The 265,570-nt window shown below is 50.5% G+C and overlaps 16 protein-coding genes across 24 annotated transcripts; 9 read left to right on the plus strand and 7 right to left on the minus strand.

Moving 5' to 3' along the window:
- The first annotated feature begins 11,018 nt into the window (after window positions 1-11,018).
- PIP4K2C (phosphatidylinositol-5-phosphate 4-kinase type 2 gamma) lies at window positions 11,019-22,755 on the plus strand. 2 transcript variants are annotated; one of them, XM_080935785.1, is made up of 11 exons: window positions 11,128-11,219; window positions 11,449-11,531; window positions 13,477-13,574; window positions 15,389-15,485; window positions 16,245-16,388; window positions 20,516-20,662; window positions 20,808-20,846; window positions 21,337-21,450; window positions 21,730-21,997; window positions 22,136-22,239; window positions 22,408-22,755. In XM_080935785.1, the coding sequence occupies exons 3-11, from the start codon at window positions 13,510-13,512 to the stop codon at window positions 22,486-22,488; spliced, it is 1,059 nt and encodes a 352-aa protein (XP_080791911.1). In that variant the 5' UTR covers window positions 11,128-11,219; window positions 11,449-11,531; window positions 13,477-13,509; the 3' UTR covers window positions 22,489-22,755. The 2 variants fall into 2 exon arrangements, with proteins under 2 accessions (XP_080791910.1, XP_080791911.1); XM_080935784.1 differs by lacking the exon at window positions 11,449-11,531 and having other exon boundaries at window positions 11,019-11,219.
- A 2,972-nt stretch (window positions 22,756-25,727) lies between these two features.
- On the plus strand, window positions 25,728-30,333 carry DTX3 (deltex E3 ubiquitin ligase 3). Its single transcript, XM_080935894.1, is given in 9 exon segments — window positions 25,728-25,784; window positions 26,840-27,060; window positions 27,230-27,302; window positions 27,648-27,866; window positions 27,869-27,969; window positions 27,971-28,067; window positions 28,070-28,395; window positions 29,233-29,450; window positions 29,723-30,333. Coding segments are annotated over 7 exon segments (1,038 nt in total). The 5' UTR covers window positions 25,728-25,784; window positions 26,840-27,060; window positions 27,230-27,301; the 3' UTR covers window positions 29,799-30,333.
- Window positions 30,334-30,777: 444 nt separating this feature from the next.
- Window positions 30,778-37,828, plus strand: ARHGEF25 (Rho guanine nucleotide exchange factor 25). Of its 3 annotated transcripts, none has more exons than XM_080935333.1 (16): window positions 30,778-30,915; window positions 31,170-31,284; window positions 33,385-33,584; window positions 33,711-33,800; window positions 34,317-34,393; window positions 34,553-34,619; window positions 34,796-34,899; window positions 35,099-35,168; window positions 35,280-35,369; window positions 35,457-35,549; window positions 35,660-35,710; window positions 35,909-35,986; window positions 36,118-36,318; window positions 36,422-36,602; window positions 36,849-37,051; window positions 37,484-37,828. In XM_080935333.1, the coding sequence occupies exons 1-16, from the start codon at window positions 30,817-30,819 to the stop codon at window positions 37,589-37,591; spliced, it is 1,827 nt and encodes a 608-aa protein (XP_080791459.1). In that variant the 5' UTR covers window positions 30,778-30,816; the 3' UTR covers window positions 37,592-37,828. The 3 variants fall into 3 exon arrangements, with proteins under 3 accessions (XP_080791459.1, XP_080791460.1, XP_080791461.1); XM_080935334.1 differs by having other exon boundaries at window positions 36,849-36,955; XM_080935335.1 differs by lacking the exons at window positions 30,778-30,915; window positions 31,170-31,284 and adding an exon at window positions 32,343-32,494.
- A 1,947-nt stretch (window positions 37,829-39,775) lies between these two features.
- LOC308435349 (solute carrier family 26 member 10) lies at window positions 39,776-46,912 on the plus strand (the record flags this gene model as incomplete). Of its 2 annotated transcripts, XM_080936032.1 has the most annotated exons (17): window positions 39,776-40,118; window positions 40,585-40,695; window positions 41,324-41,481; window positions 41,693-41,857; window positions 42,083-42,235; window positions 42,770-42,852; window positions 42,973-43,120; window positions 43,225-43,338; window positions 44,525-44,602; window positions 44,700-44,795; window positions 45,271-45,377; window positions 45,475-45,544; window positions 45,613-45,741; window positions 45,928-46,002; window positions 46,092-46,146; window positions 46,247-46,353; window positions 46,799-46,912. In XM_080936032.1, 17 exons carry the CDS (start codon window positions 39,776-39,778, stop codon window positions 46,835-46,837), a joined length of 2,031 nt encoding a protein of 676 aa, XP_080792158.1. In that variant the 3' UTR covers window positions 46,838-46,912. The 2 variants fall into 2 exon arrangements, with proteins under 2 accessions (XP_080792158.1, XP_080792159.1); XM_080936033.1 differs by lacking the exon at window positions 41,693-41,857.
- Window positions 46,913-47,541: 629 nt separating this feature from the next.
- On the minus strand, window positions 47,542-54,430 carry B4GALNT1 (beta-1,4-N-acetyl-galactosaminyltransferase 1; the record flags this gene model as incomplete). The annotated part of the gene is made up of 12 exons (XM_080936034.1): window positions 54,311-54,430; window positions 53,734-53,949; window positions 53,027-53,245; window positions 52,381-52,545; window positions 52,158-52,264; window positions 51,773-51,813; window positions 51,239-51,419; window positions 49,535-49,633; window positions 49,224-49,414; window positions 48,606-48,746; window positions 48,178-48,418; window positions 47,542-47,759 (listed from the first exon to the last, which is right to left on the minus strand). Exons 1-12 carry the CDS (start codon window positions 54,313-54,315, stop codon window positions 47,542-47,544), a joined length of 1,824 nt encoding a protein of 607 aa, XP_080792160.1. The 5' UTR covers window positions 54,316-54,430.
- A 43,594-nt stretch (window positions 54,431-98,024) lies between these two features.
- Window positions 98,025-121,480, plus strand: OS9 (OS9 endoplasmic reticulum lectin). Of its 3 annotated transcripts, XM_080935160.1 has the most exons (15): window positions 98,025-98,198; window positions 98,610-98,786; window positions 99,402-99,465; window positions 99,589-99,665; window positions 99,869-99,967; window positions 116,860-117,070; window positions 117,181-117,282; window positions 117,437-117,534; window positions 117,705-117,759; window positions 118,365-118,450; window positions 118,663-118,929; window positions 119,079-119,268; window positions 120,020-120,181; window positions 120,347-120,459; window positions 120,717-121,480. In XM_080935160.1, exons 1-15 carry the CDS (start codon window positions 98,037-98,039, stop codon window positions 120,840-120,842), a joined length of 1,989 nt encoding a protein of 662 aa, XP_080791286.1. In that variant the 5' UTR covers window positions 98,025-98,036; the 3' UTR covers window positions 120,843-121,480. The 3 variants fall into 3 exon arrangements, with proteins under 3 accessions (XP_080791286.1, XP_080791287.1, XP_080791288.1); XM_080935161.1 differs by lacking the exon at window positions 120,020-120,181; XM_080935162.1 differs by lacking the exon at window positions 120,717-121,480 and having other exon boundaries at window positions 120,022-120,181; window positions 120,347-120,452.
- Window positions 121,481-124,705: 3,225 nt separating this feature from the next.
- AGAP2 (ArfGAP with GTPase domain, ankyrin repeat and PH domain 2) lies at window positions 124,706-136,064 on the minus strand (the record flags this gene model as incomplete). Of its 2 annotated transcripts, XM_080935288.1 has the most annotated exons (19): window positions 124,706-125,618; window positions 125,740-125,995; window positions 126,091-126,313; window positions 126,409-126,499; window positions 126,584-126,732; window positions 126,959-127,018; window positions 127,596-127,724; window positions 128,585-128,704; window positions 128,869-129,031; window positions 129,386-129,490; window positions 129,573-129,659; window positions 129,838-129,996; window positions 130,541-130,650; window positions 130,953-131,087; window positions 132,171-132,318; window positions 132,462-132,547; window positions 132,682-132,769; window positions 133,312-133,370; window positions 134,900-136,064. In XM_080935288.1, 19 exons carry the CDS (start codon window positions 136,047-136,049, stop codon window positions 125,376-125,378), a joined length of 3,561 nt encoding a protein of 1,186 aa, XP_080791414.1. In that variant the 3' UTR covers window positions 124,706-125,375. The 2 variants fall into 2 exon arrangements, with proteins under 2 accessions (XP_080791414.1, XP_080791415.1); XM_080935289.1 differs by lacking the exon at window positions 126,959-127,018 and having other exon boundaries at window positions 134,900-136,049.
- An 8,065-nt stretch (window positions 136,065-144,129) lies between these two features.
- On the plus strand, window positions 144,130-146,863 carry TSPAN31 (tetraspanin 31). The gene is made up of 6 exons (XM_080935906.1): window positions 144,130-144,282; window positions 144,858-145,025; window positions 145,357-145,437; window positions 145,668-145,790; window positions 145,879-145,992; window positions 146,083-146,863. The coding sequence occupies exons 1-6, from the start codon at window positions 144,220-144,222 to the stop codon at window positions 146,155-146,157; spliced, it is 624 nt and encodes a 207-aa protein (XP_080792032.1). The 5' UTR covers window positions 144,130-144,219; the 3' UTR covers window positions 146,158-146,863.
- A 19-nt stretch (window positions 146,864-146,882) lies between these two features.
- On the minus strand, window positions 146,883-149,883 carry CDK4 (cyclin dependent kinase 4). Its single transcript, XM_080935907.1, has 8 exons — window positions 149,707-149,883; window positions 149,031-149,264; window positions 148,765-148,900; window positions 148,492-148,659; window positions 148,228-148,337; window positions 147,722-147,772; window positions 147,498-147,633; window positions 146,883-147,218 (listed from the first exon to the last, which is right to left on the minus strand). Exons 2-8 carry the CDS (start codon window positions 149,246-149,248, stop codon window positions 147,126-147,128), a joined length of 912 nt encoding a protein of 303 aa, XP_080792033.1. The 5' UTR covers window positions 149,249-149,264; window positions 149,707-149,883; the 3' UTR covers window positions 146,883-147,125.
- Window positions 149,884-153,075: 3,192 nt separating this feature from the next.
- MARCHF9 (membrane associated ring-CH-type finger 9) lies at window positions 153,076-156,853 on the plus strand. Its single transcript, XM_080936037.1, has 4 exons — window positions 153,076-153,866; window positions 154,879-155,034; window positions 155,557-155,749; window positions 155,998-156,853. The coding sequence occupies exons 1-4, from the start codon at window positions 153,510-153,512 to the stop codon at window positions 156,330-156,332; spliced, it is 1,041 nt and encodes a 346-aa protein (XP_080792163.1). The 5' UTR covers window positions 153,076-153,509; the 3' UTR covers window positions 156,333-156,853.
- A 3,501-nt stretch (window positions 156,854-160,354) lies between these two features.
- Window positions 160,355-164,046, minus strand: CYP27B1 (cytochrome P450 family 27 subfamily B member 1; the record flags this gene model as incomplete). Its single annotated transcript, XM_080935964.1, has 9 exons — window positions 160,355-160,468; window positions 160,788-160,985; window positions 161,343-161,421; window positions 161,621-161,787; window positions 161,978-162,150; window positions 162,224-162,424; window positions 162,510-162,712; window positions 163,122-163,312; window positions 163,885-164,046. 9 exons carry the CDS (start codon window positions 164,044-164,046, stop codon window positions 160,355-160,357), a joined length of 1,488 nt encoding a protein of 495 aa, XP_080792090.1.
- Window positions 164,047-165,627: 1,581 nt separating this feature from the next.
- METTL1 (methyltransferase 1, tRNA methylguanosine) lies at window positions 165,628-169,625 on the minus strand. The gene is made up of 6 exons (XM_080935656.1): window positions 169,515-169,625; window positions 168,345-168,508; window positions 167,069-167,253; window positions 166,867-166,980; window positions 166,612-166,713; window positions 165,628-166,466 (listed from the first exon to the last, which is right to left on the minus strand). The coding sequence occupies exons 1-6, from the start codon at window positions 169,601-169,603 to the stop codon at window positions 166,317-166,319; spliced, it is 804 nt and encodes a 267-aa protein (XP_080791782.1). The 5' UTR covers window positions 169,604-169,625; the 3' UTR covers window positions 165,628-166,316.
- Window positions 169,626-170,182: 557 nt separating this feature from the next.
- EEF1AKMT3 (EEF1A lysine methyltransferase 3) lies at window positions 170,183-177,295 on the plus strand (the record flags this gene model as incomplete). The annotated part of the gene is made up of 3 exons (XM_080935304.1): window positions 170,183-170,359; window positions 170,481-170,592; window positions 176,886-177,295. 3 exons carry the CDS (start codon window positions 170,183-170,185, stop codon window positions 177,293-177,295), a joined length of 699 nt encoding a protein of 232 aa, XP_080791430.1.
- A 1,555-nt stretch (window positions 177,296-178,850) lies between these two features.
- Window positions 178,851-186,171, plus strand: TSFM (Ts translation elongation factor, mitochondrial). Its single transcript, XM_080935303.1, has 6 exons — window positions 178,851-178,934; window positions 179,078-179,251; window positions 179,806-179,934; window positions 180,802-180,924; window positions 183,603-183,690; window positions 185,632-186,171. Exons 1-6 carry the CDS (start codon window positions 178,881-178,883, stop codon window positions 186,036-186,038), a joined length of 975 nt encoding a protein of 324 aa, XP_080791429.1. The 5' UTR covers window positions 178,851-178,880; the 3' UTR covers window positions 186,039-186,171.
- A 1,649-nt stretch (window positions 186,172-187,820) lies between these two features.
- AVIL (advillin) lies at window positions 187,821-202,644 on the minus strand (the record flags this gene model as incomplete). The annotated part of the gene is made up of 19 exons (XM_080934988.1): window positions 187,821-188,067; window positions 189,725-189,850; window positions 190,759-190,827; window positions 191,276-191,464; window positions 192,978-193,122; window positions 193,540-193,685; window positions 195,018-195,197; window positions 195,746-195,904; window positions 195,989-196,126; window positions 196,442-196,542; window positions 196,634-196,787; window positions 197,503-197,601; window positions 197,718-197,796; window positions 198,213-198,415; window positions 198,694-198,804; window positions 198,896-199,004; window positions 199,716-199,912; window positions 201,210-201,284; window positions 202,579-202,644. 19 exons carry the CDS (start codon window positions 202,642-202,644, stop codon window positions 187,954-187,956), a joined length of 2,460 nt encoding a protein of 819 aa, XP_080791114.1. The 3' UTR covers window positions 187,821-187,953.
- Window positions 202,645-206,069: 3,425 nt separating this feature from the next.
- Window positions 206,070-224,621, minus strand: CTDSP2 (CTD small phosphatase 2). Of its 2 annotated transcripts, XM_080935570.1 has the most exons (7): window positions 224,148-224,621; window positions 213,752-213,897; window positions 212,802-212,840; window positions 212,384-212,485; window positions 211,777-211,833; window positions 209,517-209,795; window positions 206,070-209,291 (listed from the first exon to the last, which is right to left on the minus strand). In XM_080935570.1, exons 1-7 carry the CDS (start codon window positions 224,209-224,211, stop codon window positions 209,166-209,168), a joined length of 813 nt encoding a protein of 270 aa, XP_080791696.1. In that variant the 5' UTR covers window positions 224,212-224,621; the 3' UTR covers window positions 206,070-209,165. The 2 variants fall into 2 exon arrangements, with proteins under 2 accessions (XP_080791696.1, XP_080791697.1); XM_080935571.1 differs by lacking the exons at window positions 213,752-213,897; window positions 224,148-224,621 and adding an exon at window positions 213,597-213,620.
- Between the last annotated feature and the right edge of the window lie 40,949 nt (window positions 224,622-265,570).

The following is a 265,570-nucleotide window of genomic DNA, read 5'->3' on the forward strand; positions in this document are numbered from 1 at the left end:
AGTATCCGATGATGTATTTAGTAGTTTCTAAGCATAGTCTCCCTTCCTCGTGGGCATTAGGGAGGAGGGGAGGATTTCTTCTTCCTTCCGTACACTAGTTTCTTACACCGAGTGATGTCACTGAGTAGAGGTCACAAAAGATAAAGGAAAAATGGGAACTTGGAGGCTGCCATCCTTCTCTCTCACAAACACACATGTGCATGCGCGTGCACACACACACACACACACACACACACACACACACACACACACACAGTGTACATACAAAGCCTTAAGCAGAAGAATGTCTTAGCATCTACGAAGAGAGAGAAACAGACCCACCCCCGCTTTACACAGCACAGAGAGAGGAGAACCCAGTGGAAGGTTTGCGACATCCCCCTCCCCCACCCCTCACCTGAGTCAGCAGACTGCAGGTGGTCCCTCTGTCCTGGGAAGTCTGTCCTTTGCCCCCTTCTTCCCCAGTTTGAGAGGGTGGATTGCCTGAGGGAATATTTCCCTTTCTGGCCCAAGCCTCTTTGATACTTTCCACCCCAGATCACAACCAGGACTTAGAGTTGTGTTAAAACATCTTCTGAAGAGTTGTGAAGGCAGAGAGACAGCTGCTCAGCTGGCTGTGCCAATGGTTGTAAGAGGTGGAGTCAGAAGGGTTGGCTCCCTGGGTCTGGGAGTGAGCAGGCTCAGGGACTACCGTGTGCCGCTCTGTCACGGGACCCTCAGGTTGAAGCTACAAGTTCGTTCCTCCTCCCATGTTGGGCTCCATGTGCTTCCCCTCTGACCTCGGTTTGGGGCTTCCAGGTTATTGGCTGTCTCAAGAGGCCTCCCTTCAAAATGGAGTCTAGCTTGTTCCTCCCCAAATAGAGTTCCTTCTGTAATCTCTGTCTGACCGGGATGGGAGCATGGTGGCCCGTGGCTCCCCTGATGCCGGAAAAAGCTTGGCTTTGGATCCCCAGCACTGCAAAGGCAAAAGCTGGGTGTAGGGGCTCACACTTTGGAATGTTGCTTTCAGGAAGCTGAGGTAGGAAAATTGCTAGATTCGAGGCTAGCCTAGACTACACAGATCCAGGACAGCTTTTGCTATGATGGGAGGAATCCCTATCTCAATGAAAGAAAGAAAGGAGGGGGGACAGTTGTTTTCAGAGCTGGCAGGGGCTAAGGGCTTGACCCTCATACTCTCCCCACAGCCATCTCAGCCCAGGTCCCCTCCTGCCCAACAATGGCGAGGATGCTGTTTTAGTTCAGATGGTCTTTTCTGCCCGTCTGCTGACATAGCTTTCCAGATAATTCTAAGCCTAAGCCAAGAAATACAGATACCCGGGCTCACCCGGGATGGGAGACCAGGACTTCTCCAACACAGGGCAGCCTGTTGCCCAGACCCTTCTAGGCCTAGGAGGTGAGTTCCGTGTGGGTGGCTGTAGTGACTGTGGCTCCTTCAAGGGGACGTTTCTGCTCTTTTTCCCTAGTAGGGAATGATAGAGATGAAGGCAGGATCAGACTGGCATGAGAGAACTCTGAAGTGGCAATTTTCAAACACTGTAAAATAAATCTTATGTAGGATGACGTAAGCAGTAGCTAGGACTTTGACCACTGTGGCTCGGTGGTACCGTGCAAAAGACACTTAGCGTGACAAGTCTGAGGGTTCAGTCTATTTCTGGAACTGCAAAAAAAAAAAAAAAAAGAAAAAAGAAAAAAGAAAAACCATGAAACAACCAAAATGGTAAAGTAATTCAGAGCTGGGAACTTTGTATTTTCTTTATTTTCATATCCCCGCCCAGTGGGAAATGCTTTAGTTGGAGGGTCCTGAGATAGCCCCAAGAGCTTGGAATTCATTTATTTGCAAGAGGGGTCCAGTCTGCTCCCCCCACCGTAAAACCACAACTCAAAAGAAAGGGCAGGAGGTGCAGACAAATCACAGCACCTCGGAAGGAAGAGGGCGTCCCCTGTGACACCCGGGAATCTGAGGGTGATCTTACCACCAAGCAATTCTTTCAAAATACAAGGAGATGTGGAGGCATAGAGCAGACAGAGGCAGCAAGAGTGGTCAGCCTTCCCTCAGCAAGATGTAAGGGAAAAGGCCGTTTACTATACTAAAGAAACAGCCGTCACCAGAAGGTTCTCACTACACCCTCCCCCTTACTTACGTTCAGGCCACCACAGGGCCCCTGGCCCAACCACTTACATCTGCCAAAATGAAATGTTGCATGCCAGCGTGGAAGACAAACCAAACCGCACAAATCCCAGTGTGTATTTACTTGGTGGACACAAATACCTTTCAAATAAAATAAATTCGATGATGACTTGTTGTTTTTTTTATTTGGTTTTAAAGGGTTTTTGTTTGTTTTTATGTTGATACGTGTTTTGCCTACACGTATATCCATGTGCCATGTATGTGCCTGGTGCCCTCAAGAGGCCAGAATAGGGCACCAAATTCTCAGGTACTGGAGTTACAGATGGTGTTAAACTGTGATGTAGGCGGTGAAAACAACCCTGATCCTCTCTCCTAACCACTAAACCATCACACTAACCCAGTGTGGGGGTTTGAATGAGAAAGGGTGGGCCTTATAGTGTCATGGGTTTGAATACTCCTCCCTCAGGATGTGGAGCTGTTTGGGAAGGATTAGGATGTGTGGCTTTGGAGGAGGTGTGCCATTGAGAGCTGGCTGTAAAGTTTCAAAAACATGTAGCATTGCATTAGCGCTCTCTACCTCTTGCTGGAGACTATGTAAACACTAAGCTGCTGTTGCTGGAACAGGCCTTTCTGCCTGCTTCCATGCCCCCCACCATGGTCATGGACTCTAAACCTCTGGAAATGTAAGCTCCAAATCAAATGTTTCTTGTACAGATTGCCTTAGTTCTGTGTTTTGTTACATCAATAAAAAAGTAAAGCACTAGGGCTGGAGAGATGGCTCAGTGGTTAAGAGCACTGACTGCTCTTCCAGAGGTCCTGAGTTCAATTCCCAGCAACCACATGGTGGCTCACAGCCATCTATAATGGGATCCAGTGCCCTCTTCTGGTGTGTCTGAAGACAGCTACAGCGTACTCATATAAATAAAAATAAATCTTTTTTTAAGTATGTAAATGTATATACTATAGTTTATGCAACCATCCCACGATTGGTGGATATCCAGGCTGGTTATGAACTTTAACAGAACGTGTATCCTGCTCTCTTCGTGTTCCCGCCCAGATCCTCATGGTCCCTACACCAATTCCTCCCTCCCCACCCCCCTTGACAACGGCTCAATTCTGGAGATCCAACATCAGCTAGCATAATCATTCTTTCAATCTCCACCATTCCCTTTCCTCTCAATGCATCTGTGCTGGAGGAAACTTGGGGCCACCAAGGATGAGTTTACAAACTCATCTGGCTCATGGTGCAGCCCCCGAACCACACCCCGTGTGTTCCTGTTCAGTTGCCTGCCACCCAGAGCACCTGGCCTAGATCCTAACTCTCCTAGACCTGCTCCGCACTCTAGGAGACAAGCTTGCTTCTAGTTTAAAGGGAAGACCAAGGGAATCGAGTATGTATGAAGTCCCCTCCGATGCATGACACTTTCTGGGGAAACATGAGCAAGTGTCTACTTAACCCAAATAAGGGAATGTGTGACAGAGCAAAGTAGGGATACCACCAGTGTGTGACTCGGCAAACCTGTGTGTTTGTTGGAGTACTTCAGGAGCGTGGGGGAGAGCTTACTTACAGGAGTAGAAATGACTTTGAGACAACTGCACCACCAAAGCCCACGTAGCTCATGAAACCCGGAAGCAGCTCTACCTCTCACTTCAAGCAGTTCAGTTGGTCTGAGCCTCTTCAGGCAGCCCAGCCTGTCTGAGTCTCTCAGCACTCCTTTTTACTTAAATATGCCTGAGGAGGGAAGGGCCAAGTGTATCTGCTCAGTTTGGGGAACTTCCTGAGCCTAACAGGCTTCCCTGCCAGATGGAATATTTCACCTCCCTTTAGAATGAGCATCCTATCTGCAGGCGCTTTTCCCAGATCTGCATGCTCTTTTCCCAGATCTGCATGCGCTTTTCCCAGATCTGCATGCGTACACCTTCACGTGTTTTGTTGCTATTTCCTCCAAAATTGAGACATTATCTTGTTGGGCAAGGAAGGAAGATGATCAGCAATTTATCAGGCTCAGAAAACTGCAAGGAAAGCCTGGGATTTGGGAGGCAGAGGCAGGTGGATCTCTGAGTTCAAGGCCAGACTAGTTTACAGAGTGAAGTCTAGGACAGCCAGGACTATGAAAAGAGACCCTACCTCACAACAAACAAACAAAAACAAAAGGAAAGCAATGAAAAAGAAAACTAAGGGAAGGTACAAGACCTAGGAATCTCAGAAAATTTCAAGGGTTGCTAGGTTCCAAGGTTGTGTCAGCAAGAGAGATTCCCCTGGGAGAGGTGACCTTTGTAGAGTTGCCTGCAGGGAACTCCACAGGTACAACCTCTGAGTGGTCACTGCTTGGCTCTTTGGCCTTTTGAGTCACTTCTGCAACACACCACTCCTTCTTCAGTAAGCAGCCCCCACCCCTATTTCAGTAAGCTGTGCCCCTCAACCCAATCTGTTAATTCACCAAGCTGATTCAAGTGGAATTGTTTCTACAGTAGATCTATTGTGAACAGGTATTCATTCCCTTTACACCTTGAAGGGCCACACAACTAGGGACCAACAGGGGCCGGCATCAGCTGAGGGACAGTTACAGGGTCCCAGTGAGGGGCTGAGGACCATGCCTGAGGTGGGAGAGTTGGGAGGAGATGATGAAATGGCCACCTCCCTGTGTTTGGGGACGTGCTTTGTGCTGTGTTGACACTTGTGCACTTTCTGTTGCCTGTAGTGAGATACACAACCAAGGCTGAGGCATCATGGGGGTGGGGGTGGGGTCCCAAGGACACTGTGTTCCTCCTTGATGAGCAGGGCCTCCAAATAGCTGACACAACGTGTGTATCATCACCAGTGAAACAGCAGGAGAGAGAATCAGAAGCAGCTGCTGTCAGGCTGCTTGGGTTTTGCTGCGGATGTTTAGTCATCCAAACAGTTGTCTGCCCAGAAGGAACTCACCATGGAAGAGGGTTCCTTATGAGGGCAGGGTGAGTGTGGGGAGACACAGATGCTGTCCTCCGCTGAGCGCTGATGAGGCAGGGAAAGTGGAGAGAGGGAAGAAAAATGGGGGTGTTGGCTTGCCATTCTTTATAGAGGATGGGCCGTTTAAGAAAAGTACAAATTGGACTGGAGAGATGTCTCAGTGGTTAGAGCACCGACTGCTCTTCCAGAGGTCCTGAGTTCAAATCCCAGTGACCACATGGTGGGCTCACAACCATCTGGAATAAGTTCTGGTGTGTCTGAACACAGTTACAGTGTATTATATAAAATAAATAAATCTTTTTTTAAAAAGTACAAATTGAATCTGCAATAAAGGGCTGGAGAGATGGCTCAGAGGTTAAGGGCGCTAGAGGTCCTGAGTTCAATTCCCAGCAACCAAATGGCAGCTCACAACAACCTCATATAATGAAACCTGGTGCCCCCTTCTGGCCTGCAGAACACCGTATATGTAACAAATAAATCTAAAAAATAAATTCTGCACCAAAGAGCTTTTCCTGGGACTAAACAGAAAAACATGTTGGAGCCTGTCGGGAGACAAACTGTGAGGAAGGGGTGCGAGGAAGGAGGGTAGATGTCCCCGGCCAGACGCTTAACTCAGCGGTGAGGATGAGGTGGAGCCTCTAATAATAATCCAGTTCAAGAAACTAATTGTCTCCTCTTCCTTTAACCCTTGAGACCCTGTTGACTGACTGAACTGGCTTGGTCAACTATGGCAGAAACATTCCTTAGATTCTTTGAACTGGAATTATAGGGCTAATAATAAAAATAATATCCATTCTATTTGTATTTTCTAATTGTGAATAAGCATATGTCTGGAGACAGAATGATATACTGTACTTCTTAGATAATCGTTAGTCTGTCTTTGTTCTGGGAAACCTGTATAAATACAGAAGCACCTGACTACTGGTCATTCAGAGATGCAAGATTCCGGACCTCAGCGCCTGACTGGCTCCTCCCTCTTGGACAACCCATCTCCTCTTGGGAAAACTCCATCGACCTGCCCCTAGCATTTACTTAGACTTTTGGAGATGGAGGCAGGATCTCATTGTGTAGTGCTGAGTGGCCTGAAATTCACTTTGTAGGACAGGCTTGAAATCACAGAGCTCTTCCTTGCTCTGATTCCTGAGTGTCATGAGACAGGAGCATGCCAGTGAATGTGAAAGGCTTAGACTGATAAGTTATTCTCCACTGGTTAAAATGAACCAATTCAAGCCAGATTAAAATATGTATAAAGCACAAGGCCACATCTCCAAATAGTGCCACTCCCTGGGCCAAGCATATTCAAATTACTACATCTGCCTTTATTACTTAGTGAAATGTAGCTAGATTTGTGTGAATCTACCATTCCTAGGGGAGAAAAATCACAGAAGCCAAGGTCAGCACTGAGTGTCTCTAAGGACATAAAAACGTATTCTAGGCGTGGAGTGTTTGCTAAGTCAGATGTGACTCATGGAGAGGCTGTGGCCACAGTGCTGGAGAGCCAGGTCTGGTTGCAAACACGGCAGCAGCAAATCTCCAGGACGATGGCTCATGGGAAAGGACTGGATTGTGAGGGGCTGCACGGAGAAATGTCCTTCATCCATGCCGCTGTACCCAGCACTACCATTTTGATGTAGATATGTTCATGATATATGTTAGCAAGTCCTTGCTAACAGTTTTGAAGTATCTCCTTAGCCACCAAAGACCAACTGGCATTCCCTTAGAACAGATGGTGGTGGGCCTTCAGCGATCTTCTCTACCCTCTTTAGAAAGTTCCATTATGTAATGCTACCCGAGTGTAATGCAGATTTGGAAAGGCACCTTGGGAGAGTTAAAGCCGAAGTTAAGGAATCAAAGGAAAGTATCGTGCATGGGTGATGTCTAAAGGTTACTACTGTTGCTGCGATGAAACACCATGACCAGAAGCAGCCTGGGGAGAGAAGGGTTATCCAGCTTACATATCCTGAATCATAGTCCACCAGGGGGAAGCCTAGGCAAGAACTCAAACAAGGCAGAAATCTAGAGGCTGCTTACTGGTTTGCTTCTTTATAGAATCTAGGACTATCAGCTCAGGGACAGCACCACCCACCAATGCTGGGTTCTCACCCATCAATCTTCAATTAAGAAAATTTCTGCCTACCAACCTGATATCATGGAGGCATTTTTTTCAATTAAGGTTCCCTCCTCTCAGATGACCCTACATTGTGTCAGGTTGATATCAAATCAGCCATCATGGGTAGAAAAGGATATTCCCAAAATCGATAAGGTTATTAAATAATATCCCAGTGGTAGGGATGGGATACATAAATTGAGGCCAAACTTAAATGCCAGAAGTAAGATGGCAAGCTTCTGGGCTGGAAAGATGGCTCAGTTGTTAAGAGCATTGGTTGCTCTTCAAGAGGTCCTGAGTTCAAATCCCAACAGCCACATGGTAGCTTACAACCATTTGTAATGGGATCTGATGCCCTCTTCTGGTATGTCTGAAGACAGCTACAGTTTACTTACATATAATAAAAAAAAAATCTTAAAAAAAAAAAGGCAAGCTCTTACTATCAGGACACTGAATTCTTTGTCTATAGGGCACAGGGAAGCCCAGGCTCCCCTGCTAGCTGGCTTTCAAGGCACTATGCATTCTCTGGGGTATAATTCTTACCAACAGTTTCTGTGTTCTGTGTTACCAACATACCAGGGAAGATGTGCCCACTGGAACAATCATGGTGTAACTGAGTGCTTTCCTAAGAGAGGGAATTAATCTTTGGTACTGTTGAAGCTTTCGGCCTTCTCAGATGGAAAGTTGCCCCTAGTGGCCGCTGCAGAGAGTAAATGGGAAAAAAAATTCACACATCTGTATTACCCCTTCCAAGGTTCAGGCAACATCACAAAAGAGAGGGAAGAAAGGAACTAGGAGTCAGAGGAAGCATGGGATGTTATGTAACTATTTCCTCTGAAGGGAGGAGGAGAACTCCCCAAACTGGATGTTCACAAAACAAGATTCATGGATCACAGAAAGTTCTGAGGTCTCCAGCTGCTCAATCAGTTGGCCTTTAGCAAGAGCTGCAGGAGAGGAGATGCGTCTGTTGAGCTGCTGCAAAGTGGGCGGGAGAGATGTGGCTTTACCTATGGGGATGGGCCTTAGGTGACACAGCTTGCTTGGAGTCATTTTGGTCCGGCAGGGAACTCCTCACTCCAACTCCTGCCCTTTGTTGTTTGTGACTCAACAGAAAAGTCACACAGCAGGACAGATCCTTCCCTTCCTCTTACAGACAAACAATGGATCTCTTGTCTCTGGACTTACTGGTTTTTGAGACAGGGTCTTACTCTGTATCTCTGGCTGGCCTAGAACTCCCTATGTAGACCAGGCTGGACTTGAACTCAAAGATCCACCCAAATCTACTTCTGTGTGCTGGAATTGAAGATGCATGTTACCACCACGTGCACAGCTGAACTTATTTTCTTACAGCCAACTCCCCAGCAGCAAGGTGCAGCTTCCGTTCTGGGACTAGGTAACCCCTGCTCTTTCTTCTGCATACAGTGTTTCTGAGTTTGCCCTCAGAATGTGCCTAACCCCATTCACTGACCAAGCCAACTCAGTCAACCAACTGGTTCTAAGAAAGAAAAGACAATGAGACAACACTATAACATGATTCCAGCTGGTGCTGAGGCTGAAGAGGGTTTATTTTTCTCTAGTCTGCTTTTATACCATCCTAAATACATGTAAAGAACAAGGTCTGCCCTAAGGAATAAACAAAGGTCCCATGATTTCTGTATTCAGGGTCTTAACAAAACCTATGAAGATACAAAGAACACATTCCTCAGCTGTATTCATCTTGAACCTACTTCCCTGTCCTAGCCCAATGTCGAATTCTTGCCAAATTTCTAGAAGGCAGCCCCCAAAACTCTCCACACCCCATCTTTCCTCTGTGTGTCTATGGTTTCTTCGGTGTCTGTCTGCCCTTTCTCCATCTCTGCTTCCCCAGTCAGTTTCTAGGACCAAGCTGTGCAGGATAAGACAGGATCCCTGGCAATTGGGGTTACAGGTGGTTGTGAGCCACTGTGTGGATGCTAGGAGTCAAACCCAGGTCATCTGGAAGAGCAGGTAGTGCTCTTAATGGTTGAGCCATCTTCCTAGCTCTATTTTAGCAGAGTCCACAACAATCCTTAAACCTGTATCCCCAGCCCAGATTACTCTGCTAAACACTGGGGCCCATGTGTCCAGATCCCTTTTCCAATCACCGCAGTCCCTCAGTGTAGCCAACGCCTGGGGCTTTCAGCACCCTCCTTACCTTCAAATTCACTCTCAGTGGAATTTCAGAATTGACCTTAAACTGTTTTTTTATTTAGTCGTGTGCTTCTTTATTTATTGAGCAGCTGGGGACTGAGCTCAGGTCTTGCATATGTTAGCCAAACACTGTATCACTGTGGGACACTTCCGGCCTCAAGCTGTGTGCCTGTAGATGCCATTTCCTCTTCAATGAGTTTGCTCACCACCAGTACATGAATTGTGGCAATATTTGCCATCCACCAGAATGTCTGAATAAACACACTAGAGGTGTAAAGCAAAAAGGGTCTCCTGCGAACCACCTCCCTCCCGTCTCTAACCTCCCGACTTTACCCGTGCTTTGAGCCCACAGTCACTTTACTACCTACAACCTACGTAAACTCAGCTCCTTTTGGTCTTCATCTTTGTGTGCTGTTCCTGTCTGGGAAGCCGTTTAACACCTAGCTCTGAACTTACCTTTCTATTTATTTATTTTGTTTTTTCCAGACAAGGTTTGTGTAACTCTGGCTCTCCTGAAAATTGTTTGTCGACCAGACTAGCCAGGAACCCATAGATCTGCTTGCCTCTGCCTCCCAGAGCGCTGGACTAAAGACTTGCACCACCAAATCCGGCTGGATTTAGCTTTTGGTGCCCAGTAGAGAGGCTGGCTCCGCCCCCTCAGCTTCCCTGCTGTCGCCTGGTCCCGGGCTGCCTTTATGATTATCACTGTTCAGCACACAGCTTTAGCGCGGTCCTTATCTCTTAAAACTGCAGCCTTCTCCTTGCTTAGTCAGTGCCTTTAGACTTTTATTTCCTCTAGGGTGGAATTGTTCCTTTCCTTCAACCTGAGGAGAATCAGCCTAAAAACCGATAGTGGGTTCAAGTTATGTCCTCAATAAATACATGTTGAATAGATGAAATAATAAACGAATTCAAAAGGAACTTTGGGCCACGACCAAATTTTTCGTATTTCCAGGAAATGGTTAGAGCACTAGCTGCTCTTCCAGAGGACCATGTTCGACTCCCAGCTCCCACATGGTGGCTCACAACCATCTACAACTCCAGTTCCGAGGGTGTGACGCCCTCCTCTGGCCTCTGGGTTACTGAACTTATATTGTGCCAGCCAAACACCTATATACATAAAATAATTATATATATATATATATATATATATATATAACACACATATAATACACACACATATATGTATACACACACACATATATATGTGTATATATATGTGTGTGTATATATATATATATACACATATATATGTATCATGTCCCTTACTTTGCAACCCCAACTTCATGGAGGACCAATTCACACCTCCGTGATACCCATATGGGAATGAGGCAGGGGATAGATAGCAAGTTTGAAGCCAGCCTGGACTAGGCAAGGAGATCGGTCTCAAACAGAGCCTCGGCGTTCTTCTCTGGACAGAGGTCACTCACTAGAAACTGGACAGAGCCGGAAACGGCGGAAGCGCCGCCCAGCACAGCGCCAACCCCGCATCCCAGCGAGCGCAACCCGCGCCAGGTGACTGCCGCGCGGCAGAGGGGGCGGAGCCAGCCCCGCCGGCCCCGCCCCGCCCCGTTCGCGCGCCTGAGGGCGGGCCTCCGGTCACGTGACGGCCGCGCAGGTGAGCACCGCTTCCGGGTCGGGCTTCGGAGTCGCGGCCGGCTCCCGCTTCCACTCGCTCGGGTGCGCGGGAGACTATGGCGTCCTCCTCCGTCCCTCCCGCCACCGCACCCGCGGCAGCTGGCGGCCCCGGCCCGGGATTCGGCTTCGCTTCCAAAACCAAGAAGAAGCATTTCGTGCAGCAGAAAGTGAAGGTGTTCCGGGCCGCCGACCCGCTGGTGGGCGTGTTCCTGTGGGGCGTCGCCCACTCGGTAAGAACCGGCCGGGACCCCGGCTCCGGCCCCTCGGCCTGAGGGTCTCCCGGGCCCTCGCGCTACCTTTCCTCCCGCCCGGCCTGGTTCCCAGCGCACCATTCCCGGGTGTCCCCCAGGCTGGTTTCTGGTGTAGACTCTTGTCTCTCCCCCTACCCTTCACTCCTCCCCTAGAGTTCCATCTTCTCCACCTGAAATCCAGCTCTGTTCCTTGACTCCTTCCTGTCAGGTCCAGCCCCGGGCTACAGGGACTGGCCAGGATCCGGCTGCAGCCAGAGGGACATTAAGGGGAGTGGCTCTGAAGGGTTATTGGTGAGGTCTGGGTGCGACAGTGCGTGAAGCGTGTCTGAGTACTACAGCCTGGCCCAAAAAGTAGTTTGATTTCTTCTTCACTTTGCTTTCGAGCCTTGGCTTTTTCTGGGAATGCCTTTAGGCTTTTTTGGATTTTCTAACCCTGCTTGCCCTTTCCAGAGTTTCAGCATTTTAGAGAAGCTACGCGACTGAAGGGATGCACTCAGAGGTTGAAATGCTAATCTATGTCTTTGGGCTTAGCTTGTTGGCTGGAGTGATGGTATTTGGTCCCAAGGACGTTATTGGTGGACTTTAGAAGACAGAAGGGGTTCGGAAGGGTGCAGCTAAGACCGAAGGGCCCAGTATACCTTCTGTTCTGAGGATATCGTGGAGGAGACAAAGTTAGTGAGGCATAGCTGGTTTTCTCCTTTCTGAGATCGGGAGTAGGAGGGATGCAGTGATCTTGAGCTTGACGAGGACTATTTTGGTTACCAACTTCTTTGGGTTGTAGACATGATGTGTTGTGGAGGTGTAAGGGGGTGAGGAAGAATGTCACATTCTTACTTTCTGGTTGGAACAACACTGGTGGTCAGTTAGCCCCCTTCTGCCTTGGCTGCTCTCTCAGATTCCGTTTAAGGCGCTTGCCCTGGGTAAGACTAGTGGAGCTCCGGCTGCCTTGGTACCTTCCAGGTGACTTACCCGTCCCTATGGAACACTCGGGGTAGGGGTTTCCTTTGGTAAGAATTGGAGGAATTGCCTGCAAGACCTGCCTCACACTCTTTGGCAAAATCCTTTAGCGTTAACACCTCGCCTTCCAGACAGCACACATGTACCCCAAGTGTGTAGAACAGAGAAATTCCTTGAACATATGTCTGAGCGATGATTCAGTGCGCTTAGCAGGTGGTGAGGAGCGGGCAGGAAAAGCTGAGTTTTAGACTGGGAATCTCAAGTAGCTTCCCCCCCCCCCCTTTCTTTCTGAAGGAATATGTTCTGTCCTCTCTTCTCCTGAGGACGGGAGCGGTTGCGTGCACTGCGGCATGTGGGATTTAGGTTAGACTGCAGTCTGTAACCCTTGTCAAATGAGCAAATGAGGACAGACGTCGTCTGCTCATTTAATAAGCAGTTTGGGACTAGTGTGTGCCAGACGCTGCACCTGCTAAACCTCTGCAAGGTTAGGGTTAGAAGGGGAGAGGGACTTAAAATAAGCTGGGGATTAAAGGCCTGTGCAGATGTACTGTTAGAGGCAGGTGGAAGAGGCTGTACTAACACCAATAAGTAAGGACGGATAGGAGTCTTTCGTGAGTTAGTGGGCTGCAAGGTTTGGGGACCCAGGGAGCTTATCCTGCCCGTGTTCTACCCACATCCTTCCTGCTGTTACTGACCTGCACCAAGGGAGTGTACCTACCCTACACCTAATGAGTATATGTATTATGGAGGTGTTCATCTTCTCAGAGATCAGCCCGTCTCCCTGCACTTGGCGCCTAGGCAGGTGGCACCTACTGCTGAGAACTGGGTCAGAGCGATCTGGACCTGTCCTTTCCATAAGGAGCTACTCAGAGTGGAGGGACATTTCATTCTGCATTGCTGTCAGCCCCTCAGAGTTCCACTAACTCTGTGCACCTTAAAAATGCGTCCTTCCCCCCAACAAAGCATGCAGCCATCTTGGGGTTCTTTTATTCTTTTCTTTCCCTCCTTCTTTTTTTTTTTTTTCTTCTAGAATTTTTCACAGCTTTAAAAATAGTCCTGAGTTGCTTGCAAGGCTTGCCAAATATAAAGTGGCTGTTGTGAGCATGAGGTTCCTTGGGGGTGGGAGTGTGAGGAGCCGTGTGTGGGCAGCAGATGGGGTAGGGCCCTTCTCTCACTTCCTGCAGATATGCAGCTGTCTTGTTAGGGAGCTTTGGGATGCTCTTTCTTGACTCTCGCCCAGACCAAGCTTCTCATGGCCTCCTTCCTTGTGCTTCACCAGATCAATGAGCTTAGCCAGGTGCCACCCCCAGTGATGCTGCTGCCAGACGACTTTAAAGCCAGCTCCAAGATCAAAGTCAACAACCACCTTTTCCATCGGTGAGTGGGCCTCACCCTGCTCATGGGGATCTAGACGAATACCAGAGGGTACCAGAGGGCCAGTGAAGTGGCTCAGTGGGTAGGAAGATTGCTGCCAAGTAAGAGGAGAAGGGCTCAGTAACCCAGCACCCACATGGCAGAAAGAGATAATCCACAGGATGACCTCTGACCTCCACACCTACCCACACGTACACAAACTTAAGTGTTCAAAGGAAGAAAAAGAAACAAGGCCTGGCTGGGTGGAGCATGCCTTTAATCTCCGAAATCAGGAGAAAGAGGCAAGCAGATCTCTGTGAGTATAGCCAGGGCTACCTTGTGAGGCCGTTAAAAACAAAAAAAAAAAAAAAAAAAAAAAAAAAAAAAAAAAAAAACAAAGAGAACAGCAAATAGTCTTAAATGTTTAAACGAGTTAAAGGGTTTAGGTTTAGAAGTCAGATGCAAAAATTCAGTTTTGTGAGAAGTCAAAATCAAACAAAAAAACATCTAAGGACCAGCAAGATAGCTCAGCTGGTAAGGGCTGTTGCTTCCACATTCAATAACCTGAGTTCAGTCTCTAGGACCCACACAGTGGGATGAGGTGAAAGGGTTCTACAAGTTGTCTTCTGACCTCCATGCACACAGTGTAAGCATGCACACATGTGTGGGGGCACACATACACACACACACACACACACACACACACACACACACACGAAAGAATGAATAACTGGATTTATGTGGTAGCACACATCTTTAATCCCAGACATAGAGAGACCCTGTCTGGAAAATAATCAATCAATCAGTCAATTAATTAATTAATTAATTAATTAAAAATTAAATTTAAATATTTCTGAAGTTACCTACATTCTTGTATATACACGTGCTGCCTTCCTTCTAGTCTGTTCCATTGAATAAATACATTCAGAAGCTTTGTCATTAGTTTCTAGTAAAGATTCCATAAAAAAAAGGACTTCTAGTGCCCCTCTAATACAAAATGATGCCATTAGAAATATCAGTAAATACTGCCAATTTTATTTATTTGGTTGGTTGGCTTCACTGATTCTGTGTATCACTGGGTGTCCTGGAACTCTGTGGACCAGACTAGCCTTGAACTCAGTGATCCACCTGCCTCTGCTTCCCAGTGCTGGGATTTAAGGAATGCTACTGTTTGGATGTACAGTGAGTCCTGCCTCACTCACACCAGAGACCAGCAGATTGACTTAGTCAGGTCACTCGGCCACTCCAAGACCGTTTCTGTAATGTGGTGATCGTCCACCTTCCAAAGCGGTGAAAGGCTGATGCCTGAGCATCAGGATTCAGGGCCAGCCTCTGCTGTTTAGCATTTTTGGGGCTAACCCTGGGCTATAAGACCCTGTCTCAAAAACTAAAACAACAAAAACAAATGAAGTTGGGGCTGGGGAAATGTCTCAGTACCGAAAGCATCTGTACAGCAAGCGCGGAGATCTGAATCCCCAGTAAACACGAGGCTGGGTATGCAACATGTTCCCTTAATCCCACATGGAGTAGGCAGAGGCAAGTGAATCCTGGGAATTTGCTGGCCAGCAAGCTTATTAGAAATGGTGGGCTTTGGGTTTAGCCTCAAAGCATAAGGTAGGAACAATGGAGGAATTTGAGTACACAGTTGTGTGCACCTACACACTCAGTGCGTGTACCACACATAAAATACCTCATGTGCATACACTTGAGCACACACTACCCAGATTAAAGCAGTAAGTACTTGACAGGCAAGAGTGTAAAGGTTCCCTATGAGCAGGCGAGCTTCACATGAGTGTAAAGCAATCCTGATTTCTTACCTTGAAAAACCTGTATTCCAGAGAAAATCTTCCCAGTCATTTCAAGTTCAAGGAGTATTGTCCCCAGGTCTTCAGGAACCTGCGAGATCGGTTTGCCATCGATGATCACGATTACTTGGTGAGAGTCTGTTGCAGGGTGAGGGAGGTCTCTGGCAACTAGAGAGTCTGCTGGCCATTATGGTTAGAGAATTTGGGTAATATTGTCATGTGGGCATATCTGTCTGTGTCTCTCTACGTGCCTGTGTGTGTCCAAATGTGTGCATGTCTGTGTGCATCTGTATGCCTGTGTGTGTGTGTCCGCCTGTGTGCATGTCTATGTGCATCTGTATACCAGTGTGTGTATGTGTTTCTGTGTGCTTGTGTTTCTATAACTGTATGTTTGTCTATATGCCTGTGTTTGTGTGTTTATGGTCTGTGTGCCTGTATGTGGTGTATGTGTGTGGCCATGGGCATCTTTAAAAATGTGGTGAAGCTAGTCAGGCTGTTGTGGTGGGGAAGGACACACATACATTTAGAGTTGTTGACATTCAGTTGCATTCAGTCATGTGTGGCAACTGAATTAGGAACCCTCACTAAGTCTCTTCCCCCAGGGTTTATTGTATTTTATTTACTTATTGTGTGTTTGGGTGGCCTAGTGGGTGTGCATGTGTGGGAGTCAGAGGAGACCTTTCTGAGAGTTATTCTTTTCTTCCATGTGTGTCCCAAGGATTTAGTTCCAGTCGTCAGGCATGAGGGCAAACACCTTTCCCACCGAGCCTTCTTAGCAGTCTGCTGCAGACTTTCATTCTCTTTGAGAAGGGGTTGCTCGGCCATTGTTCCCCTATCTTTATATGGGATGGAAAGAGGTGCTTCTAGCCTGTTCTTTGTCTGTCTCCAGGTCTCCCTTACTCGAAGCCCCCCAAGTGAAACTGAAGGCAGTGATGGCCGCTTCCTTATCTCCTATGACCGCACTCTGGTCATCAAAGAAGTGTCCAGCGAGGACATTGCGGACATGCACAGCAACCTCTCCAACTACCACCAGGTCAGGCTTCCCCAGCCCTGCTCTCCCACTGTGTGCGGCTGACAGCCAGAGCTTCCCTGCTCTTTGCTATAGGCTGGCTGTCCCTCAGAAGTACTGCTGATTTTCTCACTGACACCAGACAGGCCTTGCATGCCTGTTTATGTTCATGTTGTGTGCGTGAGCACGGAGGTCAGGACGACTTTCTGGAGTCGGTCATCCATCCACCATGTGGTTCCAGGGAGCAAACCCAGGCTTGCAAGCCTGATAGCAAAAACTTACCCACTGAGCCATTTCATGGGCCCTCGGGAGTTCATTTTTTTTAGAAACTTATTTTTATTTTATGTTTATGGGTGTTTTTCCTGCATGTAGGTACACCATGTGTGTGCCTGATGCCCTCAGAGGCCTGAAGAGGCATTAGATCCCCGGGAACTGTGGTTACAGACAGTTGTAAGCTGCCACATAGGTGCTGGGGAAAAAACCCACAACTGCAAGAGCAGCTGGTGTTCTTAGCTGCTGAGCCATGGCTCTGGTCCCTAAGACTTTTTTTAAGCTGGATGTGGTGGTGCACACCTTTAAGCCCAGTACTGGGGAAGCAGAGGCAGGCAATCTACAGAGGGAATTTCCAGGACAGCCAAGACTACACAGAGAAACCCTGTCTCAATAAACCTATATAAACTGTGTTTATTTATGGGCACATGCCACAGCGTGCTGATGGCGGTTGGATAGCTCCCAGAGCTGATTCTATCTTTTCATCATTTGCCCCAGGGACGAGCAAACTGCAGGCTTAGAGAAGAGCACTTGTAGCTGCAGACCCACGTCACCAACCCCAGAGCTGGGTTTGGAGTGGCTAGACGTTGAGGTTCATCACCGGACAAGGTGGCAGAGAGAATTCTAGGCAAAGGGAAGTACCATCTGGTACTAGGAAGTTGCAAGAATCCTAGCGTAGCTGGGATATGTGGTGTTAGGAAATTTAAGCTAGAACCAGATAATGAAAGGGTCTATAAGTTGGATAGAAATTTGGGCCTCATCCTGAAGGCAGTTTTTAGGGAACTGAAAATACTATTTAGAAATGAAGGGCTGGACATACAGCTCATACTTGGCATGTGTGGGACCCTAAGTTCTGTACTCAGTACCATAAACAAAAGGCAGAAAGAAGCAAAGAAACTACGAAAGAAGTGAGTCCAGGACCCCCCGACAGCGTAGAGCATGACTTGGAGAGGGCGCATATGGAGGAGCTGGTGCACTGACAGTGTGGGTAAGAACGAGGAGAGTGTGGAAGAGGCAAGAGCTGCAAGGCCTGTGAGGAGACTGGGAGCGAAGGCGGAGCTTGTGTAGAGCTGGACATTGCCTCTGCCGCTCACTCTGTTTCAGCACATGGGGACAGTCCAGGAAAAGAATCGATTAGGAGCTCGGCATCTATAAGTGCTCACTAAAACCATTTATTGCCACTTACCATCACTACGGTCTCTGTGGAGAGAGACACATAAAAAGAAATAAAAACACAAACTTTTAGAAGCAAGTACAGTGCCAATGAGAAAGACTAAGCATGGTGGGCCGTCGGGGTTGCTGGTGGCCCAGCACATCCGCACAGGAAAGGAGGTGAGCAGAGGACTGTAGCTGCTGAAGGGCAGGCTGGTCAGCAGGACCAAGTGCACAGATGAGATGACCCAGCGACTACAGTTACTTCAGTGATTTGGCTTGTTCATTACTTTATTTAAAGAGTTTGTATGAGTGTTTTGCCTGCATACAGACATGTACCATATGTGTGCCTGGTGCCCTTGGAAGCCAGAAGAATTGGTAAGGTCACCCGGAACTGAAGTTAACAGACGGTTATGAGGGGTGCTGGGAATCGAACCTGGGTCCTCTGGGAGAGCAGCCAGTACTCTTAACCACTGAGCCTTCTTTCTCTCCAGGTCTCTGTTGATTACTTTTGTCAGGTTATCTTTGAAGAAAAGTAGAACAGTTTTGTTTTTGTTTGAGTCTAGGGTAGCTTTGAACTTCTTTCTTTAAGATTTATTTGTTTTATGTGAGTACACTGTAGCTGTTTTTAGACAGACCAGAAGTGGGCATCAGATCTCATTACAGATGGCTGTGAACCATTATGTATAGTTGCTGGGAATTGAATGAATTCAACCTTTGGAAGAGCAGCCAGTGCTCTTAACTGCTGAGCCATCTCTTCAGCCCAGCTTTGAACTTCTATGTAGATGAGGATGACCTTGGACTTCAGATCCTATGACCTCTACCTCCTGAGTTCTAGAATTTTACAGTGTGGGCCACCACATGGGCTTTCTACTAGCTGGGCTCTATCCCCAGCCCAGGAACAGTGTTTTATTTGAAGGGGTCAGACCCAGAGCAGGATTGCCTTGGACTTATACCTTTCTCTCCTCAACTGCCCACCCCTCAAGTTCTGGAATTACAGACATGTATCACCATAGCCAGATAAGGAATTCAAACTGTGGGCTGGGAATGTAGTTTAATGTGGCAGAGTGCTTGCCTAGTATGCATGAAAACCAGAGCCAAATAAGCTGGGCATGGTGGCACAAGCCTCTAATCGCAGCACTCAGGAGGGACTTTGAGATGTTCAAGGTCATTCTTGGCTACAGAGTGAGCTTGAGACCAGCCTAAGCTACCTGAGACCCTGTGTCAAAAAGAGAAGAAAATTCAAATTGCAAGCCAGATTCCTGTGATATCAGCACTTAGGGAAGGGGTGAGGAAGACCAGGTGTTTACTTTAGTAATTATTTTAGTAATTAGTATTATTTTTAGTAATTAACTATTATTAATATTTTATTGTTATATTTTATGTGTATGGGTGTTTTGCTTGCCTGTATGTCAGGCAAATGTGTATTATATGCATGCCTGGTATCCGAAGAGGTCAGAAAAGACCTTTTGATTTCCTGCAACTGGAGTCACATGTGGTTGTAAGCCACCACATAGATGCTGGGAATTCAACCTGGATCCTCTGGAAGAGACATCTCTCCACTCCAAGTGTTTATTAGAGGACAGTCTGCCAACATCTGACTTTGACTCAGAAAACAAAGCAGACATGGGCTAGAGAGTCAGCTCAGTGGTGAGGAGCACCTGATGACTTCAGTTCCGAGGGACTCTCTCCTGGGGCATTCACATAGATACATAAATAAAGATTCTTAAAAAGAAGTCTTTGCTGGGTGTGATGACTCACACCTTGAATCCTAGCATCTCTGAGTTTAAGATGGGATCTGTAAGTTCAAGACCAGCTTGGTCTTCAGATCAAGTTCCAGGACAGACAGGGGTACACAGAAAAACCCTCTCTCAAAAAACCAAACCAAAATCAAGACAAAACAAAACGACCAAGAAATGTAAATAGCCTGGTAGTGGTGGTACATACCTTTAGTCCCCAGCACCTGTGAGGTAGAGGCAGGGTATCTTTGTGAGTTTAAGGCCAAATTGGGACAGCCAGAGCTACACTGGGAAACCTATCTGAAAAAGCAAAACAAAGGCTAGAGAGATGGCTCAGCGGTTAAGAGCACTGACTGCTCTTCCTGAGTTCAATTCCCAGCAACCACAAGGTGGCTCACAACCATCTGTAACGGGATCTGATGCCCTTTCCTGTCATGTAGGCACACATACAAATGAAGTGTTCATATACATAAACAGATAAACCTGTTGAAGAAAAGAACAATCCAAGTTGATTGCAGACAGATCTCCTTCTAGACATTTATAGTATGGGAATCTAGCCCACCAAGAAGAAGTAAATCTAAGTTCAACCCTGGTTCTGTGACTTACATGTGCAAAGCCTAAAAGAATAACAGTACCTACCTCCTTGAGAAATCATAAAGGTGGTCAGGTAGAGTGGCTCATTCCTGTAATCATAGCACTTCGAAAACAGACGGAAAGGTCAGGAGTTCAAGACCAACTCTAGCTATGTAAGACTCAGTTTCAAACAGCAAACAAAGAAATGAAAAGGGAAAATGGGAAAAGGTAGTTTAAAGTTAAGAGATAGTTGCAGGCAGAAGTTGGTATGCGTCAGAACTGTATAACCTCTTGACTTTGCAAGCTCTGAGGTTTTTTTCCTAACTCTGGGGTGGAAGTACTTGGATTCCTGTCCCTGCACCAATTGTGTGTCTCCTGGTTAGCCTTTCTTTATCCCTCCTCTCATCTCCTCCCTAGTACATAGTGAAGTGTCATGGCAACACACTTCTGCCCCAGTTCCTGGGCATGTACCGAGTCAGCGTAGAGAATGAAGACAGCTACATGCTCGTGATGCGGAACATGTTTAGTCATCGTCTCCCTGTGCATAGGAAGTACGACCTCAAGGTAAGAATGGGGTAACCTGGGCTAAAAGGAAAGACTGCTCATGTCCTGAAAATGGGGGTCGCCTTGGCAGGACACTGGATACCTGAGGAACCATCTGGCTGTTCCTCTGGCCCTTGCTTCTCAATTAGTGTTGGTCTCTTCACAGGGCTCTCTGGTGTCCCGGGAAGCCAGCGATAAGGAAAAGGTAATGTTCCTTTTAGGTGATGACTGTGGGGTTAGAGAAGGAACGGGGTCTCCTCAGGATAAAGAAGCAGTTCTCCATAATGGGTACAGATTGCCAGATGTTTGTTCTTACCGTAGGCTACTGAAGAGGTTCTAGATGATAAACTACTGATGTTGTGGTAGCAGAGACGGCTGCCGTCGGCATAGGCTAGTTCGTGTGGTCGGCTGGTCTGTGCTGAAGGTTTGGGGATAGGCAGGAATACCAGGTTGGCACCTCATCCTGGACGCTTGTGTTCATGCAGCTGCCTTTACTGAAGAGGAAGGAGGAAAAGTCCATACGGAGGGTATCGACTGCCATCCGTAAGCAGACGGTGGGTGTGAGTCCAGGCGTAAGGCAACAGTAGGGCTGCTGCTCTCTTCAAAGCCTCTGAGGTGAAGAGGGCCCTGGATAGAGGCAGGGATCTCTTGTTACGGGCAGGATATATTCCCAGAGCTTCCTTTTTCCTGTCCAGGTGAAAGAACTGCCCACACTGAAGGATATGGACTTCCTGAACAAGAACCAGAAAGTGTACATTGGAGAGGAGGAGAAGAAAGTGTTCCTGGAGAAGCTGAAGCGGGACGTGGAGGTGAGCAGGTGCTCAGAAACACCGATCTAAGCCAAGAAGAGCCTTTCTTCCACTGTATATAAGGCTTATCTTGTCTGTATTTGGAGGGCGAGGGTCGGAGTGAAGATTTGGGGATGAACCAGGAGAAACCCCTAGGCCTATCAGTGACCAGGCAGTGGGTGGTCTGCCACGACCCCCGTTTCTATACTTTCCCCAGGAGGCCCTGAAATCAAGAAAGATGTGTGGGTGGTGCCTGGAGTTGGGGGACATCTGGATTTCTGACTTGTCTGTGGGTCTCAGTTTCTAGTGCAGCTGAAGATCATGGACTACAGCCTTCTGCTGGGCATCCACGACATCATCCGGGGCTCTGAGCCAGAGGAAGAGGGGCCCGTGAAGGAGGAGGAGTCGGAGTGGGATGGGGACTGTAACCTGACTGGGCCTCCTGCTCTGGTGGGCTCCTATGGCACCTCCCCTGAGGGCATTGGAGGCTACATTCATTCCCACCGGCCCCTGGGCCCAGGAGAGTTTGAGTCCTTCATCGATGTCTATGCAATCCGGAGTGCCGAGGGTGAGAGGACCTGGGAATATTGGGGGTGATGGGATCCTTGGGAGACAGAGACCAGGGTGGTGGATGACAAAATTGTCTCCTGGGGAAAAGGAATTGGGACTGTTATACCCTTTTCTCATTGCTAGTCTCTCTCCCCAGGTGCCCCCCAGAAGGAGGTGTATTTCATGGGCCTCATTGACATTCTAACACAGTATGATGCCAAGAAGAAAGCAGCTCATGCAGCCAAAACCGTCAAGCATGGGGTGAGAGTTCCCCACAGCCTTTCCTTTCTTGGCTTGACTTTTCTCTGGATAGAGAGCTTCTGGGGTCAGAGCAGTGGGGAGGCTGAGGGAAGGAAGGAGGTGGGATGAAGTGAAGGTAGTAGTGCTCCTGTGACGCTGTTCCCTGCTTCTCTCCTCCTCTCCTCACAGGCAGGAGCAGAGATCTCCACTGTCCATCCTGAGCAGTACGCTAAGCGATTCCTGGATTTCATTGCCAACATCTTTGCCTAAGAGGCTGCCTGACTCTGGGGTGATTGCTACTTTATGTTGGAGGTGGCAGGTTCTGAGAGGCTTTAGGGGAGCTGGATTTGGCCATTACTTCTCTTCTTTGCTAAATTCAGGCTGCAGGCTCCTTCCATCCAGATAACTTTGTTCTGGTGGATAGGGTTTTCCTGCCCCAGAAATACACTGTCCTTTCTCCCCTCATCCATTTCTCTGCCCTCCCTCCTTGCTCCCAGGAAGCTTTCCTGCTTCATTAGAGTGTTATTGTTGACTCTCCTAAGTGCCTTGATCTTTGGAAAATATCTTGTTTCTATGAAATAGGAGGAGCTGGGGGTAGGGGTAGTTTGCCATCTTCGAGACCTGACTGGACAGTGGACATGGCTCAAGCAACTGCCCCAGATGCACTTTGCCGTGTGGAAGAAACTGAGTGTCTGGATTTTGCTGAAACCTTTATGGGGTACTTTGTGGCATGTTTCCTTCCTGATGAACGCTGGAAGGGAGGCTTTCAGGATACTCCAGATGTGGGTGCAGGCATTCACAAATGGACAGTCTGGCCTGGAGGTCAGGTGGGGAGTGGTCAGCAGGCTGGCACCTCACGAGGCAGGATCTACGTGGACTTTTGTGACTATGCAGAGGATGGAGAAGGTCCCTGTCAAGCACTGACTGTCCCCATTCTCCTACCCACCCCTGCTTCCACTTCTTCCCATGAGTCTTGGGTGCAGGAGGCCAGAGGTGCCCAAGTTTAGGTGCAGGTGTGAGACTGGTGCCGCACTTCCCCGCAGCCTTGTGCCTTTGCTGGTGAGCAGGGAGAGCAGCAGAGGACAGGGTTCGCTCCCTGTGTGACACCCTTTTCTTCCTGTCCAGTTACTCCCAGGGCTTCTTCCCAGCAGAGGGGAATAGCTCTATATGGTCTGTCGAGTGTGGGAGCCTCCCCATCCCCGGGACATGTACACCTAGCACTTTCTCCCTCCTTCTCAAAACCCTTTTCTAGTTGGAGTTGTTATTCTGTCCCATCTTCCACTGCTAATGTCTCCCAGGGGACAGATGGCCTTCTTTGTCATCTCCACTCTCCACCCCCAGAGAGGAGTCAGAGCCATAACTCAATCACTCAGTCCTCCAAAGATAGCTGAATATTAATGCACGATATCCTCAGAATGCAGAGGAGCCGCTAGGCATGGTAGCTCATGCCTGTAAACCCAGCACTCAGGAGACAGAGTCAGAATTAATTACTCAAGAGAATTCAAGGCTAGCCTGGGCTACTGAGTGAGACCTGGTCTCAAGGAAACTCAAGATAAGTTTGGGTTTGAGCACTGGAGATAGGAAGTTGATAGTGTACTTGCCCAGCATGACCCGCCCCAGACCACAGGAGCCACGTGTGCACACTGGACTCCTAGCCTTGGGAAAGCGGAAAGGAGGAGCGGGCATCCAAGGTCATCGACAGGTACTTGGCAAGGTCGAGGCCAGCCAAGGATACATGAGACTGTCTTGGGAAAGCCGACTCTGAGATGAAGTAGATTGTCTTAGTCTCTGCCCAAAGCCTTTGGAAGCGAGACATACCCTTGCTGTTCCGCTTCCTGCTCCCCTTGTGGAGCTCAGCGCTCTGGAGGTGAGGTGGGCATTAAGGGCAGGAAGCTGCTTTGCTGTGTGACCATGAGGTCCTCAGGGAGAAGCCCACCCTTCTTCTGCACCAAAGGAGGCAGCAAGAGGTGTGCCCAGTTGGGGTGGGAGGGGCCTGGTGGGTCTCTTCCATCCCACAACCAACCTTTCCAAGGACGTATGCAATAACATGACACCAGCAGCTGTGCTTTAGAACTGGGTTTTTGACCATGGGCTGTGGTCATGGGCAGTATTACCATCTCCATTTATTGCTTCTGTTTTTCCACCATTTTGGTTTTGTTAATAAAATATCTGTATTTACTCCCAATATCACAATAAAATAAATTATTTGATCTAAATCATTCACAGAATTTTTTTTTCTTTTTGAAAACTCTGAGGAACCCATCCTGTGTTAAGAGATGCAGAGACCAATTGAAAAAAATATGGTCTTCAAGGTGTTGGGCTCCTGAGTGTGTGTGTGTCAGGGCAGGGGCGTGCTCTAAGACTAACTTAGAGGTGTGGGGTGGAAATGGGAGAGGAAAACATTTCCGCAACTTTGTGGGAATTGAGCACTAATGGCGGCCAGGGAGGAGTGGGATGATGTGTCCCTCTTCCCTACGCTCTGGTTCCTCCATCTGTTAACTTTAGCGGGCCTCTCGGGTACCGGCTATGTGGGAAGGAATTCTCTATTCACCCAGGCTTCCTGGGAAAGCTATCTGCTTAGAGGGCAGGAAGAGTACAGCAGGGTCCTGGGAAAGTGAAGGAGTGACCAGTCTTCCAGTTCAGGGGGAGGGGACAGAGGGGTGGATGACGTGGTTGCTGCTAGTCTGGGAGATTCAGTACGCCTTGGCTGAGGAGGTCTTTTGGCTGGTGGAAAAACCTGGCTTGATGTGGCCCCAGGGAAGTGAGTTGGAGGAGGCGGAGACAGCTCTGTCGGGAAGCAGAGCGGAGCAGAGCTTTTTTTCTTTGGGAAATTTTAACTCTATTTGAGCCACGTACTTGACACTAACACCACCCCAAGCCATTTTTAAAGGATCTATCCACCTCGCATTCTGTGGAAAACTAGTCACCAGCCCCCATCTGGCAACAGGCTGCGCTTGGGGGAGGGGAGGTCACCGGAGGTAACAGTCTGGAAGGAGGCAAGAGTTGAGGGAGGGGATTGAAGTAGTTTAGTCACAGGGTTTATTTTGTAGTACCAATGTTTTCCTTTTTACTAAAACTTCCCATCCAACATATTCCGGTGTAAGATTTCAAAAAATTGCCCTCCTCTCCAAATCCATATACCCACCGACACTGCTCCCATCCCTGCCAGTCCCTGAAGGTGCCACGCAGCTGGCTGGGAAAGAGGTGGGGAGAGGGCTCCTCCGGGAGGGGGAAGCCAAGACAGTGGCGTTTCGAAGGGATTTAACCTCCTACCCTCGGCTACACGACGCCACCCCTCCCACCAAAGACTGGAACTGCGCCTCCATTTTTGTTTTGGGGCAGAGGCAGGGGCTCCTGGGTAGGGGGGGGGGGGTCAAAGGAAACGGTGATTATCACCCGTAAAGGGGAAGGGTGCTCTCCTCCTCCTTTCTCTCAGTTTGCACCCCGGCATCCCCTTCCACCTTCTCGGGGTCTCCCCCCACCCCCGCCCCTTGTTGCTAAGGCCCGGACCGTCATCCCAGCAACAGCCTCAGTCATGTGACCGGCAATGGCGGCGCTGACGAGAGGTAGGTGAGCCCGGCGCCCCCACACCCACCGCGTGCCCCCCAGGCCGGGTCCGCACCCTCACGAGCCCCCCGCTTCCCTCCGCCCCCTCCTCCGCCATTGGCCCCCCGCGCGCGCGCGGCGGGAGAAGGGGGCGCCCTCGGGGCCGGGCCCATCATCTTTCCGCACCTCCAGCCCTGGCCTCCATTTGGGGGTTCTGAGGGCCGCAGTCGGGTGGACACACACCCTCACCAAGCGGCGGGACTCCGGGGCTTCCTCGAGTAGGGATTTGGGAGTTGTTTTCGGGTTGGATGGATCCGGGGGCAGTCTGGGGGAGAAGGGTGGGGTGCCTCAGTGGACACCCCCAAGGGGACCCTTGCCTTTTCTCGCCGACCCTGCCAGCGGCAGCTGTCTGGAGGAAGAGGCTGGTCTTGTGTCCGGCCTGGTTTGCCCCAGAGGAATGCTAGACCCAGACTAAACTGGCCCCGCCTCCCTGTGCTGTGCCAGCAGGACTTGGAGCTAGGACACCTAGATCCTGGGTTCTCTCTGGTGGGGAGGGGGCATTTCACCGAGCACAGACCATGCGGGTTGAGACTCCAGGTTTTCATCTCAAGGATCCTATGATGGAGGCACAAACGGGCAGCGGCTTCTTTTTGGATCACAAGGAATTGGGGTCACATTAATGGCCCCTCTTCCTAATTGAGCTGCACTTTGTGTTGTGGGAAAGGCCCTGGAGCTGACTGTGACAGGGCTCAGGGGAAAACCTCGGGTCCCTCCAGCCGAGCTCCTGTTTGATTTGCAGCTGACAACAGCTCTGCGGGCACTGGGTTTAACGGTGGCAATGAGAACTTTGTTATTGCGGGACTGCTAACACTTTGCTGGCATCCCTAACAGACTTCCGGCTCTCAAGGAAAGGTCCCTGTCAACAACAGGGACTTGAACTATTTGAGGATGTAAAGACATGAGGCGAGAAGCATAGGCGATATGTCTGTCAGTGTAATCTGAGGGAGGTGGCATGTACGACCTTCGTCCTGTGAGGTCCTTTTTTTTTCTCCTTCCTGTCTTTATCTGCACCTAGGATCTCCCTCTGCACTGGGGGAAAAGAGGAGTTAGCCTGATGAAGTTCCTTGAGCAACTTGGAGAGGATTCTGCAGGGGAGAGGAAATAGAAGAGTGTTTTTCTTTCTGGCTGGCTGAGGAAATGCTGTTATAACTTTTTACCTTCCTCATCCCCAGCTCTGGCCAGCTGAAGGTGGAGGTGGAAGGACTTCTGCTACCATTGTCCCCGTGGTCTTTTCAGGTACCTGTGCCCCAAGAGAACCTCAGCTCTAGGTTCGTCCTGTGTTCTGAGAAATACCCATTGCCCAGTACCCCTACTGAGTCCCTGGCTGTTTCAAGGGTTCCTGAGTTGGGGCCTGTGGGGGTTGGGGAATTGGTTTTTTACTTTCTTTTCTTTCCCATCCCACCAGGCCACAAAATCTCCGAGTAGCAGGGGAAAGAGAGTGAAGCCTGCATGCCAATTCTAAGCTCTTCCGGATCAAAGTGAGCAAATGGGGGTGGGATGGAGGGGGTCTCCTTCCCTTTGGAGGAGCCTTTTTCTTTTCACCCTGAGGGGAAGGGGCAGGTTGTTGTTTGTGCTCTGGGCAGAAATGAAAGAGGTTAGCAAGGCTTAGACAATGATGAAATACAGAAACTTGTTCCCAGAGGGTGCTGGACTATAAGAGAAGTGGGAGATAGAAAACCAATTTGCAAGCGATGTTGGGGGTTGGCTTTGAGGAAAACAGAGTTAATACAGGGGGGGGGGGTTGGAAGGAGCCTGAAATAGGAGGCACTTTTATCTGCCAAGTGGGGACTCCCCACTCTGAGTCCCTTTCACCCTGGGGGCAGTGTCGTTCGTCCTGTCCAGAATGGCAGCCTGTGGAGGCTCCTGCAAGAACAAAGTGACTGTCTCCAAGCCTGTGTGGGACTTCCTGAGCAAGGAGACCCCAGCTCGGCTGGCCCGGCTTCGGGAGGAGCACCGAGTGTCCATCCTCATAGATGGCGAGACTTCTGACATCTACGTGCTCCAGCTGTCCCCACAGGGTCCTCCCCCAGCCCCTCCCAATGGCTCTACCTGGCCAGGAAGGCTCTCAAGGGGCTACTGAAAGAGGCAGAGAAGGAGTTGAAGAAAGCTCAGAGGCAGGGGGAGCTCATGGGCTGCCTGGCTTTGGGGGGGTGGAGGGGAGCACACTGAGCTGCACCGCCCAGGCCCCCCTCCTCTCAGAGCAGCCCCACTCCTGCCCCCAGGGGCAAGAGGGCTTCCCCCTCCTCTCCTCCGTTGCCCCCTCCACTGCCTCCTCGTCTCAGAGAGGACGCTGAAGAGCAAGAAACCACCTGCCCCATTTGCCTGGGGGAGATACAGAACGCCAAGACGCTGGAGAAATGCAGGCACTCCTTCTGTGAGGGCTGCATCACACGGGCCCTGCAGGTGAAAAAGGCATGCCCCATGTGCGGCCGATTCTATGGGCAGCTGGTGGGCAACCAGCCTCAGAACGGGCGGATGCTGGTTTCCAAGGATGCCACACTACTGCTGCCCAGTTACGAGAAGTACGGCACCATTGTCATCCAATATGTCTTCCCGCCTGGCGTCCAGGGGGTAAGTCCCTACCTGTTGGCTTCCTCCAAATTTACTCTCTGACGTAAGAAAAAATGTGTAGAGAGTATGTTGTTAGACACAGTGCACTCTTGCTGTCTCCCAGCATGCCTTATGACTTGGTGTTGTGGAGTTTGGCGGGGTGTGGTTGTGGGGGTTATCTCCTTGAGGCTCGACTGTTTAATTGCCACGACCCAAAGTGGATGTAAAACTCAGGTGTGAGGACTGGTCTGTAGCTCAGAGGTAGTCTATCATATGGGCACCTCTGGGTTCAGTCCTCACCCCCAAGAAAGTCAAGTCAAACGAGGAAAAAACAAAACAAACTTAAAAGCAGGTATGAGAAGAAGGGTTGCCCACTGACTCGAGAGGATGTGACGGACTTTTCATGGGGGCAAAGCCTGGAGTCACTGACCCAGGTGAAGGCTGGTGTAACCCTTGGGAGTGCTACTTTTTCAGATTATGAGACAATAGAGCTGAAGGCAGATGGCTTCCTGCTGGACAGAGTTCTGTCCAGCCACAAGAACAGAGAAACTGAAGAAAAGGGGGAAAATGGAGACAAGAGGCAGAGGCAGTAGTGTTTTTAGGAAGAGGGAATGGGAAAGATACAATCTTTCTTAGTTGTGGCAGTTTTGCAGACTTATCTGGAAAGTAACCTCCATCACTTCTGAAAGCCATTTGTCCCCGAATTGAGACTTGAGGGATTAACAATAAGGACTGTGTCCAGAAACAGCCTCTTGCTGCCAAGGCTCCAAAGCCATCTTCCTGGAAGGCTGTCTGTCAGTCTGCTGGAAAATGCATGCCTTAAGACAGTCAGCTGCTCTCTGCCACCTCTTCCTTCAGGCTGAACACCCCAACCCAGGAGTTCGGTACCCTGGTACCACACGGGTGGCCTACCTCCCGGACTGCCCTGAGGGCAACAAGGTGCTGACCCTGTTCCGAAAGGCATTTGACCAGCGTCTTACCTTCACGATCGGCACGTCCATGACCACAGGGAGACCCAATGTCATCACTTGGAACGACATCCACCACAAGACCAGCTGCACAGGGGGACCCCAGCTGTACGACTCCTTCTCATCTCCCTCCCCATGGCTTCTCCCTTCCACCATTTCTAATTTGGGGGAGCCATCCACCCTCTCAGTCTGTTTTCATCCTGGTCCTGATGTGTTCAGCTTAACACCTCCTACCCCCCAAAAGCATACTCTGGCTTGGTTTTGGAGATCCTTCCTCATGGGAAGTGGGAGGGGTCTGAATTTGGCCCCTACTGAAGTCACTCAAAATGAGGGTGGATGATCAAGTCCAAACAACTAACTCAGATTCCTCTTTGCCCCAGGTTTGGGTATCCGGACCCAACCTACCTGACTAGGGTGCAAGAAGAACTGAGAGCCAAGGGTATCACGGACGACTGAAGGACGGCTCCTTTGCCAAGCCCCCCTCCCCCCTGCTGTCCTCTACTAGGATCCAACGGAAGCCTCTGCTCCTCTCTCTGCCCCCACACCACCCATGAGGGGATATGTCTGATTGGAGTGGGAGCTCAGAGGGGAAGGGGAAAGTCCCTTCCCCTGTCCCCCACTGGCCAAGTGCTTCAGTGCCCGTTGAGCCACTCCCCTCTGGCAGAGGCTGGTTTCCAAGGCTCTGTCCCTGCGCTCTGCTCCGTGTACATATTCTCTCTGCCCCTGCTTCTCCAGTGTCCTTGGCTTTTCCTGGTATGTACCGTGCTCCAGTGACTAAGCTGAGAAAGGACCTGAGTAGGAAGGACGGGGTCTCGAACTCTAGCCCCTGAATACTGTCTCACCTTGGACTGATATTAGCTGCCTCCCCCAGCCAGCCGTGTGTTAAGATAACAGTAGTCCTACCTTAACGGATCCTTTCTCTCCTGTGTCTGTCTGTCAGTCTGTCTTTCTCTGCTCTTCTCTGCCCCTATAAGGAGCCTCCTCACCGCCCCCCCCAATCTGGAATTGCTGCCAGACTGTAGCTTTTAATTTAATAAAAATAAAGTGAAATATGCAACTCCATGCCGCACCCATTTTCTGTTCCTTGGAGAGGATGGGGGTGTGGTGTGGAACAGGACCCGCTGAGATGGGGTAATGGGGAATCCTTGCAGGCCTGAATGGGCCCTTTTTCCTAGGAGCCACTCCCCTTGGGCAGAACTAGTGCTGGGCGCTGCAAGAACCCTGCAAAGCCCTAGGCCACCCTTGGATTGATGGAATCGGGATTAAGAGGGGTTTGTTTGTCCTTCAGCTACGTTTGTGGAGAAAGGAACAACCCTACCCCTTTTGAGAAGTTTGGCTGCGGTGGGAGCCGGGGCGGAGCCGGGCAGGGGGGCGGATTCGGCAGTAGCAACTCCCCGGACGCACGCAGGCCCCAGAGCCCCCCAGCTTCCGTGGTCCCTCGGCCCTGAAACTTGAAGCAGGGTAGGGGTCCAGCATGAAGCCCCCGGACCGTCCCACCCCTGGCCGCACTGACCGGATACTGGGGGTCATGGGGGGCATGCTGCGCGCATGCGCCGTACCCGGGCAGGAGGGGGTAAGAAGGGACCGCGGGTGGGGTCGGGGGTCTTGTAGAGGACTTTAAGAGAATCGCACTCCATGACTCAGTTTACCCGCAAACAAAAGTTACATGGAGCAGTCGCAAAGTTCCATAAATTCTGTTATGAGAGCCATAAGCCAAGTTCTTGTTGACCCTTTCAGAATAATGTGCATTTTGACAGGAGGGAGAAAGGAAGGGGGAGGTCAAGGCAGCCTAGGAAAAGGGTCCTTACAGTGACTCTGTCTCGACAGCCCCCGGAGAGCGATCCCTTAGGGCCCGGGAGTACCAAGACAGAGAGTGAACGTCCCGAGGAGGATCAGACAGGGGAGCGCGAACGTGAGGTCCTCGCCTGGGCTCCGCAGCCCGGTAAGAAGCTGGGCTTGGGTGGGGCACGATTTGCCATCCTGCGCAAAGTGGTGATTTCAGATAGATTCTGTTCATATTAGCATAAAGGCTTGCGCCTAATTTGCATGGGGCATTAAATCGCAGATACCTCGCTTCTCTTCTAGCCCGATGGGTGTCCTCACTTCGGCGGGTCCCAAGCCCCCGAAGGCGGAGTGGAGTGTCCTCGCGCCCCACCCCTGGCCCTGGGCCAGCCCAGGCGCCCGGACTTCGCCTTAATTGGTGATTAGTTTAAGCTGGAGTCCTGGGGCCTGGAGGAAAGAAGGGTCGGGGGGAGAGGGCGGCACCTGGGCTGTGTTCCCTACAAAGTGTTCCCCATACACGCATGCACATAGAAAGCCAGAACCTCAGAACCTTTTACACAAACCAAGGCCTCATCCCGCGAATCCTTCATCTCAGAGGCCAAGGGGCGAGCGAGGCAGACCCCACCACCAGGCTTCTCGCCCACCCAGCCCAGCCCCCAGCAGTCTGGGATGCTAGAGGGAGCTCAGGCCTGGGAGGAGGGGCGGAGGTCTAGGGACGCGGACTGCAAGCGTGGAGGTGCCTGGGGGAGGGGGCTGGGGGAGCGCGGAGGGGTGGAGCCCGGCCGCAGAGGCCCCGCCCCGCAGCAGCACCGCGGCCAGGCCTGTTATTCTGCTCGCCGCTCGGCCCAGACCCGCGCCGCTCCAGTGGCTCTGGGAGTCGGCTCCCGCACCTCCCTGCCCGGGCCTAGAGCCACCCCTAAGCTAAGGCCGGAGACGGAGCTGGAGCGGCTGTCGCATCCGGGCCGAGCCTTCCCCATCACCCCTTCCTCTGGCTGGACATCTGGACCCTGGGCCCCGCGCCGCCGGGGTTCCGGAAACGCTCCCCGCCCAACTCCGCGGCCCAGCCCCGCACGGCCCTCCCTCCATACTCCCCTGCCTCGATTTCCGTCTACTCCTGGACCCCCGCCTCCCATCCCTTTCCTCCCCCTCCTCCCCAAGCCTGGACCCCGGAGGGAGGGAGGGGGGTGTGCGCCCTGCGCCCTCCCCGCCCCGCCCCCCGTGATTCCCCCTGCATGGCCGGCCCGGGTGGGGGGTGCGGGGGGCCCCGGGCGCCATGCGGGGGGGTCACAAAGGGGGTCGTTGTGCCTGTCCCCGTGTGATACGAAAAGTGCTGGCAAAATGCGGCTGCTGCTTCTCCCGGGGGGGACGTGGTGAGTGAGAGGTCTGACGGGGCCATCACTGAGTTGGGGGGCAGCTTGAGCTGGGGTTTTGGGCATCTGCTTACGCTACCTTTAGGGTTGGAGCCTGTACGTGGGTTTTCCAGAAAAGTGATTTAACAGAGAATCTCTAAGGTCCTTTCCACTCTTAGATTTCTGCTGATTCAAGTTGAGGAAGGGTCAGAGGATCCATTTCTTTCCTATAATCAGCTAGCCAGGAGGGAAAATTCTCTTGTGATCCTCTTAGGCCCAGAACCTGTGTCTTCCCACAGATCACTCGGCTGAAAGCCTTCTGAAAAGGGTGCAGAGGGAGGGTGGACTGGGGGTGGGGAGAGGGGGTATCTACCTGTAAGGGGTTTATTAGAACTCAGATTGTAGCTCTTCCCAACTGCTGGCTAGAGATAGCCCCAGTGAGCTGTCGTCACTGCCCCCTTTGTTGGGTATGTGCATGTGCTGGAGAGGTGGGCTGTCCGAAAACAATATATATAGTAATTATTGGAGTGGGAGGAGAGGGGCCTGGGGGTGGCAGACAGTTTTCTTTTGTTCTCACCCCTCTTCGGGAGAATGATCTGTACCTATCGGAAGGGGGGGTGTTGTAGGAGAGCAGATGGCTACCCCCAGTTTCCAGTGTCTGCCCAGATGGCTGCCCCCACCCCCATATCCATGCTATGCTCACGGTATGGGGAACCTCCACATGGAACTGGGGGAGCACAGGCCTGGGAGCCAGGTGTTTACTGTCCTTCCTCCCCAGGGTCCCCTTGCAAAGATTTCTATCCTGGCCAACTCACAGAGTCTGAACATCCTGGAGAGGACACCATGGGGGTTCCTCTAGGACCCCAGAGCTAGGCAGAGTCCATGACTCCTGTCATTCCCTCCTGTTCTAGAACCCTATTCTGTTGCTGGCAGTGGAGGGAGCTTGTCAGCATCTGCTGCCCTGTCTGGCCCCAGCTCTGGCCCCAGCTCTGATCCATCTTCTCCGATCCCCCCTGGACCAGTCACTGGCCTGAGGAGATGGTTGGATCATTCCAAACACTGTCTCAGTGTGGAAACTGAGGCAGACAGTGGTCAGACGGGGCAGTGCGAGGTGAGCAGGGAATGCCACAGAAGAACGTCCATGAAAGACACTGGGAAAGAGGCAGGTTGGGGGTCCCTGGGCCTTGGGGAACCCATACTGTTCATAACCTCAGTCGCTGGATCTCTCTCTGTCCAGAACTGGATGCTGGAACCAACTTTAACCACAGGACAGGAGCTGCCAGAGCTGACATTATTAACTGCATTGCTGGAGGGTCCTGGAGACAAGGTGAAATAGACCTGGGTGTGTGACACACTCCCGTTTGGGCCAACCTCAGCCACAGATCAAGTTCCAGGCTACTTGAGATCATGTTTCAAAATCAATCAAACAGGGACTAGAGGTGTGGCTCAGTGGTTAGCACACTCGCTACTCTTCCAGAGGACCCAACTTTAGTTCCCAGCATCCATGTCACATGACTCATAACTACCTATATCTTCAGCTCTAAAGCACCCAGCACCCTCTGCTGGTCTCTGTGGGTACCTGTATACATGGGCCCCATAATGTAAAAATGAGAATTAATAATAATAATAATAATAATAATAATAATAATCTTCAATCTCAGCACTCTGGAGGCAAAGGCAGGTAGATGTCTATAGGTTCAAGGCCAGCAAGTTCCAGGACAGCCAGAACTACATAGAGAAACATTCTCAAAATAAACAAGTCTTAAAAAGTCAAAGGAATAGATCTGAGAAGGCTCTTCTCACTAAAAGGTATTCCTTTGTTTGCCCACCTCTTACCTTCCAGCCAGCTGAAGAAGACACTTTGTCTCAAGCTCCCAAGAACGAGGAAGAGCTGAAGAAGAGAGCCCTGGAAAGGAGTATGTAAGTTCACACTTCGGGTCACATTCAGGCTGCTGAACGTCCTCAAGATCCCTCACCTTTTACAGCCCTCTGAGGAGGCTGTGGTGATAATGCAGGAATAACTGGCTAAACTAAGGATGTAGCCACACTCTGAAGTGAAGGCATCCTTGTGCACTCTAGGTTTGTCCTGAGCGAGCTGGTAGAAACAGAAAGAATGTATGTGGACGACTTGGGACAGATTGTAGAGGTAGTTCTCCCTTCTCCTTCCCAGCGGTGACCCACTGACCCTTTCCCTCTGCCTGGGGATAATTTGAAGAGAGGTTGCTCCTCTGGGCCACAGATTCTCTTTACTTGTAGACTTTGTGCAAGGGTCACCCACAGCTGGGTATACATAATCGTAGTCCCGCCTCCTCCTTCCCACAGGGTTACATGGCTACCATGGCTACTCAGGGGGTGCCTGAGAGTCTCCGAGGTCGTGACAGGATCGTGTTTGGGAACATTCAGCAGATCTATGAGTGGCACAGAGAGTGAGTGCTGGAGCCCTGCGCCAGGTGCTGGGGAAGGGCTCCCTTTGGTAGTCTATCCCAGACTCCATATTGGAACCATGGGTCCGCTGTGATTCAGGAAGCCGCTGGAGTTTTGTAGAGGGAGTGATTAGAGCATGTGGCTGGGAATCTGGGGTGTGTTCTGAGGATTGTCTGAGATGCTGTCTCACAACTCTTCCAGCTATTTCCTGCAGGAGCTGCAGCAGTGTTTGAAAGATCCTGATTGGCTGGCTCAGCTGTTCATCAAACATGTGAGGCTGGGCCTTAACAGGGTAAAGGGCTTGGGATGAGTCTGGGCAATGTGGAGATGGGCTCTCTTCTGTCACCATCCACCCGGATTTCTCCAACATTATCCCTGCCAGGAGCGCCGACTGCATATGTATGTGGTGTACTGCCAGAATAAACCCAAGTCAGAACATGTGCTGTCAGAATTTGGGGACAGCTACTTTGAGGTCAGTGGTTGAGGGGCCTTAGGGGAAAGACAGGATCAGTGTGAGCAGGATTTTCAGGCTACGTACCTGCCCTGTCCTTGTCCCCAGGAGCTCAGGCAGCAGCTGGGACACCGTCTGCAGCTCAACGACCTCCTCATTAAACCAGTGCAGCGCATCATGAAATACCAGTTGCTGCTGAAGGTCAGGACCCACCTTTCCCCCTGGGGACACAGCTGGCTGGGGACAGGCATTTTCCTCAGTCATCTTTAAGGTTCTGAGGGCTCTACAGAGCTTTCTTCTTTACGTCATAGGATTTTCTAAAGTCTTACAGAAGAGCTGGGATGGATACTGAGGAGCTGGAGGTGAGGTCCCCAGAACACCATATTTGCCCCATCCTCTTCATCCTGTGGGTACTACAGTCTCTGGGTGGTTCAGGGATGTCTGGTTTTAAGAGAGAGGCCCCTGGGGTGGTGATGTAAAGAGAGGCTCTCTCAAAAGGAGCTTCTTCGCCAGTAATGAATCTGTTTATCCAACAATGCCCCTCTTCACCTGTATCCCAGCAAGCTGTGGAGGTCATGTGCTTCGTCCCCAAGCGTTGCAATGATATGATGTCCCTGGGGAGACTTCGGGGATTTGAGGTATGGGAATGGGGTGGGACACTCTGGATCCTTATGAGGAAGGACCTCCTTGGGGGTATTGGGTGGGGGAGGGGAGAGAAGCTCTTTTCAAACTCTTCTGCCTTCTCAGATGAAATGTCCTTTGGTTCCAGGGGAAACTGGCTGCCCAGGGGAAGCTCTTGGGCCAGGACACATTCTTGGTTACAGAGCCCGAAGCTGGGGGTCTGCTTTCTTCCCGGGGTCGGGAGAGGCGTGTCTTCCTGTTTGAGCAAATCATCATCTTCAGTGAGGCCCTGGGAGGAGGAGGTCGAGGTGGCGCACAGCCTGACTACGTGTACAAGAACAGCATCAAGGTGGGGGCGGGGCATATGGACGGAGCTGACCCCATGGGCGAGGCTCCTAGGGTAGGTGAAGGAGCTCGTAGAATCTGAGGGCTGTCTCTGTCTGCCAATCCAGGTGAGCTGCCTAGGGTTGGAGGGGAATCTCCAAGGCAACCCTTGCCGGTTTGCGCTGACCTCTAGAGGCCCAGAAGGTGGGATCCAGCGCTACGTTCTGCAGGCTTCAGACCCTGTTGTCAGTCAAGCCTGGATCAAGCAAGTGGCCCAGATCCTGGAAAGCCAGCGTGACTTTCTCAACGGTGAAGCTCCCATCCTCTCTCTACAGAGGCTCCCAAAGCTATTTGACCTCCTGAACCTCCTTGCTGCCCCGTCTCCAACCTTTGCTTCCTTGAGCCTGGCTTCTCTCCATTCCCCATCTACCCAGAATCCTCCAAAGTTCCAAGCACCTTACACTGGCCACATGTGGAGAGCAGGAAATGGGAAGAAGGGAAAGCAGGGAAGCTGATCTCTTCTGTAATACATCTCTATTCCTTTCCTTGTTTCAGCATTACAGTCTCCCATCGAGTACCAGAGACGTGAGAGTCAGACCAACAGCCTGGGGCGACCAGGGGTAGGGAGCCCTGGGAGAATTCGGCCTGGAGACCTGACCCAGGTCAGCATGCACACACCCATCAATGGCTCTCTTCCCTCCCTGTTACTTCTGCCCAGAGGGGAGGTGCCCAGAGCACCGTTGCCCCTGGATACACAGGTATGAGTAATAGTTTCTGACTAGGGCAGAAAGGGGAGGGCATTTATCCCACCTCCATCCCCCTTTCCACCACTATCCTTCTCTGTGACTTTCCTAACTTTTTTATTTTTAATTATTTATTTTATGTATGTGAGTACACTGTCACTGTCTTCAGACACACCAGAAGAGGGCATCAGATCCCATTACAGATGGTTGTGAGCCACCATGTGGTTGCTGGGAATTGAACTCAGGACCTCTGGGAGAGCAGTCAGTGTTCTTATCCATTGAGCCATCTCTCCAGAACCCCCCCCCAACTTTCCTAATTTTCATCCTCACTTTCTTCTTTTTTATTCTGGGCAAGAGGAGGGAGCCTGCCTAGGATCTTTGACTGGAGAGAGGAGAGAGAGAAGGCTGGTGCCCTTGGCTGATCCTCTGACTTGAATCTTTCTGCAGGTTCTCAGTGATACTCGCCGGACTCCACATGACTCTCCAGCCCTTCCCACTGTGAACACTCCTCCCTGTCAGGCCAGGCTTGCCAAGCTGGATGAAGATGAGTTGTAACCCCAGAAGCCTCAGAGTGCTGTTGGCTCAGGCAGGATTCCTCAACAAATCTGGGGGGAATCCTGGCAATGCGCCAGAATCTATTTTTCCCAGTGTGTGAAAGATGGGCAAGACTGGGAGAGAGATCAACATGGGGGGCAGTACCTAGACCTGAAAAGACTCCTATCTGCCAGAGGAACACAGGATCCGTCAGCTCCACTCCCTGCATGCACCACGACTCCCTCAAATGGAGGTTATGTAGGGGTAGGAGGGCGGGTGAGGGCAGGGACCAGATAGAAATGATTGGTTTGGGGTATGAGTTTGTTTCCAAGTTTTCCTGTGAATAAAAGTTTTGCTATATCACTGAGGTTGCTGTCTTGGGAGGGAGATGGTGAGGTTGCCATGGGAATGGGTCGGTAAGGTGGCATAGAAGAGGTCTGCTGGCTACAGTCCTTTGAAGAAGGCCCTGGTGATAAAAAAAGAGGGTAGAAGCTGGATGTGTTGGTGCACACCTTTAATCCCAGCACTCAGGAGGCAGAGGCAGGCGATCTCTGAGTTTGAGGCTAGCCTGGTCTACAGAGGGAGACCGTCTCTCAAAAACAATAAGACAGAGAAGGCTAGAAGGTGAGACGAGAGCTCTATCTTTGTCCCTGTCTTTGTCCCTCAACTGCAGTCATTTTCAGCATCTCTCAGTCCAGACCTCAGACTTAGGGAGAGCTCTAGAGTTATCTTACTGTACCCCCTTTATTCAGGTCTTCTGGGTTCTAGATTTACCCTTTGGCTCAAACTCCACCAGAAGGCTCACTGTACTATGATTCCTTACTACTCACTCCAACACAAAACACCCCGGGTACCTTCCCTCCGAGGCGGCCGTGTTCTCCTGAAGAACAAGAGGAAGAAGCAGCTTTGGATGGAGCAGCTCTGGAGTCTTTGTCATCTTGAGGGGAAGGGGTACCGGTGTAGGAATGGATTCTCTAAACCCAAAGCTAAGGCGGAGAGCTGAAGGTGTCTTTGCCCCTCCCAACTTCTGGCACAGCCTCTGGAACAGGGACAGCCAAGCGTGCAGAGACCCAGGTCCCTATGTGTCTGTGTGTCCCCTGTGTTTGTCAGTCCCCTGGGCTCAGTCACGTGCACTGGGGCTTCCTCAGCAGACAATAGACTACTGGGGTGGGGGAGGGGTGGAGAGCTGTGGGAGCCTCCCTATGGACCCTAGGTCTCCATAGCTGACAATGAGGGGAGGGATCTTTAAGGGGGGAACAGGACGTGAGGCCCAGATAAGATTTCTGGGGAACAATAGGAGGAATTGAAGAGGAGAGGCCCACCCTCTCTGAACCCCACCCTGGGCTTTGGGGTCAGGGACTTGGGGAACCACAGAGTGATATGGGGTGCCAAAGTATCTTTGAATGATTGAGAGCAAACAGCAGAATCCTGTTTCAAACAAAGAGGGACCACAGAGGTTCATGAGATGGAAGGATGGCCTCTTTGTGCCCTGGGGCAGCCAGACAAGGCAGCAATGGGCAGCAGTTCCAGGAGCATGTGGCATGTCCTTAGTTTAATGAAACACGTACTTCTGAATGCCTACTTTGAGACTAAAACTGGATGTAAGGAACAGTATTACAGGACTTTTGGGCTCCTAACAAAATAAAAAAAATTTACTTGTTAGTTCAATATTTCCCCTAAGCCAGGCCCAGCCGTTCCTATTAGAGGGAGGAGTGGTTCCCTGTCCCTGTCCACTATGAGGTAGCTTGTAAAACAGTAATGCCTCTTATACTTTTCCTGAGGCGAGCTTGCCAATGAGGAATGGGATTTGAGTGGGAAATCCAGCTGGCTGTGGGGGGATGCGAAGGCTCTGAGAAAGACAGAAAGGCCCGTGACCCAGAAGAACCAGCTCTGTCTTTCCTCAACGTGCAAATGAAGAGAACCCCCCCTCACGGTCCCCCCCCCCCGCAAAACAGTGGGAGTCACTGGAAGTGACTGTGGGTCTCTTATCTCCGTATGGTTCCTCAACACCCTCACAGCGGTCAGAGCTAGCTAAGGATGTCTGAGGAAACGCCTAACACAGGGACTTTTTCCACCAAGCCCTGACCCAAGGAGGTACTTGGTTCTACAGGTCCGGATTGGACCCTGCTTTATGGAGGCGGGCTCAGGGCTGATGGGGCAGAGGGTATTTAAGACCAGGAGATGCTGCAGGGGGCCAAGGACAAAATGAGTGGGCCACTTGCCTCTGGGACCTGCCCAGATCCGGAAGAGGCTTACGACCTTAAGTCTCCGCTGAGCTCAAGGTTCAGGGAACCTCTCACCCACGCTCGGTTCCAGGAGCTCTTCGGGGGCGCAGAGCAGGAGCCGGAGCTACCAGCCGAGCCCTGCTTCCCCTGGCTGTGCAGGCTGCGGAGGAGGCGAGCTAGCGGCTGTTCTGGGCCGGGGGCGTGGCGCGTGCTGCTGGCACGGCTGCCCCCGCTGCGTTGGCTGCCACAGTACCGCTGGCGAGCCTGGCTGCTCGGAGATGCTGTGGCTGGAGTAACAGTGGGCGTTGTGCACGTGCCCCAGGGTAAGAGTCCCCAACTCCAGCTTGTTGGAATTCCAAGTTATGAGGCGCTTTCAGGGAGGGGCTCTGGGGAGCTGAGAGTCCAGCAGTGAGGTGGTGGACTCGTGTCCCTGCAGTGGGGAGGATCAGAGAGGGGGAGCTTGTGGTTCGGTTTGGGAGGACTGTGGGACACCATCATAATTCTCCACCCCCATCCCTCCTTATCTGTGCAACCCTGTGAGACATATTGGACTCTGTTCTGCCTCAGAGAACTGGAGAGAGGCACAAAGTCTGCCACCCAGGACGTGGGCAAGGATCTGTGACCTTGTCAGCCTCACGACCTCCCACTGAGGCCCATTAACCTCTCGGTTCCCTCAGGTTTCATGATGTATAGTATCTGGTGCCAGCCCACGACTGTGGGGAAAGGCAGTGTCTGGAGGTTGTGCACCGCCCCACTGCCACCCCACCCCGTTTTTTCTACTTCCCCCAGGCATGGCTTTTGCCCTCCTGACCTCGGTGCCCCCAGTGTTCGGACTCTACACTTCTTTCTTTCCCGTCCTTATCTACAGTTTGCTGGGCACTGGGAGACACTTGTCCACTGGTGAGTGGTCAGACTGCCCATGACTTTTCTTTGAGATGAAAATAGGAGGGTTGAGGTCCCCCCCCCTTGAGACAGGGTCTCACTGTATAGTCGCAGCTGGTCTGAAGCTCCCCACAGACCTGGTGGTCTCAAACTCAGAGATCCGCCTGCCTCTGTAACCTGGGTGCTGGTATTAAAGTGGGCCAAACACACCTTAGAAAGGCGGCTACTTAGAAGCCTTGGGGCTGTATTCCCCTCTGTTCCCGGCTTGCTGGAGTGCGTACAGAGACAGCAGGATCTCCTTGTCTCCTGTGACATTTAGTTAAAAGGGACAACTTGAGAAGACCCGGACCTTGAAGAAAAGGGTGCACGGTCGGCCCACTGTCCAATGAGAGCATTTGGAGGGCGCACTTTGTGCCAGTGGGTACACTTTTTCCTCCTTGCCTGCCGGTTCCTGTGGGTGCACTCTTTTCCGCACCGGTTCCTGGCTGCTGCACCAGCCCGCGACCCCAAGGTCTTCGAGTAGGCAGCTACCTTCTAAGAGAGCAAATGGGACGCGCGCGAGGCTCCGGAACTGGGGGAGTCCCGGCTGCTGCTCTGCCCCAGGCCGCAGGATTGCTAATCTCTGCATTTGGTCCATTGGCTGCAGGAACGTTCGCAGTACTCAGTCTAATGACCGGCTCTGTTGTGGAGAGGGTGGTGCCCGAACCCCTCGCGGGGAACCTCAGTGGAATCGAAAGGGAGCAGCTGGAAGCTCAGAGAGTTGGGGTGGCAGCTGCTGTAGCCTTCGGGAGTGGGGCGCTGATGGTAAGCGAGGACCCGGCCCGGTGAGGACCCTAGGGAATGGATCCACCGCAAAGGACTGGAACAGTTGGGCCGGAGGATGGAGGGGAGGGTAAGAACACTCCTGAACTAGGGCTCCGGTCCCGAGTGGCAGATGTGCCGAGGGGGAAGCTGGTGCACCGTGCTTGATGGAAACGTCTCACCCCCACGCCGCCTCCCGCCACCTTCTCTGCAGCTGGGGATGTTCGTGCTGCACCTTGGTGTCCTGTCCACCTTTCTATCTGAGCCTGTGGTCAAGGCGCTGACCAGCGGGGCGGCGCTGCACGTGCTGGTGTCCCAGCTGCCGAGCCTCTTAGGACTGTCTCTCCCACGCCAGATCGGCTGCTTTTCTCTCTTCAAGGTGGGGGTGGGAAAAGAGCTTTCTAGAAGTCACGGGAAAAGGGCAACTCGATAGGAACGGAGGGTGGGGGGATAGGATAGGCAAAAGGGGAGGAATGTAAGGAACTCGGGCGCGTCCTGAGGGCGCAGGGGATGAGAGAAAGTTCTGACGGGTCTAGTGGGCTGGTGTCAGTCGGGGGTCAGCTAACGGTGGCACCTGGCCTTTGCTCACTGTCCCTGTCCACAGACGCTGGCCGCGGTGCTCAGCGCACTGTCCCAGAGCAGTCCTGCAGAACTGACCATCTCGGCGCTCAGTCTGGCGTTGCTAGTGCCGGTCAAGGAACTAAACGTGCGATTCCGGGACAGGCTACCCACTCCGATCCCAGGAGAAGTTGTCATGGTGAGGGCGGCCCTACATCCCTGGTTCCAGCTGTGTCCCTATCCTCACCATCCAGTGGGATCTGGAGGCTGTCGCCCCCTTGTGGAATGCACAGAAGTCACAGCGAGAGCTCCCGGAGACTTTTCCGAGCATTTTTCCAGAGCAGTTGACCCATCGGAAGCCACCTTCACTGTCCCACTTCCCGAGTCGAGCGCCAGGCCTCCTTGCTCAGCTCCTTCCTTCCCATTGCACGTTTTCTCTCCTCGGGGGCTCTCACTGTAATTCCTTTCATCGCTGGTCTAGATAACTCCTTTGTAAATGAAGTTTTCCCACAGGCAACTCAAATGTGCTCATAGTGCCTCCTTTCCGCTTAGAATGGCTCACGTGGTTCGTGTGTCTTTTTGTGTCCATCAGTCTAGAAGGACCTCCTCTTAGGTCCTTTGTCTATCTCTCCAGGCAAACCCTGCCTCTTCCTGGGATTCTTTCATGTTAAACCTTTTCTAGCCTCTGCCAAAGGCCCCAGTTTTCTAGGCCCTAACGGGTCATTGTCTTCAGGTGCTGCTGGCGACTGTGCTGTGCTTCACCTCTTCTCTGGACACAAGATACAATGTCCAGGTAGTGGGACTATTGCCTGAAGGGTAAGAGAAAGCCTCCCACCTCTCCCAAGACACCCCTCCTTCGTCCCGCTCCTTCCCTCTGCTCAGTTCCATGAAGCACCCCACTCACTGACCCATCCTTATGTGGCTCTCCCTCTGTAGATTTCCCCAACCCCTCCTCCCCACCCTGGATGAGCTGCCCAGGATACTGGCCGACTCGCTGTCCATCTCACTGGTTACTTTTGCTGTGTCCACCTCTCTGGCCTCCATCTATGCAGACAAATACAGCTATACTATTGACCCCAACCAGGTATGGCCTAAGTGTGAACATCATCCTTTTTTAGAATTAACCCCTAGCCTCACCCCCACCCCTGCCTACGCTTTCCTCATTCTCATCCCTCTGCGTCCTTCTAGGAACTCCTGGCCCACAGCGTCTCCAACCTCATTTCCTCTCTCTTCTCTTGCTTTCCCAACTCGGCCACGCTGGCTACAACCAGCTTATTAGTGGATGCCGGAGGGAATACACAGGTAAGAGGGTATCCTTGGGTGAGGAGAAAGGGTGGAGCATTCAGCAGGGGTCTCAGAAGAGGGTGGGGAAACAGGTGGGAAGACCAATAGCATCTATGTATCCAAGGATGGGAATGGGAGAAGAGATTGTGAAGAGGATGGTTAGACAATAATGGACCTCCGAGAGGACCTCTGTTGGCCGTAAGCACTGACAAAAGCTACGGTGCCTCAGAAGTGATTAAAAGTAAAGCCAGTAACAGCTGGATGGTGTATTGCACACCTGGAGTTCTGGAACTAGGCAGGCTGACAGAACAGAGGGATGTCTGGGGCTCAAGGCAGGCTGGGACACATAGAGAGTGTCAAAACAAAACTGCCGTGCTGTGGGGACGACTCGGCGGTTAAAGCATGGGCCCAGGAGTTCAGTCCTCCAGCTCCATGGGCATGGTGACCAGTCTTGAAGGTAGAGATGGGCGTGAGGTGCCCCGGAGCAAGGGGACTAGCTAGGCTAGCCTGTATTAGCAAGCTCTGGGTTCAACCGAGAGGCCCCCTCAATGAATAAGGTGAACCTCAATAGAGGAGGAGTTCCAGTGTCAGATTCTACAGGAACTGGGTCACAGGTGTGTTGTCCCTGCACACACCTGTGTTCTACACACATTCAAACACACATGCATGCACGCTCACACACACACCTATAAATATAGGAGATAAAAAATTCTGACGTTTCCCATAAAGTTCTAAAAAAAAAAAAAAAAATCCAGCCATTCCAAAAAAACCCAAAACAAACAACAACAAAAAGGAAAGAACTATTACACACCACGCCCACGTTTATACGTTTTGTTTCTCCTATTTTGTTGGTATCCAAGTAGATGGCTAGCTTAGCCTGCTTCCCAAAGCATCAGTACTACAGGACCTTTGCAGATGGAGGTGGGCTCCAAGAATTGGGAGGTTGAACTGCACACATCTGGGAGGGATTGGCAAGTGATAGACATTTAACTGGGGGGAGGGGCTAAGTGTGATTGGCAGACCATCAAGAACCCGGTGAGAAGGTCATATATCTGTGTGGAAGGAACTCTGGGAGGAGGGAGACATCTGGGGAGGAGGGAGACTTCTGAAGAAGATGAAGCAGGCTGGCTGGCCAGAGAGAGCAGCTCCCACGCAGGTGGGGGTGGAGGAGAGTCTCTCTCTTATCTGTCTTTCCTTCTGGCAGCTGGCCGGCCTCTTTTCCTGCGCGGTGGTCCTGTCCGTGCTGCTGTGGCTGGGGCCCTTCTTCTACTATCTGCCCAAGGTAGGGAGAAGAGGCGCTCGCTCGCTGTGTACTTGAATGGAACTGGCTGGGTTCCCGAACCTTTGTCTTGACCAAGGCCTGTCTTCTCTAACTCAAGGCTGTCCTGGCTTGCATCAATATCTCCAGCATGCGCCAGATGTTCTTCCAGATGCAAGAACTTCCACAGCTATGGCACATCAGCCGTGTGGACTTTGTGAGAAATGGCACTATGCCAGGTTGCCACCCCTCAAGCACGCCCTGGGTCTGCCATGGACCAAAGCTGACCACCCTAAATTCTTTAATCCATGCAACCTCCAACATACACAACATACAGACCTCATACATACATCGGGGGAAAAGGAGAGGGTGGGATTGTGAGTTCACATGTCTGAGTAGTTTTTTTTTTTTTTTTTTTTTTTTTTTTTTTTTTTTTTTTTTTTGGAGGTATTTTGGGGTGGTTCTGAATATTAAACCCAGAACCTCATAAATATTAGGAGAGCTCCCTACCATTGAGCTACACCCGCAACCCAGACTCCCAACTCCCCCAGGGTCTGATGTTATATTTGGTGTACATGCTTAAGTAAGCTCTTCTGTCCACCACGCTTGCTTTCTCCTGGGTCATCCTTGCTCAGACTTGTCCTTGAACCTGTGTTCCTTCTGGAGAGTCCACCTATACCCATGTCCCTCAGGTTGTGTGGATAGTCACGTGGGTGGCTGTCGTGACTCTGAGTGTGGACCTGGGCCTGGCTGTGGGTGTGGTCATCTCTATGATGACCGTGGTCTGCCGAACTCAGAGGTGAGCACCGTTGAAACGAAGGAAGGGGGACAGATACCCTGGGTGAAGACAGCCAGGCCAGGTGAGGCTGCGACTCTGACTCTGGCTTCTTCCCTAGGGTGCAGTGCCTGGCGCTTGGATTGGCTGAGGGGACCGAGCTCTACAAGCCAATCAGAGAGAGCCATAAGGTGGGTGGTCTGTAGCCTAAGAAGGCAGTGTGATCAGACAGGCCGTTTCTGATAGTCTAACCCTTTAGCTCCTCCAGGTTCCAGGTCTGTGTATCCTGAGTTTTCCAGCGCCCCTCTATTTTGCAACCCGTGGGCAGTTCCACCGCATCTTGGAGTGGCATCTGGGGCTTGGAGAAAGAATCACGGTGAGGGTTTTGGTAGAGGAGCATGGGATTGGGAGGCCGGTAGGCTCTGAGGATGGCATCTGGGATCTTATTGTTTTTCTCTGTTTACAGCCAGGTAGTGTACCTGACAGAGGTTAGGTGGGTTGACAGAGAGCGAGATTTGGTCGTGAACCACGGAGTTGGCTGGCACTTCTGCTTCCTCCCACCGTAGGTGCTGAGCCTATCAGAGTGGCGATCCTAGACTTCAGTGGTGTTACTTTTGCAGATGCTGCAGGGGCCAGGGAAGTGGTCCAGGTGAGGGAGTGGTCAAGCCAAGGGAAAGCTCCTGGTCATTGCTCTCACATCCTTGAGTAGGGTTCAACCCCTCTGTTTGATTCCTGCAGCTCACCAGGCGGTGCCAGGACGATGGGATCTGCCTTCTCCTGGCCCAGTGTAATGGTTCGTGGAGTAGAGACTAGAGGGGTGGGAGGTGTGGGACTCACTGGACACTTGCACGGTGGATTTGGAGGCCTCGGCGCCTGACACTTTTCCTACACAGCCTTGGTGCTTGAGACTTTGACCCGGGCCGGACTCCTGGGTAGCATGGCTCCAGAACAACTCTTTGTGAGTGTCCAGGATGCAGCTGCGCATGCGCTGGAGAGGCTGGTAAGGGGGAGGAGCATCAAGAGTGGGAGCCAGGGAGGTGCTGGGCCAGGGAACTGAATAGAAGAGGGTCTGGGAAGAGGGGTTCAGAGAAGGTACTGAGGAAGATCAAGTAGGGAGATGCTGCTTAGCAGATTGGAGGCTAGGGGGCGGGCACATCCTTAATCCCCTAGCACATAGGAGGCAGAGGCAGGAGGATTTCTGTGAGTCTGAGGTCAGCCTGGTCTAGGACGGTCAAAACAACATAGACAGACCCCACCTCAAAAACCAAATCAATCCATTAAACAAACAAACAAAAATCCTTGCCAAGTTCAAGAGTGGGGCACCTGTTACCAAGGGTGGGGAGCTGAACTAAGGTTTCCAACGGGGTGTTGTGCTTCCAGAGCATTGATGTGTCTCAGAGAATGAGGTCCCTGATAGTCCCGAACTGTCTACTTCTCTTCTCCAGAAACCCACTGGCCCCAAGAGCTGCACCGTGTGGGTCTGACTGTGGTCATTTAGAATGTGAGAGGCCCCAACAGTATGTGTGTGAGGATCAGGCCGTGATCCCTGAGCTCCCGCTGAATGCAATCAATAAAGAGAAGCTGAGACTATCCGAAACCTATGAAGTGGGTCTAGGCGTCTGCACACGGGGGTCTCCAATCCCCCCAAACCCCGCCACACCCAAAGCACCACAGAGACACGAGTAAAAATGGCTTTCACCGTGTGTTCACCAACCCCACAGAGCTACTACAGTCACAGTGCTTTCTGTAGGGGTGTGTTGGAACCGGTACACATGGTGCTGGATCCAGAGCTGGGGTGGGGTGCATGTCCCTGGGGTTGCAAATTGGGAGTTTCCCTGCCCACCTGAGGAGGTGAGAGGGTTTCCACTTGAGGGTCTTAGAGTCCTTCTGGGCTCTTTGGCACTTGGAAAGTGAACCTCCCCATTTCCTGCCCCATAGGAATGGGGTTGGGGGAGGACTTGGCACTGGCTGTGGGGGAGGGTATGGCTCCATTAGGTCTCTGGTCTCTCACAGAAAGGAAGGGTGTCACCAGGACAAGCCCCTGTTAGGAATCAGATTGGTGGAGAGGGTCGGGAAGCCAGGGTGTTCACCAGTGGGGTGCTCAGGGATTGGGGGGTGGTTGCTGGGAATTCTTGGTTGGAAGAAGGAGGCAGGCCCAGCCTGACAGTTTGAAGGCCCAAATCAGATGTCACTCTGCGGTCATGCACTGCAGCCTGTGTTTGAAGAAGAGTAGACGATGTTTGGCCACCTGACTTTGGTCCAGTGATCCCGGGTAACGGTAACGGGCATACGTTTCAGCCCCTGGATCCTTTGCTGTCCACGGCAGCTTCACCTTCGATGCATGATCCACAACAACATCAGAGCAGGAGCCAACACGGAGGGAACCAAGACCGTCCAGGAAGAATTCTGGAGTCGGGGTGGGGAGAGCACACGGTTAGAGCTCCTGAGGAGAGAGAAGGCCAGTCAACTCCTATGCTGAACTGAAAACCGGCTCGGAGGGCGGCTATGCAAAAGCCACGTTGCTAACACACTTTGGCTTCTTTCACTCTGGCTCATTCTTGTGTAGCGTTCATTTCAATAAATACCAGTTCACTCTGAGTAGGGAGGGTCTGACCCTGGGCAAGCAGCTGGCAGTGAAGTAACCTTTGCGGTGGAGGGGTAGTTCAAGGCTGACCAGCACCTGCGCTGTGTGAGGTGTAAGTGGGATGCTGGGCAGAAGAAAGCGGAGGCTTCAGGTGCAGAACTTGGTCAACCAAGGGCGGTGGGAGGGTTCAGGCGGCAGCGTTGCGCCCCGCTGCGCCTGCCAGGAGGGGGCGCTACTCACCCAGATGTGCCACTCGGTTGAGGCGTGGGTCAAAGCCCACCTGGCGCACTTTATCTGTGCGCGCCAGGAAGAAGTTGACCACGCCGTCGGTGACCACGCAGCTTGGGAAGCCAACGAGCTCGTGGTGGAAGCCCTGCTTTTGCCGGAAGCAGTTCCCAAGGCCTGGGGCGCCCGGCTCCACACTCAGCAGCTGCCGGTAGGTGGTAGCGTAGCCCGAGATCTCCCGCACCGCGCCTCCTACCTGCGGGGAGGGAGAGGATGCTCTAGCTAAGACCAGGTCCCTGAGAGTAGGGCGCTTGCTCCCCGTGCCGCTGCCCCACCCTCGCCCTACTGCACCACACAGGATCCACCCTACCCCCCAGACTCGCTTCAGCCGAGGACGTTCCGCTCTCCCGTCTCCCACCCCACATCCCGCTCCTCTCGCCTACCAGGTCCAGGGGCGTCCTCTCTAGCACGTCCACAAGCTTCTCCAGCCGCGTGCGCGCCGTGAAGATAAAGTCGTCGTCCACCCACAGCACGTATTTGGTGGTTACTTGGGACACCGCCAGGTTCCGACCTGCGAACCAACCCTAGGAGGGTTGTATATGGATGGGGAGTCTGTAGAAACCGGGAAACCCTGACATCTTTTTTCCCTCTCCCCTGACTGAAAACAGCCTGTGTCGCGCTCTAGACTTTTGAACGCTTTCCGATGACCGGAAACTAGGGTTTTAAAATCCCGGAGGTTCCCACCCCCTTCTTAGACATTTTGAGTCCTTTGGGGAAAGGGTCTTGTATTTCATTGCTTCGTCCGTCTGTCCATCCACCCACCCATCCCACCCATCCTCCCATCCATCCATCCATCCATCCATCCACTGCACTGGTATTAAGCACCATTTCAAGAATACGGAATGAATAAGACAGGATTCCTGATCCAAGAACCCTTGTGATAGGCACGCATTTGTTTGAGGCAGGCGGTCTTTATCCAGTACTCTGGAAGCTGCGGGCTGAGGCACGCCCCCTTTCCCAGAGTCCCCTGGCGCCCCCGCTCTGCTTTGTGGGCCGCGCACCTTGCCGAAGGGCATGAAATAGTGCTCCACGTGGGGGTCGCTAATGCGCTCCGGTTTGTCGCTGTCGTCAGCGATGACTATGGTAACTGTAGGGTAAAAACGTCGGATGCTGGCAATGAGTGCCCGTAGCCGATCATAACGAAGAAAGGTCTTGGTGGCAACGGTAACCAGAGCACTGATGTTGTACTGGGCTGAAAGCAAGATGCAGGGGCCAGTGTGAGGGAGGAAAAAAAGGGGGGAGGGATGGAAGAGTAGCCCCCCCAAGGACAACCCCCTCTTTACTTCCCTAATCCCAGTAGCTGTTGTCTCACCTCCTTGGGGTAGGGATGCTGGTGGGTACAGCCGGGGGTTGGGAGGATGTCTTATGCGGATGGTGAAGGCCACTTCATGTCCCTTGGTGGAGAACCGGACTGGGGAGAAAGGATGTAGAATTGGGCCTGTAAGGCTAGCAGAGCATTCTTCTTTCATTGGGCCAATATTTAGATTCCTAATCTGTGTTCTGCCTTTCCAGATCTTGGTGGGCAGGAACACAGTTCTGACTTCTGCAGAACTTGCATGTTGTTTTGTGGTGTTGGGAACTGAAGTTAGAGCCTAACACGTGCTTGGCAAGCACTCAGCAGCCCAGCTGGAGGATGGCCTTAAACGTCTTGAACCCCCTGCCTCTGCCTATTGACGGGCGTTATTATCTACAGGGGTCTCCTAAGGCGACATCATCTGGGAGTCACAGCACCTGTGCAGTGCTGGGAACGGAACACGTGGTCTTGTGCACGCTACCCACTGAGCTATGGCTCCTGCCCAAAAACCTAACAGCTTAGGAGGTAGAGCAAAGACAATGAACCCCACCCCCACCCCCGGACCCTTTTGGCTTCTTGGGTCTGGGTCTTGCTGTGTATTCCTAGCTGGTTTAGTACTTATTGCCTATGGCCCATGCTCGCTCCAACACTAAGGCAGTTCTCCTACCTGCCTCAGTTTCCTCAGCTGGGATTGTATAGGTAAGCATCACCACATGTAGAGAAAAGCTAACTTTTTAAAAAAACATTAATCTTTACTGAGAACATTTACTACATGCCTAACACACACACACACACACACACACACACACACACAGGACAGGATCTTGCTATGTAGCCTAGTACAAAGATTACAGGCGTGGATCATTATGCTTTGCTCTGTGGCACACACATTAAGAGTTTCTGTAACTCGGGTGTGGTGGCGTACGTCCATAATCCTTGGATGGTAGAAACGGGGGTCAATGTTGGCTGAGGAGTGAGTCTGAGGCCAGCCAGAGCTAAATAATAAGATGGTTTCAAAAACAAAATTAAAAAAATAGAAAATGTGTTCCAAATTGATGAAGCCATTTAATCTTCATGGTAATCTCATTAAATAAATTCCTATTACAGGGAACAAAGCTTAGACACAGAAAAGTAAATTGTCCATAGTCCACAACGACCTATGAGGACTTAATCATTCTGACTTTAGGCTGAGTAAATAAGAAAAGTCTAGTGTTACAGCACAGGTGTTAAGTAAAAACAGAGGCGAGGAACATTGTCTAAAGCAAACAGGAGACATTTGAGCCCAGATGCAAACATCAAGAGGGAGCCAGCCATGGGGGAAAAAAATCTCGGGCAAGAACATTCCAGAAAATGGCAGATGAAAAGGCCCTAAGGTAGGAGCAGGCTCAGAGTTTTGGAGGAAGGAAGGAAGGGAAAGGAAGCTTGGCAAGGTAAGTGTTGGGCTAGAAACAGCCAGGAGCGGGGCCACTTCCTGGAGCGGTGATGATGGACAGAAATGGGAAGGCTCTCCGGCTCTGGTTTCTCCCTGGCCTGTTTTGGCCCCGGATAAACAAAGGCTCCTCTGACGCCTGGTCCTGCTGGCCCACTTGCAACATTCATTGTGTGTCTAGGCTGTTCTGGCCGTTGCCCGAGGGCCTCCCACGCTCTGTCATTGCTCTTCTGGTTCTCTCTGTTCTTTCAGTCTGTCCCTGTCCCAACACCTACCCCTCCTCGGCCCCTCACCTGTGTCTGCTGTGTTGGCCTGGTAGCTCCGGCTGCTGTACGTCACCAGTTGCAACTGACGGTTGAGTTTATCCAGAACTGGGCTGGCAAGGGTGAGATCCGGCTGCCCCTCTCCAGTGAGAGTCACTCCGGTGACTTCTCCTGCCACATCCCAGGTGCCTAGGGAAGCGGACAGGTTCACCTGACAGAGGGGGAGAGACAGCAGGGTCAGACCCCCTGACCCGTCTCTTGCTTTTTCTGATCCTTACATCCCTCAGGTGGGTCTGTGACCCTCCAAGGGTTCCTCATTCTCCCTGCCTATCTGGCTTCTTTGGTTTTGTTTGTTTTGTTTTTTGTTAAAGTTTTATTTATTTAATGTGAGTAGTACACTGGAGCCAGACCAGCAGAGGGCGTCATATCCCATTACAGATGGCTGTGAGCCACCATGTGGTTGCTGGGATTTGAACTCAGGACCTCTGGAAGAGCAGCCAGTGCTCTTAACCGAGGAGCCATCTCCCCCACCCCCATCTGGGCCTCTTTATTGTTTCCTCTCACCTGATATATCTCCTGAACAGAAGCTTCCTGCAGACTTAGCCCTGGGAGGAAGAACAGGGAGAACAGGGAGCCAGAATTACACAGACGGTCCTGAACTCTTCCTCATTTTCTATTTCTGTTCCTACACCACTTTATGTCGGACTCGCCCCTGGAGGCCTGAGCAGATCTGTGCACAGAACTCAAGCGACTGCTCTTTAAACTCCTCCCCATCAAAAACACATTTCTTCCGTGGCTTGTCCTGCCCAGCCAGCTATCTCCCAGGTATTCTGCAATTCCTGACCTCAGAGTCCCTCTGTCTCCTCCTCGTACCACCTGACCTGCCTTGTCAGGCTCTCCGCTCTGCCACCCTCACCGCCCGACTCATCCCAAGACCTTCCTTCTTTACCTGGCACCAGGATGCTCCTGAGGGGCTGAACCTCCACACCCTGCAGGGGATACTGTAAGGGGGAGTTGGCGGGGGCTATCAGCAGCTGGTCAGCCAGGGACCGGCTCCTGCAGTGCAGAGGTGACAAAGGAATCAGTAGGAGAGGAGCTCTTTCTTCCAAAGGGGTCACTATGGCACCACGGGCCTCCCTGGGAAGAGCTGGATCCTCCTTTCCCACTGGTACCTTGCAAGGAAGGCCTGGTATTCCTGCTCCCTGGCGACAGAAACAGCCCTCAGCTCCTCGGCGTCAAAGGCTTTAGAGAGGTCAATCGCCCGAACCTGTCTCAGGAACGGCAAGGCGAAGCGCCCTCCGCTGGACTCACAACTGCAGTTGTTCTGAGCCAGCAGCCTGAAGGGAGGACAAGCGGCTTCAGAGGCCAGCTACCTAAGCTCCATTTGTCTCACAAAACGGCACAGCACCCCACATTTGGATCCCTCAACTCTACCCACAGACGAGACAGCTTATCTCTTAAATCCGAGCTTTACAGAAGGGCGGAGTAGGGCCAATTACTGGGATGTCTACGTAGCCGCCATCCAGGAACCCTTCTAGAATCTAAGGTCTAAATCAAGACAGCAGGCTTTCTCCGGGTGCTCTTTTGCCTGTACATCCTCCCACACCCCAGTGGCGGCGACAAAGTTGAGGAGGATAGATTTGTCGCGCCCCTGCCTCCCCCCAGTTCAAGCCTGGCTAGCCCTCTCCACCTCCCTGATAACTGCATCCAACCAGTCAGCAGAAAGCAGCGTCCAGCACTGGAGGAAACAAAAGCTCCCCGGCCACCCCCCTCCAGCACGCTCTGCGCTGTCGCCGCCTCGCCGCGGTCCACACTCACCCCACCACTTGCTCCTTGATCCTGACCGGGATGTGTGCGTAGCGAGGCTCCGGGGCAAGGTCTAGCAGATCGAGCCTCGGGGGACCTTGTGGGGGCGACCACAATGCCAGAGGGTTCGGAAGACTAGGCGCGTCTCGGGTGCTGGCGTACAGGAGACCCAGCGAGGCGCAGGCGAGCAGCAGAACTAGCGCATAGAGGGCCCGGCGGTCTAGCCGCATCCTGAGGTGGGGGAGGGTGAAAGGTGACCAGGCGCGGAGGAAAGGTGAGGGCCGGGGCTGCGGACCCCGCCGCCTCCGAGGCTCGGGCAGGTACCCAAGGCCATCCATCTCCGCTCGGCACGGCGCACACCCTTTCCCTCATGCTCACGCCAAAGGTCTCCCGGCCTCCTTTCTTCCGCCTCTCTCGCCTCTGGGCTTCCGCATACACCCAAGGCTTGGCGTGGTGACATGCAGCATCTTGGGTGCGCGGCCCTCGGGGACCCCACCCCCACCCCACGGACAGCAGCCAGGCCAGGGTGCTGCGGAGGGACAGCTGTACTGCACCTGGCCGGTCTGGGAAGGCACGGTGTCGCCTCCGCGTCCGCGCCCGCGGGTGCCCGGCCTCGGTGACCCTCGGGTGGCCTCGGTGCGCCACGGGCACGATGCGCGGGGCCGGGCGGACGCGGGTCCTGCCCACACCTCGGCCGCCGGGCGCGCCAGCGCACTGACCTGTCTAACGTTCTAAGACCGCGGCAGGATCGCGGTCCGGGCAGTGCCCGGTTCTCCGCCCGGGCCGGGGGGTCCTCATGAGGCCGGCGACGGCCTGATGCGGGAGCTGGGCGGGAGCCCGACAGTGTCAGGGATCCGATTCCTCCCGCCAGAGAACTCCGGGGCTTTGTAGACCGCAGCGCGGGGGTGGTTCTGAACGTTTCCTGCCGGGGTGAACTGAATCGTAAATCAGCCGCGCCCCAGCCCCAGCGACAAAGCCGGGGAGCCCCGGCACCGCGTCGCGCTCGCAGGCAGCCGAGGGCTCAGGCCTCCGCCCGGCTCACACCCGCACCGCAGCGCCGCTCCCGGGCTGGCTGCCGCACAGGCTCCGGCTCTGAGCGCGGAGGACGAGCGCCGCGGCGCCTTCTGGCGGGCGCGGAGAAGATTGCTCAGGCGAGGAGCCCTCCCGGGATGGTCCCCCTTTTCACATCCCTTCGTCCCCAAACCGCGGTGTCTCAGTAGCCGGTCCCCGGTCCCCGCCATTTCCCCATTCGTTCTCCGTGTAGCCCCAGGAAGGGCGGTTGGGTGCAGGTCTAACCTCATTTCAAGGAGCACTTGAATGGGGAGGATGAGATAAAGAAAACCAGCCAGCCCCAGAGATAAACACTGCTTAACCAGCAACAAAGACGGCTGCCTCCCTCTGACCCTCGGCTCAGAATTCCAGCAACCAACCCAGGCAAGCCGTTACTCAATGGCCTACTTCCCCTAACTGCTTCTTGGTACAGACTTGAAGAGAAACTGCAGAGACTGGTCAGATGGGCAGTGATGTAGGCCATAGGTGGCTTGATTTCTGACACTGACCAGAATCAAAGTCCTGTGGTTCTCAGGAGGATCAAAATTTAATTTAAAAAACAAACAAACAGGTAGAACACGATGAAAAAATGTGTCGGGGGGAAGATAGGCAATATTGAATGAACTGTGTGTGTCTGCTCCGGAAAAGGGGAGTACTACCCTTAAACCAAAAGTCTCAGCACAAATTCTAAAGGTAGAGTTACAAAATCTTTAAAATAAATCAAGGACTTTCCCCCCTTTATAGTCGGAAGAGATCCCCTAAGCAAGAGGTGAAGGGAAATATTAGTAAACCTGCCTACAGAAAACACTGCAGAGAGGGGTCAGCGGTTAAGAGCACCCGCATTCTTCCGGAGGACCTGGGTTCAATTTCCAGCACCCATATGGCAGTTCACAACCGTAATTCCAGTTCCAGAGTGTCCAGATACCCTCTCGGACCTTCATGTAGGTAGAATATCGACGTAAATGGGAATACATCTTTTCACAAAACACCTGATAGTACCTGATAGCACTTAAGTTTTAGTTACTGTGCCCAAGAAAGCCACGGGGACAGAACAGTCTCTAACCTGTAAACTCTTTGTCCAAGGACAGATTCTACCTGAGTCGCAGGAGGCTGTTATCCATATCTGATAGCCTGCCGCAGGCTTGCTTTCACTTCCCTAATCAAGTTTGATTGACCCAACGGATCTCAGGGAGGCAGAAAGTACGTCAGGGTGTATGCTTGCTTCCATCTGACCAAGTCATAAAGTGGATAGCTTTGTGGGTTAGCCTGTATAAACACCTGGAATGGACTGACCAGAGTCCATCATCCTGGCCAGTATTAAAGCTTGCTTCAAATTTGGCTCAAACATTGTGGCATTATTAATATTATTCTTTTTTTAAAGAATCAATATTTTTAAAAAATTATTTGTTTTATGTAAGTACACTGTCATTGTCTTAATACACATCGGAAGAGGGAATCCATTACAGATGGTTGTGAGCCACCATGTGGTTGCTGGGAACTGAACTCAGGACCTCTGGAAGAGCAGTCAGTGCTCCTAACCGCTGAGACATCGCTCCAGCCCCAGTAGTCTTAATCTTGACTGGTAGAATCAACAAAGAAGTGCATGCCTGTAATCGTAACACTGTGGTGTCTGGAGCTGGAGAATTAGCAGGTTCAAGTTTGGTGTGGGCTACGTAAGTGAGACCCTGTCAGAAAGCCAACAGCTGGGTTGAAAAATATAGATTAGTGGTTAAGAGTCTTTTCCCCTCTTCCAGTGGACCCAAGTTTGATCCCAAATACCCCTGTTGGGTGGCTCACAACTGAATACTAGATTTAGGGCCCTCTTCTAGTCTCCTCAGGCTCTCACACACATGACACACACTCATGCACACACACACACACACACACACACACACACACACAAGTGTGCTGAAGATTAACCTCAGTGATAGAATGTTTTTCTTTTTGAGATTTTTCATATAATGTTTCCCTACACATGGAAATATATTATGAAGCACACACGTGTGTTCTTCATACATGTGCATACATGTGTCTATGTGTCAGAATAGTTTGATAGGATGTGGTGGTTTGGTGTCGGCTCTGTCTGGGGAGGAAGCAGCTCCTTAGGGCTGGGCTTCAAGAATATGGACTCACCACACTTCAGTCCACTCTGCTAGGCTTTTGTCAGCTGAGATCTGATCTCCCAGTCTTCTGCCCCTCTTGCCTTGCCTCCCCACCATAATGGGCTCATATCCCCCTGAAACAACAAGTGCTTACAACCTCCGTGCTCCTGAAGCTGTCTTTAGTCATGATATTTTATCAATGCAACAGAAAACTAACAAGACGTCATTAAATGCTCCCTTCGGGCTGTCAAGACAGTTTACCCCACTTGCTACTCAAGTCTGACCATTTAAGTCACATCTGCGTGTGTTCACATGCAAACACACAAATAATAATAAATAATAAACAATAAACTCCTTGATCAGCGTGGCTGCAAAGAATTTGTGACCATTTCTAATCCTTCATGATCTCTAATGACCAAAATCTATTTAAAAAAAAATAGCTTGTACTTTCAGTAAGTATCATGTATTTATATTTAGTAATTATATGTATGAAAATATTTTAGCAATATCAAATTACATGCTTCGTTGTATTCTGGCATTATCCACAATACACAAACTAATGTAGTAATCTGTGTTTACTGTAACAAAAATGAGGATTAAAATAATAAAAGCTGCCCTGATGTCACAGCACTGTGATACCAGCTCCTCGGGAGGCTAAAGGAAGAGCATCAGAAGTTTGAGGGTAGCCTGGGCTATAGGAAAGTTTGAGGGTAGCCTGGGCTATAGGAAAGTTTGAGGTCAGCTTGGGCAAAGAAGTGAAACCCTGTCTTTAAAGCCAAAACTAAAAAAGAGAGGAGGATGTGGTCGTGTGGTGGAACGCTTGCTGGGGGAGAGATGGCCCAGTGGTTAAGAGCTCTTACGGCTCCCGGGGTAGTAGTGAACACCTTTCACACAAGCACTCAGAGGAAGAGGCAGGGGCATCTCCGTGAGTTCAAACAGCACAAGTTGCTCTTACAGAGAACCAGAGTTCCGTTCCCACGTAGTCACCCATGTGGCATTTCTCACAACTGCCAGTAACTCTAGACTCAGCGCCTTCCTCTGCATGTGCACACATCACCCTCCCCGCCCAGAGACGGACAAAACGTATGCACACCGCACAAAACTAAGATTAGAACTGGACAGTGTCTATCCATGTAACCAGTAAATATTAAAAAATGTAAAAAGTGACCGGGTGCCATGCCACGCTACCACCCGCGATCTCGCCACCATGGCTAGCCCCAGCAGTGTCGGCCCATCCGGCTCCCATGGCTGCCACACCAGCCCCACACAATGAGTGCCCATCTAGCGGTTAGCTGTCACAAATCCCTGTAACCCAGCAAAATCAAAACTCTAGAGGCTTATAATTTATCAATCAGATTTATGTCAGTAAATTCTTGCTCCACAATAAACGCAGAGCCAATTGATATTGATACAAACTGTCCACCTGGATAAGACAAATTGTCCTGTAGCAATCCATCCCTTATTCATAGCTACCTGTGACTAATTAAAGCCACACAGATCTGGGTCATCCTTCCCTTCCTCCATCATGTTTCTTCTCTTCTCCTCTCTTATGTCAGAGGAAGTTTTACCTGAACTAAAACCGGTGTAAACAAGACTATACTCAAGACCACAAAGACTAACTTTAGACTTACATTAAGTGTGTGCATGCGCGTGCATACACACACCGATGTGGCACTCACAGAACAAGCTAAGAATGTCTATTTTCCCTCTGCTGCCTCTGTGTCCCCAGGACGGACCTCAGGTGGCCGGGCGTGGCAGGAAGTGCCTTTTCCTAATGAGCCATCTCATTAACATAAGAGGTTTTGTCTTGCTTCATCTCAGTGCACAGATCTGTGTGTTTTAGTGTAGTGCTTTGCCGCACGCACATTTCTGTCCTACATGTGTGTCCTTCGTGTGTGCCTGGTACCTGTGGAGACCAGAGATGTCAGATCGCCTGGAACTGGAGTTACAGACGGTTGTGAGTCACCATGCAGGTGCTGGGAACTAAATCATCTTTCCAATCCTTGCATTATCTTTCCCATAAAGACAAACAAGCTCTTTGGATTCATTTGGGGTTTTAGTCAAAGGTTGAGACAGGAAAAGTTAAAGATAAACCTAGAATTACAGACAGTAATAATTAGTTAAAAAAAAAAAAAAAAAACAACCAAAAACTAAACTAGACAAGAGGGGCTGGGTAGGGGTTCAGTGGATGGGCGCGTTTGCTGCTCTTGTATAGGACTCAGGGTTGGTTAGTTCCCAGAACCCTTTAGTGTCCCTCTAGTTCCAGGGAGTCTGATGCTTTCTTCTGACATAGACACCAGGCATACGTGGGTATACATACATATGTGCAAACAAACACTTACAAACATTCCTTAGAAGAAAGAGGAGGAAGAGGAGGAGAAGGAAGAAGAGAAGGAAGAGGAAGAGGAGAATGCCACAGAAGCATCAGAGGAAGAAAAGTTGGTTCACTGAGGTGGTTTGGTGGGCTAGAGGCTCTTACAACCAAATCTTAGGACTTTAGTTTGATGCGCAGGCCCTACATAGTAGGGGAAGGGGAAAACAAACTCCTGCAAATTGTCCTCTGACCTCCACACAAGCTTGTTCACACACACACCACTCACTCACACACACACACAGACACACACACAAGCTTGGTAAAACACACACATACACTCATACACTCACACATGTGTTTGGTAAACCACACACACACATACACTCACACACATATACACATACACACACATAAAATAAATGTAATTTTAGAAATCTTTAAAAAGAATTGTTTTTAAAATTGGTAGGAGGGGCTAGGAAGACAGTTAAGTGGGTAAGAACTCTGGCTGCCCTTCCAGACAACCCCCATTCAGTTTCCAGCAACCATGTGGCAGTAACTGTATTTCTAGGGAATTTAACAACCTCTCCAGCTTCCAAGGACACTAGGCATGTGAGTGGACACTTACATAACTCAGGCAAAATGTCCTGAGAAGGCAGCTTAAGGAGGTTTGTACTGTAGACTCTTAGGACAATTTTAGCATAAAAACAATCTGTGATAAGAATGAAATGTGAATTATCGGAGAACAAAAATCTGTTAGCCTAAAGTAAACAAACAATCAAAAACAATTAGGAACCTGACTGGGGGTGTTGGCAGCGCTATGTAAGTCTAACCCTGGAGAGGTTGTCAGGACTCTGAGTTGGAAGCCAGTTTGATCTAAGGTGGGGCAGGCAATATGCTCAGTTCTAAAGTCATCGCCAACACTGATAACCTGAGTTTGACCCCTGTTACCTACCTAACAGAAGGACAGAACTTTCTCTCTGCTCTGAGAAGTTGTCCTCTGAACTCCATATGCTTGCCTACACACACACACACACACACACGCACACACACACACACACACACCATAAACATAAACAGATGTAAAACAGAATGAAATCATTTAGCAAATATCAAGAATGCATGAGCCATATCCTGGTAATTCATAGACAAAGCCCATTGATAAGTGCTGTAAAATGACTCTAATGATCACTGTAAAAGCCAGTTACAGCGAGATAGATAAATATTAATTAAAGGAGAAACTTGATTAAGAGCAGGATCTATGCATTTTTTGTGATGTATTAATCTTTGTGGCATTGTGGATCAAACCCAGGCAAGAACGTCAGGCAGGAACCTTAGGCAAGCACCACACCCAGGAATTCCCCTCTGGCAGGTTCATTAGTTGCAAAATAAAAAAAAATTTTTCCCAATGTATAACAGTGTTGTAAGGAGGAACACTACTGGAGAGGAGGGATGGGGAAACAGTATGTACCCTGACGAAGACATTATAGTACAGAATCCTACGTGAGGATGCTTAACTTGATTCTAAGTAGAAAGGTAAACAAACTTGAATGAGGAGGAAATCAGGGTGTGCACACATTTGTGTATAAACATAAACCAACCTGTATTTTTTTAAATGCCAGATGTATGTTTTTTTCAAGAGAAGACTGAGAAATTTCCAGATTAAAGATGAATAAGGAACTTCTACTGGGACCTACCAACATGGGCTGTGATCTCACCAACCGCATGAGGGTGGACTGAAGGTGTGACTGACAGGAACAGGAAGAGCAGCCTCGTTCACTCCGGGCAAGCTCCACACCACACAGACACCGTCTGTTGAGTGAGATGGGAGAGGTGTCACCCTCAAACTGCAGGAGAAAGAGACAGGAGAGGGGCTGGAGGGGGGGGGGAGTGACTGAAGGGTTAGGAGCACTTGCTGCTCTTCCAGGGAATCCTACATCCTCTCTGGCTTCTGTGGACACCTTCGTGTGTGTGGTCTATACACAGTACCATACGTAATCATAACTAAACACAAAAATATGTTCAGCATGGTGGTGCACACCTTCAATCACAATTCTTGGGAGACAAGCAGGCAAACCTCTGAGAGTTTGAGGTCAGTATAATCAGTCTACATAGTGAGTTCCAGGCCAACCAAGGCTATACAGCGAGACCCTGTCTCTTCAAACAACAAGCAAACCACACCAAATAGATTTCAAGATAAGGAAAGACAGAGAGAGAGAGAGAGAGAGAGAGAGAGAGAGAGAGAGAGAGAGAGAGAGAGAGAGAGAGAGAGAGAGAGTGAGTGTCAAGGTAGATTCTGACACTGGCAAATACTAACACTTTTGGAGTTCAGCCGTCTTTCCACACTACAGACCCTCAGCCTGTGATTGGGGTGGATCTGGAAACACCAAAAGAGCCATTTGAATCTCTTCTGTGAAAAAAATTTTAAGAATCCTGTAACAACAAGGGAGGGGGCTATAACAGAGATGTGAACTTAAATATAAGGTGATCTTACATTAAACCCTGGCTCTCAGTTGAGGAAAATAGCTACACTGAAAACTTTGAGGGCAGCTCACAGGCAGGAATACTGCTGGTAGATTAGTAGAAGTTAATGTTTAATCTGGTTAAAAGATAATTGTTGAGTGGTAAATATTAAGTTTAGTAACGTTGATAACTGGTGTCTAAGGAACTCCTTGTTCTTAAAGTTGTACTCCAAAATGTGAAGCGTCAAGGAGGCCTAATGCGCACAGTCTGCTCTCAAATTGTTCCAAAAAGTGCCGGAGAGATGGCTCAGCAGTTCAGAGCACGGGGCTCTTCTAAAGGATCTGGGTTCTGTTAGGGCCCAGGTTGCTGTTACCTGGCTAGTTTTTTAACTAATATTATTAGAAGCTTTCTTCTGTTGTGTTTCTGCAAGTACTAGAAACTTTCTCATGCCTGAGTTGATTACATACTCTGTTAGGTTCTGTGCCCTTGGGAGCCAGTCATGACAGAAGGCGGCAGAAGTGTTTTGTATAGTTTCCCACAATGAGCTTGGACCTGAACTGACCACCCAGCAGCACTTCCTACACCTGTGTATGAGCTTTTATGGTATTTGCTTTTATAAGCTGCCCCTGGGATGGACCCCAACACAAGAGAGACCAATATAAGAAGCCATTTGGAGTAAGACTTCCATTTTGAATAGGGATGGAATAAAGTTTAAGCTCCCAAGACCACCCTGGGATCTGACATCCTACATGGAAGGAGGCATGTTCTTGGGTAACTGATATCCTGGTTAGCAGGTTAAGAGACGAATATTAGACAAGTGCCCTGCCAGACTTCAATACCCCAGCCAATGGGAACAAGATACCTGTACAACAGAGACGTGTTCCCAAGGAAATCCTCTGTCCCTAAATCCTGACTGACCGAGTAACTTGGCACAGATGTTTGTGGATTTTAGGCTTTAAAACCCTGTAGGATCTTAACTCAAGGTCATGGTTCAGCTCCTCAGTCTGAACTGAGCACATGCTCAATAAACTAGCCATGTCTGAGATCTGTGTTCAGATTAGTGAGGTTAGGGTTAGGGTGGGGATTGAACCTGGACCCCAGCAGGACCCCAGCACTCACATGATGGGTGAGGGGTTGTTCTCAGTAACTCAGACTAATTGAGGTGGCTTGCTTCAGTGGTTTTTGAAACAAACAAACAAAAAAAGCCTTACCAGCTTAATCTTTTTTCAGCACCACACATACTAGGCAAGCATTCTATAAACTACATTATGACAAGATCATCCATCTTGGGTTTTTTTTTTTTTTTTTGTTTGTTTGTTTGTTTGTTTTTACACAATTCTCTTTTTAAGATTTATTTTATGTGTATGAGTACACTGTAGCTGTCTTCAGACACACCACAAGAGAGCATCAGGTCCCATTACAGATGGTTGTGAGCCACTGTAGTTGCTGGGAACTGAACTCAGTACCTCTGGAAGAACAGTCAGTGCTCTTAACCAGTGAGCCGTCTCTTCAGCCCTGGTCATCCATCTTGTATCTTTGCTGAGTGGCAGGCACCACAAAGGAAAAGCTGCAGTAGGAAAGTAAGCTTCCTAGAGATGGCCCACCATCTTGCTCTGTTGCGATGGGCATACTCCGGAGGGGCCTGGCCTAAGAGACTTCACCCCAGGATTGCTTTATTACTGATGTGCCTTCTTATGTTTGTCTTTGCCACAATCCTCATTGATTTGGCTTGGTGTGAGTGGACACTGAGAGACCCTCACTGCCTACAGCCTGGTGTAATGACTTCCTAGGCAGTTGCCCACTCTGTTGGGCAAGGTTCCTGTAGATCAACATGAAGATGAATGTTATCAAGATAATGCTGTCTAGATGAATTAATGATTTTATGGAATTCTTGATTTGATTTTAGTTGTCTTAGAAAGTTAGCTTGATTTAAATAATTTTGGGAAGTTTGGGTAGTTGATAGAAAATTTAAAGTTAATGAATAGAACATATAACTGCTCCTTGCCTTTTGGCTAAGATCAAGTCTCTGCCTGAGTCAGAGAAAAGAGTGCAGTTATCAGTCATGCATTACAAGCACATAATTTAGTAGCAAGAAAAATGAGTCTGGAGTAAGTTAATGGTCAATGAACACAGTTACTCTAGGTTGGGCCTGATCTTCTGATCTAGGAATGTGGTGACAGATTTTCACTGTGCCCCATGAAATAGGAAGGTTATCAATAAAGAGTAAACAACTCTATTATGAATTCTTATAAATGGACGAATTCTGTTATCTGTTCTTATGAACAGAGAACAGATGATTAACCAGTTTAGCTGATCAAAACTTCAAAACTGAGACGCAAGGCAGATGACATGTTCCTTCGTAAGTGCAGATTGTCGTAAGCCAAGCTCAGGGAGAAGCCTGCTACTACAGAAATGTCTAGCTAGATATGTGTCAAAAGAAGTATACACAATCCATAATCCGGTTGTAATTTCACCTTGTGTAATTATTTTAATCTGTTTTTTAATAGTAAGTTTTCGTGGTGCTTGTTCTTAGGAAATGTGTAACTTGTGGCTATGAGGTAATTTTCTATTTGCATAGGAAACTTTGTCTTAGGGAATATAAAAGGGTAAGAGAAAAAAGTGCTGGAGCTTGATTTTGTTTTCTCTACTGTGTGTGTGCACTGTGTGTGTGTGCACGCATCTGAGTGTGTGTGTGTTTGATTCCCCCTTTCTTTTCTCTAACCACTGACCGCCATAGGTAGCCACCCGTGTTAGTTGATACCTGGATGGACCCCCCTCAGCCCTCCTGGTGCTGACTCCAGTCAGCTACTATAAGCACGGACCCCACGCCTCACTGTCTGACTCGGTTTACCCTGTGATCTTGAAGCTGGCCTTGGACAGCTGAGGCCATTTTGACTAGAGATTTAGGAAGCCCTGTGAAAAATTACACAACTCTGTTCTAGGATTATGAAGTCAGGATGTTCCAGCTAACTTCCCTTAACTTCTGTTAAACCGCCGGCTGGCATGGGACCTCCCCGTGCAGCTGCTAATCGACATGCTAGGATGTAGTTTTTAACTTTAAAAAACCCTTACTTCAAACAGTCGCCTCTAGTGTTGCTGCCTCCCTATCACCTGTCCTGAGGGTAAAAGCAAGGGAGGCCATCTTGCACAGGGACACAATACTACAAAAGGCTATACTCACAGGCGCGCGCGCGCGCGCGCACACACACACACACACACACACACACACACACACACACACATATACTCACTGAGGACCTGAGTCCATGGTGCCTTCTTGGTTTCCTTAGATACGTGATTCCCAATCTGTGTGCAACCCTTGGGGGAGGGGTCCGAATGACCCTTTCACAGGGGTCATCTAAGGTCATCAGAAAATACCAAAATTTACATTATGATTTGAACAGTAGCAAAGTGACAGTTATGAAGTAGCAACAGAAATGATTTCCTGGCTGGGGACGGGGGCCACCACAACGCCAGGAGCTGGATTAAAGGGTCGAAACATTAGGGAGGCTGAGAAGCAATGCCTTAGACCTGGGAAACCTCAGCCCTGAGCCCACCCTGCTCTCACAAAGCCAGTGTTACCCACTCCAGGTTCATGCACAGCAGGTTAAAAATGAGTCCAGCCTATTATAACCACCAGGACCAAGAGGAACGGTGCCGCCCACGAAAGGCTGGGCCTTCCAAAAGCAATTATTAATTAAGATAATGTTTCACAAACAGGCCCACAGGCCAATCAGATGGAGGCAGTTCCTCAACACTGAGGAAACAAAACAAAACAAATCTAAGCAGAACTCAATCTTAAAGTAAGTTCTCACTGTGGAGGTCTTTCACCTCCTTGATCAAATTTACTGTTTTTTTTTTTATTTTTAAAGGTTTATTTATCATATTTAAGTACACTGGCCATCTTATCCCATTACAGATGGTTGTGAGCCACCATGCAGTTTCTGGGATTTGAACTCAGGACCTATGGAAGAGCAGTCAGTGCTCTTAACCACTGAGCCACCTCTCCAGCCCCCTATTCTTAGTTTTTTTTAAAGTCCTCCCCGATTCCGTGAATGAGTTGTCTGTCTGTCTGTCTGTCTGTCTGTCTGTCTACCTATCTATTTTCTATTCTGGTTCCTCACTGAGTTTGTTATTGGTGTATCGAGCATGCGTTTATTCTCTTTTCTGTGCTACTCATGTATCTGCTGCTGCTCTGCTGGAATGATCTATCAGGGTCTGAGAGTTTTCTGGCAGAGATTTTGGAAATTTTAAGTATTACAGTCGTGCTGTCTACACAGAGGGAAGATTCAGTTCCCTCTTTTCCCATTTGTATAGCTTCTTTTTATCCTGCTAGGCTTGTAGCTCTAGATAAGAGCTTGGCCACTATACCAAAGAAGAGCAGCAAGACTGAGAACCCTGTCCTGTCCTGGCTTTCAGAGCAATCCCGTTCAGGTCCCTGCCCCATTTAGTATAAGGTAGCCTAAAGGTTTGTTTCCTAGTTTCTTCCCAGGTGTTTGTGTAGACAAGGAATGCTGAGCTGTCCGAGACCATGGCTTGATCTTGTCCTTGGGCTTCATGCTTATTCACACTCGTTGGTTTGTGAACTTGCTTATTCACACTCGTTGAGTTGTGAACTCTCGACTGGGCTTCAGTCTTTACAGTGAAACCAACATGGGGTACCATCTTTTAATTTTTTTAGTTTTTTCAACAACTTTACTACATTTATATTCATTTATTTATCACGCATGTGCGTGCGTGCTTGTGTCCGTCTGTCCGTCTGTGTGTGGCATAGGTATGTGTATGTACACGTGCCACAGTGCTCATGCGGGTGGGGGTGGGGTCAGAGACCGACTTTCCGTAGTTGGACCTCTCTTTCCACCGTGCGGATCCTGGGAACTAAACTCTGTCAGCCCAGGTAGCAAGTCACCATACCTGCTGAGTCACCTGCTGAGTCACCTGCTGAGTCACCTGCTGAGTCACCTGCTGAGTCATCTTGTCATCTCTCATCTTTGAAAACATTTTTTTTAGATTTATTGATTTTATATGTTTTGTGTGCCTAGTGCCCGTAGAAGTCAGACGGTGCCAGATCCCCTGGAACTGGAGTTATGGGTGGTTGTGAGCCCGGGTGTGGTGTGAACTTGTACCTCTCACAAGGGCGGTTAAGTTCTCTTAACTGCTGAGCCACCTTCCCAGTCCTGGCTCTTTTTTCCCCTGAGGTAATCTCCATTCCTTGCCTTTTAAAAAATTGCTCTTTTGGTGTGCGCCTAGGGTAATAGGTCCTTTGCGACTTTTCCTTACACTTCGCCTCAGCCTGCTTCTGCCTTGATGTGTCCCTTAGTTTAGTTGGACAAAATTTGGTTGATTTGTTGTTGCTGTGTCCAAGGAAGTTGGAATATAATTTCCTCTTTTCGTTTCCTCTTCTGGTTTTGGTACCAGGGAAACACTGCCTTCACCCTTGCATTTGTTGGTGTTCCCTCTGTCCCTGCTTTGTGGACCAGCATCAGAAATGTCAGTGTTTGTTCTGCTGCGGTTACCTCTTATGATGGTTTGTATATTCTGGGCCCAGGAGTGGCACTATCAGGAGGTGTGGCTTTGTCGGAGTGGGTGTGGCTATGTCAGAGTAGGTGTGGTCTATTAAGTGGGTGTGGCTTTGTTGGAGTGGGTGTGGCCCTGTTGGAGTAGGTGTGTCACTATGGGAGTGGCTTTAAGACCCTCATCCTAGCTGCCTGGAAGCCAGTCTTCTCCTAGCAGCCTTCAGGTAAAAATGTAGAACTCTCAGCTCCTCCTGTACCGTGCCTGCCTGGATGCTGCCATGTTTTGCCTTGATGATAATGGACTGAACCTCTGACCCTGCAAGCCAGCCCCAATTAAATGTTGTCCTTATAAGAGTTGCCTTGGTCATGGTGTCTGCTCACAGCAGTAAAACCCTAACTAAGACACCTCTGTTGGGAAGTTTTGGTTTTCTTGGGTTTTGGTGTTTTGGTTTTGGAGACAAGATTTTTATGTGTATCCCTAGCTGTCTCTCTGTAGACCAGGCTGGCCTCAAACTCGAGATCCTTCTACATCTGCCTCCCAAGTACTGGGAGGAAAGGTGTGTGCCACTGCTGCCGAGATGTTAGAAGGCTTTTCATTTCTGTTTTAATTTCAGTGATTGTTGTGGATCTGCTTAAGTTGCTCCTCCCCCAAACTATTTATTTATCTAAGCATGTATAAGCTACACACACACACACAAAGACAAGCAAACAGCCTTGCTGTATGTCAGAGTTCCCAATCACCCCCAGTTAGGAGCTGATAAGTAACCAGGAATGGTGGTTTCCCTGGACTGATGCTGGCCACAAAGAGTGGACATTGGCCCTACAGTTCACCTCCAACAAGAATGTGGTGCACACAGGTAACAGCAGGGTTTCTGCACTGGGCAGTTTGGATTGCCTCTGAAGTTAACAAATAACTAGATTTAAAAACAAAACCAAAAAGCAATTCAGTGGCTGGGGAACTGAGTCAGCTGTGAAGCTGCTGCTCTTGCAGCAAATCTGGGTTTGGTTTTTAGCACCAAAGTAGGGAGGCCCAGAACTGTCTGTTACCACAGTGCCGGGAATTTGGTGACTCCTTCTGGCCTCCTCAGACACCTGCACGCACTCATAAACATGTACAATTAAATCAAGTCTTTTAAAAAATATCAATTGGGGGCTGGAGAGATGGCTCAGAGGTTAAGAGCACTGACTGTTCTTCCAGAGGTCCTGAGTTCAATTCCCAGTAACCACATGGTGGCTCACAACCATCTGTAATGGGATCTGATGCCCTCTTCTGGTGTGTCTGAAGAGAGTGACAGTTACTCATATACATAAAATAAATAAATCTTTTAAGAGAAAGTTTAAACTGGGGGGAGTGATACTCAGAGGGGTTCCCCCTTCTCAAAGGAGAAGGGAGGGGAGAATGGGGGGGGAGAGGGTAATGGGAGGAGGGAGGGGCTGATATTGGTATGTAAGGTAAATAAATAAATAATTTTTTAAAAGGAAAGAAAAGGAAAAAAAGTTTCCATTCTAAATTTTCATGAAAGACTTCTTTCCACACCAATGGTGTGGCCTATTCCTTCACATAGCCCACGTCACTGGGAATAGGCTCCTGCCAGAGAGAAGAAAGTTTAATAACATCTGCATGATATTCTCTCTATAAACTTCCTTTGGAAGGAAAACACAATTGTGTGTGTGTGTGTGTGTGTGTGTGTGTGTGTGTGAGAGAGAGAGAGAGAGAGAGAGAGAGAGACTTCATCTTCGAGTCCCGACACCTCTTGTTCAGAGTCACAAATCCAATTCTGATGCTAAAGAGATTGCACATGCAGGTAGTTTTGTTTTCAGTATAAGAGGCCTGAGAAAAGATGGAGGTGTGTGTGTGTGTGTGTGTGTGTGTGTGTGTGTGTGTGTGTGAAATCTGATGGCACATACTCCTCAAAGCCCTCCTGTCTCAGAATGAACACACTCTAGAATAATCTGACCTTCCGTATAACCTTGCCTGTGCCCATGGCTCTGGTCCACTTACTGTTAAGTAGTTTCGGATCTTCCACCTTGAGCCACGCAGCCAAGAGGAACCTTGACCTTACACTCCACTGTGCTTTAAGTAAGTAACTTGTTAAAAGAAATGTTCTGCGGGTGGTACCTGTGAGCCAGGGTGGGTATGAGTTCTGTGTTTGGTGTTTGGATCATATCCTGTTTTGGATTTTTCCTAGGGTGAGGGGTGACCCTCTAGAGTCAAACCCAGATTTCCATCACCACAAGTTACTGAACCGAGCTTTCTGCATCTGGGGAGATGGCAGGGTCAGCACATCCAAAGTTCAGCAAGTGAGCCTTGATCTGGGAAGCACACTACAAGGCAGGAAGAGTTATATTTTAGGGTAAGAACCCAACAAGGTCCCTGCGAGTTTGAAGCCAACCTATAGAATTCACCAACCAAGCACCACCACCACCACCACCAAATCCACCAACACACTCCACATCTGGCAAAGTAGTCACCTTTTAGAACACTCTTGGTTGGCATACTGTTGCGACCCAGTATATCTGTGCAGAGGATCTGTGTGCACAGGGTCTGTGTGCACAGTGTATGTGTATGTATTTATTTTCCAAAAACAAAGGTAGTCTGATGTTACTTCAAGTTTTCCATCTATCAAAGGAGCAAGCTCTGAGGGCTGGTGAGACCTACCCACCGGCAGCTCTCTACTTCTCAGCTGTCTAGGAACCTGTTATATCTTCTACGCTTAACTTTGGTAGGTCTTGTGTATCTAGAATTTTATTTATTTCATCTAAGTTTTTCAGTTATTTAGAATATAAGAAATTTTAAGTGCTAGTGATTCATTATGTTTTATTAGAATCTGCAGGGACATTTCTTTGTTGTTAAAAAAAAACAAAAACAAAAACAAAAACAAAATCCCAATCATTCGATTTACCAAATGAAGATTCAGGAACCAGACACTGTGTGAAAGCCTGCTAGCTCAGGCAGAGAAAGCATCCTGCTGACCCTCCTCAGCTGATGTCTCAGAAGGAAAAGGCTCTTTCTTCTCCACAGGATCTTAAATATCCTTCAACCCAGAGACTGTCCTCTCTACCTTCTTGTGTTCACTCCCTGGCAACTGGTTGTTTGCTCTGCCTCTTGACCTAACATTGATTTTATTTAATCCAGTTTGTTTGGTTTCAGATCCGGCCAAGGGACTGAGGTGCATATCTTACACAACAAAGTGGACCTGGCCTCCAGGTTCTCCCAGCATCCCTCAGTCCCTACCTGGCATACTCTAAACTTTTTGGGCTGCCCATCCCCAAGAGGTTTTTCCCTAACTAATCCAGACACTTTAGTTTCTTCCCTCTCTTCTCCTCTCTTCTCTTTTCTTCTCCTCTCTTCTCTTTTCTCCTTCCTCTTTCTCTGTCTCTCTCTCGGTTAATTTAACTAGGAAATTATTAATTTTGTTTAATTTCCCAAATAACCAGCCTTTTTGATTAATCCCATGTGTTGTTCTTCGTTTGAGACAGGGTATCAGGGTAAGTAGACTGACTTCAAATTTCTGTTGTAGTTGAGGATAACCTTGAACTTCTGCTCCCCTCCCTTGACTTGGATGGCAAGCACGTGCCACCAGGCCTGGCTTGTTTACTTGCTTGTCATTATTGTTTGAGTCTCACTGCATAGCTCTGTCTGGCCTGACTGTGTAGAGCATGCTGGCTTTGAACCTACGGAGATGCACCTGACTCAGCTTCCAAAAAGCAGGGTGGGGTCCTTCGCCACGCCTCGTTCTATGTGGTGCTGGAACGAGTTGATCCTCAGGCTTCATACGTGAGGTAAGTGCTCTCCGGGCTGTGTTACACGCCCGGCCCCGGATCTAAACTTAAAACAGTCTATTGGTCCACATGTCTATTGATAAGTTGAAGACATTTTACATTTACGGTAATTGTCAAGAGATTTTTACTAGTCCTTGTGGTTGGCTGGTTGCCTGTGTCCTTTACTTTTTCCCCTAGGTAGTCCCCCTCCCCCATAAGGAGGGTTTGCTGCAGTTTTGTTGCAGGACAGAGGCTCTCTCTTCCTCCTCCGTGAGTATGAGTGTATGTCTCCTTCCTGGATCCTCTGCTGTGCTGACTCAAGGGTTGCCTTAATTTGCACATGACTTGAAGTGTCTTTGCTTCTCTGTCCAGTTTAAGGGTATCTCGGCTGGATATAGTGGTCTTAGTTGGAGGTTATTCACTTTCAGGACTTGAATATGTTGTCAGATCCATAACTACCTGTTTCCTGGCATTTAGTGTTGCTGCTGAGGGGTTTGACGTGTCCTCGTTGTGAACTCTCCGCCAGAGAGCTCCGGGCCCATGTCATAGGCCCCCAACGGGGGATGTCACAGGCCCCCAGACTTTAGTAGCAACCTTGAAAACAAGGTCCGTGGTTCTGGAAAAGTCTCTAAATGTGCTACATCTTGCTTTTTGGCTTCTGCAGCTCTGCTCCTGACTAACTGTTCTTGTTAACTGAAGCATGTCAACCAGGTCATGACTTTTTGTGCTTAAAGTTCACCCTGAGCAAGGCTTAGAGCTACAAGATTGGTATCTAGACCTATGGGACTGATTACTTATGGCCTCCCTGTTCCATGTTTTCTTAATACCCATTTCCAAGGTCCTGGCTTTATGAGGGTTTGTGGCTTTTTCCATGGGGAGATTTAAAAAGACAAAATAGGACAATCATAATTGTAGGGCACACGTCAGTCTTATCTTTAGGGACCTGGTGACAAGACTTCTGTTTTTATCTCCTGGGGCCTTCCTCCACTGGGTGTGTTGTGTCCTTGGTGATGTTTGGGTGGGGATTTTCTTTACCAGGAACTTGTGGACAGGTTCAGAGGAAGGACTCAACCTCTCGAATCGTCAGATGAATAATCCACTAGCTCCACTGCAATTTTTATCTCCTGAGCTTTTTGATACGGGCGCATCTGTTCCTTAGGAGCAGGAAAATGTAGGAGATTGGCCCCGTTTTTGCCTGTTTCAAGGCCATATTTAAAGTTTTTTTTTCACTTTATTTTTTTCCTTTTTATCTGACTTGAGCTTTGTGGCCATAGGCATAATGTAACTTTTAAAATCAACATTTAGGACTTTTGTCAGATTTAGGAAAACTTTGACCCTGAAGGCTGAGCTATGTAGTCAAACCCCAGAGGGGCTTTAAAATCCAAATCTAAGAATAATGTCTGGGTTTGAGCTGCTCAGCAGTGTAAGTTGCCCCCAGTTCAGTGGCCTGATGGGGTTTGGCGACCATCTGTCTTCTGATAAGGGCAGGGAGTCTGTCCTTGTCTGTCAAGAACATTCCATCCTGTTTGGCATCTTCCTTCTTGGCTACTTAGTTTCTTAGTTCTTTGTAGGTCAGGCTCTGGAGCAATTCAGGTTCAGGCAGTGAATACAGGTATCTGGAGAGGGTATAGTTCTAGGGCTGCCTTCAATGTGTCCTGTTCCCTCATGCCCATGGGGATTCTCGTGTGTGTGTGTGTGTGTGTGTGTGTGTGTGTGTGTGTGTGTGTGTGTATGTATGTATATATGTATATATATATATATTTTTTTTTTTTTTTTTTCTGGTTGGGGTAAGGAGGTGTTCAGTGCACCATCATGGGGTCATACCCTGCTTTGTGCCCCATCTGTTTGTGGAGTCTGGCTGTTGTCTGGACAACGCTCTGCAGGGTGATTTTCTGGCTATGGGGCTGGTCCTGGAGAAGTGCCCTGATGTTGTTTGGCTCAGCATTTAAGAGGCCTGGCTACATTTGCAGAGGACACAGGCATAATTCCCCACTCTCACTTCTCTTCTCTCTTTAAAACTTGCTTTTAGAATTATTTATTTTATGTGTATAAATGCTCTGCCTGCCTGTACAGCTGTGTATCACATGCATGCCTGGTGTCTCAGTAGTTAGGGTTTTACTGCTGTGAACAGACACCATGACCAAGCCAAGGCAACTCTTTTTTTTTTAATTGCTTATTTTATTTATTTACATTTCAAATGTTACCTCCCTTCCCAGTTTCCACTCTGCAAAACCCCTGCTTCTATGAGGGTAGCCCCCCACACTCCTACCTCACCACCCTAGCATTCCCTATGCTGGGACTTCGAGCCTCCACAGGACCAAGGGCCTCCCCTCCCATTGATGCCAGACAAGGCCATCCTCTGCTACATATGCAGCTGGAGCCATGGGTCCCTCCATGTGTGCTCAATGGTTGGTGGTTAAGTCTGGGAGCTCTGGGGGGTCTGGTTGGCTGATGTTCTTATTTTTTCTGTAGGGTTGTAAAGGACTGATGTCAAGTCTTATAAGGACGGCATTTAATTGGGGCTGTCTTACAGATTCACAGGTTTAGTCCATTATTACCAAGACAGGAGCATGGCAGTGTCCAGGCAGGCATGGTGCAGGTGCAGCTGAGAGTTCTACATCTTCATCTGCAGGCCTCTAAGAGAAGACTGACTTCCAGGCAGCAAGGGTGAGGGTCTTAAGCCCATGCCCACAGTGACTCACGTACTCCAACAAGGCCACACCTGTCGCGCCCAACTCGACCGGCAAGGAAGACACGACACTTCGGATTCTTCTCAACAGCCTTTATTCAGGAACACCTTGATGTTGAGTACGGGAACCCGGAGCGCTGAGCGCTCTCTCTATTTATCTCCCTCTAAGGGGGAAGGATGATTTGTCCCTCAGGGATTGGCCGAGCATGGATCACCAAATTAGCATAGCGCCACCTAACGCCAAGAGCAGTATTGCACACGTGTAGTACATTTGTTTACCACAGTGCATGTCGGATGTCGGTGCCATCTTAGCTGGCGAGGTCGGGGAACCGATCCCTACACACACCCACGCCAACAAGGCCACACCCACTCCAACAAGGTCACACCCACTCCAACAAGGCCACACTCACTCCAACAAGGCCACACCTACTCCAACAAGGCCACACCTCCTAATAGTGCCACTCCCTGAGCTGAGCATATACAGACCATTGCATTCTCCTCTCTGGCTCCATAGGTTTGTTCAAACTCATGAGTCTATGGGGGCCAGACCTAAACATAACATAATAAAAAGTACATTTGTCCAACTTCCAAAGTCCCCATAGTCTGCAGCAGTATCAACAATGTTCAAAGTCTCTTCTGAGATCCATCCAGTCACTTAACGTAATCCCCAAATCAAGACAGGAAACCAGCTGGGCGACATCCAAACTCTACATCTCCATGTCTGATGTCAAAGTGGTCCTCAGATCTCCAACTCTTTTTTTCATCTTTGTTGATTTCAGCAAACTTCTTTCTCCTGGGCTGGTTCCACGCCCTGTTGGCAGCTTTCCTCAGCAGATATTCTATGGCTCTGGCATCTCTAACATCTTGGGGGTCTCCGAGGCAGCTTCTGTGTTACAGCTTCTTGTTTCACTGTCTGGGATCCACACATGATCATCTGGGCTCCTCCAAAGGGCTGGCGTCACTTCTCCAGCTCTGCCCTCGGTAGCTCTCTAAGCTCAGGTTGATCCACTCCACATCCACTGCTGTTCTTGGTGACCGTCCCATGGTACTGGCATCTCCAGTACTTGAGGAATTTTGGCTGCAACGAGGCTTCACCAATAGCCTTTCATAAGCTCTCTTCATGGTGCCAAGCCTCAACTACTTTTTCGTGACCTCTTCAGTCCTAGATTGTCAACTACAACTGAGGCTGCACCTTCACCAAAGGCCTTCCCTGTTCTCTCACTGTGCCAAGCCTCAGCTGCTCTTCATGACCCCTTCAAGCCTTCAAAACCAGTATCATCTGGGTGACTCTTACACATGACCAAGTCCAGCTGCAGCATGAGGTACAATCTTGACTATCTCTGGAACACAGTTTCTTTGTGCTCTCAGAAAACAGTTCCCAGAAGATTTCACCTCAGTGATGCTGGTCTCTTAATCACCACCAGTTTCTTAGCTCCAGCCGACCAGCATCAATTGTCCCAGAAGTCCCTTCTATTTTTCACTCTAAAGCCAGAGCCGTGGGCTGAAGCTGCCGAGTTCTGCTGCTAGCAGGAGGTGGAACATGGCCCCTTGTTCTATTACATTGTCACCAGCTTTCTGATTTCCAACTCCTTCACTGCCTAAACTTAGCTTGCTCTGTAGATTGACCTTGAATTTAGAGATCTGCAAGCCTGTCTCCTGGGATTAAAGGTGTGTACCACCTTGCCTGGATTTAAGCTTTTCTTCACCCAGAACTTACTCTGTCCCAGGCTGGCCTTGAACTCAGAGAGGGTGAGGGGCAGGGGTAGATGGGTGGGGTGAAGGTGGGGGGGAGTGGAAATGGGGCAGACGGGGTAGAGATGGGTAGTGGGGGTATAGGTAGGGGGTGGGGGAATAGAGGAGGGGGTGGGGAGCTGGGGTGGGTTGAAAGTGGGGGTTGGGGGTGGAGGTGAGGGATGGAGATGGGGGTTGGGGGTTGAAGATTTCCTCTTTTAGGGCCTGCAATTGGTCATTGCTAAGAATATTTAAGGAGTTAGAGTGTGTGCTGGGCTAGAGAATATTTGATGACCTCTATCTAAGCCATCACAGGATAGGGAGGTCAAAAATCCAGCAATGCCGTGACCGTAGCTAACATGGGATGTCCCTGCCCTCCCCAAGTAAGGCTTTCCCTGATCCAGATTTCCCAGGCTAACAGAAGAACACAGACTACAAGGGCTTTGGTAAATAACGTTTTTCCTACCACAAGGACTAGCTTAGTTAAACAACAGCCATGCTTGGGAATTCTGCTGCGTCTGCTGGAAAAACAATCATTCTAGCTGGGTTTGTGCAGTGTTCACATCCTTCATGGGCAGGGTTGGTCAGAGACCCTCACGTGCACATATGGAAATGCTGCCTTAGGAAGGGGCTGGGCCATTCGTGATGGAGGAAAACAGGGGGAAAGTCATCACCCCCAGCCCCTGAAAAGACTTTGGGGTGTGGCCTTTTGGGAGGGGAAGCATTCAGACTCCAGTAAGTAACATCTTGTCAGTCCTCTGTAAAGAATTCAGTAAACTCACTGGCTCCCCAGGGTTTGTGGTAGGTTTGTGCCTCTGACATTCACTGGAAACACGCAGGAGGAGTGGTGGGTGTCGCTTACATCTCTCCCTGAAAAAGAATTTTAGGTTACACCAGGATAGAGAGCGCATTAGGAAACGGGTTACAATGGCCACTAAACACGCCAGTGCACTCTGAAGTTGGAGGCTCCTCCTTCCACTGACTGATTCATAACCACCGTCCACCTTCTCCGTGCAAGGGAGGTGTGAAAACATTTCTTTGACAGGGAACTAATTTGCCAATCTGTTCCCTGTCTGCTGCTGGCTCAGACTCACTCAGCATGATAACCTCGTGGGTTGGCTAGCCTGGTCTCCTCTGCCCTTCTAACCACTCAGTACAGGTAAGCACTTGTTAGTAGGAAGAACCTAGTGAGGTGTCACGATGTCACACCTCTGCCTGTCATGTCACAGAACATCCTGTTTCAGAAGGCACCTGCAGCTGCTCACCCCGTGGCCTGCTATGCTACAGCTTCAGCCCTTAGCCATTTTCCTCCATCCCTCCAAGGAGGTGTTTATTTTGATCTTATGTTTTAAACAAGGCATGTCTATTTGATATGTATTTGGAATATCTTCACTATAGTTTGCCTGGAGTAGAGACAAGTTTTCTTTCGGATGAAGTCATTTTAATTATAAATAAAGCCTCTACTTACATTTTTTAACGGAAGAGGAATTATTCAAGGGTGAGGTGACTGAGAAAACCTGGAGACTTCGTCTCCAGAGCCCACATCCTGGTGGAAAGAGAAAGGTTGGAGGGAGGATGCTGTGAGTTAAAGGAATAGTTCTTCCAGAGGATCAAGGTTCAGTTCCCACGTGCCAGCTTGCAGCGGTCTGCACACCAGTCCCTGGCAATCTGATGCCCTGCTCTGGTCTCAGGGACCATATGCATGTATGCTAAGGCGTTCACGCACACAAAACACCGTACATATAAAATGACAGTAAAAAGAAGAACTAACTCTACAGAGCTGTCCTCTGACCTCCACAAATGGTCCCGACTGTTTGGCCCCTTCATATTTTCTCTCATACGTGGAGTTTATATCTAAATAAGTAAGTAAATAAATATGCCACACAGTGGTGGCGCATGTCTCTAATTCTAGCAATCAGGAGGCAGAGGCAGGTGGATCTCTGAGTTCAAGGCCAGTCTGGTCTACAGAGTGAGTGAGTTCCGGGACAGTCAGGGCTACACAGAGAAACCCTGTCTTGACAAACCTAAACAAACAAACAAATGCATATAGGTGCATGCATGTGTGTGGGGGGGGGGAGGGAGGAAGGGAGAAGCAGTACCATTTGGGGGAAGAAGGTGACCAGTAATGGAGGGATGAAGAAAGAGAGTAGCAGGGTAAACACAGGTGAGCAAAGTACAATGAAATATCTGTATGAAAACCACATCAGGGCTGGAGAGATGGCTCAGTGGTTAAGAGCACTGGCTGCTCTTCCAGAGGTCCTGAGTTCAAATCCCAGCAACCATAAGGTGGCTCACAACCACCTTCTGGTGTGTCTGAAAAGAGCAATATAGTAAATAAATCTGTTTTTTTTTTTTAAAGTTTGTACGCTAACCAAAGAACAAATTTTAAAAATTCATAAGGGCTAAGGCTATTGCTCAGTGATAGTGTGCTCACCTAGCATGTACTGTGCCTACGTTCAGTGTCCAGTACCGATCATACTGATCAAACAGCAGTGCCCTTATGTTTTGTCAGACGTAGTGACGGTGATTGTGTAAAAATCTGTCACGATGCTTCAGAAATACATATAGAAACTTTTACCTAATATATGGTCTTTATGAAGCATTCTGAGCCACACAGAGAAGTTCAAGATAGATTTTAATATAATAGAGAATAAAACATTTATTGATATGGATTTGTTAGTTCTTAAATTATGTGTATGCATGTGTGTCTGTGCACGTAAACGCATCTGTCTGTGGAGACCAGAAGAGGGCGCTGGATCCCCCGAAGTTGTAGTTACAGGCGGATTTTGAGTTGGCCAGTGGCCAGTGGAGTTGCTGTGAACTGAACTCCAGTCCTCTGCAGAGTGTCCTTTTGAAGGCTCAGCCATCTCTGAGCCTTCTGGGGTTTTACATTTAAAATGACAGTTACTTTTTTTAAAAAAAAAAAATTCGGTGGCCGTATGTGCCTGTTGAGGTTTGGCTTCCTGACCTATGTATTGTAATGCTAAATTCTGTGAAGGTCTAGGCCCGAGAGTGAACTCTCACGTTTCTAAGCTTTTACTGGTTAAATAAATTTGGCTACACCGAATTACCAGAGGGATTAGAGGTAGGTGGGTTTTGAGTTACCTGGTTGGGAGAAGAGAGAAGAGAGGAAAAAGGGGGGGGGGGAACTACTGGGAGAGAGGGGAAAGAGCTGCCAAGAGAGGAGATGTCCCATGAGCGCATGGCCCGGAGAAACAGCAAATATCTGAGGTACACCCCTGGGGAGGCAGCCAGGCCAGCAGTTAGAAAAGTAGATTGTGCTGACCCCCAGCAATTGTCAAAGCCCAATAAAATGGACACAGTCTGAGTCTCGTTTATTTGTGAGGCTGAGGGAGATACTTTGAACTGGTTTACTACGTGTGCCACAGTACACGTGTGGCCCGGAGGACAACTTGAGGACTTCGGTCTCTCCTTTCACTGTTTGAGCGCTGAGCTGAACTCAGGTTGTGGCGAGGGCCCCTATGGATTAAGTGTGTCTCCAGTCTTGACTTCACAGTTTTACGAGTACTTGTTAAATTTTAAGCACAAAGTCAATGTAAGATGTGATCCGAAAGGGCTGTTAAATATTACAGAATATTACTGCAGAGTCAGGAGTCTCCACATGACTCACTCAGAGCAGTTGCTTGCTCAATAGCGGCCAAGAAGCAGGTGGTGAAGAGGCTCAGCCACTAAAGACCAAAGCGAAGGGGAAATACTGCTTCCCCTTCCCGTGCTTTGGAAAATGCAGATTTAAAAAGAAAAAGATGTGTGTTGTACGAAAAGAGAGAATGTTAGTGTTGTGTTTACAGAATGTTAGGAAAAAGATGAAGAGTTAGGGGGATATGGTCCATGGAGGTGCTGCGAGGCATGAGGCAAGGGAGTATCTCTGGGGGACCCATGTTGGGAATCCCTTCCCCCTGAGAGACCAGCCACACGATGGTATAGTACAGAATAGTTTATTCAGGTCATGGAGAGGGGGCTTAAGAGGGTGGTAGAGAGAGAGAGAGAAGAGGAGTAGAGAATTAGAGGAGAAGAGAAGCAAAGGCCGGTCACGAATGAGCACATGGGGGAGGGGACGGAATGAGGGGAGGAGGGGCAAGTGGGGAGAGCAAGGAAGTAAGAGACCAAGAGAATAAGAGAGAGAGAGGAGGGGCAGGCAGCCTGGTAACTGGGGCAGAACATACCTGGCTATTGCCAGGAAATTGTAGGGTGGGGTATACAGAATCCCAACATTTAGTTTCTCTTGAGAAGGACGGAGAGGCCTGGGGCCTACAACATACATGTGGTTAAAGTATTCCATTAGGGCTGGATAGACCGCTCAGTGGTTAAGAACATTAGTTGCTTTTTCAGAGGACCCTGGTTTGATTCCCGGTACCTGCATGGTGGCTTAACGCTACCTGTTTCAGGAAATCTCGCTCCCGGTTCTGACCTCTGAGGGAACCACATGTGTACATGGTTCATGGACAGACATCGGGACAAAAATCTATGTACACATTAAGTAAGTAAGTGAAATCCTAGAACATTCTTTTTGACTTTTTGATATCTGGCCATTAGGGATTTTATTCAGCCTCAAAGAAAAACCAAATTATGAAGTTTTCAGGTGAGTGGGTGAGACTAGAAGAAATTCTTCTGAATGAGGCAACCCGGGCCCAGAGGCACAAATGCCACTTGGGCTCCCTCCCCTGTGGACCCTAGACTCCACTCTAGTTTTGTGTGCTTATCTAGGAGAGCCTCTGGAACCCAGCAAACTAAACAGAGCAGACAGGGATGGCCTTATGGGAGAGGAACAGTAGTGTGTAGATAAACTAAGGTAAAACCGGGGAGGGCTGGGGATGGAGAGGTTCAAACATGGAGGATGAGGGAGGTGAGGGAACTAAGAGGAGGGCTAATCAAAATTAAGGCTGTGTGTTCGAATCACCCGGAAACAAACTACCTGGCAACCCAATTTGAAAAACATGTAAAAGAGAGTTTAGGGCAGACCCCTTGCGAGGCTAGGCAGTGCCGGCCATACAACTAACTCTAGTCACCAAAGCAACTTCTTGCTGCAAGGTGTAGAATGCCACAGAAGCAGCTGATGGGAAAGCCCGGCGGCGCCCATCAGGACTAGCTGCTACACACCTCGGAGGAAGACTATAGACCAATCAAGATGGACCTGGGTTTCAGGGCTTTTCTGCCTGTGGATGGTGATGGTACACAGGTGAGTGGTCGTAAAAGCAGTAAGTCTCCTCCAGCTGTGTCAGGCAGAATATTCCCAGACTGGTCCTGGGGAAGCCAACCACTCCCCGAATGTATTTGAGGCCCACCTACCTGAGGATCTGTCACTGTAGTAACCCTGGTCCCAGACATGGCTGATGAGGTCCTAGACCCTAGTGGAGGAACCCAATATGGCTGCCTAGCTGAATTAACATGGACCCACACCACCTAAGTATCTGTGAGCACAGATAAATGCTACTCTCAGGACTGAGCAGAGAATCAGGACCAGCAGTGAAGTCTCAGTGAATGCCAAGATCCCAGGCTGCACAGGATGCTGAGGGGGTTTGCAGCTGTGCCTGCAGGAACCAGTTCACACAGGCTTCCCCCTCCCCCCCTCTCCCCACCCTGTTACTGTGATAATTACACCCTGAACAAAAGCAACTTGGGGACTTGGAGGAAGTGGTTTATTTTGGTTTACACTTCTAGATATCAGCCCCTCACTGACAGAAGTTGCATTAGGAGTTTAAGCAGTAGCCATGTATGAAAGCGGTTGTAGGAGAATGCCAGGGGAGGGAGGTGGGAGGGAGTGGGTGGGTGGGTGGGGGGAGCACCCTCATAGAAGCAGGGGAGGGGACAGGATAGGGGGTTTCTGGAGGGGAAACCGGGAAAGGAAATAACATTTGAAATGTGTATATATATATATATATATGTATATATATATATATGTATATATTTGTGGGGGGGAGAAGAAATAAAGTTATTAGTTGAATGGTTAGAAAAAGAAAAGCAAGCTACTGCTTTGCTCCCTCTGACTTATACTCAGTCATCTATCTTTGTTGTAGAACTAAGGACCACCACCTGCTCATGGGTGGATGTCTACAGTGGACTTTCCCATATCAATCAATAATCAAGACAGTTCTCCACAGATGTGCCTACAGACCAATTTGATATAGGCAATCTCTCAACTGAGATTTCTTCCCAGATGAGTTTTCAATTCAAAAGAAAAATGTTATGTGCTTGACTGTTTTGCCTGTTTGTATGTGCACCACATGCATGTCTGGTAACCACACAGGCCAGAGGAGGGCAATGGGTCGCTTGGACCTGAAAATAGACAGTTGTGAGCTGCCATACGGGTGCTGGGAATAGAACTGAATCCTCTGCAAGAGCAGCCGGTGGTCTTCACCACTGTGCCGGTCACCAGCCCCACGAGTGACCTTTGCCTGTGTCAGATTGATAACAGAACCTAAGAAGGACAAAATTCAATGGCTTTTCCTTAATGACTTTTTGCTGGCTGGTTTTGTGTCAATTTGACACAAGCTGAAATTTTCACAGAGAAAGGAGCCTCAGTTGAGGAAATGCCTCCATGAGATCCAGCTGTAAGGCATTTTCTCAACTAGTGATTAAGGGAGGAGGGCACAGCCCATTGTGGGTGGAGCCATTCCTGGGCTGGTAGACCTGGGTTCTATAAGAAAGCAGGCTGAGCAAGCCATGGGGAGCAAGCCAGTAAGTGACATCCCTCCATGGCTTCTGCATCAGCTCCTGCTTCCTGACCTGCTTGAGTTCCAGTCCTGACTTCCTCTGGTGATGAACAGCAGTGTGAAAGTGTAAGCTGAATAAACCCTTTCCTCCCCAACTTGCTTCTTGGTCATGATGTTTTGTGCAGGAATAGAAACCCTGACTAAGATAGACTTTTTTTTTCTTTTTAATTTAGCTTTCTCTGTGTAGCCCTGGCTGTCCTGAAACTCATTCTGTGGACCAGGCTGGCCTCAGACCCAGATCCTCCTGCTTCTGCCTGAGTGCTGGGATTAAAGATACCCACCACCTTGATGACTTTCATTGGAAAATACCTGCCGTGCCCTCTGCCTGTTTCTGGTCTCTATGACTCCCTCCCCTCCCAGAGTCTCTGTGTATTGGGCTGACTGGAACTTGATGCATAGATAAGGCCATTTTCCCCTCTGAGTCTCTAGTATAGGCTTGAAGACATGGACCGCCTAGGGTACATTGTTTTAATTACTACAAACTCATAACACGGTTTGGTACCTGGTAGATTAAAGTCTCTCATTCTGCCTTTTTTATTTTTTGAACTCCCCCTTCCTCAGCCCTCCCTCCCTCCCTCCCTCCCTCCCTCCCTCCCTCCCTCTCCCTCTGTCTCTGTCTCTCTCTCTGTCTCTCTCTCTCTCTCTGTGTGTGTGTGTGTGTGTGTGTGTGTATGTGTTCCAGTGCCATGAAGCATATACAAAGGACCACCTCAGGAAGAGGGGGGCTCAGTTTTGGCTTTCCCCTTGTGTGAGACGGGATCTCTCTTCTGCTAAGCTAGCAAGTCTCCTGTCTCAGGCTCTCATCTCAGTGTTGGGGTGCTGGCAAGGGTGCGACCACTGACCCACACTGCCATTTGCATTCTCACTGGAAGGACACAAGAGTTTGTGTCTCTACTGTGTTTTTACATTACAAATAGCATTTGCTACTGTGTCTTTCATGATGGTCATTCTTGTGGGTATATAATGGTATCTAAATGTGGTTTGGATAATAAAAATTCAGGAAATAAAACCCTATTGAGTAATGAGTATTCTATTTGCACATTAGCAACTTATCTCATTTGATGAAATGGTTGTTCAAACTTTTACTCAAAAACTGAAAGCAGGAGACGGATCGTGGTGTCCTACACCTTTAAGACCAGCGCTTGGGAAGCAGAAGCAGAAAGATTTCTGAGTTCAAGGCCAGAAATCTGGTGGTTTATAGAAGGAGTTCCAGCTCAGCTAAGGCTGCACAGAGAAACCCTGTCTCAAAACAAAACTTGAAAGCAGGAACTGCATGCTTTAATCCTAGCACTTGGGCGATAAGGGCAGAGGGTTAGACATGAGACCCCCATAATAACAAAACAACCAACGCTCTGGAGAGATGGTTCGGCAGTGAGAAATTGCTCCTCTTCCAGGGGACTCAAGTTCAATTCCACACCCACATGGGCCCATGTAACTTGGGTTATAGGGTATCCAATGCCTCTTTGATGAGCCACCATGTAAACTTGGGTCCTTTGCCAGAGCAGCAAGTGTTCTTAATGGCTGAGCTCCCTAGCCAGCTTCCTCCTCCTCCTCTTCCTCCTCCTTCCTCTGTCTGTCTGTCCTCTTTCTCTCCACTTTACCCACCTCTCAGGGACCAGTGCTGGTCACACAGCTTTAATTACATCCGTCCATCCATCCATCAAGTCTGTCTGTCTACTCCGTTCGGTTACATAGGAGCCACAGCGCTTGCGTGGAAGCCAGAGGACAACTCGCAGGAGTTGCTTTTCTGCCCCTATCGAAGTCCTAGGGATCAACTCCGGTCACAGGGGTTGTTGATGACTCTTACCACTGGGTTATCTCGCCAGCCTGCCACACTTCACCTCTAAAGTCCTGGATTAGGTTCTTTCACTGGTCTCCCTGGGTTATACTATGTGTAAGTGTCTGCTGCGTCTAACTTGGATTTGGCCCAAGTGCACTGAGAGTCTGAAACTGCCACAGGACTGAGACTCTAAAGGCCTCCTGCGTATTAGTCGCCCTACTGGGGGTATGCTGCTGTGCATGTATGGAGTGTACACATGTACCCAACGGTGGGGAGATGGGCAGCTCGAGATGCTGGCGGATGATTTTGTACCCTGTGTGTTCACATGCTGATTGCTGTACCCAGATATGCTTGCAGTCCAGACGTTGGCAATCGTCATGACTGTCGGGACATCTCCTGTCTCAATGATATATGAAGACTGTTTTCCATCCCCTCTGATTGTTTGTAATAAAGAACTGACTGGCCAATCACTGGGCAAAAGAAGAGAGTAGGGCAGGACTTCCAATCCCACTCAGGAGGTCCCAAGCAGACAGGGAGTGTGGGGTCCCAGGTAGAGAGGGAGGAAAGGGAGAAGGACCAGGGGGCTTTGCCATGGGGTTGCAATGAGAGAGCGGCCATGAGGACACACATGGACCAGAGTGAGCCAGGGCAAGACTCAGATGACTCAGGGAGCAAGTAATGGGATCCGGAGCTAGGAAGTCATCCAGGCTAGCCAGGTGAGACTAACTCAGAACAGACCTCGCTTAGTGCTTGGAGCCTATTAATACATTTAAAGTCTCTGTGTCATTCATTTGGGAACAAGGTGGCTTAGGGGAAAAAAAAAACCAGAATTACATTTCCATCTGAAGACTGTTCCCACTGGGGTCAGGTTAGGACTCTCAGACTCCAGCCTCGTTCTCAGCCCATGAACTCTGTCTCCACTCTCTATGGCATGGCTACCTGCCTGTGGGCTTCCTAGTCTCAAATGAGACTTTTTAAAAAAGATTTATTTTATGCATATGAGTATACTGTAGCTGTATTCAGACACACCAGAAGAGGGCATCAGATCCCATTACAGATGGTTGTGAGCCACCATGTGGCTGCTGGGAATTGAACTCAGGACCTCTAGAAGAGCAGTCAGTGCTCTTAATCACTGAGCCATCTCTCCAGTCCTTAGATGATACTTGATGCCTGTACCCTTGACTTCTCAGTGCCTCCTGTACTCCATAATGGCCTTCCTGGGCCTTCTTTTACCCAGACACCGTGGTCCATCAAACCGAGGCACCATGACTTGTGCATACCTTCCTTCACCTGTCTTCACAGCTGTCTTAGTCAGGGTTTTACTGCGCAGACACCATGACCAAGGCAACTCTTATAAGGACAACATTTAACTGGGGCTGGCTTACAGGGTTAGAGGTTCAGTCCAGTATCATCAAGGCAGGAACATGGCAGCATCCAGGCAGGCAGGGTGCAGGAGGAGCTGAGAGTTCTACATCTTCATCTGAAGGCTGCTAGGAGAAGACTGGCTTCCGGGCAGCTAGGATGAGGGTCTTATAGACCATCCCTACAGTGACACACCTACTCCTACAAGGCCACACCTCTTAATAGTGCCACTCCCTGAGCCAAGCATATTCAAACCACCACAAATGTATTTTTTTGCTCTCCGCTTTTCTTCAGATAAGCAGTGAAAGGGAGCATTAACACTTTTAAAACTGTAGACTGGTGAAGAAAGGGGCATATTGAAAGTTGTGGAAAACAAGAAAAGTGCCCTAAGAGAAACACCGACTTGTCAGGGCTCTAACATAGGAGGATACAGAGACATTGGAAAGGAAAGAGGCTGAGCTGGGAAAGCCACTAAAGGGTTTCTGTTCCCCAATAGCCTAAGCAGAGCCATAGCCACTGCGGTCCCAGGTGGTCAGGAGGCACCTTACTTGGCTGCTGTATCCATATGTACTGGCATATAAGGTACAGGAGGTTGGACTGGAGAGGTGGCTCAGTGGTTAAGGGCACTTCTAGAGGTCCTGAGTTCAATTCCCAGCAGCCACATGGTGACTCACAACCATCTGTAACAGGGTCTGTTGCCCTCTTCTGGCATATATGCCTGCACATATGCAGTCAGGACACTTTGTGCATAATACATAAATGTTAGGGAGAGATAGGAGGTCATGGATATCTATATTAAAACTTCAGAATACTCTGAGACCAAGCCATGTGTGGCCAGGTCCTGAAGGACCATTATACAAAGCTAAGAAGGCAAACCCTGAGTAGAAATGTACACCCCAGGAGGCTGAAGATGCCGGAATCAGAGGTCTGCTTATGAAAGTCCCAAACTCAGAGGCTGTTTGTCTGCAGAAGGCAGAAACAGATGCCTGAGCCTTCGGAGCCTGTGATTCCATCAGGAACTGGTGGGTGAGGTCACGGAGACATTGGGGTTTGGGGTTCCTCCATTCAGTATCGCTTAAGTCTGAGACTTTCTTGCTGTGTCTCCAAAGCTTCCTTTGGAAAAGGGAAGTTTATTCTATGCCACTGGGTTCTGGGGGGCCACCTGACTTCTGGTTTTATAGGAAGGAGCTCACAGTGAAAAGAGCACCTTGAGTTTTAGAAGAGACTTAAATTTTTAAAAAACATTGGAAGTATGAAAAGATGATGTGGATTTTAACTAATTAATTAATTGTTTGTTGGGTTTTAGAGACAGGATGTCTCTGCGTAGCCCTGGCTGTCCTGGAACTCACTCTGTACACCAGGCTGGCCTCGACTCACAAAGATTTGCCCAGATTTGCTATGGGGATCTTTTGAAACAAAATAGGGTGGGTTTTTGCATTATGAGACAGCCATTAGCCTATGGGAATGGGGAAGGAAGGTAATGGCTTAAAATTAAGTGTTTGGGCAAATGTGCCCCTCAGAGCCTGGAGCTGTGGCGCTGGCCTGCTGTACCTGGACCACAAGCCATCACCCCTCTGCAAAAGATACTGCTGGGCAGGAATGACATCCTACAACTCCAGGAACTCCTCAGAGTCCAGAGGGTACCCAGATTCTACCAGAGCATCCTCAGAACTCAGTCTACCTCTGACCAAACCCAGCTCCAGAGTCTGCCCGAAGGCTCTCTGGGCCGTGAGCATCTTTGCTTCCTGGATGTGAACAGGGTCTCTCTTCAGACACACAAACACCCATCTGTTCTGTGGACGATGAGAACAGCCTATGTACTCCACACTCTGCCGGGGATGTCCACCAATGTGCTGAGAGAGATTGTGATGAAGTGTTTTGAGGCCGTGCAGACTGGTCAATCCATGTGCACCCTGGTAGCTCTCTTCCCACCCGTCTGCATGTTCAGAGCCTGCAAATGTTGTTCTCTGTGTCAGTCCCTGGGTGCAGGGCCCGGTGAGTCCTCAATATCTACCGTCCCTGACAGCCCTGCAGGAGGTACTGAGCATCAGTCCTCCCTGGGAAACTTCCCCAGGGCCTCAGCTGCTACACCCAGAGAGCAGAACCAGCCCCTCCACAACCTGCCTTTCTCAGGACAAAGGAGCCCCTTCCACTGCCTTTGTTTCTTCCCTTTGAACCTTGAACTCAGAGAGTCACTTAGACATTTATAGTCATTGCTGTCAGAGTCCTTGAAAGCCAGCCCAGGAGAGAGAACAGGGCAGTGGCCCCAGGGTATTGTGAGTGATCCAAACAGAACACTATGTCGGCTATCTTGGACCATACTGGGTTGTTCAGGTCTGAAGCCTCTCTTGTAGATAGTCACTCTGACAGGGCACCCTGTCAAGCTTGGTCTTTGTAAGCTTGGGGACCACATCCTGTTCCAGCCCTCTGAGAGGAGTGGTGAGAAGTGTGTTTGCAGTACAAATAAAGCTCCCACCACATCTAGTGTGATGTGTCTAGAAATCAAGCTGATGTGGAGTGAATTTGTGACAGTTCAGAATATCAATCCATAGGCTCTAAAATCACCCTGGAGAAAATATCTCAGATGTGTCTGTGAGGGATTTTCTAGATGACGTTCACTGAGGTAGGAAGACTCAACCCTAAATGTGGGCCATCTCATGGCTGCATAGGAAGGAGCCCAGGCTGGCGTTCCACTTCCTTTTCCTCTTCTAGACAGTGTCTCACTGAAGCCCACGCTGGCCTCAAATGGCTAGAATTCCTCCACTTCAGTCTCCCAAGTGCTAAGGTTATGGTTATGAGCCACTGCGGGACTGAGCCAGGCTGACTCCGTGACAGACTTCAAACTGGTAGATCAGGAGATTAGGCCTAAATTTCTGTTTCCTAAAACTGGACAAGTCCTGGCAAGTCAGTTATTAGAAATCTGCCTCACTTCCTAGCCCAAGGCAAAGGCAGAGTCAACAACAATTTCCAGCCCTGCCCCCCAGCAATGATTCTAGAATGTTCCTAGATGTAGAGCCAACCAATTAACATAACGGTCACCTACTTCTCCTTGGAATCCCCCTTATGTGCTTTAAATTGGGCCTTCAAGCTCACTTGGACATTTCTATCTTGGTAAGCGGAAAACCCCAACATGCTGGGCTTCTGCAGAATAAAACGTTCCTTTACTTTTATATACTTTAGATACTATGAGTCTGGGGTATCATGGTTCCTTAAGTGGTGGATTTGGCTTAATGCTTCTGTTATGTTCACTGGGTTCCCAAAATTGCAGGAGATTTCGCATGTAAGGCGCTGAGGGTCTCTTCCCCCAGTTGGCTTTGACTGATAAAGTTGCCAGTGGCCAATGACTAGGAAAACAGGTGGAACTTTAGGATTCATGGGCAAGGGGACCGAGAGGAAAAAGAAGAATCAGCATGCCAGGAAGGGAATAGGATTCAGGCTTGAGAGCTACAGAAGAGAGAGCGTACCAACCATGTAAGAGCTGGGGCCCCAGGGCTGCCCGCACTGGGTCTAGGGAGCAAAGATGAAATATAGAGTTTAGTAAGTAATAACTCAGGAGTGTCGGAGGGAAGGCATTAGCAAGTGGAAGTTTGGGAGTGGCCCAGCCATTGAACTGATGAAAGCATATTAAACACAAGGCTCTGTGTGCGTGTCTGTGTGTCTTTCATTTGGGAATCCAGATAACTGGGGCAGGTGGTGAGGAACATGGCTGCTGCTGGCGGGTCGACTAGAGCAAACTAATAACACCCTTACACTCCACACCTCATTTCTCATCTCTACGTCTGTGGGCTCCTTTTAAAGATCCCACATGGGGGCTGGAGAGATGGCTCAGTGGTTAGAGTGCTGACTGCTCTTCCAGAGGTCCTGAGTTCAAATCCCAGCAACCACATGGTGGCTCACAACCATCTGGGATGGGATCTGATGCCCTCTGCTGGTGTGTCCGAAGACAGTGACAGTGTACTCACATATATTAAATAAATAAATCTTAAAGATCCCACATATAAGTGCACACATATAATGTTCGGTTTCCTACGTGTAGCTCCCAGTTCCCTCTGTTTCTGCAAATGGCAGACTTGCATTTTTTTTTCTTGGAAAAAATGTTTTCATAATATATATAAAAGCTATATGTAAACAGTGAGACAAGGTCTCTGTAGCCCAGGCTATCCTGGAACTCACTCTGTAGACCAGGCTGGCCTTGAATTCACAGAGCTCTACCTGCCTCTGCCTCCAGAGTTTTAGGATTAAAGTCTTCCACACTCAGCTCGTACAATATATTTTTCTCATGTTTTCCCTCCCCTAGACTTTCAAAATTTTTATAACTAAATACTAAGCACTCAAATTTTCACCCTATTCATGAGCTGATAGACATGTATTTAATTCAGTATCTTGGCTATAGTGAACAGTATCTCAGTGTTCACATTAGAGCCGATGTCTCCATAGCGCCTTCATGGCCTTTCCACATAGGCCAAGTAGTAGGGCTGCTGGGTGGTATTCTAGTTAATAGTTTAAAGTATTTCCAGAAACAACCAAGTATAGATTACACCTATGACAGAATGAATTGGATTAAAATCACTTGTTCATGTTCCTGAACTTTGAAGAGATGTAGCGTGCATGTGTGTGCGTGTGTGTGTCACCTGCACGTATGTGTATGTGCACCAGGCCCTGGAGGTCAGAAGAAGGAGTTAGCTCCTCTGGAACTGATCACGGATTGTTGTGAACCATCTGGCTTCTGGAAACTGGATGAATCGGGGTCCTTGGCAGGAGCAGCGAGTGCTCTTAGCCGCTGAGCCAATTCTCAGAGCACGGCTTTGTTCTCTTTACGCTGTTGCTGTTACGGAGGCAGGGGCAGGAGGGAGAGAGTGAGTGTTGGAATGGGAGTTTGAAGGAATTTATTTTGGCCCTGGCTTTTCCCAGAATTTTGAAAACAATTCTCTTGGTGTGGAAAAAAAAATATGGAAGCCAATTTATATTGTTTTCAGAGATAATGTACTCCTGCTGTTGCTGGTGCGGACCAGGGCTTGTGAGTGGGAGACAAGATAAACCAGTTCTCAGAAGACAGAAGGAGCGGAGGTTCGCTTCAAATCATTTTTTTAATTTATTTTATTCATATGAATACACTGTAGCTGCCTTCAGACACACCAGAAGAGGGCATCAGATCACATTACAGATGGTTGTGAGCCACCATGTGGTTGCTGGTATTTGAACTCAGGACCTCTGGAAGAGCAGTCAGTGCTCTTAACCATTGAGCCATCTCTCCAGTCCCTCGCTTTAAATCTTACTTATGTTAGCCATTCAAAATGCAGTAAATTTTTATTCAGTGCCATTTTGTGCCAGGTACAGAACATGAACTTTTCATAAATACTATATTTACTTTAGTCTTTACAGTTACATGAAGCAGGGACTTTGGAACAAAACACCCATCTTACAGGTTTGGGGACATACCAAGGAGAGAGACAGAGAAGGTCTCACCATGTAGCCCTGGCTGGCTGGCCTGGAGCTGGCTTAGTTGACCAGGGTGCCCATTCTGCTCACGGAGATCCTCCTGCCTCCGCATCCTGAGTGCTGGACTAAAGGCTGCTCTGCGCGCTACTCCGTGCTTCCTGTTTCCCACAGGCCCCTTTGACCATTCTCTGCTGCCTTTCTAGCAGTTCCCTCTGACTTACCTTGATTCAGGACAGGAGGCTCACACTGTAATGCTGGCACTCAGGAAGCCAAGGCAGGATTACCTCAGATCTGAGGCCAGCCTGGGCTGCATAGTGAGTTCCAGGATGGCTTGGGCTACTGAATAAAAGAGAAAAACAGAAACAAAACTCCAGAGTATGAGTGAGAGTGAGAAGTTACGACCCTCCCAATTCCCACCGGGCTGTAACAATGGTGAGACATTGTAACAATGGTGTAACATGTCCTCTTAGATGTCCACGGCTTTATTCTAATGAAAACTCCTGACTGGAACACTACCCCTGCAGCCCCTCCATCTCAGGATTTTTTTTGTCTTTTCTGTTGCAATATCCTTTTCAACCCGATGGCCAATTTGTTGCGTTTTCCTCTTCAACCCAAATAAACCCATTCAATGAAAACACAACTCAGTGATTAGGAAAACAAACTGCGGTCTATTTTGGGCAGATTAACCACTACACTCTCTATTCCCCTCCTCAGAAATCCCTCTCACTTGCCGTGAACAGTCCTCTTCCCAATCTGTCCTCTCCTCCCCTCCCCTGACTCCTCCTCTTCCTCTCTCCCTGACTCCTCCTCTTCCATTTCCTCTCCTTTTCCCCACCTCCTCTCCCTGTCTATCATGTATTACCTTAACATAAATCTACACTTTTCCTTAATAGATCTACATTCACCTAGCTCAAACCCGTGAACTGATGCCCTTCCCCAAGCATCCCACCGTTTCATTTACACTTACCTATCATCAAGGGTTAAGGCTACTTTTAAACACTTCAAGGGTCATAACCAGTTTTGCATCTGACAGTTTCAGATGTGGAATCCGGTCTGTGTCCAGAGTTCCCTAGTTAACTCATGAAGATCATGCCCTAGGCTCAGGATCCAAGCAAGGTCTTTGGGCTGCACTTGGTGGGTGTAAGGGATCTGTATGTAACTGTAACAATTCTACTTTGTTGCAGAAACGGGGACATTCTTCTTGCTTGTCCCCAGTTACACCCTTGCATGGTCAATTAGCATCAGCGTCTGTTTCTCATGTATCCTATAAACTGGCAAGTTATTTTTAGAGGTTTTTTTTTTTTTTCCTTCAAAAATGCCCTCTACAGATAATCCTGTCTTCATATCATATTACAGAACCAGGGCTGTTCCTTTCCTGGTGTTTTGTTATTCAATGTATTTACATAAATAGTGTAATTACATGGCTTCAGATGCACTCAGCCTTGAACCTCTTGCTCAATGTCTTTGGCAGGCTATGGTAACAGTTGCAACACCAGTCCTTCTATAAGGATTGGGAAACTGGCTAAAGTGCAGGTAAAGCCTATGAATTCTTGAGTCTGGAATGTGAGACACCCTGAAGTAGGAAGCATTTTGTTGCTAAGTTGTCAAGTTGAAAAACTCCATAGTTAGGGGCTGGAGAGGTAGCTCAGTGGTTAGGAGCCCTGGTTGCTCTTTTGGAGGATGCAGGTTCAATTCCCAGCACCCACCTGGCCACTTACAGCTGTATGTAACTCCCCATTTCTGGATATTGAATGCCTTCTCTGGCCTCTGCTGACACCAAAGACATAGCAAAATGCAGGTGTAGTCAGTTTTGGAGACAAACATCTTTAATCCCACTACTTAGGAAAAAGTGGGCAGAACTTGAAGCCAGCCAGGACTATAAGGTGAGACCCCATCTCAACAAATAAGACCAACAAACAAAACTAAGGTGCCAGAGCTTCCCTTGTAGAGGACCCAGGTCCTGTTCCCAGTGCTCATGCTTGGTGAGGCTCTCCGCTCCCTGTAATTCCAACTCTAGGACCCCTCTTCAATGCTCCAGAAATCACACACAGACAAACACATGGATACACACATACACAGACACACACACAGATGCATACACACACACACACACACACAGAGACATACACACACATACACAGAAGCACACACACAATCACACACAGAGACATACATACACAGATACACACACAGACATATACACACATACACAGAAGCACACACACAAGTACATACAGACACATACACACAGGCACACACAGAGAGACACACACAGGCACATACACACAGGCACACACACAGAAACACACAGGCACACAGACACAAAGGCACAAACACACACACAGAGGCACACACACAGAGACACAGGCACATACAGGCACAGGTACACAGATACAGGCACATACAGACATAGGCACACACACAGTCACACACAGACACACAAAGACACAGGCACACACAAGCACACACACACACACAGGCAAATATGTATACATACTTTTAGGAATATAAACATGGAGAAAATGTGTCAGAGCCAGCCCAGAACACAGGGGGCTCAGCAGGAGCAGGTTTTTAAAGGAGAAAAGGGGGAAGTTGGCAAGTCCTGATTGGACATGTGAGGGCAGTCAAATGGGGGAATTTGCTGACCGTTAATGTTTTGATAGTTGAACAAGTCAAATAAGAAAGTTGCCAAATAAGGAGTCTAGTGGTTTAGCCCAAGAGGGAAGAGGGGCAGGGCAGTACCAACCAGTGCCATGTTTGGGCCTGCTAGAGTGCTTCACGGGGTGCTAGGGAAAAGGCTCAACAGTTAACCTAGACCTGAGCTCTGTTTTCAGCGTTCGCAGCAGATGAAGCACAGCCACCTGTAACTCCGGCTCCAAAGATCCGAGGCTCCTATGAGCACACACCCACAGACATACACATAGTTAAAAATACTAAAGTACATTCTAAATAAAGGTAAAAGTGTCTTTAAAAAATAAGAAGACAGAACATGTGGAAAGCCGCGATAGCATTCGCCATCACAAGATGTGGGATATTTCATAATTTAGAAATTCCTGAAGAAGAATCTATGATTATTGAAATTCTCAGAATATCAGCAAGGCTTAATTGCAAACAGTGGGTTTCCTAAGGGGAGCTAGAAATTACAGCTGTCCTCCGTGTACTGAACTGGCAGTGCCCCCTCTGAATGCCACGCGTGAGCTTTGTTTACTGTCATCCCACGCTGTGAACGTAAGCCTCACGCTGTCCTGATGCGTCATCTACGCGGGGCAGCTTGGTTCTTTCCTCTAGGAGTTTTCAAATTGTTTGATATTAGGTTTTGTTTGTTTGTTTTTAGTTTGTGGTTTTGTTGTGGGGGTTTTTGTTTTGTTTTTCAAGACAGGGTTTCCCTGTGTAGCACTGGCTGGCTGTTCTCACACTCACCATATATACCAGCCTGGCCTCAAACATGGAGGCCCGCCTGTCTCTGCTGGGATTAAAGGCATGTGTCACTACTGCTGGCTTCAGGCTGGAGAGATGGCTCAGTGGTTAAGAGTACTGTCTTTGGATCCCAGCAACCACTGGTGGCTCACAACCATCTATCCATCCTGGGATCTGATGCCCTCTTCTGGCACAGAGGTGTACATACGGGTAGAGTATCATCTCCATAAAACTAATAAATCTTTAACAATTTGTTATGACCAATGTGCAGTTCTTTTTTGAGACAAGGTCTTGATATGTATTCCTGGCTAACCTGGAACTTGATATGTCAGCCAGGCTGGATTCCAAGTTGCAACGGTTTTCCTGCAGCCTCCTGGGTACTGAGATTGCAAGCACGTTACCCTGCCCTTCATGAATGTCTTGGTTAGGGTTTTACTGCTGTGAGCAGACACCATGACCAAGGCAACTCTTATAAGGACAACATTTAATTGGGGCTGTCTTACAGGTTCAGAGGTTCAGTTCATTATCATCAAGGCAGGAACATGGCAGCATCCAGGCAGGCATGGTGCAGGAAGAGCTGAGAGTTCTACATCTACATCTGAAGGCTGCTAGTGGAAGACTGACTTCCAGGCAGCTAGGATGAGGGTCTTAAAGCCCACACCCACAGTGACACACCCACTCCAACAGGGCTGCACCTTCTAATAGTGCCACTCCCTGGCCCAAGTATATACAAACCATCACGATGAAACATGTATTTATCATGTCTGTGTGCATGTATGTGCGTGTGCGTACATGCTTCTGCTAGTGCCCACGGAGGCCAGAGGTTAACCTTTGCTTCTCTTCCTCTAGCCAGCTACCGTGGTTTGGTTTGGTTGTTGTGTTTTTGTCAGGGTCTCTCACTGCCTAGTATCACCCAGTGGATAGAATATGAAAGCACGTTGGATGGCCCCAGTCATCCTGTCTTTACCTCTCCAGGGCTAGCATTGCAAGCAGGTGTGTTGCCGGTGGCCTGCTGGGATCACGTGGTCTCTGGGGATCAACATAGGCCCTCATCTCAGACGGCTTGACAGACTGGGCCTAGAACTACTTTTAAATTTATTTGTTTCTTTGTTTCTTTGTTTGTTTCTCTCTCTCTCTCTCTCTCTCTCTCTCTCTCTCTCTCTATTTTTCTTGTTTTTTGACTCTCTCTCTATTTTTCTTGTTTTTTGAGACAGGGTCTATGTATCCAAGTCTTGCTCGCTCAACTGAGAGCTGTGCCTGTCTCTGCCATCCAAGAGTCCTAAGATGAACTTCCTGCCACTATGCTTGGCTATTTCTCTGTGTAGCCCTGGCTGTCCTGGAACTTGTTTTGTAGACCAGGCTGGCCCCTGACTCACAGAGATCCACCTACTGCTGCCTCCCTCACACCACCCCTCCTGGCCTAAATTTGTTTTAGATTTATTTTTGTTTTGTTTTGATTTGTGAGAATGAGGATGAGGGGTTTTTTGTTGATGTTTTGTTGGTTGGTTGGTAGGTTTGGTTTTTTTGCATATGTGTGCATATTGCACCCGATGGGTGTCTGGTTCACGAGGAGATGGTGAGCCTCCAAGTGGGATTCCAACCTGAGGCCTTTGCTCTTAACCCCTGAGCCAACTCTCCAGTGTCATAAGTGTCTTTAATGACGGTTTCCCTTCTGACTGTCCCTTTCTTTAATGTTTATTGTTTGAAATTTTGACTTTCAGATTTGATGCTCTAATATCTATAAATATATTGTTTTAAATTGAGGAAAATTTATATTCAACTTGAACATTCCATCTTTCTATTGAGGGTTTTTTTTTTAAGACTTATTAATTTCATGTATGTGAGTACACTGTTGCTGTCTTCAAACACACTAGAAGAGGATGTCTGATCCTATTATAGATGGTCATGGGCCACCATGTGGGTGCTGGGAATTGGACTCAGGACCTCTGGAAGAGCAGCCAGTGCTCTTAAATACTGAGCCATCTCTCCAGCCCCTCTCTCTGTTGAGTTTTTATTTCTTCCATCACAGTTTAAATTTCTAAGAACTTCTTTTATTTGAATGATAGTTATACACACACACACACACACACACACACACACACACACACACATCTGGGGAGATGGTTCAGTGATTCTGGCTGCTCTTCCAGAGGTCCTAAATTTAACTCCCAGCAACCACATGGTGGCTCACAACCATCTGTGATGGGATTTGATGCCCTCTTCTGGTGTCTGAAGACAGCTACAGTGTATGCACATGCATAAAATAAATAAATAATTCTTTTAAAAAAATATAGCTTTGGGGCTGGAGAAATGGTTCCAAAGTTAGGAGAGTACACACTGCTCTTTCTCCCCAGCACTGATGCTTGGCTTTTCAGTTATCTGTAACTCCATCTCTTAAGGAATTCAGTGCCCTCTTCTGGCTTCCTTGGGCACACACATCCATGCAAATGAATAAACAATAAGTAAAAATAGCATTCTGAGTGAAGGGCTTGGTTGTTCATGACTCTGCATCCAGCATCTGGAACTGGAGGAGGAAGATAATGACTTCTAGGTCCCTTGAGGTAAGTGCCACCCTGCCTGAAATGGGGATGTGTTTCAAGGTTGCACATTTGCTTGTTGCACATAAACCCCTGGGTTTGCCTCAGAAAAGGTTTCAGGAGTGCAAAGCGCTCTTTTCAGACGCACTGGATTATTACCCTAAGGACACTTAGCCCAGGGATGGCACCACCCACCATGGGCGGACCATCCCCCATCAATCACTAATTAAGAAAATACCCTATGGGCTTGCCTACGGCCTGATATTGTGGAGGAATTGTCTCAGCTGAGTTCCTTCCTCTCAGATGACTTGAGTTTGTGTCAGGTGGACATAAAACTCTGCCCTGGTGAGTTGACGTTCCAGACTGTCGGCTGAGTCTGATTTTTCTATGAGTTTAGGCTTTCACTCAAACACTCCCCCCCCCCCCCCCCCCCCGTCTACGCTTGCCCCTCCCACCCCAGGCACAGCCCCTCCCACCCCAGGCACCGCTCTAGACTCCAATTTGCCTTTTCCTTTCTGGCTTGCTTGTTTTTTGTTGTCGTTGTTTTTCTTGTATATTAAGGATTTCCCTTAGATAGATGACTTGCTTTCTGTGTCATTAAGTGTGGGGTCTTGTAAAGATCTGATTGGAAAGTCTGTGTGCAGGCTTCAGCATACAGCCAGAGGGGTTAATGGTACGATGTGTGTGTGTCTCCTTAACCGAGCCCTGATAGAGTATCTTTTGGACTTTACCCCTGGCATGGTGAGATTCCCCACATAGATTTTCCAATGGTATATTATATCTCTCGTTTGCCTTTGCTTAGGAATTGATATTCTCAGGATTGCTAATCCAGTTACCGTTCCGTTTGTTCCCAGCTCCATTTCCCTCTTGTTTTCACAGGTTTTCTCCTTCAGTCTGGACAAAACAGACACTTTCCCCACATCCTCAATCCGCTTTATTTTATTTCCTCTTCCTCTCCCTTACCCTCCTAACTCCTGCCTGTTATTTTCTTCTTCTTCCTCCTCCTCCTTCCCCTCCTCCTCTTCTTCCTTCCCCCTCTAACTCTCCCATCCTCTTCTTCCTCCTCCTTCCCTCCTTCTTCAAGATTTTGCTGTTCATAAGCTGGGCTAGGCTCCAACTGTCCATCTCTTTGCCTCAGCCTGTGATTATAGGCATCCACCTCCACTCTTGGCTCCTTTATTATTTCTTCTTCTTTTGAGACAGAGTCTCATGTATTCCGGGCATAGACCCAACTCTATGTGGCCAAGGACTGCTTGGATTCCAGGTGTACCCCAGCATGTTTGGTTTTCACTGTGAAGCAGATTGAAACCAGGGCTTTACACATGCTAAACCGGTGTCTGTGTGCATTTGAGAGTATGACAAATATATCGCAGGCTGGTCTCAAACTCACTAAATGGAGGAGGATGACTATGAATTGTTGATTCTCCTGCCTCTGTGTTACAAGTGCCTGGATTACAGGCATGTACTGTCACACTATCCTCAATTTTTTGGAGTACAACCTCAGGTTTTGACACAGATTATTTGGCTGCTGGTAATATATTAACATATATATGTGTACATGTATATATGTATGTGTATATATACATATGTACATAATTATATATGTACACACATAAGTATGTGTACGGATACATATATATTTATATGAAGAGCCATGCTTCTGTATAGTATGTTTTGCAAAAAGATATTAAGCCATTTCCAAAGATATTCCCCACACTCACCATCCGTCTCAATATTCTGCCCAGTGGAGGCGCCATACATTGCAAATAATATATGAAAAGTAATAAGAAGCTCTATTCCCGACAGCTTGGGGAGGGCAGGGATGAGACAAGGAGCAAAAGAACACAGACAGCCACAGCCTTCACCTCTCTGGAATAAGGAGCAAGGAGGGGAGGAGCCTAATCTCGTAGCTGATTGGTTGTTGTTCCCGGCCAACCAGAAACAGCTATTGATTTTTACTAACTGTGCGACCCGCCTCCCTGGAGGCTTTGACGCCACGTTTACAAATGAGGATGCGTTACGTAAGCGAGAGCGCCCGGACAGCCAATGAAAGCTTGGGGCGCTAATAGGCGGGTGAGGCCGCTGCCAGGTTTGGGGCGGAAGGAACATCTCTAGCAGAGACGGAGCGGAAGATGGCGGCGGAGGCGCTGCTGTCCAGTCTGTTGGGATTGCTATTTCTGGGGCTCCTGGTACCTGCGCGTCTGACGGGCGGTGTCGGGAGCCTGAATTTGGAGGAGCTGAGCGAGATGCGTTATGGCATCCAGATCCTGCCGTTGCCTGTCATGGGAGGGCAGGTGAGGGGTGTGGGGCGAGGCGAGGGTCCTGTGCAAGAGGAAGGGGCGCATAGTGGAGGAGGAAGGGCAGCTGCGCGTCTGGCGCGGGAGACCGGGGGTATGGAGAAGAGGTGGTGGTGTTCCTACGATTCACCTGGGAATGACAGGCAGACCTATCCCCGAGGACCAGGCACCGACAGGGGTGGGGCTTCCCGCTGTGGACCTCGGATCCCCAGGTCGCGGTGAAAGCACCCGAACCCTGCTAGGTGGGGAAGCGAGAGCACCCTCTCCTCTGCTCAACCGCGGCAGCTGGATGACTTGTGGCTTATTCTCTCTTCCACTGGGCACGTCCCCAGGGTCTGAAGAGGGATCTCGTTGTTCTTGGTCCCAGCCTCTGCCTCCCTGCCCCCCTTCCCGACCCTTCTTTCTCAGAGCCAAGCTTCAGACGTGGTGGTTGTGTCTTCAAAATACAAACAGCGCTATGAGTGCCGTCTACCAGCTGGAGCTATTCACTTCCAGCGTGAAAGGGAGGAGGAGACACCTGCTTACCAAGGGCCCGGGATCCCTGAATTGTTGAGCCCCATGAGAGATGCCCCTTGTCTGCTGAAGGTGAAAGGAACTGGGGTGGGCGGAGTGAAGTCTTGGGAACTGGAATGGGGGCCTTTGGGTGTTAAGGGGCCACTGGGTCACTAGATATGTTTACAGAGGGAAGAGGCGGGGACAAAGCAAAGACTGCTGAATGTAGGGAAGGATTAGGATGGAAGATCTCAAAACTGGTTAAACCAAGATCAGAAGAATGGCGGTGGGACAGGAGGAGCAGGAACCCACCTTTAAAGTCACCTTCTGCTCCTATTACTCTACCTCAAGATGCCATTGTATTCGAAGAAGTTCAGTTAGTACTTGAACACATGGGAGTCTTTATTCGAGTGCTTCAAAGATACCGTGATTTCTTATCTTTATGGAGGGCAAAGAATGACTTATGCCTTCGATCCCAGAAAAAGAAGAAAGAAAGAGAAAGGGTGTGGGTGTGGATCAGTTACACTTTAGATGTGCGTCTCCAGCCAGGAAAAGAAAAGTCCCTTCTAACAGAGTCGGGAATGTGTGATGGGGGAGAGAGAGGGAGGTAAGAACGAAATGGCAGGTTATATATCTTGGAGCCAGAAAACGGTGGTTTCACAAGGAGACAATTTTCATGCCTCCTGACTGTTCTCTTTCAATTGCCAGACCAAGGACTGGTGGACATATGAATTCTGTTATGGACGTCATATCCAGCAGTACCATATGGAAGGTGACTGACTCCTACATTTTCCCTAAGCCTTCACGATCCTATGTGGATGGTGACCCTCCCTCCTAGTCCTCCCTTCTAGGCTGATAATGAGAATAAAGTGCTTCACTGTGGCTTCCCTTACAGACTCAGAGGTCAAAGGTGACGTCCTCTTTCTTGGCTACTACCAGTCAGCCTTCAACTGGGACGACGAGACAGCCAAGGTGACTGGGGTGTGGGGCTGGAACGGACACCCAGCAGAGCTGCAGACAGATAGCCCAGGCAACAGGGAGGGTCAGACTGAGCTGGTGTGTTTCTTGGGGTTTGGTACTCATCAGGTCCCCGGAATCTGGTCCTATGACCCCCAGGTCCCTGTGGGAGGGACCCTTTCTCATGCCCTCTCCGTCCCGCCTCATCTTTCCTCCAGGCCTCCAAGCAGCATCGGCTGAAACGTTACCACAGCCAGACCTATGGCAATGGGTCCAAATGCGACCTCAATGGGAAACCCCGAGAAGCCGAAGTCCGGGTAAGTCTCCAAAGAAAGAAAATGTTCCTGGGGTAACAGCAGTTTGCCTGCTAAGGGAGGAGGATGCTTACGCTCTGAAGTCAGTAGTGTCTCTTAGGTGTAGAGCCTAGTCTCAGGCTGGTATCTAGCTGCCAGCTCAATGTCTGCCTCTTCAGAGGGAACTTAACTCTGCATTCCCCACGGGCTACCCTCAGCACATCCAGGAACATTTACTCGGTCCAGCTTTTCTCCTTTCAGTTACCTGGGCTGTAAATGTTAGCTTGAAGAAGGAAGGTGGGTGAGTTCTGCACATATGGAGGTCGGAAAGCCTGTCAGACACCCCCCTGCTGATCTTCAGTCAGCAATTAGCTCTGTGATTCAACAACGAAATGTAGGCTGGAAATAGAGATACTCAAGTTTCTGTCACAGTGCCAGGAAGGGTGAACGTTCCTCCAGTGGCCCTGTCTGCTCATTCATGCTTTACTCTGGCGATGCTGTGGACATACACGAACACAGCCCCCTTCCATCCTGGCAACAGTCATTCAGAGCATTTACATTCTTCAAAGTCTCTATAGTAAAGTGGCCATGGGGTTACTCACCCCTATAAACCCAGATCTTAGGAGTGTGAGGCAGGGGACTGCTAATTTGGGGCCACCTGTGCTCCATAGTGAATTCTAAGGACATTCTGGGTTACAGAATGAGAACCTGTCTCAAAAACAGACAAACAAGGGCAGGTACCACTCATTGCCTGAAATATTCTTATTTAATATCTGTCTCTGTCTAACCACCAAAGAGGCCCAAGTAGGAAGAGACAAAGTCTTTCTTGTTTGTTATTCTTGTCCTGGTACCAAGTAGGTGTCCAATAAGTCACTCAAGAAATAGAATAATTGACAAACAATTCCTTCCTTTCTTCCCTCCTTCCTTCCTTCCTTCCTTTCCTTCTTTCTTCATTTTTAGACTGGGTCTCTATGTAGCCCTGGCTGCCCTGGAACTCTGTATGTAGACCAGGCTGACCTTGAACTCACACAGATTTTCCTGCCTTCTGCCTCTCAAGAGCTGGGGTTAAAGTCATGCGCCACCATGCCCGGCCCCAAACTTTACCCTTGTTGACTCACCCAGAAAACCACTGTGTCCCTGCAGTGCTCCTCACACACGTGTGAGGCCACACTTCAGTGCACTCTAACATGTAGCTGCGTGGCATCCTCCCCTGTCTCCAGAACACATGCCCTGCGCCTTGGGAGGCAGGTGTCCAGGGAAGCAGGATTAGAACCATTCCAGGCAGGGTACACACCACAGGACAGCAGCCAGCGAAGCTAAGTGGGAGGCCTACGGAGAAAGTGACCTCTGAACTGATACCTGATGGAAGTTTAGCAGCAGGTGTAGAGGGGTGGGAGACAGGAAAAAGAGAGTGTGTAGGAGGAGCAGTCAAGCACAGAAGGAAAGCTTGGGAGTCAAGAAGCAATGGTGTGACCCAGGAACTGAGAGTCACCAAGATGGTGAGGGCTAGTCATAAGCAAAGAATGTGCGTATGAGATGGGAGTGGACAGCCATTAGGAGCAGGACACAGGCTAGGAGAGGTGCTGTTCTTGTGCTGAGGCAGGGAGGCCGTGAGACAGGAGTGAGCACGGTGAGACATGCTCACCCGGCTTTGGAGGCTTGCTTTGACCTGCTGCCAGCCATTGAGAGGTCAGTCAGGTAACAAGGTAATCCAGTTGAAAGGCTAAAAGTGACCCAGGGATGAAGAGAGGGGTTCAGAGGGGAAAGTCAGCAGTGGAAAAGGAAGGATTTGCAAATGACTCGGGTAGACGGTAGTGAGAGGAGGGAGCTTGGTGATGAAAAACCCTGAGTTTGGTTTTCCAAATGATACTTTTAGTGACTTTCATACACGGGAGTGGCGATGTCCCAGGTAAGCAAAGATCTGCAGGTCTGGAGAGAGATGGTATCACAGCGAGAGGCTGATCCTCACCTGTGGTTGTGGGAGCCACGGTGTGAGTAAACCAGTAAAAGCGTACAGTGTAGGAGAGAAGCTGGACGTGGTAACTCACACCTGTAATCCCAACGCTTAGGGAGCTGAGGCAGGAGGATCAAGAGCTGGAGACCAGCCTGGGGCTTTCGAGGAAGCCATCCTAGCATCTTAGAGAGTAAGTAGAAAGGGGCGTTACTGTGGCACAGGACCCAGGAAGAACAGGGCCATGTGGACTGCATCTGAACTTTCAGAAGAAGACTGGAAACTGCCGTGGGTGGTCATGGGCATCTTGGTAAGGTACAGTGTGAGTCCTTGACTCCAGGTCTTTCTGACCTGCACACTGCAGTGGTCATCCATGTTCTCTCTAGGAGCACTATCAGTGGCCTGCCTATACTATGGAGTGAAACTCCATCTCAAAAAATAAATAATAATAACCGTAGTTGTGTGGGGTTGAGGTCTGGTTAGCAGTGTGGGATCCTGCCTTTGGCATTTATGATTCTATCAATGACACTGATTTTTCTCCTTAGTTATGACACACCTCAGACAGAGCAGTCTGCTTCTGAGAGACTCGATGTTGCTGGTTTGCCACATTTGCTTTGACTCTGGTTTGGTCTTGGGAATAGTGTTTGAAACAGGGTCTTGCTCTATAGCCAAGCCCAGAACTGGCTCTGTTGTCCACCCTGCCCTCAAACTTGTGACCCTTCAGGGCCGAGATTACAGGTGTGAATCTCTCCACACAGTCTATGTTTGATTAAAGAGGGAATTAAGAGGCTAAAACACAATTAAGTCTCACCCTCTCAACTCCTCCCTCCTTGGTTGTAGAAACCACAATAATTGCCTTGGCCTTTTCTCTGTATTTTACTATAAACACACATCATACAAAGTATACATTGGGGATGGAGAGATGGATCAGCGGTTAAGAGCACTGACTGCTCTTCCAGAGGTCCTGCGTTCAAATCCCAGCACCCACATGGTGGCTCACAACCATCTGTAATGGGATCTGGTGCCCTCTTCTGGTGTGTCTGACAGCTACAGTGTACTTATATATAACAAACAAAAAAACATAAATAAATCTTTTTTAAAAAGATTTCTTATTTAAAAAATAATAAAGTATACATTGTTGCAGTTTGCTTTGTTTTTGAGACGGGATATAGTGTGGGCCTCTGACTTACTATGTAGCTGAAGCTGGCCTTGGATTCTTAACTTCCTGCCTCCACCTCCCCACCGCTGGGATCACATGCCTGAGCTGCCACTCCTGACTGCATATATTGTTTCATGCTATGGTAGGCATCAGGCTCTGTGGTAGCATACCCTAAGTTCATCCCATGGCCACAAAAAGTAAAAAGTAGCCATCTGTGGCCGTGCAGGCCTGTAAATATCGACTAAAGACACTGAGACAGGAAGGTGATGAGTTCAAGGACAGGCTACTTAGCATGCTCTCACCTCAGAAAAGGGGAAGTAAAAAATAAAATATAGCTACCATGTCCAGTACACTGCCATACTCTTGCTGATGTACTCCTGATTCAGGGCGGTGACCCGGAACTACAGCCTGGTGACTAAGATCTTACCTGTACCCTGCCGAGAAGCACTTTCAGTTCTGCTGGGTTTTGTTTTGAATCAGGTCTCAATATGTAGCTCTGTCTGTCCTGGAACTCTATGTAGACCAGGCTAGCCTCATATATAATTGTGGGAAAGAATGTGTATTACCTGAGTTCTGTTCTGTTCTTCCTCTTAGGTATACAGCTTGACGCTGGGTATCTATCTCATTTCTCAAGGTTGCATGCCCACTATTCCTGTTTCCAGAGTAGACACTTCTCTGTCTGTGGTAGTCCTGTCTCTCCCTTCCCAGCTCTCTTTTGCTTTTCTCCCTATTGATAAGCCAACTATAGGTGCATCACATGACGTTGGGTTTCTGTTGCTGGGATGAAACACCATGATGAAAAGCAACTTGGAAGGAAAGGGTTTATTCAGCTTACACTTCCACATCACTGTTCATCACAAAAGAAAGTCAGGAACTCAAACAACCAACAGGAACCCGGAGGCAGAGCTGATGCAGAGGCCATGGACGGGCGCTGCTTACAAGCTTGCTCCTCATGGCTTGCTCGGCGTGCTTTCTTTTAGCACCCAGAACCACTCTATCTCATCAATCACTAATTAAGAGACTGTCCTCCAGGCTTGCCTACAGCCAGATCTTACGGAAGCATTTTCTTAACTGAGGCTCCCTTCTTGCTAAATACTTTAGCTTGCCTCACATTGATATAAAATTTTCCAGCACATCACGTAAGTAGAATTATAAAATGTTTGTTCCGGCTAACCCAATGTGTTGTTTCCAACCATGACATAGCATTTATGGGGGATGTATTTGTTTTTGTGGCTTCCTCTTCTGTAGATGTCCCATGTTGTCCGTAAGCTCGTCTGTTGCTGGGTGCGCACATGCTCACTGTCAGTTTGAGCTATTGCGAGTACTGTAGCAGGCTCATGTAGTGACGTCTGCTTGACTGTTTCAGGGATTTGTTTCTGCCCCTACAGAAGAATGGAGTATGTCTGACTGAGGTTTGTTTACAGTGTTGGGTCTGTTGTGTTTTCCACAGCAGCTGCATCTTTTCACATTCCTGCTGGCAGTCCTGAGGGTCACTACACATCTGTGATACTTTAATTTCCAAAATTACTATGATTGTATGTACGCGAGAGTAAGATCTGCGTTGTGATTGTGGACCGGTCCCGCCATGGTATGCTTGTGGGAGTCGGCGGACACTTCGAGGGGTCCCAGGGATTGAGACAGGGTGCAGGCTTGTGCTGCAAATGCTTTTATTCTCTTGGTGTTCTGTTGCTGTGAGCAACTGTGCCCGAGACAGCTCTTGTAAAGGAGAACATTGAACTGGGGCTTGATTATGGGCTCAGGTTCGTCAGCACAGCAGCAGCATGGCTCTCCAACAGCAGCTAAGTACATCCTGATCTGCAAGTAGGGAAAGAACTTGAGCCTTTCTGAGCTTTTGAAACCTCAGAGCCCACTCCAACTATGACACACTTCCTTCAACGAGGCCACACCTCCTGATCCTTCTAATCCTTTCTAACGGTTGTGCTGGCTAGTGATTGAGCATTCAAAATCCACGAACCTTTGGGATCCGTTTCTATTCAGACCACCATACCCACTGGCTCTCTCTCTTCCTTTATGTGTATGAGTGTGTTCCCTGCTTGTGTGTGTGTGTGCCACAGCATGCTATGTCTACAGAAGCCAGAGGAGTGTGTCGAGGGCCCTGGAACTGGAGGTACAGATGACTGAGAATTAAACCAGATTGAGCAGCTAGTGCTCATAACCACTGAGCCATCTGTCTGTCCAGCCCATCCCTTTCTTTTTTGAGACAGTTTTCTTTGTGTAGTCTTGGCTGTCCTGAAACTCACTCTGTAGACCAGCCTAACTCTGAGCTTGTGATCCTTCTGCCTCTGCCTCCTTCATCAAATCCTACCTGTGAGCACCACCACAGCTGGTCTTATTTGTATCTTGAGACAGTCTCCCTATGTAGTTTAGTTGGCCTTGAAGTTATGATCCTCCTGCCTCAGCCTACTGAGTGCTGGCTTATGGGTGTGCTTACCACACTTAAATGTCTGTTATTTCTGTCGATTGAAGATTCTTGTGCATTTTTTTAATTGGCACAGGTCCTGGAGGGCCTGGAGCTTACTCTGTAGACCAGGTTAGCCTCAGACACATAGGAGATCCACTTGCCTCTGTCTCTTTAGTGCTGGGATTAAAGGCATTCTGTAACACCCCGCCTGGGTTCATTTTGACCCTTACACATTTTCTTTTTCTTTTTTTTTTTTTTTAAATTCTGGATTATTTGTTTGTTTATTATAAGTACACTGTAGCTGTCTTCAGACACACAGCAGAGGGCATCAGATCTCATTACAGATAGCTGTGAGCCACCATGTGGTTGCTAGGATTTGAACTCAGAACCTCTGGAAGAGCAGTCAGTGCTCCTAACCGCTGAGCCATCTCTCTAGCCCACATTTTGTTTTTCTTATGACTCTGTAGTAATAGAGCTGGTGTTGGTAGGCACCTTTGACTTATTCCTGATTTCATGTTTTTGCAGATTTGTGAGTGCATTGTATGTATGTACCTGTTTGTCTGGATGTGTATGCATGTGTGTAGAGGCCAGAGATTGAGGTCAGGTTTCTTTCTCTATCACTGCACACCTTCATCTTTGAGACAGGGTCTTAAATTGAACCTGGGACTCATCAGTTAGGCTGGCCAGAGCCCGAGGTCCGGGGATCTACCTGTGTCTGCCTCTCTAGGGCAGGGATTGCAGACTCACACTGCTGTAACCAGACCTTTCCTGGCTTTATTACATAGATGTATTTGCTTTATTTTATGTGTGCACGTGTTTCACACGTGTGTATGTACCATATGACCATATGCATGCACAGTAAGAAAAGGACCCCCTAGAACTGGGCTTATGGATGGCTGTGAGCTGCCACATGGGTCCCAGAGCAAACCCAGGTCCTCTGCAAAAGCAACCAGTGCTCATAACTGCTGAACCATCTCTCCAATCCCTGTCCCTGGCGTTAAGGGGGCATTTCATTCTGAGTGTGTTTTCTAGCAGCTCTTTTGCTGTTGTGGTTTTGGTTTTAAGCACCATTCATTAGGAGAATGGAGTTTCAGGCTGTGTGTCCTTGGCTGTCTATGCTGTGTAAAAGTTGGTCTGAAATTTTCCATGTCTGTCTCCTGTGGTCATAGATGAGCTTGTGGGTTTTGTTTTGTTTTTTTCATCTTTGATTTATTTATATAGTAATTTGAGCTATATTCTAAAGCTCTTTGTGTGTTCATTATATTTCTATAGTAATGTATCTCATAATGATGTTTAAATATACATAAGGGGCCAGGTGTGGTGGCGCTCCTTTAATCCCAGCACTCAGGAGGCAAAGGCAGGTGGATCTTTGTGAGTTCAAGGCCAGTCTGGTCTACATTGAGATCCAGGACAGCCACGGTTACACAGAGAAACCGTGATTCAAAACATAGGTAGATAGATAGACAGGCAGACATAAAATTGCACACACTTATGGTTACCATGTGATGCTTCAAGATACACATACCATATAATGTTTAAATAATGGAAAACCTATCTAGCTCCTCAAACATTTATCATTTCTCTATGGTGAAACATTCAAGATTCCTTCTGTAAGTCACTATTTTTACTTTATTCATTTTTAAAAAGTATTTGTATTATATTTAGGTGTATTCATGTGTGCGTATGCGTATATGTGTGTGTATTCGTGTGTGTGTGTGTGTGTGTGTGTGTGTGTGTGTGTGTGTGTGTGTTGCCCTCAGAAGTCAGAGATCAGAAGCATCAGATTCCCCCTAGAGCTACAAGTCTCTTTGAGCTGCCCAGCATGGGAGCTGGGAACAGAACTTGAGTCTTGTGGAAGAGCAATGCGTCCTCTTCCCTGCTGGACCATTTCTCCAGCTCTCTCTGTTTTATTTTTTAATACTGTTTTTAAATTGACATGCATTTGTTGTCTGTGGTGGGTTTCATACAAACATTATTGTAAATGTGTAATGAACTTAACTGTATTCACCCACTTCCTCTTCCTGTCTCCCTCCGCTCCCGCCCTCTCCATAGTTGGCTTTGCCCCCCTTCCCACCCTGTATAGTTTCACACCCACTCTCGTGTTGTGTATACATTTGTAATCTTATGTATGGATCTCTTTAAAATCTAAGCTCCACCAATATAAGAAAAAAATAAGATATTTGTCATTTTTGATAGTGACTGAATTCCCTTAAAGTGATTACTTTCTCTTAAATACGTTTTCCTATAAATATCGAGTGGTTTGGAAAACAATGGCCCCTAAGCCTGTACATTTGAATGCTTCCTCACCAGGGAGTGGAACTGTCTGAAAGGATTCAAAGGTTATGGAGGTGTGGTCTTGCTGGAGAACGTGGGGTGGGCTTCGAGGCTTTGAGCAGGCACAAGCTCTCTCTGCCTGTGGGTCAGGGTGTAAAGCCCCCAGCCCCTGCTCCCACAGTGCTCCCAGCTTCCTGCCACCTGCTAGCCAGCTCCCAACTAAATGCTTTCTCTTATAAAGTTGCCTTGGCCATGGTCCTCTTCACAGCATTTGTTTGTTCTCTTACTCATAACGTAATTCGATCGCACGTGTATAAACCACCTTTTCTCAATCTGTACCTCTGGAGTTTTGGATACCTTTGGCTGGTGTGTTTAGGGGATGCCTCTGGCAGACCCACGTCAAGGCATCCCTTCCCCCTGAGGGACCAGCCACATGACAGTATAGTACAGAATAGAGTTTATTCAGGGCATGGGAGGGGAGTTAAGAGGGTGGTAGAGGCAGAGAGAGAAAGAAGAGAGAAGAGGAGTAGAAAAGTAGAGGCCGGCCATGAGCACATGGGGGGGGGGTTAGTGGGGAAAAGAGCAAGAGGAAGAGAACAAGAGAGAGAGAAAACAGCCCCTTTTGCGGTGGCAGGTAACTGTGGGGCAGAGCACACATGGCTGTTGCCAGGTAACTGTGGGGTGAGGTTTACAGAACCCCAACATTGGCTTTCTCCATGACTTAGCTATTGAGGCCCAGAGCTCACTGTGTAGACTGAGCTGACCCCAAACTCGCATAGATCTGCATGTCTCTACCTTGTGAGTAATGAGGTTCAAGGCGTACACCACCACACCTGGCTGTTTTGGTGTTCGAGGGGCTTCCATCCTGACTTCTGCAGAGACTGTCTGCACCCACACTAGGACTGTGGGAAGGGCATCTTGTCTGTACCCTTGTGGCATCTAATGTCACTTGCTTTTCTATGCCACTATTCTGGGTAAGGTCAGGTGGAATATGGTATTTGCCTCTCCAGGACTGGTGAGGTTGATGTTTTCTCAAGTCTATTGTCCATTGATAATTGTCTGCTCATTTCCTTATTGATTATTTCTAAACGTTCTTGTTGTGGCTCTTGAGTCTTTTATAGATTGTAAGCATCACTCTTCCTCTGCCTGATCCTTAGCTAGTAATGACCATCTCTTCTGCAAGACCATCTCTACCCCATTCATCATTGTTTGGTTCTGTTTTTGTTTGCTGTGCAAAAACCTTTAAGAGGTAGGTGGGCCTCCTTGCATTCCTTTTTAGATTGATTTATTTATTGTATGATACGTGTTTTGCTTGCATTTATATGTGCATACAATGTTCATGCCTGGTGTCTGGGTGTGGAAACTAGAAGCCATGATCTTGTAGGACCAGAGTTACAGATTCCAGGTCCTCTGGAAGAGCAGTCAGTGCCCCTAACCACTGAGCCATCTCTCCAGCTCCTCTTAGGAGTTCTTGGCTAGCCTGGCCTATGTGGTGAGTTCCAGGTCAGCCAGGCTGCACGGTGAACCCTGTCTCTAAGGAAAGAGAAGCAAGTGCTGTGCATTGCTGCTAACTCCTGCTGCATAGTAGGACCACACACCTTGGATCTCCCGACTGTAAAGCAGTATCAGTTACTCAGCTTTGCTCCCTGTCTCTGCCCTGTTCCCCTGCCTCTGATGCCACTCTAATATGCCCACCTCTGTAAAATCCATTTAAAGTGTTGGTTGAGGTACCTGTCTTTCTGTGCCTGGGTTTTCTTCATTTGTTTTACTTAGGAGGATGACTCAGGTCCATCCACAGTATCACAAGCCACGAGATTTTGTCCACTTATGGCAAGTTAGCATTCTGTTGTACAGTTAAGCCACACTGTATGTGCGCTGTATATATTTCCTGTGTGTGTGCGTGTGTGTGTGTGCGTGCGTGTGCGCGTGTGTGTGTGTGTGCGCGTGTGCGTGCATGTGCGTGTGTGTGTGCGTGTGCGTGTGTGTGTTGATTGCGTGTGTTTACAGGAGTCAGAAGTCTGTGTTGGGTGTCTTACTCTGTAACCCTGCATAATTTTTTTAAAGTGTAGTCTAAAGAATATGAGCTTTGGCTTGAATGTTGAATATGTGTGTGTGCCATGTGTGTCTGGTACTGCTCTCCTGGAACTAAAGTTACATATGGTTGTTAGCCACCATGTAGGTTATGGGAAACGAACCCAAATCCTCTGCCACAGTGTGCGTGTGGAAGTCAGAACCACATGCAGGAGTCAGCTCTCAGCTTCCTCCACTGGTGTCCTGGGGGTTGAACTCAGACTTGGTAACCGACACCTTTACCCATGAAGCCGTTTTGCCTTATTTTTTGGGACAGGATCTCTCACTGTACCTGGAGGTACAGCTGATTCAGCTAGAGTGGCTAGCCAGCAGTCTCTTGGGGGTTTGTGTGAACACTTTTACAAATGAGCTATCCCCTAGCTGAGCTGTCCCAAAGATGCACCAGGCATTTTTGTTCACGTATCAGCTGATAGACACTGGGGCTGCACCCATATCTCGGCTGTCATGACTGAATGCAGTATGTCTTCACCGTGTTTTCTCTCTCCCGTTTATTTACTTAATCATTTACTTATTTACTTCTCTGAGACAGGTCTCATGTAGTCAGGACGTCCTTGAACTCCTCATTCTCCTGCGTTTACCTCCCAAGTGTGTGATTACAAGCAGAGCCACCGTGCCCTGTGTGTCCCAGGGAGCAAATGTAGAGCTTTGCACGCCAGGCAAGCAGTCTGCCCCTGTGGTGCACCAGCGCACCTCGGCCCTTCCTCACGGCAGTCATGTGACGGCCGCCGTAGTATGTTGAAGACTTTCCACAGCAGCTGCAGTAGTCCACGTCCCCACCAACAGTGTGGGGACCCCTGCTCTGCACAGCCTCCTGGCTGTTGGTGTCTTTTCCTTTCGTTAAAACCGTCACATCTGGAGTAAGGTGATGCCTCACTGTGGTTTCGGTTTGCATTTCCTGATAACCAGAGGTGATGAACATTTTAAAAACTTACTTCCTGCTGTTTGTGTGTCTTTGCGAAATAATTAATTTTGTCTGTTGTTTCTTTTTTCTTCTTTTTAAGTTCTGAGATGCTGATAGATTTGTTGCTCATTTTTAACCAAGTTGTCTGGTTCTTGCTATTGAGTTCCTTGTATGTTCTGGATATTAATCCCTGGACAAGTTTGCAAACACTTCCTCCTATTCTGGGGATTGTCACTATTACATCTTATTTACTGTGCATGTGTGTACACATGTGTGCATGTTGTATCTGTGTGATGTATGTGTACCACGTGTAGAGATCAGAGGACAACCTGTGAGAGTCAGTTCTCTCCTGCTATATTCTGGATCCCCAGGGTTGAACATGTCAGGCTTGGTGCAAGTGCCTCATTGGGTGAACCTTCTCTCTGGCCCCTCTTCACTCTTTAAAAAAAGTATTTATTTACATCAGTGTGTGTTTGTGTGTGTGTGTGTGTGTGTGCGCGTGTGTGTGTGTGTGCGCGCGCGCGCGCTCTAGTGTGCATGTTTGGAGTGATAAGCAGTTGTAAGCTGCCTAATGTGGGTTCTGGAAATTGAACTCAGGTCCTCTGCAGGTCAATAGGTGTTCTTAACCACTGAGCTGTGGTGTGGGGAGACCTGTTCCCTTGCTGTTGGAGCTGCCTCACCTTCATTTCCGCTGCTGCCACAGGATGGGGGCGGTGCAACGATTTTGGGAGAGGAGATCTCTTTCCGTGTGTTACAGCTTTTATGACAGAAGCTCTCAGCTGATGGAGTAATTCCTGCACACCTTTAATATTTCTGGGTAGTCTTATATACAGTTTGGGATGGGTCAGGGTCTGACCACAGGTACTTCCTATTGGCTTGGCCTGAGAGCTTAGGAATGCGTCATCTACGTATTCGGGGGTGTGGTCCTGCTTCTGTGTGAAGTGTGGTCCCAGTCCTCACCTGCAGATCCGCCCGGGAGACTAGGAAGCTCCTGCCGTCCCTTAGGGTCCTCGTGGCTTCTTATCTCGACCAGAAATCAGGGTCATTCAAGGCCACGGCCCCACACCGAGCCGTCTCTCCAGCCACTTCTCCCCATTCCTCTGATCCTTCCTGTGTGCAGAAGCTTTAGTCAGCCATGATGTGTTTTAGTAGATGCCTATTAGTACCCTAATGTTTTAATTGACTTTTAAGCAATTTTCCGTAAGTAAATTGGTCTTCAATTTTCTTGTATTATCATTATTTTGTTTTGGCCATCAACACGCATTAACTTTATAAACTCTCAAGGAGCGTGCCTAGTTTTTAAAAACTAATTAATTGGTTAATTTCGTGTATATATGTGTGCAGTTGTCAGAGGGCAGCTTTCAGGAGTTGGCTCTTGTCCACCTTCTTGAGGCAGTCTCTCTCTCTCTCTCTCTCTCTCTCTCTCTCTCTCTCTCTCTCTCTCTCTCTCTCTGTTTCTCTCTCTCTCTCTCTCTCTCTGTCTCTCTCTGTCTGTCTCTGTCTCTCTGTCTCTCTCTTCGTCTCTCCCTCTCTCCCTCTCTCTCTCCCTCCCTCCCTCCCTCCCTTCCTCCCTCTCTCTCCCTCCCTCTCTCTTTGCTGCTGCTTCTTTGCCCCTACTCCAGACTAGATGGCTCTATTCTCCTGTAAACCATTTCCCCAGTCTGAGTTTTCTCCCTACAAACCCCCCCACTTTAATTCTCTGGAACATAAATATTCTTTTTGTTTGTTTGTTTTGCTTTTCAAGACAGGGTTTCTTTGGTGGCCTTGGCTGTCCTAGAACTCACTCTGTAGAGCAGGCTTATATCAAACTCACAGAGATCTGCCTACCTCTGCCTCCCAAGTGCTGGGATTAAAGGCCTGTACCATTCTGGGGGCTGGAGAAATGGCTCACTGGTCACTAATTGTTCTTTCAGAGGTCTTGAGTTCAATTCCCAGCACCTCCTTGGCAGCTCATGACCATCTGTAATGGGATCTGATGCACTTCTCTGGCCTCCACAGACACTAGGCACAAATGCAGTCAAGATGAATAGCTTTTAAAAACTTTTTATTCAAATTCAAGTTCCCTTGCTCCCACTGGGCCATGGGGCCAGCCCATAGCCTTTTTTCTTTTCTTTTTCACATTCAGGTTTACCTGCATGTATGTCTGTGTGAGTGTGTCAGATCCTCTGCAACTGGAGTTCAGGACAGTTATGAGCTGCCATATGGGTGCTGGGAGTTGAACCCAGATCCTCTGAAAGAGCGGCCAGTGCTCTTAACCACTGAGGCATTGCTCTGGCCCGCAGCCCACAGACTTAAATGTGGTTCCAAGCACATTTCTGGGAAGCATACACCTGTGAGCTCTTTCCAGCTCAGTACATGAAGAGCTCCAGATGTTGAACAGATGCTGTTCTTCTGTCCCACATCTGCAGGCTTACTTCTGGGTGGTCCCGGAGGTGGGCGTGTGGGTCGTCCTAAGTCCATTAACACAGACATGCTGCCGAGTGGTCTTCTCCTCATCCCTGCAGAGGGTTCACAGAGCATCCTCTGTCGCACTGATGAATTACCTGGCTTAGGAACCCCGCTCTCCTCCCAGCCTGGAGGCTGGTCTCTATAGCCTGCCAGCCTGGTATGTTTTTAACTTTAGGAATTTAGCTAATCATTGGCTATGCATCAGATAAGGAATGTTTTAGGATGGTTTTATTTTGCATTTCTCTTGAGAAAAGATGTGTGATTTTCCTTGTCTCTAAGAATCTCTTGTCAGCTCAGCACTGAGAAGACAGAGGCAGGAAGATCACTGTGAGTTCAAGGCCAGCCTGGTTTAAATACAGAATTCCAGGGCAGCCAGGGCTACACTGTAAGACAATCTCCAAACCAGCAAAAAAAAAAAAAAAAAAAAAAAGGCTCTAGTCCCCTTTACACTTGTTTTGTCTTTTTGAGACACGGTTTCTCTGTGTAGCCCTGGCTGTCCTGGAACTCACTCAGTAGACCAGGCTGTCCTGGAACTCACTGAGTAGCCCAGGCTGTCCTGGAACTCACTCAGTAGCCCAGGCTGTTCTGGAACTCACTCAGTAGCCCAGGCTGTTCTGGAACTCACTCAGTAGACCAGGCTGTCCTGGAACTCAAAGAGATCCACCTGCCTCTGTGTCCTATGTGCTGGTCAAAGGCTTGTGCCACCATGCCCAGCACCTTTACACTTTAACCAGTGTTCCCTTTGCCAGTTCCCTGGTGACTTGTCCATTCTGGTGGCTGTGCAGACATTCTTGTAGCCCTTTCTCCTCGGCACCGAGGACTGAATGAATCTGGCTTTGAGCTAAGCAGAGGCTGCACCCCGCCCCGCCGCCATCCTGTGAGGTCCTGGGTAGGGTGACATCGCCCATCCCCCAGGCTCCTAAAGCTTCTGTTTTGTGCAGAACATAATTTGGTCCCCCCCCCCCCAGTTTAATTCACATTTTCAGTACCGTTCTTAGTGTGTGTAAACACGGCTTACTTTTGTTGTCCTTGGCTGGCTGGGGAGGGTTTGCTTGTTTGTAGCCTTAGCCTCGCAGTGTCGGGGCAAGGGCATGTGAGGCCCTTCCACAGCCACGTTCCATGCTGCGAGAATGACTGTGTGTTGTGTCTGCTCAGGTCTTGGTCTGTTGTCTCCCTGTGTTTTACCTTACCAGTTGTTTGTTCCCTACAGAAAGCCACAACAAGGAACTGGCCACTTCCTCAGGAACTACTCTGGGTGCATCTTGGTGCTGCGGTTGAACCCAGGTGTCTTCCTCTTCGGCCTCGTTTTTATCTTCCTCCTGTTCAGGAAGCTGTCTGTCTCTTAGATCTTTCCCATGCTCAATCCGAAGTCAGTCCTCTTGGCAAGGATCTTGCCTGTGATTTGTTTGTTTAAAACACCACCAACAGTATGCCTCGCGGCCCTGTAGACTCCAGGTTTCGTGGTAACATTTATGGGCATACTTTGCTGAACCATATTTGTTCCCCTGGGGCCACGTGATCTTGTAGTTGGAATGTAGGTGGCCACAGGAAAGACTATGTTCCAAGAGCCTGGAGAACTTCTGGTGGTGCCTTGCCTTTTCCTTGTGTTGGCCGTTTTGGTAAATCACCAGGCTAGCTCAGCAGGAAGCCGCTTGTGCTGCCCAAGTCTGGGCTTGCACACTGAGGACTCACAAGAACCGAAGAGCCAGAGGGCCATCCAATTGCCAACACATTTCTCTGACTCTGAGGCCAAACCAGACAGCACAAGCTTGGGTCTTGGGTGAGGTGGACAGACACACATTCACTTCAGTGTGACACATACAGACACACAGTAGATGCCTTGTGACTCAGACCCACTGTGGCCAGATGGGGCTAGACAAGACCAGACTTCCTAGATAGTTCCTGCAGTGGTGGCTGGGTCCCTGGATTTGCTGTTTGTTTATTTGTTTGTTTGGCAGATGGTCTCTGTAGCTCTGGCTGGTTTGAACTGTTGAGGGTAGGGGTGACCTCGAACTCCTAATCTTTCTCCTCCCTCTGAGTGCTGGGATCGTAGGTGTGTGCCTCTGCTTGTTCTTTGAACTCAGCGTTTGCATTTGAAAGTGAGGTATGTGTCAACGCTCTTGTAGTTTGAAATTATTTGACTTACAGGTTTCCAACATTGAGCCAACTTTCCATTCCCAGTACTCAGTCTAGTCTTGTGCGTCCCCACACGTCACACTCCTCCAAGTGCCGTGAGGACAGGTGTGCACCTCGGTTTGTTAATTTGAATGTTGTTGTGCACTTGCCCGGGTGTGTGGAGGTCAGAGGGCAAATTCAGGTCTTGGTCCTCGCCTTCCGTCTTGTTTGAAACAGGATATTTTGTTTGCTGCTTTGAATTCAGGGCTAACCAGCACATAAGCATCCAGGGATCTGACCCACCTCCCAGCCTGCTCTAGGAGTTTTGTGGTAACCTGGGGAGTCCAGATTAGGTACCCACCCTTTTATAGCAAGTCCTTTACCCACTGAGCCATCTCATCGGACTCATGAGCCATACTGACCTGTAAGAATCCTTCCTAGTTTCCACCTCTTCACTTATCTGTATCTGTCCCTACCGTTCTCTTTATAAAACTGTGCTGACCTCAGAAGATTAGAAAATGAAGTCAGGGCTGTGGTATAGCTCAGTTCTTGTTGCCTGACAGTCGGGGTTCAGTCCCCAAGACCCATGCAGTAAGGGAGAGAATCAACTCCCACAGGCTGCCCTCTGACACACACAGATGTACATATACACATACACACATACACTCTCAGATATACACTCACATGCATGCACACACACACACACACACACACACCACACATCCCTGTTTGACCTTCTGAGGTTTAACCTTTTCCAAGCTCACCAGTGTTCTGTGACATTTTCAGTTTCTGTATCCTGGCCAGTACCTGGTGTCACCTTCCTCAGTGTGGCCCTTGTAGTGAGTGTGGTCGAGAGTCATTTCCTGTGGTTCTGATGGGCACTTCCTGGACAGGGTCAGGGCTACTCCTCTCTTAAGCAGTCTCTAGTTAGCTCTTCCCACATTTTAAAATTGGTTATTTATCTTTTTAATATTACAATCCAAACATTCTTCCTTCCTTTCCTTCTTTGTTTGTTTCTTTTTTTGTGTCAGGATCTTACCCTTGAGTCCGATTCCCCCACTTCGGCCTCCCTAGTGTTAGGATATAGTTACAGCCCACAAAGCACTCCTACATCTCTCATTGGTTTAATTAGTCTTTTATTTTTTTTAACCGAAGCCCAGGCTGGTCTTGATTTTCCAGCAGTCGTGTGGTGTTGGCCTCCTGAGTGAAGGGTTATAGGTGTGCCCCACTGTGCTCAAACAGGAATGGAAGCCTTTGTGGGTGCCTGTCATCTTTGCTTAGGGACCACACGTTTCTGCCACTTCTCAGCTGGCTACCTGAGGAAGGGTCTGAACTACGTCATTCGATATGTTTTCATGTCCTGGGCGACCGAGCTGGTCCTTACTGCCTTCCTTGCTGGGTCTTTGTGACAACCAAGTAACTGAACCTGTGTAACACACCATGTGCACAACCGTGGGGCTCTGCATCCCACACGGTGTGTCTCAGTGTCTGCTGTAAGAACTCCTGGTGGTTTGGTGGTTCTTATGAGCGAGCCTCCCTTCTTGCCCTGCCACAGTTCCTGTGTGACGAGGGCGCTGGCATATCTGGGGACTACATTGATCGAGTAGATGAACCCTTCTCCTGCTCCTACGTCCTGACCATTCGGACCTCTCGGCTCTGCCCACACCCTCTCCTCCGCCCGCCGGCCAGCGCTGCCCCACAGGCTATTCTGTGCCACCCAGCCCTGCAGCCTGAGGAGTACATGGCCTACCTCCAGAGGCAAGCTGGTGAGCGCACAGGAGGGCGAGGAGAGCCGGGGCCATGCTGCCGGCCACCCTGCCGGGGGTGGGGGGGGCCACGCTGACGGCCCCTGACGTGTGTGCTGGTTTTTCGGTAGAGTCAAAGCAGCATGAAGAGAAGACCACAGAGGGACTTCAAGACACAGATCGTCAAGTGTGGAGTGGGAGCAAGGCTGCCAGAGAACCCCCAAAGAAAGAAGGTAGGACGTGGCCTTGGCCAGTCGTGATGCTTTCTTCCCGCCTCCCTGTCCTGTGCTGACAGTTGTGGGTGGCAGCATAAGAGGGAATGTATCACCTCCAAATTTGCTTCCTTCTTCTCCTCCCCCTTTCCCACATCTGTTCTCCACACCCCAGATGTGAGCCCAGCCAAGGAAGATAAGGAATCAGTGTTTTGGAAAATGCTTCAGGAGCCAGAGGAACAGGCCACAGGCAGAGAGGAGGCACAGGCAGGGGTGAGATCAGGCCTCTCCGCTGTCCCCAACAAGCTTGGACTCAGGCCCTGGGATGGGTAGGGTCCCTCAAGCCAAGGTCTACGAGGTGACCTCTGTCTGTCTAGGGATGAAAGGATCATGGAGGGCAGAGACAAGCCCTCACACCTGAGTCTGCCCTTTCTCCTCATCAGGAACAGGACCTGAACCAGGAGGCTGCAGCAGACCCAGCTCCAACCCCTCCCAACGGTCAGTCAACCCTGTGTTCTCAGCTCTTAGATGGAGTAGAATTGAGCTACTCAGGAGAGTCGGGAGTCAGGACATTGAGTCCATTCTTCCCCACATGCCTGTGTCTCCTGGTGCCAAGAACTAAGCCCAGACCCATGCACAATAATGCTTTACCTCTAAGCCATCCAACAGCCTGGCCCCAGTGAGCCCACTGTCACTGTTAGCTTCTTTCTGATCAGCAGGACCACGTAAGGAGGTCAAAGGGCACTTACCTGCACTCCCCTGCTGTGTCATGCCAAGTCAGTTTGCCCACCTATAGATGGGGGGAGGGTAGATGGAAGTGGACCACAGTAGGCGGCCTAGAGCTAAGCAGCTGAAAGACTCCAATAAGTAGGAGCCCAGAGCTCTGAATCTCCTGTATGTCCTAAAAACTAAGTCTGGGGGAGGGGGAGCTGGCAGTACCCCACCATGAGCCCACTGAGGACCACGCTCCCTAAGGGATTTGCTGCCTTCTGCCAGCTTCCTGAGGCAGAGACTGTGGTCCTCACCCCTCACGCCTCTCCTCAGGCATCAAGAGACAATTTAAAATGCAGAATGCCCACACCTACTCTCTTTTCTCATCTCAGATTTTCAGAATAATGTGCAGGTCAAACTCATCCGGAGTCCTGCAGACTTGATTCGACTGATTGAGGAGCTGAAAGGTGCAGAGAAGGTACAGCCTGCCCAGGGCCAGCGGGAACGCCTCCTCATTGTGCGCATTTGAGAGGAGATTTTTTACCTGGGATAAACTGGCCCCAGTAGGACCCAGTCCTGCCCCCGACTCCCATCCTGCCCTTCCCATGGCCCCTACTACCATGTCCTGCCCCCCACATACTACGATGGACTCCTTCAAACTCTGCAACTGCTCCCCAACTCCTGACCCAGGGGAAGCCAAGCGTAAGGCAGGAGCAGCCTGAAGATGATACCACAGAGACCCCTCAGAAGGAAGCAGAGGCCAAGGGAAAGGGTGGAGAACCCCGGGGCCTTGTGGAAGAAGAGGATGAGGAGGAGGAGGACGAGGAGGATGAGCAGCAGCTCCTGGGAGAGTTCGAGAAGGAGCTGGAGGGGATGCTGCTGCCCTCTGACCGAGAGCGCCTCCGCTCCGAGGTGAAGGCTGGCATGGAGCGAGAGCTGGAAAACATCATCCAAGAGGTGAGCCACGCCCTCCTGCGGCTGCCACAGTGCACTCACGCACTCACGGGAGCTCCTAGTGTGGTGGCTGCTCCTTAGTGAAAAGGGGAGATGCGCCCCCCCCCCCCCGCCGTCTCCTCCCTAACTGCAGCCCTCTATGGGCTTTGCAGACAGAGAAGGAACTGGACCCAGAAGGGTTGAGGAAGGAGTCCGAGCGGGAGCAGGCAATATTGGCTCTAACATCCACCCTGGACAAACTCATCAAGAGGCTTCAGGAGAACCAGAGTCCAGAGCTTGTGCAGAAATACAAGAAAAGGAGAGTTGTTCCCCAAAAGCCTCCCCCATCAGCACACCCTACAGGTAAGAGCAGTCCCCAGAGGGTACAGCCTCAGCAGGTTCCTCTCCCTCCCTCGGGAGCACTGTGCCCCTGCAGGGACACCTCACAGCTGGAAGAGCAGGCCTGGCTCTGGTTCACTCTATGCCTGGTGGTCTGCCTGGCACATAGGCAGAAACTAAGTGGACATGAGTCTGGAAGCTGAAAAGCTCATCATGAAGAAGGAAGGGGCTCTATCCAGCCTCCCTGTGGGTGGGAATTGGGGAAAAGGAGGCACTTTGGGAGTTTCTGTAGTGGACGTGGAGGTGGACAAATGGAAGCTGGTATTGGGGCCTCTCTGCAGCAGGAAGGTCTGCGGTTGTGGTGCTAATAGGCAAGCCCACTGGCCCGGGCCACCAGCCAGGGCACACTTTTGTGATCCCTTCTTCCATCTCCTTGTGCTCATTTCATGGGACTCTGCCGGATGGAGGTGGGCCATTCCAGCTTCAAACCTTCTCCTCCGCCTTTTTGGTTAAACACTGAAAGGCTGTTAAGTCTGCGGGAAACTGAGCCCTGGCTTTCCAACCTGCTCCATAAAGCAGAACACCTTTGTAGGTGCAGGTGGCCTGGCCTGGCTTTTGGAAAACAGCGGTTGGGGTGGGGGTGGGGTCTACCCTTAGGGAAGGGTATGTTTTTGAACCCTGGATCACATACATGGCTTAGGGAGAGGCCACCTCACTGCCCTTCACCCCGCAGTCACGGCTCTGCTTTGTGTCTCCCTGTGTCTTCCCCTCTAAGAGGAGCCCGAGCACAGAGTCCGGGTCCGAGTCACCAAGCTCCGTCATGGAGGCCCCAATCAGGACCTGACTGTCCTGGAGATGAACCGGGAAAACCCACAGCTGAAACAGATCGAGGGGCTGGTGACTGACGTGCTGGAGAGGGAGGGGCTCACGGCTGAAGGTGGGCCCTGAGGGGCGGTGCTTAAAGCTGTCAGAAGGGCTTGCCGCTGGAGTGGCAGGGCTGGGTCAAGGTGGACTGGAGACCTCACCTTGGGCCCTGGAGGGCAGGGGACCCTCTAAAGCCCCCAGTCTCCCCCCTCCTCACTACACATATTGTTCCTGCCAGGCAAGATCGAGATCAAAATTGTGCGGCCCGGGGCTGAAGGTAAGGAGGAAGACACACGCTGGTTGACTGATGAGGACACAAGGAACCTTAAGGAGATTTTCTTCAATATCTTGGTGAGATATCCTATGCACATCTCGGCCCCTGGTATACCACTGTATAAATCAGGGTCTGGTCAGCTGCCACCTACCCATCCCTGTGTTTGTAGAGCCCGGTCCTCCGGTCTCAGGTGACTAACGCTAAGCCTCAGGTACTGCCCAGGAGAATCCACTGGGAGGCAATCTAATAGTCCCGGCCTCCCACCGAGGTCTCAGGACCTCCTGAGATCCCACAGCACAGGGCTAACCTTGGCTCAACCCCTCTTTCCTCCCAGGTGCAGGGAGCCGAAGAAGCCAACAAAGAGCGTCAGCGACAGAATGAGCTGGAGAGCAATTACCGCCGCGTGTGGGGCTCTCCGGGTGGTGAGGACACGGGGGACCTGGAGGAGTTTGACTTCTGAGACCACCCTGCCAGGCCCTTTAAGGATTCCTGCATCTTCCTGACCAGCTCTGCCTCCTAAACCCCCACCCTGGGGCCCTGGAGGCAAAAAGGCAGATTGGAGCTCAGCACTGGACTTCAGGGGCTCAGCCCCAGGATGTGTGAGGGTATGCGGGACCGTGAGGGTGTGAGGGTTTGCGGGACCGTGAGGGAGAGCTCTTGCAGCTCCAGGGAGCCACCTAAGGCCTCAGCCAGGCCTATGGGTTCCACTTCCCAAACATGCCCTTCTTTGCCCCTTTAGCTTTTCCTGTCCCCCAACTTCTCAGCACTTAATCCCACTCCCCCCAGAGACTTGTTGAGACCTTGTGGGTGGGCGTGGCGGGAACAGCAGGACTGTGCAGTTTTTCCAAATCCAAGAAAGCAGATCCCCAGCCCCACCTTGTCCCACCGTACCTTGATTCCCTGTTACCAACCATTGCCTCTCCCTCGGAATCCCTACTTCCTGTCTCTGCTGTCCTGTTACCCGTGCTTCTGAGCCCAGACTATCTCTCGTCACTGAGGGAATGGGAGACCCTACATTGTCACCTCATAAACAATCCCAGCAAAAGGGGTTGGAGATGGAGCCACCCCCTTGTTCTTCAGCAATCAGGTTTCTAAATAAAAAACTGGACTGTCGACTCTTCAGGCTTTGTTGGGAGGGAGGGCGATCAGGGAGAAGCTCTGTTCAAGAAGCGTGTTCTCGGGTCCCGCTTGCTATGCATTTCCTAGAAAGTGTCAGTGTGTCCTAGGGTACACAGGAGAGCAGGACAGCCGACCGAAGCCGTCCTCTCCTGGGTAAGCTGACCAGGCACAGATCTCCAGAGGCCTGGGGGAGACCTGTGTGAGTCTCAGCTCAGCAGTCCTCTTACAAGCCAGCCTCTGAGAGGATAGACCTTCGGTCCCTCCTCATCTGTTCCTATCCCAGGGGCTCACACATGTGAGTTACACCCAGCCAGGTGCTTCAGTTGAACAGGAGCAAATCTTTCCTAATCCTCTCCTTCCTTACATCCCGAAAGCCAAAGTGTGTACCACGGAGATGCTTCCACATCCGCCTGGGGCACCTTCCTTCCTGCAGTCATGGCAGGGCTACTGCCAATGTGCCATTGTCCTACTATCCCAGAGACAGGTGGGTCTGGGGCTCCACCTCCTGACTGCCAAGGCAGCTGTGGCTCCTTCTGCTCCTGCACCCTCTCCCAGGGTAGTGGGCCCTCAGGACAGTAAAGATAACGTTTCCCCTTTGGGTCCCCAGCTGGAGACAAACGGGTCTCACTACAGGAAAGGGGCTGAATACCACATGCTCTCCCATCTCCAGAAAAGTGAAATGGTCACTTGAGAACCTCATGGGGCTGGCTCTTGGTGCCCAGTGTAAATGAGGGCCAATACCATGTTATGCTTAAATTGTTTTGAGATGTAAGACAAGCCTTGTGAGTCTCTTAAAGGGACAGGTGTTTCAGCTGGGTTGGAACTTAAGCACTGACTTGATATCACATCAGCACCCCCTTCATCAGAGGATCCCTAAGACCTTTTCTCATAATACTCAGCAAGCTCTGGCCTCCGGGGAGGGGGGTAGTAGTGAGACTGTGAGGGTCACGGTGCTTCCTCAGGACAGCAGTCACCTTACAAAGCATCCTCTGGGCTCTGGAGGAATGGATGCGAATGTGGACAGTTCCTAGAGGGTCCTAAGAGCTGTGGCCAAGTTACAGGAGACACCCTCAGACTGGTAACGGAAGAGGCTGCAGATTTATCACCGGTGCCTCAGCATGGTCAGAAGACAGAAACCTGGCTTCACTGAATCAATCTGAACTTTCAACAATACACCCCTTTTTCCTTCCTTTTGACTTTTGGCAAAATTCCCACGAAGGTCATTCAGCCTCAGCTATGCCAAGGCAAACAAAGGGAACAGCAGCAGGTGTGTGTTGGGGGGATGGCACCCAGAAGAGAGTACGAAGGTTTGGGGATGCAAATCCAAGTGGAGAGGTGCATGGTTGCTGAGGGGCTGCGTGGGTACAGAGGGGGCGACAGCTTGCCTGTGCCTGTCTAGGGCCACCCACACCTCCTTTTCCGCCCCAGCCTAGAGGGCCTGAAATCTTATTTCCACACAAAGCTAACATCACCCATTAAAGGAAACCAACTACTTGGCATCAGAGTTTGCTGACATCCTGACCACTTGCCACTGGCCTGCGGATCCCCTGACAAGGGCCTCTGTTCTGCTCATGGTCCCCATAGTCTAAACACCCCGAGACTCTAAGGAAGAGTGTGAGCCTTTGCTATAAGGGAAGGTGGGGACGATGGAGGGATTAAGGTCTCAGCTCACAGACAGTGGGGTCTGCCAGGTCTTCCTGATTTCATCGCTCTCCACCAGGCTTTCCACCCTAGGCCATGCCCAGCCAGGGGCTCTGCAGAAGAGCCTCAGATGAGACCTGTTTCTGGAGCTCTGACCAGACCCCGTCCACTCACTGGCACATCTACAAACAAACACTTTAGAGAACAGTGACGGTTGGACTAACCCTACCCAAAGATGTTGGTACCATCGACTGATTTCTCAGGGTAGACTACAGGAAGTGATGGGCCGACCTGTTCCAGCCACTAGCCCAGTACCACCCACCCTGCTGTGCCTTTAGCAGGCCTTGTGTTCACAGCTTCTACACCCAAAAGGCAGGGCTAGCTGTGTGCTAAGCTGCAGTGCTGTGGTTCAGGCCACCATGACCGGGTGAGCCTGCCACAATAAAATGGAGCAAATGCCTGGACCTTGTGGACCTTGGGGCCACCTTGGGAAATCTTTTGCCCCTACAGTCCCTAGTGTCCTACATTAGCTCTGCTGCGTGATCAAAGTGAGCAGGTATCTTCCCCAGGGCCACAGCACTCAGCACGAAGAAGCCACTGAGCTCGCTTTCAACAACCCCACCTTCTCAGCCCTCGACTCCCCAGGCCTGTCTCTCTGAGCACCTCGCTCCAACACCTTCCACTTCTGCTCTCGGGCCCCACTGTTGCTCCTACCTTTTAACCCAGGGCTGCTATACAAACCTGGAGCTACACCTGTGCCTGTGGGTGCTGTCCTAACCCCAGCCCAGGGACCAGCACCTCTGCTTAACCCTTTCCCAACCCCAGTTCCCCAGCATGGAGACCACACCCTCACCTGCCTGTCCAATAACAGACCAGCATCTCACCCCCTAGACAAAATCACTTACTCTTTAATTGCTGTTAAGATTCACACCACCTGCTTTGGAGGCGAGGGGGGGGAAACTCCTGCCCCCTCTTCATTCCACTCCCCAATTACCTGGTCTTTTGCAAAATATTTTAGCCAGGAAAAAAAAAAAAAAAAAAAAAAAAAAAGACCGGAAACCACTGACACAGACAGCCCAAAGCCGGGTTGACTAAGGGTGTGGCAGGGCTGGGCCACAGAAATCCACACCACCTCCCCCTTCGTGGGGATGGGGCCAGGACCACTACAACCTCTCCCAACCACTACACACCCCTTCAGCCCTGGCTGGGAGGGAGCAAAGGATAGAGAAAAGGACTTGGAGCTTCTCCAGTGAGAGAGGGGCTAGACAGAAAGGATTATGGGGGAGGGGTCCCATTGTAGGGGTGCCCCCTACCCCAGATCACCACGGGCGCTGCAGTCACAGGTACGCAGTCACGGTCACAGACACAACCCGAGAGCACCCCCACCCCACCCCACCCCTGCCCACCCCTGGCTTCCCCTACCCTAAAATGCCCTCCCCTTGCCCCTACCCACCCCATCCCCATTTCGGGGAACAAAGCAATAAATTACAAGACCCCTCTCTAATCCCCTCCTGTTCCAATCCTTCTCCCCCTACCCCAAGATTGTAAGGGGAAGACCCAGGCTCCACCCCCCTGGCTTTTTAGCTTCCATTCATAGATAGGTAGACGGGGGGTATCTGGTTTCCACTCCTCATGGTCCCTTTCACGGAAAGGGTTGGGGACCCCTCCACCTCCATGGGCAGCAGGGGTCCTGCCCCTCGCTGCCCTCCCCCCTCACTGGGCAGTGAGATTAGCATGGAAGGGGTGGGGTTCCCAAATTGGTCCCAAGTCCCAGGGCTAGTCTTCCACGTACTAACCCCTCCCTCTGGCGTGGCGTTGTCCCAGGAGCCAGCCTGGGTTTCAGCTCCTGCCACCCGATTGTAGAACGCAGGCAGGACTGGATCTTTTCCCCGCCCCTAGGGGGCGCAAGCCAGCAAGTCCAAGCACCTTGGAGCCCATACAGGGAGTGCCCACCTACAAACACCCAGCAGGTAGACCCAGGGCAATCCAAGTAAGGAAGCTGTGAAGTAGGGGTGTGATGAGCTAGGGTCTCCATGCCTCGCTGGGGAGAGGGAGGTGAGTTTGTGTCTCCTGGGAGGCGTGCGGGACTGTGCCCTCGTGGGGGTAGAAAGTGCTCCCGTGGGGCGGGGTGCGGACTGGAGAGGTGAGTGGGTGCATCTGTCCAACGGTCCACCCGGTGTAGTCGTGCCCGGCCCGCGCGGGGGTGAGGGGTGTCTCTCCCGCTGCTGGGCAACTATACCAGCGCGATCGTGGTGTCCACACGGCCCAAGCTGGCAGCGCTGCTCCGGCGCCTCGGGCTGGGCGTGGCGGTAATGCTGGGGGTGGTGGCCGCGCTGGGCGTGGTGGCTGTACTGCCGCCCTCTCCCGGGCAGCCGTGCTGGAGGAGGATGTCTGCACACAGCTGGCTGCCAGCCTGGCGGGCATAGAACAGTGCGGTGCGGCCCTGTGCATCGCGGGCCGCCACGTCTGCGCCGTACTGCAGGAGGAAAAGGTCGTGTGACCACGCACTCTCCAGGGGACCTCCACCCACACGCTGCCCACCCCACGTCTCCAAGCCCACCTCCAGGCTCCCTTTCCCTACCTCTCCGCTCACGTACCCACAACAGCAGCTGTGTAATGACAACGTGGGCGAGCTCGGCCGCCAAGTGCAGCGGCGAGCGGAGCTGCGGGTCCTCCACACTGGTGTCCAGCGGCCCATGTCGCGCGTGGGCCAGAAGCAGCAGAACGGCGGCCACGTCCTGGGCCTCCACAGCGGTCCACAGCTGGCGGCCCAGCGGCTCCTCCGTGGTGCCCAGAGGCGCCAAGAACAGCAGCTGCTCGTACTTGGCGCGAATCCACGACTCACGCTCCTCCCTGCAGTACCAGGGGCCAAAGGAAAGAGTGGTAAAGGACCTCTGATCCGGACCTCCCAGGAATCGTACACATTCACGCTGATCCTCGATCCTTACCGCGAAGAGTCCCGCGTGGGCTTGGCACGGCCCCGAGTGTCGCTCTCCCACACACGGTTGGCTGTGTCGTTGCCAATGGCCGTCAGCACCAGGGTCAGCTCCCGCGGCCAATCATCTAAGTCCAGCGAACGCACTCGAGACAGGTGTGTGCCCAAGTTCCGGTGGATGCCAGAACACTCGATGCAGATGAGTGCGCCCAGATTCAAACTGGCCCACGTGGGGTCTGGGACAGGATGCAACAGTAAGACAGACACCCCACCATTTTCATCGGACTGGGACCCCACCCTCCATTTCCCTCTGCAGCGCCCTTGCACTCACTGGGGGCGCCACAGTCCACGCAGGTCGAGTTTCCCTTTGCGTTGCGGATCGCCTGGATGGCCACGGCTTCGCTTTGGCTGTCAGTGCGCAGCTGCAGAGGAGTGAAGTTAGCGTTGGCACAGCATACTTCAGACCCTCACCCGGCCTCCTGCTAACCTCTCTCTAACGCAGTTACCTTGACCTTGCTGCTCTCGCAGCACTGCAGACTGGCCAGGATCTGACTCTCGATAGCCTGAACCCAGGCATCTCGTTCCTCGAAGCTGGCTGCCTCAAAGTGCCATGTCTGACCAGTGCTGGACACGATCAGGAACTCAAAGTTTTCCTCTGGGTGGGTGGACGGGAGAGGTCATGAGGGGCAGAGTTCAAGCAGGGGGCCTTCCCCCAAACCCTTCCTCCCTGATGTCCTTGGAGCCCCTAGGAGGGGGACAGTGGAAGGAAGGGGGAGCAGAGGGTGGGAAACAGCAGGAAGCCCGAGCACATGCAGGGAGAGGCAGGGCCCCCCACCCCTCTGCACCCCAGCTGAGCACCCCTCCCGGCTCCCACTTGTTACCTGCTTTATAAATATTTCTTAAACTACCAAAGGATTTTAGTTTCCACATTTTGCGCTTGGCTGGTTTCCCGAAGCGAAGGAGAGAGACAGAATGGAGAGCAGAGAGAGAGAGAGAGAGACCGAGAAGAGACGGAGGCAGATGGAGAGACAGACAGACAGTGACAGTGCCAGAGACAAAGCGGGACAGACAGATGGGGAGAGAAAGCAGAACTGAAGTCAGTGGCCCCGGAGCAGAGTGGAGCGGAAGCCAAGAGCTGTGAGGGCAGGCAGGTCTGGAACCCGGGGCTGAGCACCCGGAGGAGGACGGGGCAGGGGGCAGGCACCGTGACCAGAGAGAACCTGCTCTCTGTGGGGAAGGGGGTGTCAGAATTGTGTGAACAGTAGGAAAGGGGTGCAGAGGATGGGGTCAGAAGTGTAGACGAGGGCAGGGACTAGGAGTCAGGAGAAGAACAGGCTGGGAACAGGACGGACAAGAGCTGCTTGGTGTCCGTCCACTTTCCCACACAGCTGTGTGCAGAGGTAAAGAGAGTCAAGCACTCAGCTCGGGACTTACCCTGCTCTGCAGGAGCTGGGTCAGGGTTCGGGTACAGGGAGGAGGGGTCCAGAGTGGGAGTGGGACCACCCACCACAGCCTCACCTTCAGCCTGCACAGCCGAGCCTTCCGTCTTAGATGGTGTGGACAATTTCTTCCTCCTCTGCTTCTTCACCATGGGAGAAGGTGGGGGCTCCCGACTCAGAGGACTCAGGTCTCCAGATGGGGTACAGTCTTAGGGAGGGGGACACAGTGCCTCAGTTGCCTTTCCGTAGACTCCCTTACAGCCTGCATCCTGCCCTGAACTAACTGCTATTTTAGGGTATCCCTCCTCAGCCATCCCTGTCCAAGAGGCACCCCTGGATCATTCCCGAGGAGACAGAGAGGAGACTGAGCACTTCGAAGTCAGATCTTTACTCAGCTCTTAAGCCTGCAACTCACAACCTGGAGCAAGTTAATCTTCTGAGCCTCAGTTTTTTTCATTCCTAAAATATGGATAATAATCTTGACCTGATACACTGTTGCAAGGAACATATGCTACACTGTTACTTCCTGTTTATGTGTGTGTGTGTGTGTTATATATACATATATAATTTATGGATATAATTTCCAAACATTTCAAACACTGATGGCTACGTGGTGGTCAAAGTCCTCAATTTTTAAATTAAACCTTAGAGCAGTGTCAACCCACCCTTTCATACAGTTCCTCATGCTGTGGTGACCCCCCCAACCACAAAACTATTATTGTTGCTACTTCAAAACTGCAATTTTGCTACTGTCATGAATTGAAATGTAAATGTTTTTAAAGATAGAGGTTTGCTGAAGAGGGTTAAGAACCACTGCTTTAGAAACACTCCCTGTAGGATAGAAACTGAAGTGGGAACAGGGGGAGTAACTGGCCCATGTGGCAAGTCAAACCAGGAACCTGAGCTGAGGCAGACAGACTCACTGCCATGATACAGGGCACATGAGCTTCATGCCACTCACCCAGCAGACATTCCTGTATTCTGTCGCTAAACCTCCATCTCGTGCCAACCCCCACCCACATCCCATGTGGATTTGGAAGCCAGGAGATGAAGGGAGGTCACACTGACCAGTGCTAAGGGCACGGGCCAAATTCCGGTCTGGCTTCAACAGGTGCTTGGATGTCTGGTCTGTTGGAAGCTGCAGGGAGCTGGGGCTGGGACTGGGGCTTGGCATGGGAGTAGAGGCTTCTGTCGGAAGGAGACGGAGAGGAGCTGTGAATGGACCTGTCTCCCTGCTCTCTCACTTGTATGGTACCTATTAGCCCCACCCCGCACAGCGAGTACAGTACCAACTCCTCCATCTTCCCATCAGCCTCTTCTGTCCCTGCCCTCTTGTCATGGGCCCCACTTACCAGGGCCTTCGCCCATCTGGACAGTGCTCATATCCTTGACCAACCCGTTGATACTGGCTGAGGGGCCGAAAGCAGAGATAGCCCTTGGGGGCCGCTTGCCTGGGACTTTGACCGTTGTTCGTAACAAGTCCATCTCTTTGCCATGTGTGCTGTGGATGTAATCCTGTAGAGGTACAGGGTTGGGGTGTGGTTCTCGGGTCTTTTGGAGTACTGAACATATAGGATAAGGCCTTTCTAGCTGACTGAGTTGGGAAGGGCATGTGGGAGCATGCCTGTCAGACTTGGCCTGGAAATATCCCCTGAATGGCGGGCTCACCCTTGGTACCATCCCATTAGACTACAACGGGGCAATGAATCAGCCTCCCCAGCATCGACAGGTGGTGGGCTCTAAAACTGCTTCCGGAACCCGGGAGGACTGGACTAAAGCTTCCCAGAATGGATTCGAGGACTAGTCAGAGACACATAAAGAACCACATGGATGTCGGGGTTTCACAGTGTGACTGTCTCCAAGACTCACATTAATGCTGGGATGGTACAGCAGAAAGCCATTGCTGGACAAGGTCACGTATTTCTTCTTCCATTCTTTGTTCAAGGAATTGCCGCTTCGTTTTAGCAGGAAGCTCTGGGGAACAGGACGGAAGACGTGTCTGGGAAGAGCCAGCTAAGAACGGCTGCCTTGGCCCTTCAGCTCCTGAACCTTTTACCTGTTTAATGGGGATGGCTCGCCCACTCCCTGTCGTCTCTCCCCGACTGTCTAAGCTTCGCTTCTCAGAATCGCTGCCCCGACGGTTCTGGAACGATAACTGGAATCAGCCAGAGGGTGGGAAGGACATAACAATGGGAGGAAACTGAGGAGGAAGAGCCCAACGGGGAGGTCGAAAGGCTCAGGATGATGGACAGGCGATGGGACAAAGGAAAACCAAGTCGGCAACAAGAAAGAAGAGGAAAAGGGGTTAGTGTGGCCAATACCGCAAAAAGACTGGTCCGCCGCTTGGCGGCTCGGTGTAAGGACCCTGGGGTGCTCAACCCAGCCACCGCAGCTGCCTCAGCTCGGAGCTCTCGGTGTCCAACGTTGGGCGAGGACGGGAGGGAAGAAGAGTAGTCGCTAGTGTGGCCCCCGTTACTAGCCTGGAGGCAGTAATGGAGGAGTCAGCAGAGCTAATATCCGTCTGTACCCACCAAGCTAAACTGACATCATTCCCGTCACCATTACATCATTAGTCATTCCTGCTGACATCATTCCCTACTGTCAGCATTACATCATTATTCATTTGCTCTGACATCAGCAGCACAAATCTCCCCCAGCACTGTCACGCTGCATTAAGTTTTGTAAAGTCGGACCTCCCGAGTATCGAACCATGCAACAAGCAGGCAGCCTGAGGAGAGCCGCTGAGCTGCTTAGAGACTTTGTAAGTGGCACTTCAAGCCTGGCTGATCTCTTCGATGTTACTTTCGTTCTTGGTTTTGGTTTTTCAAGACAGTGTTTCTCTGTCTAACCCTGGCTGTCCTAGAGCTCACTCTGTAGACCAGGCTGGCCTTGAACTCAGATCCTCCTGCCTCTGCCTCCCAAGTGCTGGCATTAAAGGATGAGCCACTGCCACCCAGCCCTGATGTTGCTTTCCAATCCGGCCCATTTCCTAGTTTCTGAGTCAGTCTGAGACACCCGACTCACCTGCCCAGCTACGGGAGTAGAAGCAGCCGAATGGCTCGGTGAGCTGGGGAGAGATTTGCAGGCAGCCAGGAGTTGCTGCTGTTTGCGCAAGGTTACCACCTTCTGGGCCACTGAAGGAAAGGGGATTGGAGGAGCCGTGAGCTGTGCAGATACCCATGGCCCCTCTGACAAGTAGCCAGGCCACCAAACAAGCCCGACTTCCTTGTCACCAGAGCCTCTGTGCCACCTATGCCTAGACAGATTCTCCAGCCCAGAAAGCATCTGGAAATTAATACCATTCTCCAGAGGTTCCCAGACCCCTCTTTCCTCCCAGAGGCCAATCTCCTGTCACTGGGAAACACAGAACTGGATACTGGGATATCACAGGCTTTCGTGATTTCCGCTGGCACACGCCGGGAACCACCACACTCACCCTCCTGGAAGACCCGGTCCACATTGAGCCCATAGGTTGCACACGTCTCATAGTAGCTGCAGCGCTTCATGTCTGAGCACAGAGCCCTGGCCCGAGCATCTCCTACCACTCTAGGGGACGACGCACTGATCCTGTCTGGGGGACAGGAAAGGGGCAGGACTGGCAAGGTACCCTTCCTTCCGTGTTCATGATGCCCACTGCCATGTGTGTGGAGTCCAGGCTAGACCTCCTACAGCTAGAGCGCGGGAGAACGTCTGTCCTCAGGCGAACTGCTAGTGTTCAAGCCCCTCTGTGAGTTCTAGGCCCAGCCCAAGTTAGGTTGGTCTCTGTTTCTGTGTATCTGTCTGTCTCTCTGTGTATGTGTGTGAATCTGTGTGTACTTCTCTGTCTATCTGTAACCCGACGTGTGTGTGTTTCTGTTTGTGTATATGTGTATAATGTTTGTCTGTCTCCCTCACCATGTGGTGTGTGTGTGTGTGTGTGTGTGTGTGTGTGTGTGTGTGTGTGTGTATGTCTTTGAGTGTACAAGTGTGTTTCCAGGCACAACTCCAGAGGCTGAGTTGGAGTTTCCGAATGCTGGCTGAGACTCACAGGTGATAAACATCCCATCCTGAACTTGAGGGCGGCCACCCGGCCCCGGAACAAGGGGCGGCGTGAACGCCTGTGGGTAACAGGTGGGCTGCCCATTCCCCTGTCAGAAACCGGGAGGCAAGAGACAGGCGGAGGCCACACCTGCAGCAGTACACACGGCCACACGGAGGATCCTGCCAGCTGGGCAGAGCTCGGTGGTGACAGCCTAAATGCTTCTGAGCCATTACTAGAGCTCAAAAGTCTCCTGCTCATCTGGTTTCCTCAGTATTTCCTTGTCTGCAGAGAAATTTCTTTTAAACAGTGTCAGCCTGACCCAGCTGAAGGGAAGAGCTTTCTAGCCACACTAGGACTTGACATTTTCTGTGTCCCATGGTAGTGGCGTCAATGAACACAGAGGGGACAGAGGTGGCCATTACAGCTGTTCTGCCCTCCCAGACTGTCCGCTCTCCTCAGCTCAGACCTTGGGGAGTTTGTTCATTATTGCCATATTTGGACATCTGGCTCCCTCTAGAGGGATGCTGAACTCTAAATAGGCCACCGGACACCTCCAAATTATCAACCGTGGTGGGCAAGACTTATCTACCCTTCGCCCTCCTCTGAAACAGGGCTCCCACATCCTCTCCTTACCTTGGGTCCCAACCAGAGCCAGGGCCAGACCTCCTCGTCCCTCCCCCCGGAGGGAGCTCAACTGCCCATGGAGACGGCTCACAGCCTGGAAACTGCTCTCATCCTCCAGGCTGAAGACGAAGATCACAGCATCTGCCCAGCCTGAGAACTTGCAGGGGACAAGAAGGCAAACAGAGGTCATACAAGCCCACTCCTACTGGGTACCATTCGGAGGGTCTCTGAGCAAGCCAGGGAGTGCTTGTGTGTCCAGTACTGACCCTAGCCGCCATCACCACGGCCCCCACGCCTCACCTTGGCATCAGGTGCCCCTGCTTCCTCACGGATCAGCACCAGATGGGTCTGCCCGTCCACCAGCATCTCCTTCTTGTACTGTTCACCTGCCCAGAAGAAATGTAATGGGTCAGTGTGCAGGTCACCAGACCCTCCCACAGTCCCTGAACTGTGTACCATCGAGGCACCCGCCCAGGCACTGCCCCCCAGCCTTTGCTTCCTGTGGCACCTAAGGACTTACTCTCGGTCTTCTCCAGCACCTGGTATGACCCTGTGAGGAATCTGTGGATGAGGGACGATTTCCCACTCCTGGCATCACCCAGCACACCCTGAAGGAGAGACGTGGCACAGAGACAGTAGGAGTTACCAAAGGGCAAGATGCTGGTGGGTTTGTTCCTGCCAGAGAGCCGACCAGGACTGGGCAGTGTCAAGCCACCAAAGAAGGGCCTTCAGGGCTTCCAGTCAGCTGGGAACAGTGGGGCATGGCATGGTAAGAAATGGTCCCAAGGTGGAAGCAAACCACAAACTAAACAGTGTGTGTGTGTGTGTGTGTGCGTGCTGCTTAATAACACACTAAACATATTTGTGTAGTATGGCACAGGTCTAGGCATTGACTGCAAGTTTTACCTGGTTCTAGAACACCAAGGCAATAGAACACCCAAGAGGGCTTGTCTGTTTTGTCGCTTTCTAAAGCCAGAACAAACGGAACGTGTCTAGAAAAGCTCTGAGTATGTATGGAGCAGACCCCTCTGCTCTGAAGCTAAACTCAAGAGTTCTTGATTTCACAGACAGGAGCGAGGCGAAGCCAGAGAACTGAGAGTTCCTGAGAGAGGTGTACCTTCCCTGCAAGCCAAGAGACTGGGTGACCTACCAGGCGTAGTTCCGGGATTGATCTGCTCAAAGTCCATTCCTGGCTATTAACCACGGCCTCTGGAAAGGGAAAGCTGCCGTAAGGGAGAGTCTGGCCTAGGCGGACTCCCAGCCCACAGCCACTCGCTTTTCTGAGGGGCTCACCTAACCCTCAGGACCCTGCCTGCAGTGGTCCCCAGTCCTCCCATCCCAGCCGCTCTCCCCACAGCTGTTGCCACCGCTCAGTGGTTGCTTAGCAACAGAGCTAGCAAGACAAAAATACTTCAGTTGGCATCTCCCTTAAACACATCCCCAACGTGGGTCCTTGTCCCAGACCGGTCCAGGACTTTACTAGCAATGATTTCCCTACACTAGAGAACAGGACCCCCTCCCCTTCTGACATTCCTGGGGCAGATCCAAGAAGGAAGGCCTGGGTGGTAGAATGGAATGGGTTTTCTTGCACCTCCGTTTCACAGGAGAGGTGAGGACTTTCCTGTCCCTTTTCAAGGTCAGTGGTACAGGTAGTTCTAACCCCTGTCTATCTCCCAAGGGGGACAAAACTTGGGTTTTCCTCTGCCTAGACCTCCACGGCCTAGAAAGAACGGTGGGGGGTAAAGCTCCATTCCCAAGCAGAAAGAAGCCACAGGCCCGGGGAGAAAAGGTTCTCCTTGCGCCCGCCGGGTCCAGCCCCCGTGCCTGACACTGGCCGGACGTTCCCGGGGCGCCGCAGCTGCGGCGGGAACTCGGGGATCCGGAGCCATCTGCTCCCACCCGCTCCGAAGCCAAACCCCCGGGGCCGCCCCCGCTTCCAGACCCGCCTCCCCTCCGGGGAATGTGAGCGGAACCGAGTCGTCGGTCGCACCCCCACCCCCAACGCGCCTGTCTCTACCAGTTTAAAAAAAAATTAATAAAGGCACCCACGGGAGGAAAATTAAATAAATAAAGCGACCTCCTTGTATGGCCTCCCAAGTCTCCCGGGATAGGAATTATCCTAGCAGCAGTTCCGCCCCCTGCCTCACTCCGGGGTCAGCCCCGGGCGGGTTTCGACGCCGCTGTGGGGCGGGGGTGGGTAGTGCGGGAAGCCAGGCTTCCTATCTGCCCACTCTCAGTTCACATTTAAATCTGCACGTTCCAGCCCCCCCCCCACTCGAGAACCGCCCCAGCCACCTTCAGTGCCTGTTCAAGCCACCAGCCGGCTCTCAACCCAGGAGACCTGTCTCTGGCGAGGAGCTGCCTGCAAGGTCACTGCCACACCACCTGTGCCAGTTACTCAGGGGAAACTGAGGCTTCCACGTCCCCTGCACCTCCAAATTCCCTCTAACACAAGCAAAGCCCCTATCGCCTTGTTTGCTGGGATTGGGGCCTGGGGCTTCCGTGGGAGGACTTTCTACAGTTGGCATCAACAAGACCAGCGTTTCCCGGGAAGCTCGGAAAACACCCGTCTCAGTCTCCTGGCTTCAGGACCTCTTCCTGTCCTCGGCCCCATCCCTTGGTAGAGGAGCCTGGCTCTTCCATCCACCCAAGAGAAGCCCCCGCCCCCCTCAATCTTACACAGCCCCTCATCCTCAGTAAGCACCCAGCCGTCTCAGGCCCTGACCCTCCCTACTCACTAGGGGAGGCGCGTAGCTCTGCGCCCAGCAGCTCCCTGGACCCGCTGCTGGAAGACAAGCCTTGGGGTCCGGGAAGGGGCCCGGGGCCAGGAGGCCCTGCTGTGCTCTTGGTGAAGATACCGCTGATAAACTTGAGCATCTTGCGGTCACGAGTGGACGCTCGGCCGCCCTCCCGACCCCTTTTCAGCCCTGGAGCTGGTGGCTCCAGGGTGATAGGGGGTGCAGGCCCGAGGGGCTGCGTGGAGGCGGCAGTGACAGAAGTGGCAGGAACTGGGATTGCTGGCACGGTGAGCGGAGGAGAACCGGCACTAGGTCCTGGGTGCAAGTCACTATTGTCCAAGGTCTTACTCTTGCCTTTCCGAGGGGACAGTTTCCCTCTGGCTCCAGCCCCAGTCCCGACCCCACCAGAGGTCGTGACTGCAGCGCCCCCTCCCTCGCCGGCCGCAACGGCAGAAGCTCCAGTCCCGGCGGTGCTCTTTGACCCCTTGACCCTGGGTTTGCCCTCGCTTTCGGGCCATGACAGGCGGCTACCCGCGCCCTTGCCCCCGCCGGCTTTGGCTCCACTAGTGGTCACGGTCTTGAAAGGCTTGGGAGCTGGCGGAGGAGGCGCCACCTTGAGCCTTCGGCTACCGGTGCCAGGATGCGGGGAGGACGAGCCCGGGACGCCGCCACCCGTCCGGCCTTCAGGTTCCGGACCCCCCCAGCTCGGGCTGCTGAGTAGAGGGCGCCGAGAGGAAGAGGGAGCGCCCCCCGGCTTGGAGTCCGGGCTCAGTCCCCCGGAGAGCGGGGGTCCCGGAGGGGCGGCCCAGAGGGACAGTCGGCGGCCCGGAGCCGGGGAGACCGGGCGAGCCGGACTGGCCGGAGCCGGGGACAGAGCTGGGGGTTCCGCACCCCCGGCGCCCGCGCTGCTGGTACTGATCCACAGCGCATCCTGCCGGTGGAAGAGACGCTCGTGCCGCTTCTTGCCGGGTTCCTCCGCGCCTCGGGGGCTGCCAGGATCTCGGGGCTCGGAGCCTCTGGCACCGGGGGCGCTGGCCGCGGCTGCAGACGGAGAAGGCGGCGGCGGAGGTACCGACTCGAGCTTGACCAGGGTCAGCGAGATGAGGTAGGTCGTTGTCCGGCGCTGAAGCGCGCCCGCGCCCCGGCTCATGGGGCCCGGAGACCCCCGAGCTGGGGAGGGGAGGGGGCTCCCCCGGTCTGCCTCAGGGGGGCCCAGCCATGGGGCCGCCCTGCTCGCTGCCCCCAGCCCCCGGACCCCTCTGAGCCCCCGGCCCGGCTCCGCTGTCGCCGCCGCCTCCGCCGCCTTCTCTTGCGCCCCCCTCCCATCACATGGGGCGCCCCCTCCCCATGCTCCCCGCCCTGCGCCCCCACCCCCTTGGAGCCCCGGGACCTTGGTGCTGCTCCAGGGAGGCGCGCCGGATCCTGCACCCTGGTCTGGGTGGGGGCGTTGAGATGGGCAGAGGAGGGTGGGGAGGACAGTAGTGGGGGCAAATGGGGATGAAGGAAAAGGAGGTAGAAAAGGGGACAGGGAACTGGGGGAGAAGCTCGGGTGAGGGGAAGGCAGGAGCGGGAATGCGGACTCAATGGACAGAGGCCGCGGATGCAGTGGGAAAGGGGGGTCTTGAGGGTAGGAGACTAGTGGAGCTGTCTGTGCGGGGGATTCGCAGGAGCACGGGGAGGATGCTAGGGATGGAGATATTGGAGGCAGTGGGGGAGGAAAGAGGGAGGGGGTAGGAACCCACGGGTCTGGGGTCTGGGAGGGGAGGGGCGTGGATCCTGGAGAAGAGTCGCGGGTGGGGGATTCGCCCGGGATCGGCTCGGTCCGGATGCGCGTTGTGTCCGGGCGCTCCCCTCACATTGAGGAGGAGGCGGCCCGCGGGCCCCCCCACCCCATCTCTCCTCCCCCCCCCCTCCCTCACCACCAGCACCACTGTCTGCTAGGGCGGTACAAAATCCAGGACTGGATTTCCCTCCCAAAACCTGGACTGGATTTCCTGAGACTTGGATTCACCTCCACTAACTACCTAGCCCCCTCATTTCTCACACCAAGGTTAGGGAACACGAATGTGGACTATGAATGACATTTAGGGCCAAAGGTGAGATCCGAACTATTGGCTGGACAGGTGGTACAGGAAACAGAGAGAACTGTTTTGGTCCCCGTCAATTCTGGGGAAGCTGGAATGAGATGTCCCTTCTCAGGACCTTTTCCCCTTCCCCTCTCAGGGTACCTGGATGAGTCTCTCTTCTCATCACATAGCTCCCTCTCCCACCCCACTCACACCCCATGCTGAATACTTGCACTGCGCCTTGAACTCATTGTCCCAAAGTGAACTTGGAGAGTGTCCCCAGGGATGGGGACAAACAAGAAACTTAGAAGGGTAGGGAGGGAGGAGGGGTTTGCCTCTGGACGGGGAGAGGCTTGAGGGCTTCTGAGCCCAATCTGCAGCGTGAGTCAAAGACCCAGCTCAAGGTGGAAGAAATACATCTACCGGCTGACACCCCCCCTATTCCAAAATGCATCTAGTCTCCATAGCAACCGTAGCTCCAAGAGTGCCTCCGAAGCAGCAGCGGGGATAAGCGGAGAGGAGGGAGCAGTGTGTAGGATGGGTGGGAGACCAATCAGGGGATTCTGGTTAGTAAAGGCCCTACTCTCACACCTGGATACCCACCTGCGGGGGGGATTTTGCTCCCTGGCCACAAGGAACCCCCTCGGCTGAGCCAGCGAGCCAGCGGGAGCCAGGATTTTAGGTGTTTCCATCCAGTGTCTATGTAGGTCTATGTAGACCGGTTCTTACGGCAGGTGGGGGGGGGGAGTGGACACCATTTGTTCTGTGTCCCCACCCCTTTGGGGGCTTTAGAGTTCAAGGCTTTGTCCTCCAAAGGGGCAGAGAAATATGAGCAGTTAAGCCCGTGCAGAAGAGAGACTGAGACCCCTTGGAGGGAGGAGGGAGGGCTGGAAGGAAGAAGATCTCCTTGAAGCCTTGGAGACCCCTGCCCGGGATCTGGAGTCTCGGCGGTACTTTGATTTGGCGTCCCACCCTCTTGACGCAGCCCAGACTATAATAAGTGCGGTCGTGGGCGGCTCTTGGAGGCAGGAGCCAGCACTGTGTTCTTCGGCCTGGTAGGGGGTAAGGGTTGGGGGCTGAACCGGGTGCGGGGAGTCCTTTTGTTCTGCAGAGACCCATATCCACGCTCTCCCAAATCCTATCTTTGAGGTCAATGGTTTCTTAGAGACTGCCCATCAAACATCCTCAGAACAGGAGACCCACCCAAGTTTTTAATGAAGGAGACTATTTCATTAAATGGGAATTGTTAGCTTTTTAGTGTTTGGGGGTGGAGTAGACTCAGTTTTCCTTCATATTTAGTGTGAACAGAATCTGTCTCAGAGGAGGACAAATTCCTTAGGAAGAGCACAGCTTTGCCAGGTGAGGGAGTGCACTCTTGAGGAAGCTGAGGCAGGAGGATAGCTGAAAGTTTAAGGCCAGCCTGAGCTACACAGCTAGTCCAAGGGTAGCCTGAGATAGACAGCAGGACCCAAGCTCGGACTCAAAACAAAACCAAAAAACTATAGTGTTGGGCTGGGGCTGTGGCAGAAGGCCTGGAGATTCTAGGTTTATTCCCAGCAACACACGGTATGGAGAAAGGTCTAGCAGCCTCCATTCTCTCCTTACCCTTCATTCATTCATTCTTTCTCTCTTTCTCTCATTCTTTTTCTTTCTTTTTTGATAGCGGCTCAGTATGTAATGTAATTGAGTCTAGGACTTGCTATGTAATCGAGGCAGCTCTGGAACCCTCAATCTTGCCCCGTTCTTATAAATTGTGAGACTAAGGTTACTGGGATGCCCCTATCACATTAACTCTCTCCCCCTTTCTAGGACTAAGAATTCCTTTGCCTGGTCCCAACGCCATGCTATTCTAGACAAAGGTGGAATCTAGAGTTTTTTTCCCTAGACAGTTTTGTGGACCAGCCTCCCTAGGTGTCCTTTTGTCATCATTGTGGGTATCAGGGAAGACGCACGTGTATTTCTTCTGAGAGGCTTGTGCTCAGGAGCCGAAAGAGACACTAGCTTCAGAAGGGTAAAGAGAAGACAGAGGTGAGGAAACTACCCCCACTAAAACCCTACACCAACCAACCCCGCCTCCAAATTGTGCTCTGGTGTCAGAAGTTGTCCTGGATGTTTATTTATTTATTCTTCGACACTCCCTTCCCAAAGAAGTAGCTGAGAACAGAGAGGTCTGATAACTGGAATGATCAGGGTGTGACAGGATTGGCTTCCTTCTCCCTCACACAGTTCACAGCAAGGAAGCCTGCTTCTCTGAGCTCTTGGGAATCCAGAAATGGATGGAATATAACAGCCCCTCAGTTCCTCGGTGCTGGACCTCGTGCATGGAGAACAGACTTGCCAAGGCCTCAGCACAGGATCCAAGGCTACAGTGGGCAGGAGGATGTGGTGGATGCTGTTGCCATGACAGCACTTCCTCCCAGTGTTGTCATCAGTTACTCTAATGGCACTAAGGGGGTAGAGCGGAAGGAACCCGAGGGGAAGACAAGAAGGGGAGACAGAAGAGGACTGAAGCAAGTCCTGGGGACCTCGCTGCACCGCGGCTGTGTAAAGTGTGCAGTTTGAAGGGTTAGTGTGTCTGGGAACCTGACATCCTTCGTGGTGTCACCCTCCCCCGTTTCTGTGTGTCCGTGTGTCCACAGCTGGAGAACAAGAGGTCACTGATCTTTAGTAGGTCCTGGGAATTATTGAGTTCCAGAACCTTCTGCCCCGACAGCTTCCTGTCCTGGACTCCTCAGACAGGGACTCCATCCATCGGGTCTGTTACACTCTGTCTCCCTAGTGAGTATTCACTCTACTGCCAAGAGATCAGTTCCACAGTGACCCGTATTGTGTTCAGAGTGGGTTTTTGGAAAGAGGAATAACAATACCCCCCATGTCTTTTTCCATCTCCCCTAATGTCTTCTTCCCAGTTCCCAGCTCCATCTTAAGAACTAGGAAGTCAATGCTTGAACAGCCCGAAACTGTGTTAAGACACAGCTAAGCATTTGTGTCCCATACTGGTCCCCGAAGCAGCCAAGTTAAGAACTGATGCATTTCTTACCTCGTATGCTGCCCAGTGAGGCCTGGATGCCAGCTCGGAGTTCAGGGTCACCCACTCTCTCTGCCAGCTTCCTGAGTCGGGTTAGAGCTTGCTTAGCTACCTCATGTCGCCTGACTTCTGCTCTTACTGTGGCTATAGCCAACTGCCTCTGGGCATGCATGTTGCGCAGACTTGCCTCGTCAGACTACCAACCACCTCTGGCTCCGAAGCCCATGACCCCGCAGTCTCCAAACTTCAGAAGGCCCCTTCTGCTGTGCCCCAGAACTCCTCAACCCTGCCCGCCCTTCCGTCTGTCGGCCTCACTTCCTGACTGGTGAGCTTCAAACCCACAACCCACACGGTACTGCCTCTTACACCTACTGCCCCCTCTAGCGTCGGCCCTTCAGCTCTGACAGAGAGCCCGGGTTGATTGCTCAGTCAGGTGAATGGAGCAACCTTAATAAGTGTTCCCATGGTCTCCATGGGAGGTTGCTAATTAAGATGGGCGTGTATTCTGGGAGAACGTGGATCTTTACTCTTGTCGATTTGAAAAATTGTTTTAGGGGCTGGGGAGATGGCTCTGTGGTTAAGAGCATTGACTGCTCTTCCAGAGGTCCCAAGTTCAAATCCCAGAAACCACATGGTGGCTCACAACCATCTGTAACGAGATCTGATGCCCTCTTCTGGTGTGACTGAAAACAGGTACAGCGTACTTTAAAAAATTCTTTTAAAACAATTGTCTTAGAAAACCATAGAAATCCTCGTACACGTGGTCTGTCTCCACAGAGGCGTGTAGTAGAGAACCAGCTCAGCCACTAAACCTAAGGCTCACACTTCTAAACATCAAGGGTTTGGGCGCAAGTTACCCGTCTCCACACATTTCTAAAGGCTTCCCTTAGTCGGCTACTCACCATAACCATCTCCTGTTTAAAAGACCTGAGGAGTTATAGGGTAAATGAGTTATAGGGGAGAAAATAACCTATAACCTGATAAAAATGATGTTCTCCAAGTTCAGTTTATATCACAGTAATTGACATGTGTGTAATATTTAATCACTTACTAAGGTTACTTTCATAAGTATTCATGGCAAGCCCAAAGGGTGGGATAATTTATCACTGTTATGCAGAAGTGGAAACCATTGCTCAGAAAGGCCAATAACAGGTGAACAAAGATCTAATTATATTTGAAATTTGATACACAAGTGAGGTACTTGCCAGCTCATAACTCTGTTCCGTTGCCTTTGATTTCTAACCTGAAGTTGAAGAAGACTGGGTAAGTAAAGAAGCAAATGGAGATAAAGCAAGTTTGGGGTCATGGGTAAGGGGGAGTTTGGCCCAGTTGGTATTATTTTTGGCATGTGCATGTGTGTATGGTGTTTATGGGTGTGTGTTCCCGTGTGCTCTGGTTTCATTTCTCTTGCTATGATACAATACTCTTTCAAAAAAAAAAATCAACATAGTCAAGAAGGGTTTGTGTTACAGTAAATATTTTAAAAGGTAACCTTTTATCCTTTTCAGCTTACAATTCTCTGTTATAGTCAAATCAGGAACTTCAAACAGGAGGTCACATTACTTCCATAATCAAGAGCAGAAAGAACTGAATGTATATATGCTTTTATACAGTTTGTGACTTCCTGCCTAGGGAGTGGGGCCACCCACAGTGGACTGGTTCTTCCCATAGCAATTAATTAAGATGGTCCCACAACCCTACCCAATGTAGACAAAATCCTTCATGGAGGCCCTCTTCCCAAATGATTCTAAAGTCATTTAAAACTACCCACTGTTCACAGGATGTGCGCATGGATGGATGTGTACATATGTGCCTTTGTATGGGTAAGTCCAAAGGTGATATTGCTTTTCTTCCTTGATTTTGCTTTTCAGTTTATTTATTGAGGCAGAGTCTCTCAGCAAGCCCATAGCTAGCTAGCAGGATAAATTAGCTAGCCAACTTGCAGTGAAGATCCCTGTCTCCACCCTCGGTGCTAGAGTTCCAGGCAGCAGCCACACCTGCTTGGCTCTTCTGTACACTCTGATCCTAAAGCTACACAACAGACACTGTAGCCACCGAGTCATCTCCTGCTGGCTGCTCTTCCAGAGGTCCTGAGTTCAAACCCCAGCAACCACGTGGTGGCTCACAACCATCTGTAATGGGATCTGATGCCCTCTTCTGGTGTGTCTGAAGACAGCTACAGTGTGTGTGATGCATATATATATATATATATATATATATATATATATATATACACACACATACACACACATATAATCTTTTTTATTTTCATTTGTTTTTTTTTTTTTTTTTTTGAGACAAGGTTTCTTTGGGTAGCCCTGGCTGTTTTGGAACTCACTCTGTAGACCAAGATGGCCTCAAACTCACACGACTCTGCCCGCCTCTGCCTTTAGAGTGTCAGAGCTGAAGGCTTGTGATACCACTGCTTGGCCAGTATTTCGTTTCTTTAAAACTTATTTTATATTATGTTTTGCCTACATGTTTGTATTGTGCCGTGTGTGTGCCTGGTGCCTTCATAGGTAAGAGGAAGGTATTGGGACCTTGGAACTGGAGCTGTGGAGGGTTATGAGCCATCAAATGGATGCTGAAAACTGAACTCAAGTGCTCTTAACCCTGGAACTGACCCCAGAGCCTCAAGAGTATCTTCTTGGTGATTTACGAAGGATAACTTGGAACTTTTTTGTTTTTAACTTGGAAATAGAGGGGTTATGTTTGTATTATTTACTGGACTCCGTACAAATGAACTAAACAGCAGTAACCGAGGGTTGCTGGGTACTGATTCAAGCATTTTACATATCCTAACTCATATAGTCCTTATGACATCTGAATTTGTTAGAGAAGTATTGTTAGGGATAGATGCACGGCTGTCTATCCCCCTTTTACAGGAAGGAGGAGATACAGGGGGTTTAAGTACCTGGCCCATACGGATAGTGAGTCACAAAGCTAAAAAACGTGCAGTTTGATGTCAGCGCCAATAGACTGTCACAGGACGTGAGCACACACTGGCTCACATCAGTGTGGAGTTGATGGGAGCCTTTCTGGCTTCACTCCCACCATGGCTGCTTCTTCACCCAAGAAAGGTTGTGCTGTTTGTCACTCCGCTCGAAGGGCACTATGTCCAGACGCTTATGCAATAACATTAGTGACCAACCACCCACTATTCCCCCCTCTGGAGTGAAAGTTTGGTGCCTAGGGCTGGAGAGAGATGGCTCAGTGGCTAAGAGCACTGGCTCTTTGGTTCAACTCCCAGCACACACATGGCAGCTTACAACATTTCCTGGGATACGACACCCTCACACAGACATACATGCAGGCAAAACCGCCAATGCTCATAAAATAAAACTAAATAATTTTTAAAAAGAGACAAGACGGAGACTCTTATTTATCCCTATTCCGGACTCGCCCTCTTTGTTAGGCGCCAGCTCTGGATCAGACACATTTGTGTTCTAAAGATACAGAGCGCACCAGCGTCTGTGTCTGTGGTTTTATCACAAACAGGAATGCACCGGCCTCAAGTCACTGTTTCCACTTCAATTTCTGGTGTGTTCACACAGCAGAGAAAGGAATGCAGAACGGAACCTGAGTACTAGTAAACACATTTAACAAATGTTTGAGGATTTGCCCGCTATTGCTATGCCTGACTTGGATCCTCCCTAGCTGGGCTACACAGTTCATTTGGCTCCTCTTGCTGTTTCAGAGTATGACGTACTAAAAACAAAACGTGAGATCATCGGGAAATTGGCGGGGAAGGATTATCTTTAGAGGTGCAGAGCCTCTTCCTCCCACCTCTATGAGCCACCTTTTTATGTTCACCTGAGTCCCCTGAGTATTTCCTCCGATTCTTATTCTTGAAACTCCGTACTCAGGAATACAAGATTTTTTAGTTAGCCTCTGGTACCTAAGACATTGTCTAGAAACCCTGGCCTCAGTTTCTTTTTCGTTTTCTTTATTTTTTTCTTTTTAAGTTTCGTCCAATGAAGAAACCAAGGGAAAGACTGGGAGGCGGGCTGGTGACGTAATGCAGATTGATTGGCATTGAAATTCTGGATGTCCTGGATTAGCCACGAGTTTCGCCAATCCAGAGGCAGGGGTGGGACGGTGCAGGCGCAGAGAATTGGTTTGGCTGGCTTGGATTTAAAGCGATAGACGCGGTTGGAGTCCTCAAGACGGTCTTCAATACCCTCCCCACAAGTCTTGGGACCACTTGGCTTCCCAGATCTGGGGAGATGGTTTGCGGCGGATTTGCCTGTTCCAAGAATGCGCTGTGTGCTCTCAACGTGGTTTATATGGTGAGGTTTTGGAAATGGGGAAAGCTCCGGGGCGGAAAGAATGGGGGAGTTTCTAGGGGACTTCCGGCGTGGAGAGGGGTGTACTGGGGGTTCTGGGAAGCTTCCCAGAAACTTCCGGCGAAGAGGGAATTCCTGGGTACTTCCGTGGAAGAGGGTAGACTTCCGGTGATGAAGGGGCTTGTTTGGTGGTGGGCATGGATGAATTGAAGACTGACGGCCTGTAGTTTGTCTTCGCTTCTGCTTCAGTTTCTCCCCAAAATAGAAATGCTGGACAACGCCAAGGGTTCCATTTGTATCCTGAGTACCTTGCCCTACTCTGTCCCAGCTACTCCCAGTTACTTGGGAAGCGCGCCTTGAGATGGATTGTACTGACTGCGCACCTCAAGCTTATCTTGATAAGTCCACGTCCCCTTGCTATGTAGCTGTGCTGCATGCTAGAATTTTTTGGCGATGACAGGGTCTCACCGTGTAGCGAGCTAGCACAGACTAGCCTGGAACTTTGCTCTGCCGTGGTTGCAGGTATGAGCCACCACATCAGGCTGAATAAAGTGTATTCTTTTTTCTATTTCTTGCAGCTTGTGGGCTTATTGCTCATTGGCGTAGCTGCCTGGGGCAAGGGCCTCGGTGTGGTGTCCAGCATTCACATCATTGGAGGAGTCATCGCTGTGGGAGTCTTCCTTCTCCTCATTGCGGTGGCGGGCCTGGTGGGTGCCGCGAACCATCATCAAGTGCTGCTCTTCTTTGTATCCTGACCTAAGCGACTGGGGGCCTGGGCAGGGGACCTCAGACATGTCATTTGTCCTTATTGTAAAACCCACAGAAGTTGAGTTTTCCCCCCAGCTTGATAAAAGTGCAGTTTTGTTTACAGAGAAGGGCCTTGAACTCTGCCCCCTTGCCTGCTACACTGCAGTTAGAATTACAGTGGGGAGATTTCAAAGACAAAAACCAGGATCGTGCTATGTCGTCCTAGTTTGGCACTCCCTAAACTGGCCTCCACACAGATTTGTTTGCCTGTCTCCCTAAATGAGCCGTTTTAAATGGAAACCAGATCTTTTTGCCATAACTTCTTCTCAGTATATGATCATCCTGGGTTTGGTCTTCATCTTCCAGTTTGGAATCTCTTGCTCATGCCTGGCTATTAACAGAAGCAAACAGGTAAGGGTAAACCCTGCTTGCTTTCCCCACCCTTAAACCTCTTCATCTGACCCGCTGCTCCCTGACATGTATGGTTAATTCCCCAAGACGCAGTCACAGAGAACCCAAGAGACACTTGACACTGACCATCATGCCAGTTTCTGTGATTGCCCTTGCTAGAACAGGGAAATGGAAGCTCGGGAACTGAGCAGAGGCAGGGAGACTAATGCTCCTCTGCCCGTGTGCTCCAGGCAGATGTGATCAATGCTTCGTGGTGGGTCTTGAGCAACAGTACCAGGCATGAACTGGAGAGGAACTTTGACTGTTGTGGCTTGTTCAACCTCACCCTACAAGATGAGACTTCCTGCAGTGCAGTAAGTTGAAGGACTTCTGGGACATTCACAGACGCTTGGATGAGGCAAGTGACCAGCTTTGCATTCTCTGTCTGTATTTTGTCCCCAGATGTGCAAAACTAGGAGCTCTACGTGCCAGATGTGTGGGGAGAAATTCCTTAAAGAATCAGACAAAGCCCTCAAGATCCTAGGAGGTGTTGGGCTCTTCTTTAGTTTCACAGAGGTAATGACTCCCCACTTTCCCTCATGTGCAACCTGTAAGCCTTCAACCCCATGACCCAAAAGTAACCTGCCTCCTCTCCCCCTCCTGTAGATCCTTGGTGTTTGGCTAGCAATGAGATTCCGGAATCAAAAGGACCCTCGAGCCAACCCCAGTGCCTTTCTATGAGACTTTTGATCTCCCACATGGATCTTTGCAACCTAGGCTGGTTTCCAGCTAGCTCTGTAGCCAAGGGGGAACCTCAAACTTGGGATCCTCCTGCCTCAGCCTCCTGCTGGCATCACCACTCAGCCAGCCTCTGTCTGGGTCCTCCTGACTTGGCCTTGTAGTCTCCCAGCTTTTTAAACACCCCCAATTCTTGAAAACCTAGGATGGCCACCCCCAAATATGTTTTTTTTTTCTTTTTTGCTTTAGAGAAGAAAAAAAGGCCCCTTACCTCACGCCTAGGAATTAATCAAGTGAGGGCTAGATTTATGTCTGTATTCTGATGGGAATAAGACTATAGGGGAGGGAGGACTCCATAGCTCTACCTAGGAGAGGTAACTGCTTTCCCTCCCTTCAAGATGCTTGGCTTCAAGGACAAAATCAGAACACCAAGGAGAAAGCAGTTATAAGCCAGGACCTCACAAGTACAGGGCAAATATTTCTACTGATCAACTGTTATCCCAGCCCCATCTACAGTCTCACAGGACTAGCACACTTAAACAGAAGCCATTTTGACCCAATATTTAAAGAAGGGGTTTGAAAGATCCTCTCTGATCTTTTCAGCCAAAGACCTGGGCTGCCTTGCAAGGAACTTGCTTTCATGTGGTTTCTTCAAATCTCCCAGTGGCAAAGCCAATCGGAAAAACATTAAAGAAAAATAAAGACCATACATCTTTGTCTTGTTTTGTTTTCCTGTATAAAAAAAGATCCCAATATAAATCAGGGAGGGAAGAAGACAGATACGCCTGCCCTTTAGTGTAGAGAAAAGGGAGGGGAAAGGGGGCAAATCTCCTAAGGAGAGGTGGGAAATTGTCATTTAAGGCTTAAAATATTCTCTGTAAAAAAACTGGAGGACTCTGCACAGCCTCAGGGAAAGGCAGAGGCCGCTTCAGCGAGGTTCTCTCCAGCAAGCATCCGGAAGGTGGCCCTTCTCACTCTGGGTCACTTTCCTCCTTGTGCAGGTAAGGATGTCGCAGGGCTCGGAAGGCAGAGATTCGCTCATGTGGGTTAAAGGTCAGCATTTCCTAAGGGGAGAGGCGAAGGTCAGAAACAGCTGAGGAGCTGATGCCCACCCAACACTGAACAGCAGCCCAGCCCGTTCCCTACTCTGGCTGGCCACTGGCAACAGCAGGGAACACTACAGCTGCCTATAACCAGTGGCACCACAGAAGTGCCCATCTTCTACATGGGTTCTGGGGATTTGAACTCAGGTCCTCATACTTATGGCAAAGGAGCTCTATCCACTGAACTTCCCAGACCACCCTGTTTGTTATCTTAACCAAATACCCGCCCAGGCCCAATACCAGCAGCAGCTGCGCTCCAGACTCCTCCATCTCTGGCACCACTGACTGCACTGGACGAGGCTCTCTGGGGGGAAAGGCTCCTCGAGGTAGAGAGACCTCTCGAGGCCAGTCCTCTTCTGGAGGCAGTCCAATGAGGCTGCAGGGACAGGACAACTGTCAGTTCTGTCTCCAGGGCAGCAGAAACAGACTCACGTGGAAAGTTCTTTTCCTTACTGGATACTTACTCAAAGATTTTGCCCAACTGGTCAGCCTCAGAGTTTCCACAGAAGAGAGGCCTAAGGCAGAAAGACACTCAAAGTATGTATTATTTCAAAAATAGGGGAGTGACTGTTAAGTGGATCAAACTCGAAAGTATGGAGGTTAGGAACAGGAAACATGCCTATCAGGACCCTAGGTTGAGTATCCGGCACCATACATGTACAAGAACGGTCAGGAACAGATGTGCATGTAAAAGACCTAGGGGCGGGTATGAGGTAGCACAGAAGCGCTCACTGAGTGTGTGTGAGTTCTGATTTCAACCTCTGGCACAAAGATTGTGGAACTGCAGATGGCCTAAGAGTTTCAAGCCCCAGCCACACCTTTAATCCCAGCACTCCACTGGGGCGGGGGGGGGGGGGGGAGGCGGGGGGGGGGGGCGCAAGCGTATCTCTGAGTTCAAGGCCAGCCTGGTCCTCACAGAAAAGCCCTGTCCCATTAGAGACAAACAAAGAAAATGTTTTTAGTCCCATACTTCCGACGAAACATCTCTGCGAAGATGCAGCCGACGCTCCACATGTCCACAGGTGTTGCATATGTAGACTGCAGAAGAACTTCAGGAGCCCGGTACCAGAGCGTAACAACCTACAGAGAGTAGGAAGGATGAGTGAGTTTCCTCATGAACCACAACTGCTTGGCTCTGAAAACTTCAAGTACAAGACTCCTTGGTTGCTATAGGAAACCGCCAAGCCCTACTACCCCCAAGCACAACCTATTCTGGCTACCAGCATTTACTGACCACAGGTGTGAGGGCCATCTGGTAGCTGTAGATTCTGGCCAGGCCAAAGTCAGCCAGCTTGACCGTCCCATTACTTGTCACTAGAATGTTCTCTGGCTTCAGGTCCCGGTGAACGATGCAGTTTGCGTGAAGAAAATCTAGGCCACTCAGAAATTGACGCATCAGATCCTGGTTTTTGAAGAAAACAGAGGACACTGGAAACCATGTATCATGTTCAAAATTCCAAAAGGTTCTACTGTAAATACCAATCCACCTCCACACACCCCCACTCACCTTAATGGTCTCAACTGGCAAGCCTGGCGGAGGTGCTTTGTCCAGGTATGTCCTTAGGTCCTGGTCTATGTGCTCAAACACTAGAGTGACCTTGATGTCCCGATCAGTTCGGGAAGTAGCACAGACATCCATCAGCCTGAGAAGAGCAAATGGTCACCAGCTGGTCATCCCTTTGTTTCAACAAGGCATCTGGCGTTCCAGGGTCCCACTCCTGACTCCAGGGTCCTATTGTCCTCTCCACCCCACTCCCAATCCAACCTTCTCACCGTACAACATTGGGATGTTCAAAGGCCTCCAGCCTCCTTAACAAGGCCACCTCACGAACTGTGCTGACGGGAAGGCCCCCTCCAGCTGCTCCTCCATTAGGAACTCTCACACTCTTGAGGGCCACAAAGTGGCCACTGTGGGGATCTCGGGCTTTGTACACCGTCCCATAGGCACCGACACCAATTTCAGCCACGGGTTCATATCGAGTGGTAGCCATTCTCGGAGCAGGGGATCTACAATCACAGAGGCTTCTAATACCAAACTCTCACAGTTAGCAGGGGATGACCCGGGAGTAACAAAGAAACTCCTGCACAAGATCTCGCCAACATTATCGCCAGCATTCCATCCCTCTACACTTCCAGGGCCCACGCCTTAGGTAACACAAAGACTCCCATCGAACCCTCCTCCAGCCACGTTTTGTCCCGGAGGAAAGAAAAGAATGCTTTCTTTTCTTTCAGAGGACATCGCACCGGGCACAAAGAAGATCACCCTGTGCACAGGGTTTGCATCGAAGATTCTGCACCTCACTCTCTGAAATCACACCCTCGCCCGCGACCACAAAGGCCCCACTTCCCGCCATTGAGCCACCTTCCATAATCAGCCAGCAACGCGCACGCGTGGGGAGCTGGTGGTGCGGGGACTGGACGCCCCTATCCTGGAAGGGGCTGCACTCACCTTACGCCCGGCCAAGAGCTGTGGAGGTGGCCCTTTATCTGGGCCCGGGAGCCGGTTCCTGCGGCGCCATACACCGGGGATCGGTCCCGGGCAGCTGGACGCTTCGGGCCAGACCATAGACACAGGCCGCGAGCTAGAGAGGCCCCCTCACCCCCACCCTCACCATGTGACCAGCTGCCAGAGAGGCGCGCGGAAACCCAGGGGGCGGGGCGGACGCCGGACGTTCTGAGCACGTGATCTCCACCCATGCGCAGTGGGCGACCGGGGCCGCTTTGATGGAAGGGGTGTGGTGGGGAAGGGGCTGGACCTGGACGGGCACGTGACCTGTTGCTATCCCACGTGACCCCTGGACTTTGCGCTGAGAAGCAGAGGTGTGGTTACGCTGTGTGGCACGTGACTGGCTGCCATACCCTGACTGCCGAGGGGGTGTGTGGGGGCGAAAGAGGGTGGAGCACAAGGCGGTGCCATGGCAACCGGGCCAACCAGCTCTCTACTGTCGGCTCAAGGCCGAGCCTGAGCGCATCTTCAATCTCACTATGCGTCTCTATGTGGGCGGGAGGTCGAGGTGCTAGTGGGAGATCCTGGTGCCAGAGATGGTGCTGTAACATTTCCACTCCACCGCCATGGGGAAACGTTCGTATTTGTGTCTTTCTTTTACTCATTCATTCAACAAAATTTTACTAAGTGCTTCCTTCCAATTGGTATGCAATGTTTTTGTTTTGGTGTCTCAGTCACTCGCCCTTTGAAGTGATGATAAAGATAGCTTAATTTAGGCAATTGTGGTCTTATAAAACAGAATAGACAATTTCTGAGGAGGAAACTGGAATTAAAAATGGACAGAAGAAGACTAATATAATAAGCCACTGTATGGGGAGAGGCAATGTAATGCCCTCCCTCTTCCCAACTTGTAAACCTCCCCAGGAATATTAAAAGCAGCAGGAAGTTTATTGGAAATAAGGGTACTTGGTCTTACAAGGGTCTTTGCTCCAAGATTGCTACATATATATGTGTTTGCATGAACAGACTACAGGGTGAGCATGTCCAAGGGCTATCACCATGACATTGCCGGAACATGACTTGTGTCCCTCTGCAAACCTGCGACTCCTCATTGGGGTCACATTCCCTTTTTTTCCAGTCCAGCTTCGAACATACTCTTGTCCTGATCAGCTTTTCCTAAATGGTCTTCCTACAGAAATCTAGTTAAACAGAGATAGATCTGTGTAATGATTTCCTTGGTTCCAACTCCTTTATTGTCTCCCATGAATTAGGGACTTGGGAGTAAAGGACCAGTGTTCCCAATTGTGAATAATTGATAAAATATAGAGCTATTTTAATTTTTTTGGTGGCAGGTATTAAAGTCAGTGCTTTTATATGTACTAAGCATGGGTTCAATCACAGAGCTGTATTCCTGAACCCTAAACTCTAAAATCATATTTGAGACACTATCGCTGAGGTTGGTCTCAAATTAATAGCAATCTTTGTGCCATAGCTTCTAAATGCTGTTTTGACAGATGTGAGCAACTACTTTGTCTGTTTTTACTTTATTGTGGATTTTTGTTTTGTTTTAATGAAACAAGGTCTCATATAGCCCAGGTTGGTCTTAAAATAGACATGTAGCTAGACTACCCTCAAATACTTGATCCTCCTGCTCCAATTTTTTTCTTTTCTTTCTCTGTCTTTTTTTTTTTTTTTTTTTTTTTTTGAGACTGGGTCTTGTCATGCCCAGGCTGGCCTCAGACTCTCCAATGGCCAAATGCTTTGATTCCAGACCTGAGCCACCACACCCAGACTGAAACCATTTTATTACCCGTTTTGCTGTGTATTTCACTCTTTAATCTTACTTTTCTGGTTGAGAATGTAACAGTAGTGGCATATGGTGGCACATGCCTCTAATTCCAGGAGGGGATTGGGAGGCAGAAGCAGAGGCAGGTGGATTTCTGTGAGTTCAAGCCAGCCTAGTCTACTTAGTGAGTTCCCAGCTAGCTAGGACTACACACTGAGACAGGGGCGTGGGTGTGGGTGGGGAGAGAGTGTAAATGGTGGATGTGAGTGTAAATGGAGGATTAATGCAAATCATAGTCAAGTACCACACGGAAGGTGCGCACCAGGCGCCTCTTTCTGCCGCCTGGATGCTTCCCGCCTTGCCAACAAGAGCAGAAGGAAAAAGATCCAGGCCTAAATTGGCTAAGGGGCTGGAGAGGTGGGTGTTTCATTGGCTATGCTCCTAGGGCTGTTTGGGTTTTTTCGCTTTCTGAAAGGCTGTCTGTGAGCTTGTTCAACTTCCAACACAGGTATTCCCGGCTTCACTTTACCGCCCCATACGACCCCGCCTCAGCTCAGCTTCCTGTCCTAACAGAAGCTAGTTTCTTTGTCTGCATAAGTCACAGACTCGCCCCCCCACCTTCATTCATCTCTTCATCCACGGCAGCTGGATGCTCTGCCTAAACGTTACTGTCTTTGCAGCCAATTTCCTTTGAGGAGTCTTAATTTGGCAATCTGTCCCTGGTTCGACTTGCTTATTCCCTCCCTTTTCTGTTAATTACTCTTTAACTAATTAATTTTTTTTTCTCAGCGTCTTTGACCCAGTGGGCTCCCCGGGATTCCCTTTCCCTCAGCTTCACAAAGGGGCTGAAAGGGAGGTGCAAGTAGAAAGCAGAACAACAACAACACAAAAAGACAGGCAGACAGGCCCAGTCGTAGCTCTGGGGGTCAACTTAAAACAAAGATTTAAGCGTGTTTGTGTGGTATTCTCTTCAGAGTAGTGGAGCTGAGGGCAGGAGGTTATCATGAAAGACACGCCCATTCCTCGGGCATCCTTTCTGCTCACTCGCCACCTTCACACGTTAGAATCAATCGCTTGTTTCTCACACAATCTGACTCCATTACTGCGCACCAGCATCTCACGGTCCCGCACCCAGGACCCTTTTACAATCTTTTGTGTGTGGTCAGGGTCCATGCCTTGCCCACTCACCTCCCGCACACCCGGCTCCCTGCAGAGCTTTCTTTGCACACGCCCATTAGGCATATACCTCCGTGCCCCGTTACACCTGCAGCCTTCCGCGACTCACCTTCCATCCTCACCCCACCCGAGCGCACACACCTATTCTTCCACCCCGGCACACACTCCCCTGCGTTGGCCACTCCCCTCCTCCCTCCCTCCCTCCTCCCGTGTCTCGCACACTCGCCCCGCCCCTGGGGACACCTGCTCGTGCTGGGCAGGGCGGAGATGCGCAGCCGCGGCCCCTTCTCCTCCGCTCCCCCTCCCCGCCCCACCCCTCCCTCCATCCCTCACCGGCTCCCCGGCTCCCGCCCCGCCCGCCCGCCGCTCCGGGGGGGTCTCCGCCGCCGCCGCCGCCGCCGGAAGGAGCCGCCATTTGCTACCGCCGAACGCACGGGCCGAGCCGAGCCGGATCCGGGAGTCGGAGCGGGACTGGGGCCGGGAGGACGACGATGGGGGGCGGCCCCGCCGCAGGAGGACCGGGGCGCGTAAGCCCCGGCGCCCGGCCGGCTCCGGACCCCGACCCGCGGGGCGCGGCACCCTGAGCCCCCTCCCCGCCCCCTGCCCCTGCCCCTGCTCGGGCCATGCCTGCCCACCCAGCTGTCCGCGGGCTGACGGCCCTCTCGGCCCCGCGAGCCCTGGTGTCCCGGCGGCGGCGGCAGTGAACGGCGCTTGCAGGCCGCGGAGACCCCGGCCCGGTCCTGCGCTCCCGCGCGCGCCCCCTTCCCGGCCTGCTCCTCGCCCTTCCCCCCGCCGCTCGGGAGCCCCCCTCGCTCGCCGCCCCCCGCCCCCCGGCGCCCGGACGATGCTCAAGTCTCGGCTCCGCATGTTCCTGAACGAGCTGAAGCTGCTGGTGCTGACGGGCGGGGGGCGGCCCCGGGCCGAGCCGCAGCCCCGGGGGGGCGGGGGAGGCGGCTGCGGCTGGGCGCCCTTCGCTGGCTGCTCCGCCCGGGACGGTGACGGCGACGAGGAGGAGTACTACGGGTCGGAGCCGCGGGCCCGGGGCCTGGCCGGCGACAAGGAACCGCGGGCCGGACCCCCGCCGCCGCCCGCGCCGCCGCCGCCGCCCCCAGGCGCGCTGGACGCCCTGTCGCTCAGCAGCAGCCTGGACAGTGGGCTCCGAACCCCCCAGTGCAGGATCTGCTTCCAAGGCCCGGAGCAGGTCAGGCCCGAGCACCTGGCTGGGCGGGGAGGGTGGGGGCGCGCACCTGGGGTGTCCGCGGAGACCGGGGCAGGGGGCGGGGCCACGGGAAGCTGGGCGGGACCCAGGACCCGAGTGGGAGTGGGGTGAGCTTGGCCTGGCTGGAGACTCCTGGAGTGGGTCAAGATGGGGGCGGGATGGGTGGGGGGTCAGGGGCTCCGAGTCGGGGTGGGGCGTTCTCCTCGGAGGGCTCAGACTGTTATCAGACAGCTCTTAGCACCTGCTCCCCTCACCTTAGGCTCGCCATTAGCCGAGGGAACCTATTCTTTCGGAAGTGGGCCGAAAGGAGAGTACATTTGCTCGCACCTTGAGGGGAGGGGCCAGGCAGGACCCTGCCCCGCTCGGTATTTCCCCTAGTGAGGCAGTTTTTGCTTCCGTCTTGCAACTTATCCACTTCATTCTAGAGAGCCGCCTTTGTTTAATTTTATGGGTAAAGTTGTCCCGGGATCGCGCCAGGAGGGCATCTCTGTGCAGAGAGAAACGACTGTTTGACCAAAGGGGAACATGTTCCACCCCTGCCCCCAAAGTGTCTCCCCATTTAAGCGTGAAAACCACGATGGTTGCCCATCCCAGTTGGCCTCAGATTTATATACTGGGAGGACTGTGGAGAGGATGAAGGGAGGCAGAGATCAGCAGCACGGCCTCTCCCCTCCCTCCAGGCCCTAGGGTTAGGTCCTAGGCAGGTCAGCTCTTTAGGATGTCTTAATCCCATTTCCAGTTTCTAGGAAAGGGTCAGACTCATGCTGCCCTCCCGTCTCACCTTTGATCCTTTAGGTTGGAGAAGTTTTTCTTGAGCCCTGACTTCTAACTTTTGTGCCGCAGCCTTAGCGGCTCACCCTGCTTTGTGTGAAAAGCCCGAGTTTTTGAGTGTAGAGGCAGGACTGACCTGAAGGAGAGGTTTCCTCTCCAGGAGTGCTGCAGAAGGGGTCGGGGTGCTGACTGCTGACAGGGACCCTCCCCTCTCTTCCTCCAGGGGGAGCTCCTGAGCCCTTGCCGCTGTGATGGCTCAGTACGATGCACACACCAACCCTGCCTCATCCGCTGGATCAGTGAGAGGGGCTCCTGGAGTTGTGAGCTTTGCTACTTCAAGTACCAGGTCCTGGCGATCAGCACCAAGAATCCACTGCAGGTGAGGTGCAGGGAGCTCTCTGAACCAGAACCGTGCAGGGAACCTGTTTCATCACATTTAATGTTTTCCCAAAGGGACCGCCCTCCACCCTTATGGCATTCCAAGACACATGTTCTGGCCCTATTCTGGACAGTGTTAATGATGACAGTAAATACACTCTGTTTTCTGTCTGCCATTTGTTGTGTATTAACTCTTACCCTTCCTAGTGGTCTTGTTAAATACTGTTACTGTGCCCGTCTTTAGTAACAAGGACTCAGACACGTGTAGAGATCAAATCCTTGTCTCTACTCAACTCGCAAGTGACGGAGTTAAGATCCGAGTTCCAGTCTGCGTGTTTGGCTTTCAAAGCACTCGTCCGATCCCGTCTTTCCTGAATAAGCTGGACAAGTGGACATTTCTCCCCCTGTCCCTGCATCTTCCACATGTTAGGCTGGATCAGGGCAGAGAGAAGACAGATCTGAGGGCTGCCCATACCCCACTGCCTAACCCTTCCCAGGACTTACGGGACTTTCTCCCAAACAGTGGCAGGCCATCTCCCTAACTGTCATCGAGAAGGTCCAGATTGCTGCCATTGTCCTGGGCTCGCTGTTTCTCGTCGCCAGCATCTCCTGGCTCATCTGGTCCTCACTCAGCCCTTCGGCCAAATGGCAACGCCAGGATCTGCTCTTCCAGATCTGCTATGGCATGTACGGCTTCATGGATGTTGTGTGCATAGGTGAGGACTCGGTTTCCCTCCCCTGCACTGGCTTAGCATCTCCCTCTCCTCAGTCACTGAACTCCCCTGCCTCCACTCAGCCTCCTGTCCATAATTCCGCCATTGCAGAATTATTAGGGAAAGCCTGGGGCCCTGGCTGTCCTGGAACTCACTGTGTGGACCAGGCTGGCCTCGAATCCCCGTGTTGGGATTAAAGGCCTGTACCACCACTGGCCGGCTCACCCTGCTTTTCTTATCCCTTTGCTCAGGCCTCATCGTCCATGAAGGGTCTTCTGTTTACCGAATCTTCAAGCGCTGGCAGGCTGTGAACCAGCAGTGGAAGGTCCTGAACTATGACAAGACCAAGGACGTGGGAGGAGACACAGGGGGAGGGGCAGTGGGGAAGCCAGGCCCCAGGACCTCAAGGACCAGCCCCCCTGCTGGGGCCCCCAGCAGGCCCCCAGCTGCCCGGCGCATGCGGACGCTCTTACCTCAGCGCTGTGGTTATACAATCCTACATCTCCTTGGACAGCTACGGCCACCAGATGCCCGTTCCAGCTCTCATTCTGGTCGAGAGGTTGTCATGAGGGTCACCACAGTCTGAGCTGGACTCGAGGAGCAGGGATCGTATGTCAGTGCGTCAGGCAGAGGCGAGCTCTCCTGGCAGCTGGAGGTACGACCTACACAACATGTTTGGGGCACGGTGACCCCACCACTGAGGATCTCTGTGGACAACCTCAAGCTTGGAGACATTGTCTGGCCTCTACTGCACACAGGGTAGAGACCCCTGGATGACATTCCAGTTCCCACTGACACCGCCTCATATTCATCTTGAGGATGGTCAGCAGGCAAGCGGGGAGAACAACTTTTCTTCCTGGAGAGAACCATCTTTACCTCAGCTTTAGGGCCTCCAGCCCCCTGGCTCCACCATGATGACTTGGTAAAGGGAGACCAGTGCCAGAAAAAAGGGGCTGTAGACCCCCATTCCCCACCCCATGGCCACAGGGCATCTGGCAATAAGACTAGTAAACATTGACCTCCCGTTCCCTGCATGAGGGCGGGGGACTTCCCCCTGCTCCACCCCCCACTGCATGGGGGAAGGGCATAAAGAATCATTTATATGCACGTGGAGACTCCTTTCTCATCTGGGGCTTCTCTGAAGGGCTGGAGGGTGTGGTGAGGTTCCTCAGCATGGGCTGCAAGTCCCAGCGGTGCATTTGGAGTTGGAAGAGGGACTTCCACTTGCAGGTGAATAATTCACATTGACTGCTGGATGTCAGTGCTCAAAGGTAGCGGAGGAGGGGTGGGCTTGCCGCCTGTGAGTTACGTGACTTAGAAAAAGAATGATATCAGCTGTTTATCTTCCAGTCTACCTCAGAGACTCGGGGTGAGGTTAAATGAGGGACAGGTCGAGTGCTATGATTGGGTTTATAAAGAGTACAAAGATGGGTTTTTAAACAGTAGGTGATTAGCAAGTTCTAAAATGTGGTTTTTGTCAGAGGTGGCGCAGAACTTTGGTGCTTTGAGTGATAAAATAGAGAAAGAAAAGAGGAAGCTGATACCGCATCTGTGCAGGACAGTGGCCATTGTAGCAATGAGAACCCTTCTGACCCTCCAAACACTGGACCTGGGGAGACTCTGGAGCTGCTCAGCCTTGTCTGAGAACAGTAGTAGTGTGTTTCCCCAGAGGGGAAATGGTGGGAGATGAACATGGACTCATTTAGGGTGACAGGGAAGGAGCCACCTCCCTCAGTGTTACACCTTTAACCCCAGTTGAGACTACTTCTGTGGCAGTTCAGGATCACAGGTTTGATCCAGGTGAGCCCGGCTCGAGGTATTACCGGGAGATAAGAGTTGTAAGGAAGCTCTTATTTATCACAGGAAGGATTTGGGAAATGTGGGTCTAGGGGCTGGGGGTGTGGGTCGGTGGTGTGCATGTGGCCCTGAGCCTAACTCCCATACCACCAAAGGAATTATGTCGGTCAGCTTGAAGCTTGATTCCCTTCCTCCTGAAGCCTGGAGGCTGGCTGTTATATGAATGATGTCTTTTTTAAGCGAACCACTCATGAGCAATTAAAAAATTCCTTCATACATTGCTAAAGTCAGATCCAGAGGGCTTTCTTACTATTAGTCCTCTAACGGACAGTCCTGCTCTGCCTCCCCTTGGGAAGGCTTGGAAACAGTCCTTGTCTTCTGACAGCCCACCTACAGGAAACCTTGCTCCATGCCTCTTCAGCAGGGGTCTTGGCTGCTGTCCATGGTGCTGGCCGCAAATTGGCCTGTGGGTGTTGGAACCAGAGCCGCGCTGGGGGTCTGACTTAATTCCAAATGTGAAGGTCTTGAGAAAATCAGAGTGAAGAGAGAACTGAGGCTGAGCTCTCCGCTCTCTGGCAGGAAACTTTACCCAGAAACGCACACCCTCCTCGCTGACAGAGACAGAGGGTGCTGACTTTAATTGTTATTAACAGAAGAGTCGGTGGAGATCAGATCGGGGACAGAAAATCAGCAACTGATCAGTCTGTGTTGGCAGAAGAGACTCAGGAAGATAAGATACATCTGGGGCTTCTGAGCCAAGCCTGGGTGTTCCTCATGATGGCTCTTCCTGGAAGCTTAGGCATACTCAAGAACACACACATATACCCATGTGCACTCTGGGTCCCAAAGGCCCACTTTCTCCTCCCCTCCAACACCGATGGAGGTCTTAGGATGGGGTTGTGCACATCCATTATCTCTTGTTTTTTTCCTTCTTTCTAACTTACACAGACCCTTGTCTAGGAAAGGGGTCATAGGTGCCACTGCCTTTTCAAAGTGGCATTTCTGTCCAGCCACTAGGCAGGACAGGCCAGCAGGTCTCATAGGCTTGGCTTTATCCTACCAGCTCAGATCTGCTAAAACTCAGGTATTCTATGTTGAAGTTGGTGGTAGAGTAGAAGCAGACAGTGAGGGAAAAAAAGAGACGAGAAGAAGAAATATCCAGAGTCCTTGGCCTCGGCACAAAGCTTCCAGCATGCCCTGCTTCTCCGGGTAATGCATGATTTGATCCCCATGGGAAGTCCACTGGCTGGCAGAGTCTCTGTGGTTAGGGAGCCATGTCTAGGATGGAGTAGAGGATGTGTGAAGTGGAATCTATACCCAGCTAATTGGAGTATGAGGGAGGGATGGAGAGTGAAGCAAGTCCTAACTTGAGGGTGAGCTGGGTCCAGACACGGGTGTGTAGAGTGCCGAGAGATTCATTTGGATGGAGGATGAGTTAATCTGTGTACCTCACAAGGGGAGTACTGTGTGCAGTCTCTGAGGGGGGCCAGAGGATGCTGACTCAGGGAAACAGGGTCTCTTGGCCGGGCCGCTTCTGCCTCGGTACCCCAGGGCTCTTCACATTCTGCTTTCACCCTGCCTGGGTGACTCCTCCCAGAATCTACGACTTTCTCTGAAGAATGGCAGAATTGACATTCTAGGGTGCCTTCAGTTTTGGCAGTCCGGGTTCTAAAAGCTCTCCTCAAGAGTCAAGCTGCCTCTGTCCATCTGTAAGAAACCCTTAGCACCCAGACCCATTTCCAGCTTAGCTCCTACACTCACTGTTCACCCTCAAATCTCCTCTAGGAAGCCAGATGAGGCTTGGCTGTTCCCACCACCTATAGAAACATGTCTGGGTTTGTCACAAAACACTCTTCCAAATGGATCATCCAGACCTCCCATTGTTATGGGAGTTGCTCCCAGGAGCTGAGAGAAGCCAAGGTGGGTGATAGGGCTCAGGATCTTGCCAGGCGTGGGGGAAAGTAAACCCAAAGCCAAGGAGTAAACATTTTATTTTAAAATGATATATATAAAAGGCTGGGGGCAGGGCAGACCAAACCAAAAGATGGTTGTTAGGATGTAGACTGGGTCCATGTTAGAATGGCTGAAGATGGAAGAGCCAAGGGGAGCTTTGGAATGCCCTAAGGTAGGCAGGGGCAGATTCACTTTCCTAGAGAAAAGGTTAAGAGAGAAAATGGGGGGCAGAGCCTGGTGAGTGGTCATCCCTCCTGCCACATGGTCCAGATTCAATCTGAGAATGTATGGTGTGGAATAGCAGGAGACAGACCCTGGCAGGAAGACTGACAAAGCTGGAAGTGATAGCTCGTGTGTGTCTGTAACACAACACTTGGGAAGGTGAGGGGAGGGTGTTGAGTTCAAGGAGAACATGGAGTACACAGCAAGACTCAGTCTCAAAGAGGAAAAGAGCTAAAAGCCCAGGTGACTAGTCATCACTCTTCCCAAGGTGCAGACCAGATGCATGGTCACTTAGGTTGTGCCGTGATAAATGCTTAGACAGCGTGCCAATGAACACTGTAAGCACCAAAGAATCAGTGGGTGAACCTCTCACCAGGCTGCCTGGGGTTGTTAGTTAACCCCTGAGTTGGCCCTTTAAGGATGTGTTAAAATTTGAAGGCTTTGGATCTTGAGGAATGGTCGGGAGAAAAGATCCTGGCTCTGTGATACCTGCTGCATCAGGCCAAGTACAGATAGGTCGGAGCCTGCTTCCTGAAGTTTGCTCAGATGGACAGGCTTCGAGGAAAAGTGTGCCTCTTGTGCATAGTAAAGAATGTCCAGTCTGGGGAGCGGTGATGGCCGCTGCCTTCCACAGGACTATCTGTCGACAAACTGCAGGTTGATGCTCCTCTCAGGCACCAGGACAGTCCGGGTCATGGGTTTGACTGGAAGAGCACCTGGCTCAGGTAGCACCTCAAAATGAGTCAAGATCTGGAAAGGGGGTTGTGGGGGGAGAAAGTTATCACTGTTGATGGGTCTAAAATGGGGCCTAAATTGGTAAAGAACATTAGAGTAGCCACTGTTGGGAGGGCATCTGTAGCCACAAAGGGACTTCTTGGCCAGTGAGGGCAGGGATTGTGGGAGGGAAAATGATAGTCTAAATATCTTTGCTGGCATTCCAGACCCATAACGGGACTGTCGATGGATCTGTCTGCTGAGTCTTACAAGTTGTGTTCTGTTCGTCAGAGGTCAGGATCACCCATGTTTATCGGCCTTTCCAGTCAGGAATGGTAAGCTCTAGGTCACTTACCTGGGCCAATGCCATTTGTAGCTCGAGCTCTGCCAAGCGTCTTCCTACGCAGCTTCGTTTGCCAAAGCCAAAGGGAAGAGATGCAAATGGGTGGGGGGCTGGGCCCTCCCCCAGCCAACGAGCTGGATTGAAGGAGTTGGGCTCTGGAAACTGGGCGGGGTCCCTTGAAATGGCATAGTGACAGAGGGAGACCAGTGTCTGGTGAGAAATTGAGACACACTTGTCAGTTCAGTTTCCTGTCCACACTTGGCAGTTCCAGCCCTCAAAACCCGAAGCAGGAGGATAGTAAGTTCAAGGCCAACCTGGGCTATATAGCAAGTCCCTATCTCAGCACTATACCCCAAAGTGATCAGAGTTATCAGTCTGAGCCCAAGAAGGCAGGGTGTGGAGATGAAGGATCTGCACTCATTTAAAAGTAGGCTCTGGTTGGTGGAAAGGACCTTCCTTTCCTACCCCCATTATACTGGGGGAGGAGGACTGGAAAGGCTCTGGGAGTGTTCGAGGATGGCTTGGGACCACAGCAGTAGGAATGGCTTAGCAGAAGGATTTACTCACATCTTGGGGAATAACATAGTTTCCTACACAGATATCTCTGTCTGGGACACGGGAATTCCCAGGTACCACAGGATACAATCTAGGTCATGAAACAGAAAATGGATTCAGCAAGGTGGGGCTGGGGAACACGGCGCCTCCAGTCCCCTTGTCTCCAACTCCAAATGCAGGAATAGAGGGTCAGTTTTCTCTCCTCTCACCCCCTGCTTCCATCCACTGCTAGCTTCCCCACCACCACCACCACAGCATTTGATCTAGTTTCTGCTTTCCTTCTCCCTCACCTCAACACTTCTCTGATCACAGCCTTCAACAGGGGTAGCTGGGACAGAGCTTTGGGGTGGGCACGGGAGCCAGGGTTCATGATGCCTGTAATCTCGGAGTGGAGTGCAGACTGGACTTCGGGGTGCCGGGAGAGCTCATAGAGTGCCCAGGAGAGCGTATTGGATACCTGAGGGAACAGGTGAGATCATCTGAGATGGGAGGTGAATTACTAAGGATAATAAACCTGTATTCCTGAATCAGAAAAGTGGTCCTAGAGCTCTCAGGAGATGGGGCGGGCATGGGACGGAAGGGGGTGGATGGAACATGGAGGGACAAGGACTCTGGAAATGGCACTCGCAGTATAGAGAGAACCTCACCGTGTCCACTCCAGCCAGTAACAGCTCTGTCACATTCCCCACTATGGACTGGACAGACACCTTTTCCCGAAAAAGGAAGTGGGTTAAATGATGCCCGGACGACACATCCTCCTCAGACTTTCCCTGGTTCCTCAAGGCAGCTTCGCCTTCTCGCTGCTCCACGTGCCTCTGGGCTGAGAACGAAGGCACACTGCCTCACTGCTCCAGAGCCGCATTAGATACCCAGCCCCCTCCCCCGGGCCTTACCAAAAGCAAACATCTGATCCCAGTCTCGGCAGAGGCGGGCCCAGGGTCCGGGTATAAGACGGTGCAGCCAACTGGGCATTGCCATGGTCAAGAGTGTAGATACAAACACCGAGCCCACTGCGTGAATGAAGGTTTCTGTGTCCGGAGGGACTTCAGCCTCCAGGCAGCCCAGGCGCGATCCCAGCAGCACCGCACCTATGCCTGGCCAGGAGGGGGCGCAGTCAGTCATCAGGCCGTTTAGGGCCCAGAGCTGCCTACACAGGTCCCTAACTGCTTTAGGACTCACTTTCTAGGCCAAATTTGTAAAATTCTCCCGCCACGTCCAGAACTAGGTCGGGTAGTTCAGAGCCACGTCCCCGCTGGCGCCTTAGTCGTCGCACAAGGTCACGGACCACGTTGTCCAGAGTTCCAGCGTAGCCTGCGGCTGCTTGAGGACGGAGGAGTAGCGGAGCCAGGAGACTTCGGAGCCTCTGCCATTCGTCACCATCCCTTCCCGGGTGCAGAGAGGGCGCATTAGGGATGTGAGCATGACCAAGAGTATTATGTCTGCTCTCCCCAGGTTTAGAAATCACCCTGACTTCGCCCATCTCCCATCTCCGTTCCTCTTTATTCACTTCCTGCCCGGGGATGGGAGCGGGTTCCATGGTAAACTGAATCACACAGATGCTTGCGTTCCAGCTAAATGCTGGCGCCCTCGCCTATCTCATGGATTCGTAGGATTCTGGCCTCAAAAGTGCAGGGAGGAGTGAGGAGTCGGCTCTACCTGAGTTTGGACCGGGGTGCAGACTGAAGAACGGGGAAATGCCAGATTAGTGGAAACTGCCGACCTCCCTCCAAGCCCAACTTGGCCGGGAGAGTCCGGGCAGGGATAAGGGATGGGGCTCAGGGCTCGACTCACGCCGTTAGCAATCCGCAAGCTCGTTGGTGGCGGCGACGGTGCTCTGACCAAGATGAGAAACTACAGCGCTCTGGACAATGACTTTCTTGTCGCAGGAGCTGCTCCACAAGTGCAGGGTCGGCCACATAAACTGTGCGAAGTGTCCCGAAGCTGCCGGACCATATTGGCCCGTACCGCGCAGCGCCATGCACCTGAGAGAATCCGCGCATTTGAATACCGGGGCGAGTGAGACTCAGTTTGACTTGCGCCAAGGCCAAGGGTGCTGGGTGGGCTTGGGAAAGGAGAGCTTCTCCAGTGCCGGTCTAGCGTAGGACCCCGGTGTGGCAAACTCTTCCGTCCCATGAAAGTTTGAGAGGGAATGTTCAAACAGAGCAACACTCAGCACTTCTCTTTAGTTATCTGGCTCTAGCCTAGGGGGAGCAGTTCCTTCAAGCCTCCTCTCCTAGACTGCACCTCAAGATGAGCCTCTAGTGAAAGAAAGGGCTTTAAGCCTCATCTACAGGATAGCACAGCGCTCTGCCTCCTCCAGCTCTCCTGGATCTGCGGGGTTTACTGTGCATAAAGTGAGAGCGCATCCCTTCGCCGGGAGTCAGGTATGGACCCTGGGGCAGTGGAACCTTCTACAGTCCCAGCGTGAGGTTTTCATAATCCACCGGTCTCCATCCTCACTCGACCCTCCTTCCTGCGCCCTTCACGGGGGTCCCTTCTGCTGTTAAAGCCAGCTCTCCCAGCTCAGTCCTACGGGCAAGGACTGTCCCCTTACCTGCAGTTCGTGTAGCCTGGACAAGCCCCCTCTGCAGAAGAGTTCAGCCAGGAAGCTAGGTGTAGAGGGCCCAGGGATGTCAGACAAACCCCGGAGAACAGAGTCACTGCCTCTGGAGCCCAGCTGGAAGACTCTGGAGACCAGCTTGCCTGCCTGGGTCATGTCTGTCTTTGGGGAGTCTGTTGGAGAGCACTTCTCCACAGCATCTTCTGTACTTGCCTGAACCCCTATATACCCTTGGCCCTGGAGGTGAAGACGCCCCCTCTCTAAGCTCTTCAGCCAATCCCTTTGCAGTGGTCTGTGCAATTCAGCACCAAGAACAGTGGGCAGGGCTAGGGCTGACTCGTTGGCTTTTGGGTCTCTTGTTCCAACAGCTCCCAACCAGAGTTCTTGTGTTCTTTCTGTATTAGTGGTCCAGCAGCAGCAGCCTAAAGTTCTTCCTGGGAAAGGTTATATCTGGAGTTCAGGAGCCAGTACCTGATGATTTTCCCATTTCCCTGGGGAGCCAAGTCCCTCTGGCCCATTCCTGGTAATTCTGTCAGGACTCTGATTGGAAACTAGGCAGAAAGGAGCGGCTTCAATTGTCCCGTATTCTTGAGTTGTCTTTTTGCTGTGGGGGTTTGCCTGTACTAGCCACGCCTCTCACCTCCTATGCATATAACACAAAGGAAAGACAGCAAGTGGGTTAATGTGGTACCAGCCACCTTTACCTTTCTTTTTTGGCATTTTAGATTTGCCGTTTATGTGCATGACTTGCCTTTATGCATGTGAACTTATGTGGCCTGGTGCCAGTAAAGTCAGATGAGGGAGTTGGATCCTTTGGATTTGGAATTATGGTGGTTGTGAGCCATTTAGTACTGGGAACTGAATCCAGGTTTTCTACAAGAGCTCTTAGCTGTTGGGCCATAGGTTCTGTCCTTTTCCTTTTAAAGACTTTTCCTTTAAAGACCATGTGTACACATATTGGGGTGTATGTGCACGTGAATGCAGCTGCCCAGAATCCAGGAAAGAACATTGGGTCTCCTGGAACTGAATTTACAGGAAGTGAGTCACCCACCTAGGGTGCTAGGAACTGAATTTGGGTTTTCTGGAAAACTCAGTACTCTTATCCACTGAGGCATCTCTCCAGACTCCATCTTTGTTTCTTGGGGAAGGGAATCTCTTAGCTCAAGGAGACCCCTCTTTTCAGACATGGGATTAGGGTTTCAGGAACAAAAATGAAGTGTCTTAGGGTCAGCAAGATGGCTCTAGAGATAAGTGCACTTCTGAGCCTGATGACCTGAGTTTGATCCCAGGGACCCACACAGTGGAGAAAGCCGACCTTCCTGAACTGTACCAGCATATGTGAGCTGTGTACACCCTCACCTCCTACACATCTGGAAAGCCTGCCTCTGGACAGAATGGAGGCTAAGGGCACACTCTGAATCCAGGCTGACTCCACCTCCTCTATGATCTGTGTTGTCAGCAACCGCTTACTGCGTCAGCCACAGAATTCTCCAGGTTAGTGACTGGAGAGATGGCTCAGCAGTTAAGAGCACTGGCTGCTCTTACAGAGGTGCAGGGTTCAGTTCCCAGCTCCCACATGACAGCTTGAGTCTACGTGTAACTTTGGTTTCAGGGGAACCAACTTTCTTTTTCTGGCCTTCAAGGGCAACAGGCACAAGTGTGGTACACACACACACACACACACACACACACACACACACACACATATATATATATGCAGGCAAATACTCAAACACATACGATAAAAATAATTCTTTAAAATGTTTTTCCAGCTTATCTCCTTGTTCCTCAGCCTTCCCTCCCTCTCCGTCAGGCAAACTGTGCCAGTCCTTCAGGTCTGAAATTCTGGAATCAAAGTTCAACATGGTAAAGACAAGGTTCTCCACCCTCTTGCCCTCCAAAGACTCCACAGAGAGCAACAATAAAGGTGACAGAAACTGCCTGGGTCAGACTGTAAGCAGGGGGAAGTTGGGAGGAGGCATTTGATAGCCCAGCCATTCTTGGAAAACGAGTGAGCACACTTGTGCACACACACACATGCACACACACCGGCATGTGGACACACCCCCATCATCCCCAGGACTGTAAAGTAAACACAGCTGGAGGCAACCTGAACCAAACACACAGCCTAAACAGTGGAGCACTGCACACTTCACCCCAGCCAGAGAAGCCCAGGATCAGGGGGTGCTCACAGAGAACAAAATACCCACAGCCCTCCAAATATCCCCTCTGGTCGAAGGTCCTCTGATCTCAGTCAGCTTCCTGCTTTCTTCTGACAGTGGAGGAACAAAAAGGCAGTGACAGGTAAGATCACCGGCAGACTGCACCCCAACTTCTTGAAGAGGTCATGGCCTCACAGTCCCAGTCTGGGGAGGCCTGGAATGGGGAGCTGATCTTTATTCCAGTCACTAGCAGAGGGGGTCCGGCTAAGGCAGGGTGGTATTGGGGGTCACTCCCTGGAGGAGGGGATCCTGTATTCTTCGGAAGATGGCTGGGAAATTCTTTCCTCCATTTCGAAGAACTTTCTTTCCTTCCTCAGTTGAGGTGCCTAGATGTTCCACAATGGGGTCTTCATTCTGCAGAGAGAGGGTCCACAATGTGCCTGCCCACCTTTAAACTGCCTAGACTCCCATCTCCTAGCCCTGAGCTAAGTTCACAGACTAACTATAGGGCCACTCTGAACGGCCTGCACACTCAGTTTTCCTCAGGGGTCTTACTTACTAGCTCTTCCAGAGGCACACGCTCAAACAGTGGGTGCTCTTCAAAATGGGTGCACATCCATTCATGTAGCTCCAGGACATCGGTGATGGTGTACACCAGGCCCTGCACAGGCAATGACATTGTAGAGAGGGGCTGCATGCAGCTGACCAACGAGGTGATGAGGTTGACAGGACAACTGCCTAATGTGTCTCCAAGACTATCTTCTCAGTGAGAGCCCCGGACAGGCCACCCACAGCACCTTCCCTCCTCACTCACCCCGACTCTCAGCACGTAGGCGTACTCTGCCAGAAGTGTGGGGCTGATGATTCGCCATTTATGCTTCGTTCGCTTAAAATGCGGGTCGGGAAAGAGGAAGAACATCTTTGCCAGCTGTGGGACAGATGTGCGCCTGTGAATGCCGGGCTCCACCTCCACCTGCCGACCGGCCTAACCCACCCGGCTGCTCCCCAGGCTGCACCTGGCCCTTGCGGAAGAAGTTAGGAAGGTGCTTCATGGCGTTACTGCGGAGACAGGCGATGTTCTGGAACCCGCCTCCGGGAGTTGCACGGAGGGCCCGAATCCTGTCCTGCACATAGTCCGATACCTTCACCCGAATTTCCAGACCCAGAATCAGGGTATTTGGGAAGAGCGGTGACAGTGCCACTGGGGATAGAGATGTCAAGGGGATCATCAGTGTCACACTCTGAGGGAGTACAGAGGTTATACAAGACAGAGTTTTCATTTGTAGATAGGGCAGAGATTCCCATGCCCTGCGGAAGAGACAGGAAAAACACAAAACTGCCACACTGTCCCAAGAGCAGGGTGTGGTGACTCATGCCTTTAATCCTAAGAACTGGAAGCAGGGAAAGGGAGGCAGCAGGTAGATTTCTGTGAGTTCAAGGTCAGCCTGTTTGATTGTAGGAAGTTTGAGACCAGATAGGGTTATATAGTGAAACCCTGTTTCAAAAAGTAAAACAGCCAAGAACAAAGACAAGATCTGTCATATAGTCTGGAATAAAAGGGCAGGAGCAACAGGCTCAGTTTGCATTAGCTCTTGAGTTTTTACAGTGATGTCAACTGTAAATAAAAATATGATGTTTTTACAGTCATATTTAAAAATTTCTCCCCCGAGACAGGGTTTCCCTATTTGTTCTGTAATTCAGTCTGTAGACCAGGTTATCCTTGAACTCAGAGATCCTCAAACATGAGCCGAAGTCTTCAGTCTCCACACACCATGCTCCTCTCATACACTGTAACCTATCTACAGGGAAAGACTTATAGGAAGATGTAAACACAGACCAGTGGCTTGATGTGAATGCTCTGGAACACAAAGAAATTTAACAGAAACCACAAAACATGAGAGGGAGTGTTCTGGTGAGAAATGGGGTAGGAGAGGGAGGGTGGCGGAATCCCCGAGAAAGATCAGTTCAGGATCAGTGGCCACAGTGGCTGATCTCTGACGCTTGTGCTGACCAGCGGCTCACTGACCCAGCACAAGGCAGTGGGATGGCTCATGGAAGGACTGGAACCACTGGAGCCAGACAGAACAACCCAGGCTCTCAGATGCAGTTGAGGCAGCTCCCTCCCTTCTCCAGGGCAAAGGCCACAGACCCAGAGTAGAAGGTAGAGGTTCTCCACGCTGATGTCACTGGTGTCTGGTCCCAGGAGGAAAGGTCAACTAATCCCGCCTCTAACCTGCTGAGATGGCAGAACTCAGGCCTCTCCTTGTCCCAAGAAAAGGGCCAGCATATTACCTAACAAGCCACCATAGCCACAGCCTATGTCTGCGAACTCCACTTGGGCCCCAGAGTGCTTTTCTTTTTCATCCTTTGGGTCATCATGGCTCTTATTTTGAGTAAGTGGAGCAAAGAATTCTGGGTAAAGCTCAGACCAGTCCATCTCCTCTGGCTTCACAGGGCTATTGAAAAGAAGACAGGAGACACATGAGGTTGTTGGACATACCATTGCAGACATGCTTTTGTAGGCGTGGGGGTGGGGTGGTAGGTTCAGAAAACATTCTGCATGCAGGGCCATTGGTGTGAAGGCATAATGGAAAATCTCCTAGCTTCTAGGGTGTGAATCACAGTCCCATCATGAGGCTATGGATGCTGATCTGCCAAGCCCTTCTGGGTACAAATGTGTCAGGTTCTCCCAGAGACTGAATGCCTAAGGCACTGGAGCAGTACTTTGTTTATAGATACTTAAAATTTTTATTTACCCGTGCATTTTATGTGCATGAGCGTTCAGTCTTTATGCACACCAGAACACCAGAAGAGGCAATCAGATTCCATTATAAGTGGTTGTGAGCCACCATGTGGTTGCTGGGAATTGAACTCAGGACCTCTGGAAGAGCAGTCAAGCGCTCTTAACCACTGAGGCATCTCTCCAGCCCTCTTTGTTTATGTATTTTGTGTGGCGAGAACGGAGCAAGGAGTGGCTAGGACTGTGTATATGTTTATCTTTTTATAAATTCAAAATCCAATATCAGAGCCGGGTGTGGTGGTGCATGCCGTGAGTCCCAGCGCTCAGGAGGCAGAGGAAGCTGGATCTCTGTGATTTCTAGGTCAGCCTGATCTACAAAGCGAGTTCCAGGACAACTAGGGATATACAGAGAAACCCTCTCTCGAAAACCCAAACCATTTTTTTTTTAATCGGAAGCTGGCAATGACAATTTGCTTCGCTTGTTCATTTTAGTTTCGGCAGTAGTTTTTTCCGTCTTCCTAGGTCTTTGGCAAGTCCACCCAGGATTAAGTCTCGAACACCAGGACCCCTCCCAGCCGGCCAACTCCGCCTTCTGCCCAATCTCCCTAAGCCATCCTCAGCTGACGTGTCATCCGGGCAATCCTCCCAGGTCCATCTCAAGTCCTAGCAGTGGCTGCTTGACGAGGCCGCCCTCCCTCCCTGATCCCGCCCGGCTCGCTCACTAGCACAGCGTGTGGTCCGCCATGGGGTTGGAGTGGGCGCGCTGCCGGTAGTAGCGCTTCTGCGGCTGGGGGGCCTCGGCTCCCGCCATGATGCCACACAGTCCACGTGGAGAGCCGAGCTCCCGGCGCGAGGTGATGACGCAGACCGTGGGCTGCCAGCAGTCCCCGCCTTTTAAAGAGCCAAGAGTAAATTCTGCTGAACCGCGGAGGACCCTGAAGGGAGCAGGCGTGAGGGCTGCGCGCTGCTATTTCTAACCATGCGGGAAGGCGAGCTCCGAGTACCCTGCATCCTCCCTTGGCTCGCTCCTGCCTAGTCTGGGTTCCCAAATTGCCCACAGGCACCTGTGCGCCCCACAGGTGAGCGGGATGTGAGGGACCCGCCTCTGACAGTAGAACCAAGCATCATTTCTTCTCTCTCCTGGTGGTCTCAAACCCAGTCTGGCCCGTATGGTGCTGTGTGGGTCCTGTTCTGTGAGCACCAGGGATCCGGGCTCGGGGGTCACCCCATCCATCTCCAGGAAGTCCAGCTGGAGGAAGGAGGGCGAATTGGGGAGGCGGGGCCCGGTGCTTGGGAGCAGCCCATATGGCTGGCAGTCCCCAGCCTCAAACCCGCACGCACTGAGGGGATCAGAGCGCTAGCCGGGGTGCTCGGGCTCTCTACCTGCCGGATGGCCAGCTCTCGCACGGATCCAGAGACGGAGCCCGAATCCGTGTTCCCACGGGAGGTCGGGCTCTTCACCGACTCTTACTCGGAGAGCAGCCGGTTCTGCTTCTGTGGGCACGAGCTCAGCATCACGCAAAACTTTGGGTCGCGCCTTGGGGTGGCGGCACGCGTGTGGGATGCGGTGAGGAATGGGCTGCCCTAAGTGAGGTTCCCGGAGAGGTCCAGTCCCCGGACCCCGCCTCTCCCATATGGATCCACCGTCGTGACAGTTTCCACTTTCTCTCTTTTTCCCTTCCTCATAGGCTCTGAGCCTGTGTAACTATTTCGAGAGTCAAAATGTGGATTTTCGAGGCAAGAAGGTGATCGAACTGGGCGCGGGGACGGGCATCGTGGGAATCTTGGCGGCGCTGCAGGGTGCGTGAGCTGGCGATAAGGCGGCAGGAGGAGGGGGGCTGGAGTGTGAAGTTCGACGTGGATTCCTAGGGGTGGGCAGGGCTTTTGAACTCAGCTCAGTTCTTTCCTTTTCACCAACCTCTACTCTCCTGCGAGGCTGACCGCGCTGATGAGCGTTCAGAACACTCAGGCTAGTTGGTTTCAGGGTGTCTAAAACAAGTAAGACAGGGATTCTGTGGAAAAAAAATGCTGGAGACGCTCTTTCGTTAAAATGTTCGCATGGATTTTCTAAAGGAGAGACCTAGAACGGTGAATCTAATCAAAGTTTAGTAGCTTTGTTATGTCAGGGTCTCTTACTTTTTTTTCTTTTTTTTCCGGGGGAGGGGGTGATGGGGTGTGGTGTAGTCTGGTTGAGACAGGCTCTTTTGTTGTCCAGACTGGCCTAAAACACATTACGTGAAGATTAGCCTAGAATCCCTGGTCCTCCTGCCTTACCTTTCCTAGTGCTGGGAGTGTAGGTGTGTGTCACCATACAGCCAGTCTTAGGCTTTAGAAGGAGCAAGGTTATGACACACAACACATACACACCACAAACACACACACATACACACCACATACACACCACACACACACACATACACATCACACACACTCACACACATACATACCACACACACACTCATACACATACACACCACACACACTCACACACATACACATTCACATTCACACATACACCACACACACACCACACACACACTCACTCACACACACACCACATACACACACTCACACACACACCACACACACACACACACACACACACACACACACATTCATCCCATATGTAGGGGTGGTAATTAAGTAGCTGAGACCCGGGAAAGGAAAAGGTCAGGGAAACTGCTTCACTTGGAGCAAGAAACTGAAAAGTCTCCTTGCCTTGTGCTGTAAGTCATGTAGACCAGGATGTCCTTATTCGTAGCAACAGAACTGAGTCACATGAAGGGCCGTCTTTGCACAGGCAGACATTTATTCTTCCGTTTGTTCAGTCAACAGGTATTCTAAGTCCTCTGTGTGCCAACAGGCATGCTGGGGCTGAGGGTTTGACATTAAATGAGGATTTCCTTTCTCCAAGGAACTTGTACTCTAGTACGGGACAATGTGGGAAGGCACTGCGGTACATGCATGATAGTGAGGTCCGTGTAGCGTGGCTGTGCTCTGGGTAGCTGCCTTGAGGGCTGAGTGAGCCATCAAGGGGAGGCTCAGGCAGATGAAGAGTTCGAGGGTCAGCAAGTTACATTAAAAGCAAAGAAGCCGAGTGGAGTGGCTCATGCCTGTAATCCCAGCACAGGGATTAGGGACATTGGTGTAAGGTCGAGGCCAGCCTGGGCTACAGGGTAAGACCTTGTTTCAGGTAGGAAGGAAGGGAAGGAGACAAGGAGGAAAGTGTGTGTGTGTGTGTGTGAGAGAGAGAGAGAGAGAGAGAGAGAACACCTGTCTTACTGTCATAACAGCTGGAGCTTTTGTGTCGTGTGTAGTTGACAAGTCTGAGATCTGGGTGTGGTCTGCTGTCTGATTTTGTGTCCCAGGGTTCAGCCGACCCTGGGATGTCTTCTCAGCACTAGTACAAGGTCCCTTCCTTGTGCACCACACTTATTCTGTCTACTCCCGATCCTTGCCCTGCTTCTTGGTGGGTGGGAGAGGCTGGCACTCCACTGACCGTGTGTCTCCCTCAGACTCCCCATCACGAAGCCACAGCCAGACATTATCACCTCGTTGCTTTCCATCGTCACACCCTTCCGTCCTGTGGGCTTCCACTCCTAGAAACCTCTTGGATTTTCTTGTGTTTTCTTGACTACGCTCCTGGCTGCCCATCCTGAGCCACCATTATCTCTTGCTCAGACTATAATAAGTAGTCAAGCTGGTTGGTCTTCTTGTTTCCAGTTCCACCCTGTAGTCAGAGTGGGTCTTTCCGAAATGGCTACCGTCACAATCACACCTCACCCTTCTGTGGAGTCTTGCTGCTTTTATCATAGGTGGCCACTGACGGTCTGCCTCCGTCTCCAACTCTTTCTGTACCTCTCCCTCCTGCTCTCCTCGCGTGATCTGATGACCTTCCGTTCATTCTGCAAATTTTCTTTGATGTCCCCTTCCTTAGGGACTTCATGGGGGCTGCACTTTGTGTTTGAAACATTCTTACTGCCTACTTAATGCAGATGTATTTCCCATTGCTAGGCTCATTGGAAAGCTTCCCTCAAGGCCAGGCTTTCAATATACACACACATACACACCACACACACACATACACACCACATACACATACCACACACATACATACCACACACACACACACACATACACACCACACACACATACATACCACACACACACACACACACACACCACATACACATACACACACACATATACACACCACACACACACTCCACATACACATACACACACCACACATACACACCACACACACATACTCCCCAATACACACCACACACACACACATACACACTGCACACACACACCACACACACACACATACACAGGCCTTCTTAGTACTCACACACCTGGGCCAGCTGGACCCCCTGTACATCGGATCACTGACGTACAGTGATGTAACCCAGCTAGCCCTTCTATTTCCTTTCCGTTCAGTCTCCCACTGTCCGAGAACTCTGATTCTTACCTCCTCTGCATTGTCATCCTTATCTGACGACTTTGTTTCTTCTGGTTGTGTCAGTTCTCAGACAAGTGCATGTCACAATATCTACTCACATGTCTGTGTCTATGGCCTTTCATCTTGTTATCACAGGTAGACAGAAGAGTGAAAGTAAACCTTTCCACTTGTTCATAAGACCTTGAATCTTCCCACTACTGAAAAAGATGCTGTTCCTTAGATCCTCTACTTCTCTCACACATCCTCCTCCTCCTCTGTGTGTGCTCAGGAGATACAGGATGTAGGATCAACCACTCCCCCACACACGATAGGCATCTCGGCATAGCTCTGTACACATATATCACATACATATACATACATACATACCACCTATACACACTCTGTGTATACAGAAAGTATACTTGTATGTGTGTTAAGGGCGGCTGACCCTACGTCTCCCAAACCCTTTCTCTGCTCAGGAGGGAGAGAATGTGTAAATGTGAATGCCCCATCAGTAGTTCCCTTCTTCAACCCATTTCTCTCTGGCTTTCCGCTGCTCTCCCTCTGGTGGCTCCATGGGCTCGTGACTTCACTCCCCCCCATGCTTTGAATCCAGGAGATTCAAGTCCACCCAGTGGACTTGGCATCTGACAACGATACCCCCTTCTCCTTCAAATGTCCTCTGCTTTCTGGGCCACGCTTCTGGCTTCCACACGCCACGGCACACTTATCCTCACAGGGGAAACCCTGAGTGCCCCAGAGCTCAGCAGCGGAATTTGACCCCTTGCTTTGTCTGTCTGTCCTCCCTCCTGAAGAGTCACATCACTTTGTGGCTTCGGATGTCCTTTTTATGGTGAGGACCTCGATCCTCTCAGTTCTACATCCAGGTTTGCACAACCCGGTCCTACTCAGTGTCTTCACGGGACTGTTTGACAGACATTCCAAACTTCGCTCACAGATGAGATCACGCTCCCGTTCCCGAGCCCGCCTTTCCTAAAGCTCCTTCCTTTTCATCATGGGCAGTTGGGCCTGAGTTGGGCCAAATGTTCAAAAACAATCCTTAATTAAAATTCCTCTCCCACCTTCTGTGTGTGTGTGGGGGGGATCAGTTTGTTAACGTTGAGGATGTGCTCAGAATATATTAAGGATTTGATTACTTTTTAGTCATTGTCACTACCTGAGTTCTAAACAACATCATCTCTGCTCTAACTAGTCCCCCTGGTTCTGGCCTTCCCTTCTGTAGGTTTGGGTTTTTGGGGTTTTTTTTGTTTGTTTGTTTGTTTTGTCTTTTAATATTTATTCATTTATTTTTATGTATGTGTGTGTTTTGCCTGTATGTATGTACCACATGCTATCCTGGTGCCTGAAAAGGTCAGAAGAGGGACTGGTCCCCCTAGAACTATAGTTATAGATGGTTGGGAGCCACCATGTGGTTACTGGGAATTGAACTCAGGACCTCTGGAAGAGCAGTCAGTGCTTTAACTGCTGAGCCACCTTGTTTCTGTTTTTTAATGAAAGTATTTCTCTTAAGTTCTGAGTCAGTGTAATCCTTCCCCTTAAAACTCCCCCTATCTTCCTACACATAACAGGATCCTGTCCCTTCGTCTCCCTGTCCCCAGTTCCTGTTGCTGTTTGTCTGACCCCTCTTCACACTGCAGGGCACAGGTCTCTTGCCTGTTGGTCTGTGTTTAGTAGACTTTAGCCAGGCAGAGCCACGTGGTTTGCTCCAGCGATTCCTTCAGGTCTTTTCCAAACAAACTCTGCTTAGTGAGGATTTCCCAAGAATCCCACTAAAAGTGTTCTCCTTGTCTTCTCCCACAGCGGTTCAGACCCTTTCCCTGCTCGGTGCCTCACGGTAGCATGCGTTGCTATTCAGTGTGTTGTGTGTCTCATTGCAGGATCTAATGTAACCCTGGTTGACCTTTGACCCCTGATGTTCTTGCTTCTACCTCCCAAGTGCTAGGATTATAGATGAGAGCCACCAGGCCCTGTTTGTTTGTGGTTTGTTGACAATGTGTCTTGTCATGTAGCCCCAGATGGCCTGGAACTCATGGTCCTCCTGCCTCAGCCCCCCAGGTTCTATGATTACAGACAGGTACACCATGCCTGGATGTTTAGTTTCTTTTGGTCCTGTCTTCATTTTCTGCCGCTGCTCCTTCTGATTCTCCTTCTTCTTTTTAATAAAAATGGAAATTAAATTTGGGGCCAGGCAGTAGTGGCACAGGCCTTTGTTTGCCATGGCATGCATGTGGGGGGTCAAAGGAACATTTCGTGGGGGTCAGTTCTCTCCTTCTACCATGTAGGACTCAGAGATAAAAACCGGATTGTCAGGCGTGGCAAGCATCTTTATCCACTGAGCCAGAGCCCCATTACCCTTCATCTGAAACAGGGCGCCATGTAGTCTAGGCTGGCCTCAGACTATGTAGCCAAGGATGACCTTTCTGATCTGGCTGCCTGTACTTTTCTAGTATTGGTATTATAGATATGTACCACCATATCCAGTCTAAAAAATACTTTATTTGGTGGACTCAAACCCAGGTCCTTACATACCCTTCCAACTGAACTACAAACCCACCCAGCCCTTGGCACTATTCTGTAAGTTCCACAAGTGTCTTGTTCACTAATGGGTTCCAGACACCTGGCTTATGCACTTAAGTAGCTTCTACCCACTTCTACTTTATCATCAAGACCATGCTTCTGATTAAATAGTTACTTTTGTAACTACTTTTGTGGCTGTTTTCACATCTGAAATGGGCTTTCGGGAGGCTGCAGGTTTGTTCTGCCTCTGGCTGTATGGCCCTTGAGTTTAGCAAGCACTCAGTACACGTTTGCTGTGAGTGAAGTGTTCTGAAATGTTGATCTGATTGCCTTTACCTCAGATCCCCCCCTTAAAACCTGCTTCTCCGACTGGCAATATAGCTTACCTGGCCTGCGATCACCCTGTCCAGCCTGACTCTCTCTTAGCAGGCAGTCGTCCTCCGTTTGGGTCTTACATTCTTCTTCCAGTTTCTACATCTTCTAGCCCAGTGGACCCCTCCTAGTGCTGTGACTCCTTTCCAGTTCCTTGTGTGGTGACCCCCAACCATAAAGTTATGTTTGTTGCTACTTTGTAACTGCAATGTTGCTACTGTTATGAAATGTAACGGTAGATATTGGATGTTTTCTGATGGTTCGGGGATCACAACCCACAGGTTGAAAACCTACATTGTAGAGCATAGCCTTCCTCAACTCCACCATGCCCTTTGCGCACCAGGCATTCTTGTTCCCTACTCCCTGCTCAGAAAGGTGCACCTGACCGACGTGTGCCTGTCCTTTTGGGCTCAGCCGAGGTCACATCTTCTGGGTTTGCATGGGTGGGGGTGTGTAGCTCATCCCCCGGCTTAGTCTTGCTCCGGCTTTTGCTGACATCTGACTGTTGTGTGTTGTGCAGAGGGGTTGAAGATTAGCCCGGAGAGAATGTTGATGTTGTAGAATGTGGAGTAAGGAGAGTGGCTTGGCTGACAGCGAGGTTAGGGCAACTAAAAGCCAAAGTGTGGACTTCGGGCTGTGGGGACACAAGGCCTTAGAGTCTCTGAGCCTCCAGCAGGAGTCAGGAGCCCTGTCCTGGTCCCTCTGACTTGCATTTGTCTTCCCCACTCTCCCTCAGGGGGGGATGTCACCATCACTGATTTGCCACTGGCCCTAGAGCAAATCCAGGACAACGTCCACGCCAATGTGCCACCCGGAGGCCGGGCTCAGGTGTGCGCCTTGTCCTGGGGAACTGACCAGCATGTCTTTCCTGGAAACTATGACTTGGTGCTGGGGGCAGATATCGTGTACCTGGAGCCCACCTTCCCGCTGCTGTTGGGGACCCTCCGGCACCTGTGTGGGCCCCATGGCACCATCTACCTGGCCTCCAAGATGAGAGCAGAGCACGGGGCGGAGACCTTCTTTCAACACCTGCTGCCCCAGCACTTCCACATGGAGCTGGCCCATCGGGATGAAGATGCCAATGTCAACATCTATAGGGCCAGGCACAGGGAGGTGACACCTGCCGGACAGCAACCCTTCTGTTGAGGAATGGCGTCCCTCCAAAGCAGTGAACATCAGGACAAAAGGAAAGGATGGATTGTCCCTCTTCCTCCTCCCCTCTTGACTGTGGTCCCCTATTCTTGGGAAGAGGCAGCAGAGTGGAACCCCAGAAGCCTTGAGTTAAAACACAAAGAAAGCACCCAATACTTGCCTTCAGAGGAGGGAAGGCATCCAGGATAGTTAGGAATAAGGGGCGGAAATTGTATGAATAGTCCCTGCAGAGAGGTCAACACTGAACTCTTCTGGTTCTTTAAGCAGAATGGACTTAACAAAAACATACTCTTTGAAAACTTTTAAGGGGAAAAAAAAAGAGAGCATTAATTATCTCCTCTGTATCCCCAAACATGTAACTGAGATACCTCAGGACACCTGTTTCTTTCCTGCTGCTGGAGTAGGAATCTGGATAAGGTTAGTCTTCCTAGACCCGAGCCCCGGGGAGGAAAATCAAAGATGTCCCTTTGGACTGGAGCTTTTTTTGTCCTTTGCAAAGCTCAAGACCCCATCACAGGCATCTTGTACCAAATTCTGGACTGGCTTTTAGGTTCTTCTAATCTGGTGTTCTTCCTTCCATGTTCAGGTTTTCCTTCTTGTTTTGCCTTCGGTTCTTGTCTCTCTCCCTCTGGAGCAGTCTGGCTCTCTTTTACTTGCTCTTTTTACTCAGCCTTTCAGCACACAACCATCTTTACTGTGTTTGCCACTGTTCTCTTAACCTCGATGCCCAGCCTCGAAGTCTTGCCATCCTCCAAAGCCTGCTCTAATTAGCTTCTGCTGCGAGAACAGACATCGTTGCTTGGTACTCAGGCACACACACCTGCTCCTAAACACTTTGTATCTCAATTCCTGGTTCTATTGCACTTTTAGCCAAATCGCTTTATTCCCTACCTCTATGCGGCATCCCTGACTTCTCCACTTTCCAGATGACTCCCTTCCAGGAAGAGTCCTTGCTCTCTGTCTAAACTCATGTTTTGCTTCTGGAAAATAAAAACAAGACAAAAAAAAAAAAGCCTTCCTTTTTCTGAGCTTTCTGTTTGGACGTGGTTTCTTTGTCTGGAGATCTTTTAGCTGTTTAAGGACCTTTATTGCCTTACCTGATTCTTATTTCCTCAGACCAATAGCTACATTGGAGGGCCGAGCTATGGTTTATTCATCACTGATCCCCTGAAACTGGCAACAGCTCCGGGCACACACGTGTTTAGCAGATATTTTACTAATTCAGCAATTATTTTTTGGGTTTGTTGAAGGAACTCTGCTTCTCCAGGTGACCTTGGGCAATTTCTTGAGCCCACCTACCTACTTGCCGTTAGTCCTGAGTCATAAATGGATAATGAAAGTACACCGGAAATAAAGAAACAAAGTATCACCTACAAGTCTTGTGTTGTTATTTCGTGGCAACTTTATCCCTCAGGCTGTGAAATGATTTAATGAGGCAAGCATAGGAGGCGATTACATTCCCCCGGCCTGCAGGTGGCAGCATCCTCGCTCCACGCGTTCTTGCGAGGCGTTTTGGTCCTCCCGCCACGCCGTAGGCCGGCGTCCCGTCCGTGCGCCAGTGGGCGGGAGTGCCAGAGGGATGTCGCTGCTGCAGTCGCTGCGCTTCTTCCCGGTCGCGTGCACCAGCCGCACGGTGAGGCCTCCCGGCGCCGTGAGCGCGCCCTTCCCTTCTCCCGACCCCGGCCGGCGCACAGTGCCCCCGGCGCCGCGCGGACGCGCTGCCTCTCCTCCCGTCCTGCCCCGGACGCTCACCCCTTCCTCCTTATCCCTCCCCAGGCGAGGGCTGTCCTGCTTCAGCCGTCCCAGCCATGGCACACGTTTCACGCGGGCCCATCGTTGTCGTCTTCCGCCTCCAGCAAGGAGCTCCTCATGACGCTGCGGCGGAACACAGGCTACTCCTTTGTCAACTGCAAGAAGGCTCTGGAGACGTGTGGCGGTGATCTCAAACAGGTGCAGTGCGACGTGGTGCTACGGCTCCACCCCATGCTTTCTTTCCGGGGTCACTCTGGGGAGCATGGACGCGACCTCTGCCCAGTGAATGGAACCCAAAGAGGAGAATGGCTGAAACGATAGCTTTGCGTTTCGACTTCGTTTTCACTGGAAGCGGTTAACCTAGAAACTCAGAGTTAACTGGCTGAACTCCATGTTCGAAGGCATGTGGGGTTTGCTCCCCCCTGGAGATCGGTGTTTGGGTAAATTTTGAAGTTAGAGTCCAGAGGCCCTCACACACGCTGTAACTCTGGAGATTGCAACGAGTCCGTTCGTGTTGTTGTGAGCGTTGTCTGTACGATGAAAACACTACCATCTATCCCACGGTGGGGTCGTGAAGATTAAAGGGAGAGAAACACCAGCTATCCAGCGCCCGGTGTTGAGCATTTACGTGGTTTCTGCAATAGAGTGTGGGTGTGCAGGAAAAGTCATACGGTTTGGACATATTTTAAAGTACCGTTCATTTCTAGTTCCTGTGACTGACTTTTCTCCCTGTTTCCATTCTGCATTTGTAGGCAGAGGCCTGGCTGCACAAAGAAGCCCAGAAGGAAGGGTGGAGCAAGGCCGCCAAACTCCACGGGAGGAAGACTAAAGAAGGCTTGATTGGACTGCTGCAGGAGGGAAACGCAGCTGTTTTAGTAGAGGTGCGTTGCTGGGATGCCACATCCTAGAGACAGTCGTGTTCTGGAGCGTTCGGTCTGTGGTAGACCCTTCCCATGCATAAGGAACCTGTAAGTGCTGGTTGGAGTTAAGTTCCCAAGGTCTCCGCTCTGTGACGGGGTTTAAGACTGTAAATGCGTAGGTGTCTTGATGGGAAGTGGCCTAGCAACCTAGATCATTTCTCGGAATGTGACTCCTGGTGCGGCCTTACCTGTTACTGGTAGACTTAAAAACTGGTTGCTGGGTGCGTCGGCTTTCACCTGTGCTCTCAACACTTGGGAGGTTGAGGCAGGAGGATTACTGTTGAGTTTGAGGGCAGCCAGGCTCAAAGTGAAATCCTGGTTTTTAGTCCTAAAAAGACATTAAGAAAGTTGGTAATTGAAGTAATGTATCGTTCGGAGTGTTGGTGGCTAATAAGTAGCAGATTTGTAGGATCAAGGAGAGAGCAAACAGAAAAAGGAGACACACAGCTGGTAGTGAGCATAGTTTGGGGGATGGGCAGGGCACTTCGAGGGTGTAATTCTAGTGCCTGCATGGTAGAGGCTAGAAGGTTAACTCAAGGTCATCCTTGGCTACTTAGCAAGTTCAAGGCCAGCCCCAGACCTTTCCACAAAACAGTGGGTGAAATGGTCATGGTGTGTGTGTGAGTCTTTACGAGGTGTTCCGGGATCCTCTGGGGTATGCAGGCTGTGACTGACTCCTTCCCTGGCTTCTGCCACCCGGAGCTAGGAACCTGCAGCTTTAATGTTCCCATCTGTGGCTTGTCCCGGCAGTGCCTTGGCTACATCTCCAACCTTAAGGCACTTTTAGAAACTATTAGTAGTAAACAGCTTATTCATGCCTTCCCATAGGTAAACTGCGAGACAGATTTCGTCTCCAGAAACGAAAAATTTCAACAGTTGGTCCAGCAAGTAGCCCTGGGAACCATGGTGCACTGTCAGAGCCTGACTGATCAGCTCTCCACCTACAGTAAGGTGAGCAAGCGTGTCTTCAGTTTGCTGAGCTTGCCTTCCACTCTCTAGAGTTTGTTCTTTTTTTTTTTTTTTTTTTTAACCTTTTTGGGGTGAGCGACTGAGGATTGGAACGCAGGAACTCCTATGCACACCGCTCGCTCCACCAGTGAGTTACACTTCTCTCTTTGGGCGGGGAAGGGGTTGAGATGGGCTTTCCCTGTGTAGCTGATTGTTCTGGAGTCACTCTGTAGACCAGGCTGTTCTCCATCCCAAGCGCTTTTTTCTTTTGAGGCAGGATCTCTCTAATAGGCCTGGCTTGTCTGGGACAGGGCTGGCCTCACACTTAGAGATCATCCTGCCTCAGCCTCTTGAACTCTGGAATTAGACGGATGAGCCATTACACCTGGCTTCCATCCTTTTTTGGGACAGGGTTTCTCCGTGAACCTGGGGCTCACCTATTCAGTCAGACTGGCTAGTAGCGAGTTTCAGAAAGACAATTGCTGCCTCAGTGCTAGATTGGAGCTGTGTCCCATCTTTGTATGTGGGTGTTGGGGGTGCGGCTCATGCTGCCCAGTGTGGTGACCCCGAGGGGACGCTTCCCAGGAGACTTCACCTCGGTCATTCTCATCTCTCAGTCCGGCTGGACAGCAGTGAGTGTCCCAGTGAAGCAAAGCTTTCGGTCAGCAGTCCTGAACCTTGTTCATCACAGGCTGACTCTTCAGCCCCAGCTGATCAGAAACCACAGATTCATAATTCAGAATAGAAAAGAGAAAAAGAGAGAGACAGATAAAACAAGCTACACAGTAAGACCCTGTCTCAAAAAAAAAAAAGACGAAAGAAATGAGCTGGAGAGACGCTTTAAGAAAACACTTCTATCCCATCACATTGGTGTGTGTGCTGGAGGTCAGGAGAACTTGCAGGAGTCACTTCTGTGACAACTCAGGATGTCCTGTTTGGTAGCACACAGCCTTACCACTGAGCTGCCTCGCTGGCTCCTTCTTACATCCTTTCGAATGTCATTATTTTTTATTATTTAACTTGGGTGCCCACAAAGGTCCCAAGAAGATGCTGCATCCCTGGAGCTGGAGTACAGGTGCTGTAAGCTGCCATGCGTGTGCTGGGGACTGAACTCCGGTCCTTGGAAGAGCAGCTGTGTGCTCCTAACCTTTGAGCTCTCTCTCCAGTCTTGACTCCCATTCTTTTTCTTTTTTAAGATTTATGTATTTATTATATGTAAGTACCCTGTAGCTGTCTTCAGACACACCAGAAGAGGGCGTCAGATCCCATTACAGATGGTTGTGAGCCACCATATGGTTGCTGGGAATTGAACTCAGGACCTCTGGAAAAGCAGTCAGTGCTCTTAACCACTGAGCCATCTCTCCAGCCCTTGACTCCCATTCTTCTTTTCCTTTTAAAAGACGTGTTTGATGTGTATGGGCAGCATGTGTGTGCAGTGCTCTCAAAGGCCGGGAGGCGCGGGGAACTGAACCAGGGTCCTGTAGAAGAGCAGCCGGTGCTCGTAACTACAGGGCCATTGCTCCAGCCCCCAGTCCTGTTACTCACTATTTCTGTAGATAAGCAGGCTCGTCGGATTACCGTTTTAATTATTTCTTCTTACAACACTGCAATGTACATTTGTGTCAGGTACTGGTGGTGACGTGCAGACCTGCTTTTCACTTGTCACGTATCATGGAAACAGGCTCTGTCTGTGTCTCACAGACTTGTCAGCCCTGACCACACTGTAGCCTTGGTTAGCCGTGTGCTTCTCATCCTTCTGCCTCCGCCTCCCACGTGCTGGGATTAAAGCATGTTCTACCGTGTCCATTACCATTCAACCATGTTCACTAGCATGTTCTACCATGTTCACTATCACAGTCTACTGTATTCACTATCATGTTCTGCCGTGTTCACTGTCGTGTTTTACCTTGTTCACTTTTGTGTTCTGCCGTGTTCACTGTCATATTCAGCCATGGTCACTGTCCTTTGTCTTTCTAGCTGCATGACGTTCTGTTGTGTGGTGTACCACGGGTTATTCAGTCGGTCTCCTGTGTGTAGACATCTGGCTATTGCCAAACTCTAATGATTAGAAATAACTGTTCAGTGGTAATGTTATGTGTGTGTGCCTGTAAAGAATTCATGCTTTTGTATCTTCCAAAGTTCATCAGGCTGGTTGTAGTGATGCATATCTGTAATCCCAGCACTTAAGAGGCAGAGGCAGGAGGATTTCCAGGAGTTTGGGGCTAGCTTGGGCTACATTGTCTTTCCAAGTCTTTCAGGATTGCAGAGTGGGACAGGACTAGAAAAGGAAACGAATCCTCCAGTTCCCAGCCCAGAACTGCAGAGCCGAAGGCCACGTGCCAGGCTCTGCTCCGCCCCTTCCTCTGCATGTGCTTTGACACATTCCTGGACACACTGCACAACTCCACAAGTGTTGATATTTTATGACTGTGCAAAGATCCCAGTGCGGTTTCTAGGAAATCCTAGGGCCAGAAGATGAGAGTCTGGTGGAGTTGGGGAGTCCAGAAGGAGAGTAAGATATTTGTAAGTGTGATGTTACCAGTTTTTAACATCCTTGGCTTAGTGGAAGTTTCTTCTATTTATAGATGGCCGTCTTAGTGTTTTCCAGGCCTCAGCTCTCTCTGCCTGTTCTTTGTGTGATTTCAGCCTTCAGCCAGCTCACACTTGTCTCCCGTACTTAGGGCTTCCTCAACTCCTCTGAGCTTTCTGAACTGGCGGCTGGGCCCGACAGGGAAGGCTCCCTCAAGGATCAGTTGGCCTTGGCGATCGGTGAGTGTCAGGGGTTCTGGAAAGTGGAAGATATGAAATGGTTTCCTGGTGTCTTTGGTGTCCTCCACATCTCATTCAGTAACTGAGGAGGAATGAATTCAGTGGAAACATGTCATACACATGTGCAAAACTCAACAAGTAATTAAAATAGAAATTACAAGCTCATGTGCTTCCAAGGGCAAGAGTATGGGAATGTGAGTCGGCTTTTCTGGGGAACAGTAGCCATGAAGAGGGGAGGGAAACACCACCCCAAGCTCTGACAAGTCAGTATATCAAGGGAACTGGAGTTCTGGTCCAGTCAGAATCCTGAATTCCATAAAGGAACTTAGATTTATAAACTAACACTCCTGGCTTTTAATGGGTTGCAACTAGTTAAAATTATCTCATCATTGTGCTGACTAAAGAAAGGCAAAGAGGAGACGGTGCTTCAACCTCTGTGTTGTGGCAAAAGCTCGCTAGAGGTAGAAAAGAAAATTGAAGGACTGGGTGACGGCTCAGCAGTTAAGAGCCCTGGCTGTTCCCAGAGGACCGTGGTTTGATTCCTAGCACCAGCTTGGACTAGTGAACATCTCTAACACCAATTCCAAGTCATTGTGACTTCCAAAGACAACTGCATGCATGTCGTTCACAGAGCATTGGGATCAGGGCAGTCAAAACACCCCGCATAGAAAATAAAGTGTTTTGGGTTTTTTGTTTAAGACAGGTTTCACCGTGTAGCTCTGTTTGTTCTGGAGATCTGTAACCAGGCTGACCCTGAACTCACAGAGATCCATCCACCTCGCCTCTGGTCTCTGCCTGCTGAGTGCTCACCATTCACCCCTACCCACTGTCTAAAAGTCTTTCCCTTTTAAAGAAAACTGAAGGTCATCTGTTTGAGGAGTTGGATAGTGAGTTTATGAAGGTGCATGTCTTTAGACACTTTAGCCACTGTGGGAGACCCATGCTCTGGTCACTGTGGGACTGCAGTGACCATCTTGTTCTTTCCATGTGTCCTGAGGGAGGGAGGAAGCAGAACTGGAGTTGCTGGGGATTCTCTGGTGTCTGCAGCTTTCTAGTCAGGATGCAGACGCTTTCACCTCGTCCTCTCTAGTTCCGTCTGCTGAGTCACCGAGCAGCCGGGCCAACGGCTGTGTGAAAAAATGGGACTTTTCACTTATTTCTGGATCTTCTACTGAATGATCTCTAGCTGTAACTGTGGCTAACCCTGTTTCTTCATGAGGCTGTTTGCCTCCCATCCCTTCCCCGTCTTAGTTTATTTAGGCTTCTCTTGGAAGGGGATCCTGGGGAAACAGGAGAAAACTAGAATCTGTGTTTGGTTTTGAGAATGTCACAGACCCTTTGTATTTTGATAAGCGGTAGTTGGAACTGTCGGTGAGTGGTGCTTGGAGTTCCTGGAGCAGACCTTTCCCAGATGCTGTTGGTGATGGGAGTTGTGTCGCTTGTGGGTGTGTCTTCGAGAGTGATTTGGTGCTGGGGCTGGGTTGTTTGGAGTCAGCTTTGGGTTGTGACTCCACCGCTGCCTGGCATTGCTGGGTGGGTCACTTGATTCTCTCAGCCTGAACTTAGTGTGATGAACAGCCAGGTTCCGAGTGCCCACTCTACATGACGCACCACAATACATGCTTTCTGCGTGTGCCACCTTCTTTATACCCATAACCTGAAATTCAGGTAGTATCATTTCCATATAGAGAGAAAGGTAGTTGATAAATGCCTAAGGTCCCAGAACCAGGAAAGGCAGAACCATGAGTTTGGCCTGTTGACAGCCAGCCTGTCTTAAGTAGAGCACTCCTCCAGGGGCTCTGCTCCTTTCCCTTCCCCTCAGACAGGCTGAGGCTGGTGTCTTCCACTCGCGGTGCAGATTGACTGTGTTCACAGTGCCCATGTCTGCCGCCTTAGTCACCACAATCCAGTGGTCATTGTCTTGTTTTTACTCTTTTATAGGGAAACTGGGAGAAAACATGATTCTCAAGCGAGCTGCCTGGGTGAAGGTGCCCTCTGGGTTCTATGTCGGCTCTTACGTGCACGGAGTGATGCCGAGCCCCTCCCTCCAGAGCCTGGTGCTCGGGAAGTACGCGGCCCTGGTCGTCTGTGAGACTCCTGAGCAGATCACAAACTTGGAGGAGGTTGGCCGCCGCCTGGGGCAGCACGTGGTGGGCATGGCCCCTCTCTCTGTGGGCTCCCTGGATGATGAGCCTGGGGGGGAGACAGAGACCCGGATGCTGCCCCAGCCGTATCTCCTGGACCCTTCCATCACACTGGGGCAGTATGTGCAGCCCCAGGGCGTGACTGTCGTCGACTTTGTGCGTTTCGAATGTGGAGAAGGTGAACAGGTGGCTGAGACCGAATAGGTGGAAATATTTAATTTTTACACCTGGATTTCCTTATAAAAGTTATTTTCTAAACCTTCTCAATTTTTTTTTTAAATTTAAAATGAAGTTATATATTTGTGGGTAAAGTTATTAAATGGCGATGTAATAAGTATAATTTCTCATTTGCATAATATTTAACATGTGTGCATATGTATGTGAGTTTATGTGACTTGAGTATGTGTGTGTGAAGTAATGTGAGTGTGTGTGAGTATATGAGTGTGTGTGAGAAGTGTCTGTGTCTGTAATTGTGTGTGTGTGTGTGAATGTGTCTGTGTGTAAGTGGGAGTGTGTGGGAGTGCACACTTGCCAGGCTTGTGTAGTAAGCACTTTTACCCAATAAGCCATCTCCCCAGTCCCCAGCCTGTCTGTCACGTAGTTCTAGAAGTTTCTAACACACCGTCTTGTTCCTGTGCCAAAGATCTCTTTGCATTGACTGACATTTTAGACCATGTATCTTCCCTGGAACTTCCTCAGCAATGTTTCATACTTGTTGACGTGTGCTAGAGTTGTCAGGGAGACGTCGTGGGCTCCTTTGTTGACAGACACAGCATGCTCTCTGTCATGGTGCATACATGGGCTGATATGTACCTGAGTGGGTGTGGGCAGCCGGGTCTGAGGCAGACAAGAATGACAGCGGTCCAGTTACGCTGCTCTGAGCATTGCCTTTATTTATTTGCTTTGATGCTGGAGATTGAACCAGGACAGTAGGCATGCTGCTGAGGTGTGTGCTTGTCTTTTGTCTCCTTTCTTTCTTTTTTCTTTCTTTCGTTTTTGAAATGGTTTCTCTGTATAGCTCTAGCTGTTTAGCTGTCCTGGAAGTAGCTCTGTAGACCAGGCTGGGCCTTGAACTCAGAGATTTATCTGCCTCTCAAGTGCTGGGAATAAAGGCCTGTGCCAGCTACTACCTGGCTTTTATTTTATTCATTCTCTCTCTCTCTCTCTCTCTCTCTCTCTCTCTCATTCATATGGTTTTTCGAGGTAGGGTTTCCTCTGTAGCTCTGGCTGTCCTAGAACTAGCTCTGTAAACCAGGCTGGCCTTGAACTCACAGAGATCTGCCTCCGTCTCCTGAGTGCTGGGTTTAAAGTCGAGCACCACCACCAGCTACTTTCCTTTCTTTTATGTGTATGAGTGCTTTGCTTGCATGTGTTCATGCGCACCCTGCACATGCCTGTCATAGAAGACACAGGATCCTCTGGAACTGGAGTTACAGGTGAGCCACCATGTGGGGGCTGGGAACTACATCCGAGTCCTGCAAGAGCACCGAGTGTTCTTAACCCCTGAGCCATCTCCTCCACCCTACAGTGCACTTTCTGTTACTCAGCTAATTCACTGTAGCCCAAGCAGGCCTTGAACTCTCAACTGTGTTCTTACCCCAGCTGAGCTTGTAAAGCTTGTGAACCAGGCCCAGCCTCAAGATTGCCTCTTTATTTTCTCAACACTGAAATGCTCTTCCCATAATAACTAGTCACCAGAGGAACATGGTCACATGGCCTCTTTATTTGAAAAGGTGAACATGCTGTGGCAAACGAACGGTAGACCTGGGCGTTGGAGTGCAGCCTGCAGGGAGTGTGTGGTAACTCCGACGCTTTGGGGATTGCAGGGTATAGCTCGAAGCAAATGTGGGTCCTGACGCATTAAATGTTTTAAGCTAAATTTCTAGTTCTTTCTACCTTCCTTCATGTTGTCTGCTAGGGCGTTAGCTAAAGGATCGCCAAAGCTAAAAGGCAAGTAGTCGGCATCTAGTGTATAGCAGCCGAGAGTGCAGGGATGAATTTAAAAGACAGAATGCATGATCCTGAGTTCTGTCGCATCTAAAGCAGCCGTGTAACGGGCCAGTGTTGGCACTGTTTGTTAGCCCTCTCCCGTGGTCAGACAGCAGACACATGCCTTGCTCTAAAAAAGGCCCTTTTCTTTCTTCAGCTGGAGCTGTTTCCAGCCAGGTAGAGCAGCAAATTGCCCTCTCGTGATGCCGAACACAGATACAAAATCTTTTTCCGAGAGGTAGTTCTGAGAAAATAGAAGTGGTAAAGAAGACAGCACATTAGTACAAGTGAGCTGAAGGGAGGCCTGGGCCGGTGGAGAAGCTGCCTGGCTGTGTTCTTGCCTGGCTCGAAAGGGGAGTTGAGCCCTAGAAGCACGGGAGGGGTGTCAGGTGGGTTTTCAGGAAGGCTGTAACAGACCTACATTGTTCCTGGGCCATGGGGGCCCATTGGAGCCAGTGGATGAAGACAGGCTGCGGTTTCCACTCCGCCTTGGTTCCTTGCCTGATAGGCAGTGAATGGATTATACATTATGGATGAATTATAAACATTTGATTTTGGATGGATGGAGGTTTGAGTGCAGATTTTATCTTGTTTTGTGCCCATTCTTGTCGAATACTTATTTTTGGTGCCAGGGGGTGAACCCAGGACTGCTCTCTGAGGAACCTGAGACTGCTCTACCACTGCACTGCACCCCGGGCTCCTTAAAATACAAGATTGAGAAGGTCATGCCAATATGCCAATGCAGTGTCCATGTCGAGATCTAAGCTACGACCTTTATTATTATTATTATTATTATTATTATTATTATTATTATTATTATTATTATTATTATTATTATACCATAGCCCAGGCTGTCACAGAACTCACTGCATAGCCCGAGTTGGCTTGGAACCTGTGGTGACCCTCCTGCCTCGGTCACCAAAGTGCTGGGAATATAGTCATGAGCCACTAGGCACAACTGACCTGTGGCCTCTGCTTCTAAGACCATTGTAGTCTCGATGCTTAAGACTTAGCTAGAGAATCCTTTAAGCAACTCTTTCAGGGGGAAAATCCACTCATTGGTCCATTCAACATGAATATGTTAATTCATTTAACTAAAACCTAATGCAGGAAGGAGCCCAAGGGAACCGTGTGTTGCGGGGGGGGGGGGGGGGGGGGGGGATAAAGCAGGCCCTGACTGAAGGATGATAGGGAAGAGGGTAAGAGAGGTCCCCGGGGCAGGGCCAGACTTGGAGGCCTTTGGAGTCTTGTAAGTACAGTGGGAAGCCATCTTAGGTATTTTAAAGGTTTCTATCACATGTATTTAGTGGGGGGGGGCATACATATGGAGATCAGAGGACAGCTTGTGGAATCCGTCCTCTCGTGGGTGCTGGGTGCCAAACTTGCAAACACCTTTACCCACTGACCCATCTTGCCAGCCCGTGTGGTGTATATTATGCTTTAATTTTTTAGACTATTATTTGTTAAAGATTTATGTGAGCGCTCTGTTTGCATGTACACCATAGATGGTTGAGTCACCACATGATTGCTGGGAATTGAACTCAGGACCTCTGGAAGAGTGTCTAATGCCCCCATGCGGCTTAAATAGAGCGTATCTGCTTTTGGAAGGTCCCTGGCTATTACAGTTATGCTAGGGAAGGGTTTGGGGAATGGTGGGGAAACAGGCTAGTTCATGGTAGTACCTAGTCCTAGCTGGACTAGGCTAGCCTACAGCGTCTACCAGATGGATTCCTCTGGGGGGAGGAGAAAAATCCAAGGAGGAGCCCTTGAGTTGACTCAGTGGCTCAGTTGCCCCTTCAGTGCCTGCAGTATTCCTGATCTGCTCTGAGCCATTTCCCAAGCTTGGTGCTTAACCTGTGGGAGCCCTGCCCCCACCCCCATCCACTTGTACAACCACTCACCTCCTTTTTGGCGGGGTTCACATCCTCAGGCAGCTCCTGGTTCTGGCTTTTGAGCAGAACTTCCACAGGGTAGTGCTTGGGCTCACTTTCACTAGAATCCAGGAAGAGGGTGGCAGTCTTCATGTCCTGTGTAAGAGAAGAGAAACAGGTAGAGCTGAGTTTCGGTCCTCGGTTCCCTGCATGTACAAAGGTTCGCACGTCAGCTTATGCCGCTCCGTCCTTTGTGAACATCTTTCAGAACGGTGGTCCCTAAACCTGGATGCGTGACAAACCTGCAACGGCTGACTCAGCAGGCCCAGTGTGAGCCTTTAGAGCCAGGCTGCACGTCCCATCTATTACGTGTGTTTGCTTATGCAGTGCTGGGAACTGAAGCCAAAGGCCCGTGTGTGCGAGGTGGGCACTCTGCCGCCGAGCCGGGAGTCATTTCTAAACGGTATGTTCTTGTTTCCATCCAGGTCCTAGGTTTGCAGTCGTCCTAGGTTTGCCCTCTGACTGAAGCCACATTTAGGTATACCTTAGACACACTAACGCCATCCTATTCGCTTTGGGATCTGAGTTAGCAGAGGGCGGAGGACAAGGGGTAATGTTGGGCCTCCCTGTGCCGGTCATCCATCCTCTCGTCCCAGCGCTCTGGGCTGTGGCTCCACTTCCCGCAGCTGTTAAATTGAGGATCACTGACCTGGACCACTGTGGAGTCCGCTGTCAGAAACTAATAAAATATCTGGGCAATAGTCCTAATCTCAGAGAGAAAGAGAGAGAGAGAGAGAGAGAGAGAGAGAGGTCTTGCTATGTAGACTAGCCTGGCCTAGAACTCATGATCCTCCCACATTGCTTCTCAAGTGCTTGAGACTTGGTTTTCTATGACTTACAATAACCTCCGAGGATGGGTGCAATTCAAGGGCAGAGCTTAACTAGTTTGCACCTCAGACAGAACTCAGAACAGACAACAAAAGCTCTTTGCGTCCAAGTGGACCACCGGGGAGTTCTTAAAGACACAGGGCTTCTGCCGGACTCAAAGTGTGAACCCAACTCACAGCAGTGATTCGCACGATGACAGCGGTATCTCCCAGCTCACTCTTTAACTGCTCATATGATTTTCCTTCCTAGGAAAAGACAGAAAAAAAAAAAAAAAACAATGAAACATTTATTGATGACAGGGAACAGGTGGCGTAGGCCTGGTGTGTATTATCAGGAAAAGCAAAACATGGTAGACTTATGAAGCACTTGGGTATGCGAAGGTCCAGTTTCATGTGACCGACATTCTTTGGTGGTAATAACAAGCAGGTGGGTGGGTGTCAGACGCCTGATTTCTTCCCACGGGCCCACTATGACTTTGCACAGACTGTGAGGATTATGAACTCGTGTAGACAGGTATAGTTCCTCACTGCTTCCTGCCCACACCGCTGGGAGCTGACTAGACTCTGCCATGGAGACAAAGCTGAGGAGGGAAGGGGGTGGGGCTTAGGCAGGGAGTGAGACACCCTGTGTCTCCCACCATGGGTTCTGAGACCCCAGGTAGTCAACAGCATCCTCAGTTTCTTTTTTTCTTACACTCCAAATGTGAGGGTCCCATGCCAGGAACCAGCCGGTGAAAGTGGGGGGCTCAAAGCCCTGCTTGATGATCAGGATTGGTGTGTCGGGGTCTCGGCCACTGGGGTGTGTTACCAGGTACTCCTGAGCAGTTGAGAGGGCTGCCTCCTTCTCTGTGGCATTGGCCTCCGATCCTATCCACAGGAACACCTGTCACCGATGTCATATTGTTAGTGTGCCCGGAGGACTGAGTGCCTCTGTGCGCACTGCTCCTCCCCAAGCCAGTCAGCCCCACTCATGTTCCAAAGAGGAAGGTTCCAGAAGCAGCTTGGTTTTCTGATTGCAGTTGCAATTCATATATTCTATAGATTTTCACATCCAAACTGCGGCTTCCTGAATTAACAGCCTACAAAACACCCCTCGTGCCCTCTCAGGGTGCCTCAAACCTCAGAGAAGCTAAATGTAGCCATTCCTGTCTACGTGCCTATCCTATGGGGATGCCTGAGCCCTCAGTCTCACGAGCTGGACCAAGGCAGTTGTCCAGTCACCACGTCCTGCTCTCTGGTGTGACGGTGGTCCGGCCCTCAGAGCCCATAGCAGCCTCTCAGCCGCACTTCTCGGGTCTCTCTTAGCTCCCGTCTTACGTCTTTGTGTGCTTCGTCTGATCTCGAGACAGGATCTCACGTCTAGTGCAGGCTGGCTGGCCTCAGGCCTACTCTTTCCTTGAACTCACAGAAATTCTCCTGCCTCAGCCTCCCTAGTGCTGGGACTGCAGGCACAAGTACTCTGCCAGGCTTACTTTATTCTCCGATAGGATTCTGTGTCTTGCTCTCCAGCACCATTTCCTTCCCCAGAGCCCGCCTGGCTCATCTCTTCCCACTCCGTCTCCTCTAGGAGTCTTCTGAGAGCTCCAAACTGCTTTGAAGGCTCCACACACCTCTCCTTAAAGCACAGAGGTTTCTTTGCCTGGCCCCTCCCTCTGGCTCATCAGCATGGCGGGAAATGGCATACACCGGAAGACGTAGTGTTCACCTGCTGCCGAACGGCCCTTAGTCTCTGGAGTCAGCTATCATCCTCACAGAAGGGCAGGACAGATGCTATGCTTTGTTTTTCAAAATAAGATGAGAATATTCTCGGGGTGGCGAGAGGAAGTTTTTGTTTTGTTTGGCTCTAATTTTTCTATTGTACCTATCTATTTGGCGGATGTGCATTCAGCATGTGCCAGAGTGTGGGTGTGGGCCAGTGTGTGGGTGTGGGCCAGAGTGTGGGTGTGTGCCAGAGTGTGGGTGTGGAGGTCAGAGAACAACTATCAGGATCCATTCTTCCCTCTCATCAAATGGGTCTTGGGGATTGAACTCTGGTTGACAATGTTGGTGGCAAGCACCTTTATTTACTGGGCCATCTTGATGCATCCCCCACCCCACCCCCCTTTTTGAGACAGGGCCCTGGCTGGCTTCAAACTTTATCTGGATCCTCCCACCTCTGTCTGCTAGCTGCTTAGACTCCAGCCATGTAAGTATCCTGGCTCAAGGCTGGTGAGGTTAGACATCAGTCTATTCTGACTGTGCATAAAGCAGGCTCTCTAGCAACCACCGAAGGAAGATGTTTGACTTAGTTGGTCCAGCACTAGCCTGCTTTCATCCTGGGTGGGGATGCCATACAGAAACAAACCCACACTGCGGAGACCTTGGCAAGCATCCTGTACTTTGTGGCTGTGTCTTACCTGGTCCCAGGTGTCTAGGAGCATCACATCACCTGGGCTCAGGTCATCCTGGGTGAAATCCGTGACCTCAGTAACAAGGAACCGGCCAGTCTTGTTGGAACATTCAAAGAGCCGGACCTGGATGTCCAGGGTTTCCTGCTGTAGCCTGTAATACAGTCATGTAGAAGGAATGTAGAGCTGTATAGGAATTGTGGTGTGTCTGTCTGTCTGTGCGCGTGTGTGTTCATATGAGGCCAGAAATAGCTTTGGGGGTCTTCTTCCATAGCTCTCCACTATAGTTTTTTGAGACAGGGTCTCCCAGGGCCAGGATGGTCAGTTTGGCTAGACTAGCCGGCCGGCATGTCTGAAGGATCCCAACACAGGGATTACAGGCCTGCGCTACAACAGACAGTAACTAACTGGTTTCTGTCTGTTGGGGATGGAGCTCAGGTCCTTGTGTTTGCACAAGGACTTTGTTGACTAAGCTGTGTCCCCAGCTGGGAATGTTTCAAGCTTCCAGGGATCTCAGGGTTTGTATGGGCCACCGCCAGGGGAGCCAAGAAGACAGAGTTTGCTTGCTTACCTTTTGTCATTTGCATAGGGTGTTTTTCCTCCCAGAAGGTCCCAGAACTCAGGTGGCTCCTGGCCCTCAGCCACAGTGTCCGCATTGCCGTCACAGAGAAGTTCCACCAGCTCCTTAGCCATCGCCCGCTCGTCCCCACTAGACCCCTGAGTGGGGGTGGGGGTGGGGGTGGGGGGAGAGCACGGATGTTAGAGACACGGGGCACATTCACACCAATATGGATACAGGCTCCGAAACTGGGGGTCGGCTCTGAGCTGCAGTGCCCCAGGATGGGCAGAGGGAGGAAGACCGGACACGCAGGCAGAGGATAGGCCTACGCAGAACTCGCCTTTGTTTTAACCTCGCCTGGAGTTTTAGCGGTTTCCCAGTAAACACTGGGTCTTGTACATGCACAGTAAATGCTCTGCCTCTGTAGCAAGCACTGTGTCCCCAGTCACTTTTCATTATTTTCTTGTTTTGATTTTGCTTTTTGGAGGCAGGATTTCTCTGTGAAGCACTGGCTGTCCTGGAACTCAGGCTGGTCTCAAACTCAGGTGCCTCTGCTGGGATTGAAGGTGTGTGCCACCACTGCCAGCTTCATGTTTTTTAATATTTTATTTATTTATTATACATAAGTGCACCGTAGCTGTCTTCAGACACACAGCAGAGGGCATCAGATCCCATTACAGATGGTTGTGAGCCACCATGTGGTTGCTGGGAATTGGACTCAGGACCTCTGGAAGAGCAGTCGGTGCTCTAACCACTGAGCCATCCCTCCAGCCCCTGAACTCTTGATATATGCTAAACTGTGCTCCATTAGGACAGTCCTGCCATTTCCTGACAGCCATAAGTGGGAGCGTGTGACATCCAGCCTCGGAGACTGGATCCTTCCACTCGGCAGGAATTAGAGACTCCGTGTTGTGTGCGCGACTGGCCCTTCCATTTTCACTGCTGAGTGGTAGTGTATGTTTATGAATATATCCACGTTTACCAGTTTTTCCAGACTGTTCTGATTTGAAGGGGCTGCAAATAAGTGTGCAGTGCGCATGTGCGTACAACTCTTTGAGGTTTTTCTTAACTGGTGCTTTTTTTTTTTTTTTTTTTTTTTTACAGATTTATTTTGCTCGTGTGAGTGCTTTGTCTACATGTATGTGTGTGAAGGTATGTGACCTGAAGTGTGTGCAGTGCCTACAGCGGTCAAACAGGGCGTCAGGTCTCCTGGAGCGGGGTTCACAAATGGTCTTCGCCACCGTATGGGAACTGAACCCAGGTCTTTTGCAGGAAGCCTCTCTGCTGAGTCATCTCTACAGCCCCTGGAGAGGCAGGAGTGTGTGTGTGTGTGTGTGTGTGTGTGTGTGTGCTGGGGTTACAGATGGGAGCCCCCACTTTCAGCCTTTTGTGTGGCTGGGGATTGAACTTGGGTGGACAGGGCTGATGGAGGAACCAGGGCAATCATGAATCCCTGGTGACTAACTAGTAGGACCCAGCAGCCATCTTACCTTGCCATACCACAGGTAGTGTTCCGTCTGAGTCTGCAGCAGAAAGACGTCATTAGAGTTGAGGGAGGAGGCGGAGGCTGAGACTTCCACTGCTTTGGTATTGGATTTGTTGTTCCCGTGGATCTGGAAGAGTCTCACTGGAGGGCCAGGCTCCACATTCCCGTTCCTGGAAGTCCCCCCCTCGAGAGAAGAAAAGCAGAGTGCAGACCTTCAGAGGACCACATGCCATCTTTACCCCTCAGGATCCCTTAGGCTAATGGGAAAGGATCAAGGTGAGGACCTCACCCTGTGCTGGGAGCTAGGACCATTCACTGACTTCGAGAAATTCTTTGGAGCAGGTGCAATTCCACCGCGCACAGGAGAGTGAGGTTGGGAAATTGGCTTCTACAGGCCAAGGGAAGGACTGGCCATCAGCCTTGTGAGACACCACATCCATGTCTGCGTTGCCTGCCCAGGCTTCCACCGGGGCTCCGTGGAAGAAGCGGGCCTTGGACCAGGGGAGGGGCACGCCCGGGCAGTGACTAGGAGGGCAGAGCAGTGTGGGACGGGTGCAGGCTGGGTAACAAGCCACTGCCGTGCGGATCATGCGGCACAGAATGGGAAAGACCGTGGGCACCAGTGTCCTGAGATCTCCCTGAATGTCTCTGCCACACCCCGATGCTCTGGTAGCTCCTTATTGGTTCCTCGTCTCCGAGCATCCCAGGATGAAGTTTCATGTAGGTCCTCACCTCATAGATCACCAGCTTTCCTTTGAAGATGGCCATGAAGTGACGTGGCTCCTTCCCCATGCTAACCCGGACCTGCACAGGGGCTCCATCAAACTGCCGGTCCACCTCCACCGCCTGGTAGGCCGAGGCTGCCAGCTCATCCCGGGAGGCGTGGCGCCCCTGCAGTGGTGAGAACGGGGTGAGCCCAGCGGCCTGGGAGGCCCCTGGATCCAATACCGCGCTGAGAGCTTGTGCCTGACCTACCTGCCAGATGTACAAGATGTAATGGGGTTTCCCGTTCACATCATACGTGTAGAGAACCAGATAGCAGTCTCCCCCGTAGAAGAAACCATGCCACCGGTATTCCACAGGGACCAGCTCCAGGTTTTCAATTCTCCAGACCTGGGCACAAGAGGAGACACACACAGTCCCTCAGAGAGGGGCAACCATTCAGGGAATCCCACCGGAAGGGACCTGGGCGTGTTGAACAGACTCCAGGTGGCGACAGAGCGCTAACATCCATCTCAAGTGTCCCTCAAGTGTCCCTCCCCGCTTGGGTCCTCTGAGAACAGTCCCAGGTCACACGGGGCTGTAGAGAGCGGCTCTCACGTTCCTGAAGCATTGTGGGTAAACAGCCAGCTCCACGCCTCTTGGACAGTATGGAAATGTGGAGTGGGGACAGAAGCGTGCAGAACGGGCTGCCCTCACCGGGCTCACCTCAACCTTGCCGTTACCGTCGTCCACCATTCTCTCCTGCGCAGCCACTTCTGGCTTGGTGTGGAGCAGAGTCACATCGAACTTGTCCTGGAAGATTTTAGCTGCAGAGAAAGAGGTGGGGAAAGCTGAGTGAGCAGAGACGCGAGCCTCTTTCTAGGGTCCCAGCAGAGGACGCAAGTGGCGAAATCTCACCAATTTTACCAATGCTGAATGTTTTCCCCAAGCCGGAGGTCTGGTCTTTCACCGACCATTTCTGGAACAACTGTTTGAACATGGCTGACTCTGCGCCGTCGTTGACGGTCTCCACGTTGGTGCTGCTGGGGTAACCCTTCATCTTGATGAAATCCTGCAGTCCCCACACACATACCCCCACACACAAAAGCATGTCAGCCAGGGCATATCCTGAGTGTTTGCTCATCTGGTACTTTGCTATCTGAAGTCAGTGAAGGGAGTCTCTCCTCTCTGACCCTGGGAATCATAGCTTCTGCCTCACTTCTGAGGTTCCAGGTGACCTGCCACCAAAGACACAAACACTTTGGTGTCTCTGTATTAGACTGCCATGATTGTGGCCATTATGGATTGTTTTCTGTGAGACCTACTATGTGCCTTATTGACTGTGTCATAGTTAATTGCTCATTTGTCCCTTGTAAACACATCATTGTGCTGGGTCTGCAGAAGTTAGTAAATGTCCCCTGAGGACATGGCCCCTAATCTGGACATGTGACGCCCCCTTCAATAGCAACAGCCTTCCACACCTTCCAAGAGCAGGTTCTGTGTGCCAAGTATGGTCCTGAGCACTTCACGAATCGGTTTTGCCTTACAGTGGTTCTGGGGGACAGGGATCATCCCTGTTAGAAATGGGGAAACTGAAGCTCACGGATGCTCAGTGGCCTTGCCCAGAACACTCAGCTGGGAAAGGTAAAACCTACACTCGTGTCCCAGTCGGTCTCACTATGCAGTTCCCATGTGTTACCATGCTCAAGTGCCTGGCGTGTTTGGGCACATGTCTATAGTGATAACGGTGGGATATTCAGTCAGCATCATACATCTCTGGCTCCTACCAGGGCTTTGGACATGGCCGCCTGTTTCTCAACCTTGGTGGCTCCTTTGCCTTTCCACACGTAGATCTTGGCGCCACTTTGGTCCAGGATGTAGCAGTCCTGAATTAGCCAGATAGGAGTATGGTTACTCAAACTCAAGACAGAGGGACTTTACCCAGGGTCTGCCTAGAAGTTATTCCCGGGTTCCTCAAGCAAAGCTCTCTCAGTCTACTTACATCGTGGTTCAGTAGGTCCTGGACCAGGGGCCTTGTTGCCACCTCTGTGACTGACAGCAGCCCAGCTGTGTCGGAGACACTGGTGAAGGAGAGAGATTAGACTGTGGTACTTCTTTGGGAAGTATCCCATAGCTCACATGATGTTTCGTGTGGTATTTCAGGACAGAGTAGATTTCTTAAGATAGACACAGCTCAAATACAGAGAGGGATACTCTGTTCTCCAGAAGAGACTGTGGGTCTCTCTCCCAAACTATCCCATCCACATATCCCTAGGCATGGATACACCAGAAAGGTTGCACCCATAGACCAGGAGACTTTTTAACACGAATGGAGGTCAGCTGCCTCTCGGAGAGGGGCTGCTTCTGAGCTCCTTGTAGGAGATACATTTAAAAAGGATGAACCAAGAGCAAAGGCAGATGCCTCTACCCAAGCTGAGCACCCTGTTCCAGAGGACGCCTCCCCACACCCAGCCCGAGGCCAAGCTGAAACACTCACTGATATAACATGATGTTTGATTTCTGCTGCTGACCCATGACCTCATCGGGAACTGCAGGCTTGAGAACGGAACGTCCGCCAAGGGTATCCTGGAGGACTGTCATCAGCCCTGGGCTGGCTGCCTCTTTGTCTCCCTCAATCACCCCGATTTCGGCACGGCCCCCTCGCTCCCTGTCCCGAATGTCCTTTGCCAGAAGCATAGCCTGCCAGAGAAGCCAAAAGAGGCTCTCAGCTCAGCCGGTCCCCTTTCCTTCCCAATGGTTCCGTGGGAGCCACCAGGACAAACTACTCTGAGGGTGAGGAGTGAGACGCCCTTGGTCTGCCTGTAAGGCAGAGTCTAGGCAAAGGCGGAGATGCCCCCACTCACCCCAGGCTCCGGGGGGGGGGGGGGGCAGGAAGCACAGAAGGCAAAGGAAGAAGGCACTCAAGAGGGCGAGCCCAGCTTGAAGCCAGGCCTGGAGGACAGGAGGAAGAGCTAGACCTTGAGACGTTCCCCACTGTTGCTCTCCGGGCCATTCCACTGGATGATAACCATCCCAAGGTCCAGCAAGAAGACATCGCCTCGGTTAAAGCTGTCCCAGCTCATTTCCACCTGCACGTGAGAGGTCAGAAGCGTTTGGGACAGTCTTAGGTGACAGTACCGGAGCACTGGGCCGGCCGGGACAATCATGTGTGGGACTTACCTCAGTGGCTCTGATGTTTCTTTTCCCCTTTACGTGTAGCAGCCTCTTTACATCATACATGTTGGTCTCCACATGCTTCATCCCGGAGGCCACACCCCCCTTTTTATAACTGAGGAGATAACGATCCAGTTGCTTGTCGTTAGGTTCTGGGAAGACTACTGAGAATTGATTACAGTAGTAACATACAGACTTCGGCCTCTGCCCACATCACTTATAATAACAAATGAACAAAGTAAACACCTGCCTGCTGCCCCGAGGACAGGTCTGTGACCAGGGCCGGGGCAGGCTTTCCCGAAGGGACATTTGAGCTGAGACATTATAATGAGCCGTCCCAAGGCCTAGAAGAGTAGTGCTACAGGTGGAGGAACCTCATAGGTTGGGGTTACAGGCGTGTGCCATGGCTGTCATGTTATGTCTACACACCCCAGCGCCTCCGTGTGACCCCTCCCCCGACCTCCCCCTGCCTCATCTTACTCTGGCACTCTGATGTCCCCCCCTTCATTCCATTAAAGCGTGTCCTGCCACCAAAGCGCGTGCACAACTTTCACAAACAGGTTGTCATTCTGCTGTAGGCCCCGTCTGTGTCTTTGTTCATGTGTGCTAGGTGAGGCGTGCTGTTGGTACATGTCTTCCTGTGACAGACACCTATGTGGACCACAGCCTTCTCCCACCCCTAAGGCAGTCAGAGACACTCCGGATCATGGGTCCTTACGGGCCTGGGTGGGTGAGGGGCTGTTCTGAGAGATGGGATTCTCAATGAATAGTCCCAGTACGCTCCAGAATGCAGTGCTGACCCTCTGCTCTGTGCGGAGCTACTCACATGATGCCCTGCTTGAAGTAGCCACGGAAGGTGTCGGACTCGTGGTATTGGACCTCCCGGTGCTGCACAGGGCTGCCTCCCAGGTACTCATCCAGCTGTGTGGTATAGATGGCCGCGCAGCCCTGCTCATCCAGAGAGGAGTCCTTCCCAATCCAAAAGTGGATGTCCTGGGAGAGAAGGCTGCCCACTCTCCGGGTCTAGGATGTAGCCAAAGGGGCGGGGTCAGCTCACCAGTGCTGTGCTGCTGACTTCTCTGGAGCGGGAACCCCAGCATGCCCGGTCCTACAGGGCCGCAGAGCAAGGCCCCTCACACAAGCAGCCTTCTTTCCCTGTACTAGAGTCAGCACGACCTATTTACTGAGGCTCTGATAGCCCTAGTTCCTCCCCATACCTGGAAGTTGACCTCTTGCTGTTCCTAAAGTGGGAATCTTTTCCCTAGGCAGACCTCAGGCTCTGTCTGAAGGAACCTGCACTCACAGAACTGTGCTGTTAGCACTGCCCTGTGACATTATTCCTCGGGTATAAGGAGCAAGGGGTTTGACTTAAAAAACAAAACAGGTTATTGTGTAGTCCGAGCTCGTCAAACATGTTGAGACAGGCCTCGAACTTCTAATCCCCCTAGCTTCACCTCTCCAGCGCTGGGATCATGGGTGTGGGTCACTAGGCTCCATTCTAGTGGCATTTGGAGGCAGAATGTATCCTGGGCTAGTCAAGGGTTTAGTATGTAGCCCAGGCTGACCTTGAAGCTGAGATCCTCCTGAGTACTATGACTATAGGCACCTGCCATCTACCCTGTCAACGCCATCTACCCTGTCAACTTGTGGAAAGCTGGAGTTATCTGGGGGGGAAGAATACCGATTAAAAACCACCTGGGGGTCAGAAAAAAAAAAAGAGAGAAAAACACCTCCATCAGATGGCCTGTGGGCACATCTGTAATACGTTTCCCTGATCAATGACTGATGGGGTGGGCTCAGTCCACTGTGGGCGGCGCCACCCCCTGGGCAGCTGGTCCCTGTGTATAATTTTTAGAAGAGCCACAAGAAGCAAGCCAGTAAGCAGCATTGCTCCGTGGTCTCCCCAGCTCCTGGCCCAATCCGTAAGATTAAATAAAACCTTTCTCTCGAAGCTGCTTTTGACCAGGGTGTTTGCCACAGCCATGCAAACTATCATACCTAAGGCACAGTGGCCAAAGTCAGGCTACATATTTGTCTGACCTTCTGAACACTTTAGTGTGTGTCTGGGACCCAGGCTGTGTGGGTATGTGCCCGTGTGTCTGCCAAGGGCAGCTTACGCCCAGGAGGAGGGTTAGACTGAGGACCCCATACACTGACACACGCGCATTTACAACCCAGGACTTATGGTGGTCCTTGTCCATCAATGGGAGGAAGAGTCTAGACAGACACTGGCAACCCCACTTCTCTCGCCATTGGGAGCTGTCTACAGCCTGGAAGCTGTCTGCTGAGGGGAGAACATGGCTGTGGGGACATCGCTCACCGAGAGGATGATATAGCAGTCTCCCTCATAGAAGTTGCCGTGAGCACTCAGGGGCACCAGCGCCAGCTCCATTTTCTGGAAGGATTAGCAAAGGATGCAGCTGTGTACCTCACGCCTGCCTTCCCTACTGCCTCCCTCTCCTGTGGCTGGCACAGGAGCTGTTCCCGGATCTATACAGGCAGCACGCCGCCGCAGGATAGGGCCAGTGCTCTGGCATCTGGGAGCACTCTGGGTCTAAGTGTTCTGGTGTCCTTCCCTGTCTCCCCTTGGTCTCATCCGCAGTCCCCTGGGGAGACTTGTGAGCTCTCAAAACCCAGAGCAGGGGAAAGAGTTGGGTGTAACTGTCAAATAACCCTCATCTGAGCTGTGTGGACTGTTCTCAGTCTGGACAGCATGCCCAACCCTCTGACTGCCCGGAGCCCCTGGCTGCCCTGCAGGGTCTGGGAAGCCCAGCAGGAGCAGAGGCCGACAGCCAAGAGAACACCAGCATCTCGTGGTGCTCCAGGCTGAGGGTCCCACAGTCGGAGTCTGGGTTGTGGGGCCACAATCTGCTCATCCCAGGAGGAGGGCCCTTCGCACGGACTCAGACGCAAACGATGCCTTCTCTGTTCCAGTGAGGTAGACCCATAGCCGTGACTGTGTCTGTTCTACGTAAAACCCGATGTGAGTCTGGGTTGGTGCCTGTTCTTCGTTCTTTTCCTTACAGTTAATTATTGTATGCCACATGGTAAGTGTGAAGGTCGGAGAAACTCAGAGTTGGTTCCCTTCTTCCACGGTGTGGCCCCCAGGACTTGTGGCGGGTCACCAGGCTTGGCTGCACACACTGATCTCCGTCTGGCCCGCCCTTCCTATTCATTCTGAGCTAAGTGAGGAGCCTGGCACTGGGAGAGACTCGAGAGCTTGCAACTCTCGCTTTGGAACTGAGCGGGGTGAAGGAAAATGTTAAGTGTGGGGTTCAGGGGTTCAGGCTGCAGGAACTGACTAGGCAGAGGTGGGCATGTCCTGGTATTTGGTAGGTACGCTCAGACCAGATTGCAGAGCCATCCCGGAGACCAAGGGCACAGGATAAAGAAATGAGCAGTACCCCTCTGAACAGCATGTCCCACCCCAAAACTGGCAGGGGTCAAACATGTTCTGACCAGCAGCCGAGAGTCTTCGGGTAAGGGACCTGACTTTCTGAGATGATTACTGGGAGTGTAGACTCATCAACCCGATGCCCAGATAAAGGACAAGCTTGGTTCTGCTTGGGGACCTGCACCGAGTCACTGGGAGGTTCCAGGTTGGGGAAACCTGCCCTCTGATGCTGAGCTTCTGTGGCCTCGGGCTCAGATCCCAGTGGTCAAGGTGGGTGTGGCCCCCACCGGCTCACCTCAATCCTCCACGTGATGATCCCGGGATCATTGCTCACAGCCCTGAAGGCACTGCTCAGAGACATAGTGTCTGTCTTCCTGGAAGTGAAATATCACAAAGCCAGGGATGATGCTCCTCGCAGTGAACAGGGAGGGGAGCCATTGCTTCTCCCAAGACACTTCCCTGAATCATCAGCCATCACACCGAATGCCATATCACCCCGTTCACCGTATCACAACCACACCCGTTCACTGCGGCATTTCAAGTTCACACAGTAACCTGTCTGGGTCATTCTTTTTTTTTTATGATTTTTTTTTATTTGTTCTATGTGAGTACACTATAGCTGTCTTCAGACACACCAGAAGACATCAGATTACATTACAGATGGTTGTGAGCCACCATGTGGTTGCTGGGAATTGAACTCAGGACCTCAGGAAGAACAGTCAGTGCTCTTAACCACTAAGCCATCTCTCCAGCCCGTGTCTGGGTCATTCTTACTACTAAGTTTTTTTCCCACCTGCTGCCACCTTGGTTAAGAGCTCTGGCTCATAGTGAGAGAACATATTTCCTCTACAACATGTCTGTGTGTTGGTGTGTTAAATTCTGGGAAGCTGGAGTCACAGGTAACCGTGAGTCACCAGAAGTAGGTGCTGGGAATTGAACTTGGGTTCTCTGGAGGGGCAGTGTGTGCCACCTCTCCCTCGGGGGAGCACGAGTGTCACTCCCGTGTTGACCCACCGCACACAGTGGGTCATTTTCAGGCAGTGGCCATCTTCCTGTCACCTGGTGGTACCAATGAGACTTGGAGTGGCAGTAATCTGCCTATGGACAGGCTAAGAATGGGCCCCATCTCTGAGCTTTTGGGTTTTGTTTCTCTTTACTTTTTAAAAAGGGTCTCTGAGACCCTGGCTGTGCTGAAACTCACTCTATAGACAAGGCTGGCCTTGAACTCAAAAAGATCCACCTGCCTCTGCCTCCCAAAATCTGGAATTAAAGGCACTCGTCACCAGCGCCTGGCACATTTTATTTTATCAGCACCGGATCTCTCCACATAGCCCAGGCTGGACGTAAAGCCCTGCCTTAGCCACCTGAGTGCTACGATTCAGGCTTCCACCACCAGATCTAGGTCCGTACCTTTTACTTTCACACCTGACCTTAAAAGTCTGTGTTTGGGCCACATTTTCATGCTCCTAGCTGTCCCAAAACTAAGTTCAGTGAGGAAATCCAAACAGAAAAAGTATTTCCAACTGAAGCCCCTTCTCCCAATTCCTCAACCCAGATTCCTGGCAAGCCCTCACCTGCTTTCAGCCATCATTTTTAATTTTGTAACTCATCCTAGAACACCAACAGCCCCTGATCATGACTGATACAGTAATGTGGTCTTGCAGAAAGAAGAAAGGGGAAAGTACAGTACTGTGCCTGGGACAAAGAGCTAGGTGTGCCAGCAGGGGAAATGGGTTGTGGCCTCTTTGCCTGTACCACAGACGTCCGCTTTTCTGGAGGCTGGTCCTCAGTGAGTTAGCGATCTCCAGCATCAGAGCTGAGTCAGGCCAGGAGGGAAGTGGTAAGACCACGGGGCCCTCATGCTGTCCGCACTGTTTACAGTCAGCACTTGGCTGGGGTTAACATACAAGGTTCCCCTGTAGCTCTGTGAAGTGCATCCTACCCAGTCCTACTCTTAAGGAGACTGCGTTCTCACAGTATGCCAAGTGATGGCTAGGCTGATTTCTTAAGACTCAAAGCCAAGGAAGGACAGGATGGATGGACATATGATTAAGAAACAAAATTGCCTGGGAGAAGACTGTGCAGATGTCTAATACTTGGTGATATTCGGGGCTTCAAATGGTAGAATTTGTTATCTGCAGCACGGCCCCACCCCTGGAAAAAAAAAAGGCGGACTCCACCGACCGCTTTTTTCTCGGGTCTTAATGGATAAAACCAGGTTTGGAGGATGTGCCATTATCACCATAGAACCAGGCCCCTTTGTGTGTCACCAGCCAGGAGCAGGCTAAAGCCAAGCCATGGTGCAGAACTGCCAATGTTTGAGTATTTAATTTAATAACATGCGCTGCCCCACCCTGCACAGCTCAGAACCACCAGGAAGTATTCAGGTTTCCTACAGGCCAGGGGACCAGAAACAACGTATCTCTGGTTGCCAGTAAAGCCTAACCAGCCGCATTGGCACAATATTATGAGCCCCTCCCCCAGGGCAGTCCCTTCTCCATGGAACAGACTCTAGGAACTGATTAGAGACCCAAGATTCAGGAAATGCCACACCCAGAAAGCCCAGTTCCATCCATCTTCATCAAAACTCCCCAAAGCTGGGTGTTTGTCTTCCCAAGTCCTCATCATTAGCACATTGGGGTCCCGAGAGCTGCAAAGATCATGGACACAGGGTGTGGTTTGGAAATCCCAGGTTACAAGTCACTAGTTTGTAACCTACTGAGGTTTAAACTTCTCTTGTCCCATAGAAGAACTGATGACAGGGGTCTTGTCCCAAATCCCTGAGCCTCAAGAACATGCCTTAGTGGAAGCTACAGGTTCTCTTTCAGCGTGAAGTTTGCAAAGCTGGTCACAAGCTCCTGGCTTAATCTTTCAAAGCTTCACCCCAGAAAACAAAAGCCAGGGAAGGTGAGACTCCTGTCCCTTCCCCTTCAGCCTCATCCACACTCATCGCCCGGCTGGCCTTACCTGACCCTCTGATCTCCGTTCTCCAGCAAAGCAGCGGATGAGGTACAATGAGCTATCCCAAAGCAGGTGGCCCGAGGTTCTGCAGCCTGTTTCAGTAATGGCCGCACAGCGCGGACACTGGGTTATATTTGCTTATGTTTGCATCGTAACCACATTTCCCCAGCTCTGGCCAATCACAGTCGACCTAGCCCTGGGCTTGACTTATTCAAACCAGAGAGGAAAGCGTTATCTGCTCCTATTCAAAACAGCAAAAACAAGAGCAGACTTTTAAAGGCTTCTTTTAAGTCCAGCTCCACGCCCTGGTCTATTGATTTTTTTTAAAGTGCACAGCCCATCAATAATTCAGTGAGGGAGGATATGAATTCGCCATATTGTAGATATGAACACACTGTGCTAATGACAGGCGGCTGGCTAGAGCTCCCTACTGTGTGAGATGATTCTGGGTGACTCTGTGGTCACAGGAAAGCTTCTCAGTCTTTACAAGTCATCCTACTATGTGCCTGGAAACCATGGTGGGCTCTGAACCTCATGTTTGGCAGTATCAAGAACAGGCCAGGAGCCCCCAGCTCCCGCAGAGCGTCCATCAGTCTACAGCCAGCAGTCAATAGTGGCTAGTACATGCTTGCTAAGTACCCAGGGGAGAGGGAGTTGGTTCCAACCTGGGGCCAGAGAGGAGCTAATGTAGTCCAACCTCTGTGAGCTTTATCAGAAACCCAGTGTGTTCTGCTGGGTGCTACAGTTTCATGACCAGAGGTCACACAGGAAGACCAGCATCCACGGCACGAGTGGCAGGGAAGGAAGGCAGCTCCCTCTTCTGCACAGGTTTTAAACCAGCCTTTATTAACAACTGTAATACAAATATTCCAAAAATATAAACAGACTCTTAATGGCATCCTACAGTTCAAGTTTTTGAGTAAAACAAATGTATCAAATCATGAAGCAAGGTGGTCTCGGATCCCATAGCCCCGTCACAGTGGGAAGCAGACCCCTCCCCTCAAAATGGCATCTTGGAAATGGGCAGATCTGGGTAATTACAGGCAAGAATCACCTGCTTATGGAGCAGAATTCTGGGAGCTGACCCTGCACTAAAGGATGGGGCAGCTGGCCAGACCTGTGACCTCTCCTCCCCTGAAGAGTATTTAATGTTTTCTAGAAAGAGGGGCTGGGAGTGTGCGCTGGGTGTTGCTCCCAGCACGTCATAAACCAACAAGGTGATCACACCTGTGACCCCGGCACTCAGGTGGAGGCAGATCAATTCAAGATAATTCTTGGCTAAATGTGAGTTCAAGCCCCTGTTTAGAAATCATGAAACCCCGTCTAGGGGTGGGAAGAGGGAGAGCTAAGCTACTTTAAAAAGGGAACTTAAGAGTAGCCATGGTTAAGTAGTCCAAAATGGCAACGGCTTACCGTTCTCATACTTAGCCAGGCTGATACACTGGATGTAGACAGCACAAATGGGCCGCACTGCCAAGAGGCCTCTGAACAGGGCAGGGCATGGACTTGCCTGAGACCCATTTCCCCGGGAATGGCTGCTGTGAGGGTCCCATGCTTTAGTACAAAGCTTTTCCGAGCCACTGTTAACAGAGGGGGTTAAACAACTACACAAAATCTTTGGGAGGCAGGAGGGAGTGAGACAGGTCCCTGGTTAAATGAAGGCAAATTCATTCAACTTCTTTAATTAGGGACCCATAGGCCTACAGTGCCTCCTCTACAATGTGCAGAGTGGACACTGTCACCTGGCCCTTTATCAAACTGGTCCTGTGTCCAAAGCTCCCCCTATAAGAGGGACACGAACATCAGGCTTTTGATCTGAAGCCCAATCAGACACACACTGTGTCCCTGAAGAGGCACCTTGAAGAGCTGAACCTGGCAGGGCAGATTCCTGGCATGGCTTTGCGTGGATTTGGACACCTGGCCCGTGATCTGACTTCTGAAGACTAGTCTGCACTGGGGTGGCTGGTGGCAGTGTGGTGGCAGACTGGAGGAGGAGCTGGCTCCTCTCAACCTTGCCCTGCTCTCCTCCCTAGCATCACTTGCTCCTACACCACAGAACTAGCACAGGGTCCACGGTGGACGTTTAGGTTTGGGAAGAGGAGCTGGTGTGGCATCTCTGTAGCAGACTGACGCAGGTGACAAGAGGGATTCTGATGGCAGACAGGCCTAGAGAGCTGGGGTTTCATGGAGAGGCCGCAGGGGCTCCCACGAAGCCTCACTGGGCTTTGGTCACAGGTTAAGCATGGAGAACCAAGAAGCCAGAAAGGGACCTTTAATCCCCTCTGGGGCTCTTACTGCTTAGTCAGGACTAGCTCTCAGAGTAACTCTGAGAAGACACCTCCTGCAGTAAGACCGGGGCCTGGACCTGAAGCTCCCATGTTTCTGGCTAGCACCTGGAGCCCTCACCTCGCCTTGGAAAGACCTCACAGACACCTGCAAATGATGCTGGGGAAATGACTTCTTTGTCACAGAAGTGAAAGACAAGGCTCCACAGCCTCGGGCCAAGGAAGAAGTCTTCATAATGTGGGAAGAGGATGGTAGGCCCCACTCAGAACAAGCTCCACCACCAGGCCTTTGCACTGAGGCAGGACCTAGGGTGTGGAAACTAGAAAATATTGTGACTCCTGAGTGGAGGCGACCACACCTGAAATCAACTCACATGTGCTGAGCCACCTCCAGGAGAAGCAGAGATGGGGTAGAAACTGTCCCCCACCTCAGAAGGAGGGACAATCCTACCTAACCCTGGCCAGGACTCAGTTAAGGCAGTGATGCTGAGGTGGGGGCCCCTTGTGTTCCCAATAACAATGACATTTCTCAATAGTTTCTGCTCTAAAGAAACTTCCACTGTGACTCACTTTTAAAGCATTTAAACTGAGAGCTTGGAGGCCCAGAGTGCAGGGCTGTGAGAACGAACGCTCAGTTCCATCACCAGAAGCAGGAGGCATTTGGCAAATCAAGTAACAGCAACACCTACAACCTGGGAAAGTCGTTCTCCCAAGGCCCCGGGGAGGAAGAAAGACAGCCAGGTCAGGACACTGGGGAAGACACAAAGGAAGAGCCCCCCCCCCCCCCCCAGCCTTTGGAGCCAATGTCCTTGCATCAACTAGCACAGAATCCCTGAAGAGCACTTTTGGGATCTACAAGCAAGGAGACAGACATCTTGCATTGAACATTTGAATGTTTCCTGCACCCAGCACTTCTCACACGCATTTCAGGCCCAGGACCACAGCTTGACCAGATACAAACCACTCCATGTTTAGAAAGAGAATTTTAAGAGTTAAAAAGAAATCAGTGATCTGTCCTCTTCCAGGACAGAGAGACGACCTTCTTTCCCATGGGAGTAAGACTATGGCTTGGGAGTAAGAAGGCCTGGTGCTGGGGCCTGGGGCCCTGAAGTGCCCATGGCAGGCAGACAGGCAGGCAGGCAGGCAGCTCTGCCGAGTCAGGCGCAGCCCACAGAACACAGGACCTGGTGGGTCTGCAAATGTGCTCTTATCTCCAAACATGTCTGCAGCTGCTGGCTAGGTTTGTTTTCTGAAAGGCGTGTGCCTGGGCATCCGAAGGCAGCCTCTGGCCTCTCCTTCCTCCTTGGCACAGGCTGTGTGATGCTGAGGAAAGGCCACGGTTGGCAAGGAGCCTACAATAGTTCTCATGGCTACAGAGCTCAGGACAGCAGGAAAGGAGACAAAGGGCCTGGGCTGGGGCACCAGATGGGCACATGCACACACACTCACCCACACCTGGGAACCACAGGGTCAGAGAGCTCTGGGTCTTGGTCTGATTTCCTGCTCTGTATGTGACCTGCCCTACAGCTTTTGTCTAGCATGCCCTGGCTACTTGCAGACCCGTCAGTCAGGTTGATCACAAAGGCACAGTGTAGCAAATCCCCTGTTGGGATGGCCATTTCTTGGAGCAGGAAGGCTAAGGGGCCCGCAGCTGCCCAAGGCTGGTGTAGACATCATCCGCTCCACTCAGCTCCTCAAAGACTGGGATCAGGTTCAGCAATTCTGTATCTGCCATGTCATCAAACCAGGACTGTACAGGCACCTGGGGCAGGTAAAGGTGACATTATCTGACTTTTCCTTTCCTTTTCCCTGCCACTGGAGGCTGCTGGGCCACACAGGGGCAGTGGAATCCTCTGATACAGCCCCCAGTCCCAGCCTGCAGCCCCCCCAGTCCCAGCCTGCAGCCCCCCCCCAGTCCCAGCCTGCAGCCCCCCCAGTCCCAGCCTGCAGCCCCCCCAGTCCCTGATGCCTGATCTGTGGCACTCACTGCATTTTCTGGGTGGAAGATGTAAGATGCAGGGGAGTTGTCCAGAATGACAGTTTTCCTCAGGTCCCTTCCCAAGCGGCTGAGGTCCTTGACATAGCAGCCCTGGTGGAACACACAAGACTCCCGGAATAGGCGGGCCCGGAACACCCCACAGCGGTCCAGGAGATCTGTCACAGGGTCAGCATACTTGGCCAAGCTGGCAGTGAAGAGAACACATTCAAAGAGCTCCCCCATTCGTCTCAGGAACTCATCGACGTAAGGCCTCTTGAGCACATATACCTGGGGAAACAGTGGATTGCTGGAGGAACGCCATGAGGCCAAGGACATAGCACTGCCCCTGCCCAATGACAGAAAAGCAAGCAGTCCTAGATGTCTAGGGTCCCTGGGACCTCTCCCCACCATGGACAGCTCCACCAGGTTCCCAGGCTTCGGCTGGCTCAACAGGCCCAATCCTAACCAGCCAGGAAGGAAGCACACTGTGTCCCCGGAGCCATCTTCATCGGGGGGTGGACCATCAGCTGCCTCCAGAAACAAGTAATCAAGAATAGGCCTCACGGATGGAAACAGCCTATCCTGGATTACTTGAATCCGGCCACAGCCTCCATAGTCATTTTCTGTACCGGATTCTAGCAGGACAGCCTAGGTAGGTCCCCATACGGCAGGAACCCCAAACTTCCTCAGCCACATGCCCTCACAGGGTCTCTGAGAATATCACTTTTGAGGACCTGCTCACACTTAAAGGTTCTTCAACTAACTCGCCACCCATCTATGATCTGCTACTTCTTTCTCACTTCAGCTTGCACAAGTGTCCCTTCTCCTCCTCTGGCCCTGTTCCTCAGAGCAGCACAGGGTCCTGGCCTAGATTCGGCCCCATCTGAGCAGACCCATTCCAGACCCTTTCCAGTCTGGCAGCAGAAACCCGAGGCCACAGACTGCTCTCTCAGTCTGCCATTCCACCAGCCTCACGGACAAGTTCCTTCCTCAGCAGCTCCTCACCAGCATGGCTCCCCTCCCAGTCTCTTCTCAGATCCATGGCAGGCAGCCCTCTAATTCAGGCAGCTTTATTAACCAGGACTGTTAATTTAATTGAACACATCTGCTTATGTCAGGCCCCCCCCACGTTCTATTTCTTCAAGTAGTCTGCAGGGGATGGTGGCTCAGGTATAGAAGCCTGCAAAGGGGGAGGGGCTGTGATGACAAACCTCCAAGTCTAGAGCTGAACTTTCCAAGTCTTTGAGAACAGGTGCCATGCCTGCTGGGGTGTCTGCCTGCCCCTCAGGCCCACCAGCATGCCTCTGGGCATGTGGTCTTTCACCAATGCCATGCAGTCCTTATTCAACCCAGGCAGCAAAGTGTGTGCCGCCGGAGCCTGGTCTCTTCCACTTGGATAGATGTGTATACAGCACTTACAGAACCCAGTGTAAAAAACCTCAAAGGACAGGAGGTGAGAAAGGGTGTCACAGGAGGGCCTTAGGCCAGGGAAGACACAATTCAGTAGCTCTTCACCAAAGGGCACAGGGAACTCTCCAGGCAAAACACCACTACCAAGGAATAAGAAAATGGAGCAAATCCCAACAGTCCCTTATACAAAGCAGAGCCCGTCCTGTCTACTTGGTAAGGATGGTGTCTAGGAAATGACTGTCTGGGCTGGAGAGCACATGATGCTCTTCCAGAAGACCCAGGTTCAATTCCCAGCACCTACTGGCAACTCACAACTTTAACTCCAGTTCCAGGGGATCTGACACCCTCAGACACACACGCAGGCAAAACACCAATGCACACTTTTAAAAAGCCAAAGTGATGGCTGGACTATCATATGAAACGTCAACAGGCTGCACACACAACGGTGCTCGCTTTCAATTCCAGCATCCGGAGGCAATGGCAGGTAGCTCTCTGAGAGTTCCAAGTCAGCCAGAACTAGAGAGACCCTGGACTGGAGAGATGGCTCAGTGGTTAAGGACCACTCTTCCAGAGGTCCTGAGTTCAATTCCCAGCAACCACATGGTGGCTCACAACCATCTGTGATGGGATCTGATGCCCTCTTCTGGTGTCTGAAAACAGCTACGGTGTGCTCATATATAAAATGACTCTTAAGGCAACAGTTCTTACAAACAGTCTGCACACAGAGAAAAGAGAGTGTCACCTAGAGGGAGACATGGATGCTCTGGAACCAAACCAACAAAATTGTAAAGAGGCTGATAATAAGTAGGTCTGAAGTGATTTCCCTTAGAGGCTTGGCGTGGGTTGGCAGACAGCTCACCTGGTGCGTGGTCCCCTCAATCTCTACAGGCACTATGAAGTCAGCATTGTTGATCGGCTAGAAGGCAGAAGTGGACAATGTCAGTAGACAGGAAACTCCTATCCCCTGGAGACAGCCCGGTAAGCAGTTCTTAGCTAGCACATCTCTTCAGGTTTTCCCTTCTCCTTCATCACCATCCGTCCTATCTGCCAAATTCTACCTGAGGTAAGTTTCAGGGCTTTTGAGATAAGGTCTTGCTACACAATCTGGGCTGGCCTTTAATTCATGTTTCCAGAGCTTTGGACACGCAGGCATGCATGCCTAGCTTTTCAAGACCGGCTCTTCCTGTGCAACTCAGGTTATTCTGGAACTTGTGTTTCCTTGCCTCTGCACCCAACTTAAGGCTTTCTTGAATTAACAAACACAGTAGTCAGCAAGACCAGAGGTGCTGAAGCGGACTTAGCTGCTTTTTCCAGGGTAAGTGAAGACAGAGCATTTATCTGTGGTGGTGGTAGGGGTGTGTGTGTGACTACAGGGTGACCTGGCCCTCTGTCCTCTCTGTGTTCACCTTTCCAACCTTGTCATGCGGCCTGCACAGGCCCTAGAGAAGGGTGCCACGCTGACTTACCTTAAAGGAACTATGCACAAGGGTCTCGTCCAGGTCAATGACCACGCAGATCCTTCCTTGATCTTGCTCTGTCACCTCTGGGAGCAGGCAGGTCCCAGGGATCTGAAAGCAGAGCCGGGCTGCTGAGCTGTGCCCAACAAGAGGCAATCCAACCGTCCCTCAGCCCAACGCTAGGAAGGAGCAGGCTGTCTGCAGGCAGTCATCAACTCAGGAAGGTCCTGCTTACAGGACAGAGGCAGAGGGTCTAAGGAACATTTCATGTCATTCTGGGATGGTATAGAGTAGCAGAGAAGGGGACAAGGCATATGCCTGTCCCCACAGCTTCACAGAGGCCCCAGGGAGGTGCTTAGGACAGGAAAGTTAACTGTCCTGCCTGCCAGGCTAGTCAGGGCCTACGGGGCCAGCCGGACTAACATACCTGATAAAACTGGTACTGGAGACACTGGAGCAGATCCGACTGTGGGAGACAAAAAGTGCTAATTAACAACTACATCTGCCCTAATCAAAACACCGCACGTGCCCTCTGAGGACCCACAGACAAAAGTGCCCTTCCTCAGGAGCTGGGAAGGAGGGGCAGCTCCTCTCCACACCATGAGCACAGGCCCTCAGGTTTGAGCTCTTCTCTGCAGGGTTAGCCTCTTGCTTAGTCTGTCTCCTCCCAGGCCCCTGGAGCACACCAGCGTAAAACACTAGGAGTGCCCACGAATATGAAGGGCAACAGACAACACTAAACATGTTGTAAAAAGGACTGAGTGTTCCTAACAAATCTTGAAAAATATTAAAATTCTAGAACTTACAAAACCCGAGATTGTCATCTGAGCATGTTTCTTTCAAACATGGGCTAGCGTTTCTGCTTGGTAATGTCTGGTTTTGATTTTGCAAAGAGTCTTACAAGTGGCTCGCAGTAGCCCAGTGGCAAACTGTTAGTGTGGTCTTTTTGTTTGTTTTGAAACAGGGTCTCACTACATAGCTCTGGCTGGCTTTACACTTGCTGTGTAGACCAGGGTGGCCTTGAACTCAACGGGGATCCAGCTGCCTGCTAAGTGCTGGGTGCTATCTGGGTCACTCAGAGCATGGTGGTTTTAATGCCTTGGCTTCTACAAGGAAACTGGCTCAGAAGGCAGTTCTGGACATGAGGCATTCAAACACAGGCTTCACAGCCAGATATTTGAGTTCCAACCCCAACACTGTCAACAATGAACCCGAGGTTCACCTTGCACATCTGCAAGGCACCTTTCCAGGGTGGAATCTGCAGACAGCCATCCCACAGGTGAGAAGTACCAAGGAGACAAAGCGAAGAGAGTTAAGGGCCTATGGGCCAGGGTTTCCGACACCAGCGCAGGCCACAGTGAGCACCCATCCTGCTACCTTGGCAATGGTGTTGGCCTCCTCCTTGTGTGTGCGTTCGGTGGAAGAGCTTGACTGGCCAACATGCTGTGTGTGAAAACAGCACAGGAGGGCCTTGAAGATACTGCGGCCACGGGGCTTCTTAGGCGAGGACTTGGAGACTAGGCCTAGAGAAAGAAGGAAGGACAAACAGACACATCAGCTACAGGGACATCATCGGTCTCAGCAGCTCCACATGTCCGCATGCTCTCAAGTCTAGGTTCTGCAGGGGTACAGTACACACTGACAATGGGGTGTGTGTGCGTGCCTGTGTGTATGTGTGTCCCTTGAATGAGGAAACTGTAGTAATCCCCCCTCAGGCTTGGGTAGACCTGAGATGCACAGGTTTTATTCTTCATACTATGGCAGGCCTCACGGGGATCCCAAGGTAGGCTGGGTGTTCTGTGACCCAGCACCTGCACAGTGCCATCAAGATGAGCTTGTGAGGCCTTCCGTCCCCTGAAGTCAGTAGACACATGATCCGTACCAACGTCAGCTGCCCTAGACCCTGGATTAGCAGCAGAACCGAGTCCAAGTTACTTAAACTTTCAGAAGTTCCCCAAAATGGTTTGAGATGGCTGTGGATAAAGAAGCTCACCACCAAGCTTGACCACCCAAGGTCCATCCCACATGGTGGAACCGATTCCTACAAGCTGTCTTCACGTGTACAGACAGGTGTGAGCACGCTGAACTAAAAAGAGAAAGAAACCCCAAACCTCAGCTCCAATTAGGTGCCTACGTCTGAATCCATGTTTCCTCTTCAGTCTTGCCATTTTCCTTAACACTTCACCGCTAACCCAACCACCCTCCTCTCCAGTCCATGCTGGTTGGAAAAGAGCTGAATTAAGACTCTAGGTCATGACATAGTACAGCTTCCAGTCTGAGGCTGAAGCCTGTTTCCAGACTGCAGCTGCTCTCCCTGCCTTGGTTATCTGGGCTTTGGACACACAAAGCCAATTTAACAGGAAGCTCAGCAAGGCAGCCCCAGAAAGGTTGGACTGATAGAAAGCAAAGGGCATTACTGGACCCAGCAGCAATGAGCTGCAGATTGCTGCGAGGGGCAATGTGGCCAGGAGATGGCGCTGTACACCCAGTTATGGAATGGTCTCTTCTGGAGGTCTGCCTGTCCCAGAGCTACTTGAGAAAAGGCTGGTCCACTTTAAACTACTGTGCAGGCAGGTAAGTGCCACGTGAGGGAAAAGCAGAATGACCCCAGACCCCGAGGGCTTCCCCCCACGCGGTAGGGGAGCCACCCATTGGCAACTCTTGCTCCGTCTGCTGCAGAGGGAGGTCCTTTATTGGAGGAGATGATGGCGGAACCACACCCACTGACCCGAGGAAGAGAGAAAAACCAGTCCCCAGATCAGGGTGGAGAAAAGGCCCTACAGAGCAGCCAACACCACAGTCAGTGCTCTCACTGGGACAGTCACGGCCTTTCTAGTGGGTGACTTCTTCCCCCTCTTGGGTTAGGCTTGGGGTTACACTGAATTTTGGTATGCATACTAGGAACCTCTCCAAAAGTTAACGGAGCCTTTCCAGGAAACTGTTTGAAAATCTGGACATCACTTTTTTTTTAAATGTGAAGTTAAAGGGCAAATTTTGATGTGAATTCTCTCCTGTATGTGAATTTCGAGGTTCACAGTCTGGTTGCTAGGACCACAGAACAGCAAGAATTTTTACCATGGAACCATCTTGCTGGCCCCATGGTGTCACTTCAAATGTCTTGGCCACATGAGAAGAAACAAGATTTCTTTGGGCATTTGTGAAGTTTTTGCTGAAGAAATCTGCCAAAGTCTCTCAAAGCTCAGTGTTGGTGGATAAGCTGTCTGTTCCTTAGAAAAGAGCCCTCAGACTCCTAATTATTTCTGCAAAACCAGAGAGAGGGGCTACTCCCACCCCACCGCTGGCCCACACTAAACTCTGTTCAGGGGTTCAGGTCAGATGCTTTCCCTTCAGTTTATACTTTCTTCTTGCACAAACCACAACTGGAGGCTGTAAGCTCTGAGGAAAAGGAATCCTGAAGCTGGGGCCAGGGACAGTCCTGCCTGTGTCCACTGGAGGCCTAACAGGCACAAGTTCCTAGGCCTATGCAGGGGGCCTTGAACTCCGTAGGGGTGAGGGTCTTCTCCAAGGCACAGTGTGACCAAAGCCTCTATCTGAGGAGATCAAAACCGCCCTGGCCTTGAGTGCAGGCTCCTGACAGAAACATCCCACACACAGGACCAAAAGCTGCCCCTTCCAGGCCCCACCTCCCAGCAACCTTTCTGCTGCAGGCTGCTTTTCTTACTTTTCAAACACTACTCCTGAGGGGCACCAGGGCTAATTTAGCTTCCCCAACATGACTGCTTCCCTGCAGGGCCAACAATTTCATCAACTGACTACTGTGGGGCCTCTCTGGCCTGCCAATCCTGTAGAGCTAGGTCCTGGAGAAGCTGCCCTTCTCATGCCATAGCCCCCATGTGAGGGAAGGGCCACAGCCACGCTTACAGGCCCGTGCTGGACAGGCCATGGCAGCGCCGTGCCGTCCGTCAGCCTCACTGACTCAGTAGGTCCTGCCCCCATCCACAGGAGGGGACGAAGCGGAGGCAGATGGGTTCGTCAGCCTGCTGGGGTCATGCAGTGGTAAGAGAACAGAGTGAGAATTTGAACCCAGAGCAAAGGCTGTGGACACTCCCCAACAATGTCGACAGCTCTACACTGGTCTCTTCTGGGAAACGTTTGTCCTACTCCCCTCCGAGATGAGCCAGTGAAGGATCGGAGTGGAGCCTAACCTGACAGGCTCCACCATATTCTTGGGCAGGTCAGAAGGCAGGACACAAGGCTGAGACACAGTTTTATCCACCCGCCCCCCAAAACTCCAAAAGTTTGTATCAGAAGCCTTTGGATGAATGGTTCCTTTCAGTCAATGCTGGGCGCCACATCCAGGCAGGAGGGGGAACACTGGGCAGGCACAGTGCATCCCCGCCCCCACCCCCCTTTCCAGAGTAGCCAAGTCCTTCCCTGTCTGCTGAGAAGCACCTGCTCTCCTTGCACCAAACCTCTCCATGTCCAACAGGCCGGTAGACAAGGGGAGCCAGCTCTAAGTAGAAGGAAGGCACCTCCTGTCCTGTTGCCCCTCCCCTCGCCGCTGGGCATTCTGGATAGAGGCAGCCAGTGAGGTATCCCTCCACTTGCTGCTGTCTGGGCTGGAATCCAGGCTCTGCTGGATTCAACCATGAAGCCTTAGTTTCCTTATCCAAAACTTGGGTTAACAGCAAGACCTCACTCAGGACCAACAAAATGAGCGAGTGAGGTCCAGGGTGGCCTCTAAGACTAAAAGCTGCACTAACTGCCGACAGCTCATTAGGCCTCAACATGGATCACTACTGAGGACAGCATGGCTCTCACTACAGAAGAGCAACAGGGAACCAGGGGACCATCACGGCCTCACACAGTGGTTGAAGGTCAAGGTCAGATGAGGGTGTGAGTCTGGAAGTACTCCCCACCCACCAACCGGTCATTCCCACTCTGAGCTCTGGGTATGACAAACGGCAGCGATGCAAACACTACCCTCCCCATGCACCCCTGCGCAGCACAGGCAGCCTGCGCCTGTGAAAGCCTACGCCTGCACACAACAGATGAAGCCTGGCCTTACCAGGACGACACTACTTCTAACCTTCTGAAGGTCAGGTCTAGTTAGCACGGTTGCCAACAACAGTTATGTATCCTGGTGAAGGAACTCCTCACAGGAAATCCGCACAGCGCCGGACAAGCAGAAGACAACTCCTTGAACTATGGGACTGTAGTAAGACCATTCACACACACATAGTTTCCTGGTTCAGTCCCCTAACATCCCCCTCAGCAAAGGGCAGGGCTAGCTCTCACTAGAAAATGGCCTCTGAGCAGCCTCCCTCCCCTCTGCTATTGGAGGAAGGAGAGTATTTGGAGCATTTCCGGCTCTTCCTGGCCAGCTGCCTGGGCCCTGCAGCCAAGACACATCTGATAGGGGCTCCCTGTGGAGAGTCCTCCTCCCAGGTTGTCAGCAAGAGGCATCTGTGCCTTGGCCACGGACAGGCACTGGAGTGCCAGGTTGATGGAAGGGCTCCTTGGACCAGCAGGTCAGTGGGCAAAGAGACAAGAGGGTAGGAGATGCCTAGACAAGCCCACAGGCAGAGCAGCAGAGGACGGTGGGCCTCCCTAGCCACAGTGGCCAACTTCCGATGTGCTCTCTTCTGTTAACAAGGCAGGTAGGGCAAAAGTAGACGTGTGAATCCAACTGCATGGGCTGAGTTTTTTAAAGCAGTTTGCGTCACAGGATTTGGCTCACACGGGTACAGCTCAGGCCTCTGGTAGTCCCGCACCGACAACTCCGCCCCCCTTGTTGGGCAGAGGCTCTGTTTGTATGTATTTGAGGCAACCATCTCCACATGAGTCACCTCAGTTCAAAATCCTGCCTCATCCTCATGAGGACTTAGGGATGGGCCAATCTTACCCTACCACAGGCCTCACAGCCCTCTCAGGGTCTAAGAACAAGGATTTTCAGGCAACTTGATCTCAGAAGAGGCCTCTAGCTGAATTATTGGGGAAAATATACGGAGCTTCAATATTTAAAAATAAGAGTAATTAAAAATGTAAAGGTGCAGTGGGGGTCTCTGGGAACAGCAGCTTCTGGAGCAGCAGGAGCTGACCTGAGAAATGCTAAGGGCTGCATCCTACCTTGCTGCAGTGCCCAGAGCAGGGTGACACTGTCCGGTACCGGATGCCAGCCATGTTAGCTCTCCCTCCTCCTGCAGAGGGGCTGAACGGGCTCACGGAGGGGGCTAAGGGAAACCTGACAAGTAGGACTGAGAAATCATCTTGATGGAGATTCAGGGCTGGTTTGGGATCTCTGTCCCAACCTTTGAAATGCTTGGGCTTTATGGAGAACCAAGAAGACTTCAGGGCAAGGAGGCACAGGCAGGGCAGGGGACAGCTGACGAGGGTCTATCCACGGCGCACTGGCTCCAAGGGCTGGGTGACCGGAAACGGGCTTTGGGTCAGATCTCCACCAGCAAAAAAAAAAAGAAATAATTCTGGCTTTGACAAAAATACCAAATGGGGCAGGGTCCTCAGTTTTTCCATCTGTAAAGTGGTAAAAGAATGACTATCTTAGAGTGTCCTGGCCTGGTGACAGCTGCCCTTGGTGTCAGGCACTGGGAACTCTGAAAGTCTGCTCTGCTCCTCCACCAGGCAATGAGCACAGCTCCTCAGCTCTGGGTCTTGGACAGGCCTGGGGTGCAGGAGTGAAGTGGCAGGACCTGGGTGAGGTCGCCCCCCAAGGTCAAGCGGGAACTCATATCTCCCAGGCTGCTGAGACAAGCACTGGTCACAGCACCTTGGCCATGAGTGTTCTGTGGACCCCGGCAAGAACAACCACTCTCCATCCACTCAGAAAACTCCAGGTCACCCTGCAGGAGCCACAGGCTGCCTAATGAAAGTGACTCTGGACCCTGAGGGAATCTTCTGCTGGGCTGAAGAGGCGGTTGGCTTCTTTGCTGTGCTTCCTGGCTCTGCTCCCAGGACACCTGTCAGAATCACGGGGAGCATTGGAACACACGCGGCCCACCTGCCGGCCCACCTGCCGGTCTCTGAGTCAGTGGGTCCCAGGTGTGCGGGTGGGGGAGGGGCTGTGCTCTTGTAAGTGTCACCGGGAGATTCTGATGTGTGGACTTTGCTGAGCATTTTAACCAACCCCTCCCAGGATTACAAGGTGATTGCTCTGGAGCCCAGAAGCCTTTCTCTCTACCAGATCCGATGATAATCTGGGACCAGTCGGGCTGACTCTGGTTTGCTTCGCTAAGGCCACTTGTTTTACTCCCCAAACAGAAATAAAACAAGAGACAGGGCTTGCTGTCTTCGCTCTCAGCATCAAGGAGAGGCCTCCTCCTCCCCCTGCTGTGCAAACAGAAGTGTAATGCTTTGTCCCTTCCCACAGATCTCTGTGACACAGCCCTTCTCTCACTGGAGTGGGAGCCATGTTTGTTCCCTGGAAAACAGTGCAAGTGTGTTAGAGTGAATTCAACAGGATGCGAGTCTGTCAGGATTCTAAGAGGCTGACAAGGAGGCCTCCCTGTGACCCAGCACTGAGCAGTAGGCAGGGGCTCAAGGTCTTAGTCTCATTACAGCACAGCACCAAGGATGAGGGGAACACACACACACACACACACACTCAGGTTCACTCAGAGGCTCAAGGCTAGCAGCAGAAACGCTAACCAAAAGAGAGCACACACTCTGCCTGTGGAGTCCCAGTGCCTGGCTCCCGGGAGAGGCTGGACGCTGCACTCACACAACTTAGTCTCTGACCCCGAGTGCTTCATTTCAAAGTCCACTTCCCCCTCTAGCCCCCAGCAGTGCACTCACACCTGCATGGAACGTTCATCCACATTCAGGCTTTTGGAGCATGTGAGAGCCACATGCGTCCCCTTCCTCTCAGTCACTTCAGCTTGAGACAGGATGAAAAGCTCTAAGCTGTCGAAGCCACCTGCTCTCCTCCTCCTAAGAGTACCCAGAAGAACCTAATCTGAGACCATAGACTTACTGAAGACAGTGCCAATTACTGTCACCTACACAATCGCCAAGACACCAAACTGACTTCAGACACTTCTTGAGGCCCAGGGCTATAAGGCTCCTCCTACCCCCTGATGCCCAGGCAATGGCTGGAATGTCTAAGGCCTCCCCTGTCACACAGGCACAGGCAGTGTGCAGGAAGGCTGTGCAAGGCTTGCTCATCTTTCCCAGGCTCAAGCTCCTTCCACACCAACTCGGTGACTAGGGGCACCTGTCCTTAGTAAAATCCACATGTCCGACTGGGCTGTATTTACAGTGTCCAGCGGGAAGGAGGACTCAGCACCAGCCAAGCGCATTTAGGAATGAGCCTGAAACAACTAATTTTGCTGCTGGACCGACAATAGCGAACACCTGACAACTGTTCCCTCATAACTGCTCAAACTTCCCAAGGTAACCCTCCACTTCCTCAAAGCCCAGGGGGTGCTGTGCACGACTACGTATGTCAGTAAGCACACATGTGCACTTGCAGAATCCACATGTTCACACGTCCTCTCCCTGGACAGCCCTCCAGAGCCAGCTGCCACCCTGTTTAACTTTTTACCTTCTCTGGCTGGGAGGAAGGACACGGGCCTCCCCATGCCTGCAGTCCCCAGACTTTTCACCTCTCTCAAGTATGGCTTCTTTAAACCTCACCAAGTCAGCCGCCAAGCCTCAGGCTCTGCACTGACTGTGGTGGAGCAAAGGCCCTAACCCAGGGCTCTCGGTGTGGAGAAGACTGCCTTACTTGGTCTCAGTGGCCACTGGGACGGGGACAAATCCAGAGGGGGCAGGACTGAGCCTGTCAGCCCCACCTGTGCAGGCCGGCCTAGGAAGGTCCTACCACCCACCAACAAAACTCCTTTCAAAACTTTTCCTGTTAAAGGCTCCCAGACCCCATGGTGGCTCACAACCATCTGACTCCAGTTTCAGGGACCCAGATGCCCTCTTCTGACCACTGTGGGCTAGGTACCCACGTGGTGCAGACATACATCGAAGCAAAACACCCATACTCATAAAATATAAATCTAACAAAGCCACTGTATTTTTTTAGTGACAGCATGTGGGAGAATTATTCCTCAGTGTAGCCAGCCATAAGACCCCACCCAGTTCCAGATGTGAAAAGAGGAATCCAAAGCTTAGTCAAGAGTACGCACTGGATCTTTCCATAACAGATCATTTCTGAGTCCCCCCCCAAAGTCCTGATAGGTTACTGGAAGCCCTGCCCATACTTGACTTTGGGCTGCCAAAGGCAGCCTTGTTTCCTTTGATTTCCCCATCTAATCTCAGAGCTGGGCACAGCCTCCCAGTAAGTGGGTGATACCCTTACACCAGGCCGCAATAAATACCCATTCCTCCCAAACGGATACTTTTATTTTTGATGTGATACACAGGACCAGCTTCTTGCTGTACCTGGGAGCCAGTTCTCTGTCTGCCTGGAAAGATGATCTAATTTTGATGCTCTCGTTATCAATGATTTCAGCAACTTTGTTCTACTTTCCTGACTGTAATTACCTTTGAATCATCAACACACCAGGCAGCTTGAACACTCAGAACAGAATGCAAAAGATAAATAGTCAAAATAAGAAAAATTTACATTGGTAAACAACTTCGCCCAGAAAAGGATGAAACTAGAGGCAACCTGTTTCTTTCCAGAAATCAACTTATCAATAAACTGTTTCAGGCTCCTCTTCCGTGCTTCCAAAGTTACACTAGAGTTGGGGGTGGGACATGGGGAGGGGGAGGGACAGGAATTCCTAAAGGAGTGTTAGGATGCAGGTTCTGTTTGTAAATGACGTCGGAGTCAGCTAGCTGGCCTGGTTGCTGGGTACCAAGCATCTCAGGAGCAAGCATGCCTTCCCCTGGAATGCAATCAAAGGACAAGGGGGGGGGCGGGGGGGTAAGAAAGGCCAAGAGACCGCGGGCTGGAGAACAGATTCCTCCAGGGAGAAGTGTGAAGGACAAACTACACACAAGTAAGACAAAAATGTAACTCCAAGAAAACGCAACCAGCACCAGCAACCTGACCCGGTCAGGAACCCAGCTGCTCTGCTCTCGACGGCCTGTCACTCAGCCTGCTGGATGAAACTTCAGCTCTGATTTGCTCAGTGCAGCCAAAGCAGTCCAGATTCTTCTTATGCCACTGTGGCCCCACCACCCTCAGGACGACACTAGGAGACCCTGTAGGGGGGAAGGGGCGGGAAGGAGGCCGGCTTGTCACTCCCCATCCCGATTTCTTCACCTGGAATGAGGCTGCAAAGGGAACTGAGCAGTAACTGGCAAACACGGGCACCCCCTTTGCAGCGCTCAGCACTGCCGAGGGGCCTGCAGAGAGGTGAGCTTGCTGCGCGGATCTCAGAGCTGGGTCGGTGATGCAGTCGGTACACCGACCCTGGCAAGGAGGAGGGGCAGGCAAGGCTTCGGCTCTGCTCAGCGCAGGCTGCTTCAGAAGGCCAAGAAACACGCACCGCTCCCCTTCCCCCATCCTGACAAGGAATTCCAGAGAGTCTGGGACACCAGCCCAGCTGCTCTGCCCCTAGGCTAGGCAAGTTGGGTAGATTCCCTGGGAAGTGAACCCCAGGAAAAAGTGACCCGCTGCTCTGAGTATTAGTAGGGGGTGAGGACCTAAACCCAGGCCCCACAGCTGGCCTCCTTCCAGTCTCTAGGCCTCAGTCTACTCAACTGTGGCACGGGCCTTTTATGCCCCGCTGGAATAGAAGAGAAACGCTTGGGATCTAGTTCCAAGAGCGTGCTCGCCACTCAGCCTCTGAGCCAAGTGGCCACAGTCCTGGGAGTTCTCTAGAAAAAAAAGGGGGGGAGGGTAACACTAATACTTACTCTGGGCGAAAATTCTCCCAGCTACCTTGAACACAATGCTTAAGGCCAGGTGAACATAGGGGAGAGTTTCAGGGGACCCCACTGTGATCAAGCCGAGCAATCCCATTTTCCCAGCCCCAATCTCCTCCCCGCCCCCGCGGGAGGCTGAGGCCTCCGCTCTGCTCCCCAAGCACACCCCAGAGAGGGCCTGCAAACGCCCCTGTCTGCTCCAATCCGACCCGACCCGCCATTAGGCAGGGGGGTCGCGAGCCTCTGCCCACAGACAACTCGCACTTTTTCGCTGCGCGATTCAGAAACACGCTGGGTCTGATGCCATCCAGCGAATTATGTAACCAGGGACACCGCTCCCGGGCTAAACAAACGCGGCTGTGTGTGTGCAGCGGCGGCCCCGGGGGAGCGCTCGGGGCAGGGAGGGGCTCCGGCCGGGTCTCCGGTCCGGCTTGTTTGCTCAGCCGAACCGCGAGAGTCCCGCGCCCAGCGGTGACCGCGGCCTTCCCTCCCCTCCCCCACCCCAGCCTCGGGCCGGTGAACTTCGTCCGGAGTCCCCGCGCCGCCACGGCCGAACGCCCGGGCATCCCGGTCCTGCATGGGAACTCCGGTCCCGGCGGCGATCCAGCTCGGGACCCCTCGCGCCCTCCCCGCGGCCCCGGGGCAGGCGCGCAGCGGTGTGTGCAGGGGGGGGGGGAGGAGTGACCATTCCATCCCCGCCGCTCGGGTTGGGGCGGCGCGGTGGCCAGGCGCGACGCGCGCCCCCGGAGTCACTGCCTGCCCCCCGGGGGGGAGGGGTGGCCCGACCGGTGACAGCTGCGCGGATGACACCCTCCCGCCGGGCGCTGGCAGCCCGGGCCTCGCTCAGCCCCCAACTGGGGTCCGCGTGCCGACGGGTGCGCGAGGACCGACGGAACCCGGGGTCCCGTAGGACCCTCCGCCCCCTCCCCGCCCGGGGGCGTCGCAAAGTTTTGGGAAGTTGCGCCCCTACCTTGCTTAGTGAGCACCAGGGCGTCTTCCCTCCGCGCCTGGGTGATGATGGAGCCGTGTTCCATCTAACAATCCCGCGGGCCCGGGCTGGCTGGGCGAGAGGACGCGCGGGCGGACGCGCAGGCGGGCTGGGGGGCCTGGGCGGGGGCCCGTCGGGCTCCGGCTCCCGAGACTCCGACTCCCGCAGCTGTTCACATCCCCCCCTCGCGTTTCCTCCCCAGGCCGGGAAGGGAGGCGGCCTGCACAGAGGGCGGGCGGCCCAGGCGGTGGATCCCCCGGTGCCCCCAGCCCCGATCCCCCGGTGGCAGCTCCGGGCTCCTCAGTTTGGGTCCAACATGGAGAATCCGGAGCGAAAACAAGAGGAGGAAATGGGACACGGGGCGGTTTCCAGGCTCCCCCCTCCCCTCCGTACTCCAGATAAACAACCCGCGGCTGCAGCGCCCACCCCCGCGCTCCTCCCAGATCTTGGACCGGCCTCTCCACCGCCTGCCGGCGCGTCCCGCTCCGGGCCAGCGTCCTAGGCCTCGGGACCCTTCACCGGCAAGCGGCAGGGGCTGCGGACCTTGCAGAGGTTTGCTATTTTCTTACGGAAAAAGCGAATCCCCGAGGGGGGTGGGGTGGCGGGCGGGCAGGCTGGCGGGGGAGACTTGAAACCGCTCCGCCGCTCCGATTGGCCCTCTCGCAGAAAGGGGGCGTGGCCCCTCCTTACTATGCGGTGCAAGGACCCAACAACATTCCAGTCGCCACGGCCACGCCTCCGGGCCACTCCCCGCTTGCTGGGCTGCGGCCTCCTGGTCTTCTCGGCCACACCCCCTTCCCAACTACTTAAAAGGCCACTCCAAAGCTCCGGTTTCCGTGCTCGGTGCTAGGGCTGTTTGTGTTTCCTCTGCTTTACTCGGAGAAGGCTCAGTGGTTCCGCCCTACGGAACCTGGGAAGATGGAGAAGCCAAATTGGGTTCGAGGCAGTTACGGTATTTCCTGCTTAGAGCCCATTGCCTTATGTAAGAATACCGCTAATTTATACCTGGACAGGAGTATGTAGGGGCGGAACCGAGACTCCAGAGTGTAAGGAATGGAACTGACCTCGGAACTGGGTGACCACACTAAAAATGACATTTTAAGTGTAAGGCCTCCTAAGGTGCCAGCCCCTTCCACTCAGGCATCCGTCCCCCTAGCCCAGTTCGCCACCACCATCTCATGGTTCCCTCTCAGTTTGAGGAGGATAGAGGTGCCTAATGAACCCAGAGAGCCCTACCTCAGTCTTCTTCAGGCCGAGGTTTGAACTCACAAACTGCTCAAGATTTCTCAGGAAGGGTTTCTCTCCACTTTGTCTGCTAGAAGTAACAGCTCCAAAGGAGCGGTTTCAACTCTGTATCGGGGTTGTTTTAAAAACTGTATGTTGTGTGTGCGCCCCAGTGCACTGGGGGAGGTCTCTTCTATCCTTCCACAGTGGGCTCTGGGAATCAAGCTTTCCTGAGAAGTGCTCTTAACTGGCTGAGTCATCCCACTCCCCTTTCAAATGGTTTTTGGTGATCTGTCCTCAGGTCAAGTGCCTGTCTGGGTTGTTCAGATTGCTATGATTCAGGGGAACTACCCTGGTTAAGAGGAAACCTTAGTCCCTGGGGAATGGGGACAGCTGGTGACTTTCCAACTGTAGTTCTCCTAAGCTGGCCATTGGTTTCTCTTAATCTTGTCCAAATAGGTCAAAAACCTACAAGGTACTATCATCATATATGTATATAACCTGTGTTCCCTACAAGTGCGCATGCTTGCCCATTCCTACACACACACACACACACACACAATACTTTTTTACATAACACTGTTTTAATGAAAACACTGTTTTTCCAAAGTGAATGTGGCTGCTACCGAGGATCTGAATGATGCTTATGTAACCTCAAACCCTGAGTCTGGGTAGATTCTAATTCATTAAGGGGAAGGAAGCCGGAGGAGTTCTGACATATTTGCCTCCCACCTTTAAAACAATGAGATCGGTAAGGAGAGTCTCAGCGGGTTGCTAAGGGACCTTGTTGGACTTTGACCCTGTTGCTCTTGCTGGGCGGGCTCCGTGCTGAGGCCTGCTCTCCAGCGTGTTGGGTGACACTTCTCTCCCGTTCATTTCCTCTTCCACAGATAGTTTCTCCCTTCAAATATTTATAAGCTACTGCTATATATATATATATATATATATATATATATATATATATATATATATATATATATATACATTACCTGACTCGTTTTTTTTAAAATTCCATTTGTTAGCAGAATATATATGTTCATCTTCAAGAGGAAGAAACATGGTCAGGAAAGGGTTAATTGCTTCCTCTGAGGACTCTGCTGATAGAGCAGCAGCAGCAATGGGGAAACTGAGGTAGACCTGTCATGAGTTCAAGTCCTTCTACACACCTTATCTAGGAACTTCCTGCCAATTTAAAAGGCCTGGGGAGACTGGGAACTGTTCTATTCATTATTGGATCTCTCTGCTTTTTGTTTTTTGTTTTAATTCATATGAGTACATTGTAGTATCTTCAGACACCAGAAGAGGGCATCGGATCCCATTACAGATGGTTGTGAGCCACTGTGTGGTTGCTGGGAATTGAACTCAGGACCTCTGGAAGAGCAGTTGGTTCTCTTAACAACTGAGCCATCTCTCTAGTCCCCATTATTGGATCTCTAGTGTCTTGTGTCTAACCAGACAGGCCGAGTGCTCCTTGTATGGTCACCAAACATGTGGTGACTTCCTGTCTCAGTGTTGTTCTTTGCCGGTAGCCAGAGATGCATCATATACCACAAGACAACAGTATGTGTCTGAGTGTGTTAATGTGTGTGAGAGTGAGTGTGTGGTGAGTATGTATTACTTTGAGTGTGTGCACTTGTATGTGTGCTCGTGAAGACCAGAAGGTCAATATCCGAATCTTAATCAGTTACCTTATTACTTGAGACAGGGTCTTGCATTGGACCTGGAGCAAATCAGTTCGGCTGGGCTGTCCAGTCGCCTGCCCAGGGATCAGCCTGCCTCTATCCCTCTTCTCCCTCAAACACACCCCTTCATCTGACTTCCACATGAACTGAGATGGGAACCCAAGTCTCACACTCAGCTGCTGAGTCATCTCCCCAGCCACCGATGACCCTGAATCCTCTACTTCCACCCCCAAAGTCTGGAATTCTAGATGTAGTACCAACGCACCCTGGGGATCACACAATCCCAGGGCTTCATCGGTCCAGGGAAACGCTCTACCAGCCGGCCTGTGTCCCCGCCCCGTCCGTGTTATTATTGCGCTTTGGTTTTTGAGGCAGTCTGACTGTGTAATCCTGGCTTGAACCTCCTCCTCACAGAGACCTGCTGAGGTTTGGTCTGTTCCTGTTGCTGTGATGCTGAGTTCTGTCCCCAGGGGCTCAAAGGGCTTGTTCCCTATCAGTAAATTCTCACATTCACCAGTTTTTGTTGTTCAAACCTTGTTCTTGTTGGTTGCATAAAAGATGGTGCTGCTGATTACTGGGGGGATTAGAGGAAGGGTTGGGGGAAGCAGGGATGGGGGTGGGGTGGACAGGAAGAGGAGAAGGAGCAGGAGTGGAGACAGGAGGAAGCCAGAAGAGGTGGACCATGAGCACATGGTCAGCAGAAATGGCAAGTATCTGAGGTACACTGCTTGGAGGTAGCCAAGCCAGCAGACAAGGAAAAGTTAGGTTCAGCTACAGAGATCCACCTGCCTCTGCCTCCTAGTCCGGGGTTAGAGGTGTGTCACCGGGACTGGCCACTAGTATTTTGACAACAGAAATAGTCCACAGTCTGGAGGTTTTAGTTGTTGTCTGGTTGAAATCCTCATTCTGCTTTGTGCCTCTGGGAGTTCTCAGCACCAGGCTGCACAGCCCTGTGTCCTGTGTCAGAAGACCTGTGTCAAAGTAAGGTAGAGGGAGGGAGACCAGTGACAGGGAGAGAGGTTGGGAGCACCACGGGATTCTGGGGAGGAGGGAGGAGCTGGTGTAGGGAGCATAGCTTCTCTCTGTAGTGCTCACTGGGGGGCTGCCCGGGCCTTTAGGTTTTGAATGATGAATTCTGCAAGGTGCTGGGAGCCAGCACCCAGCCCCACTGCTGACTTGGCTCTGGGCTCTTGTCCCCACATTCCAGTAAGGATAATGGCCTTCATCATGGCTGGTTGTGACAATTCAATAAGAAAACAGGTGAAGGGTGGGGTCTGAATCACCACTAATAAAAATCAATCACTCATCAGCCCAGGCCCCTCACACGAGAGACCTGAAGTCACCATCTATAGTGAGTCCAGAACACTGGCGGCCCCTTTGCTTTCCAGTCACAGGGAGGGCTGTTCTGGCTGCAGGCTGGCAGCAGGTGCCTCGTCCAAGTCCCCAGCCCATGCTGCTGCTCCGTGCACACCCGACACTGTCTACGAGGGGTGCTGCAGCAGCTCGTCCAAGGCTGGGTACCCAAGGTCCCCAAATCTGGCTTCACCCCGTTTGCTGCCATAGGAAGAACCCAGAGACCTGCGCCTCCACACCTGGGAGCAGGGATTTCTGTCGGCCGGATGTCCCTCTCTTCGTGGTGCCTGCTTCACCTTAGGTTAAGGTTCAGATGGCAACTCTTCAGAGCCTTCCAGGTCCCTGTGTGACTTAGGTGATGGCCCACAGCAGCCTGTGCCCAGGGACTGGCTTGTTTTCTACTCACCCTCTCAGACTGGCACACTGCTCCCTTGCTCTGAGCACTGACTGAATCAGGCCGGCTGCTTTCCCACCCAGGACGAGAGGGTCCCAGAGCCCCAGAGCTGAGCATCCCAACACCCTGCCAGCCACCTAGGCCCCCCAATCAGATCTCCATTGAATTTCCTTATCTGCTGACCGCTTTGCCCAAGCATTCAGAAAGGGTTCATATGGTGAGGAAAGCCAGGACAGGGCAGACCTGCCACCCTAACACACTGTGTTCCGTACGGGGGTAGAGGGAGTAGTGTGAGCTAAATGCTGGACTATTTGGGGGTGGGGGGCTGAACCTAACTCGCCTCCGTTGATCGGTACCCTCCAGGGACAAAGGCTGGCAGTTCCTCAACTCCCAGGTTCTAGGAGACCAAGTGACCTAGGCCCTAGCAATTGGGGACCTGGCCTGATCCTAAATAAGGAAGGCACAGGAGCAGATCAAGTTTCCTGGAGTCCAGTATTTACAGGGTCCCTGGACCAAACCAAACCTCCCTCTCCCTAGTTGCTCTTGGCTTGCGAATAGGGAAAGGCGAGCCGGGCCCCTTCTGTGCCCCACCCCCTCCCTTCCAACCAGGCGCGCCTCTCCCTCCCTCCAGGCTGCTCCCAGGCTGTCGCCGCATTCCAAAGCCTAGGCGGCTCTTTGAGGTCACGTGGTGCAGTGGGGGTGGGAGAGCAGGAAGCCCCTGACCTAGCCGGCGGCCTTGACACCCTACGGAGATGCGGATTCTGGCCCCTCCTCCCCCGACCTCCCAAAGGCCAGCGGGCAGACTTACTGTCCTTGAGCCTGCTGCGTGTTTGCTGTTCGCTAATCACCTGCAAACCTCTTTGTACCCCAGCAGAGGTCTGCGTACCTTCCCCATTCCAAGACCTGGGTGGGAGTCAGGAGGGCACGCCTTCTGGAAGGAGGAATCCGGACCCTGAGCCGGCGCTCCGGGGAGTGAGAAAACTGGTTTAAGCCAGATACTTAGCGAAGGCCAAGATTATCCTTGTCAAGCAAAGTCTAAATCGGTACTCTCTGTTGAGCCTGGTTGGAGGCCTCTGAAAGCTGTCTTTTGAGACAAGGGACCCGGAAACTAAGAGGATCGATGGGTTTCTTCCAAAATGGGTAGACACGTAACTCCCAAGCAACTAACTCTGGCTAAGGGTAAATTTAGGAAAACCCTGCCCTGGAGTTGACCCAGGTCACAGGAAGGGGGCCTGGCTTCCGTGATGGTTAGACGGGAATGGCTAGCTTGGGACTTGAACACCGCCTACCGCCAAGCTTGCCTCGGGAGGACGGTGTTCCCGGGAAGGGAGGAAGGAAGGTGGACAGAGGAACGCACTCCTGAAATCCAAGATGAGAGGGAAGTAATTCGAGAACCATTCGTTCACTCGAATGTTTACTAGTGAAAATGACACGTGCACCCATCCGAGACTCCACCACGCACGGGCCTCCTAGAGATCTTGCCCTTCCACACTCAACGGTCCGGGGCAGATGGTGCTAAGGGCCACAGGCATGGGCGGAAAGAAGAGACCAGCGCAAAAGCGAGGGTTAGGAAGGAAATACTACCCCAGGCTAAAAGCGAGAGCGGCGTCCATCAGCTGGACTGAGTGGAGTGGGGAGAAGCCCAGGGCCATGCAGCCCACGCCGCAGCTGAACAGGAGGGAATGGCGGAAACTGCATTGGAGACAGAGGGCCAAGTCGAGGTGCCCACCCTGGAGGATGGTGGGGTGACATCCCTTACCCTCCCAAGTCCACTGAATTCTTCAGGCATATGGAAGGAATTGGTGTCAGCACTCGAGCTGCTTTACAAAAATTAATATTTATCTTATCAGAATAGCACGCTCACAGCTTAAACACCAAAAGACTTCTGACAGGATCAGAAATCCCCCTGGCTTCTCTCCCAACCCTGAGCCTAGTCCCTGGGGACCACCCTCGCTCTCATCTCTTAGCTGTTCCTGCTGGTTCCTTCTCTGTGTCTGAATAGCATATGTCCTGACATTCTGGGGTCATCTTTAATTTGTTCCCTCCTTGTTTTGGTAGAGGGTTTCTGCTGGCTCCTTTCTGTGTGTCCAGTCCCCCTATGACGTCATCACGCCGACGTCACAAACTGTAAATACTGTTGGTACCGGCACTTTTTGTTGTCTGCTGTGTTTACATCTCCTTTTTATCATGACTGCTTTAATTTTAATTCTTTTTTTTTTCTTTCAGTCAGATGTGTCATTTTGTACTTGCTCGGATTCTTTGACTTGGGGCTCTGTCTGCCCACACCCTTCTACGGCTCTGCACAACGCCAGCCCGCGGTACAGCTTTGTATATGGCCAAGACTGTCAGCGTCTTACCACCTTTTCCTCTCCTCACAGACGTGTCCCGGGATACTCCATCCTGGCTTTTTTTTTTTTTTTTTTCTGGATGTGTTCAGTAGGTCTGTGGCACAGCCCGCCTTTGTGGAAGTCTCAGGGTACTCAGCAAATGCCCTCTGTACAAGTATGGCCCCAGCTCTTCTCTCCTCTGGACTTGGGGTTTCCTTTTTCTGCTTGTTTCAGTCTCTCGTTTTAATGAAGCAAATCCTCCAGGAGCCCCTGAGAAAGACTGCCTAAGAGGTAACATTTTTTTTTCTTAAATGTAAGACTTTTGCACAGTTTAAATATTTAAATATTATTTTTGCATATTTAAATTTCCACTCTTGTACTTGATTGATAGTTTTGGCTGGGTAAGGAATTTTAAGTTGAAAATTACTTTCCTTCAGAATTTTGAAGACATTGTTCCTTCATTTCTCAGCTTCTAGCAGTTGAGAAGTTTTTGCTATTTCCTGGTTTTTGAGACATTGAATTCATTGATTCACCTCCATTTAGTCCCCTTTTAAGGTATTTTTCCCCCCTTTGAGACAGGGTTTTACTATGTAGCCCTGGCTGCCCTAAAATTTGCTATGTAGGCCAGGCTAGCCCCAAACTCACACAGATCCACCTTTGCCTTCTGAGTACATTTTTCTATCTGTAATATATTGAAATGCCAACGACACAGCCCATTTTTCTCCTTTTTCTAATTTTTATGTATTTATTTATTTTGTTTTTTCAAGACAGATTTCTGTATGTAGCCCCGGCTGTCCAGGAACTTGATCTGTAGACCAGGCTGCATTTGAACACACAGAGATCCGCCTGCCTCTGCCTCCTGAGTGTTGGGGCTAAAGGTGTGTGCCACACTGCCTGGCTGGCACAGCCTGGCTTTTCATCCCCTACCTTGACATTTGGGAGCTCTTTTCCACCTAAAATCACACTCCATCTGTGTCCTCGGGCTCATGGCATCCGGTAAGCTGTAGAAAAGCTCTGGAAATGCAAATCTAGGGCCAAGGAGATGCTCAGTGGGTAGAGACACTTACTGCCAAGTCTGATGACTGAGTTTATTCCCGGACCAGTAAGGCAGAAGGAGATTCTCCCTCCCCCCCCCCCCCTGTCTCTCTCTGTCTCTGTCTCTCTCTCTCTCTCTCTCTCTCTCTCTCTCTCTGTCTTTCTCTGTTTCTCACTCTCTCACACACATACACGCATGCACACACGTGTTGTCCTGCTCCCTCCCCAAACTCCTCCAGTAATGCAGCTTTATTAAAACAAAACTCTGGCCCAAAGCCCATACCCACAGGACAGAAACTCTTGGATTGGTTTGGGCTTCAGTGAGCACCCCCTATGTGACATGTGACCCATCCTCATGAAAGACCCTCTGTTCCACAATTTACTTGTTATTTATTTAAATGTCTCTTTTGTTACTGTTTTTCTCTGTTCATTCCTATACTTTGAAATTTCATTTGTTTACTGTCTCTGGGCTGGATGGCACTTAAAACTCTTTCCCTCTGAGCTGACAGATTGGCCCTCTATTTTTTCTTTTGTTTTTCAAAACAGGGTCTCAGGTGGCACATTATTTTAATCCCGGCTCTCAGTCAGTCAGCAGAGGTAGATTGATCTCTAGTTCCAGGACCAGTAGAGATACCCTGTCTCAATTGAAAGAAAGAAAGAAAGAAAGAAAGAAAGAAAGAAAGAAAGAAAGAAAGAAAGAAAGAAAGAAACAGGGTTTCAGGAGCTCTCTAGTCTCTAGTCAAATATGGCACCCACTGCCGTGGGACTCTGCCTCCCCTCCTGGGTCTGGGAGGGTAGGAGTGCACCACGTACTGTGCTGACCACTCTTTGTCATTTATGTTATTTGGATTCTTTAGATGGACCCTCTAATCTTCAGTCCTATTTCGTTAACTGTCTTTTGCTCGGTTTCCTGGGGCACAGTTTCTATGTAGTATCCTAATCCACTGACTTGGTACAGTGTCGTAACCTTTTCTCTTCTTTCATATTTTATTGAGTGTTTTCATGCTTGGTGGCTATATTTTTCTTTCTATTTAAAACAATGGTTTCATGATTTTCTTGGAATGTTGCATTCTCCCTCTCTCCCTCCCTCTCCCCTCCCCCTCTCTGAAGCTATGACTTTGACATTTTTTCCTTTAGTCATTGTTCCTATCTCCTTGGATTTCATGTTTTCTATCACATGGAAGACTTTCCTTAGATGCCCGTGAATATCTGAGAGGGACCAGGAGCTGGGCGGAAGCCCCTCATGCAGTTTCATGGCTCAGCAGCCCAGGACTGGGCTCTCCCCGGGAAGCCTCATCTGCAATGTCAGGCGCCTCTGTTCTCTGTCTACCTTCTCAGGGATCGGTAGAGCCCTACCCAACGTGTTTCATTCTGGTACACACATACATACATTTATACACACTTTTACACATACACACATGAACACATGCATCCATATATGCACTCATATACACATGTATACACATGCATACACGTGCACATATACAGACATGTAGCACAAATATATACACACTCATATACATACACACATGCAACACACATACATCCACAGGCATACACAGGCACACATGCACACACATACACACATGTAACACACATACATCCACAGGCATACACAGGCACACATGCACACACATACACACATGTAACACACATACATCCACAGGCATACACAGGCACACATGCACACACATACACACATGTAACACACATACATCCACAGGCATACACAGGCACACATGCACACACATACACACATGTAACACACATACATACACAAGCACACATGTGTACACATACACAGATGCAGCACAAATATATACATACTCATACATATATACACATAACACACACATGCATACACATACACAGGCACACATGTATGCACATACACATGCAACACACATATATGCACAGTCATACACACATGCAACACACACACATACACATGTATTCATACACACATACACCTACACACATACACTTGCCCAGAGTCCTATATCTGGAATGTGAACACCCGGCCTGCGTGTGTACTAAGGACTTCTGATGTGGCTCAGGGTGCTAGGTTTCAGTTTTTGGTTCTACTTTTTCTCTGGTTTCATGTCTCTATCTCCTGTACGAATGTTGGCTGAGAACAGGACATAGGAAGTCCCTGATTATACTGGATGTGGCTGGATTTCCTGACACTCCAACTACTCTTTAAACAGATCTTCAGAAGGTCTCCACGATTGAGCCTTACCCCACCTGGAAGGGAATGGTCTAAAAATGCTAGAGAGAATGGGACTAGCCGGGGAGAAAGAGGCGTCCCCCAGAAACCAACCCTGCTGTGCAGACACCCTGAAATAGGTTAGGACACGGTGATACCGAGGGACCAGGGGCATCAGTCTGTGTAGTGGGAACATGAACATGACGTAAGCAGGGTAACATAACGTCAGGTAACTCTAGATGTTAGCCTATTTACTTGTTTATTCCTTTCCCTTTCCTTTCTTACTCTTTTATTTCAGACAGGCTGTCTTTTTAAAAGATTTATTTATTTCATATATGTGAGTCCACTGTAGCTGTCTTCAGACACACCAGAAGAGGACATCGGATCCCATTACAGATGGTTGTGAGCCACCACGTGGTTGCTGGGAATTGAACTCAGGCCCTCTGGAAGAGCAGTCGGTGTTCTTAACCACTGAGCCATCTCTCCAGCCCTCAGGATTTTACTATGTAGCTCAGGCTGGCCTTGAACACATGATTACACTGATACAATTTCCTGCCTACTGTGGTATAATTAATTTGCTAGTTTGTTTTTGAAACAGGGTCCTAGGCTAGGCTAGCCTCAAACATGCTATGTAGTTGAGGATTCCTTAGCTCTTTCTGCCTCTGCCCTCCTGAGTGCTGGAATTCGAGACAGGAGCCACCACATCCGGTTTTGTCCGGTGCTGGGGATCAAACCCACGACTTTGTGACTGGCAGGGAAGTGTTCTATCAACAGAGACGCATGCCCAGCCCTGGACGCTTAACTTTGATAGATGGTTGTCAGAAAGTCTCTCTGAGGAGACCCAAAGGTGGAAGTAACTGGCCCACAATGAACCACACAAAGACTACAGAAGACATTTCTGGAAGCAGCTGGCTCAGTCCTGCCTGGGGCAGTTGGTGATGTGGATGGGTCTGCCACGGAAGCCCCTGTGTGACAGTACCTGGAGAATCTTGCTCCCAGGCCTGCCTTAAACATCGTCTCTGTGATCGATCAAGCTGGAAACCTAGGTGTCCATAACTTTCTAGGGGCTGAAAAGTCTGAATGTGTATGAGGAGGAGGAGGAGGAGGAGCAGCAGCAGCAGCAGAGGAATGCTGAAGAGGTTAATAGGTAGTCTGTCTGTCTCTGGGCCCTAAGCACTAGCTCTGCCCCCTGCCCCGCCCCCTCCCATCCATCTAACCACACAGCTCCTGTGAGAGCTTTCTTCAGATTCTCCTGCCGTGTGTGGTGCAGACACTGTAACTTAAAGGCAGGAGCTGCTTCAAGAAGCTTTCTAGGGCTGATGAGCCGGCTCAGTGGGTGACTTCTGCCAAGCCATTCCTGTGATGGTTTGGATTTGCTTGGCCCAGGGAGTGGCACTATCAGGAGGTGTGGCCTTGTTGGAGTGGGTGTGGCCTTGTTGGAGTGGGTGTGGCCTTGTTCAGGAGGTGTGCTTTGTTGGAGTAGGTGTGGCCTTGTTGGAGTGGGTGTGGCCTTGTTGGAGTGGGTGTGGCCTTGTTAGAGTGGGTGTGTCACCGTGGACTTGGGCTTTAAGACCCTCATTCTAGCTGCCTGGAAGTCAGTCTTCCACTAGCAGCCTTCAGATGAAGACGTAAAACTCTCAGCTCCTCCTGCACCATGCTTGTCTAGACTCTGTCATGCTTCTATCTTGATAATGGGCTGAACTTCTGAACCTGTAAGCCAGCCCCAACTGAATGTTGTCCTTTATAAGACTTGCTTTGGTCATGGTGTCTGTTCACAATAGTAAAATCCTAACTAAGACAATCCTCAAAGACCCATGTGGTAGAGAGGACTGACCCCTGGAAGTTATCCTCTGACTTCCACACGCCAACATACAAACTCTTGCACACATATTCACACACTCACAGGTTTTCACACACACACACACACACACACACACACACACACACACACACCCCTAGTACAGCAAGCACCACCCCCAACAAGACCACACCTCCGAGTCCTTCGTAAACATATTGTCCACCAATGGGAAACCAAACATTCAAATCTATGAATCCAAAGGGTCCGTCCTTCTTTGGACGGCTACAGTTCCTTAGCTGCCTCAACTACAAACTGAAACAACTGTACTAGGGGTAGGCTTCGAGGTTTCAAAAGCCCTCATTAGGCCTTCGCATGCCCTCTCTGCCCGCTACCTGCTGCCAGGATGTAAGAGCTCTTATCTTGCCCGTCCCAGCACCATCCTACCTGTCTGTCCCTATGTTCCCTGCCATGTTAGTTACGGACTAACCATCTGAAACTGTAAACAAGTCAGTAAGCGCGCCCCTCCCCCGCACTCCCCCATGGCCTCTTCCAGGTACCTGTCCTGATGACGTAATGTGGAATTGTGAGCAAAATAGACTCTTTCCTTCTCAGCTTGCTTTGGTCATGGTGTTTCATCACAGCGATAAAAACCCTAACTAGGACAGGCACATAGAGGTAGAAATCTATCGTACAACTCAACAACCAATAATCAGTGGAGGCAAGACCTAGTCAGTGGAACCAGAGCAGGCTGACCCTGGATTCTCCATCTACCCACCCCACACATGGCCAGACTGACCCTGGATCCATCTACCCTGCACATGGCCAGACTGCTTATTTTAGGAATTTCCTGCCTCTGTGATACAATTAATAACTGAACTAGAGGCCATTCTGAGCAAGGACCAACCTTTGCTCCCCACCATGAGAGGGAGGAATTCCCGAAGAGTTACTGCCACTTTGGCTGCTTTTTTCTTGAATGCCTCCCAGACATATCAAGCTGTTAGTGTGCCAGGCGCCTGTTCTTGCAGTGAACACCAGAGTCAAACCGTTAGCCAGAGCCCTGCCTATAGCTGGAATCCTTGACCCTGAGCTCAGAGGCGGGCTCTCTGACGGAGGAGACGGCTGGGGTGGAGTTCCTTGGGACTATGAAGTTCCCTGAGCCTCATCCACAAAGTTCCTGCACGATCCACCCTCTTTCTGGTAGACTAGGAAAACAGTGTGCAGGAAGAAAGAACCAAGCTAAACCAGCTCCTCCTTGCCTCTCTGGATTTTCTTCCAAAATGCTGTCAGCATTGCCAGTTGGAAAATATTCTTCTCCCTCCCTTTGTCTTCTTTCTTATTAAAAAAAAATTTTTTTTTAAAAGCCATCTGGTGTCAAATTCACTTCTGGCACATCATAAAGGGTAGCACTAAAAATGTCCCTGAAAAACTAAAAGCAAAACCTCAGCCTTACAACATGAATTTAATCGCAGCATCCCATAAATTCAGAGTTGCTAGGAGCCCAGAGATCAAACCCTTCCCGTACACAGGAAGAAACGGAGACCGAGAGCCATGAGATTGCTCAAAACGGTTTGTTGTGCACCTACTATGTTCAGAAACACCCCAGGTGCTAGAGATCGATGGTTAGCTTGGAGCCACAGCAATCTGCTGCCTGGGCGTTCTCAGTGGGAGGTTCCTGCCTGGGTTCCTGAGCCTGAGGCAAGAGCCAAGTCCTGGTTCGGTGGCGGCTGCAAGCTGTGCGCACATCTTCTGCTGTTTGTGGTCTCATCCAGCAGCTGCCATTAACCGAGGTCTGCAGTCGGCTCCCCTGCAGTCCCTCCGAGGCTCAGTTGTCAACTCCCGAGCTTCCTCTGGCTTCAGCTTTAACTCCACATTCCTCACGGTTGAGCAACTTTCCCTCCCAAGGCTGAGGCCCTGCAAGCCTTGTGCGTGTGTGGGAGTGGGGGTGGGGGTTTGGCGGGGGGTGTCTCAGGATACTACTTTGTTTTTTTTTTTTTTTTTTTTTTTTGGTGCCTGGGTGGTAGTGCGGACCAAAGAAAGCATAGTTACCAAGCCTTCTAAACCAAAACCTGCCTGCGTGCTGGGACCGAGAGTCTGTGCGTGTTTAGGGAATGTGGGAGTGGGGACGGACTATGGCGTCCTCCCTTTCCTGTGGTTTTGAGTCAAACCCTGACCTTGACCTTGGAATTGTTAAAAATTGACCGCCCATGCTGGGGTGCTAGGTGAGCCCCAAATGTTTGCCTCCTCTTTGACAGCCAGCACCAGAAGGGAGCTGCCAGCCCAGTCCTTGGTTCTGAATCTAGTCACAGGACGGCAACCCTGTCATCCTTTGAGCACGCCCTCACGCCCTCACAGCCTATCTGGAAGAACCTTGGTTTCTAGGTGCTTGGCTTTTTTCATAAACGAGTTTCTCTGACGCACAGAACCCTGGGAACTCAGAAACACACTCGGTGTGATCTCTGGAACCGCCTCAAGCCTCCTGCCTCCCTTCCTGTCCCCACTTTCAGTTCCAGGAGCCCAGCTGCGGAGTCTGCGGAGTGCAGTGGGGTTAGAGAAGCGGCTAAAGTCAAGCCTAACGTTCAGAAAGGCAGGCATTTGACTGGGACACTGCTGTATCCAAGGCTCGAAGGATAAGGCTTGGTACCTAATGGGAGCTCAACAAATAGCTGTTGAGCAGATGAATAAATATGCGATTATCTTCAGATTCCTTAGGATCCCATCCATGCGGCTGGAGAGACTGATTTGAGGTTAAAAGTGTGCTTGCCGTTCTTACAGAGGACCAGGGTTTGGTTCTCAGCACCCAGTGGTGATTCACAAACATTGGCAACTTCAGTCCCTGGGATCTGACACCCTCTTCTGGTACACACACATACATGCAAGCAAACATAACAATATGCCATATATAAAGGCATATGTAATGAAAATAAATATTAATCTCCTTGCTTTTGACTTTTTGTTTGCTTGGTTGGTTTTTGTTTTGTTTTTCGAGACAGGGTTTCTCTGTGTACTATTGGCAGTCCCGTCTGGGCTGACCTTGAACTCAGAGATGGGTCTGCTTTGGCCTTTCAAGTGCTGGGAATTAAAGGCCTTAGACATCACTGCCTGGCTGACCTTACATTTCTAATCTTTACTTCCACCTCCAGTCTGTGCTGGCATTATAAGCCTGTATCACCAAGACACCAGGTTTTATGTGGTGCTGAGACCCTACCAACAGAACTTTCTCCAAACCTCTCATTTTAATGAACAAAATTTAGTTTTTGTAGTAAAGGTAGTAAACAGATTTTACGAAAGCTTTTAAGCCAGTTTCCCCAAGGTTAACATCTCACCCGGTCGTGGCCCATTTGTGGAAATGGAGAGACTATAACGTTGCTACAACACTCCTAGACAAAATGCAGATTTCATTTGGATTTCAGGTTTGCCTGTCTGTGTCAGACGTAGGACTTGAAGGGTGGATATTGGAGAGAAGGACACTCCTGGCAGAGTCAATAGCAGGTGCAAGGGTCTTTGAGAGGCACATGGGGACAGCAGGGTTTGGGGACAAGAGCTGTGGTTCTGTCTTCAGTGTTATAGTAAGGAACGGTTGATGGTTAGTAGCTTCAAGAGCCATGGACCAATGCGATCTGTAGCTTGGCTTTGGGCAGCCCTGTGGGGTGTGGACTGGAGGCTGAGGACAACTGGGATTCTTCGTAAGAATACAGATGAGGAACAGTGGGGCCTGGGCCAGAGCAGCAGGGCTGGGTATAGGGTCAGACTTCAGGGTATGCAGGGGGGCTAGGGCTTAGAAAATGAATTCATTTGGAGAGGGAGGAAGGCTAAGGAGAAAAGACACCAGAGGAGAAGTGGGGTGGGTGGCGTTGTCTTCCTCCACCACCAGAGAGCATCTTGAGTAGGTGTGGGGATGAGCCCTGCAGCAATGGGCAGGCTGGGTTCTGCTTCCATCTCTGGCTGATCTAAGGGCACTGAGGGAGAAGCAGAGCCTGTGCCTGTGGGCTTGTGGCTCCTGAGATCCGGTGGGGACGGAGTGTGGGGGAGGAGTCTGAGGAAAGAGTTGAAGAGGGAGAAGGAGGCAGAGTTCGGTTCTAGGGAATGAAGAGAAGGCATTAGGTCAATTCAGGCGCAGACAGCAGAGCAGAATTCAGTATCCATCACTAACCTGGGCAGGGAAAACCACAGGATTCTGGGAACTCTGAAGGTTGGGGAGGTGAACAGGCTCGTGATGCCGAATTCAGGCATTTCAGAGCCTGCTAGAACCGGACCTGGAAGTTCCACCTGGAGATGCTTTCTTCCCTCTGACATGGGAAGGGGCCATGTACCCTCAAACTCCTGTGTTGGCAGCTTGGTGGCCAGGAAGCGCTCTAGAACGGTAGTCTACCAACTACCCCGTGCAGAAAGTCAGACTCTGCTGAACAGCACCGGTGCGGTGAAGGATCTGAGATGTCACCCTACACACAGGCTAACACCCCCCCACACACACAGGCTAACACCGCCCCCCCCACAACCCAGCATCATGGCTGCTGGTAGATTAGAGCCTCCGGGTGGACTGGAGGACCGTTTGCTGTTCCCTGCAGTGGCTGAGGCAGGAGCAAGTGTCAGCTCCAGGGCCTCACAGGGCTTTGCCAAAGGACCAAGTGTTTCATGGGCGCAGGAAGGGTTGCATTTCAAGAGGGACTCCTAAGAAGGGGCTCCCAAAACTTTGAGGTTAGACGGGCGCTAGTTGCACTGCAGGGCGACCTGCCCTCACCTGTGCGCTCCTTACCTTCCGTGTTTCTTATGTCCTCAAACGACTCCCAGGGGATGTGGGAAGATGGATGGGAACCATGGGAGATTGTCTCCCACACAAAAAAGTATGGTCATAGAAAACTTACATTTCCCTACTCTTCTTGGAGTTTGGTGTATCCATAGAATCAATCAATCAATCAGTCTCTCTCTGTCTCTTTCTGTCTTTCTTTGCCTCTGTCTCTGTCTCTCTCTCCTTCTCCCTTCCTCCCTCTCTCCGGGGCTTCTCTGTGTAGCCCTAGCTGTTCTGGAATTCACCATGTAGACCAGGTTTGTCTAGAACTCAGGGATCCTCCTGCCTCTGCTCCCCCCCCCCCCCCAAGTGCAGGGATTAAAGGCCTGCACAGCCCTGCTTAAACTGCCATCGTTTAAGCTTTGGGAAATCTCAATGGCAGGCATGCACCACGGACACCTTTGTCCCATCTCCTTTTTTGTTGATGCCTGGACGCTGGATAAGACGATGGAACTTGAGCAGCCATGTTGGGCCTAGTATGATATGCCAAGGACTAAAAAAGGCAGCTGGAGCAAGTGGCCTAGGTTTCTGATGGTGGCCTGGCAGTAGTGACAAACTAGCTGTGTGTTGTAACCTTTGTGTTCCTTTTCATGACGGAGAAAGAAACTTCTGCCTTGTCTTGTAAAATTTGTGTTCCCCAGAAAGTAGTCCTAGCTGACGGTGAGCTAGGGCAGAGCAAGGGAGACTGATGAAAGATTAAAGTCACCAGCAGAGTCAGGAGGACCTCTCCCCTCCCCCAGCCCCACCTTAACTTCACCTTGACCCGGGAGGGGAAGAAGCCGGGAGAGTCGTCTCTGGCTTGCTCACCACCCGCAGGCCTATATCCAGTCACTGGGGAGCCACACGACCAGCAAGATCCATTTGAAGGCAGCAAGCAACAAGCTGGCTCCATTCACAAACCCTGTCCTCCTTTGAAAACCAATCAGCGCGCGAAGCGTGACTGGGTGGTGGCTAGCGTCGGCCCATCTGTCACGCCCTTTCATAGAGCCCGGCTACAGCAGCGGGCCTGGGATGAGCCTGCCCCTTTCCCTTTGAACCTCGGGAGACACGCGGTGTAACCAGATCACAGCGCCTGCTTAATTATTCACAACTGCCCGGTGTCCGTTTTATTATAAACATGCAGATTGCTTCAGGTTCTAAGCTTCCAAACCTGGGTCAGGCATCTCCCCCCAGGAGTCGGCTTTGTGCCTGTGATTTCCTGGGGCTCTATGGCCTGATTTCCCTTTGGGTGAATCCTCCTCGCGGCTAGGCACCAGGCCCTGGCACCCTTTCCCCAGCGAGTCTTTGGGCCTCGTTCTTCATGTAGCAACTGTTCTGGTGGCTCATCCCGGCAGGACTGTCCCACTGCCTGTTCCACACTTCAGCCAGTGACATCACCCTCTTCTCAAGCTATTAACAACACCCACTGGCTTCTGTGGCCTCAGTATAAGTAGGCTGGGTCTCCTCTCTCCTAGCTCCTGCTCAACCATCTCCACAAGCCCGCAGCTCCTGACTGCTCCCTGGGGGGTGGGATGGGGGTGGAGCAGCCCCCCCCCCCAGCTGGTAATGAAGGCGCGATGGTAATGCGCAGTTAAGAGTAATGGAATGAGGTGATATTTCGGGCCTGACAGACCTATTTCTGGCAGCCTTAGAATTAAAGTGTGAAGCTTTGTGTAGCAGCTGCTACTAGGAACCTTCAGAGTTCTTCTAAAGCTATGAATAAAGCTTGTAGGGCTCCAGCTCGGATCGCTGTGGCTATTTATCCCGCCGCTGACTGATGCTTTCACGGCACCGTTTCTATTTGAAATTTTAGAGCCTTTAGATGAAGGGGACTCAGCAGCCAGTGCAGATCACACAAGATGGCCCAGTGGGGGAGAATGTCCCCGTTTCTCTCTCCAATTGTTCCTGTGGCTCCAGGAGGAACCAGTGCTCATGGGGTTTCTTGTCTCTGTCTCCCCTTTGAGTGGGCTTCAGAATCTTGTCCCAGGGTTACAGGACAAGGGACCCCTGAAAGAATAAGCCAGCCCTCCTGACCTCTCTCGACCACTCTCTTTGTGCGCATTTGTGTGTGTGTGTGTGCTTGTGCGAGCACATGTATGTGCACATGTGTGTGCACGAGTGCCTGTGTATGATGCTAATTGTTGAGCTCGGGGTTGGGCTGCATGACAGAAAGGGGTAGGTCACCCTGGGCCTGTTGAGAGCTCTCTTTCCTGTACTCCATCGAAGAGCGCTGGCTTGCTGTTTCCACCGCCTTACAGAGTCTGTTTCTTGTGAAAAGGCCGCAAGGAAGCAGGGAGCCATTGTCAGAGTCGCCTGGCTGTGAGGCTGAAAGGCTCACCAGCTGCAGGGCCCAGGACAAGCTACTTTCCCTTTCTGGGCCTTGGTGTTCTCTCCAGAAAGTGGGAGCTTGGCACACCCACTGTTTAGGCCATGACACATGAGGCACCTATAAAATCACAATGTCTATTATTAAGATTGAAGTTTTTCGGGGACTTGGGAGGCTCCCTTCTGTTGGCATTTGTTCTGGGCCAGGGGAAGGCCTCGGAAAGACTAGGTTCCAGCTCTGTTACTTCCTGGTTTCTGTGAGACTGGCAGGTTGTGCCACACCCACCACTTAGATTCTTTATTTGTAATAAATAGTCCCCTTGAAGGGTCATGGGGAGGGACCTAATTCACGTTTATAAACAACCCACATACAGGGCTGCCTGGGAGGTTCACTGGGGAAAGTGTTTGCTGCCTAAGGACAAAGATTTGCAGTCAGGTTCCCAGCACCTGTATGAAAAGCTGGGTCCCCTGGTGTGGCTGGAACCCCACTGCTGGGAGGCAGACAGGGTCCCTGAATCTCTGGCCAGCCAGTGCAGCCAAATCAGTGAGTTCTAGATCCAATGAAGAGACACAGTTATAAATCATAAAGCTGAGGGATGGAGGGATGGCTCAGCGGTTAAGAGCACTGGCTGCTCTTCCAGAGGACCTGGGTTCAATTCCCAGCAACCACATGGTGGACCACAGCCATCTGTAACTCCAGTTCCAAGGGACCCTTTGCCCTTTTCTGGCCTCTGGAAACACCAGGGATGCATAGTACATGCTACATAGGATACAGGATGTGCAGACATGCGTGCAGGCAAAACACCCTTACATGTACTTTTCTTTTAAAGGTAGAAGGATAGAACCAAGTCCACACTCTGGCCTCTATATACTATCTCAGGATACATAAACACAGGAATAATAAATGAAATTTTAAAAAATGAAGAATTATAAATAATTGTTCCTGGGGTGGGGGTGGGAGGCTAAAGAGACGGCCCAGTTAGTAAAGTGCTTGCTGGAAAATAAACTCAATTTCCACTGTGTATGGTGTGTGTATGTGTGTATCCATATGTGTATATATATGTGGTGTGTATATATGTGTGGTGTGTATGTGTACATGTGTGGTTGGTGTGTGTGTGGTCTGGTTGGTGTGTGTGTGGTGTGTATATATATGTGGTGTGGCTGGTATATGTATGTGTGGTGTGTATGTGTACATGTGTGGTTGGTATGTGTGTGTGTGTGTGTGTGTGTATGTGTACTCTGGCAGTAATGATCCCAGAGCTGAGAAGGCAGAGACAAGTGGGCTCCTGGGACTCACTGGTCAGCCAGCTCGCCCTGCTCCACAAGTTCTAGGCTGCTGAGAAACCCTCTTTCAAAAACTAATGTGGATGCTACTGGAGGACCAGCAGCTGAGGCTTCCACATGAACACACAAATCAAATAAGTGTAGAAAAAAAATTAAGAGGGAAGCTTTAGATTCAGTTACCAGTTTACAGGAAATACAGAAAAAAGGCAGATATGCTAACTGACCAGGGATGAGGGTCTGTCAGTAAGATTTTGAATTTGGGGGATTTCATAGGGCAAATGGCCCCAAGTCCTGAAAGTTGGTGTGAAATGTGAAAACTTTATCTGCATGCTCATTCAACAAACCAACTGTGATCATTAAAAAAAGGCCATAGGGAATTTTGTATTAACTGAATGTTTTTTGATAACTCTGGCTGGCCATGAACTCCCAGAGATTTGTCTGCTTGTCTCCTGAGCACTGTGATCAAAGTTTATTGTTAGTTTTTATGTGAGATAATAGTAGAGATTTTAATCTTTTGGGACACATACTAAAGAAACTATATTTGGAGGTAACTTAGGCTTGTTTTGAGGATTTAGTTTAGGGTATGTGGATGTGTTAGACATGTTATTGTTTGCTAAGCCATCTCTCTACTCTTGTTCATGAATGAATATTTCCACAAAAGTAAGAAGGCATGTGGAAGAGTGGTCCCCCTGCCCTTTTTAAATGATTTATCTATTTATATGAATACACTGTCATTGTCATCAGACACAGCAGAGGAAGACATCAGATCTCATTACAGATGGTTGTGAGCCACCATGTGGTTTCTGGGAATTGAACTCAGGTCCTCTGGAAGAACAGCCAGTGCTCTTAACTGCAGAGCCATCTCTCCAGCCCTAAGAGCAGTCCTTTTCAAGTGGAAGGCCCTTGTCTGTCTTCTTTGAGGTGCTTTCTCGGCCTCCTCTTCCTCACTGCTTGCCTGGACTCCTGCCTAGTCTCCCAGACCTTCCAAACTTCCTATTGCACTGCCAAAATCCTCCTAAAATACAAACAGGTTTTTATCATTTTCCTGCTTAAAGCTCCTCTGGTGGCTTCCTGTTGCCAAGAATCTATTAGACTATAAAATGTTTCCTATGTAATTCAAAGTCCTTCCCAATGTAAGCTCAGCTCTCCCACCGAATTCTGAACTCCAAACCAGGCCCCAACTCCTGTGGTGTGTTGGTGACTTCTCTCACAGGATTCCTATCTGCTAGGGAACACTCGTCAAAGGTCAGTCCTCCCTGGTGGACTTCTCTACTTCCTTGCTTTCTGACATATGGTCTGATCTGTCTTTCTGGCCCTCTGTTGTTGGATAGAGCCATCTGGCTGGTTTTAACCAGTGGGTTGTGAGTGGAAGCCATACACCTCACTTCAGGGCCAAGAATCCAATTGCTAATTCAAAAATGCTTCCGAGTCCTTTCCTCTGACTCAGCAATGGGCGATGTGCAGATGAAGGCTGCTCCACCAGGCTGGGTTCTACGGTGCGCACAATGCCAGTAAGTCTTCCTGGGTATCTGTGCAGGCTGGGCTGCGTGGGGCAAACCAGTCTGGGAAGTTGTTTGTTTCTCTAGCATTATCTAGTCTGTTAACTGTGATGGTTTGCTTCTGCTCGGCCCAGGGAGGGGCACTTTTAGAAGGTGTGACCTTGCTGGAATAGGTGTGCCATTGTGGGTGTGAGCTTTAAAACCCTAGTCGTAGCTGCCTGGACGCCAGTATTCTGCTAGCAGACTTCAGATGAAGATGTAGAACTCTCAGCTCCTCCTGCACCATGCCTGCCTGGATGCTGCCATGTTCCCATCTTGATGATAATGGACTGAACCTCTGAACCTGTGAGCCAGCCCCAAATAAATGTTGTCATTTATATGACTTGTCTTTGGTCATGGTATCTGTTCACAGCGTAAAACCCTAAGGCACCAATTAACTCTTCCTTGGAGTTGGAATGGGGCAGGCTACCTCTGTACTTTCATAAGGTTATAAACTGTGCCTAGATAACATCCTTCAGGTGACAGTGGCTGCATTGTGTTCTTTCATTCTGAGATCAGACTTCTGCTCCTATCTTAGTGTCTGGTAGCGTGTATAACCATAGCCACTGTAGGTACATAAATGTGCAGGGTTGAAATGTGCTTTGTGGGGGCTGGAGAGGTGGCTCACTGATTGCTCTTCCAGACGTCGTGAGTTCAAATCCCAGCAACCACATGGTGGCTCACAACCATCTATAATGGGATCTGATGCCTTCTTCTGGTGTGTCTGAAGACAGCTCCAGTGAACTTATATATAATAAACAAATCTTTAAAAGAAAAAGAAGTGTGCTTGTTGAAATGTGCTTTTTTTCTGACTTTCAATTATGTATAGATGTGCCTGTCTGCAAGTGAATATGTACATGTGTGTGCAGTGCCTACAGAGGCCAGGAGAGGGAGCTCCTAGTGATGGGAACCTAGCAGGGGTTGCTTTGTCCAGTTCTGTCCTTGCTGGACCTGTCCATGGGACCCTGTTTTCACAATCTAATCTCTCCTGGTCTCTCGGCCTCTTCTTCCTTCCCTGCTTGTCCTGCTCTCTGGTCACTCTTTCCTGGTTCGTTTCCTTCCTAGCATCCTTCCCCTTGATGATGGATGATCTTTTGGATTCTATTATAGTCTTCTCTCTCCCTGGGCAGACCATTCTATGAAATTGTTCCTACTCTCTAATTCCCAGTTCCAGCTCTCTCCTGAGTCCTGAATGCTATCTATCTATTCACCTACCTCTACTATCAATCTATCAATCTATCAATCAATCTATCAATCTATCAAATTATCAATCTATCAATATATCTATCTATTTATCAATCAATCTATCTATCTATCTATTCACCTACCTCTACTCTCAATCTATCAATCTATCATCTATCTATCTATCTATCTATCTATCTATCAATCTATCAAATTATCAATCTATCAATATATCTATCTATCAATCTATCAATCTATCATCTATCTATCTATCTATCTATCTATCTATCAATCTATCAAATTATCAATCTATCAATATATCTATTTATTTATCAATCAATCTATCTATCTATCTATCTATTGATCTATCATCTATCTCTCTATATATGTATGCGTGCTTCTATGTATCTATCTACATATGTATGTATCTATGTATTTATCAGAGTATCTATGTATGTATGTATGTATGTATCTACCTATCTACATATGCATGCATGTATTTATGTATGTATCTATATACCTATCTATCTACCTACCAGAAGTGGAAACTTAAGGGTTTTTTGGGGGAAGGTGTTTTGCTGGGGCGAACATGTGAAGTAGTGTTTTTCTGAACACAGGTGAAAGACTAAGGCAGACTTGTGAAGAAACATTTAGCCGAAGGGACACAGGAGAAAAAATGCTCTACTAAAGCAAGCATGTGAAAGGACACGTGATGACAGATTTTTTTGCTAGTGACACACACGTACTGGTCCGCCTTACGTTGTATTGTTGAGCTGCATTTGTCAGGACTCAGAGAGAAACGCACCAAAAAAACTTGTGGGGGGTGTGCCTCAGTTTCTTGCCGCATCTCGGACTGACTGGCCGAGAGACAGACACACGTGCCGAGGCAGGACACATGGTGTCTGGAGGGTATAAATAGGACTCAATGATGGCGGCCGAGCTTGGCTTGCTCCCAGAGCTAGCTGTGCAATGCTTGTTAATCTTGAGTCTCCACTAATCACTTCTCTGAGAGAGACACAATCTGGCATCCCTCCGGGTCCCTCCTGCTGACTCGAGCTGAGGCTGGGGCCTGGTCGTCTCTGCTGGGTTGTGCCACCACTGTTGCTAATCCAGTTCTTCTGAACCGGACGGCTGGTGTATCTGTGAGGTGTTTGCAAATGGATCGATCTACCACTGGGGACCTGTGACCTGTGACCCAAACTGCTGATTTCCAGACAACACAGATGGGAGTTGCTCCAAAGAACCTTTCTAAACAGGCCCACTCCCCCATATCCTTTCTTTTCCACTACCTCTGGTGGGTGGTTTGGCTACAAGGGATGTTAAGAACCATCATTAAAATTAAGGTTTAAAAATATTAAAGTTACACCTATCTATTGAATTATCTCTCCAGCCAGCATTTCTTGATTGAGTGTGACAGAATTGGGGATAGAGCAAACAGAGTTCACCTTCTGTGAGCGCTAGTTAACTTAGAACTAGTGGGCAAGAGCCAAGGAGACAGATCAGATATTTTTAGCGAGGGATAAGTCAGGCCAGTGTGACAGGGTGCGTGCCTATGTATGGAGCTATCAGGACGGCTGCTGGAGCAGGTGACATTGACTGGAGATCATGTAGCAGCGTGTGTCACTCATTACTGCACAAGGGCACAAGTCACGGAGCTTTTTTTGTTTTTTGTGAGAGGGTTTCTCTGCTTAACGGCCCCAGCTGTCCCCGAACTTCCTTTGCAGTGGGATTCAAGGCATGCGCCACTGCCGCCTGGCTATGTGAGAGGTTAAAGAAGAAAAAGAAAGCCAGCGTGTCCTGGGCCAGGGTGAGAGCAATGGAGTGTGGTTGGAGATAAAGTCAGGAAAATACAGGGCCAAGCAGGGCCAGCGAGTGTCCGTTTAATCCAAGCCCGGGGCAATGATTATGTCAGCCTTATACATTTGAGAGCCACTGGGTAGCTGGAGAAGAACAACCCTGTGCAAGAGCTATTCTTAAAAACTATTTTGGAAAGTCTCAAACACACTGAAGGGCAGGGCAGGGCTCCAACCTCCTATGCACCCATCACCGGCGTCAACACCACCCACTGTATTTTACAAAGGAACTGAAAATAGTAGCCAGGCTGTGGGAGGAAACCCAGGGAAGAACTGTGTCAATAAAGGATGTCTAGGGGAGAGGGGTCAACGGTGGGGGAGGCAAATAAAGGCTAGAGGTTCTGTAGTCTGAGCAAAGGCTGCACCTCTGACAACGTCGGATCAGTGCAGTGGCTTGTTATAGGAAAGGGGGCTGTGGGAGCTCCCCCTGCTTCTCTGTTTTCTTCTGTCAAAGTGTCTTCTGCATTTCTTGGTGGGGTGGTTGAAAACAGGGCCTGAGGCTAGTTCAGAGAGTCCATTTGGGAGGAGGACTTGGGAAGCTGGAATGGGGGCCTAACGGAGCAGGAAAGGCATGGGGGCGTGATATCGGGCTCCGGACAGCTGGGTGGGTACTGAGGAGCTGGGAGGAAGCATCTCAGACAATTCTGAAGAGCAGGAGTCGGGAGTTTAGCCCCTGGTTCCTCATGCTATTTCTCAGGACTATGCTGGGCACAGGATGGCTAGGCTGCCCCGCATGGAGGCTGAGTTTCTCAGGCTCCATCCAAGTATGTGATCCAGCCATGCCGTGTCCACTAAGGAGGTTGCTGACAGCATGGTGGTGGGGTTGGGGACTGTCTCACAGCTGCACATGACTCTGGTGGGCAAAGACACGGAGTGCAGGATTCTTAGAGTGATCTCTTTGTGACAGGGACTCCCTTTCGAGTGGCTAGACTGGAATTCACTATGCTTACCAGTTGAGTTTAAACTTGCAATAGTCCTGCTTCTGTTCTTCACAGGCTGGAACTGTGGGTATGCTCGACCACGGCCAACAGGGCTTCCTATGCACACACCAGAATCTAAAGTGTGAACCATGTGAACAGTGACAGGCCGAGAGTCCGGAAGTCATCCTTCATCTGTTCCTGCGTAAGCTAGCACACCTGGAAGACAGCTGAGTCAGTATTAGACACTAAAAGCTTTGATCCAAGATATGTTACTATGCCACACGTAGTTCAAGGGACCAAAGAAACCAAGAGGGTCAGGGAAAGCGTCCGAGAAAAAAGTGATACACACACTGATCTGTGAGGAAGGAGTAACTAGCCAGAGAGAGGTTTAGTGAGAAGGCAAGCATTCACGGAGGCACTGGGGAGGAAGAACGTGACACTTTAGGGTACTCTGAAAGGCCAGGTTACCTGAAGCAGGAGGTAGGAACAGAAGGAAGATGGAGGTAACACGCCATCTCGTGAGGCTTGTTAGCAAAAACACTGTCTTTATTCCAGTGGGAATGGGAGCCATAAGTTTTAGTCAAGGCAGTGATGTCAGGGAATCCGAGCCAGTCTGAGGTCAATCTGGATAAGGTATAGGGAACAATCGGTGCCCCTCTGTGGCTGGCTTTCTGCCACTTTGTGGGTTCTTCTTTCTTCTACCCTTCTCCACTTTTTTCTTCCACACTTTCAACCCCCTAACCCTAGATAAGATAGATAACAATAGAGGGAAAGGGGTGGCATTATCAGTAGACTACTTTCTGCTGATTAGAGGCATTGAGACCCTTGGAGCAAGCTTGATCTACTTTCTTCTCCTCCTCCTCCTCTTCCTCCTCCTTTTTTGTTATTTATTTTATGTGTGTGAGTACACTGTTGCTCTCTTCAGCCACACCAGAAGAGGGCCCCGGATCCCATTATAGATGGTTGTGAGCCACCATGTGGTTGCTGGGAATAGAACTCAGGACCTCTGGAAGAGCAGTCAATGTTCTTCACCACTGAGCCATCTCTCCAGCCTTAATTTCTTCTTGTTGCTGTTTCTTCTTTGCATATGGCTACTTAACAAACCATGACCAACAGCAAACAACAACCCCTCCTACTGGAGCTATTTATCTGTCCTCTGAAAAACTCCCAGAATTCCAAAGGTTGCACACACTTGCAGAAATTGTCTGGAGCTGGCAGAAATCACACCCCTGCCAGAGCATGAGGCAAATCATAGTCAGCTGCTGTGGACAGTATCTGAAGCAGCCCCTCATCCCTATACCTGTGATTAAAACGAGAATACTTTCTTATAATTTTCTGTGTTTTTAAAAGGAACCAAAAGTACAAAATTGTCATTACACACCTCATCAACTTTTGTACGTTAGTCTGTACCTGTCCAGTGTCTGTTTCCTTAGTAACTGGCTTGGGCTTTTGAAACCTCAAAACCCACCCCCTTCCTACTAAGACCACACCCACCTTGACAAGACCACACCTCCTAATCCCTTTCAAGTAGTGCCACTCTCTGATGTCTAAGCATTCAAATATATGAATCGATGGGAGATGTTCTTGTTCAAACCACCACACATAGGGTAGAAACCATCAAGAAACACAGTGGGGAGGGAGGAGGAGAGCTGAGTCTTTTGTGACTCTCTGTAAACTCTTAGATCAAGCTTGACACTTCTCCCTTCCCTGTACTCAACAATAAGGTGAGGTGATACCAGCTCTGTGTTGCTTAAGACAGTTGGTTGAAGTTTTGTTTATTCTAGCCTAAATATTCCCAATGGAAATAGAAAGTAGTTCAGTAGAGTTGGGCCTAAAAGTGGAACTGGCTTGGTCAGAAGATTGAGAACCCAGGGCAGTGAGACCTTGCAGAGGCAAGCAGGTCTCTGTGAGTTTGAAGCCAGCCTGGTCTACACAGTGAGTCCCAGGACTCTCTATATAGTCAGGGCTATGAAACAAATGAAACAAAATGGCTAACATTTTAAAACCTGGAAAAGTCCATAAACTTGGATTCAATATGTACTCATAGGTACCTTGTAGTGTATACTTTTGTCTACACTTCTTTGGCTTCCTGGCTGGTTGTTAGCACACACCCCACCTAGGAGCTATCTCAGACCTGCAGATAAAAGACACATATTAGTTCATTTTTAACCGGCCTTGTGGCTCAGTGGCTGGACTCTTCTAAGCCTCCCATGACTAGCATCCCTACCTTTTACTTCCTGCTCAACACTCTAAATCTGCCCACAGCTTAGTTTGCATTTTTAATCTCCTGCCTGCTACCCCTGGCCCAGTCAGGGAAGTGGCCAATGACCACTCTACTCAAGATCTCACATAGCTCATGGCTCTTCCCCCTCCCAAGCACAGTGGATCTCCTCTTTCACCCTCTCTTCTCCTTGCCTGGGGAGAACTTGGAAGTCCCGCCTCTTCCTCCCAACCATTGGCCACCGGCGTCTTTATTGATGGATCAAAAACCAACTGGGGAACAGGACCTTCAGTGCTTACATGCAGATTCCTTACAGTAGATAGGCAGGCACTCAAGGTATGTGGTACATCCTCGGGCACATGAAAGCAGAGAGCATACCACACAAGACAGACTTGGGTGTCCATGACACTGCTCCTCATCTCCTTCCTGACACTGTTTGAAAGTCATCTCTAACCAAGGAGACCATATTCCTGTTACAGATGTGTTATAGCCTAAGATCAAGGACCAGATATAAACCTCTCCCTCGGTGTTTCTACAATTTGCTCTAAGGTGTAACTCAGGACTGTGCTTGAAGCTGGAGGTTTGGGAAGACTTCTAAGCCTCAGTGCTTTGAGCAGAGGTTCTCAACTTCCCTAATGCTACAACCATTTGATACAGTTTCTCATGTGGTGGTGGCCCCAAACCATAAAGTTATTTCATTGCTTCTTCATTACTGTAGTTTTGTTATTGTTACAAATTAAAATGTAAATATCTGATATGCAGGATGTCTGATATCTGACTATGAAAGCATCATTTGAGCCTGCCCTAAGGGGGTTGAGACACACAGGTTAAGGCCACGGGCTTGGAGGAGCAGGGCACACAAAGGATAAATGTCAGCATCAGGACCACTCCAAATGCAGATTACTTTCATTTCTATTTACAGGTTGTCATGCAGGCTGTGAGAATATGCCTCAATGATATTTAGTTGTATTTTCTTGGAATCATCCAGAAACAGACAACCCTGAAATCAGGGCATGGGGTCGCACTGCCAGAGAGATGTCATGCTGGGGCAAAGACGTTTGGCAGGAGATGTTGCAACTCCCAACACATTTCTCCTTCTCCGTTTCCCAAGTCATTCTCCTCAGGGCTGAACTACTAAAACCCTGGCCCTCATACTCTCATTTCACAAACAGTTTGTTAAAACACAGCTCCGTACAGCCAGGGCGACAGCCCAGTCAACAACGTGCCTGAGGAACCATTCTGCCTGAGCTCATCCCCAGCACTCGGAGAAAAGTATGTCAGTCCAGCGGTGATGTCTCTTGAGAAACAACCTCTTGACCTCAGACCTCCACACACACGTGCACCCACATGCAAAACACATCCCCCTGCCCAACCTTGTCTATGCACTAATTCAGCTTCTTGGGCTTTATCTCCAAGTTTGATCCCTTCCATGTGGAATTTGTCTCAGGGATCTGTGTCACTGATCCACGTTCAGGCGGTTAGAGAGACTCACTCACCTAGAGAGAGTTACATTTAGGGCCGTCACATACTCCTTAGTCATAGGTAACCGGATTAGTATCCTATCCTGGCAGTTTTTGCAATGTGTAGGGCATAAACTAGGAGTTCGAAAGAACTTTATTTCTTAGCCCCAAAAAGCTGGGGTCGCCCCTAGTCAAGGAAATTGTTCTCTACAGCAGAGACCATCACAGAAAACTGCAACCAATTGAAATGCAGAGTTGGGAAGCCCAGTCCTGACTAACCAATCAAAATGCAGAATTGGTCAACCAATCAAAACGCAAAATTGATCAACCAATCAAAATGCAGAGTTTGGAAGCCCAGTCCTGACAGAGACACCTACAAAGCAACTCCAGCACCTAGAGATCATGGGACATTTCAGAAGTCAGGGTGGAAAGAGTGTAAGAACCAGAGGATCAGGGTGTTTGCTGTGAGATTGTGTCTCCCAATGTCAGAAGCCAACATGGCTGCTGAAACATGAGCCAAACAAAGGCAATGGTATGCTGAAGTGGATGGGGAAAGAATAGCCCTCAACCCTAAACCAAGCCCTACACGCAGCCGGGAATGCTGAACGCAGAGAGTGGGAGAAATAGCCATCCCCAGGGACGAGCACATGACTTGGCTGTCCAATAGCAAACGGTCAGTCCTGAAAACACACACACACACACAGCATTATACAGACTGAGCGGGTTACATTTAGGAACATTTATGTATGTACATCTACATCTATGCATGTAACAACAATTAATGAAAAAGAGGCATGGACTTGAAAGAGCCAAGACCGATATAGTGCAGCACTTGAAGGGAGACACGCAGGCTGCAATGTCAGGGGCTCATCTGCCCTGGGTCTCAGGTCTTCAAGCATCCTCTTGTCCTTCAGTGGGGCTGCTAGTCCAGCTACAGAGCAGCAACAGGTATGTCTGGGGTTCTCACTCAGTGCCGCTGCACAAGCAGGGAGTTCTAGGTGAGTGTTTGTGTGTGCCAATACATATGTGTATGTCAGTGTGTGTGTGTGTGTGTGTGTGTGTGCACGAGCGTGTGCATGCAAGTGTATGTGTGTGCTTCAGTGCGCATGTGTATCTGTGCGTGTGTGTATTTGCTTGTGTGTGTGTGTGCACGCGCGAAAGACACACATTCATGAGTGTGATGAGTATGTATGATTTCCAGACTTTTCCATGTAGATTTTCTTTTCTCCACCACACTCCCTGATAGTATTTTGAGAGCCTCAGGCAAGAAGTTTTGCTTTCTTGGCACCTTGGGTGTCAAGTGTCAGCTTCACATGCCCTGGATCAAAGGACGCAGGGCCATCAAGGTCAGGATATTTAAAGTCACATTCTTGGGACTCTCCACACTGCCAGCGTCACTGGGGTGAGAAGAGCAGAGGACAGCTGTCACTGTCGGTGCTGCTGTGTTAAAGTCTCAAAGCACATACCCAGCGGCTAGAGGCCCGTTGTTTTATTGAGACTCCGTCTTGCTACGGAGCCCCGGCTGTCTGGGAACTCACTCTGTAGACCAAGCTGGCATCTGGCATCAGACTCACAGAGACCCGCCTGCCTCTGCCACACCTGGCTTACTGCTGCTTGTTTCTAGCTGGTGATGTCTGAGTGACCACTTGTTTCTCTTAAATATTAAATATCTCATCAGCACTTTTTATTAATTTACTTATTTGTTCTTTCTTTTTTAACGTTTATATGAGTACACTGAGCTGTCTTCAGACACACCAGAAGAGGGCCCCAGATCCCATTACAGATGTTTGGAATCAAGAGCCAAACGGGAGCCACCATGTGGTTGCTGGGAATTGAACTCAGGACCTCTGGAAGAGCAGTCGGTGCTCTTAACCACTCAGCCCCTATGCATTTTTTCCATAGGGCAGCTCATAGTTCAGGCTGACTTCAACCCATGTAACTGAGGATAGTCTTGAACTCTGACTCTCCTGCCTCTGCCTCTTGAGTTGTGGATGACAGGTGTGCGCACCTTGTCTGGGTCAGCACCTACTTTATACCTGGATACAGATACCAGGATACAAAGAAATGTGGATGTGACCCCGTCACCCATGGATTTGGACAGCCAGGTGGTGGTGCTTACAGGGGAATCCTCTAAAACCAGGACCCTCAGCTGAATAGACAAACATAAGAAGATGTTACCCAGTAGCTTCTGTTTCTAAGACAGAATAGCAGAAATGGAATCCACCCTCTATCCTGAAGCAATGAAAACGTTGTGCAAGACCAGCAAGGCATGGCTGCTCATACTCTCGGATCTCAGCACTTGAAAGGACCAGGAAGGAAGATTCCCAGGAGTTCAGGCCAGCCTCAGACGAGAAGATGAGATGAAGTCTCAAAAAATAAAACACCAACAAACAGACAAAAGTGTTGCAGGAAATGAATGCTAGTGTGTCTCTGGGCACTTCTGTGTCAGGAGTAATCCAGAGCAAATGGGACTGTAGCTTAATGGAGACAATCCCAAGGACTTTGATGGAGGGGAGTGAATGGAGGGGGTGTGGGTGGAGGGGGGTAGATGGAGGTGGTATAGTAGGCAATTAATCCTGCTCAAATCACTCAAGGGGCAGTGGTGGCAATGAGCATTCCTCGATACCCCAGTGTTCTGGATTCCTGAATGAAAGACATATACGAACACACGCACACGCGCACACACACACACACACACCCTTATATTTAATATGCTTTAATCAGCTCAATGGCTGGGCCACTCCCAAACATCTACATGGCTAATGCCTCCCCTCCGATATTCCTGAGTTATTACTAAAATCTATATTTCACTGTCATTGCCCTAGACCCAGTGGGGGAGGGGCTGGGACTGTCCAGCCATTGGCCACCAGCAACTATTTACCAGTCATAATAAGGATCAATATTAAGTGTCTATATATTAAAAAAAATGAGAAATTAAGAAATATATTTGGGTGAGGTGGCTAGAGGATTCCGCACCGCAGAAGGATAAATGGGTGTGAAGACATAGCCCTAGAGTCTTCTCAAAATGGCACAGTAGCTCAGTGGTAGAAGACTTGCTCAGCTTGGAAAAGGCCCTAGGTGTGAGCCTGAGTTGAGGAAAAACAGACAGGCAGGGGGGGAGAAAACCTGACTGGGTGTTGGCAGCACTTGGGAGGTAGAGATTGGAAAATGGAAGCAGGATGGTTAGACTCTCAAGTCAAGGTCAGAGAAAGAGAGAGGCGGTTGAGGGGGACAAAAGCCAGAAGACAGTGGAACACTGTACTTTAATTTCCAAAAGGGAAAACTGCCACCCTAGAGTTGTGTAAGACCCAAATTGAGTCTTATCTATTTGAGGCTCCCATGAATGAGACAAGAGGTTGGGGATCGATGCAAAAACAAGAGGTTTATTAGTTCAATGCACTGGGGTGGCCTACATCCAGAGGAGAGGCAATCTTGAAAGGCTGTTACAAGCAGTTTTAATACTTTTTATAGGGGTACATGTTACATCAGCAAGGTTATAATTTAAATTCATCGGCTAAGCATATTGACCTTTAAACTTATTGGTTAGTGAGCATATGTGTCAGGACCCTAATTGGAACTTTCTAGAGGGTCAGATGGCTATCAGTCAGCACATTTTATGATTCTCCTGAGAATTATTTACTCAACGAAGTCCCTTAGGTCAAGGCAGGGTGGCACTGGGCCATTGCTTCTGCACTTTGGGCAGGGAGTGCCAGGGTAGAGAATTTTTCACTGCAACTTCTTCAGTATCTTCAACACAAACAAAAAGGAAAAATAGAAGAATTTTCATGCCTGGTAGGATGGCATGTGCCTTTAATTCCAGAATTTAGGAAGTTGAGGCAGGAGGGCTGTAAAATCAAGGCCAGCGCAAGATAGGCCTGACCTACAACAAAAACAAAAAACTGAAAAAAACCCCATCGGAATCAAAGCAAATCTTTCGCAGATGCACAAAGTGTGAAGGAAACCTTTGCCAACAAACCCATGCTACATGAAGCGCTGAAAGTATTCTTCTGCAAGGAGAACCACACATCGGGGAAGTCTAGGTGGAGAGATGGTTCAGCAGTTAGGAGCACTGACTGCTCTTCCAGGGGTCCTAGGTTCAATTCCCAGCACCCACAGGGGGACCTCTATAGGGTCAACAGTTCATTGCTTTCCTAAATAAAGTGCGTGGAGAATGGAGAGAGGGAAGAAGATGGAGAAGCTGTCTTGCTTCTGTTCTTTTTCTTTTCTTTCCTTCTTTCTCCCCCCTGCCCCTTTGGTTTTATACAAGACAGGGTTTCTTGGTGTAGCCCTGGCTGACCTGGAACTCACTCTGCAAACCAGGCTGGCTTCTGACTCAGAGATCTGCCTGCTTCTGTCCTCTGAGTCCTGGATTAAAGGTTGTGCCACCACCGCCAGACCTGTACTTCTTTTTGTCAGGGTTTCACTTTGTACCACAGGCTTGTCTGGAACTCAGGATAACCTCCTGTGTCAGTCACCAGTGACAGGCTTACAGGCATGACCCACCACACCGGTGAGAGGCAGGTGTTTGTTTTTTAAAAGGGAAACTACAAGCTAAGTCTTCTTACCAGTGCCACAATGTATGGATCTTGTCTAGATTCTAAATTCAAACTCAAATACTAAGCCAGGTGTGGTGGCATACTCCAGTAATCCCAGTACTTGAGAGGTAGAGGCAGGAGGATCAAGAACTCAAGGTCTTCCTAAATTCAGGAGACCCTGCCTCAAAAGTCCAAAACCTGGGCTGCAGAGGTGACTTGGTCAATAAGGGCTCTTGATGCAGAGGACAAGGACCTAAAAAAGAACCACTAAAAAACCAGGTGTGTGTGTGTGTGTGTGTGTGTGTGTGTGTGTGTGCATGTTTCAGATGCAGGAGGATTACCAGGGGTCACTGTCTGCCAGCCTAGCTTTGTCCCAGTTGAGTCAGAGAGTGACAGAGGACAGCCCATATTGTCTCCTGACCTCTGCTCATGCACCACACATACATCATACTCCAGACTAGACCACACACACACACACACACACACACACACACTCAAAGGTACATACATACACATGCCACCAGCAGAAACCAAATAAACACATAGCCCCTGCAGCAGCTTACTAGAAGCAGCTCAGTGCTTAAGATTACTTCCTGTTCCCAGTGTCCACCACGGGCAGCTCACAACCACTTGCAGCTTCAGCTGCAGGAGGCTCTCCCGACTCTCCTTCCTAAGGCAGCTGCGCTCCTGTGCAGGCAGCTGCGCTCCTGTGCATATACCCACACACAGTCCCCCCCCTCCCCCCACAGACCCCCCCCACAGGTAATTAAACAATTCGAGTAAGTCTTTGAGAAGGGGGGAGACTTGGGACATTTAGAAAGTGTCAACACTGATAGATATTTAATAACATTAAGTAAATCTTGGGGAAAATAACGCTATCCTATTGTGGTAATAATTGATGTCAGTTGGAGGTTTCTACTCGGCCTTTGATCATCCATTCAGTTCCCAGATAAAATACACAAAACCTTTATATTTATAATAAGCTTAATAGCACTAGAGCTGAGCACATATCAACCCTCTGTACTCGTTGTGATGGTTTGTATATGCTTGGCTCAGGAAATGGCACTGTTGGGAGGTGTGGCCATGTTGGAGTGGGTGTGGCCATGTTGGAGTGGGTGTGGCCTTATGGGATATGGGCTTTAAGACCCTCATCCTAGCTGCCTGGAAGCCAGTCTTCTCCTAGCAGCCTTCAGATGAAGATGTAGAACTCTCAGTTCCTTCTGCACCATGTCCGCCTGGATGCTGCCATGTTCCCACCTTGATGATAATGGACTGAGCCTCTGAACTTGTAAGCCAGCCCCAATTGAATGTCCTCATACGAGTTGCCTTAGTCATGGTGTCTGTTCACAGCACTAAAACCCTAACAAACACACCTGTCAGATAACCCCGAGATAATCACTTGCCGAGTTCCACCTGGGCGGTTTCTACTGCAGCTGGTCAGCCCTCATGGACTTGTTTTCACAATTCACCTGCTCCATGCCATCTTCCTTTCTCTTCACCATCTCTCTTCCCCTCCCGGTTCGTGCCTCAGATCCCGAGCCCAGGAACCGAAATCCTGCTTACCTCTCTGCCCAGCTGTAGGCTGTTGGCATAGTTTTAAATTAAAGAGCAAAGTTACATAGGTTTTGAGGATTTCCTCATCTCTGGGGCAACCAGACTTTGGGGGCCATATTTAGCATTACAATACATAACAACAGACCAAACCTCAATGCTGTCCCACTCAAGAGAGCAGAAGGCCAGCTGCAGGATTCGGGAGCACTGGCTGCAGCTTCACTACTTGTGGTCGGATAAAGTGAAGGACTGGTTGGCTTAGCTTCCCTCCTGTGGTGGTTTGAATGTTTGGTCCAGGGAGTGGCACTATTAGGAGGTGTGGCTTTGAGACCCTCCTTCTGTCTGGAAGCCAGTTGTCTCTCCTGGCTGCAGTTGGACTACGATGTAGAACTCTCAGCTCCTTCTCCAGCACCATGTCTGCCTGGATGCTGCCGTGCCTCCCGCCATGGGGATACTGATGATGAGCCTTTGAAACTGTGAGCCAGTCCCAGTTGCCTTGGTCATAGTACCTCTTTGCAGCAAAGGACACCCTAATAAGACACCTCCTAAACTGCAGGTGGGATACTGCAGGCATCCCCCACAACTATAGGCAAAGTGGGAGGGAGAAAGAGAAATTCACTGAGGGACCACAGGCCAAGCCAGTTTACCCATGACCACCCAAGGCTGACCATACACAATATGTGCCTTCGTTTGTGATGTTCCGCTGTGCACTGCCACCAGTCAGCCGAGGAGCCTCTGCCTTGCTTTGCATAGAAATGGAAAACAGGTAAAGGACACCCTTAGTGTCTGCAGCTTGTGTGCCCGAAGCTACTCACACCTGCTATCACTGGCTTTCAACCTAGAGGCTTGTAGCTGTAGGCCTGGAGTGGCCGGGCCAACACCCATGGCTAGTGCTAACAGGACCGCCAGCCACTCTTTGTGGCTCTGCAACGCAAAGTAGCCGTGTCTCATCAGGGCCTCTGCTCTGAATAGTGTCTGCAGCTCACCAGGAGTTGTCTTCTTTTGGGGTGTCCAGCTCAGCCCAGACCACAGGCACAGCGACGGCTCTTAACTGAGGTGTACATTTTAGCTCCAGGAAGCCGCGTGAGGCACTCTGCTTGCTCATGTACGTAGGAGCTGTCATGGGCACAGAGACGGGTGTGGGTGAGGTTGCTTAAGGTGTCATTTGAAGCTGTCATGGCCAAAGGAAGGTTTCCTGAAGCAAAATCTGCATTGCAGTAGAAGCCATGATGGATATAGTGGCTTTGGTCATGGGATTGATCCCTCTTCAGGGGACTGCTCACTGCTGAAGTCTCTCCAGTCTCTGGGGACCAGCCTGAGACTTCTAAAATAACCTCAACATCCAGAATGACAGTTCGAAAGGGCAGTGATGGCACACACCTTAAATCTCAGCACTGGGGAGGCAGAGGCAGGTAGATCTCTGCGTTCAAGGCCAGCCTGGTCTACAGAGAGAGTTCCAGGACAGTCAGGGCTACACAGGGGGACTCTGTCTCAGAAAACAAACAAACAGACAAAAGATGGCAGCTCAAAGAAATGGCCACTTGACTGACAGGTCTCTTGCTCCCTGTGAAAATGGCATTAGCCTCGCAGAGGCCATCATCCCAAGGGATCTTCAAAGGCAGCAGCAGCAGTAGCACTTACAATCTCCTGGGACTTGGGAACTTTGAGGGTGACAGTCACCAGTTGGCCTCTTTCTTCCCAGCTATGGCAGCTGCCCTTGTAGCCGAGCACAGGATGGTCAGATGGTCTTCCCATGCCTGAAGGCTTCTGTCAAAAAAAAAAAAAAAAAAAAAAAAAAGAAAGAAAAGAAAAGAAAAACAAAGGAGATCTTTTAACAAAGATCTGTCATAAAATTAGCATTCTTTAAAAATTAATTTTTATCGTTTTAAGTGTAAGTGCATGTGTAAGTGTGTGTGTGTGTGTGTGTGTGTGCATGTGTGTCTGTGTGTGGATGTAGGTGTGTGTGCATGTGTGTGCGTGTGAGTATGTGTGTCTGTGTGTACATGTGTGTGCATGTGTGTGCATGTGTGTGCGTGTGGATATGCATACATGAGCACAGGAACCCTCGGAGGTCATAAGTGTCAGATCCTGGGAGCTGGAGGTTGTGAGCCATACGATGTGGGTGCTGGGAACTGAACTGGGCTCTCTGCAAAAGCAACAGTTGCTCTCAGGTGACGGAGCCACCTCTCCAGCCCTCTATGTGGTTTAAGGTCACACAGATTTATGCTTCCCCTCTGTAATTGAACACACTCTTCACAACAGTGTGGCTGAGTTGGCCAAGCCTGGTGATCTCCATGTACAGCTCCCAGCCACGGGGACCTAGGGCTGAACTGGATCTTCCTATGACACAGGCAGAGACCCTGCGCTGGCGAAAGTTGTCCGAAAGCAACAGCACACGTCTTAGACCCGTTGGCTCACTGCCGGAATGCCAACGCTGCCTGCTCACCACGTACTGCTCTGAGCTGTGTGTTCCACATTCGCCATGCCAGCCTTCCAGCCTCAGCACGGTTCCCAGCAGCACCCTGGCAGGGGACAAGCTTGAGGACGTCCATATGTGAGTCCCAGGCTGGTGGGCATCTGGGCCCCCTCTCCAGGTTCTGGCAGAACCCCCTTGAACAATTTAGCCTGAAATAGAACAGGAACTGCTTTCTTTTTCTTTTTTTTCCCCTAGGCTTTTGGATGAAATTATATTTTACAAATGACTCATTATTATATTTATAGCTTTTCCCCAAATGATTCAAATTGTGGTTTGTCGCCTGCCTCCCTGTCTCTCAGCTCCCCCATCTCGACAGAAGAAGTGCTGTTTACTGTATGGCCAGGTGTGGCTGCTGAGGGTGGCTTTGCCTCTCCCTGTAATTAAGTTTGCCTAAGCCTTGACAAGCACCCCAGCACATTTAGTTACGTGCGCAGCCTTTGTTCCAGCATGCTGTTGGGAGACAGTATCTGACATTAACTCTGCCTAGAATCTGCTGCTGTAAGAAGGCACATGTGTGGGGGTGGGAACAGTCGGGGGAGACTGGGGGGGGCGTTGTTCTCAGGGAGGCTGTGACAGAGGGGGCCTTTGTGAGGGCAGAGACTGGAGTTGCAGTTCCTCAAAGCTCCCTGTGAGAAGGAAGGCAGGGTAGGTCTCCACCCAAGGGGGCACTCATCATCCTGTGAGGAGTAGAAAGGTCAGCTGGTGCAAGAATTGGCTGTGCCCACATTCCAGGCTGCCAGGGTCTTGCTGTAGACCCTTTGGAGCTCCTCCTGAGGAGACATTCTCAGTCCTTTCAGAAATGGGGGAGGGGGGCCTGGAATGTCCCCTTCCCTTTCACAGAGCTTCAAACTCCTGGTCCTCTGAATTCTGGGCACTACTGTGTCTTCTTCCTGGTTCCCAAGCTGTGGTAAAGGTGGGTGACTAAGGCCTTGCTCTTACACAGGCCGCCTCTGAGAGAACCGGTGGAGAGGTTTACAGTGTACTATTTTATTCCGCCAGGTGCCCCCGGGTTCAAAGTCCCCTTGTGCCCTGCTTGCATGCAGGGTGAAGCTCCCTTCAGGGAGAAGAAGGGTATTTTAGAATCACAATGAGGTTCTCAGAGCCCTAACAACAACCCTCTTCTGGGGTCTTTGAATCTGGTATGTGGTGACCTATAGATGCTCCCAGATGAATAGAGAACTTGGGGACCAGGCAGCAAGGGTGGGGCAGCACATCCAGAAGAGGTTCGAAAGCTCCAGGTACAAGGGAGACTCCACAGCTCCTCCCTGGTTCAAGGAAAGGCACTTGGCTACTGGAAGTGACGCCTCTGCTTCAGAGCTGAGGCGGATGCGTGCGAGGCTGTGCTGGACAAGGCAGGGGCCCAAAGCCATCCGTGGTCCAAGTCTTTGGACCACATCATGTCCCTAGATTCCCTGCTGAGTTTCTGCTTCTTGGCGAAGCCTGGGTGAGTGGGAAGGAGACGAGGAAGGAGGTGGTGTGGGAATGGGTGTGACCAAGTATAACGTAATTATTGGTGAAGTCAGTGCAAAGTCTCAACCAGATGACTTCCAGCTGCGTGGTGTTGGGGCCCTGAGAGGTGCAACACAAATCCTGAGTATTGTGAGCCTGAGACCAGGAGGAGGCCCAGAACCTTTCTGTGGAAGGCTCCACATTGGCTCTTCTCTCTGAGAAGAGGACCCAGGGAAGGGCCATGGCGAGGCAGGGAAACCCTGGGCCAGGGCCGGTGTTCTGGCATTCACCTGGGTCACAGTCGTTTGAGCTTGTTTCTTGTGTCTGAGGGAAAGAAGGACTTTTATTGACGGGAGAAGCTGCCACCTACGTCCTGTGGAAACAGCCAGGGCAGTAAATCCAGCTGGTGGGCAGACTGAAGGGCAGCCAGCACTGCCAACAGGAGCCACCTTCGGACCACCTTTCCATGAAGTTTGTGGTCTGGCCACCGGATGCATGTTAGTGGCATTTTTTCCCCATTAATCGGTTGACGCTCAGCATGTTGCAGTGCTTTGGGCACCTCCAGAAGGTGTCACTTTGGAACACGTGTTCTTGGGGTAGGATTGTCATAGCCTACCCCTAGCCGTGCTTCTGTGGAGAGGCCCCCTAAGTCCCTAATCAGAACAGTACAACAGACTGCCAATTTGCAAAGCCAGACACTGGTTCAGAATGAAAGTCAGTTGTGGGGCTGGAGAGATGGCTCGGTGGTTAAGGGCACTGGCTGCTCTTCCAGAGGTCCTGAGTTCAGTTCCCAGCAACCACATGGTGGCTCACAACCATCTGTAATGGGATCCGATGCCCTCTTCTGGTGTGTCTGAAAAACAGTGTACTCATACAAATAAAATAAAAATTAAAGAAAAAGTCAGTTGTGAGGTTGGAGCAATGGCTCATCGGTTAAGAACCCTGACTGCTCTTCCAGAGGTCCTGAGTTCAATTCCCAGCAACCACATAGTACATTACAACCACCTGTAATTAGTTTCTAGAGATTCAACACCCTGTTCTGGCCTCCATAGGTACTAGGCACACACATGGTATTCATACCTACATACAGGCAAAGCATTCATATACATTATCATCAACATCATCAACATCTTCATCATCATCACCGTCATCAACAACAACATTATAATCTTAAAAAAAAAAACACTAAAACAGAACAGTCAATCATGGAGAAATAAGTGTGTTGGTAAAATGAGGATTTTCTGGCACAGACTAGGAGAAGATGTCCTTCTGTCTTTCCTAGAATGGTGGCCAGAGGGTGTTGGCTGAAATTGTGCTTACTGAGTGTTGTAGGCTACCTCCTTATTTACAGGTAGCAGCTTCCTTCTTGGGCTTGAGATATTTATTGTCTGATAAAGTGAACTGGGACGGTGAAACCAGTTTGCACACACTTCTCGAAGCCCGATTTCCCCCCTCTGTTATCTTGATGGAAGACTGGCTGCTACCTCCGGATTCTCTCCGTAAGAACGCTGAGCTAGATAAAACCACACTGCTGATTTTAATGACAGGTCTAGGTATAGAACCAACAGCCGAGGTTACCCCAGTCGCTGCTGCTCTGGGTGGGGTTCTAATGTTTTCCTTAGATCCCAAAAAAGACTCCTGCAGCACTCAGGGAGGAGCTGACAAGAAGAAGGCAGGCTGCTAGCTCTGAGGCTCCTGAGGTGTTCTTACTTCTGAGACCTGCATGGGGCTTTCGGGGCTGTGCTTTGACCGGTTGTAGAAGGAAGCCTGCTGTCTGTTGGATTAACTTCTCCTGGGGCCAGGCTGCTGGCTTAGTTTTCAAAGCAT

Source organism: Micromys minutus (genome assembly GCF_963924665.1).
Source record: "Micromys minutus genome assembly, chromosome: 22".
Taxonomy (NCBI): Eukaryota; Metazoa; Chordata; class Mammalia; order Rodentia; family Muridae; genus Micromys; species Micromys minutus.

Excerpts from the sequence above, each read along its gene's own strand:
- CDK4 (XM_080935907.1), bottom strand. The coding sequence starts at position 149,248 with ATGGCTACCACTCGATATGAACCCGTGGCTGAAATTGGTGTCGGTGCC. Across the intron at positions 148,901-149,030 it reads GAACATCCCAATGTTGTACG|GCTGATGGATGTCTGTGCTA; the intron begins GTGAGAAGGTTG and ends TGCTCTTCTCAG. Across the intron at positions 147,773-148,227 it reads GCAGAGATGTTTCGTCGGAA|GCCTCTCTTCTGTGGAAACT; the intron begins GTATGGGACTAA and ends TTTCTGCCTTAG.
- TSPAN31 (XM_080935906.1), top strand. The coding sequence starts at position 144,220 with ATGGTTTGCGGCGGATTTGCCTGTTCCAAGAATGCGCTGTGTGCTCTC. Across the intron at positions 145,026-145,356 it reads ATCAAGTGCTGCTCTTCTTT|TATATGATCATCCTGGGTTT; the intron begins GTATCCTGACCT and ends ACTTCTTCTCAG. Across the intron at positions 145,993-146,082 it reads TCTTCTTTAGTTTCACAGAG|ATCCTTGGTGTTTGGCTAGC; the intron begins GTAATGACTCCC and ends CCCCTCCTGTAG.
- PIP4K2C (XM_080935784.1), top strand. The coding sequence starts at position 11,046 with ATGGCGTCCTCCTCCGTCCCTCCCGCCACCGCACCCGCGGCAGCTGGC. Across the intron at positions 20,663-20,807 it reads ATAGGAAGTACGACCTCAAG|GGCTCTCTGGTGTCCCGGGA; the intron begins GTAAGAATGGGG and ends GTCTCTTCACAG. Across the intron at positions 21,451-21,729 it reads AGCTGAAGCGGGACGTGGAG|TTTCTAGTGCAGCTGAAGAT; the intron begins GTGAGCAGGTGC and ends TGTGGGTCTCAG.
- OS9 (XM_080935160.1), top strand. The coding sequence starts at position 98,037 with ATGGCGGCGGAGGCGCTGCTGTCCAGTCTGTTGGGATTGCTATTTCTG. Across the intron at positions 117,535-117,704 it reads GAGAGGAGGCACAGGCAGGG|GAACAGGACCTGAACCAGGA; the intron begins GTGAGATCAGGC and ends TCTCCTCATCAG. Across the intron at positions 118,451-118,662 it reads AGCTGAAAGGTGCAGAGAAG|GGGAAGCCAAGCGTAAGGCA; the intron begins GTACAGCCTGCC and ends CTCCTGACCCAG.
- MARCHF9 (XM_080936037.1), top strand. The coding sequence starts at position 153,510 with ATGCTCAAGTCTCGGCTCCGCATGTTCCTGAACGAGCTGAAGCTGCTG. Across the intron at positions 155,035-155,556 it reads GCACCAAGAATCCACTGCAG|TGGCAGGCCATCTCCCTAAC; the intron begins GTGAGGTGCAGG and ends TCTCCCAAACAG. Across the intron at positions 155,750-155,997 it reads CATGGATGTTGTGTGCATAG|GCCTCATCGTCCATGAAGGG; the intron begins GTGAGGACTCGG and ends CCCTTTGCTCAG.
- METTL1 (XM_080935656.1), bottom strand. The coding sequence starts at position 169,603 with ATGGCGGGAGCCGAGGCCCCCCAGCCGCAGAAGCGCTACTACCGGCAG. Across the intron at positions 168,509-169,514 it reads GCGGACCACACGCTGTGCTA|CCCTGTGAAGCCAGAGGAGA; the intron begins GTGAGCGAGCCG and ends TCTTTTCAATAG. Across the intron at positions 166,981-167,068 it reads ACTTCTTCCGCAAGGGCCAG|CTGGCAAAGATGTTCTTCCT; the intron begins GTGCAGCCTGGG and ends TCTGTCCCACAG.
- ARHGEF25 (XM_080935333.1), top strand. The coding sequence starts at position 30,817 with ATGAAGCCCCCGGACCGTCCCACCCCTGGCCGCACTGACCGGATACTG. Across the intron at positions 34,620-34,795 it reads ACTTGGGACAGATTGTAGAG|GGTTACATGGCTACCATGGC; the intron begins GTAGTTCTCCCT and ends TCCTTCCCACAG. Across the intron at positions 36,603-36,848 it reads CCAGCGTGACTTTCTCAACG|CATTACAGTCTCCCATCGAG; the intron begins GTGAAGCTCCCA and ends TCCTTGTTTCAG.
- TSFM (XM_080935303.1), top strand. The coding sequence starts at position 178,881 with ATGTCGCTGCTGCAGTCGCTGCGCTTCTTCCCGGTCGCGTGCACCAGC. Across the intron at positions 179,252-179,805 it reads GTGGCGGTGATCTCAAACAG|GCAGAGGCCTGGCTGCACAA; the intron begins GTGCAGTGCGAC and ends CTGCATTTGTAG. Across the intron at positions 180,925-183,602 it reads AGCTCTCCACCTACAGTAAG|GGCTTCCTCAACTCCTCTGA; the intron begins GTGAGCAAGCGT and ends TCCCGTACTTAG.
- CTDSP2 (XM_080935570.1), bottom strand. The coding sequence starts at position 224,211 with ATGGAACACGGCTCCATCATCACCCAGGCGCGGAGGGAAGACGCCCTG. Across the intron at positions 212,841-213,751 it reads AGGCCAACACCATTGCCAAG|TCGGATCTGCTCCAGTGTCT; the intron begins GTAGCAGGATGG and ends TGTCTCCCACAG. Across the intron at positions 212,486-212,801 it reads TCCAGTACCAGTTTTATCAG|ATCCCTGGGACCTGCCTGCT; the intron begins GTATGTTAGTCC and ends CTCTGCTTTCAG.